The 214502-nt window shown below is 38.9% G+C and overlaps 16 protein-coding genes across 23 annotated transcripts; 7 read left to right on the forward strand and 9 right to left on the reverse strand.

Moving 5' to 3' along the window:
* Positions 1–661: 661 nt before the first annotated feature.
* On the reverse strand, positions 662–10495 carry cdh17 (cadherin 17, LI cadherin (liver-intestine)). Its single transcript, XM_056762608.1, has 19 exons — positions 10374–10495; positions 8099–8179; positions 7194–7289; positions 6909–7046; positions 6633–6771; positions 6382–6540; positions 6053–6211; positions 4258–4457; positions 4025–4156; positions 3642–3786; positions 3247–3462; positions 3069–3145; positions 2803–2994; positions 2460–2704; positions 2225–2355; positions 1871–2089; positions 1581–1691; positions 1342–1458; positions 662–1257 (listed from the first exon to the last, which is right to left on the reverse strand). Exons 2-19 carry the CDS (start codon positions 8144–8146, stop codon positions 1169–1171), a joined length of 2613 nt encoding a protein of 870 aa, XP_056618586.1. The 5' UTR covers positions 8147–8179; positions 10374–10495; the 3' UTR covers positions 662–1168.
* A 1881-nt stretch (positions 10496–12376) lies between these two features.
* On the reverse strand, positions 12377–14604 carry gem (GTP binding protein overexpressed in skeletal muscle). 2 transcript variants are annotated; one of them, XM_056763149.1, is made up of 4 exons: positions 14177–14604; positions 13463–13539; positions 13129–13333; positions 12377–12973 (listed from the first exon to the last, which is right to left on the reverse strand). In XM_056763149.1, exons 1-4 carry the CDS (start codon positions 14373–14375, stop codon positions 12696–12698), a joined length of 759 nt encoding a protein of 252 aa, XP_056619127.1. In that variant the 5' UTR covers positions 14376–14604; the 3' UTR covers positions 12377–12695. The 2 variants fall into 2 exon arrangements, with proteins under 2 accessions (XP_056619127.1, XP_056619125.1); XM_056763147.1 differs by having other exon boundaries at positions 14039–14604.
* Positions 14605–19443: 4839 nt separating this feature from the next.
* On the reverse strand, positions 19444–32017 carry rad54b (RAD54 homolog B). Its single transcript, XM_056763145.1, has 15 exons — positions 31929–32017; positions 31513–31674; positions 31076–31286; positions 24505–24636; positions 24109–24396; positions 23873–24035; positions 23562–23787; positions 23196–23403; positions 22899–23038; positions 21922–22218; positions 21639–21787; positions 21285–21546; positions 20451–20517; positions 19934–20134; positions 19444–19766 (listed from the first exon to the last, which is right to left on the reverse strand). Exons 2-15 carry the CDS (start codon positions 31669–31671, stop codon positions 19540–19542), a joined length of 2730 nt encoding a protein of 909 aa, XP_056619123.1. The 5' UTR covers positions 31672–31674; positions 31929–32017; the 3' UTR covers positions 19444–19539.
* On the reverse strand, positions 26495–29674 carry LOC130433328 (fibrinogen silencer-binding protein). Its single transcript, XM_056763146.1, has 2 exons — positions 28624–29674; positions 26495–27390 (listed from the first exon to the last, which is right to left on the reverse strand). The coding sequence occupies exons 1-2, from the start codon at positions 29019–29021 to the stop codon at positions 26805–26807; spliced, it is 984 nt and encodes a 327-aa protein (XP_056619124.1). The 5' UTR covers positions 29022–29674; the 3' UTR covers positions 26495–26804.
* Positions 32018–32067: 50 nt separating the features above from the next.
* On the forward strand, positions 32068–38224 carry rnf41l (ring finger protein 41, like). Of its 3 annotated transcripts, none has more exons than XM_056763151.1 (7): positions 32068–32123; positions 33412–33626; positions 34680–34886; positions 34965–35104; positions 36064–36226; positions 36317–36437; positions 37640–38224. In XM_056763151.1, the coding sequence occupies exons 3-7, from the start codon at positions 34681–34683 to the stop codon at positions 37874–37876; spliced, it is 867 nt and encodes a 288-aa protein (XP_056619129.1). In that variant the 5' UTR covers positions 32068–32123; positions 33412–33626; position 34680; the 3' UTR covers positions 37877–38224. The 3 variants fall into 3 exon arrangements, with proteins under 3 accessions (XP_056619129.1, XP_056619128.1, XP_056619130.1); XM_056763152.1 differs by lacking the exon at positions 32068–32123 and adding an exon at positions 33280–33312; XM_056763150.1 differs by lacking the exon at positions 32068–32123 and having other exon boundaries at positions 33032–33626.
* A 54-nt stretch (positions 38225–38278) lies between these two features.
* Positions 38279–54041, reverse strand: virma (vir like m6A methyltransferase associated). Of its 2 annotated transcripts, none has more exons than XM_056763022.1 (23): positions 53970–54041; positions 52018–52130; positions 51108–51194; positions 50904–50952; positions 49886–50051; positions 49667–49792; positions 49347–49574; positions 48040–49243; positions 45924–46448; positions 45626–45780; positions 45417–45499; positions 44362–44455; positions 43653–44197; positions 42075–42310; positions 41491–41985; positions 41273–41405; positions 40533–40649; positions 40276–40436; positions 40027–40123; positions 39724–39887; positions 39282–39625; positions 39047–39190; positions 38279–38617 (listed from the first exon to the last, which is right to left on the reverse strand). In XM_056763022.1, the coding sequence occupies exons 1-23, from the start codon at positions 54030–54032 to the stop codon at positions 38445–38447; spliced, it is 5502 nt and encodes a 1833-aa protein (XP_056619000.1). In that variant the 5' UTR covers positions 54033–54041; the 3' UTR covers positions 38279–38444. The 2 variants fall into 2 exon arrangements, with proteins under 2 accessions (XP_056619000.1, XP_056618999.1); XM_056763021.1 differs by having other exon boundaries at positions 48040–49267.
* Positions 54042–55356: 1315 nt separating this feature from the next.
* On the forward strand, positions 55357–67495 carry esrp1 (epithelial splicing regulatory protein 1). Of its 3 annotated transcripts, none has more exons than XM_056763322.1 (15): positions 55357–55742; positions 55990–56118; positions 56588–56701; positions 56816–56930; positions 57333–57431; positions 57514–57568; positions 57653–57763; positions 57873–58005; positions 58126–58168; positions 58870–59171; positions 59744–59977; positions 60493–60691; positions 62521–62725; positions 63610–63754; positions 66132–67495. In XM_056763322.1, exons 1-15 carry the CDS (start codon positions 55611–55613, stop codon positions 66240–66242), a joined length of 2127 nt encoding a protein of 708 aa, XP_056619300.1. In that variant the 5' UTR covers positions 55357–55610; the 3' UTR covers positions 66243–67495. The 3 variants fall into 3 exon arrangements, with proteins under 3 accessions (XP_056619300.1, XP_056619298.1, XP_056619299.1); XM_056763320.1 differs by having other exon boundaries at positions 55358–55742; positions 63583–63754; XM_056763321.1 differs by having other exon boundaries at positions 55359–55742; positions 60493–60679; positions 63583–63754.
* Positions 67418–84957, reverse strand: epb41l4b (erythrocyte membrane protein band 4.1 like 4B). 2 transcript variants are annotated; one of them, XM_056763319.1, is made up of 23 exons: positions 84138–84957; positions 81654–81758; positions 81334–81376; positions 80598–80676; positions 79517–79561; positions 79013–79065; positions 78790–78910; positions 76521–76608; positions 76162–76250; positions 76002–76071; positions 75585–75754; positions 74508–74617; positions 74332–74362; positions 74206–74233; positions 73889–74004; positions 71784–71923; positions 71155–71270; positions 70977–71060; positions 70615–70679; positions 70392–70487; positions 70185–70308; positions 69942–70036; positions 67418–69047 (listed from the first exon to the last, which is right to left on the reverse strand). In XM_056763319.1, the coding sequence occupies exons 1-23, from the start codon at positions 84384–84386 to the stop codon at positions 68984–68986; spliced, it is 2181 nt and encodes a 726-aa protein (XP_056619297.1). In that variant the 5' UTR covers positions 84387–84957; the 3' UTR covers positions 67418–68983. The 2 variants fall into 2 exon arrangements, with proteins under 2 accessions (XP_056619297.1, XP_056619296.1); XM_056763318.1 differs by having other exon boundaries at positions 70392–70490.
* A 137-nt stretch (positions 84958–85094) lies between these two features.
* On the reverse strand, positions 85095–100550 carry ptpn3 (protein tyrosine phosphatase non-receptor type 3). Its single transcript, XM_056763317.1, has 26 exons — positions 99867–100550; positions 96913–97078; positions 95571–95678; positions 95412–95454; positions 94607–94685; positions 94474–94518; positions 94308–94360; positions 93987–94104; positions 93830–93917; positions 93162–93250; positions 92745–92808; positions 90763–90893; positions 90549–90674; positions 90264–90377; positions 90084–90174; positions 89902–89979; positions 89759–89815; positions 89524–89680; positions 89187–89350; positions 88986–89076; positions 88363–88427; positions 87932–88072; positions 87383–87511; positions 86024–86169; positions 85810–85945; positions 85095–85507 (listed from the first exon to the last, which is right to left on the reverse strand). The coding sequence occupies exons 2-26, from the start codon at positions 97048–97050 to the stop codon at positions 85427–85429; spliced, it is 2532 nt and encodes an 843-aa protein (XP_056619295.1). The 5' UTR covers positions 97051–97078; positions 99867–100550; the 3' UTR covers positions 85095–85426.
* A 2422-nt stretch (positions 100551–102972) lies between these two features.
* sgk2b (serum/glucocorticoid regulated kinase 2b) lies at positions 102973–106405 on the forward strand. Its single transcript, XM_056762473.1, has 12 exons — positions 102973–103107; positions 103380–103428; positions 103700–103751; positions 103960–104000; positions 104090–104147; positions 104242–104325; positions 104406–104537; positions 104699–104811; positions 104931–105150; positions 105260–105415; positions 105501–105590; positions 105676–106405. Exons 1-12 carry the CDS (start codon positions 103041–103043, stop codon positions 105832–105834), a joined length of 1221 nt encoding a protein of 406 aa, XP_056618451.1. The 5' UTR covers positions 102973–103040; the 3' UTR covers positions 105835–106405.
* A 996-nt stretch (positions 106406–107401) lies between these two features.
* On the forward strand, positions 107402–116492 carry l3mbtl1b (L3MBTL histone methyl-lysine binding protein 1b). The gene is made up of 21 exons (XM_056763186.1): positions 107402–107601; positions 109013–109127; positions 109244–109433; positions 109521–109731; positions 109826–109940; positions 110026–110077; positions 110225–110319; positions 110413–110517; positions 110674–110809; positions 112115–112206; positions 112303–112454; positions 112538–112614; positions 112752–112837; positions 113006–113116; positions 113204–113318; positions 113559–113658; positions 113742–113945; positions 114050–114111; positions 114191–114336; positions 114518–114569; positions 114907–116492. Exons 1-21 carry the CDS (start codon positions 107489–107491, stop codon positions 115044–115046), a joined length of 2469 nt encoding a protein of 822 aa, XP_056619164.1. The 5' UTR covers positions 107402–107488; the 3' UTR covers positions 115047–116492.
* A 975-nt stretch (positions 116493–117467) lies between these two features.
* LOC130433173 (transmembrane protein 200A) lies at positions 117468–119686 on the forward strand. The gene is made up of 2 exons (XM_056762895.1): positions 117468–117544; positions 118710–119686. The coding sequence occupies exon 2, from the start codon at positions 118714–118716 to the stop codon at positions 119527–119529; it is 816 nt and encodes a 271-aa protein (XP_056618873.1). The 5' UTR covers positions 117468–117544; positions 118710–118713; the 3' UTR covers positions 119530–119686.
* Positions 119687–121614: 1928 nt separating this feature from the next.
* epb41b (erythrocyte membrane protein band 4.1b) lies at positions 121615–136431 on the reverse strand. The gene is made up of 30 exons (XM_056762169.1): positions 136191–136431; positions 136008–136112; positions 135881–135923; positions 135727–135802; positions 134472–134690; positions 134282–134369; positions 134026–134178; positions 133829–133923; positions 133523–133674; positions 133254–133355; positions 132920–133003; positions 131909–132514; positions 131693–131797; positions 130246–130429; positions 129826–130082; positions 129610–129714; positions 127740–128345; positions 127524–127628; positions 126488–126802; positions 126205–126402; positions 125571–125777; positions 125251–125481; positions 124276–124521; positions 123960–124169; positions 123597–123842; positions 123285–123454; positions 123164–123190; positions 122988–123056; positions 122705–122893; positions 121615–122492 (listed from the first exon to the last, which is right to left on the reverse strand). The coding sequence occupies exons 1-30, from the start codon at positions 136245–136247 to the stop codon at positions 122463–122465; spliced, it is 5280 nt and encodes a 1759-aa protein (XP_056618147.1). The 5' UTR covers positions 136248–136431; the 3' UTR covers positions 121615–122462.
* A 1796-nt stretch (positions 136432–138227) lies between these two features.
* On the reverse strand, positions 138228–141465 carry trim35-28 (tripartite motif containing 35-28). Its single transcript, XM_056762508.1, has 6 exons — positions 140408–141465; positions 140094–140189; positions 139758–139988; positions 139640–139662; positions 139313–139431; positions 138228–139201 (listed from the first exon to the last, which is right to left on the reverse strand). The coding sequence occupies exons 1-6, from the start codon at positions 140828–140830 to the stop codon at positions 138666–138668; spliced, it is 1428 nt and encodes a 475-aa protein (XP_056618486.1). The 5' UTR covers positions 140831–141465; the 3' UTR covers positions 138228–138665.
* A 5036-nt stretch (positions 141466–146501) lies between these two features.
* Positions 146502–168537, forward strand: megf8 (multiple EGF-like-domains 8). The gene is made up of 44 exons (XM_056762261.1): positions 146502–146934; positions 148162–148418; positions 149100–149263; positions 149529–149744; positions 150129–150309; positions 150396–150484; positions 150581–150794; positions 150907–151087; positions 152923–153068; positions 153245–153355; positions 153615–153766; positions 153874–153975; positions 154062–154209; positions 154473–154636; positions 154904–155107; positions 155211–155414; positions 155506–155748; positions 155901–156019; positions 156161–156292; positions 157062–157175; positions 157265–157348; positions 157440–157697; positions 157775–157959; positions 158230–158443; positions 158543–158783; positions 158882–159014; positions 159132–159385; positions 159478–159588; positions 159681–159799; positions 160049–160286; positions 160386–160557; positions 160650–160813; positions 160934–161069; positions 161146–161377; positions 161481–161607; positions 162274–162484; positions 162611–162825; positions 162921–163116; positions 163298–163466; positions 163545–163737; positions 163824–163994; positions 164090–164220; positions 164302–164434; positions 165089–168537. The coding sequence occupies exons 2-44, from the start codon at positions 148247–148249 to the stop codon at positions 166559–166561; spliced, it is 8616 nt and encodes a 2871-aa protein (XP_056618239.1). The 5' UTR covers positions 146502–146934; positions 148162–148246; the 3' UTR covers positions 166562–168537.
* Positions 168538–169394: 857 nt separating this feature from the next.
* Positions 169395–172929, forward strand: LOC130432325 (zinc finger protein 436). The gene is made up of 3 exons (XM_056761639.1): positions 169395–169686; positions 170153–170604; positions 170752–172929. The coding sequence occupies exons 2-3, from the start codon at positions 170178–170180 to the stop codon at positions 172155–172157; spliced, it is 1833 nt and encodes a 610-aa protein (XP_056617617.1). The 5' UTR covers positions 169395–169686; positions 170153–170177; the 3' UTR covers positions 172158–172929.
* Positions 172930–214502: the final 41573 nt, after the last annotated feature.

Raw genomic sequence — 214502 nt, forward strand, 5'->3', positions numbered from 1 at the left:
ATTGAAACCAGATCATTTGCACTTTCTACACTGCTTGTATATCATATTATAGGTCCTCAAGCTAAAAAGTTTTCACTAACTCACACTCAGTTATCTCAATCCCCTGAGCAGATAATATAAACACAACTCTTCACTCTGTTAACTAGTTGCCATCCAAGTGTAAGAAGACAAGTAGTGGTGTGTGTATGAGTCCTAAAATGGACAAAGAACCTTCATCGGATGAGCTCTGGCAAATATCAAACATAAGGTATGACCATGTTTTTTACAATCCCCCTGACCCCCCATTAAAGGTTTCTTGTTCAATTATTTCTCTTTTTGTTTTTGTGTTTGTTATGGATGTTGCTAAGAAACTGTGTAAATATGGAGGTAATAGATCAACGGAGGAGCAGGGGAGATACAGACTACTGATAAAGACTAAAACTGTGTGAGAGTGAGTTTTCTTACTGCGACATTGGTTTGTTACTCGTGTCATATTTACCACCTTATTTCTCGTCACAAGTAGGGTGATTTGGATTTAAGTAGGATGACTTACATTTACCATAAGCAATATTACACACGCAAAAGAGCTATATGACATATATCAGGAATGTGCATTTATTTTTAAAACTATCATAATAACTATTTAACTGTTAGCAATAAAGTAAATAAGCAATAAACGGTGTCTGGGTCAAAGTTGACCTTTATTTGCAGAATGAAATAAAGACATTCTGTTTTTTCTTTCATGTTTCATGAGGGAATTACCAATGGCATTAGATGATTTTTTACACATTATAACAGATTTTTCAATGATGGGGAATAAATATATTATTTAGTTGTTTTCTTTTTAGTTTGAATCCTTATGAAGTATGTCAATATATACACATATGTAGTCTCCAGCTCAACGAAGATTTATACCACAAACACACCACAAATGCTCAATATTCATCTGGTTCCTGATGGCTTTAAACACAAGGAAGAAATGTACGTTCGTTTGTTTTAGGAGCCAAATATAAAGCCAGATAGACTATTCAAAGCATTCAAATATACAAGGCAATAAGTTAGATGATGTGATGTGAGATGACAAAATTAATGTCTGTTTGAAAACAATGAAATAATATGGGACGGCTCATTTTTCCAGTTTTGTGTACTGAGAACATGTGGAGTGTTTGTAGTTTGTCAGTAAGTGTGTCTACAGCATCGCTCTTGTCTCTACACCAGCCGCTGCATTCTTCTTGTTCCTCTTCTTGATTCGATACATTATGATGATCAGGAAAAGAACTGCACGAAAAAAACATTTTGTCAGTCACAACATCTACTTGAAAATTTCAAGAGAAATCTCTATGCGTTTTATTCCAATGTTACCGATGAAGCCGAAAACTCCTCCCAGTATTCCAATGGTTCCAGACAAGCCCATCTTCCAGCCGTGAGCTTCTGGCTCGATGTAACAGTAGCCCAAACTAGTGCAGTTACATACATGCACTATGAGAGAAAAATGTATACATTTTAGTTGATAGGCAATCCAACACATTCAGTTCTTTATCACGTGACATCTGCAGAATGTTATATGTATAGAGAGAGAAACAGAACATTAGGTAGTCTACCATCAATCTTCTGGGTAACACCTATCCCAGCATTATCTTTGATGTTGATGGGAACAGAGATTCTCTGCTCAGTTGAGGGTTTCTTTTTCAGAATCAGCTGTGCTGAAGTACCTGCGGATTCATAAACACGTCCATCATATCAGTGTCAGTCTTCTAAAGATAAGTATTGTTCCCACCACACGTGCATGTAGAGCAGAAGCATGTTTATGCACCCATAAAAATGATGACATCGTTCATACTGTGTGTAGTATGAACATTTTCATTCGGGCGCTTAGATCCGATTTACTCACCATCCACAGGTTTGATCTCCCAGTTGGGTGACTTGCGGGGGATAGAGAAAGTGAAAGGTTCTGAGAAAGGGTGGTTGTCCTCATCCACAGCTGTGAGGGTGAGGGGGGTCATCTTCTGCACACAGATGAAGCCCTGCGTTTTCTGCAGTACAGGGTGGTTGTCATTGACATCCTGCAGATGAATAATGACCGTCATCTCAGACTCCTGCTTGTTACCCTCTGAAAAGAAAAACAGTGTCATTTTTATCACAATACACTCACTATTATCCTGAATCAGAGATTGAGATGGCCGAACACTTCCTGTAATATGTAATACAAATGTATTGTGTTTCAAGTTCGGCTCTGGGTTCTCACCTGTCTCATAAGCGACGATTTTGATAGTGAGCTCCTCCACCTTCTCTCTGTCTAGTGCAGCTTTAGTCTTCAGCTCTCCAGAATCAACATCTAACTGGAGCCAGCCCTGCTCATCTTCTTCCATCCTAAACCTGTCGACAGAACATTATAGATGCTGGTCAATAATAACAAGACGTGTCAAAGAATAGGTGTAGAAAATAATACACAAAATATGTTGTTATTTCTGTGACGTTACTTGATGGTCTTTCCTTCTGGATCTCTTGCTTCAGCTTTCATTATTAAGTCTCCAACAGTGAAGTTTTCAGCAATGTTGACATTAAGAGCCTCCACTTCAAATTTCGGAGGCTCATCCACATCCACCAACTGAATGACGACCACCGCTGTTGAACGCTCATCATATTCCACTCCCGCAACCAGTGGCTCTTGGTTACGGGCATCAATCTTAAGATGGTAGATACCCTGGACCTCATAATCCAATGGCTATTGAGACATATAGAAATATGAAGAAATATGGAAAGAGTGTGGGAAAGTCGGAAGAAGCAAAAAGTGTGACATCCTCATTCGTTGAGTCTTATTACCTGAGCGATGTAGACTGTTCCTTCTCCAGTGGTTTCATCAAGTTTGATAGCAAAGAGATTATGAGGGTCTCCCTGAGTGATGTGATACTCCACCTTAGAACTTCCAGTTCCTGGATCATCCGCATCTGTGGCTTTGATGGTGAGCAATGTGGTACCCACTTCCGCCAATTCAGGAATACTGTAGATCCCATACTGAAGTAGAATTGAGACATTCATGGTAAATCAGAGCAAGGTTTTAATCAACTTTAGTCTGTTATAAAACATACATCATTTTTCTCAAAGATGGGGATCTCATTATTGATGTCGATGACTCTGATGATTGCTTTACACTTTGTGGAGTGAACTAAAAGACAAGAGCCAAACTTTAGACGGACGTTTACAAAAATGGATGCTTACATCAGTTTAATCATGAGAGTTTCATAATGTAAATAAGTTTGGCTATACCTCCATCACTGACACTGAATATGAGCTCATACTGGGAAACCTCGCTTCTCTGGAATTTTACATTGGCTACTTGAATTTTGGCTTTGACTTGATCGATGTGGAACATTTTACTGGATGGCCTGGTGGGAGTTTGGCTCAGGAGAGTGTAGTTCAGCAATGAGTTCAGCGAATCTTCCTCGTCAGCATCAAAAGCACGTAGAAAACCAACCACGCTGCCTAAAGAGCGACCAAAACACACGCGTATCATTGAAGATACAGAAATATTTTTTAGGATCAAAATGCTAAAATTCTTCTTTGGATTGATTGCATTGATCTTATTGATATCTGTATGATCCTCGCAAATAAACTTTTAATATCGATGCAATTCTTGTGTAGATGGTGGTGTGGATTTTTACCACTGGGCTCATTCTCCTGGACTTCAAACACAGCTTCATCACACAAAGGACCATTGTCATTCTCATCCTGCACCCGCACAGAAATTTCCATGGGCTTCTCAAGCTGGACACCCTGTTGGTCCTCCGCAATCACCACCAATATGTACTAAAATACACACATATACAATACATACATTAGTAACAATTCTATTAACTGTTGAATTAAAAAATTAAACACTGCCATTGGTCAACCCAAATGACAACCCAGCTTTAAACTTTTGCAATTGGTTAAATCAATATCCAGCCCGCTTACACAGGTGGCATATACAGTACATTACATCATTAAGTCTTATTTTATCACATGTGTTACAAATACTTAATATTTTCAAATTATTGTTTGTTACCATATTTTTCTCTTCTCTGTCCAGAGGGCCAGTTACAAAGATTTCTCCATCCTCACTAACAGTGAAGGGAAAGGGGGCTCCTCTTTCTTTCTGCAGCAGCCTGTACAGTGCGTCGGGATCATTGGCGTGCACCTACAACACAAACACACCCAGTTTAATAATAAAGTGCTGCATAATAAATACAAACAGTGCTTTCCATAATATCACAGTATAGTATTGATATCTAGACTTACTGAGACCAAAAGCATTGGATATTCTGCTTGAAGATTTTCCCGGATCATCACCGGTCCAGGGTTGATCCAGAGGTTTTGAATGATGGCAATATCGACCCGCACCGTGTTGCTCCGTGCGTTTGGAGAGTTGCCTCCCAGGTCCTCTACACGAACTATTAGTGCATAATCTGGACCCTGAAGAAGATTCATTTGTCTTGTTTCTGAACATAAAAAAATCTGAGTTATTAATGATTATTGCTTCATTCACTCTGATTGGTCAACCGTGGCAGTTCAATATATTTTCATACAACACAAATATGCAAATTGCAAGTCTGTCTATTGTATGATTATTTCTAAATAAAAAATGTCTGATAAACATAAGAATTAAAAATAGAATAGAATAAAAAAATCATAAAAAAGATAGACGCTAGATAAAATAAGACAAGAACAAAAAAAATGTTAATACCCATATAAACCTGAATTAACTAAATACGTGTTCTAACAAACTGCAATTTAAAGCTGAAAATGCTGCATTAACATTTTGATAATATCTAATTTCGAGTCCCACCAGGAAAAAAACAATAAATCAACAGTGACTGAAGAGTGATTTAAGGTGGGCAAATGCTGACAGTTTAAAGTAAATGATCTGCAGAATTTGCCACTCGATTAGACCGACCAAATTCAGACATGTGAGTGCATGATTTCTGTAACAGTCTTTCAGACAATCGTTTCTTAACTAGAATAACTGTGCCGTTTAAAGGTCCAGTGTACAAAATAGCGACATCTAGCAGTGAGGTTGCGAATTCCAACCAATGGCTCACTTCCCCCTCCCTTACAAAGCACTACTGCGGCTGACACAGGGCTAAGAAGTGAAATTTTCGCTTCTTTTGGCAAAGGAGATAACGTATTTACGAAACAAGCTCTTTAGTGTGGTTTGTCTGATTAGGGCTACTGTAGAAACAACATGACCAATTTCATGAAAGGGGAATCACGGTGTACATAGATAGAAATGGCTCATTCTAAAGTAAGAAAACATAACACTGCATTACGTAAGGTCTTTATACACCTCTGAAGAGATTCATTATGTATATCATATTGTATTTCTGTCAATAGATCCTGTAAGAAATTACACATTGGAAGTTTAAATAAAAAAAGAGCAAAAATTTTAAGTAGGACATGCATGTGTTTAAAAGGCATGGCATTCCGGTCAGTCAGTCATCTCCCACTAACTTTCACATTGCTGTTCAGTGATTTGAGAGCAAAATGTAAATGTAATCTGAAAGAAGGCCAGATTCATCTGAAATGTGTCCATATGAAGGCGTAACTGCTTAAACGACAATTAATCACAGTGGCCTTATTCACGGCACGTGGCACGTTAGTACACGCTACCTAGCAAATGTAAATACACTCTAGTTGTCTTTGACAGACGAAAACACGAGTTTAATCTGAACATGAGTGATGAGTGCGCACTCATTTAATCCTTTTCCTGAATGACACATTTCTTTCTCATCAACACAAATGGAAGAGACAGAATTAGCGCTGACAGGTGGTCAATTTGCTCAGTTCAATTGAACTTTTTTTCTTTGAAAATCTGCTTCTTACAGGAGGATTTAGAATTTACTGGCATTATACTGTCAGCGTTGAGCACAGCCTTAAACTGATTCACTTAGTTAAAATAAAAATGGTGTTCTACTACATTTGCATGTATGTGAACAGATGTGAATGGGGCATGAACAGCATTTACACATTCTTCCAAACAACTGAAAAAACCGCTGAATAATGTGATAACGGCGAGTGTGTTTCTTTGTGTTCTCACCAGAACGCTGCACGCATGTGAAAAAGGGGTTGTGTTCAAGAGGCATGAGGCTCTTCGGAGTGCAGTAATCGTCAAATTTCCTCTTCAGAACATCAGCATTGCCAGGGACCTCCCCACGTTTGTATGTCAATGTGGGCCGGGCCCTCAGAGATGCCTGTCCTGAAAAAAACCAGCAAGACACCACATTTAAAAGAAATTACAGATAACTTTTGCGAAATTTATAACTAAAACCAACCTTTACCATCACCATGAGAATATGCTGTTTTTATTTAACTTCATGCATTTGCACCTGTTTAAGTTTACTTTTTCTTTTAAGATGGTTGGCTTACCTTCCTCTGTTATAAAGATCTCCCCATTTTCCGAGTTGATGCCAAAGTAAGGTGTGTTTGTGGGACTGGGGATCTGATTGTCGATGCTGAACCTCAGATGAGCATTTGGTGTTTCGGGATCATCTGCATCTGAAGCGGATACCTGCATGAATGGAATTCCTGTGAAGAGTGGAGAAGTTATAAATGTGACACTTATGGATGTGGATTTATGGCAGTTAGGTAGGTCTCAGTCCCGCTACTGTGTTTCTCACCTGCTGGTGAATGCTCTCGAACTCTGCCACTGTACTGACTTGAGCTGAAAACAGGGTCATTGTTGTTGACATCTATTACATGCAAAACAACTTCGTACGGTCCGTCAAGACGCTCACCATCTGCCGACAGTGCCTCAATCTGAAAAAAACATAATTATTTGTTGCTTTTAAAATATATTTAAAGTATTTAAGTGCTCTGGATATTTGGAACTGGTATATACAAAGAGGTTTTTTTATAATGTTAAAAGCATGTTTTGAAAAAAAAGTGTTTATTACTTCTAGATGGTAGCTTTTCTCAGGGCTCCATTCCAATTCCTGTTCCAGATACAGCCAACCATCTGAAGAGATACTGATCTTTCCCTCCGTCTCTCCACTTACAAGATATGAAGAAACACCTTCCACTGCAGATGTAAACTAAACAGAGACAAGACCGGGAATCAAATTGAAATAGTATTTAAAAAATGACTACTGACATTGAAACTGGAGATATTTTAATAAATATAAACTCTAAGAAATTAGTCTACATGTTGTTAAAAGTACAAACACAAGAAAAGATCATACCTGGTAAATGGGATAAGGCACAGGTGTGGCCTCTGGTACATCTAAATCTTGATTTCGTAATGGCCCCTTTTTACTGTCCAGACCTATCCCATGAGCCTGTTCCGAAAAATGATTGACCAGTGAGAATAAGGTAGCATCATGATGTGATCTAACATCATCAGAATCAAATTCCCATGTCAAAATATTGCCAACTGCTATAATGTAATGTTATGCGTCCAGAAAGTTATGAATGAAATTTCCTTTAGCATATAAATCTATTGAGTCTATCACTAGAATGAGGAAGTTATTCGCAAACATGCTCATATAGACCCTATCGGAAGTCATAAACAAAGCTGGTCCAATACTGGTCCAGAAGTTTCTGTTTCAGTTTTTTAACACTGAACAATATACAACCAACAGAAAAACAAATCAAAATGTGAAATGGATCTAATACACTATATGTAATAAATAAATAAAAAATCGGACCTGTGTTTACATATTGCAAAGTGGTCTATGTAGCTTCGAGCTGGTTGTTTACGAATAGAAAAGATTTTCCTCAAAAATTATAGCAAAATGAAATATATAAAAACATGAATTTATGCAGTATTGGAAGGGTAAATATCCTATTAAATACATTAATAAATTATACATTTGATTAATTATTCATTAAAAAGTCATTCAATACCAAAATCCATTGAAATGTGAGTTTAAAAATGGAAAAAATGTGTGTTAGGCTTTATCTGTGAATTTAAGTTTCCAGTGGATGAATAAATCTGGTCTGTGTTGCTACGTTAAGTCTTTAACTGATTAATGGAGTGTGAGCAGGAACTGGACTTCAGCACAGTTACTCATTTATGGACAGAATTAAAGATTGTAAGGTGATGACAAGGTCATCGAGTTAAAATCCTACTCCCACACACACTTACAATGCTGACGAGAACGGCCAGGCATAGCAAATGTGGACGCCTCATCATCCTGAGCAGCAAAACCTAATGACGAGTAACAGCCTGTAAAACATTTTCATGGCCAAAGTTATTCCAAAAGCAATTCCAAACAGCATGTTGAAGTGAAACCAATATGAACACTTAATAGGAATAGCCTGATTATAGCTTTACCATTAACAAAAAACTAAAAGTGACTTAAACACACTTCAGTTAATGATTACGAGCAACATTCACTCAAAGTGACTTCAGAAGTACTAGCCAATCAGAAATCTCGAGTCGTATTATGATATTACAATATCATCATATATGCTATAACTCTACAGTATTGTGTACAGAGATTCCTTACAGATGAAATGAATAAATCCTAATATATCTGGAACCATTTCTGTCTCGTTTTGTATTCAAAAACAGCAGATGAGTGACATTTGATGGTGACATTATGACTTGACTGTTGTGTGGCACAGAACATGAATCGCAGCTCAGTTATTGGCATTCTGTGGGTGGCGCCGTCTGTGTGTGTGTCAGTACATTTGATCCTACTTCAACGTATTTTACAATGCCTCTATCGATAGTTGCTGTGCAGAGCCTAAATCCTTTAATAAATCAACAATTATGTTGCATACTTTTACCCTACAAATAATTTCTCTAAGTTTCCTTAGAGCATCAAGTTGTTCTGATGTACAGATGTAAGGTCTCATTTATTAACACTGATGCATAAGCTAACATCAACAAAAAATGAGCAATATAGTTTTATAGCATTTATTGATCTTCATCATGTTAATAGAATTGTTGATTGCTGTTCGTTCATTGTAAATGTATAGGTAGATGTGATTGTATTTATCATCATTTATTAGGCTAACTAATATAGTTAACCAGTGGTAACAAATGGAATCTAATGTAACATTACTGATATCAATTAAAAAAAATCATAAATTATGAATTGATATTTTATAAAGTTATTTAAAAGGACCAAGTTTTAGAAATGGGGTCAAACGGAGGGCAGCAAGTGTTGAGCTGCTGGGGATGTATAATTGTGACTAAATTTAAATAAATTAGTTTTCATATAAAAATGGTTTGGAACCACCAGTTTCTACAAACTTTCGGCAATAATCCAGAAGAATAACCATTAGAATGACACTGTACAGAAAACCAAGCAGTGCCCTTTTCAAGGTCAAATCTCAGTATAAGACAAGATTTTTTTTCCATCACACGATGGAGTTACATCATTGACTACATAGGATGTCAATGGAGTACATTAGTAAAATAAAATTGGCTTGTATACAAATGTGGTTCCATCCTTTGGCACTCAATAAGCATAATACAAACGCAACAACAATAAAACCTTTTATCTACAAATCTTATCTGATCGACCACATTGTTTCGTCCACGAAGAACTGTGTAGGCCATTGTACTGAAATGCTGTATTTTAAAAAGCTTTAAGGTTTAGTGCTTTTCTGATACTGGACTTTTATTTCACTGATGTATCTGTCCGATCTATTGTAAAAGCTGGACACGCCTTAAAATGACATTGAAAATCGATTGTGGTGGCTGATAAGCTACTTTAAGCCTCTACTCTACCATTGGAGGATAAACTGGTCCAAATCATGCCGTTTTATATCCGTTACTAATAATGTACGTAAAGAGACGAGACATTCTGCTCCACTAACTAAAATCAATTCTATTTTAACCAACAAGTGTCATTAAAAGATCTTGTTGAACAACGATAAAACTTTTCACTCAAAATTTGATTCATAATTCTTATACTGAAGGTGACCTTAATTCCAGATGTGCTTAAAAGGCCTGAATCACACTGACATATAAAACAACACGACAATACAATGACACACAGTAACATTTCACAAGAAGAGAAAAGCGATGCTTTAGTTTTTTTCTAGGATTCAGGTATAATACAATGGAATAACAAGAGGCCTTACCCCTCAACCCAGAGTTATGACCTCTTGTGACTTTCCAAGTGTATACCGGTCAAAATCGTCAACTTTTTCCTATAAAAAGCTGCTTATAAGCCAACTTAAATCCACACAAGAATGCTGCAGCTACAAAGAGACTACAGGAAATATCCTCAAATGCTTTAACATGGCTAAATCTTGTCAACGCCCTTCCAAATACAGAAAGTCAAAGATCACAGTTTGTCAAAGGCCAAGAAAAACAACTGACAGCATCTAACAAAACACCATCTTAAAAGCAACTCAAAGGAGAGAAACAAAAAAGATTGAAAGAAAGGATGAGAGGCACAGACCTGTCCGCCGAGCTCCTCTTCTCAACAGAGTGAAAGGTTTCCGTCTTGCGAGTACGTCCTGCCGGAGTCAAAGTTTAACTCGATTTTATTGAACCTAATGATTGTCAACTGATTCAGTGCTCAGGGGAGTGGCTGCTGGGTTTGAGGTATATTATAGTACCGGCTGGTGAATTAAATAGTGGATCAAAGTATGAATAGGTGCGTTAATGAGTAAGTATGAAATGAAGAACACATGCTACACAGTTTAAATGAAAGAACATACACCTATATATCCTAAATCTGAAGCATGTCACATTTAAACAATATAGCTCAGCTAGCACTAACAATACCAAGGTCATGGGTTCAATTACCAAAGCACGCAATTTCCTTTCCTTTATATCCAAGGCCTTTATGCAGGGCAGATGTTATGATGAGAAAGTGCTGATAAATAGTTCTGAGTATTGGAGAAAACTTTTCAGGAGTGTACGGAGCTGTCTTAAATATGGATGAAACTATACCATTCACAAAGGGCATAAAAATCACCTTCAGACAGCTGTCTTCAGAATCTTGAGTAATCTGCAATCTTTGCTCTTTGACCTGTTGACAGCTTCTGTCTTTGGGTTTGATCTCTGTTGCCGTCTCAATTCTTCTATGCCCCTGAAAATAAACTGTAGAGTGGTACAGTATTGACTTCACAAATTTTACAAAAAACACTCTGAAGAGTGACAACACACCTTTTCATTGTTACTATACCTAAGATGAATTAAAGCAACATGTGAAGGATTATTAATGAAAGTACTTTCAAACATTAACTTGTTAATGTAAATGTTTTTGGCCAAAGGCACCTTGAGCTACAATTACTCAAGAAGTTGCCATCCTTTTCCTTTGACTAATTATTATGCAGTCGTATCAGCACATTGGAGAGACGAACAAGAGCAAAGGTTAAAATTCAGAACAAGGACACATAGGAAGGAATACGAAAGTAATGAACTCCAGAGAGACAACTTCATGTTGGTTTAAGGTGAATTTAAACAGGTGCACAGGCGCAAGAAATAAACAGTAAAATAACGTTAAAATTACTTGCTTTCCCATTTCTCTTGTAAATTTGCGGTCTAATCTGTTTAAAAAACAGTAAAACTGTTTTTAGCATGGAAAATCTGTATAACGTATGTGTTGCAGTGCGGAAATATTTTACAGCTGATCGTCATCACATTTATTCAGTGCTGATTAGCAACACTGTTGACAAATTTCTAATGTTTTATAATGACCCGTCCAGCTGTCTCATGCAAATCCTTCAAAAAACTTGCTTCTAAACAAGCAACAATTTAACAACCTAATGGTCAAGATGCCTATCCAATAGCCACATGGAAATATAAGTAGTGAAGAGAAATTTAGCACTTAAGCCCCTTGGTATGACTGCTCATCAAATCTGTTCAACTTTTACACTTATTGAACTGTACTCAAAACTGTAAGTTTCCTAAAAATGATTTGAGTTGCCTAATCTGGGTTTACAGTACATGTGAGATTACAATGAACCTTCACACCACACAATCAATTCCACACAGCATCACTACCAATTGGTTTAAAACAAACATAAGATGATCATTTAGCTATTCTGCATTATTGTATATTAGAAAAATAATAAATGAGATGGAGGTCAGATAACGGTATGTCCTTTCTAAGATGCACAGCTGGTCTTTAAACCTGCCAAGGTGTATGTGTAATATATTTCTGTTAATGTTTCACTCATTGCATCATTTCTTCATGTTAAGAGTTTGCAGAGAGAGATCCTTGTGATTCCTGTTTCTCTGCCTATGGGTCTTTGAAGGCTCCACCCCTTTCCTGTGACTATATATTGGCCAACGCTTGAAAATGCATCGATGGAAAGACCTCAGCTGAAGAGGAAAAACATACTTTTTTATATGTGTGATGCACTTGTGCACTTCCAATGACCAACATATTTCATTCTTAATGTACAAAAAAGTATTTTCTTTATGGTACATATCATAGACTATAGGCAAAATATGAAGGGAATTATTTTCACACACAAGGTACAACAAGGTTACAAAAAAGATAATAGACCAACAAAATTGAAAGGAGCAGTTTGGATTCACACAATAATGGACGTGTATTTTTCCATGGCCTTTATAGTGTAGGCTATACTGTCCTTCACAGAGGGAACAAAAGGCCTGTTTTTCTACTGCACAGTCTAATATAGACATATATGACTTCTTTAAAATCCCATTCACACGGTTGCACTCACACCAGGCGTAAAACACTTCAATATTTCAATAGAACCTCATACAATATTACAATTAAGAACAAACATTATACAGTACAGCACTACAGTACAGACAGGTCATGACATGATTTGGACTTGATCTTTAACGTTGCTTGCTTGTTCTTCTTCGCAATCATTTTGTCAATGTAACGCTTTGCTTTTTTCGGTAAGCTCTCGCGTCGCTTGTGGACGCAATGACGCGCGCTGGGGGTCTCCACAGAGTCTCTGCGCAGACGCAGCTGACGGATGATGCCGTCAAACAAAGGCCAGACGTTGTGCTGCATCGCAGCTGATGTTTCAATAAATTTACAGTCGAAAAACGACGCACAGGCGCGACCCTCTGCAAAACACAACATTACATTAAGTTGAGGGTCTCCCAGTGAGAATTTAAACATTCTTTCTTTCAAATCCTTTACAGCTCAGAAATTCGATCGGACTGCCATCCGAGCTGAAAGCATTTAGGAGTTATTCCTATCTAAATGCAGATACACTTACCACTAATGGACACTTCTCGGCAACGCACCAGGTCGCATTTATTGCCGACGAGAGCGATGGGCGTGTGGTCTCCCTGGCGCTCGCGCCGCAGCTGAATGCGCAGATCAGAGGCGCGAAGGAAACTTGATCGGTCCGTTATTGAATAGACAATAATGAAAGCGTCTCCTGTCTGCAGACACCTCTCCTGCGTCCACCTGCCCTCGTCCTAACCAACACAAGCATGTATTAGTGCCAAAAACTATTTATAAAGTAGGCTTAAAAATTATAAATATTATATATTTGAATATTATATATTATATTAAATATATATATAGAAATTGTAAGGTAAAGTTACCTGCGAATCCCACGTGTCGAGCAACGTAACCGTGGCTCTGTCACCGTCCACCATTATTGTCTGCTCAAATACTTCACCTGAGAACAAAATCATAACTATTACATATACATTAAGGCATTTGGCGGACGCTTTTATCCAAAGCGACTCACATTGCTTCATCCTAAACATTTTACATAGGTATTTGCAATCCCCTGGGATCGAACCCACAACCTTGCGTTGTTAACGCAGCTCTTATCACTGAGCTACAGGAAACATATTATATATATTAAACATATATATTAAACATAAATAATATATAAGTTTGAAATGTACCGATTAATGTCTTAGGCTAGGATTTCTTGATCAATATATGAGAACTTTAGTTTAAGTGTTACAATAAGAATTTACAAAAATAAAGGTTTACTGTGATATTTGTTGTAAAATGATTATAAAAATCCGGCAAAACATGGTTTTGCAATTTCCATGTCTCAGTTTAATAGCCTATCAAACGCAGACGTAAGATATCATTGCATACTATACCAATATGAGTTTGTGTTTATAAATATGAACAACAATTTTGTTCAAATTTCAACACACCTCCATATAACTCGCATTCGCTCCCCATACTGTCTGACGCTCCCGCAAATATGCTCGCGAGCGCTGATTTCCCAACGCCGTTGTCTCCGAGCAGGACAACAGTAAAGGGTCCGAGAGCCGAAGGATGCGCAGACTCACTGGAGAGAGCCGAATCTGAAGACGACGACGTGCAGCTTTCGGTTGAGTGCGAGCACAAGTTGGAACGGGATATAGCGACGTCGGGGGTCGTAAGGGCATCACCCAGCAGCTGTCCTGCATCCGTCGCACAAATGCTCCACCTGTGCAGGTGATGCTGCACGCGCATACTGTGGCGCCTCATGTTCGTCAGTAAAGTCATGTGGGAAGAATAACTCTCTTTAAGATCGGGAGATGATTTCTTTGAGACTTCTCTCAATCGCTTCCAGGAACGAACTGTCCATTAATCGATTGACCCAAATTGAGTCGGATAATAGATCCGTTGAGCACCTGAGAAGAACTGATTGAACGAAAGTTCAAATTGGTCTTCGTGTAGATATCTTCCCAGTCTGGAAACAGGATGCGCGCTCTTTGCGACGCTAATTCCGTTCGTGTTTTGCGCAGTAATGTGCTTTGAGTTCTCAGTGCAGTAGTTCATGGTTATATTAGGAAGGCGAGGATTTCCTTGACGTCATTTATCCCTCCAATGAGCTCCGCCGGGTCTTTCCTTATATCGGCCGGTAGGTGGTAAATGCTTAATTTCATTTATGCGCAGCGAGTCGTGATCGTTTGCTTTGTGCAGATAATGTACAGTATGCTGACTGCATAAAGGAAAATAACATGCATTTAGAAAATTGTATCTCAGTTTGTATTATTATATGGAGATGTATACAAAACAATGGGATTTAAATGGATGTGGGGTGCCATAAGGCCAAGTGGTGTAATGTAACTTTAAATGCAAGGAATCACAAGGAATTTAAGGTCAGGTTAAAGTAGGACACATTGGGACAGTAGATTTTACCAGGACCACTAATCACTCCTGATATAGACACAGACAAAAACGTCTTTAGCTGATGAATGAATGTGCCTGTTACAAATGATAAGAAATACCGTATTATGCGACTGGCAATACAAATCAAAATCATCGCAATGCAACTGAAATAAAACCTAAGATAAAAAATCACATAAAAAAGATCAACAAGCTAATCTCATCACGCATATTCTGTTCAAATGTATATAGGCTATGCGAAATTCACAACAGCTGAATGAAAACACTACAATGAGCACTGGATGGAAACATTTATCAGACGCTCTAATGTTTATAAATGCACAAACATGCCTGTCAACACAGCCATGCAGATTCCATTCATTCTGTAGGCTGAGGAAAAAGTCATAAATTACAGTGTTATATTAATGTGATTGCTATAATGACAGTTTATGTATTCAGATCTGATATGGGGAACAGGATTGGACGGATAAGAGAAATCTCAGCAGAGTGCTGGATTACCTCTATAAACCCTCATTCATCTGACTCTAAGAGCGGATCAGAAATAGGCCACTGGAGATCAGAAGCCAGTAGAGAGGAAAATCGGTAAACAAACAGATTGAAGGGGTGCTTTACAGATGATATGCATGACTCATGCACCAACATCAAACACAACAGCCTACAACATGGTACTTGGTTTGAAATAACTGCATTAGAATAATCAGGCCCACGTCATTTCAATGAGCTTTAGGTCTGGACTTGCAACCAAATTTGGTATAGAGGACATTTCCTATGCTGTAGTCATAAAACCCCATTGCGTGAACTATACGTCCACATTTTTGTTTAACAGCTGGTGTAATCCCACCCAGGTCCTGATGCAGAAAGAACCTCAAAACCGAAATACTCTTATGACTGTGCATTCAGCAATCCATGCAAACACTTCTCACTGTATTGAAGTTTGCATTAGATAGGGTTGCTAAATAGATAATGTGTTCTCACACACCAAGGCTGAGACCTCAATTGACCGTTGATCCCAATTCAGCAACTGTAAGTGGGCCAGGAAATTAGGGATGAGTTCATTTAGTCTTGGAGAGCACACAGGCCAAATAGACAGATTAGACATAAAGAGGTTTAAGCCCGAATTTAACCTGCAACACTTTACCTTTCTTTCACTGTCAAACCAACAGGGATAGTTTACAAAAAAAGGCTATCCCTTCATCTTTTATTCACCCTTTCATCATTCCTAACATGTATGACTTTCTTCTGCAGAACATTTGTATCAATGGTCCCCATTGACTTCCATTGTATGGACACAAAACCACTGAGATATTTGTCAAAATATCTTCTGTTGTATTCCACAGAGGTAAGTCATACACAGGTTTTGAATGACATGAGGGTGAATGAATATTGACAGAATTTTTGATTTGGAGTGAACTATACCTTTAACCTATATTCATCAAGTACCTGGAATCTTCCACTGTGACGAGCAAATACTGGATGCAATTATATAAATTATAAAAAAAAATTGTGATCAATTATTTGTCCTTGATTGAAACATCTACATGTATTATGTTGTCTTCCAAAGTCTCTTTAACTCAGAAAAAGTTGTGTCACAAATATAACTAACATAAATGATCTGTAATCTTAAAGGTCCAGTGTATGAAATTTAGTAACATCTAGATGAGGTTGCGAAATGTAACCAACATCTCACTCCATTTAGCAGAAGCTTTTATCCAAAGCGACTTACAAATAGTTAGCAACAAGCGATATGTCATACAGGAGCCATAATACATTAGGTGCGAATACAAAGTTACTGGTTTCAACAAAAGCTAGACCACTACCTGTTGAGAGAAAGGGTTAGTGTTTTTTTTTTGTCTGTCAGGCATTCGCAGAAGAGTTGGGTTTTAAGTAGTTTTTCGAATGTTGTGAGAGATGTGGTTGACCAGACAGAGTTATGAAGAATGTTCCACCAGGAAGAAGTTGTGAAGCAGAATGAGCGGGAACGCGATTTACTGTCCTTATGAGAAGGCAATACAAGAATCCGCTGGTTTGCTAAACGCAGGGATCTTGATGGGGTTTAGAAGTGCAGGAGGGTGTGAAAGTAAGCCAGTGTAGATCCAGTGATAGTCCTGTAAGCAAGCGTTAGTGACTTGAATCTGATACGGGCTTCGACCGGTAGCCAGTGGAGAGAAATGAAAAGGGGTGTCACATGAGCCCTTTTGGGCTGTTGGAAGACGAGGCGTGCTGCTGCGTTCTGAAGCAGCTGTAGCGGTTTGATAGCCTTTGCAGGAATGACCGTGTTGTCTTTGCAATGTGATCATTGAAGGACAGCTGTTCATCAAATATGACTCCGAGGTTCCTGGCTGTTTTGGAAGGAGTGATTGTGCTATTGTCAAGATGGATGTTGAGATTTTGTTGCACCGTAGGGTGTGCCGGAAACACGAGTAATTCTGTCTTGGCAGGGTTCAGCTGGAGGTGATGCCCTTTCATCCAAGCTGAGATGTCCTCAAGGCAAGCTGTAATGCGAGCTGCTACAGTGGCATTGTCTGGGTGAAACGAGATGTAGATCTGGGTGTCGTCAGCATAACAGTGATACGAGAAGCCATGTGCCCGTATGATGGGTCCCAAGGATGTTGTGTAGATGGAAAAAAGCAGAGGTCCAAGCACCGATCCCTGAGGGACCCCAGTGATTAATTGGTGAGCAGTGGACAGCTAACCCCTCCATGACACCCAGAAGGATCTGTTGGAGAGGTAGGATTTGAATCAGCGGAGAGGGGAGCCTGAGATTCCTAGTGATGACAGGGTTGCTAGCAGTATCTGGTGATTGACAGTGTCAAACGCTGCAGATAAGTCTAGCAGAATCAGGACCAAGAATTTAGAATCCGCCTTGGCTAGTCGCAGTGCTTCTGTCACAGATAGCAGTCCAGTCTCAGTCTCCACCCCTCCACCTCTCTTTCGTAGCACTACGGTGGCTGACACAGGACCAGATGTGATCATGTTCTCACTTCTTTGCTGAAAGAGATGACGTATTTATGAAACACACTCTGTAGAGAAGTTTGTCCATTTAGGGCTGCTGTAGAAACAACATGGCAAATTCCATGTAAGGGGACCCGTGGTGTATGTAGATAGAAATAGCTTGTTCGAAGATAATAAAAATAATGCTTTATTAAGGTATTTATACACCTCCAAATGATAGTTATGTTTTATTTTATATTGTATTTCTCTCAATAGATCCTCAAAAAATTACACACTGGACCTTAAAGAACATCAATTATAGGCACATTTATTTGTGTCTTGCTTCTATCATGAGACTTTGCTCCAGGAACAACAAGTCCTGTCGTACAGAAGTGACGATACTTACAGTAAAGTGCTGGCAGAGTCAGCAGATGAACATACACACATCCCTACAGACTGAATAAACATTGTAATAAGTTACTGTGGTAACAGTTGCTAGGATGTCATTATTACAGCCTGGACAGTGTTAAGCTCTCAAGAGGCTGCTCACACACACAAGCATGTGACACCTTCTCCATTACTCAAACTATCCACAAAAGACACATCGCACAAAGAAAGAAGACATCTCTGACTCACTTGTTATATGACAGATTTATGATTAATTATACACTCATTTAAAAACTAATAAGAACAGCGAGAAATCGGCACCAGGTTTGATGTTCATGAGTCATACAGCTGGCGAGCTGATTTCCTGCTGATTCTCTTTGTGCTTTTGTTAGTTTTGATTCCCAGTAGTCAGTGTTTCTGTGTCACTAATGCTGGTATTATTTGTCTAGTCACTGCATTATATGATCCATCTGTCCAACCACGATCATCATCAAAGGCTGTCGTATTGTGTATGGGAAATACAGAACTGTACAAAATTGCTAAATGGGAAAATAACTTAAGCAAAGGTTCATATGTCCTCCTCTGTTATAAAATGGATAGATCAGCACTTTCAATCTGAATGGATGAGGCACATTCAACTTGCATCTGTTATTACACATTTTATCATAATTATTAATGAATATAACATATAGTGAACACTGACGTCTTATAATATTGCGACTCAGTTGAAGTGGCTTTCAGGAACAAAACTACTCACTTAAAAAGAAACACATAATACATATAATTGAGATAAATTATTTGTGAAAACTAGGTTCGGAGGCAAAATTAACCAGACCCAGAGCTATTTCAAAAAAGTAAATCCAGAATCGGCAATGTATTGTGTCCATTCCAGTCCAGTGTCTGTTGAATTTCAACAAAGTCAAACATCAGGAGTGACAAAGTCATCCAACAGCAAGGATAAATACATGAAAATACCTATAAATAGTAAATAAAACAACCTGAATAATTGTTTTTGTAACCTTGATATTCTTTTTCCGTCTACAGCTCTGATACAGTCCACCAGATGGAGCTGATCTATGTGTTCCCTAATGGACACAACCACTCACTCACCAAAATACATGTAAACAGATGAAATGTAAAGATTTATTATCAGATCAAATTTCACATGAGATATTTACACAAAACTGAGAGAAGTTTTTTTTTTGATAAATAAGGGCAATTATACAGTGGGTTGGGATTTTGAAGTGGTACTCTGAAAGGCATATGTAATGTGGTTACAAGCACGATTTAAGTAAATGTCCTCATATGATTGGATGGTTCCTGCAAAATGCCTCCATTGCATAAGCTCAGACATGCTGACACGTTGTGGAGATGCTGCTGCACTGTTGGCATGGCGACCGAGCTGACATGCCCTTCCTGTCTCCTCACTCACCTCCTTCACAACACCTGGTAAAAACACAAAAAATAACGCAAACATTAAATGAACATAAAAAAATAAGCAAAAATGTAATATAATTTATAGTTGATTTTTTATAAAATTATGTATGCATAGGTAACAATTATATAGCCACTTGAGACTGTTTTCAACATGTATGTTTGCATTTTTGTTTTACCTGGTGTGTTTCCATCTCCAGAACACTGGCAGTCCAGTAGGTCATGAGTGAGGCAGGAGGTATTCGAGTCAAAGGTGAAAAGATCCCGCATCTCTTCCGCAGAAAAGCTAATATGCTCACCCTTTTTGGTCAAGTCCACAACTGTCCCAGAAAGTCCCTGTTTACTCACCTGCCTCTGATAAATCTTCTCTTCAATGGAACCTACAAGAGAAAAGTGCACGTCTGCAAAACTCTATTAACTAATATACTTTATCCAACAATAAATCATCACACCGAAAGCCTTTCAATAATAAAAAGTGTGATTCATCATGGGATGTGTCATAACATCCAGACTATCGGTCGAAAAGAAGAGAAACACATTGTGTGTCATGATTCATGAAAGACTGTTAGATGTTTTTTAGTCGAGTCATGCTTGAAGTTGTGCAGTTATAATTAACAGCTACATTTATGTATTAACAAAGGGGCTAAAGAGTTAGTTTGTCACATTTCCTGCGCTGTTTAGAGATCTCATGATTACCTGTTGTAAGTAACCTGTAGATGTGAACTATTTTCTTCTGTCCGTCGCGCCACACTCGTGCCATAGCCTAAGACATCAATATCGATAAATACAAGATGATTTAAGTCTAATAAAACATTCATTGTGACTTTAAAACTATGTAAGATCAAAATGAGTGATCACTGATCATTAATGCAGTTAAATGATACAGAGCACTTAAGAAGTAGAAACACATACTAAGGGAGGCCTGAAGGATCTCTTTGTGCTCACTGCCATCTAGTGGCCACCATTAAAGGAAACTCAGGGTATAGAGAGATGTATGGCCTCAATACATTGTAATAGCCTTACAGTTCCAGCATTTGTCATTAGAAACACGTCAAATATTTTCATTTCTTTAAAAACAAAATGGTAATACTCTTTTTAGACTAAGGAGGCTGCCATGTTCTCTTTCGATGACGAAAATGGTTGAACACAACTACACACCGACACACTAATCAGTTCTTCAGTAAATATAAGGTAGGATAAAAATAAAATATATTAATTATGCTAAAATAATACAGAAAGAAAAAAGACGCTATTTGGTGTATTTTATTGGTGTAATAAAACGAATGTGCTTTCCTTAGACGTTAAGAGAACGGGTTTAAGTTGCAACCATTTGACACAAAAATATTTTTTCCAAGTTCATGAATACTGTGACAGTTTGAATTTCACATTTATAAAGTCAATGCCATTGTTAATATATTAAGCCATTCAGCTCTCTATACCCAAGGTTCCTTTTAAATGAGACATTTAGGAATACTGTGCTGTCATTGGACATGGCTAAATGTTACATAGAAAACCATTATGTGCACTGACCTGTATGTCATTGGCTGGGTTCCAGTCTATATCATATAAAACAAGATGGGATGCACCAATGAGGTTAAGCCCCACCCCTCCAGCTTTAGAGCTGAGTAGCAACAGGAAGTTGGAGGAGTGCGGGCTGTTGAAAGAATCAACAATTCGTTGTCGCTGGGCAACAGGGGTCTGACCATCAAGCCGACACCATTTATAACCAATGTGATCGCTGACATTCTGCAGCAAATCGAGCGTTTGTGTATAGTTGGAGACCAAAACAACCCTAGAGAGAGATAGACCAATTAAAATGTAGTTGTTATCTAAACAATAAGCCTGTTTTTAATCTATTAATGTTTAACCGTAGTGTTCATGTACCTGTCTTTGTTGTTGACTTGTTGTATTGCAGACAGCAGGTCTGTTAGCACCAGAAGCTTTCCAGAGTCAGCGGTACTGAAGGCACCAGTGGAGTAGCCCTGAGGGAAGAGCTCCATCACTCCATCCTCAAACATCTCAGACATTTTTTCCTGTAGAAAATGGTGAAATTATAAAGCAGCAAAACTCAGATAAAGAACAAGATAACATTGCCTATTCATCTGCCTGAGGCATACTGCACAATCCAAATATGCAAGCGGTGCAGACAGCGTTCAGTGATGCGCACCTGTAGAGTGTTATAGAGCAGCCCGGGGTGATTGCAGAGTTTCTTCAGAGCATTGATGCAAGCGAGGTGTGGGCTGTGTGCGTGTGTGCCGCCGCTGGAGAGAGAGGCTTTGATGGGAAGTGTGGCCAAAAGGACTCCATAAAGACGCAGCTGCAGCTCAGTGGGTTTGCAAAAGACAGTCCACTCGATTCGCTCCGACAAGTACTTATTAATGATCTCCTGTGTCCGTCGCAAGGTAAACACGCCTGTAAGACGGAAGAGCTCAGCGGCACGCTCCTCTCCAATAGACCTTTCCTCCTGTGACACACAAAGTGACAAGATACAAAATAGTGGATCCACAGAAAGATCCCATTTTCGGTTCCGTTCACCAATTTATGATAGACAAAAATCACACCTGCGTGAGCCCAAGTTTTATTACTCTGAGGTTGCTCTTTCATAGCTTGGCGGAGAAGCTGGATTTCTTAGACTAAGTTGATATTTAAATGAAACACAATTGTGAGACAATTTTTAAAATACATGAGGAGTGTGGAGGTGTAAAATGAATGTAGATTGTAGAGGTAATGAAATATGGATTTGGGTTATTATTTTCAATAATATTGACTTTTGACAGCAGAGTTGGCAAATTTGAGCTCAGTTTGTGACACGGTTAAGATCTTTTAAAACTGGACACATTTGTGAGATTTCTGGCTCTTTTCACAGGAGAAATATCTGACACACAGATGAGCCTTAAAGGGACAGTTCACCAAAAATGAACATTCTGTCATCAAGTAGTCATCCTCTTGTCAATTCAGACCTAAATTGTTTCTGAAATTCACAAAAGAAGATAAAAGAAGATGGCCCCCATTGACTCGCATTGGGTGAGTTTAAGCAAAACTTACCGTTTGCTCTCTATTTAATCGCATTAAAGTCTAGGAGATATTATTGACATATTAAGGAGATCTAATCTTTTTTTGGGTCATTGTGAGCATCTGCTATACCTCCGTGCAGGTGGGCTGGCGAGATCTTAAAATTGGCTCTTCATAAATCTTCCTGTAGCCTGCAGATGTTCCCAGAATTCCTGGATTTACAAAATCTATGATGGAATAAAACTCCTGCAGGTCATTCTGCACTGGAGTCCCTTAAAAATGCCAAACAAATCATGTTATGTTATTATGTTAGCTATTATAATCTTTATAGTTGTCAACTCATTTCTACAATTCTTAAACAATTTAAATTTTTATCAAAGGTGTGTGCTTGTGTATATATATATATATAATAGGTCAAATGAAATAAACCTGTTAATATAAGACGGCGTTCACAGGAAAGAGCAGTGAGTGCGCCGGATGTTTTGATGTTGCTGTTTTTGAGTCGATGACCTTCATCACAGACGAGCACTCCAAAGTCCAACTCTTTCAATCTGTCCACCGAGCGCAGCAACATCTCATAACTGATCACCATGACAGAGCAAAGAGGGGACGACACGAAATCCTCCACACGGTGATCCTACATGAACAACACACACTTTGTGATTTTAAATACCTTACAATTATAAAAGTTAGCATTCATCTCACAATACCATCAAAGTCATTACATGGAATCACAGGCTTTCTCTTTCAAGAACTGAAATAAACTAAATTAAAACTGCGCTGTCATCTACACACCTGGTCCACCGTGTAAACACTGATCCTCTCTCTCCCAAGCCACTTGTTAAACTCAGCGGCCCAGTTCTTGACCAAGCTCCCAGGACACACCACAAGCGCTCTTTTAAGCACAGGCCGTCCACCGTAGGGACCCTGTCTTAATAGTGTCCACAGCACGCAGACACACTGCAGGGTCTTCCCAAGCCCCATCTCATCTGCAAGAATAGCCCCACAGCGACCAGCCAACCTGTAACAAACACAGACATGTGCAGAAACATGCATGACAAACAAAAACTGATTTTTTTTTTTTTACAAAATGTGTCTTTTTTTACCTCATTCCCACTAAGCATTCATAAAGAAAGACCACGCCCTCTCTCTGATGTGGCCGAAGATTATTGGTCAGGTGAGGGTCCACGACCACATCCACCAATGAAGATCCAGATTTATTATGTACCCACTGGTGATCGGTTGATGGCCGTGGCATCACAAGAGCTCCTAAGAATGTGTAAAGAATGAGTTGTGTATCATAAGATCTTGTAAATTATATGAGGTTAAACGTGTGCTATACCTGCTGCATTGGGGTCATGTCTGGGTTTACAGGGGGCTCCCTCAGGATGGGAATCTTGTATCGCTCCTCCCTTAAACGCTGGCCTCGTAAAGGATTTGGCCAGCGGTCGATATACAGCAGCCTTCACCACTGTCTCTGCTGGAGTCTCAACGGAAGCGTCTTTAAAACATCGGCCCTTGGCGTAGTCCTCATTGGAAATTACCCCCATTACCTCAATTTGCTTCCCTCCCACCATAAGAGTCTGACCCTCACACAGACTCTCCAGCTCAGAGGCTTTATAGCCTGATCCTAACAAACAAATATAATTTAAACATAGATATACATTTCTTCACAATACTATACAGCAACCAATAGTTTTAGTAATCGAATTGCCAGTATGTGCTGTGATAGACTAACCTCGTCCAATGTCCCGCCCCTCCATGTCTTTGAGCTCAACACTCCGCCCCTTGGCGACCAGCACAGCGTCACCTTCCCAGCGCTTGTGCTTTCTTGATGATGCCTTGCACCACATTACACTGTAGTAGCGTGCTTGGAAAAAAACAAAACAAAACATGAATGAGCTTTAAAACACAGCATAGCCTATTAATCAGACACAGCATTTTATAATTAAATGTCTACATTGTTATTACCTATGGGGCGGTTTCCCATTCAAGGCTTAAAGGGACAGTTCACTTTAAAATTCTGTCATCATTTGTTCACTCTCGAATTGTTCCAAATCTGTATACATTTCTTTGTTCTTCTCATGAACATAGAAAGATATTTACAAGAATGCTTGTAACCAAACAGTTCTACGAGACTAATTATTACCATAATCAGAAAAATGACAATGGCAGTCAAAAGTGCCCCAGAACTGTTTGCTGTCCTACATTCTTAAATATATCTTGTTTTGTGATCAACAGAGCAAATAAATGTATAAAGCAATTTTTCCTACTATGGTGGTCAATATCCGTGTTTCCATCACCCTGGATTTAAGAACATTGTGAAGCTTTGCTTCAAAAGCCTTTTCTTCGCAAAAAAGGATACTTGGGTTGGCTTTTATTTTTTGCAAAAAACAGTTATTGCGAATAGTAGGAGATGGGAACGCATTTGCTGAATAAATTTAGGCGTAGCAAACATTAAACCAACGAAACAAAGTGGCTGTTACCGTTGATTGTGTCTTTCTGGTTTCCAGATCTTTTTTTTATATACATGACATTTTTGAATGTAATGTAATGTAGTTACCAATACCACGTTACCAATACCTCTAGGAACTTGATGGAAAAGCACCGATTTCGCATTAGTCTTTCGTCCTGTTATTGCGAATTTTGAAAAGATGTACCAAATATGGTAAGAGGCGTTACATTTCCATCACACTATTGCAGTATTTGACCAATCACTACGCACTGGTTAACTGGCCAATCAAAGCACACCTCTCTTTTCAGAGCGATGAGTGTTTCAGAAGGGGAGGCAAAGAGGAGATACAAACATTCACGGTATGTGGACAACAAAGCATTTTTGAACCTCTGAATCGTGTATACACATTGCATAACATATAAAACAAACATTAAATTTGTTATAGCCGTGTCATACGACCTCTTTAAGACTAGTCCTAGACTAAAATAAACGTTAGAGCTGTCTGAAATGTAAACAGCTTGCACTGCGAGATCTTAAAATATATCAGTTTATTTTTTGTCAGTAACGCTTTTATGCAATACCTGTTTGTTTAACTGAAATGTAATAATTTAACTAAGACCTAGTCCTGGATCATTCTAATCACTGTAAGGGAAACCGCCCCTCTGTGTCTTTGTTCCTAAACATACTGGTGCGGCCAAAAATAAATATGACACTGTAGGGCGGTGTCCCAGTCATGGCTTAAGCCTAGCCCCAGACAATAATGCATGTTTGAGTGGTCTTAACTGAACTTGCACTGAATACCTTAAAATACATAAGACCAACTGTTTTGTCTCAAGATGCATAACAATGTTTTTCCAAGGTACTTATATGTTCTAATCTAGCCAAGGATTGCTCCTGTTTTTTTTTCTAAACCCTGTCCAGGAAACCACCCCTTTTATCAACAAAGTCAACATGAACACTTCTTGGCAGAGCACAAATGTTAACGTGATATTTCACCCCAAAATTTAAATTTGTTCAATATTTACTCACCCACGTTTCTTTTTAAACCTATATGATATACTTCTGCAAAACACAAAAATGATGGTAACCAAACAACATGACTTCCTCAGAATAGACACACAACCACCAAGACATTTCTCAAAATATCTTCTTTTGTGTTCCACTGAAGAAAGTCTCAATCAGGTTTTGAACAACTTGAAAGTGATTAAATGATGACAGACATTGTATTTTGAGTGAATTATCCCTTTAATATCAGTGTTATAAATGTGGGACAAAAAAAATAATAACACATATATGCTCAATACACTGAGATTAAAGCACTGACAATTTTATTAGGGTTGACATACAAAACATTCTTGTCCAGACACATTCACACACAATAACATTTATTCCCGCTTCAGACATAAGAGCGATTGTTGTAAAAATGTGATTAAAAAATAAACCTGTACAAACAAGAAAGAACTGTACAAACAAGTCTGACGATTGTACATTCACAAGTCCAACCGTACAGCACATGACCAGATAAAACGACAAAATATGTTGAAGTTCCCTTTATGCGACATTTTTAGACACATTACTGTATGTCACAACAGCGGCAGCCCGTGACGAAGTCTGGCGGCCCTCAATTTCTCTACTTTAACCTTTGACCTGAGAAGCTCCTCCTCCAACTGTTGCTTTCTTTTAATGCCCTCCCTCTTCTCCTCCAGATACAGGCCTAGTTTTCTGTGATTGGCCAGAAGCAGCTTGTGCTCCTCTCGCATCATCTGCAACATTTCAGCTTCATAAACAGGGTTTTTGAAGGCTACCCTGTCCTGTTGATACAGGCTCCTCCTCTGGGCGGGTGCTAACGGTGAGGGCGGTAAGTGTACAGAGGAGGGGCATGGAGAGATGGAGCCCGCGTACACGTGGGAGACTATTTCCTCCTCCTCGTCATCATCTTCTTCAAACACCTCGCTTTCTCTCTCGTTCTGTCCGTGGTGGGTCTGACTGCTCGGGGTGGCGTCAGTACCGGGTGAACCGTGTGACGAAATCAGCTGGATTTCGGGAGGCGGCTTCACATCTTCTGACTCCACCCTCACAGCAGCCACAAGTGGATATCCTGATAACACTGGGATGGAGAGACTGCTGCCTGGCTGATCTATTACGGGAGAACTCCTCTTGAACTGAAGCCTAGCATAGAAACATATACATGTGATGTCAATACATAAATAATTGATAAAGAAAAGTTAAGATAAAATTAATTTACCATGCTACTGTACAGTGGTGGTATCAGGTAGTAAACCAATGTAAAAACAGATAGTTTACCCAAAAACATCCCACAAAAATAAACACCACCACCATTTATTTACACTCATGTTGTTGAACCTGTAATGGACTCTTACATCTGTGGAACACAACAGAAGATATTCTGAAAAATATTTCAAAGGTTTGGTGCCATATAATGGAAGTCAATGTTGTCTGGTTATCAAAATATATTCTTTTGTGTTCTCCAGAAGAAAGTAAGCCATACAGGTTTGGAGCGCCATGAGGGTGAATAAATGATGTAAGAAATTTTCATTTTATTAATCTGATTTATACCATGGCACTGAAATTCATATACCAATATATGAATGTTAAGGGTACCCTTGAACATTAATATTCAAGCTTCTTAAACATTTCCACAATGGTATTTGAATTTAAGTAGTATAGTATAAATCAGATTAGCATGCTTTTACCACCCAATACCGATGTACAATGGTATTGCCACAAAACTACATTTACCCATTCAACTAGATGAATGAGACTATCCACCTCAATAGCTCTTTGCTAGATTTGACTCAAGGTTATAAGTGACAAAGAAAGACCACAAGACCTGATTTTAGACCCGAGGCTGATATTGAGTTGACTACTCTGTTAACTACTCCGGCAAGCCTGGCATTAGCACGGCATCGGAAATGCAGTTAATGACATCCAAATCCTCTCAATACTGCAGCTTAACTCTGGCGCAGGAGAACACACATTGAAAGGACTAGTGTGGGTGTGTGCGTCTGTTTTGATCACAGACAATAGAAACGGTAAATTAAACTGCTGAAGGAGATGTTTACATGTCTGTCTAGAAAACCTGCTGACCTCTAATGGGCTCAGCCTCTCGCTGAAAACCTCAAAACAATTCTGTTCGGTTATTAACAGAAGCTATTATTAACATGTAATAACCAATAACGTCTCAATGATGCCTGGAAGAATTTGCAAAGGCGTGTTGAGACTGTTTGCGTGTTTATGCAAAGACATACTGTGTCTGTACAGAATGTAGGTTTTTAAAATGTCTATTTTATTTTCTAAGAAAATCACCTTATGATCTTTCAGTTTTGCCTATAAATATAAGCATGTGCATGTGGTAGGAAACATGTGTTTGCTCTTTCTCACCTGTGGAGTGCACTCTGCTCTTTATCCCCCACATGAAACAGTTGCGGAATCATTTCTAGGATGCGTTTGGTTGGCTCTGAGATGCTGCCCCTGTACTCAGGCTGGGCGTGGCTTCGCTGAAGAACTTCCTGTTTGGCACTTTCTTTAAGTCGTTTATAGAGAGTGCGAAGGCCTTGAGCCGTTCTTGGGGGTCTTTCGCCCCCCAAATTGTTATAGCGCTCCGCTATATTGTCCCAGCATCGGTTCTTATCCACGATCACCGCGTGCTTGTTGGTGTGCTCCTCCAAAATATGTATGTGTGGCTGGACCAGACGCAGAAGATCCAGTTTCTCAGACAGGGTGAAGTTGGAGGAGCGAGCTTTGCCAACCATGTTGTTTGTCATGAATATGGTAGACATCTTGCTGTTAGGCTGGTCTCAGTGCTCTACACTCGGTCTCCTCTTCTCCTTCTTTTCCCCTGTGTTATGAATCTGTCTTATTCTGGAAGACACTCACTTGTGCGAGCGGGCTGCTGCTCTGCTTGCCTCGGTTAAACAACACACACATGCACAAACTGGCTCCTAAGCATACAGGGACGTTAGAAAAAAAATCAGGCTTAACTAGGCCAGCCTCGATTAGGCCCACGCCTACCCGGGGAGGGCTTTGCTGGAATTCCTTTTAGCTTAAGCTGACGCAGGTTCAGTAAAGCTGCTTAAGCCTGGCCTGACCTACATAACAATCCCGACTACATTAGACTGGAAACACAGCTGAGATCTGTTATGTCTTTGAAAGCCGGTGTGCGTTTCGATTTTTATCGTGAGGGAATTAATGTGTGTTTTTAAAAGTTTTGTAAACGCGCATCTTTTGGACGCGTGAACGCAAAGCGCGAGACTGCTGCGTCGCCAAGGGAAACATTCAATGACACTTATTATTGTGTTCACGCCAAAGCAGCGCTCGCATTTTTTGCGTAACAGTTATATACAAAGAAAGAAAGTGGGTTTCAGACACCAGTTGCTGTGACACACACGCAGCCTGGATGAGAGGAGAGCTGTGCGCGGATCACACTGTGCAGTATCACGAGCAGACACAGCCGCGTGTCAATCATGCGGAGCGCGTCCGCTGATTGGTTAGTTTCACTTAAAGCCGAAGTTATGGGAGGGGATATTACCTTGTGTTTAACCTGACCTCTGGCGGAACATTTTTGTGATTTAAAGTAGTTTGATTGGTTTAAAGTGGTTTATAATCATTAAAATTCCATCTAAAAGTTTTTAAGTTGTAGTATATTATATAAACATGATGCTTTGTAAACGGTCAACCACTTGACAGCAATGAAACACAAGACGCGTTTATACAGTATATACAGAAGTTATTTCTATGGTTACCGCGAAAAGGTTCGGAAGGCTTTATTAACCCATACAAATATTATATTGCTGGGGCTGTAACAATACTTTTGTAAGAATTGTAACTGCGTTTATTTACACGAATTACACCCTTATTATGTCAGAATTATGTCAATGTGAGTATGGTTTCCAGTCAGCAACTCGCAGTCTGCATTTATATCGATCTTGTTTTTTTGCGTACTTCCGTGTGAGGTTAAACCCTTAATATTGTTTACTAATTAGTCTCTGACATTGATCTTTGCCATGGATAACAGAATTGTTCATATATCTGTTTATAGTGACATATATTTTGACATATTTGAGTGATTTGTAATATTTGTACATGGATAAGTATTGACCAGCCACAGGGTTAAATCATACTTGGACATTCGAGTTTCTGCAAAAAATGGGTACAGACCCCATATGTGTATCAGAAAACAAAGCAATGCAGAATATGCAGTTTAACTAAATTTATCTTGCAATTAAATGACAAACAATACTCTTTTCAATTGCATAATCAACAGCTGATGGTTGTATTTTATTTATAATAAAGAGACACAAATTAACACATTGGAATTAACACATATGGTTAATTCCAATGTTATGGACGTGACATAAAAATGCTCACAGAATGCATTTGTTACGAATATGTTGAACCATCTGTTTATATTTACTAAAGCCTTGTTGATAGAGTCTAACAAATTTTCTGTTTTAAAAATGGGAAATAATGCGTTATGGATATGAGAAAAAAAAAGGATGCGGTTTTTGGGAGATGACAAACTTCGTAGGATTTCTGTGAAATAAAAATGCACAATCCTGAAGCAATGATACCCATTTAACGGAGAAGGGATTCCTCTTTATAGAACATAAAATAGTGCTTTATTTTAATCCTGAAAATGGCTCTTACCTGAATATGAAAAACCATGCACTAAAAATAAAACAAATGCTTTACGAATTTGAAGAGAGATCTCACATGGGTATTTGAACCACCAAGTGTTAAGATCTGTGCTGTTACAATAGTAAAAAACATACATTTTTCTGGGTAGGTTGACATTTTCACGGAATTGCCCAAATACTAAAGTGACAGCTCTTACCAGTAGACGTAGAGTTGGGTTGAGTGTGTGGCTGTATTGGGCAGCTGTCTTTGTCTGATTGATTTGTTTCAGAAAAGTCCGATGAACACCTGTTACTGTTTTCCTTACTTTCCCCTTGAGGAACAGCACTCAAGACTCTGGCTAAAGCCTTACTGCCTGCTGGAGCTTTAGACACAGCTGGAGCATCTGCACTACTCAAACACACCTGGACCTGTACAGATGCAACCATTAAACACAACAATTATACGATTGACTATTGCTGGCAGAATGTCTTATAAATCCATAACTTGTCTAACAATTAATTGTTTATGTTATTCTCATGCTTTATTCTAATTATGCTTAAACTATTGTAATTACACACACACAGCTTAAAACGTAAAATTATTATGCATGATACATTTGTGAAATATGCTTGATTGGCATCCTCTTCACTTTACCTTATTGAGCAGCACATTCCCTAAAGCAGGTGCTGATGGCGGTGACGGTCCCAATACAACCCTCGATAAGTCATCATTCTGCGCCGGACCCGGAGGCATAAACCGGGGTTTCTTTGTAGCATTGCCGCGGAGCTGACTCGGAGCTCCAGACCTGCGCATTCTCTAAGCGAAGACGATAAACGTTACATGTGATAAACAGTATTGTTCCTATAAAACCACATAGTTAACACATAGTTAATGTACATCTGATTTCGCGAGTCTGCCGCTATACTTAGCTGATGGCAAACCGAAGTTAATAAAGGTAGCCGAATACAAGCCTCTCCGTTTTTATTCTTTTTAATGAATCTCAAAATCTTCTTGACTTAAAATAATATAGGCTACGTAAACAGCCAGTATATTAATTGCGCACACTTTACCTTGCTTGAAATACCTTCTTCTGTCAATTTGTTTTCTAAAACTCCCTCGAAAATCTCAAGCCTAACGCGGAAGTGACGTATCTCTTGTCGGATTGGTCAGAATGTCACTGAAAAAAAAGAAGGGAGGAGCTTGTGGGAGCAACAATCAAGAACAGAAGTGTCAGAGACCTCACTGTTAATGTTGTCTTCAAAAAGGTGAATGAACCAAATACAGCAATCGTGTGAAAGTTGCTTTCTGTCAATCATCACTTATCAAACAGGCAAGTACTTCGCCTTTTGACTCTTGCTTTTTGCAGTTTTTGTCATGTTTATGTACAGCAAACATGACCAGAATGCATTTGCACCATGACAGCTTTGACATTACAATATTACAACTTTTAATGTATATTATTCAGTTGACAAACAAATCATACATCCTTACCATTATTTGTATGCATTTAATTATTATTTGATTTATTAATATGTCACATGTGGTCATGATTGCATGTCATTACATCACTCCATGTATTTATCACGTGGTACATTAACTGTTGTTGTAACTTTTGTATGTGACAGGTGTATTTTATGTTAGTGTTTATTCTGCTGCATGTCTGATAGCGAAACTACGATGCTTCAGTATAGGAAATAATCCAATCAGAGTTGTAATCCAGTCTAATCCCACCACAGCCGTGAAGAACAGAGATCATTTAGACAGTGAAAGTGACAGACTAAGACGTGCAAATACAGACAAAGATGTTCATGATTTTGCTTTCGACTCTAAATGAATGACAGTGGATGCGGCATGCAGGGTTTACCTAGATCTCCGTAGCAAAGCAGTTTCTTTGTGTAAAATATAAAGCCACGTGTTGACCCCCTACTGAGAAGATGTTTTGACAGCTCACGTGGCTGGACAGGTGCAGACACATTTGCATAGGTGACCTGTTGCTTTTAAGAGAAAGCTTTTGTGGGAAAGAACACAAGTACAAAATGCTTGACATTACTGTTATTCAGATTTGCACTTTATGTGTCATTTGGAAGAACACATCTTATCGTAATGCACGCTTATGGATACATGAATGGACTCTCAATCTTTTGTTGAAGTGTGACTGTGTTTGGAACTGGTTTCTAGGATAGCACAGAGGCTTTAGAGAAGTGTTGCCAAAGACTTTACATGAGATTTCAAATCATCAAAGTGATGCTGTTTGTGTATCTGTCTATCCAAAAACATAATGCAATGTGTGCATTTTATATTAGGGTGTGTTGTGGTGTGTGTAAGGATATTTATATAGTCAGATCATTTTTTTTTCTGTGTGGTCCCCTTTGTACCTGTGTGCATTTGTGTGTGAGGTTGCCAGGTGCTGAAGCTACGATGTTGTCTTGTTACCCAGAGGATCTCACAAAACGTGTATTGCACATTTGTAACACATTGAATTATCTTCGCTATAAATTTCCTTTTAAAGGTGTCACATGAGTTTAATTTCACCTGCTTTTCTCTGTTTAACAGATTAAAGTGACTATTTTCTGAGTTTAGCACAAATAGAGATGGCAAGATGACATCATCTCCCAGAATCCCCTCCCTGGTGAATTTCAGGACTCATAACTCCACCCACTCATGTTTCAGTCCAACGGCTGCCACCTGGCTGTTTCTATGACAACTGTGACCATCTTCATCAACAACACCTGAGAGAAAGAGAGAGGGGGACATACAGACTCTGTCAGGTAAAGAATTTAACTTTGTCTCGTTTTTTTAAATTAAATGTATGTGCTAGGCTTGTAGTGTATCAGTGTCTACATGTTGCAGCTAAAATATTCATATTTACATTTAGTTCACATTTGATTTCTATTCATTTATTTTATTTTATTTTAAACATTTATATTCAATATATATTTTTGTTTTGTATACAGTTATTTTAAACACAAATTATATCATTTTTAATATAATTGATGTGTTAAAAATCTTTTGAAACATTTTACAGGATTAACAATTAACAATATAATATTAATGCCTATAATATATGAGGGTCAAAGACGTTAAGATCAAAATACATTTTCAAAAATGATTTTATATCCATAGAAAGCACATTAAATATAAGTACAATTTCTACTGTTTGGTTTCAACTAAGTTTTCGGAGAATAAAATGTCAATTTGGTTCAAATAATGTTACATTGTCATTCAGTGTAACACAATATTTATGTACAAATTTAAACAACATGCTTATTCTGACTTGTACATATTAAAATATATAAAAGAATGATGGAGCATATTACATTTTACTGTACTTTTAATGAGTAAACAATTCCTATTGACCAATGGGCAAAAGCTATAGGATATTTGCAAATTAATTTTATTTTACATTACAACTAATTAGGATTTGGGGTGGAACAACAATAATTTAGAGCATTATGACACTTATTGTTTTTATGCTTAAACCCTTTTTAGGTTTTGACCCATAAATATATTTATTAATCTATGTGAATAGGTTTAAAATGTATTGCTTCCATTTTATTTAAATTACATAGAAAAACTTTATATTAAGAGTTTTTTTCCAAAATGAGATATCTCCGTTTAAAAAAAATCTAAAATCATGTTTTTTTATAGTGCATTCTGATTCATATCATTCAAACTGCAGTTTGTTTGTTTTGATTTAAGACATAATTATAATAAAAAAGCTAACTGACACAAATTACAAATTGTGTTATCTAATTTTGGAAACTAACTCGTACTTGTATTAGTTTGTTTAATGCGTTTTCTTATATGTGGGTGCCCTCCAGGATGGGTTACGATCTGGAGCGCTTTGTGGGTTACGTGAATGAGGGTCTGCTATGTTGCGTGTGTCGGGACGTGTTAGAAGATCCTTTGCAGGCTCCATGTGAACATGCCTTCTGTAGCTCCTGCATTCATGGATGGCTCATCCACCATAACAACTGTCCCGAGGACCGCTTACCTTTAGACATCACACACCTTCGTCCATTATTCAGGTATGACACTTCGTGCACAATCGTGCACATATTAAACAACAGGCCTTCTCTTACAGTTGAATGTATTGTGCGTTACAGATACATGAGGAATGATTTAGCAAGGCTTCAGTTGAGGTGCATGTTCCGGCCACAAGGTTGCGAAGTCATATGCCCCCTTGAGTCTGTTCATAGACATGAGGAACAGTGTGACTATGCTCTATTGAATTGCAGTAATGCAGGTATGCAAATATGCAAATGTGTAGACACCATTTTACATCCACATTATTGAAAGGTCAGTGTTTGAAATTTAGCGACATCTAGTGGTTAGGTTATAAAATTGCAACCAACGGCTAACTCCACCCCTCCATTTGAAGCACTCTGGTGGCTGACATTAAGATTAAGATATCATCACGTTTTTGCTCCTTTGGCAAAGGAGATCAAATATTTACGAAATGTACTTGGTAGAGCAGTTTGTCCGTTTAGGTCTAATGTAGTACTACATGGCGAATTTCATGCAAGGGGACAGGCAGTGTATGTAGACAGAAATAGCTCATCCTAAGGTAATAAAAACATAACGCTTCATTATGTAAGGTATTTATACACCTCTCAAGACATTGTTATGTATATTATATTGCATTTCCATCAAAGGATCCTCCAAAAACTACACACTGGACCTTTGAACCTAGGTTTGGATACTTTTTGTAACCAGTAACAGGTGGCAGATGCAGTGCAGTGTAGCCTTGGTCAGGCACATACAATTCAAAAATGCAGTTGTAACAGCAGATGAGCATTGTGAACACAAGGTAGAGTGCTTACCTACTTGAGTAATCGCATATTTTATTATTAATGGGAGACCCCCTCAGGCAGCCAATGATGTAAAACATTTACCTCAAGGGACAATTGAGCCTTTCAGTCTTTCTGACTTGTCTGACACCAATTAACTGAAATATGCCCAAATAAAATATTTTTGCTAATTCTGGAAATGTATGTATATAAATATACAGGTGGCGAGTTCTTGTGTTATCGCTGTGGTAGGTACATTGTGTCTGTGTGTTTTGTGTAAACTCTGTGTGCATTGTTAGACCTTTAAGTGACATTTTCTTGCATATTTCTTGCATGTGAACGTTTGCAGTGTGCCATTGTTTCATCTTTACTTTTTATCAATGATCGTAGTTATTTTCTCTATGCCGATGTTTAGGTTGCCCGGTTCAGGTGTCTCGTCGCTCTCTGGAAGCTCACCTGTGTGTGTGTGAGTACAGCAGCAGAGTTTGCGCGAGTGGCTGTGGATACACAATCCTAAACACAGAGGAAGCCCAACACAACTGTGTATCTGAGTTACGAGCTGAGCTGGACATGCTCAGGTACCACAGGCTACTGCTAAAGTGGACACATAATGGATGTTACTGTATGTTGGGCCATAAGTGGGTAAACATGTCTGTGTTTTGCTATAGGGCAGAGTTGGACTGCAAAGTTGAGGAGGTGAGACATGAAATGGAATCTCGTCTGGATTCCCAAAGACGACACATGGTGCAAAAAGAGAGTTTGCTGAGGAGTGAAGTAGATGAGCTCAAGGTAGGATATGTGGAATGAATGTTCGTATTTGATTATTTTCTTAAAGGTGTTCCTGTAGCTCAATTGGAAGAGGATTGTCTTACATTTACATTACATTTATGCATTTTGGCAGACGCTTTTATCCAAAGCGACTGACATTGCTTTATCCTATACATTTTACATAGGTATTTGCAATCCCCTGGGATCGAACCCATAACCTTGCGTTGTTAACGCAATGTTCTTACCACTGAGCTACAGGAAAGCTGAAGTCTTACGAATGCAAATGTTAGGGGTTTTATTACCAAATAACATACATCCAGTGTGTTATAGTATACAGATGTTGAGATTCCTCTTTTTACGTTGAGGACAATCAAGAGACTCATACACAACTATTACAATAGATAGAAACATTCAGTGCTGCCCACAAAGTCAACACCATTAATTTAAAGACAGGTAGATGTAAACCTCTGAAAATGGTTTAGATGTAAAAAAAAATATAATTTCCTGAAAAAACATATAGTATTTTTAAATCTTCTGAAGGACATTAGTAAATTAAAAAAATGAAATACATAAATGAAACAATAACAATTTACGTCAAAACCATTTTCACAGGTTTACACCCATCTGACTTTAAATGAATGGTGTTGACTTTGTGGGCAGCACTGAATGTTTCTATCTATTGTAATAGTTGTGTATGAGTCTCCTGATTGTCCTAAATGTAAAAAGAGGAATCTCAACATCATACAGTTAATGCTGGACATGACTCAAATATCCAGAAATGCTGAAAGGAAAGATTGTGGAGGATCCGGGTGATTGTTTTGAAGATCAGTGGACAGTCTAATGACTCATGACAAACAAGAAACCCTTAAGAAGATATGACTAAACATTAAAACTGTCATTGATTGTTTAGGTAACATCATACAGTATTAAGAATCAGGGGCGTCTAAGCTTTTGCACTGAGCTATTTTTAGAAATTCTGTTATTATTCTTTAGTGTAAACTTTGTTAACATTTCTTTAGTGAAACAAATTGCTCAGGGCAGGACTAAATAAAAAAATAAACCTTAATTTTCAAAATTTCCAAATGTTTCAGCTTTTTCCGGATTCTGCAAGGGGTGTGTAAACTTTTGAGCACAACTGTATATATAGCTTGAATACAATGTAAAATGCTTTGGATAAAATCGTCTACCATATGTAAAAAATGTTTGTCTGTGTTTGTGCAAAGGGCCAGCTGTCCCGTGTGATGTCAGATGTCCGTGTTTTGCTGGGTGCAGAGAGAGCACGCAGACAAGACCTGGAGAGGGCAGAACTTGAGAAGGCAGAGCTTCAAGAACTTTTAAAGAAGGAGGGGCTTAGACCAGCCACACCCTCGCAACCTGCAGAGAGCCCTAAAAAGCAAGGCCCACGCAGCCTAGCATTGGACTGCATCAAGAGAAAGAATAGGGAGGTGACAGTCATCTGAAGATATCGGCTGCTTCTCATTGCTATAATTAAGGACGATACATTTTTCTAAACACACCTGAACCAGCAAACAATTACTTGAATATTGTTGATTGGAAGTTGGATTTCTGGCCATTGGACAGTCAATATAGTCCCACATACCCCTTCGCCAAGAATTACGCCATGCACAGAGATGCCGGTTTAAATGAGGGTGGTAGTTTGTTTTTCGGCAAAATAAGTTGTGCAGTAAAGTGAATGTTACATTTCATTTACTAGATTTGTTTTGTGGAATTTGTAAAGGACATCTTGTCATTTTCAAGAACAATAAAAAATGCATTCTGTGTTCTTTCTCCATAAGGTTGATATTAAAATATTTTTTCCAACAGGTTTTTGTGTTGATTTTGATATCAAATACACACCAATATATACTCACAAGATTTTAATCATATTTAAAAAATGAAAGAAACATACACAAAACATGACAATGATATACACAAAATCAGCCAATGGTTGCAACAGAGATTGCAGAGCCACATCCTGATTGGTCCTTTAAAGCCTAACGGCTTAGTCTATTTTGCTTACGGCAGCCGTTAGCGAGTGAATGAGCGGACGTGTCGGCCCCGCCCACCTCCACTGTTGAATTTCCCTTGACCACGCCCACCGCCACTTACTCCTCCCAAACCAACTCCACCACCACTTAGCCAGGATAGACCGGCACCTCTCCCTCTGGTAGTTCTGTCACGGGGAGCCAATCGGTATGCACCTATCGATTCATGAGAGAGATGTCAGTAACCATGTGAGAGCTGTAAGGTGGGCTAAAGATTCATAATTTAAACCATTCAAAACAATCATCACAGCCTTTTCTACTTAAACAGAAGCTGCTTATGTTGCATATATCCAGCAGGTGGCACTATCAACGGATGTTCAAACCGTATGGTACATCTAGCGGTGGAGGAAAATTCAAAATATTGGAGAGACAAGTTTAGCCAAGTAACAGTTCTTCTCGGTTTCTTTTGATTGTTATCAGAAATAATCTACAGGCACTCTATTGTTTGTGAATGTGTACTGGAAGTTAAGCTGTCACAAAAGTGTTTATGCGCAGTAACGTTTGTTTATGTTGTTAAGATGAAATGTCTATATGGGATGTAGTAAATCTCAATGAGTGAGTGTGGTAATGGGTATGCAGACGTACCTGCAGGTGGTTGTCTAGACGGTAATGGTCGGGTGAAGTTGCTTTGCCCTCCACGAGGCTCACTGTAAGTCCCTCTGTGAGTGACAGCTGTCACTGGAGTGTTCCAGGCCGAGCCACGGCCACCTTCACGGCGAGGGTAGTTACCTTAAACGCATTAATTTTGAATCACCTGTTACCGATGGACCACTTATCAAAGTAGATCGGTCTATTTGTGTGACAAAAAATGTGCCTGTACCAGCAAGCAGAACATTCTTGGGGCCTGGCGGTGAAAAAAAGCGCGTATGGCTCTGAAAGCCCCTCCCTCTGGTTCCTCCAGTGAACAAGCCTCTAGCTGGTGGCTTGGCTCCTCCTTTTGGTGGGCGTTTTGGTGGGGCCAGGCCGGTGAGCGGGCCGACATCCTTGTATTCTGCAGCCACGAAATCATCTACATGCATGGAAGGAGGCCGACTGGTGTTCTGCTTGCGTTGACGGAAAATGTCATGCGGTCGATTAAGCTGCCCGAACGAACCACGGCCCCGACCTCGAGGGGCTGCCATGATGTGCGCTCGTTTTGCAGGCTCCACATAGTCGGACTTCCCGCTGTGAACAAAGAAACAGATTTGTAGGTAAATAGTTTATTAACTTTTGCTTGGTATGTGCATGTTTGAGTACATTTAGACAGACACTGTGAGGCATACCTGGTGATAAAGGTCTCGTTTTTGTGCTTGCCCAGTCTGAAGCCTTTGGATGTTTTGTTATGCCCCGGGGAGGTGGGTTCACTGAGAAATGATCGTTCTAACTCCGCCTTCAGGTCCAAGTCCGTACAACATTGCTGGGCTAGTGCAACTAGGTCTACTTTCACCTGTAACATGTTAATACACATGCAAATTTTATCTTAAATGTCCCATTTTCTTAAAATTTGGATCTTGGAGCGGTTTAACTAAGCCTATCCATTTGTTTGGTTTTATATCATATTTTTACAAATTCATGCAGTTTCTCACCATGTCGGCTTCAGTCTCCATATCATCGGATTGGAATGGAGAGAACCACAAAGCCTTAAGCTGCTCATCCAGGACATCTGAGAGAACATAAACCGTCCTGAAAACCAGTGAGAAAGAAAAGATCAGAAAAACATCTTTGTTTTGCAACCATTCATAATTGACCCATCACTAAGCCCTCCCTTAAATCGCAGTATTTCAATAGTAAAGTGATAAAGGAACACACACACATCCTCCTCCTCTCTCTGTTACCTGTGGTTGAACTGCGTCTGGAGGGGTTCAGGCGGAGGCAGAGTGGGCTCAGTCTCAGGCTCTGCACTCACGGAAGCATCTCCAGAGCTTTCGATAATCTGCCTCAGCCCGGCCACGTTCTCAAGCAGAGTCTCCAAAGACTCATCCTCTTTACAGAGCTCCTATACACATGAGACAAGAATACAGCAAAATAAAAGATTCATTTGAGTGTCGTCTTTCAACTAGGCTGTAGGTAAGAGGTTCATTGTGATGCATACTGTGACATGTTTCTCCAGTTCTGGTAGAGGATGCTCCCCTGACTCCTCCTTCCATTGCAGCAGCTGTTTCATGTCAGTCACACTGAGCGCCAAAGAGCGACTGTCTATGTCTTCATCCTGTTATCACATGATTATTAATAAATATTAATATTGCAGAGATACACGCAAACCATTACTGTGGTAAATTGCAAAGGATAATGGGCGAGCTGTAAAATTATTCCTAAACATGCACCATTACATTTATAGGTATGAGAAATGTCATGTGTAATGAAAATTTTATCACAGAAATCTATATTTGTCCTTCTGTTTCAGTTAATTAACACTACATCAATGTTTAAAAGAATACAACCTACAGAACATGTAAAACTGAATCTTAATGATAAACAAACATCTTCATGGCTAAATTATATATGAAAAATAAATCAAAATAAATAAACCAAAAAATTGAAACAGGAGATGGTTGTGGCTAGGGCTGTCAAGCGATTCATCGCATCAGGAATAAAAGTTTGTTTACACATAATAAATATCTGTGTACTTTGAATATTAATTTAAACAATAAACTCTAATATTAATAAACAAAATTAATATTCAAAGTACACAGACATTTATTAAGTAAACCCAAGCTTTTATTCTGGATGCTTTCAACAGCCCTACTTGTGGACCAGTGTTGTTTGCGTCCTAATAAAATGTCTATATAAACCTACACAGCTCTATGTAAACACATTGTGTTGAAGGCCTACCATAGCTTCGCTGCTCACAATCTGTCTCAAAAAGTCAAATACGGCAGACAAAAGCTCGGCCGATTCTTTATTAAAGGAGGCAATTTCTCTGCGGATCAAAGAGGAAACTGTCGAGCTGTGTTTCTTTAAAGAGCTGCAACACAAACATCAGTGTTAATGGCACAAAGTAAAACACAAAATGACTATATAAATAAATAAACATCAATACATCCTCACACCTTTTCAGGTGGTAGAGCCCATAGTCATGTTCTGTGAGAAACATCATAGTCCTCAAGCAAGTCAGCTGCAGCGTGAAGCTACTGTGCGCATTTCCCAACCCTTCCACCATTCCGTCGCATATGCAGGCCATCACCTCTTTGGTCGGCAATCCGTTGGCCAGCTGCTCCGCCTCGGACAACGACGCCTCGCCCGAGCCGCTCACGACCAGTGACACATCCTGGTCGCAAAGAGACTGAATGATGGAAGCTGTCAGTTCAGCGTTCTGCTGCACAGTCACGCCAGCGTCAGCCGGTACGAGGAGCATTGCCAGGAAAGATCGAAAGAGGTCCGGCTGTTTGTCCTCAACTTTCCCTTCAGTCCGGCCCTCGCTGCGTGTAGATGCGCCCTCACTGCGTGTCCCCAGCAGGGACAACATGGCAGCCTTGCACGCCCGTTGAGATGCCAGCGAGTCGAGAAGTGCTAGAAGTCTCATCAAACGAGAGCCAGCTGCCTCCCTAAACACACAACATAGACATCATTTAAACACATAGTGATGTATTAATGAAACTTCTACTTTATATTTGATCATATTATTGTGTCTTACTGTTGCATTTCCTCTTGCAGCTGCTCCAGCAAAGTTTTCATCACTAGTGTGGCAGTGGGTGCAGCAAGATCACAGAGCTGAATGCAGACCCTGCGGAGCATAGAGAGCAGCGGAGGACAGCTGCATACACATACGCATCGCAGCCCATCCTGTAACGCCCGAGCCTGAGCATGCAGGTGCACACTCCACAGTTTACGCGTGTTCATTGCCACCCCAATGTCCTGCACAGAGAGTGCCTGATAGAGAAGGAAGGAGTGTAAGAGAGAGAGAGGATTGATTTATAAAGCACTTCTTAATTTAGGATTTGTGCACATCTGCGCTTAATATTAAAACTAGGCCACATTATAATTCAGTGTCTAACAATTTTACATATCTGTGCTAGTGCACCTTAAACCAGGATCTGGCACAGTTGGAAAATCAAGGGATCTGCATTGTTGTTTTGCTTTCTAATACTGTATGTCCTAGTAATGAATAAAGGGTTGCACAAGTTCACAGTACCTACATGGAAAACAGGACTGTAAACAAAAGTGCTACCGAATAAAGTTTGTTTTACAATTGTTGTCAAAAGAATTCACAATAACACTTGGATGTCTTGGACTGTAGTATAGTATATTTTTTAAGATAATTAAATACCGCTATCAGTCAAATTCATCTTAAAAAAATGTTATGTGATTTTCTCTATTAGGCCAATAAATTGCACACAAGAGTACATGAAATTTTTTTAAACGTGTCCTATTTTGTTTTCAGTTTTATTGTCAAATTCAGGTTAAAGCTTTACCTTTAAGTTCAAGCTTTCAAAGAAGTTTTAAATCGGTTCTTACTCTTATTATGTTTCCAATTTCTTTGTATTCCTTTCTACTTCCATTTACACAGTGGTCAACTCTTGATGTGTTTATTTGTGCTACATAAGTAAGTAAATGAATGAGAATGAAAGAATGAATAGTAGTTTAAATCACATTTTATATTAGCTTTTATTTTTTAAGTTGATTGTTTTTAAACTGTTTAACATCTTTAGCATATGGTTTCGTCATTTTTTTATATGTTTATTTTTATATTATATAGCTATATAAGCTTATTTGTATTTTAGGTTTCTTTATTGTTTTTATTTATTTTCAGTTTATCATTCTAGTGCCTTAACATAAACATTTTGGTCGGTGTTTTAGAATATTTCAGAAATGTTTAAATAGTTTTAGAAAACTATAATAAACATAAGGAAGTGACATGTGAGTTTCTAACCATTGTGATTCTTAGGACAAAGAGTCAATAATGATGATAAATTTACAAAATTATCAAATGTGCAGTTTTAACAGAAGTTCGTCTTAATATCATGGTTATTTTCAATACCGGTATATTGTGAAAACTTTTTAAAACAAATTTAAAACTAAGGTTTTATACCATTCAATATCTTTGATGAGTTTCCAACTTGTCGGACTTGGGCATTTATCCTGCCAAGACTATAGATCTCTGACCTTAAAGTGCCGTGTAGGTATCTAGCTTATAAGGGTATTTAACAGAGCTCATGACTGCGAAACAATAAGCAACAAACTGCCTTAGACCCTACTTTCCATACTCCAGTACCTGTGTGGTCTGCATGGGCAAAGGCAGAGGCAGCAATTCAGACAGCAGACTGAGGCTGCTGTAGATGTTCTCAGGAGCAGCCAATATAGAGTTCAACACTTCCTTTAGCATCAGAGACCAGCTGTTCCCCGCCACAGTCTCCTCCGACCCGGTCTCCTGCTGGCTAACCGCATGCGTGAATGTCAACAACGTCTCTGTCACGTCTACCTGGATGCGCAGCTCCTCAGCATCCAATCGTCCCGTCGTCGGAGTGGAACATAGGATCTTGTGAAGTGTGACGCAGACGGAGGGCACGCGCACGTCACGGAACTCGCAGGTCCCACCGCTCAGTAGTTCGATGAGCATGGTGCGGATGAGCCTGAGCGAGCAGGAGGCCACCGACAGCATCATGAGCTTCTGCGCTGTGGGACCCATTGGCCCAACCAGTCGCCATGGCAGCAGAAGCAGCGTTGTAAGCTTCTGGAGGACTTTAATAAAAGTGTCCATTCCCTCCGCGCTGAAGAGGGTTATTATGGCCTGGTTCCACTTTAAGTCCTTCTGCTGACCTACATACATTGAGTCAGGAACTAAAATGTAATCATATTTGGTGCTTGTATTTAATAACTGTCTAGTCATTTGGGCTTGTCTAAGCATCGTACAAAAGCTCTGCATAATTAAACTTAATCATTAGACTTAATGTAGTAATGTATGCGTGTGTTTGTGAAAGTACCTGGAACAGTGGGTGGAGGACAGGAAATGTGGCACAAGACTCTGAGAGCAGTTACAAGACCCACCCCTTCAGCTGTCATCAAGTGCTCAAGATTCTAAAGGAAGAGCACAATAAAAGTTAAACATTCTACTTCCGCTAGATGTCACTTTCCTTGTACATTGGGTGGATGTAACAACTGGGAACATATCCTTCATTCATTGCCTAATTAACATTGGATGCGGGTGTGTCGTGGAATTTAACATCACCTTCATATAAAAGGCAACGGTTCATTTGATTGCAGCCTCCATTTACAGCTAATTTTGTAAAAAAAATATTGCCATTGCCATAAAGTCTAATATACAGGATTGTGTCTCTTCATTTCAGATTTTAATTCACCATTGTAATGTGATATTTACTGATCTATTTAGAAATATCTATATCTTTATATCTATGGGAATTGTATTCGATCTATACCCAGACAGCAAGCAACCATTGAATTAATGTTAAAATATAGTTAATTTGTCAATGTCAATTGCATTGAATCAATATCACTTTTGCACCAGCAATTAATGTTGAAAAAAATTAGAAATTTCAACAAATCAACATAATAATGATCAGTTTTTGATTTACCTCTTGACTCTTGTATTTTAATGTTACGTTTTCTTTAACTGGTCATGTTTAAAAGTCAACTTTTCAAAACATCTCTTTCTCTATCAATGTATAAGTGTTCTTATTTAAGCACTGTAAACGTGGAAAGTGGTAAAAGAGTTGCCTGATCACTATAATGGTGAATTTGTTGAAATTTAAAAATGTCTACATTAATTGCAGGTGCAAAAATGTAATCCAATGTACATTGACAAATCAACTATTTGTTAACATTGATTCAACGGTTTCTTGCTATCTGGGTAAACATTGACTCGAACCGGAACATCAGAATTGATACCCAGCCTTAACAGAGACATTTCTCAAAACATCTTTTGTGTTCCAAAGGGGAAAGAGTCTTATACAGGTGTGCAATAACATCAGGATGCATAAACATTCTGGGTTGAGAAACGCATACGCTCACAAAACCTCACCTGCTTTATGTAGTCAATAAGCGTAGGGATGCCACTGATATCAAAATGCAGCTTTTCAAGGGGTTCCAACCACTTAGACAGCTCTAAAAGACATTGAATCATGAAGTCCGTAAAAATGAACGCACTCCGATTTACAAAGAGCCTGCACGGCCTTCAAAGCATAAGACTTCAGGCTTTCTTGGCTGATATTAAACTTCTTAGTGACTCACCTTGAAGTTTAGCATTGTTTTCATCAGCTTTGCAAACACTGAGAAGTGGAGCAGCGTAGTGCTCCATCATTCTCAGATCACCTGACGACTGCACCACCAAAAGCACAAGCATGCAGGCGTAGTTATACGTGACAGATTTCCTTGCTTTGCCTTCCCTGTAGACATACAAGAAGCATTTAAAGCAAATACAAATATTTTGGAAAGGGCATATTGTGAGCTACAAAGAAATTCTTGTATTTTCAATATGGTCTCGGGCTGCTGGATCCAAGTATAAATGTCTAAACATGTTTATTCTTACCCTTGACCCTCTTTGGCATGGTGTTCTACAAGGTTGACCAGACAGCTGAGGTTATTTTCCAAGCTGAATGCATGTGCGACAGCATTTCGGCCGGTGGTGCTGAAGCTAATGAGATACAAGCCGTGAAGCGTTGCCAAAACATCTGGGTTATCGCCATCTTCCAGCTCAGCCCCATTCAGCTCAGCTACTCCTTGTACCGCATGTAGAGTCTGCATGAGCCACATCCAAAAACCGTCTTCTATTGACACCTCACCAACTGCGGGAGCATCTTCTGCCTCAGCCTCTGAGAGAAGAGTCAGTGGGGCCAGGTGAGAGGGAGGAGTCAGATGAGTGAGTGGGGTGAGGAGACGAAGCAGCAGGTTGATGGCTTCATGCTGGCTGAGGAGAAAGAGGAGGCCCTGCTGGGACTGCGACAGGAAATGCATCAGTTCTCTGACAGCCTGAAGGACTCCGATATGGACACATGTAGCAGGATACGACAAGACAACTGCCAGGGATTCCAGAAAGTGACAAGCATGCATGTAACTGTAAAAAAAATATTGAAGCAGGGTTATTGAGAAGTATTTACATGGTTTAGTCTAAAGACTAATTAACACTGATCCAGTGACAACAACAACCTCAAACACCAACAAACTCAACACAATTCACAAACTAAACACAATTCACATCCATCCAATAAACACCAATACGATCCAACAGACTTTAACAAACATTAGCCTTAAGGTTTTGTTAACAAAACAATAACATATTCAAAATGTAAAAGTTATTGTACAATCAACCACATTGTTAAAATAATCCCTGTTCAGAAAGCTTTCAGTTTTATTGTAGTTGTGTTAAATATTTCTTATTAGATTTATATTATAGTATTTTTGAAAATCTTTTGTGTTTTCGCCATTTTTTATTTATTTGCTATATAATTACCATTTATTTTTATTAAAAAATAATATTTGTTAAAGTCCTAGTGCACCACCTTGAAATCTGCAGCATTATTTCGTGTTGACTTAATTTCAACAGAAATATGCGGAGGCTCGAGAAACAACGAATGGCCCCGCCCCCTTATAAAATAACCAATAGGTTTTTGTTAATGGCACAGTCAGTCTGACAAAGCTGCATCTAAAAGCGTGATAGCCACAATGTTGTAAAAGTCAATTGAAAAGAATAGGAAGATCAATGGTCTTCTTTACTCATCAAGGGTGTGATGTCTGATTTCTTCTATACAGCCTCAACATTCAACATACTGTATAGACTTTAAAAGGGTCACATATGTTTTGTTTTCTCAGCAGATTTGTGTGTATGAATGTGCATATAATCAGCTATGTGCTATCGTGTCTCTCAACCAGAGCATCCTCACTTGCAACCACTCAGACACTCACTTACCACAGCTTGCGTGACACTGACACAAAATTAACAAATGAAGCCTTTAATGTTAATGTTTACACTATCTGGATCATCTCTCATCTACATTATGTGTTATTCACCATGTAGGACATAATAAATGTGCAAACAAGTGGCTGTCATGAGGCACCGCTTCAGCAGCTCTGCTAGTGAAGGGGGCTGGACTCTTCCGACTATTCCATTATTGTAAATTATTATCTTGCAAAAAAATGAGTAAACGTGCTGCAGTATGTATGCCAGGCCACTAGTTGGCGATGTCACTTTGTAAAACTCCTGTGTTTGACTATACCGTTTTCACAAATGTTGCGTTTTTGTAGTTTAAATAGAGAATTAAATTTTGTTTTTTAAATTTGCACTTTAAAACTTGCATTTGAAAGTTCTAATTGTCTGGCCCCCAAAACCCTGTTTACATGTGAATGTAAAGTCAAAATGAATAAAAAGTTTTACAGTTTTAGTTGAAAGGGATAAAGCGCAAACGCCCCATTTTTTTTTACCAGGTCCTGTGAATGACTACCACATGTAAGAACATAGAAGGTATAGTTTACCAAAAAATGACAATTCTTTCATCATAATTTATTCACCCTCTTTTCACTGCAAACCTGTTTGATTTTTTTTCTTCTGCAGAAAACATATTGAAGATATTTTGAAGAACGTTGGTAACTTATCCCTTTAAGAGCAAAATAAACAACATTTATCAAAATTGTAGCCACATGGTACCAACCTGTATAGTGTGGGATAGGGGTCATCTCGTTCTGGTGGCCCAGTGATGCGGGCACTGGTGGGAAAAGCTTTTCCAGGAGGCTGTACCATACAGTAAGGCGCTCTCTCCAACAGGTGGAGCAGTTCCTCCAGGAGAACTTGCAGCCTTTCCAAGTCACCTTCTGACAAAGATGCAGATTCCAGCAGAGTATCAATGTCCATTGGGGTTTCCTGCTCTACCTCCTGAGTTTCCCTCTCTCTCTCCTCTCCTTCCCTCTCTGTGCTTTCTCTGTCCCTCTCTCCAACTTTCTTCTCACTATCGACACTTTCTCTCTCACCCGCCTCACCTACGCTGGGATGACGTTCAGCCCAGATGCTTGCAGCTTTCTGCATGTCAGTCAAAATTTCATAAAAATGTGCCTTGTGTAAAATGGCCGCACCCGCTGTAGCAACACGCACAGTCTGGTCCAACAAAAATAGATCCAGCAGACGCTGGTACCCACTCAATCCTTTATCGCCATGGTGACGGTCTCGGAGCAGGGTCTCCATGCCCTGTGGCTCACTGATGATGCCGTCGAGGGAACGCAGCACGTTGAGTTTCAGCGTGGACGAAACGTGTTCCGCAAACAACAAGTCCAACAGGCTGCCAACGATGCCCCTCTCTAGGAGCTCCTGCACAGCCTGGCCACCACAATCAGCCAGGGAAGCGGCCAGTTTGGTGCCTGCTTTAAGCTGGCGCAGGTTCAGAGCGATGGGCTGTGCCAGGGCCGAGTCCAAATTAAGAGCTTCACAGTTCCAATCGATTAGTCTTTTTAAATTCTCCCTCTGCCTATCAGGGTCACTAATGGATAAGAAGCTCAGTCCTTTCACAAGTAAGGCTGGGATTTCCTCCAATGTCGTTACCCAGCCCGCCCCTCGCTCTGCCTCTTGCTCTTCGCTCCAGGACTCTAACAGTTCCGACAATTTAGCCGCAGACTCCGCCCACGGGGAGCTAGGGTCCTGTGTGTCTACCGTTTTGAGGCGCTTCAGTTCCGCCTCGTAACGCGTGAAGTGCGGCGGGGTGAAGTGTTGCAGGGGTCGGAGCTCACGCTCGAACGGATCGTACTGGACGGTTGGTAATGAAGCCAGGTCCTCGGCTGTGTAGTCCAAATCAAATGGAGGGAGTTTGAAAGCACCGCTCTCCAAATCCTCCTCATCGCTGGAGATCTGCTCATAGCCATCGTCACCTTTAGATAAGAATAAAACACTAACTGCATTTCGGTAAATACAGAAAAAATATTATGAGCAGCAGGAGACACACAAACATACATCTATCATCCATATGCTCACCTTCTCCATCTTCATCCATGTCCTCATCAGCGTCGTCTTCCTCATCTTCTTCTTCCACTTCACTTCCTTCCGACTGTGCTTCAACATCCTCTTCGTCATCAACCGGGCCTTCGTCCTCTTCTTGTTCGCCGTCTGAGTAGGTTTCATCTGCAGGGAGAGACCCTCGCTCAGGTGAGACTGGCTCCAGGAAGTCATCACCCTGCTCTGTGTGCTCCTCCTTCACTGGACCTATAGCAAAAAAACATATAGATGGTCACTGCTAATTTACAAATGAAAACTCAGACTTCTCTATACCACTGCATATATACATAAAGACACACATTGACCAGGTGCAGCTATAGCCTCATCATCATCATCGTCTGGTGGAGGAGGCCCTGGGGGGGTCCGTGGCCCTCTGGGTTGTGGTCTGGGTGGGCTTCCGTTGTACTGCTCTTCACTGTCCCACTCTAAAAATTACAAACATGTGCATGTTATTTCTTTCTCATCATGTAGCACGGCAGAGAACGAGTATAATTCTGTGCATAAAAAAGTTTGTTGACCATGCTTGATGTTCCTTTTGGATCCTGGCTGTTGCTGTTGGGGAGGAGGGGGTGGAGGAGGAGGCGGAGAGTCCCGTTCGTGGCTGTGGGGCCGCTCGGCTGTTCCGTACACCGCCAATGTCAAGCATGTGTACCATCCGCGCAGGACTAAATTGTCCGTGTTGATCTTTAATAATAAACAGATGCAATGGAATGGAAACCCGATTTACAGAACTGTTTAGAATTCATTTTATTTACAGACTAAAATACCATCGCTGTCCTTCTGAATGACTTATGACAAAAAAATCCTGAAAAATGGCGATACAAGGTTTTCACAAAAACAGCTGTGAAATCTTAGCACATTTAGAAATGTTTCATTCTTTTTTATAAAAAAAATAGGTATATTTTTAAAAAATATATAAGAAACATATTTTGTATAAAATAAAAATGTATTATATTGTAAAATAATACAAATTTAAAAAATGTAAACGCTGCTGCAATATAAAACTTTCTCTTTATACTTTCTCTTTTACATTACCATTCAAAAGTCATCCATTTAAAAAATATTATTTTATTTTAAATAAAATGTTCATTTTCAAAAGAAAGTACTTTGCTGGCACAATTACATTTTTGTCTACAAAAATAATTTCAAACATTTAACGTACATCTTTTTTTTCAGTTAAGTTTTTCAATTTCTGTTGAAACAGTTTAATCTCAAATATTTATATCAAAGTTTTTACAGTGTTGTTTTTCATCTACTGAAAACTTTCTCCTTAAACAGTAGCTCAAAGGCTTCTCAAGAGGGGAGGAGCAACCAGACTAAAACTCAAATGACACGTGTGAGCAGGAGCTTATAGCTATTAAACAGGCATGTGCAATTATATTGTGGATTATGAGTAATGCACATGTACATACAAAACCAGGGAAAGTTGCTTTTTATGTTCTTGAAGAAACCACAAACACATTTGCGTTTATATGAGTTCATTTCCAAGGGGTGTGTCAATAACATTGAAACACGATGCTGAAGTAGGTCTCTTACCTTCCCATTGGGCCTGAAGATGATTGATTTGTTCTCATCATACTCGAGGCTAGCGTGAAATGAAGACCAACATCAGTGATTTAAACAATCAGATGCACACGCTATTCAAGAGAGCAAGCGTGAAATTGTGTGCAAGTGTACTGTATTTCTCGCTAAGCCAGTTATACCCAGGTGAGGTGAGTATATTAATGAGTGTTTCAGTACCTGCCAAGCCTGTCAAACACTGGGGCGTTGGGTTTGGACACATTGTTGAAGAACAAGTCCAACTGGAATGCGTGAGGGGAAGTCTCCCTGAAATAAAACACAGCAAGGGGCATTGTAACTGTCAAAACACAGGCATAAATACTTCGATTTGCCAGCACAGCTTAGAGGTGATATGTTATAGGTTCCTCACCTTCAGCTCAGTACTCCTGACTTATTCTCATTGTAATGTATGCATGATGATCATATCCAAAAATAATGACGAAAAATAGCTTGATATTTACTATATTATCAAAACAAACTTCTCATTGTTCCATTCACGTTTTGGAGACAAGGAAGATAGAAGGATGAGATCATGGGAAAAGCAGAGAGTGGTCTGAGAATAGGGGGTGTGGTGAATCTGTTTTTAAAGAGGGAACAATAGGGACCACAGAAACCATTTCAATTTCCTCAATGTCCTCCAGCCAATTCATCCGAGGATACCATAGCATTACTCATGTGCTTCTATCCTATTGTGTACTATAGAAGCACCGGGAAAGGTTGTACACACTGTAAACATGGTGGAAGTGATGTTACATGTCACAACATGTAAATTTTCCTGGACGCTTTAATGCAGTGTGGATAGTGCAGACAAACACTAGAGCATGTAAAGAGATTAAAATTTGTATAGCTCACTGAAGAAATAACTTTCTCTACACTTTAGTCTTATTTCCATACCCACATGACTAACTGCATAAAACACAGGTGAAGAAATTTTAAAGATTGTTGAAATAGCTCCATTTCAAAAACAGTGAAAGTGAATGGGGATCGACGCTGTCAGCCACCATCATTCATATTTAAGTGATGTGCCCTTATATCAACTGACAGCTTGGTTTATAACTGTGTGTGTGTGTGTGTGTTTGTGGGTCCTCACCCAAAAGCTCTGCTGTCGGGCAGGTTGCTGTGTGCTTTGATGCCAGGGGGAATGACCCGCACTTCTGTGATCAGGACACCATACGGAAATCGCACAACATCCACATTTGTCAGCTTGTAAGAGAACAGACAGAGAAATATGTTGAGCATCATCAAGATGAGGATAAACGTTATCATTCATACCCTTACTAAAGGCCAGATTTCACACACCGCCGTACAAAAAAATACTGCTTGGCTTTTTTAACCGTTAAAGGTTTTTGAATAAAGATTCCTGAGGTTCAAGGCATTTCAAAACACAAAAACATTCTAAAAAAAAGCAGAGCAGTTGAAAAGTCGTTCTTGGCTTAGCATGCTGTCACTGGCTCCACCAGGCTAGTCCAACCAGTTTCAACAGGGCTGTTGAAATACATCTGTCGGGCAGAAAATCGGTGCAACCATACAGAGCACTCACCGCCAACACACCCCACACCCAACCGAGATCCAAACAACAACACACATTCAAATGAGAAAACAGTTGTATGTACGTGCACATTTAGCTATAAAACAGTAATTCACAGCATGCTTTGGAATTAATACAGTTAGAATTACTACACTTGTTTCTTTAATTGCATTGTTAAGGGTTAAATTAAATGATTATGACAAAATTATATCTTTTTTTCTTTTTTAAAAAAAATTGATTTTATGTTGAAGCTTTGAAATGTTTTATAACGTTCTGTGAAGCATATGCCATATTCTTTCTAAAAACTTTGAAAACTTCAAAATATAATCTAAAAAAACGAAGGACACTTAATTTTAAGGTCTCATGTTTGTGCACCGAGTACCGTTGCAAAACAATTGCCGAAATCGCACAGAACTGAAGACAAATGGATAGGTATAATTGAGGCTTTTGGCGATTATGTCACTGTTTAACCAGTAATTGTAATCCCGATTAGTTTTTTTGATTAATTGTGCAGCTCTAGTATTGTTTTTATTTATTGAGTGTTAGCGGTGTTTGTTTTGACAAGTGAATGTAATGCATCTATGTGTTAGGTTTAATCTTTGTTTGGAGTGCATTTCTGAACAATGACGACACATTTTCAGCAAGTCACAAATATCAATTGATCAATCAGACCCAACTGTTTAAAAGCCAAACAACAAATAAACAAGAAAACAAATCTGCCCTGAAGATTCTCCACAAAAGTCCAACAAATACAATCTACAAGCATTAACCCCGCAAGCAAACCGAAGTAACATCAAACATACGAATATAAAACAATCATGTTATACAAATCAACTGGTCAAAAAAATAACTGGTTACCTGAGTTTTAGCCCATTATAATCAAAACACTAACATAATGATACACAAAAGAAATCTGTAAAAAGGGGGTGCTGTCTACTGATCGCAACGCTTTAACCCAGTCACGTGTACCTGTTGACAGGTAACTGTTGTCAGTAAGGATAAACATAAGATTCAACTTATTTGAGTTTAAGGAACGTTACAAAGTCCGATAGAGTTTTATTTACAACAACATGTGTGCATATTTTAAAACAAATACTACAGACGTCTATTCACAGGTATAAGAGGGTGCCGTTTAATAGCATTGTAAACGTAGCCAACAACAACATAACATTACCTAAGATACCGGTTTGCTTGAATTGGAAAACTCCGACATTGCACTTCAAACAATTAAATGTGGCTTGCTTTGTCATAAATTATCCAAAGCCAGATACGACAATGACCGTAACATAACAGTCGGGTGTGATATTATGAAAATACATACATTGTAATTGTTCAAAATTAAATGAATGTGTCTAAAACTATGTGCTAATTAGCTAGCTGACTGTTGACTGCGCACAGTTCGTTACAATATAAACTTTAAGATCCGCGCGACGACTACTTCAGGGTTTGCGGGACTTTGCGGTATCTGCAACAGGCAGTTAAAATTCATAGATCCGATTAAAATACAAGTTTACCTCTGCATTTTGATGCTTGAACGTATCTAAAAATAGTAGCTCCATTGCGGATTCCCCCGCCATCTTTCTTGATCACATTAGGACTTCCGGTATGCGAAATACTTCCGGAGGTGAAAGCGTGCGCAGGAATCCATCGTGTTTTTAATAAATTAAGTTTTAAACTGTGATCATTTTAAATAGTAACTATTTTTTATACCAAATATACATATTTTGCCCCATATAGCCATATTTATTCATTCCTGTCGTGTATTCCCCAAATGAAGACGATCGTGCAAAACTTGAATTATTACTTTGTAAATTTATATTATATAATATTTGGTCAGCAAAAATAAATAAATAAATAAATAAAGGGGAAAAATGGAAACTAATTGCTATTATTTCTTTCAGATGTTATTTTGTTAATCTAATCTTGAAACAATTTCACTTTTATTTTTTCAATATGACTAAGGATTTTGGGAAATATTTATATCTTGGTTTAATTTTTCTGCTAACACAAGCTTTTTATTTTTGATGTAGTTGTTTTGGGGAGACAGGGTCAAAGGAAATGGATGAGATGTTAAAGCTCATAACTCTTTGTGGTGTATTTCATTTTCATAAATGTAAAGTTAATGTTTGTATGCCAAATATCAGAATTATCGATGTTGATTTAAAACGATTTTATGATTCTTTATCTTCTAAGGGTTCTTTACAAAGAGGATATGCCTGTTATAAGGCATGCCTCTTGATTCTGGACTATGTAATTATTTTTTATACATATATGTATTGTGATTGGTGTCTTCGTTTAATATTATTTCATTTTTGTATATGTTACTGTATGTATCCCTTTATATGTTATGTTTACCCTGTATATCTTTATATAAGAGAACGTCTTTTCAGATTGTTGTATAAAGTAGTGACAGAGATAAGTAAAAACGTAAAATAAATGTACATTTATGTTATATTATACATTCTATATCCAAGTTAATTTTTCATATTGTTGTGAGGGCAAAATAATGTGTTAAAAGTGAAGTCACTCTCTCTTTCATTGAAAAATTCCTCCCCTTCAAGACTCTGGGAAATGCTTATGTCGGTCATACCCTTTGTAAACTCGGTTATCTATGCACATGTTTACCTACATAGTAGGCTACTACTAAAATGGTCGTTAAATCCATGAAGTCCCCATGTGTCGTGTTTCACAGATTAGCGTCGATGGCAGGTAAGCAGGTGTTAATGTGTTATTTGATTAGTTACTGTCAACGAGCCATAAACAGATCCTGAATTCCCTCACATCATGATGGGTGAGAGTTTATGGTTTTTTCAGCGTGCCATGCCACGTCCTTGTTTCTCGGCAGCAGGAGGAGGGCTTTAGCTCGCGCAGGTATCCATTACCTGTATCACGTGGGTGGTGGCCAGGTAGGGCGCACACAAAACCAGCGCGATCCGAGCAGCCATTGCGGAGCAGAGCCCGGGGTCTCGGACTAGTTTGCATCGATTCTCACGCAATTTAAAGGCCACGGGACACATAAAAGAGAGTCCGAACCCGGCACTGATCTCTCCGTAGGTTTGGGGTCACTGGGGTCTTGTCTTCTCTGTCACCTGGAGTTGAGATCTGGGTTTTTTTTTGGTATTGGGGTGGTGAGTCTGTAGTCTTTCGTTGTTAAAATGACGGTTAATCCCGATATTCTGGTGCTGTTATTTACCACCACATCTGGTGCAAGTGGGGACCGGTTGGGATCGGACGAAAAGGAAGTTGTACAGTTGGTTTGGCAAGTTGTGGATTTAGCGACTAAAAAGGTAAAGTGTGTCTCGGTAATATGTGTGTGTGTGTGTAGTAGCATATCGTGGTGAAGTGTGAGAGTAAAATTTGTATAATATATTTTTTAAATAAATTTATAAACAATTTTGCTGCTTCTTTTGGAAATAAAAATACAAATAGGGTTAATCTTTGAGTTAACCGTTTATTTATCATTATTTTTATCAATAGGCCTACCAGCTTGTATAAACGTGGATGTTAATGCAGTAATCGTTCATGTGTTTTTAGGTTGGCCAGGTACATGAACTGCTCGTCAGACCGGAGAACATTGAGCTTACCGAAGAGTGTCAGGAGGAGAGCGGACTCACCGAGGAGGCCTTGACATCTTCTGCTTCTCTTGAGGAGGCCATCGATGAGGTGACATCTCTTTTTTCATCTATGATTATAGCCTCGTTGTACAAGACTCAGTGAAGTGCAGACAATATTCGCTTAACATCAAAACCCGACAATATTGTTATTATATTTTTATTACGCAAGAAATCAAACGACACGTACGTGGTACACGATCGTAATGATATGAAATTCAGTCGTAACCGTTGCGTGTATCTGCTGTTTTGCAGATGATTTATTGAGTATTGTCTTTTTTTGTTCAAACGTGTTTTAAGGCTTAAATGTTTAAATACATAAGGATGTTTGCATGTGAGTTCTTTGTTCATGCGTGCATTCACTCCTTTCAATGTACACAAACCTTTTCCTTGATGCATTAATGGTTGCTCCGAAATTGTAATGCACTTTTTTTAAAAACGCACTGTTAAAAAGTTTGTTGATTGATATTTGCACAATATCACGTGAACATATGTATTAACTTAAGTTCATGTGTGTGCAGTTGAATCAGAGGTTATGTGCAGAGGTGGACACCGGTGCAGGGAACACTTTCTGTTTCTGTACTGATGGACAGTTGCATGTGCGCCAAGTTCTGCATCCTGAGGCTTCCAGCAAGGTATGAAACTCGAATGCTACTGCACTTGTAAAATCGGCAGGTTTAGCTGAATGTCCTTTAGGTTCGGAAATGTGTTTTTCTCTTAGACTGACGTCATGCTTTTGTGCTTTTCAGAATTTTTTGTTGCATGAGTGTTTCTTCACATTTTTCGACCTACGGAAAGAGTTCAAGAAATCGAAACAATCGGAAGGGGACTTGAATGACTTAGATCTTCAGGCCATGGCTGACCGTATCCTTTCAAACATGTCAAATGTTAGTTTTCTCTTTGCAGCTGACAGAGAGAGAGAGAGAGAGAGAAACAGGGTGTTGGCTTCAGGATCCCGAGGTTTTGAAATGCAAATAGACTCACAATAGTGTGGGCTCATCGAGCCAGCAAGAGAAAGCCAAGGGTGTTTAGCCAACAAGCTTAACCTGCCACACCTACAATATAACGTCTTAATGCCTACACGCAGCAAAAGTACAATAGACACAGCCCTGTCTGCGCTGTAAAAAAAGGTTAATCCAAAGTCACACTCTCTTTTCATGTTTGCATTGTGATTTTATGGAAGTGCGCTGTGTTGCATTCAATCTTTCATTAAGCAGTTATTAAGGTGTCACTCAATCTGTATTCCTTGACTGTGCTTGTGGTCAGACCTGAATGTTGTTGTAGATTCTTCTCTTCATGCGTTCACCGCACACAAAGTTCAGCTGATGTCAGAAATCGTTTTAGCGCTCATCTCTGAGCCTACCTGTAAGTTCTTTAAACCAATACATCCATCTTCACAAACGGATTTGTTCGGTCTGTTACAAACCTGTTTTATTCCCCTTCACAGGCCATACATTCTCCTGCCCTGAAAAAGTGAACGACAAGTTCGAGACTGGCACTTGGTGAGCTATTTCTCATTCAGATGAACAAACATTGATACGTGTAGCATTTTTGCAATAATAACTTTTTATACACTCTGAATGTAGCAGTAAGATGGAAAGGGTAGATGATAACACAGTGATCAGAGCTCGAGGACTTCCCTGGCAGTCCTCAGATCAGGACATCGGCCGATTCTTCAGAGGTCTCAACATCGCCAAGTATGAACCTGCAAACAGTCCACAGACAGCAAACGCATAATCATAATGCAATCTGCATACAACAGCGATCAAATATTAACCTCATAAATTATTCTCTGTGTGTGTGTAGAGGAGGTGCTGCGCTGTGTTTAAACGCTCAGGGGAGGAGGAACGGAGAAGCACTTGTGCGGTTTGAGAGTGAGGAACACCGAGATTTAGCCCTGCAGAGACACAAGCATCACATGGGCTCCAGATACATTGAGGTACAGTTATGCTAAAGATACATCTAGTCGGCTGCTCATAAATGTCTCATCATTCTGTTCAACAAAAGTCTGGATACATGAAACTTGTTACAGCTGTGAAGCAACTCTTGTTTATTGTAGGTTTACAAGGCAACAGGGGAAGACTTTCTAAAGATCGCAGGAGGTAAAAAGGATTTGACACTTTTTATGTGTATAACATCACAGCATAAAATGTATGTTTCATGTCATTTCCATTTTTTTATCTTTGAATATTATGCTGCACATTTATTGGAAAAATATGTAAGTTTGGTCAACCCAACCAAAACTCACATACCATTGATCATTTGATTTAAACTAGGGGTGCCACAATATACCGCTATCAATAAGTGTGATATTGATTTTTGTAACCGTGTTAATTCTATCCATAATTGTGATGATATCTTAAATAATTCAGTACCAGAAAGTTTTGTCTTAGAAGCCAAACATTTGAATTTAAAGTTATTTGTTTTGCAAAAAATCGAAAACACAAAATAAAAATGAATTTGACCGTTATTAATATTTGTTCTAAAAACAAGCACATATCATGATGATATCGTCACCCTATTTGTTTTGCCATGACAAAGTGAAGCTTAAATCTAAAATTGTGACTGCCCTAATTTATACTGAACATTCTGTGATCATTTCTTCACCCATATCACTCCATTACTATATTTATTCTCTCAAAACAAATATCAAAGGTGCTCCTTTCCATAATATTTAAACCTGGGCCTCTTTCATGCTAAACAAAACCTGTACCAGATGCATAATGTGGATATTTGCATTAGCTTTATAGTTTGTGTATTTCTATACTGAGTAGCTCACGTGTGCAAACATTTGTCTTGACAGGCACCTCAAACGAAGCGGCCAATTTTCTTTCGCGGGAGAATCAGGTCATCATCCGCATGCGCGGGCTTCCATTCACCGCCACGGCGGAGCAAGTTCTGCAGTTCTTCTCCCCGTCCTGCCCCGTGACCGACGGCAGCGAGGGCATCCTGTTTGTGCGCTTTCCCGATGGCAGGCCCACGGGGGACGCCTTCGTCCTGTTCTCCTATGAAGAACACGCTCAAAATGCTCTGAAGAAACACAAGGAGATCCTTGGCAAGAGATACATCGAGCTCTTCAAGAGCACTGCTGCCGAGGTGCAACAGGTGGGAGAGCAGCGCGTCCCTTAGGAACCATGCTTTGTTTGGATTGTATTTTGGTTTGTTTGGATTGTTGAACATAGGGAAACAAGTCAAACGTGATGTATTTGGGTGTGAACGTTTGTGTAGGAACTTGTATGCAAGCGGAACGGCGCTTTTCAAATCCAAGAGCAGCAATCTGCACGAGATTCAATGCTAGTTGTTCCAAATTGTTTTTGTATTGAAAAATATTATTCCGTGTAATAGAATTACTCGGAATTCCTTCATGTTAATATTTAGCTGTCAAAAGTAGCAAAGCTACTCAACCAAAGCAGGAGGTTGAGCTCACCTCAACATGCCGTTGGGCGGTCTTGTGTATTTGGTCATGCTTTTGAAACTGACCGAGTTCCTATAAGGGTGTTTGAGGACACGCCAAACCTTTTTTTTCTTGTGTTTGCATATAGACAAATATTATCTCCAGTTTGAACACAGTTCAGGCCTCATCTCTGCTCTTGAACCCCTAAATACACCAAACCCTTGACAATGTGTTGGTCTTTTGTATCTTCCAGTCATCTAATTTGTGTGTTTGTATGTGTCAGGTATTGAATCGATATTCATCGGCCCCATTGATATCCATGGCACCTTCCCCCATCCTATCCATGGTGCCTCAACCCACATTCATGCCCCCCGCTGCAGCTGTAACGGGTGTCCGCGACTGCATGAGATTAAGGGGTCTGCCTTACGATGCCAGTATCCAAGATATATTGATTTTCCTGGGGGAATACACTGCGGACATCAAACCACACGGAGTGCACATGGTGATCAACCAACAGGTAGAGAGTTCTGCCATGTAATGTAATCTTTGGGGTGATGCTTCATTACTAATTGTTTTTGTAAAACTATAAAAAGGTTGTGTTAATTAACATTAGTTAATGCATTAGCTAACATGAGCTAACAATGTTTCTACATTGTTTATTAATCTTAGTTCATGTTAGTTTCAGCATTTACTAATGGATTTTTTTAATCAAACGTTGTATCTGTTAACATTTGTTAATGCAAAGTGAACTAATATGAATAACTACATATGCATTTACTAATATTAGCAAAGATTAATAAATGCTTAAACTATGTGGCTCATTGTTAGCTCATGTTAGCTAATGCATTTACTAAAGTTAACAAATACAACCTTAATGTTAATTCTTACTTTTTTCTAAAGATAACATGTTTTACTTGAGTTTATATAAATTAGCGTAGCATAGTTTTGAATTGCCATGAGAACAGGCTGGATTAACAGGGTTTAATACTGTACTTTTTTATAAATTCGACATTTGTTTGTGTTTTTGCTCAGGGTCGTCCATCTGGTGATGCCTTCATCCAAATGCGTTCGGCCGACCGGGCGTTTCTGGCCGCCCAGCGCTGCCACAAGCGCAGCATGAAGGAGCGTTATGTTGAGGTGTTCGCCTGCTCCGCTCAGGAGATGAACATCGTGTTGATGGGGGGGACGCTCAATAGGAGCGGCCTCTCACCGCCGCCATGTAAGTTACGACGTAAGTGCCGCTGGGCTCTGGGGCTGCTTCTCTCAGCTGTGTGTGCGGGTAGGTGGCGCTTCACGCCTTCCTGTTTTTTCCCCTTCCTTTCACTCATTCATTCACTTTTGTTCATTTGGTGGGTGTCCTGTCCCAATGTTTGTGGGCAGGAATGGGAATGAGGAGCAGTAGGAACATTGTTGGGTGAATTTTTCGTTCGGATCTGATGACTGCGGTGAATTATTGCCAAGCTACTCAGATGCTTCTCCACAGCAGGGCAATGAAGGGCTTTGATTTGGGGTGATTTTGCACAAGATTTCAGTCCATATCATGACATCAATCTAAGCAAACACAAGGCACGAAGTGGAAGGTCAGGTGTTAAGCAGCTTTCTGTTGTAGTTTATTTTTTTCTTTTTCAGTTGTAGTTCTGGATAGATTTTCAGGGCAGGAACTTTGAAAGGAAACATACCTGCATTTAGCTGAATTATAGTGGGAAATATTGGTGGTTTTGGGTCTGCTGCATGCTTTGTTAAATGTGTAAAAAATAAAAAAATACCTGGTATTTTGCCAGGTCGTGCAAAATATTTTGACACGTTTACTGTGACAAAACATACAACATGATAAATGAGGTTTGTAATTGCACCTGCAGTGTTAATTGTGCGGCAGGTTTGCGTTGCCAAGTTTTAGATCCAGCAGTGCAGATTCAATAATGTGACATGTTTAAGGAGGGCTTTTGATGGGGCTGCTGTCAATGTTAATTATTTTCCTTGCTCCAGTTCTTTTTGCCCTACACACTGTAAAAAATGACATGGATATTTACTTAAAATAATTCTGGTAACAATATTACAGAAAATATTTTTAAGTACTTTAAAGCAAATTTTTAACGCAATATTCCGTGAATAAATCAAGTAAACTACCTAAATTATTTAAGCACATGTGACATGATAAACTTGATAAAAATCTGAGAATAAATACTAATTTGAACATTGGAGTTAACTTCTTGATTTTTTTAACTTCAGTTTAACATTTATTGTTGTTTACAACATATATGATGTGCAAGTGAGCTGAGAATTGTTTCAGTATTGGCATTACCACCATATCTCTTCACCTAGTGCAAAAACACACATCATGAGCTCTCAAGCACCACTCTTCTGAACTATGGTAACCACGAAACTCAAAAATACAAACAATCTCTTCTAAATCTTAAAGACAACTGAACGAAAAACACTATCAAGTCTTTCATTTTATTGTAAATCACATAAAATAGCACTTTTTCACAATAATTACTCTCCTAATGCTGGGAACTCTAAATTCACTGCTCAGTTAGGGAAAACTTAAAGAATTCATGTAGTCCCACCAAAAAAATATTAAGGAAAGATCCTTTATACATATACATTTAATACAAATTTGGTTAAAAAACAAGAACAGAATTGTATTAAGTAAAGTTTACTCAATTAATTTCATGAAATCTACAACGACACAGAATCATTTTTTACAGTGAATTGTTTGTTTAATTGGGAGACTGCATAGGACAAACAATGGGCTGGATATGGGCTGTGATGTTTTTAAAGAAACCATCTCATCTCGCTGTAACTTGGCTCATCGGCTTAAGTTCACTCAGATTCACACCCTTTATTTGTTTGATGAAAATACCTTGACTAATCACCAGTCTTATGATTAAAGAGTTTCTACAAATCTGTTCATTTAGAATCAAATCTAGTTGCCATATGCCCTGAAGTATGCATCGGTGTTTATTAGCATATGCGTAACCGAAGTTTAATTTTGGTCCAAGAGTCACGCAAGTCATTTTTTTCTCTAAATAATTCTTTAATATCCCACTTCCATTGTAGGTCTGTCGCCTCCGTCGTATTCATTTCATCCCGGGACGGTCCTTCCTTCTGGGGCTGTCCTTCCAACGGGGGCGATGCTACCTGTGGAGCAGTCAGCTATGTACCCCTCCCAGTTTTTACTGAGTCCCCGCCCCCTGGGCCAGCCAACAGCCTTCTACCCTGCCAATAATCCATTATTTATGAACTACACTGCCTATTATCCAAGGTAAGGGTTTCTTGTTGTTTACCGTGGTCCAGGATGAACATATGCATTGCCCGGAGTAGGAGATATAGAAAGCAGTAATTACATTTAGGGCAGGTGTGGATGGTTTAGGTAAACACATGTCTAAACGTGTTGCATATATTATGCAAAAGATGCCACTGTAGAAGTATATTTTGGAAAGTATACATTTATTTTATTTTGTAATGGTTTTTCAGAGGTGTAGTGTGTTGTTCAAAGTGTTTTTAAAAACGATTCTCACAGGCAGGACTGGATGTATGGGTGTGGTGGTAACAGAGTGATTGTGTCACACCCATGTCCTTTAATATAGCTTTAATGCCTATTTCAACACACTCCTTGTAGTGACAGAACTGGTTCTGGTATTGAGTACGCAAAGGTATGAACAGTTTGGGAAGGGCCCAATAACCAAAGAAAATTTCCAAGAAAAATGTCAGGTTCATTGTGCCTGAAACACTGGCAAGAAAACAATTTATCCAATTCTGTGTAGTGATATTTGTGAAAAAGAGTTTGCACACGACTTTAAGCTAATTTGTGACTCTGCCTGTGAAAACCCAGCTAAAGTGTTTTAATGTTGTGTACAAAACCATCCTACATACTGTAAAGAACCTTTTGTGAAAACATAACGTTGACATCCTCAATAGTGAGTTGACCGAGTAAGACCATATGTTCAAAATTAAAGTCATAATGACTAAAATCAAACTTAAACGCTTTTAATCTTGTAATTAGATTGATACTAGCCTCATTTTCACAGGGAGGGTCACATTTGTGCAAAAATGTTAGCAATGTTTTGATTTATGTATTTGACTAAGTTATGTGTACATCTGTTGTTATAATAACCACAGCCCCCCTGGCTCCCCCCCTAACATCAGCTACTTCTCAACCGGCCACACCCCTTCAGCTGGCTCAGTCCTCTCAGCCCCGCCCACAGCACTGATACGAATGCAAGGTCATGCCCATTCCCACGCTTACAACAGTGGAGTTAAAGAGATCCTCAGCATGGTACATGGATATCAGGTGGGTTTATAGTATTATATATATAGTGTATATATAGTACTCAGACGGAGACAATCGGCAGACAGTTAATGTTATAGCTCACTGACTGCCATTAAAGAGACAGTTCATCCGCAAATAAAAATCTGTCATTTATTCACCCACATGTTGTTCAAAACCTGTAGATTACTATTTTTTCAGTGAAAAGGAAAAGAAGATATTTTGAGAAATGTCTTTGTGGTTTTCTCCGTGCAATGCAAGTCAACGAGGGCCAATGTTGTTTGACCACCAACGTTCCTAAAAACTTTTTTTGGAATACATGTTTGAAATGACATGAGGTTGCATAAGTAATGACAGAATTTTCATGTTTGGGTGAACTATAACTTTAAGAATTAAAAAAACAGCATTGGCAAGCTTCTGGTAGTAATGTTTCACAATGCTATTGAGAATCGCAGACGGATCCAATACAAGTCATAGTTTGTTCCACATTATAAAGTGTGTGTTTGTATGCGTTTATAGGCAGGGCAGGGCTGGATTGCAGGGAACATTAAGGTGTGCCCTGTGCCCTGCGGTGTTATGCATTGAAGATTTAGATGCTTTAATGGGTTTGAGTAACAGGACAGCATAGTTGCATTGTCACACTCCCTAGTTCTGTGAAACTGGTTCATCTGGTCTGAATTCCCTCACACAAACGCACAGAGAGAGAGATAGAGAGTGAGAGCTAAGGTGAGGTGTATTGACCTGCTGTAACTTGACTGCTGTTGCTAATCTGCCTGTGTTGCTATGGAAGGCCAATGTTAGGATTTTGCTATTGAAGATCATAAAGAATTCATGTGACGTAAAACCTATATCTTTTCGTCGTTGCAAAAATCAGTAATAGTCTTCAAAGCTGCTTCCCGCACTCAACAGCATAGACCCTCTAATAGAGAATGTGAAGCTTATGTCACGCCCAATGTTGCATGTTCCAGTGGTGCCGCCATCTTGGGAGAATTATTGGGCTATTATTGTTTTGATTTGTACCGTTACTTGTTTTGTTTGATATATGGTGAAATCGTAAGTGAAAGAACAATGGGCTTCTCCTGAACCACAATGCGTAATGCTATCGCAATTTTTAACACAAAAAGACCGACCTACCATAGTTGTATTTTCTAATAAAACAAGAAAAACAAATCACTGCATTGAACTCACTAGCAGCCATCCTCCCAAGATGGCGCAACATTCAACGCGGCGTGACGTCAATTAACAGGCTCTATATGAGTGTTTGTATATATCCATGAGGTTTAAGGCTAAATGCTGCTGGTAATCACAGCGCACGTATACATGGCAATAAGAGTATCATTGTGACTAGTTTACTTTAAAAAGGCAGAAAAAAACAAGCATCGTCCCAAAACCCTGCAATGTGTGTGGAACTTATTTTAACACCACAGATTCTGGATCTGATGTTGCTAGTTGCATAGAGATTTTAATCATTTTCTTAACAAGTGAATCAGAGCGATTGTTTGTGTGTCACCATCATAAAAGTCTGTGTCCAGGTTAAAGGGTGTGAAAGGGGTTCACCCAAAGTATGTGAACCTATTTGTTTATAGCTTAACGTATGTGTTCGTTTGCTACCATTTCCATTGAAAACGCATGGTCACTATGACAAATGACAGTGTATGATATTTTGGCTGATCTTTCGTCAATAACCATTAATGAAAAAAATATGACATTTAAGGGATAGGTTTTCCCAAAAGTGAAAATTCTTTCATCATTTAATCACCCTCTTGCCAATGCAAACCTTTATGACTTACTTTTTATGCAAAAACGGAAGAGAAGATATTTGAAAGAATATTGGTAACCAAACAACATTGGCCCCCATTGACTTTCATTGTATGGAGACAAAACCAAGACATTTCTCAAAAAAACATATTTTTTGTTGCACGGAAGAGTCAAAAACAGGTTATGATAAACATGAGGGTGACTAAATGTATAATTTAGGGTGAACTACCCTATAAACATTTTGTCAGAATGACCCTCACTAGCAAGGACAGTTTATGTTTCTTAGTGGCAACACATTTTTGCTTTACTACTTAAAACATATGTGTGAAATAAAATTCAAAATATTCCACCAGCATTAATAGTATTTATGCTTTATTGTTAATCCATTAAGAACCAGACACTAAACATTTGACACAGAAAAGTAGTGTTTATTTAGCTGCCTAATGGGGTAATGAACACATTATAAATGCATCACGCACAGCCGCAACTTCAGTGTTTCCCATGGAGGCGATAGATTTGAATCAGACGTCTGCTAGTTAGTCGGCAAGAGAGCTCTCACTCATTTGAGGTTGGGCTTATTACAAATAATGAGCCATAAGCATGTATCTCCCGAGTAAAGCTAATTTCTTTCTTTCTCTTTTAGCCTGGCAACAGCGATGCCTTGTTAACTCTCCCCTCTGTGCTATCAGCCAAGCAGACTATTGGTGACCAGACACTTGGAGGCGGGGCCTATCTTGACTTGCAGCTGCTTTAAGCCAATCTAATCGCAGTGTGGAGCACGGATTCACAAAACCCCCTCAAAACAAAGCAGTTTATGCCATTCCTTAGATAGCTATTTATATATGATAAAAAAGATAAATATATGTATTTTGACATTTTAATGTATATTGCACATTGTTTTTTTTATGCATTCGAGTTAATATTCTACTCATGAGTTTTGTCGCTGAAGTCAAATGTGTGTTTGTGAGAGTTTGTATGTTTGTGTACATTATACATGCAGAGATGTTCACTCAGGAAATAGCTCCTCAACCCAGGTTCAAAAAATTTTACCCGCTGCATCAAGACTTCTCCCGTACCATTTAAGCCAAAGGACAGAAAAAAGTGTGTGTGTGTGTGTGTGTGTGTGTGTTAGTGCATGTCTCTCCCTATTGATGTGACTCTACCATAAGTATGTAAATGCGTAGAGACCTTCTCAAGCCTTTATCCTTTTTCTTTGAAGGTTTTAATTTGCATGAAGTTCAACGAGCTAGCTGTTATAATATGTTTACAAGAGTCGCCGTGCACAGCGTAGTGTATGGATATCTGCAACTTGTAGCTCTACAACAGTCATTTCGCCAAAATTGCTCAGAAGCTGAATCAGGAACAACTGTCTGCGTGTGGTGTATACATCAAAAGTGTGTATTGTCCTTACCCAATCAATGTACAAAATAATAGAGATGCGCTAGTCGACGTGTGTATGTGTAGCTGATGTAACCCGATTGATGAACCTGTGAGGTGTGTGTGCCATCATAAGCACCATAACCAAATGCATGTGTGATTTTGTTTTTACTGCACTCAGAGAGTGTTTTGGGCCTGCTGTAATGCACACAGGTGTATTTTCACCTATTGTCTGTGTATTAAGGAGAGTGTTTGTGTGCATTTGATGGAATGTGAACAGGTTGATTATTTTAACTACAGCTGTATCCCGTACCCTCCTGTTTGTCGTTTATTATACTCTGTGCTTTTTTTTTTAAATACTAGCATGTTTAGGCTTTGATGACCTGTAGGAGTAAAATGTATGACAGTAAAATAGTCAGTGTGGTTTATTTGTACCCAGACATGCCAACAAGCAGTAAATGTGCAACACTACTGTCCTCATTGATGTTACCAATCTGTTACCAATATATCTCTGGTTCATAAATATGTGTAGAAAAAGAAGGCAAAAAATGGTTGTTTGGAGAAAGTATTATTTTATTTTGATGTTTTGTTATAACTTAAAATTAAAATAAAGCAATTATTAACAACCTTTCTGAGGGATTGAGTGACTTAATCACTGACTATATACATTTCCACGCAGGTTACATATATTTTTATAATCAAAGTGGGGTTGTAGCAAAATATTTGCTCTTTCTTATCGTCAGCAGGTTGTAAACGAGAAAATAAAGTTTTAATCGCGTATTTATTGCCCTCTAGTGGGCAAAGCGAGCTTCAACACTTTTCCCTTCGGCGCGTCTTCCGTTTCTCTGTTGTATTACAAGAGTGATAAAGCAGTTTGTTGTACAAATTTTCGTTTTTATATGAAAATTGTATATTAATGGTAGCCGTAAAACTAGCAGTTTACACAAAATATATATATTAAGAAACATTGCGTGACATTTTAGCGCATGTTCGGAATGGAATACTACGGGACGTCCCTCATGTGAATGCTGCATACGTCATCAAGGCTGTCTTATTTCAGTTAAAAAACATGATAAAATTTACATTTATTTATTACACCTAACCACTGTAGTTTCATTCTTACCTTAAAACTGTTGTTTATCTGAAATAAAACTTAATAAATCTCGATGAAGTATGCAGCCTATAAATGCAGCCTTCACAATGGAACGCGCCCCTAGTGTACTACTTACTGCATATAGTCTAGCAACCTACTGGTTCAAAGATTAGATATTTAAAACAGTAGTATTCAAATAGCTAACATCATAACGTTTTATAGTGAAAAGCATGTAACATGTTCCTTAAAAAGTAATTTTGAGTTTAGGTAAAAATGTCTTGGCTGTATTGAAATACAGTAGGGATATCCCTACATTTCAGCAAATGTGGTAGGTTATCGAAAAATTCATTGCTGGATATGCACAGTATAATGCATTCCACACTGTAAAAAAAATCCACCAATTTCAGCTGCCTTAAATGTTTGAGTTAAATTAGATTATCTTTATAAATCAATTGAATTTACAGATATAGAACTGACTTATAAAATGTCTGAATTTATCAAATTCAACTCGAGTCAGTTCAGTTCAAATGACCTATAAAGCTAATTTGAAATAATAAAAAAATATGAGGCAGCTTTTTATCCGAAGTTTTTAAGTAGATTATTTTACCTGCACAGAAATAGTTAAGATGATAGTATCCTATTCCGAACACAGTCAAAAACACAGCAGGCCTATATATTGACTGCATTACGTCTGACCTATTTAAACAAACTCTGCTCTTTTAACCCCAAACCCCTCAAAACCGTGTTATAAAACATTTAGGAAAATATTTTAACATTTTTTTCAAAATTTACAATTAATTTAGTAAGTTAATAAAAATGACAGGGGCAATGCCATGCTATTAACAGAATAATCATGGAACAAATGCTTCTGTGAATGCTTTGTCGTATTGGAATATCAGTAAAATAGCTCTTGGAGGTTTGATTCAGTTTCATATAGTGTGCAACAGTGAATTAGCTAGTGCATTGAGTTAAGGGCTTTAGTTCATTTAGGACTTATCGTCCGTAAGTGCGTGTTATGTGTTGCCTCAGAGTTCTGTCATTAATAGAGCCCTCAGTAGTTTTTCTCTGTCCATCCGCAGGTCTTCAGAGCTTCACAAACACACATAAAGGCAGACAGATGAGTAGGGATAATCATAAAAAAATGGAAACGAAAAACGGAAAAAGGTGCATAGAAAAAAAAGGAAGACAGACAGACAAATAGATATTTGTTAGTGGGTGGAAACTTCAAAAAGAGATATCAAACCAGAAACATTATAATATAAAACTAACTACAAATGTTATGCGCTATTTTGCACTATTTAAAGGAATAGTTTACCTTCAAAATAAAATTTTGTCATTATTTGCACTCCCTGTCATTTGAAACAAAAGAAAAAGAAAAGAAAAATGATATTTTGAAAGATGTTGGTAACACAAAAAGCTTGGTTACAAATTGACTAGTATCTGTTGTGTCCATAAAATAGAAGTCAATGGGGACCAATGGAAAATTTTCTAAATATCACAAAAATCACAGAGGTTTCAAATGACAACAGGGTGAGTAAATGATTTCTATTCCTTTAAGGCCACTAATCCAATGTAAACAAATGTATAAAACTGCTTTGTTCAGATTTGCTTGTATAAGAGGCTCTTATTACTTAAACAGTCAATCAGTAATCTTCATACTATTTGCTCACATTTTAATCCTGATTATACAACTTGCATAAGATGAAAAAATAACAGTGGAGACAGGCTTTTATATAGACATTTTCATTGGATGCACGAGCCTGGCCGGAACTTCACATTGGGTGTATAGTATAACAAAGTATTATATGTTCATTTTATATCAATATTTTATTGTACATCAATTGTGTTAAATTAAATTAAAACTACTCAACACTTGTTTCTTTGTGGAAGTCTACCAGAAGTAAAATTTGGCCCACATAACGGTTGTTTAATTTGTTGCTACTGAAAACATCTATAGAGTGTAATCGTTGTGAGTGTTCATACCTCTGTGTGTGTGTAGCATAAGGTAGCAGGTGAGGTACAGGACTGGGATAGAACAGCGGAGAGTTAGAACACTCTAACTGTGGAACATCCTTTGGCTATGGAGAGAACACAAAGATCTAAATGTAACATCATATCTCTCACATATACAATCAAATAACTTAAAAACACTAACATGCATAAATAATACTGAAACTAGATCTATTGAGGATAGTATAGATCAGCTAAGCGTAAGGAGGGAGTTACCGGTGGATATATTGGTGGCTGGACCTGTTTGTCCAAAGAGCTATTTGATGTTGATTTTCCCATACTGGACTGGGAGGAGATGGCAGCAAGTGCTTCTGGGAGGTCATCTTCATCACTGTGGTTACTATGTGACAGAGTATATTTCAACAACAAGAAATATCTAAAACCAAAAAACAGAAATAATTAAGGTTTGCTCTTGTAACTCACAAACTGTACTGTCGGACGAGGCGTTTGCGCCGGTCCACGCTGGGCTTTTCTATATTCAGACTGCTTGATCCTGAATCCTGTGATGAGCTGGGATACCTGCTGTGAGAGACCAAAATCAGTGAACACAACACATGCAACAGCTGACACTGTGATGAAAGTGTAAAGATTTCTAACGCTTGAAAATATTGTTAGACAACCCAGAGTTTGTACATTATCTTCTCACCTGTCAGTTTGGTCTCCACTTGAAGAGTTTCCCTTTGAGTTTCCACTATCACTTTGGGTGGTGCGCTATAGAGAAAAGAGCTACCGTCACCTCCTTATTCTGTAACCTCAATATTTGTGCTGTATAAACAGTCATAGTAATCCTGGGAATAACTGTACTGTTACTATCACAGACATATTTTAGTTGAAACCAGCTTTAGGTAGTTTGGCTAGTGGTGACCTAAGCTAGTTAGCCATGGTCCAAAATACAGGCTTGAACGGGCTAAAAGGTTTTTTCATACAAATAAATAAATAAGCATTTGTGCATGAGCATTTGTGAATACATTGTCATTGTTCGTGCGGTGTGTAAGTGACATGATTTACTTTTGAGATGTTGCTCTTGAGACGTTCTTGTAAAACCGCAGGGGAGGAAGGAAGACTTTTCTCTGAAAGAGGTTTTTCTTCTGCCTGTTAGTAGTTAAAAGGGAGAATCCAAGAAATCAAATGCTTGTTTTATCACAGACCATTGATGGTTTTTCTAAGCTGATTATGAATAACTGACCATGTCTATGTTGATATGAAGGGCTGGCCAAAGTGCAGGTTCCGTTTCCAGCTGGTGCTGACTATGCAAAGATTGATCCAACTCATCGTTGCATCCAGGAGACACCACCCAAGCTTCTGATAAAACAAACACAGGAGCATACATATGAAATTCATCAATAGCTCATTTTATAGAGATAATTTATAAACACTGAAAAATATCAATGCCACAACAATGCCATGGAAGAATATTTTGGGCTATACGGTTCCATAAAGAAACTTTAACATCTGCAGAACCTTTCAGCTTACAAAATATTGGTTCTTTAGAGTATAAAAAGGTAAGCAAGAAATTATTCTTTTAAGAACCTTTGACCAAATGATACTTTGGAGAACTACAAATGTTTCTTCTATGTAATCATTGAGAATAACCTTTGTGGCAATATTTTGAAGTAAGTCGGTAACAGGGTTAACAACATTCCTCTAAATATCTTCTTTTGAGTTCTCCAGAAGAAAGAAAGTAATACAGGTTTGAAATGACAACAGGGCAAGTAAATGATGACAGAATGTTTATTTTGGGGTTAACTATTACTTGAATGTTTATTTTGTATACTGCCTTCACTTATGGATCAAGTGCATTCAGTCACAACTCACTCGGTTTAGCTTTCGTGATGCAAAGAGCTTCCTGCTTCTCGTAACCAGGGTGATGAAAGCAGCGATGCGTTTTCCCAGAGAGTGGAGCTTCATTTTCATCAACGCTGAACCTTCGCGTGTCTGCACTGCTCAAAGGAAAGCTAGAAACCACAATACACACAGACATACAACAGTTCCACATCACTTCAGTGGATTATGACAGAACACTAACTCATATCTCAGCCATATATTCACATTCCTCAGTTGACCTCAGTTTATATTTAATATTAAATTATATAGATAGACGGTATCATCACAAGCACCTGCTGGCCGGAAGTTAACTTAATTTTATATGCATTGTATTCATTTACTTTAAAACTACTCAACAATTATTCTTCTCAGAGATCAAACACATAACGTTTGTTGTCCCTGGTGAAAAAAAACAGCATGCTTATTTGGTATTTTTTGCTTCTGGTTTGTGCTGGTTTAAGCTGATCCCTAGCTGGTTTAAGCTGGTCAAACCAGCATCAAAACATAGCTTACAGGGTTGTCGCTGAAACGATCTATAAAAGCATAATTAACTGAAGTACACAACAATGCAAACCTGAAGAAAGGCATAATATTAATGGTAAAATGACATGCTGAAACATGCAGACAGGTTACTAACAGCCTATAAGTGGGTGCTAATGAAAGTAATTTCAATGGATGGACCAAAGGTAATTGTGATTGCAAATGATGTTACTACAGAGGATGGAACATGTTTTCTGAGTGCTAGTGTTGATACAAAAATGAGAATTAATGTCAAGGGTTTACAGTCAATAAAACAGTAAGTCGATTAGTGTAAACACATTTATTAAGACAGGTCTTATTGCAGCAGTCCAAAATCATTAAAATGTCCCCAGCCCTCCTCGATATGATTGAACATGTGACCAAACACAAGGTTTAGGAAGGATTCGGACACGAATATGTAATGATTACAACATACAGAACATACAGAGAAGTACCTTTAAATGTGTTTTCAAGAGGAGAAATTAAATTAAGTGTTTAGTAGAGGCATTCTAATGCATGTGTTTGTAAACAATGATGCATCTGTCTTGGCATATCATCATATAACTGATTCATCCTTAAAGTAAACTTTGACACACTAGGACTTAACCTGCGCATATCTAACGTAGGCCAGACAATCCAATAAGCTAAAATTTTTCTAAAAAAGGCCATATCCTAGCACAATGGTGCTCAGGTTTGCTTCTGAAGATCTTTGCCTAAACACAAGCACACCTGTTATTCTAAAGAGCTTGATAAACTGGATCAGATGTTTGGTGTTGAAATCAAACTTCAGCAGCACAATTGAGCAACCCTGCTCCAGTATACAAAGCCAACAGCAGCAGTTACATATTCTGACATCATCTTGAGGTTACACAATTGACTAGTTCTACATTTTCTCATAAGGCACACTTCAATTCAATCGCTGAATGATGCAAAACACTAAAAGCTAAACATTTCAACATTTCAGAGTATCAAGTCAAGATCTAGGTAGACCAAATGTGTTTTTTCTAAAAATGCATGTTATTGGATGACGCACGTCACATGATGGATGGTTGGATGGGAACAACGTGGTTGAACGAGACTCCTAAAGGTGAGATGGGTTTGTGATGCTGTGACGTTGGGTCATGGTTCCATGGAATGGCTGTGCTCAGTGGTCTCTTAAGTCTCATTGGCATGCTCAGAGTGCAGTCATAACTTTGTCTCTGTGCACCACAGACACACTCCTTCCGATGTTATCAATTATACTCCTCTCATCAAACCCAATGATGCTCGCGGGGGTTCTGTCCACATAGGAGGGTCTAAACCAGACACACATGCACATGCAGGTGAAACATAGATGAGATCAGACACATGTACTATGACATCAGCACTGCATACCCAAACATTTTCATACTCTTAGCGGGGATGTTAGCGTAACATGTTCAATTCTTACAGAAAGTAATTCACTCTAGACATTTAACTCATTTTATCACCTACATGTCAATTCTGTAAAAAAGGCTTTTATTCTATTAATTTGATTGATTTTGCAAGGCCTGTTTTGTTTAGAAACTGTTGTATTGCTTTAAAAATAAAATATATACCTGTGTGGTGGTGGAACAGGTCCCATTTCCATTGGCTGTATGTAAAGAGGAGGGGTCAAACTAGATGAATGTGTTCTTTGCCAGTGTTCCTGTGCAACTGGAATGTTGTGCTTATACTATAGGAAAAAAAAAATTGCATTCCTGTGACTTTAGTTCTTGCCATTACCTTACACAATGTATGCAACCATTTAACAAAAGTTATTTGAGATCAAATTAAAATAACTCCATCACATATAATATTAATCTCCCACATATGTTTTCCTAAACATAATTATATATATATATATGAATAAAGTATAAGAATATTGAAAAAGTACCGGTTGTATGCTTGGGCTGGCCTGAGCGCTACAAAAAGAGAAATTAATCATTTTCATTACACAACAAAGAAACAATTAAATCAGCAATCCGCTTTTATATCAAACTGCATGAATAAGCAGCTTTACCTTAAATGTGGATGTTTTGCTGGAGTGATGGCTGTGAAAACAAAAGCGTTCATATAAATGACCCTTGAACTAAATAAGCTTTTAGAGGTTGTGGGGTCAGATGCAGGTCTTATCAGAGATCATGCACAAGACATATAGTATTGAAAAGAGAGACAGAATATGGCACTCAGACCTACCCCTGCCCAATGATTGAGCTCGTGATGGATATCTTTTACTCGGTCTTCTCTCAAAAGTGCTCGCCCTCCGGACTTTACCACTACGTGTGGCTTGATATTCAGTCCTTCCACTAAAGACATAGCAAAATTACACTTTAATTTAACATTTGCTATTATTGTAAATGCTAGCTATAGCCAAGCGTGCATACATGTGCCAGTAGTAGACAGTAAGTATTTTTACATTACTGGACTTAAGTAGATATACAATGCCCGTCCAAAAAATTCATTGGACCGGCTTTAGCTTTGATTACAGCACAAGTTTGCCGTCGCATTGTTTGTGTGCAAGTTTCAGCAATATTACAACATTTATTCCCATTGCATTCATTTTTCGCCAAGATCTTGTATTGATGATGGGATAGTCTAACCGGTACGCAAAGTCTTCACCATCACATCACTCTGTGGTGGTTAATCCATGTGTGAAAATGATGTCTCATGCTCCCTGAACCACTCTTTCCATTCAGTATATTCACTTAGTCAGCTGATCTCATTCTTTGGGCACTAATGTTACTGAAACTAGACCTGACCAACTGCAGAAACCCCAGATCATGGCACTGCATGGCACAGGTGGCGACATTTTTTGGACGGGAAGTGTATAATATTGTACTTTTTACTCTTATTACATAAAAACATAATTCAACATAACTTAATACTTAAAAATTCAATGCCTTCTCTAAGATGCAATAGCATTGTCGAATTGGTGAACAAGCTGATTTCTCTTGCCGAACCGTTTAAAATCATCTTGAAAGGTCCAACAGCAAAAGACCATCTCACTGATTCAAGGATTTGTTTAGAGCAAGTCTCCAGCTAACAAGTCACTGAATTATTAATATCTGACTCAATGATTGAAATCAATGTCAAGAAAACACAGAGTTCACTCTGTTGTGTTTCAGTTATCACTTTTAACTCAATGTGAACTTTGAATTGTTTCTTTTTGTAAAAAATGTTGTACTTCTACCGGAGTAATACTTTGTTAGAGTATCTATACTTTTACTAAAGTACTTTGGTTGCGTAGTTCGTCCCCCACTGGCGTGTGCATACCTAAATCTGAACCGCGAGCCGAGGCGTGTGAAGTCACTGTTGCTGGTTTTGCTGTGGGTTGGTTGTCGGAGCCGGAAGAAGGCATGGCTTTCGACAGCACACTTCCACAAGTGCTTACATTCCCGAGAACTCGACAGCTGGAACACAAACGTGTGCTCCTGCTCTCTGCCCTGCAGACACAAATAAACATGCACATGAATAACATTTCAGAGCACAGTATAGAGCAGGGACTTCTTATACCAGGGTGGGACTAAAAAAACAACTGTAACGTCAAATGTACTTCCTGGTGATAATGCTATTAAATACTCATTTCAGTATTGTGACAACAGAAACAGAGGAACGTCAACATGCCCCGGCCAACCTACAGTATGAGCACAACCAGATGAGTGAGTGCAAGTTTGTACATGTAAAACCCACCTGCTCATCATCTTCCACCACTACTAGTGTCAGTCTGTTCTTCTTGAAGTCAAGACGGGTTATTTTGGGCCTGTTTTGGAAACATGTAAATTAAATTAAATCTGCAAAAATTAAAGATTTACGACCCAGCTGCAGGTGAGAATAAAGGAATAAATCTCACCAAAAGAAGAGACCAATTTTACTGGATCCCTCAAACACTAAAATTCCAGTTGGTGTGAGGCCTAGGGCATAATCTCCTCCATCCCGTCCCTGCAGGAAACACCATTAAAGACACAGCTTAACTTCATCTCACTAATATATTTAATCAGGTTTTACTGAACAGTTGCTGTAAATATAAGTATTTTGAGAGCTGGATTCGTTATAAATATCTCTTATGGAGAATTTTTCTTTTGTTAGAAACAATAAAATCAATATTCTTAGTGCTATAATTCTCCTATTTTTAAATATATAAAAGGATGAGAATAATTAAAGCTATCTAAGTACTGTACATAAATAGAGTCAGAAAGAGAGAGATGTCACCTTCACAAAGTGCATGTCCACTCCATACATCTCCAGCCACTTGCACTTATTCAGAAAATCCACCTCGGCTTGAGACGGGCTCATTCCCCTGTAAAGACATGCATTTGTTAGAAATGCAGGCTTATGAACCACAATGAACACTATAACCCATCAACCAGCCGTCATAACTCATCCAAACCCTCTCTTACCACAGTGACCAGTTAATTCCTGGCTGGCGTACAGCCTCCCCCCCATTTGCTAGCCTGCCAGCATCTGCCATATGTCCCATCGAGTACATCCAAAATGCTGTTTCTCGTTTTGTTTTTAACCTCCGGAAATCCTGACACATTATACCTCTGCATTGTGCTTAAAACCGCTACGCTGGCTGCCAGTATCTGCTAGAATTCAAGACATTGTTTCTGGCTTATACCGTTGACAATGGCCTGGTCCCTGACTGTCTTTAATCTCCAAGAATCGTTATTTGTCTAAATCTAAATGTTGTGCTTCTTGCTTATCCCTGAAAGTACGCAATTCCAAGTCGCTGTGACAGCAACCAGCTTGAGCCACATTTAAACAAAGAATCAGGATACACGACAAACATGCTGACAGGAACCACTTGTGCATTAGAAAGCAACCAAAAATGCATGGAAAGGGGAAAACGTTCACCCCAAACGTTACTTTAAATTCAAGTTTTTTCTTTTGATAAAAAATGTGTAAACATGACTGACTTTGAAATATATACCATTCCCTAATTCCCTAACTCTGTAAAAAAATAGTTTTTTACTACAATTGTACATGTTTTTTTGCCTTGAACAGACCAAAACTTTGATCAAAGAACTGTTTAAACACTTTGAGTACATTTATACCAATTTTGCTCTTGTGCCATGCACTTACACCTCAACATTTAACACACAAACCTCAACCATGTCAACAATCAAAAACCATCATTCATTTAAAAAACTCTAAACAAAACAGATAACAAACAGTGACAAAGGTATTAAAGAAGGAACTTAAACACTAATCTTTAAAAGAAAAACAGGATTGGACATGTTGCAATCAGTGATTCCTCTAGGTTTACGGCTTGGGGGGGTTGTGTTGTGTGTTGGTTTGTGCATGGTCTCTATATATTCTTTGCAGCTGAGGTCAGGACAACATTTTTTATTTTAAATAATATTTAATCAATCAATCTTATGTTTCTCAGGCCATTTATTTTATATTCCGATAGCCACAGTATGTTTGAAACATAGAAGGCTTGGTTACTGAGAAAACGTGTTGCAAGCTCTGGTGCCGAGGCGAAGTCCTAGTGGTCTATTTTAATATCTAAAAAAGACTACGGACAACAAGTGTAACAACTGAAATGAATTTATCATGAGCAGAAGTATTTACAAAGTTACCAACAAGTAGCATTTCCATATCATACTGGAACGGCTTCTAAATAATCCTTCTGATTAAAACATGATTCATTATGAAAGGCTCTAAACATGCTGATTATTAATGCTAAGATGTAGATACAAGATATTATGGTTTATAATCTGTCACAAACTTATATACCAAACAGTAAACTTGCTGACAGCTAAAAATACTTTATTAGGCAAAATAAAATCAACATAAATGTCCCTGAGTGCATGTGTTGTGTACAGCTCAGTTATGTAAAAAAACGTGAGAATCTAGCAGCTTTCCTGTGTCTCAGTAGTAAGAGCATGGGGCTAACAAAGCCAAGAACATGGGTTCGATCCCAGGGATTTGCTCATAGTCAGAAACAAACGTATAGAACAATGCAATGAAAGTCGCTTTGGATAAAAGCTACTGCCAAATGCATAAATGTAAATGTATGTCCAGTCAACAAAATAATCTGTTAGAAACATGTTTAGGCTAATGTTGTTTAATATCTGCAAAACAATCATTTTTACTCCTTTAACTAAACAAATCTATTTTCAAGTTTCTTATTTATCTTCATAGGCAAAACATTTTGCAAGTTCGATTTTATACAGTGCCAAGTACTCAAAATAAAATTTTATGAGGTGTTTTAACCAAAAGACGAAAAAAACATACATTTGTGGAAGACATTTGAAAGGTTTTCTATTTCCGTTGCATTAAGCCCTGCCCACAGTTACATCTAATTGGTCCACCATCTTTTCTGTATATGACCGACTGAGATTTTGTCACTTTGCATAAATACTACAGTGTTTTAACTTGTCAAATGATCATACATAGTGAACATAGTGTTACAGCTGCCAAAACAGAATATTTGGGTGATAAAACACATTCACTGCCTGGGGGGTGGGCTTACCTATTCTCAACCCATTTGCGATAGATGTCTGCCTCCATAATCTCGGTCTGTTTGGGTGAAAACCGAAACTCTGAGACCAATATAACAGAGTGTTCTGATGGGTCACAATCCCCAAGTTCACCTATTTCCATGCAAAATAGAAGAAATGTACAATGTAAACAAGAGACAAAACATTAAAAAAGTCATGTTAATATGCAAAAATGGTCGCAAAAATAAAACTCACTCTGTAAGCAATACGCTCCAAGCTCCACAGAGACATCATACGGACATTTCAACCTGAGGGAGAAAATTAATGACCCTTAAAACAGCTTGTAAATGTGTTTGCAGTATACTATTAACCACACGTTTAACCAACATAGCTTCTAAACAGTGGTCGACATCCATTTCCCTGAAATGTGACAGGACAAGACCCCGTGTTTATGTAAGAGTGTGGCCCCTGTGTGGGAAAGTGTGTCGGAGCGTATCTGTGCTCTTAATTTAGAAGCTGTGTGTTGGTTCTCATCAGAGTTTCTTTTATTAAAAAGGAGCAGAGCAGCACCCAGGAGAGCAGACCCAGATTATACACATTGAAACAGAGCTTTTATCGGACCCCGCTAGAAAACCCCGCCGCGCTGTGTGCGGAAGACAGAGGGTCAGAGGTTTGATAGAGGGCAAAAAGGAGGATATGAAAGGAGCTCTCTTTGTTTTCTGTCTGTACGTGTGTAAAGGGTTATGCGTCATTTCTTACTTGCCGGACAGTATGTCTTGTCTTAGCTGCAGTACGAAGAGATACCTGTAAAAAGCATTTAAGACGGGTCAAATTTGACATTTTAAGCACAAAAATTATAAAATGAACTCTATTGTTGTATAATGAATTGAAGACTAGATGTGTTGTAAATGGGCTTGCTGACGTTTAAAGGAATAGTTTATCCAAAAATGAAAATTCTGTCATGAATTCCTCTCTAGTTGTTCCAAATATGTATACTGTAAATTTCTTTGTTCTGATGAACATATATTTGGACGAATGCTTGTAACCTAACAGCTCTGGGCCACTATTGACTACCATAATAGAAAAAATGACAATGGTAGTCAAAAGTGCCCCAGAACTGTTTGCTTTCCAACATTCTTCCAAATATCTTCTTTTGTGTTCAACACTAACAGAAGTGTTTCCTACTATGGGGGTCAATGGAGGCCAAGAACTGTTTGGTTATAAGCATTCTTCCAAATATCTTACTCTGTTTATCAGAATAAAGAAATGTATACAGATTTGGAGAATTTTTGGGTGAACTGTTCTTTTAAGTGCGTTAAGAGACTAAAGGGTCTCAGGGAAACCCTTTAAAGTTGGGTTCACCTCAGATCTGACATGTTTCTCAGGGGGCATTTATGTAATCTCACTCTTTTGTTTTGAAACAACTAGACAGAGCAGAATGGAACAGAATGCATGAGGCTCAAGACACGTTTTTGAAAGTTGGCTTATTTTCAACTCAACAGATCGTCTTTAAAACAAAAAAAAAGACACGACAAAGCAGCCATGATGTCCATCTGCGTATGTATAGCTGTACTGGTGGCGCTTAAAAGGGAACGAATTAAAAACGCAGCAAGCGTTATACTTTGCAAACTATTACCTAAAGCACAGCATGCTGTCGCAGACTAATTAAAGCAATGCCGCTAAACATATCAAAATATGTCTTCAGATTCTATTTAAGATCTTTATGAAAACTGCATTTATGAAAGAATATTCAAAAGCAGACCATTCATGATATCTGTAATATTGTGTGGTTCGAAACCAGGATGTACGCATACATTATATAACTGCAATTCTCATTTACCTTGTAAACTCTTCATGAAGGTTATTGGGCTCTGATGAATAGAACTTTACCCTGAAAAACAATCTGTACGGAGGTCCATCTAGGACAGAGAGAAAGAGACTGAAATCAGGCAAAGAAACACACACCCAATGTCAAAAGTGCTGTAAGTGAATTAGCACAATGGTATTGGTACATAAACTTAAAAGCACAAAAAGGCAAGAAAGTAATCATCTTTGAGAGCTATGAAACATTGTTGTCATAGAGACAGGCATAAGTCAGCTAATGTTGATTCAGTATGACTCAACGGCTTTTAACAGGATTGTAAAGCTTTCTGAAAGGTACTATGGTAATTGCAACATAGCAAAAATGTGAGAGATAGCATCAATAGCCTTTTTTATTGACAACATGAGCATGTAAGCTGCATATAATAGGATGGTCAGCTATATTTCTGATCAGACGGATGTCAAATTATATTTATGCTCCCAATGAAAGAACCACAATGAGACAGTGATGCTGCACTGTTGTTTTTTCTCTCTCAGACTACCTTCCACTTTCTCTTCTTCCCGACAATTTATCTCTTTGGTTGGGGGTGTGTCTTGTGGGATCGGCTCTATTCACGCCCATAGAGTATACATTCATAAACACTTGTCGCTACGGCAACAGTAGATTATGAGCCCAAGGTCATCAGCCATCTGCAACCAACCAACTAAAAAACTCTATAATATTGCGTGTGTGTGTGTGTCTCATAACTACTTACATCTAATCTGCTTCTTTATGGGCTTGGTTGCATCCAGCCAGTGCTGAAGAGTAAAACATAAGAAAATGTGAAGCAGGGGAGAAGTGGGGGAGAACGTGGGAGGGAAGAAGAGAGAGAAAGAGAAACAAAGAACAAGAAGAAAGTTTGTTATTAGTCTGAGTGCTAAGGAAATGAAAATGCTGTTGTTCTGATTGATGTCGAGTGGTTGTTTCACATTGACAGTCTTCATTTTTCATTTCTGTTCTTAGAGCAGCAGCTTATAGGAAAACAGGTCACTGCCACCCTAACACACACACGCATGCTCATTAAGTGCCACTCACCGCAACCTGCTCTGGGTCCATGAACTGCAGGCCAAAGTAATCAGCCTCCACGAGATCCAAATGATACATAATCTGATCAAACAGATCCTGTCCCCTGGAGTGTTTCTGAAACGCACATTTAAAGCATGAATAAATCAGAAAAGCTCACGGCTTCACACTGATCATGTGTCATTTTAAGGGAAAACCTGTGGAGTAACTCCAGAACACCTGCAGGGCTTGATGGCCCCGATTAGGCACAGTGACGTTCATGCAGAATTTATTTCCGTATGCACTCACCCAGTTTTTCCCTTAAAATTACAGTCTCGTATGTGACACTTTGAGACGGCAAAGGGATTATCCACAATCGATTTTTTTTTTTAGGAAGACCTCTCAACCACACGAACAAAGGGAATAGTTTGTTTATTTTTAAGGTCTGAATCGACAGAATTTAGAAATTCTAATTAATGCAGAGGATCTTTAATTTAGGTATCAAGTCATTCAATTTTAGGGCGCCTAATTGATTTACACTAAAAGTAGGGCACAATATACTGTATTTATGTGAAGGAATTTTCCGTAATCATTTTTTACAGTTGTTTTACCTGTATTTTACATTTTGCACTGCATTAAATTACATTCTAGCATTAACGGAAATGTCCGTAAAGCAAAGGAAAATGTACTGGTCATTTTCTATCAGTACTTTATTCATTTTTTATGGGATTTTTTACCAGTGTATGCTGGGTTCAGCAAAAAAGGGCAAATGTTATAATGACAACAACAAGTTTTTTTGATGGTTTAGTGTCCTGAATTAGCTTCTACATGGTTAAAGATAGTTTACCCCAAAACAAAATTCTTTCTATAGTCACTCTCGTGTCAAAAGCTGTATGACTTTTTCAGCAGAACACAAAAGAAGATGTTTTGAAAAACACTAATAACCAAACAACATTGGGGACCCATTGACTCCCCTCATATGGACACAAAACATTTTTCCAAATATCTTTTTTTGTGCTTGAAAGGAGAGTCATACACAGGTTTGGAATGGATTGAGAGCAAATTACAGAATTTTCATTTTGGAATGAACTATGGCCAAAATATTCCCAAGGTCTTTTGTTATTAGATGTATGAGGTCAGTTACCTTAGTGTTCATACAGGTGTCCTATAACTACATACGTTTAAAATAAGTTCCACTCAGTTTGATACTTTCATTCGATATAATTTGATGACATTCATGCGTGTTTAAAGTGCCAAAACACATTTGATAAGCTACGAAAATCAGGTCCAACTGCCTCCGCTCAATGATGCAGTGACCTTAGGGACTGGAAAGATTGACGGACCCACCTCCTGGCTTTCACCATTTTGTCTGAATGACTTGACACCGTGACATTTATAAAAACTCCACAATGCAAACATACTAAACCCTTGAGACACATGAAAACACACACACACACACTGTATATAAGGTGCACACAAACTGAGGCCGTAGTAAAAATAGCCTCAAATGTCAGAGCAGAGTGGCTGGATTTGGGACACACCCTGAGGGGTGGGGGTGGCTATTATTTTTTTGTAGATACTAGCTGCTGTTTAAACTGACCTACTGTACAACCCTTAGCATACATAAGCCAACTCACTTTTTAAAGCTTTCCTTTGCTAACATATCGTGCAAAAAGTAACACAGAGAACATCCTTCACCAGAAACGGATGCTTAGATGACATGAAAACAAGGAGGTAAAAGTAGTGAGTGGTCAAATGAGGAATTTATCAATTGCCATGATAAAGCAGTGACATGCAAAAGCACTTTTCGTTCGACATGTTACGACTTGTATGACACTAACATTGCTTGGCTATGACGTGCGTGTTCATCATCAGCAAAAACGTGTTTTGAAATATTACCTACAACAACATGACCTTCAGGTGCTTATCTGGCCTCATACTGAGAAAAAGTTGAATTTAGTTTCGTTGAAACTGAAATACAATGTGTCATTTCTCTACGCAAATATATTCACAATAAATCTACTCGGAGTTCAGACAAGTTGAAACCATTATGAATGTACTTAATATATAGATAAACTCACGAAAAGTAAATGGAAACGCTTGGCATGACTTGCAAAAGAGCGAAGAGCAAAGGTTAAGCTCAAGTGGTTCATCGACCTCTGTGAAACAAATGAGAAATTATTATAAAATATATATATATATATATATGATAAAGAGAAAATCGTTGGTTTTATTCTCTCTGCTCGTAACATTTTCTGTGAAACTCAGGTGTTTTGTGTGACAGGTTGAGAGGTCGCTACAGGCGGAAGTAAACATGAGGACGAGAGCACGAGCACCATCTGTCCGCCTCTTAACTACCGGGACAGGGAAACCCACAATACCACACAGTGACAGTTACGACAGGTTGTCGCAACCGAACTTTGCCGTTATACACCACTTTTAAGTACACGAACCTTTGACTTTTCTCGTAAGACACACGCGTGAAATCATAACTCCACAAAACAACAAAGCACTCACCAGTAACTCCACATTAACATCCGATCCGTCCAGCAGCAGGACTCTGCACGTGATGGCGTCTTTGCTGTTGCCCGCCGCGGGGATGTGGACAACGGCTCCCCCGGTCACCACAGTCGGCGCGTGTATCACCTGCTGCTGGTGCGCCTGAAGCATCGAGTTTCCGCTCCTGCCGTTCCCGTCCAGCTCATCCGACGTCCGAAAACGTCTCCTTGACCGACGGCTAAACGTCCTGCGCAGAAACCCCATCATCTTGTCCCCACGGGGGGCCACGCGGCGCTTTAATCGAGCAGGGAAAACGGCACCGATACCGGACTGCTAACGGCGACGCTCGGAAGGCATCCAGCTGTTTCCCAGGCGCTCGGTGACGGCGAAGGCGGCGTCTACCGGACTGAGCCGTGCAATGCAGCAGGGGAAAGTCGGGACCTGTCACGAGCTCCCCGTCTTACCTCGAAGGACCAGCGGCATACGGGCAACACGACTGCCGTCCTTAATCGGTTCCGCAATAAAAACAATTTTTGAATGAACTTTTTCACTCGCTCATCGAAGTCCGGGTTCGGTTTAATGATGGCCCGCGACCCCGGCGTTAGCGCTTCCGTTTTGTTATTAACCGAAACTGGCGTACGTTACCTCTCAGGTAAATCAACCAGAGGAACTGGACGAGCAACCTGTTCTGCGCAAGCGTTAAATCTCGGCAACACTCAAACTTTTTTCCGCTTCGGGTCACTGTGCGCAAGGCAGCGCTACCTGCTGGTTAACCGAAGTGATCGATGTGAGGTTACCTTCATTACTGAATTACCCAGAAACGGATCAAGGCAGCCTTCATACAGTGCGGCGCAATTGCGTCACCTCAGCTATACAGAAACAGCACGCGCCAATCGTCAGCATTTCACGCGCGCTCATTTTCATTCCGTGCCGAGTTTCCCGCAACCCATCATGAATAAGACACGAGTCACAACGTGAGAAGAATTACACATTTTATTATTTATTATAGAAGAGGTGAATTGAATTATTCTAGTTGATGTATACAGCGTTGTGGCGCAGACAGAAAGTGTTTGTGTGCACTGTAGCATACTATGAGCTTAAGTGTCAATGTGCTTAATGCTCTTCCTCAATCGGCCCAGCTGTCAGCAGAGACACAGCAAGAGAAGAGATTGTCCATCCATCATTCAATCTTCATCCAGCCCCCAACTCTCTGCTCCTTTTTTCTTTTTTACATCAGTCTTTATCAACAGTCTGAGCACATGGGCGAAGCTTCTTACTTAACTTTTCAAACACGCTCTCTCTTCTTATCAACTGTTTGGTGTTTGGCTTGGTTTAAATCTCTCTTTGTACACCCTCAGAATGGCTTCACATACGAAGCTGAACTGGCACTAAAAACAAACAGGATGACATGCACATTAAAGATGACAGATTCAATCAAATTAAGATTTAATGAGTATGTGAATGATTTCATTTTTGTGCAGTTTTTAATTTGATCTGAAAGTTTGTTTAACTTCAAGGCTTTCAACCAGGAGTCCCGTCAGCAGTGGAGAAGCTATCTTAAATAAATTTGACATTGATTTTCTGACTTAATAAAGAACATAAACGTATAATCTACATAAATTCATGAATCTAATTTTATATGTGGGGTCTTACAATACACTTGTGTGTACATGTCTGTGTGTGTTTGTACCGGTGCTTGAACAAGCATGGCCCTCTGTTCTCTCAGCAAGGAAATGATCTCTAGGGGATACACAGGCGTTTCGTTCTCCATCAGTGTCATGGCTGTCTCCATGGTGATCAACACACCTGTCCTCCCAATCCCAGCACTGCAGAATAACATTCAGTAAGTCTACACCTGATGAAATCCGTCTCTGTGTGTGTGTTGTGCTTTTAAGTTCCTTCACCTGCAGTGGACCATAAGAGGCACAGCATCCCCTCTCATACTTCTCACTGATTGGACGAAATCCAGGAAGTCTGAGGAATCCTCAGGTACCCCGTGATCTGGCCAGACAACGTACTGTAAATGAGTGATGGAGCGCTGCTCTCCTGACTGTCAAAGAGAGGGGAGGGCGACCGAGGGAGAGACAGAGAACGCTCAGATGAGTTTGCATTAAAGCACAGACAAGTCTAAGCATGCCTGTCTTACACCTTATACATAAGCACAATTATAAGACGTTTTATTAGTAGCTGATGCTTTATTAGATTCAAATCTCATTTGAACACGTTTATTTTTTAAAAGCTAATATTAAAGGGACAGACTAATTAAGTCATAAGTAATTTGTTTCCCCAGAAAAGGCGAAAATCTACATTTATAAAAGTGTTCAATTCTGCATTATGCAAATGTTGTGCTTTATTATAAAGACAGCTTTAAAGTTATTAGCTACGCATTGACTAAAAAGCACAAAACTAATTTTGTGGGATCTTTAAAACAGCATTTAGTATCTGACGAAACACTCTGCCATTTTTAATGTATTCCCCCTCAGTTCTATCGTGGGTGCAGGAGGAAACAGCGATCTTTACGTTCTTCATCTTGAGTAAATGAGTCACAGTCTGAAGGCCAAAGTGGAAAAAATAATTCACTTAGTATGACAAATCGGGCACAGAGGCATAATTTCCTCACAGGCAGTGGGTTACGGCGCTCATACGTTGCCATTTCGCCTGTATCCCAGATTAGATCTCTTACCCAACTGTCTCTCCATTTCTTTATTTCTCTATCTGAGATACACACATCGTATAATACGGATGATGAATGTGTGATGTAACCTCCGTCTGCTGTCCGTGCTGAGATTAACTCCCACCAACGGAGACAACAGATGGGTCTCCCTTTTCCAGCAATGATGATTTGTTTATGTTAGTGTCATTGAGTGAGTGCGTAAGCGTGCCCGTGTATGTATCTTTGCTCTTGACCACAGTGATACGTGACTCATTTGCAGTTGGCACGTCACAAATGAACACGCTCACACGCGCGATTGGCTTTCACAAAATGCATTAAGCCAAAAAAATTCTGCAAAACAACATCCAGTTTCAATACAGCGATAGAGTAAACGGAAACATTTACACAAGGAAAATTAAACTGATTTTTGGAGCATTCTGACTAGGCAAAACATAAGACAGCTTGATAAAAAATGTGAAGTTCTAATAGTGGATATTTAGCAATAACTATGGGGCCTGATGTTTGTTTTAATCCAAAACAAATGAATAGAAGACGGCAGACTTTTTACTGCATTTCACAGACGTTCTTCCTGTTAGACTCACGCTATTACCTTAGTATTTGTGAGTGTTATCTCTCTGGTAACGTATGCCAGGTTGCACTCCTCTGAGTGACAGCACACCTGAAGGTACCCATAATCCCTCACTTCGGGAGGATGCGGCCAGTATTGGTGGCACTTCGTCTGTGGAAATGGAATTTGGATTATTGAGCACAGCAAAGAACAATCGTGCTCCCTCTTTCCCTCCCTCACACACACACACACCACACAGAGTCAGACACACACACAGTTTATTAAATCATCCCTTTGGAAAAGAATGCAGAGCACACGGTTACCAAGCAACAGTCAAGCTAAGCCGAAGAATATGGCAGTCACAATAAACCGTCCTTGGGGGACTGGACGTGTGTGATGGTTGTCTGATGGGTATTGTCTGATAAGGTAATGTGCATGTTTGTCAGCATTATAACTCAATTGTATGTTCCTTTGAAGTGAGCTGCGGTCATGACTCATGAGTATGTGTGCGTAATGTTCAGGTTTATTCATACTTTATTACTCTGCAAGTGTATACGCTGTCTGTCATGTGTGTGATGTCATATGTGTTACCCGTCCTCTCTCGGTCAGTGTGGTCAGCATGACAATGACACTGATGTGTTGCTCCCACACGCTCCTCCAGAAGTGGGTACAGGTTTGTGGCAGTGGACCCTGAGCTGCTATGTACGGCAACACACAACCTGCTGGCTCAGTCTGACACAGACAAGCAAATATTGTAAAGTCTTTAATATGCCACCCAAAGCTGATACTATCTCTTTCATACACTTCAATACATTTTAGACACTTTCATCAAAGCAACTTTCAGTCTATTCAAGGTATACATTTATCAGGTTATGTGTTCCTGGGAAATCGAAATTCGGACCTTGTCTTGACTTTATTTTGACTGAAAATACTGTGCAATTGGAATGGTTATCTCATTTAAAGTGTAATATATATATATATATATATATATATATTAATGTGTGAGGCAGACAGATCTATACCTTTACATGACTGGCATTGATGTAATCATCCTCCTTCTCTTGTAGCACCACTCTAGTGCTGTCATCTGCAGGGAACGAAATGAAAAGCAAAGAATGAGGAAGTGAGGATTTAATGGATTATCTGAAAACGTCTCCTCGGACTAGTTTTAAAGAGCATTACGCCTCATTCCCCAGTGTAAAACCTATACAGAAATTAATAAAAAGATATATTGGACTTTAGCCCTAATCTTTTCCAATGAAGTACTTGTGCGCAGCAATCCTATCAAGGCCATCTAGTAACCACCCTCTAGTGGCAAAACATAATCTCTGCACCCAACAAATTACAGCATACATGCAAACACAAGCAATGATCTCTGAACAAAGTCACTTTCTGTGATTTACTGGGTTTTCTACATAACATCATTGTACATAATATAAAAAACATTCTGTGACAATACAAACTTCATATAATTAATATTGACTAAGGTGATGTCAGAAACTATTATAATAGTGAAATTAATAGTTGAAATCAAACATAGACGCTTGTTACGGATTAAAAGGTATTCACAGACTTGGCCACTTGCCAGCCTATCGGTCGACCATGAGATAAAGTTTTGTGTTTGAATCAACACAATGCAACTTACATGGTAATACATCTTTGTACCGATTCTTGTCCGTATTCTCTGACAGCTTTGCACAAGAAAATAACATTCCAACTTTCTTCCTGTCCAATTTCTGCGTGAAGCAAAACACACACAAACTCACACACGCATGCTTGGATAACGATTAGCAATGCACATACATGCAAACCAAGACATGCCATAAGCACTATAACATATCCGAACCTCAAACTGTAAAAGCAGTGTGCCAGTGACCAAACCCCTTTCCAGACGGGTCATTGACTCTTCCAGTGTCTCTCCGGGAGGCCGGCTAGACATTGGGGATATTTCACTTGGAAGCGTGAGACCATCCCCTAACTGTAAGGTAGGCTCAGCCCGCAAAGAGACACCTGTAAACATCAACATGTACCATTAACAAGAGGCATTAAGCTTTTGACAAAAGTACAAAGAGAATTTGCAATATAGATTATAAATATATATATCGTAATAATGAAGAACGAATGAACCAAACTTGATTGTTGTGTAGCCCTGACATAAACTTGCACATTACACAAAATCTCACCTTTACGCCGCACAAGCAAGGCAAGTTCTTTGCTGTGTGACTCGCGGCTGGCTTTAATGAACATGACCACCTGCTCATGTGTGTGTTCGGAGATGTCCCGCCCATTTATCAACAACACCTGATCTCCCTCCATCAGCGGAGGCACACTGCGACCGGCCTGAAACACAGCCAGTATTAATACAAATGCAAAAGCACTCATTCATACTCATTAACAGGCCAAGCTTTATTAGCTTACCGGAGATTCAGGGTTAACATGAGAAATGGCCAGAGGCATCTTCTGATCCACACCTCCCTAAAGATCATACAACATGATTTCATGCAAAACACGGAAATGAATTGGGATATTAAATATGGGACCTATATGAAGTAAAAACTCACTTTAACATTAAAGCCAAACTTCCCATCTTGGTCTGGGTTGATTCTCACAAGAAGGAGATCTCCATCAGCTGTTATATTCTGAGGTGCACACAAACACAAACAGTGAGCAGAAGTAAACTGACCAAAAGGTTTGTGAACCACTATTCTTGATCTCACATCCATGGTTATCACCACACACTCACTTTATCCCAATGCTGCGAGTCATCCCCCTCTGTGATGACATCATCACTATGGGACCAGCTACCGCTCATCTTCCCGTCCTCCTGATTTTTCCTTCAATGTAATCAGATTGAACAAGTTACTATCAGCGTGTTAAATAAAACTCATGTATGGAAGCATTTATCTACGAAAAGTAAAAGTACCTGTAAGTATAGAACACGTCTTCACTCTCGGTCACATAGCTCATTTCATTTGTCAGGTTTTCCGCGGATGATGGGCGTGGTTTGTGATGGTCATGACGTAACCGAGGACATCGCCTGGAATGAGATATATATGCATGGTAAACGGTCCCAAACCCACCTGAAACTTTCTTTAACATGCCAGATTCATGTAGTTGTAGACGAAAGTATCATTGTTTTAAAAAAGATCGTAAAAAAAACGTACTTTACACATCAACAAACGATTGTAATATTTTTAAGCGTGGATACCAGTTGGGTGTGTTGGGTGGTGAACGGGAGGGTAAACTCTTGGTCTCCAGGTGTTCAGTTGAGATTGATCTCACTGCAGGGTTTAACATCTTCTCACCAAGCAGTTTACGATACAGGTAAGCAGAGCTTTAATAAAAAACGTCAGTTTAAAGCACATGTTGACCCAATCCTTTATGTTTTTCGAGGTGTTGGTCTGTATTCCATTTCTGTGTACCTAAGTTTTGAAGGTGAGGGAGAGGGTTTCCTATTGAAGAATGTATGGTGGTCCACACAGGACCTCCAGAGGTTCTTACAGGCACGCGAGCTTGGCATGGAGATAGAGACCACGTGGTGGCCCAGCTCTCCCTGTGAACACGAACAAATACACAAATGAGGAAACACCATGCACATGGTATATACAGAAATCATGGAGCTAAATTCAATACTTTATAAGACCTTTTTTAAGACCTTCCATACATTTTAAGACCTTTTTTAAGACCTTCCATACATTTTAAGACCTCATCACCACTTCGGCAACACTTTAAATTACATTTACTATACTGATTGTAAGATAACACAACTAAACAGTATTAGTTTGTGACAACTCTGTATTAATGCAACATAATTCAGAAGGACAAGAGAATGAATTGAGTGACTTATGGAAGCAAATAAGAGACATAATGTTTTGAAATTTAACAGCCTATGAAAGGTACGAATTTACCTCTATGAAATTTAAATATGAAAATTCTTGATTTCCAATTTAAAAACCTGAATTTAATGCTCACAAATTCAGATACAAAAAAAAAAAAACTTACAGAATTTCAGATAAAATACATTCAGATTGATCAAATTTGATTGCTCTTATTCAGATCTCAAATTTCAAGTTAATACTTTTCAAAGAAAACATATGTCTAATTCGACTGCTCAAATTCAGATAGAAAAATTCAAGTTAAATATTCACATGGTAACATTCGGGCTACCCAGGATAGGATAAAACAGTTGAGCCCAGAGCCTGTCTGCAATTGAACCGAACCATTGAACCGAACCATTGAACCGAACCATTGAACCGAACCAATGAACCGAACCATTGAACCGAATCAATGAACCGACGTCGGGCGGCCTATCAGAGCACGACAACCTGACTGTCTGTCATGATCCAAGAAGAGGCCAAGGCACGGATATTAAACCTGTCAAGAAGATGACTTCTAGGGAAAACGAAGGCGCTCCGGTAAGTTTGCTGTTTATGTACAATCAGACTCTACAGAACAAAAGTATGTTGTTGCTAATTATTTTTTGGAACTAGTATTATTATTATTTTCCGACGTCGGTTCGGTTCATTGGTTCGGTTCAATGGTTCGGTTCAGTGGTTCGGTTCAATTGCAGATGGGCTCTGGGCTCAACTGTTTTTCCTATCCTGGGTAGCCCGAATGTTACCATGTGAATATTTAACTTGAATTTTTCGATCTGAATTTGAGCAGTCGAATTAGACATATGTTTTCTTTGAAAAGTATTAACTTGAAATTTGAGATCTGAATAAGAGCAATCAAATTTGATCAATCTGAATGTATTTTATCTGAAATTCTGTAAGTTTTTTTTTTGTATCTGAATTTGTGAGCATTAAATTCAGGTTTTTAAATTGGAAATCAAGAATTTTCATATTTAAATTTCATAGAGGTAAATTCGAAACAAATAAATTCAGATACATGGTTTCCAAAGTAAAATAATTCAAAATCAAGTATTCATAGACTGTTAAATTTCAAAACATTATGTTTCTTATTTGCTTCCATAGTGACTAACCCAATGCAAGGTTTATTAGAAAGAGAACCCAGGCTACGCTAATCACCATCTAACACAAAGAGCAGTACGCCTCATGGTTATTCCCAGAGACGGCCCTCAGCTATGGTTCCATCTCCTTATCCTCCAACCATTTGCATGAAAACTTGCATTTCCCCATTAGTCAACGATGTTGTTAAATAACCGGGTGTAAATGGATCCGCCTAGCAAAGATTAAATTCAGGCAAACTTTAACATATGACCTCTTTGGACAAATATGAAAAGATGATACAACATTTACCTTTCTTGGAAAATGGCATTAAAGACTTTTAATACTTTTTAAGACCCTGATGTAAACCATTACACGTGCTTCTCAGTTAACATAAAACCTAAAGTCTTACTTGATTCAATAGTGTTTAATATGTTTATGTTTGTGTCTCATACATGTTTCCGGCGCAGGTGGACGGAAAACCGTTTCCTTTTGAACGACATTTTGATGATGTTAATCCTGCAGAAGCAAATTAGGAAATATGAAAAATATGAAATATAATCAACGGCAGAGTCAAATGAATGGTTCCAGTTTCCAGGCATCATTATTATGCTAATTACTGTAACACTTTTCTGCACTGTTTACACTGAATAAATGAAAGTGTGTGGTTAGTTTCCATTGTTATGATAATAACAGCATATGAGCAGCCTGACAAACTGAGAAAAAGCGCTGTTATGTGTCGCTTATAATATAAACATCTACGTTATCCATTTAAAAGGTCCCTTATAAAAAATAAAAAGAAAAAACAGCACATGCAAGGTAAAAACGTGTTTATTGAAAGTCATGAAAGCACCGAATTGGTCAACACTTACCAAGGGAAGAAACTGGAGCAAATTAAATTGCAAAACAAGGCCACACCCCCTGATGTAATCCCCACCCAGAGGGCGGGGTTACTTATATCCTAAAAACAGGGATTTACAATTATTAAGGTAATCTACCAATAAAGCCATTATAAAACAACATTACATACTATTTAAATTACTAAAAGGAAAACCAGCAGGAGTGTCACAAACGTATTAAAGGGACAGTTCACGCAAAAATAATCATTTACCCACCATCGAGTTCTTCCAAATCTCTATAAATTTCTTTGTTTTGAGGAACACCGAGAAAGATAATCGGAAGAATGCTTGTAACCAAACAGTTCTTGGCCACCATGGACTACCATAGTATTGGTAGAAAATTGACAATGGTAGTCATAAGTGTCCCAGAACTGTTTGCTTTCCTACATTCTTTAAAATATCTTATTTTTTGTTTAACAGAACAAATTTAAATTTAATTCAATTATTCCTTCTATGGCAGTCATTGGTGGCCAATAACTGTTTGGTTACAAGCAGTCTTCCAAATATCTTTCTCTGTGTTCATCACAACAGATACATTCATACAGATTTGGAACAACTTGAGGGTGAGTAAATTATAACAGAATTTTCATTATTGGGTGAACTGTTCCTTTAGGTTCAATCCATATTTCATTAAACTTTACCTGAGCATAATGTAGCTCCACCCCATAAAGGTCTAATGTTCTTGCTGTATTTAAATAACACAGCTCGGCTTCACTCTGACACAGACCTCTGAAACACATTCAGACATTCACATTTAATAATGTTTGCGTGAGCGAATATGCGTGTGTTCTTACATACTTGTGCTGCGGATGCAGCGACTCCACTTTTAGAATGAACTCGTGGTCTTGATCGGGGATAAAATGGGTCTGACTGAGGTATCCAGGAGGAGTTTCAGGGATGTAGTCTTCAAACTCAGCTGTCAATCAAACACAAATAATGAAATACGTGATGAAACGGTGATTAAATATATATCTGCAATTTTGATTCATTTATTAATCTCTATTTGCTTCTGAACAATTACGCCTGCTTCGAATACAAACATATTCTCAGCTGAATTAAGGATGTTTCTGTTATGGGTGTCAATCACACAGTAAAAAAAGCATGTTTTCATCAACTTACACTGCACAGCGTAAGAGGCCAGTACCACTGCAGAGCTTAAAGGACACTTTAGTCTGCAATACACAATAATGTATTACTTTCCCCACTTAGTATAAATCACATGACTAAGTAACATTCAGTAATAGGACATCATCAGATCTACATAAAATACAAAAAGGATGTTTACCTCCCCTCACAAATATCCTTTTTAATCTGGAGGAAATAAAAGTGCCTGTAGAACAAAATTAGAGTATGAAGATCTATGTAAATAAATAAATACAAATCTCTCATTTGCACATCCAGTATATAGGGTGATGTACCTGGTCTGCTCATGCTGGAGGGAGTTGGGGTCAGAAATGAAGAATCGTACTCTAAATATTAAAAAGAACGGATCAGGACCTGAGGAAATAACAGGGAGCGAGCAGTCAGAGGAACGATAATCTTCCAAAACAAATAATCTGGCCAATAGAAATGCACTAATCAGATAAGAACTTGATGAAATGTTTCTTTCTCTGATACAGGGAGGAAACACGGTTTTGGGTCTAATCTGTTAATCCATAAATTCAAATCTTAAAGCCGGTGGGCAATAAAGTGATAACGGCGCTCTCCAGCCATCTCAGCCTTATGAATGCTGCTCATGCCTGATGACTCAAGCAAGTAGATTAATTAAATCAGCCACCTCCGATTCTCATGAGGAGAGCGACATATGTCTTCTGATGTGCTTTTAATGGAAACGGTGTTCTCTGCTCTATTCTGACAAACAAAAATTCCACACTCATCAAACCTGTTCACAAAACAATACACTGGAGAACAATATTTACATCCGCAGCTGATGGGTAGGCCCGAGTAAAATCTGCTTCCACATTTGTGCAACGCCCTGCAGATTTCTCCAGAATTAATTCGCCACCACTTGCTGCATTTGCAAAGGTATTTTATTGATAAAAAGGATTTTATTTTTTTTACTTTCGCTATAACAGTGTAGTAGTCACATCTCTGTTTATGACATATTTGATGTTTTTGCCATTATATTCATTACGGCAAACATTTTCACCACAAATGTAAAACCTATTCAACATATTCCAAGTGAGTCTATAAGTGTTTGTGTGTGTCCTGTTTCTCACTTACCCTTCAGTTGTTTCTTAAAGGGCTTGTTAGGGTCCAGCCACCTCTGAAATGATAGGTATTCACTATTAACATCATAAAATTATCATCTTTTGTTTCTCTATTCCTGATTTACAAGAATAAACATCAGCTCTCTCACGAATAAAAAAAACGCTCAATTACCGGAGAGCTGGAGGTGTCCTCGCTAATCTGCAGGCTGAAGTACTGCTTCTCTACTATTTTAAGGTGTTCACAAGCCAAGTCGAACAACAGAATACCGGCATCGTTTTTCTGTAAGACAATAACACATTTAGTGCCATAAAAAATTAAAATATTTTAAATGATTGTACATATCACCACAAACCGACTTGGTTATAATTGTACCCATATCAGCCTGCTATATTTTCACCACTGTCATGCAGAGCCACTCAGACCCACTGCCCTCATTTCAGTGTCGTTGCACAAGATGTTTTTTGTTGATTCCCTCATGACTCCTCTGATTTTCCCTGACAAATGTGCCTGTGTATGTATGTGTGTGCATGCGGGTGGGTTGGTGTCCTTCAGAGAATCACGCCAGGATTGCAGCAGTGCAGTATGGAACATGAGAAGAGCAGCACAAGTATAACATCCATCTCCACCCTCTCCCTGCCAATAAAGGCAAGTAGGCGCGCACACACATGCAAATTCCTTCTCTCTAATGTTTCTTTCATTCAATGTAGGGCTGGAAAATAGCTAATGTAATGATAGGCTATCGACATCTAGGTCATGATACAATAAAATAGTATCATTATATGGTGTATACAGTAGTGGTCATTAAAAGCAAATACTGTACAAATATGCACCCCCTGGAAATAGCTTTTGACTATTACCATATAAACGGTCTTAGGTTTAAATTTCTAATTTAACTTCCGGCAGCCCACTGCAAAGAATCTATAATAGTTGGGAGGTTTTATTTTAATTGAATACAAATAATATACAATAAAATATTACTATAAATTCTATATAAAATGAATTATTAAACAAATTCGACAAAACTAACTTTTAGGATATTTACTGGAAAAAATACATCATATCAGGGAATGTGGGTTTTACCGAAAATATAAATAACCTGAGCAAATAAGTAAATATATTTTATGATGATCCTCTCTTGCAGTGATATTTTATGGTCATTCTCATGTCTTTATAAACTTTATGCAATTTTTTGTCAAAACTCCTTAAATTCTTCTCAATGCTGAGCTTAAACTCCAAACATATCAATGCAACATGCATACAAAGTTGGACATCACTTTTGGCCACTTTTTATTTCAACATTGGGATTATTATTGTGTGTTATTATTCATGTCATCAAGTCTTCTTCCTCATTTTTAAACAATGATTATGAGTCTGTGTGCAAACATTTCAGTGTGTTTATCTAAAAACAATGTGAACAATTCTAGATTAGCTTGAGGCAAAATATTCACGACACTTTAAGAATTTGTCAGCCACATTTCACACATCCTACCATTACACACAAACATCTACTCACACTGACAGTAAAATTCTGGGTTGTGCCATTAGGGAACAGCACTACACATTGAAAGCCGGAGGGTGCCATGTGTGTGTGTTTGGACAGATCGCCCCATCCAAGAGAGGTGATCCTGTTGCCGAGCCATGAGGATGTCATCTCCAAACACTCTCACACATTCACACACCTGCCAAAACACAGAGTCAAGCAGGTTAAACACAAACACTTACTCCACATGTGCACACAAATACTGAAGGTGATAGAGATGATGCCTTCCTGTAAGAAAATAATGAGACGCAAACAAACACTGCCGTACATGCAGTTCCTGATGTTATGAAAGGAATGTAAAAGGCACATTCTAATCCAAATTTTAAAACCTGTTATGAGCCGCATCTTATGACAAGACCACGGCAAATCCTTTTGACAGTGTTATCATAATTATACATATCCTGAACAGGGACGGTGTTCCACCCCGACTGATGGGATGATGGATAGACAGGTCAACACAGATACTCACCTTATGACACATTTGCTGAAATGCATGAAGATATAATCACACACACAACACGCACCCACTCATCGCATAACATGAGAAAATCTTACAGATGAATGCTTGTGGTGCCTGTCCGTGCAAATCTTTCCTAAACAATGCTTGGGCAATGTGGGTGGATGACATATGGTTGCCAAGGTGTCCAGCTAGGGTGTTTTAGTATGTTGCTATGCAGTTGCTAGGGTGTTTAGGGTGGTTGTTTTCATGGCTCAAGTCAAAAGAATCTCAAGACTGTATATTTTGGTCAATAGTTAGAGCGTAGGACCCTCCCTCAGTCTTGGTGTGAAGGATCATTACTTTTTAGTAATAAGAGAAAACATTGAGCGGGAGTTTATTAAAAGTAACAGTGATAATCAAAAACAATAGTAGTAAAGTTTGAAAGCACACGATTTTGGTCCTATTTAAGTTAAACACAGAGAAGATATTTAAAAAAATCTCTAAATAGTTTTGTTTAATTTGTGGAAAAGTCAATTGTGCCAGTGCTGTTTGGTTATCAAAGTTATTCAAAACATCATCTTTTGTGTTCTGCAGAAGACGGTCATACAATTTTACAATGACATGAGTGTAAGTAAATGATGACAGAATTATGAGTGAATTTATCATTCTAGCTCATTTTTAATTTCAAAAGCTTAGACATTAGTTTAAGATAAACTTGGCCAGTTAGTGATTGATGACATCAAAACAGAACTACGTGAGAAGATGTCAGTAACAATCGCTATTAAAAGTATCAATCCGGGTAACATAAATGACTGTATCATCATTCTCTTTCTCACGAACACAATTTAAATTCAGTCATCATCTTTAAAGTGATACTTCACCCAAAATTGAAAATTCTGTCATCATTTAATCACCCTCGAATTATTCCAAATGTTTATAAATGTCTTTGTTCTGGTGAACACAGAGAAAGATTGGAATATTGCTTATAACCAAACAGAGCTTAACCCCCATTGACTCCTATAGTAGGAAAAAAATACTTAATCATTTATATTGTTGTGTTGAACATTTTGAGACATTTTGAAGAATGTAGGACAGCCAACAGTTCTGGGACACTTTTGACTGCCATTGTAATTTTTGCTACTATGGGAGTCAATGGGGGTTTAGATCTGTTTGGTTACAAGCATTCTTCCAAATATCTTTCTCCGTGTTCATCAGAACAAAGAAATGTATACAGCTTTGGACCAACTCGAAGGTAAGTAAATGATGACAGAATTTACATTTTAGGGTGAAGTATCCCTTTAAGTCTAATCATGTTCTTGAATTGCTTTTCGATCCCAGGGGATTGCACATACCCAAGTATGAATGAATAGGATAATGCAATGCAAGTCGCTTTGGATACAAGCGTCTGTCAAATGCATAAATGTAAATGTAATGTAATGCTTTTCACACTCTCTGCTTTCCTACGCCCAACACGGTCCAGGAATGTAAAATATTTTACTATTTTAATTCACACAAACACAATCTCTGTCACACATACTTGCAATACACAAGTATGCAAGACATAACCATGGAGACATAAACACAATATCAGAATGCACACACACTCACACATACACACACAGAGCTACTGTCGATATAGTTAATTTTACAGACATAAATATCTTATCATTTATAAAAAATGTTACCTGACACCTCTCTTTATACAATCCTTTTGAAAGACCAGTTACAGACACATTAAAACACTTCTCCTTTGTACAATTTTACTATAACTTCCCTCACCAGGTAATCTCTTCTGCAAGGGCTGGTCCTACTTTTCTATACAATAGAAAGTACAATGGCCTAATTCTGTAAAATGCCAACTTAGTGAACTTTACAAGGCTTGCTTTCCCTTTTGCCTACAAAAATTAAACACTCGAGAAAATACTTTCTAAAGGCAGAGCAGTGTATATTTTTACAGCCGAGCGTCAGTAGCACGTCTGTGTTGACTAATGTTTACCTCAGCGTGTCAGTTACAAAGTATAAACAATATAAAAGAGAAACGAAAATGCTATTGTTCTAGTACACAATTAGCAACTGTTAATAAGGACTAGTGATACATTTGTAACAAGAAAGCAAGATTTCTAGCCAGGTTTACAGTATGTTACATGATCTTTTCTGGGTGTGACGTCTTCTGACTCAAGTTCACGCGGATCTGCTGGCTTCATCCGAACCGAACATATCCGAAACCGAACGAACGCCTCTGTTCGGATCGGACCGAACTGAACACAAGACAGCATGCCTTACAACATTTTCACTCCAACAAACAGATCGACAGGAATACTACAGCAAGCTATTATGTAAGATCCGCTGTTAAAAGAATCACGAAGAGTGGACACAACTCTTTAAAAACAAAATACAGTATACGTCAGCTGGCATTTTCTTCCGAGAAACCCACAAATCTGGAGTTGAAACGGGACAGAATACAGAAAGCTATTGAATACAAAGTTACCTGCTCGGGAGGATCGCAGTGTCTGCGCTTCTAGTGTAACTTTAGTTCCTCTCGATAAGAGACAAGTTTCCATGTTAAAACGATCATGGTTGCAGGTGTCGGTAAACTTCCGGAATATGTTCGTTTTTTCTCCGGGTTCCTTCTGGAGGTTAATCGCGGCGTCACTGCGCTGCACGAGAGAAAATCGTGAACTTGGAGCAACTGTACTATTGTGTTTCTCGTCTTACTGGTAGTGTGGATTGAGTTACAACGCACACTTTACAAATGTAGAGCTGTGCTTGTGATTGTCACCCACATACAGATACTTCCGAGTTTACACAAGCCTTGATTTTAGGCGTGTTTCGAGAGCGTGGACTTTGAGGAATTCCATCGAGTGCGCGCAATCTCAGGTGCGTGTGCCCGACAGTTCAGGGCGCTGTCTCCCATGAGTCAATACAGCACACCTGTCTTCGCAATAACGACATATTTCATTAGGAGTTTTATTTTATTAACTAGTTATTTCTCTTGTTTCAGCTCTTTTAATTTTTCTCGACATCTGACACATTACACTTTTTAGTTGTAAGTGATGTGACAACTCGTTAGTTACGTTATGATATGTGTGCGCGGGTTGCTACAGGATCACGCAGGCATAGTTTGGATAAATGATTGTCTTCCAAATAAAAAATGTGGTGTAATTGGATAAGCATGTGGACCTCTCTCTCCCCTCTCTCTCTCTCTCTCTGTGTAGGCGCGTGGGTGAGAGAATATACATTTCTCTATAAGCCCCTCCCCTTCATAAATCGTTTGTTGTTGCCCACTTTTTGCATCCGTTATCTGTAAACAAATAGAGGGGAAATGACAGTAAAAAGAAAAATTCGTTTTACAGCTCTACACGGTCTACAGTAAAACAAATCATATTAAAGAGAACTGCATGAGAATAAAATGTCTGAAAGGGTAAAGTCTGTTGTTTGTTTGTTTGTTTAATTGAAAACAATGGTGTCATATTTTACTGAACTCTACTGCCTTTCTGGAAGAAGGGAAAGCAGAGGTTTCCCATCTCAAAGGGCAAAAGTTATTTTGCAGCTATAAACCCTGACCCAAACTCGAAATTTGTCCTGTAAACAGTATGACACAACATAACAACTTACCCCTTTAAACCAATTTTCCAGAATTTTTCAATTCCATCTTCTTTTATCTTTAAGCCAGTGTTTCATATTACAAACTCGTTTTTCTAAAATATGAATATGAATACAAGTCTGTTTGTATCTGCTTTCAAGTGACTATATGTGAACCTGAACCACAAAACCAGTCATAAGTAGCACTCCAAATCATGCCTAAAACCATGGATATTAAGCTAAAGATCATGTTCCATAGAGATATTTTGTAAATTTCCATACGATAAATATATCAAAATTGGATGCAGCAAAATCATGAAAAATGGTTGGAAACATGACAACTTCACTCTCCACTGCCTGCTCTTTGGGAATTACTCACTCAAATTTGGTATCTTATGTAAAGCGAACTTCAGCTTTCAGGTTGATATTCTCTCCACAACATTATTACAGTGGTAAGCCAATGGAGAGCATTAAAACAATCCTGTTTCTTCTTAACAACAGCCTGCTACAGCGCATCTGATGGACAACTTCTAAAGGTGATTTTCGCAATATTTAGATTTTTTTGCACCCTCGGATAACAGATTTTCAAATAGTTGTATCTTGGCCAAAAATTATGATTTCCAAAAAACACATCAATGGAGAGGTTATTTATTTAGCTTTCAGATGATGTATAAATCTAAATTTTAATGAGATTATGACTGGTTTTGTGGTCCAGGGGTCAAATATGTGCTCACAGTGTTCCCTCGCCTGATTTAACATCCAGTATCAATGTCTTCATGCGTATGCTTGTGTGTTTCCATATGCGCATTTAGCTTTGGTGACAGGGAGGCATCTGTGTTATGTAACCTGTAAAGTTGGCTGAGTATGACGGTTAACATGCCAACATTGCAATAAGAGAGCCTTTAATTGATTAAAGATTGGACAGGTTGATGTGGGTTTCTTCTTATGTATCAGAAGGTAGAATATTGGCAGGACTATCCAAAAACATTTATGAAACCCTCATCCCTCTAGGGCAACCTATAAAAGCCTTTGATAAATGTGCAAGCTGTTATAGGCTTAAAGGCAAGCAAGGCCTAAACATTTTTATGAAAGAAGTAATAATGCTATAGGCTGGGCCCTGGGATGGTGGGACAACAACATGTTCTATGATGTACCCAACCTATTTGAAGTGGGAAACAGGGTACCCATCAGAATTTCAGTGACAGCCTTGGAGATGATGGTATTTTTTATAAATGGCCGGATGAAGCAAGTTGTCACATGTGTTTTAAATGTTAAATATTCATCTAAATTATTTACAGCAAAATTTGTATTACAATCAATTGCAACATATTTGGACCTATGAATAACATTTAGAATGATATACAGTACATTGTTATATTTCATTTAAATGATATCATATAATATTCAATTATATATATTTTCCCAATTTATTTACAGCAAGTTTTTTTTAGAAACCTAAAATCCCTAAAACAGATACAAATAATAAATGTTTTTGAAGTTAAACAGGCAAATCTGGTATTCAATTATTGAAATATTTATTTACTCAGGGGGAGTAGGCCAATAAAAGGAGAATAGCCTAAGTAAATTATTTAGGTCAAAGCGATACTTTTATCAAAAAAGTTGAAAGCCTATAAACTTTCAGAGTCAGTTAGTATGATAAATGAAATAGGCCCATAGGCTATCAAACACACATTGAAATAGTCACTGAGTAAAAAGTGTGATAGTTCAACCACACTAGGCCTATGTCTGAGGTAAGATAGATAATGTTTTTTTTTTTAAGTCAAATAGTCCTCCTGTACCGTCTGGGCAGTTTCAAGTCATTTACTTTAAACTTGCGTACATTTTTTAAGAGAGAGAGAGAGAGAGAGAGAGAGAGAGAGAGAGAGAGATCAATGCGGCTATAAGCACGGGGGAAATAAGCGAATAACGGGATACGTGACGACACAGCCTTCGGAGGCACCACGTGTTTATCAAAAAATAGCCGGTCACGGTTCCGCCTCATGAAGCGGCGCTCAACCAGAACTAACCGGTAAGACTCCAGTATACTGACGGACTAACAGCCGGTGCCCCTTGTCGAGAAATGGTTAAAAGGACTAAAGCTCCCGTCACTTACGCAAAAATGAAAGGCATAGTTTCATATTTTACTGGTAAGATCAAAAACTTATTTCTCTAACTTTAATAATTAGACATGTGTTTTAAAAAGTTGATCCAATTTAATCTTCACCTAAAATGATTCAAAATATAAGGCTATATCTTATTTGCATAAAATATTGAATAAAATAAGTTATAAATTAATCATATTTAATTGGCCTATTTAAGTTTTTAGATCAGGCTGTACATGAAGCTAAATCTATTTTATGAATTAAAAATATTGTTGTGTCTCTTTTTGTCAAATTTATTGTGATGTTTTACCTTTAAGCTTTAATTAAGGACAAGAAGTTTGGATCCAGCTATTCAATGTACAGACAGTAAGTTTCATCCTAGTCATCATTTTCCGCTGCTGTAGGCTAAAAGTAAAGCAGCAATATGCTTGTATATGGGCTACTGCTTGCCTGCCATTTCCGCACAATGTGATGACAATAATGCAGAGCTGAATATTATCTCTGTCTGTGTGACATTTAAGCATTTTTCACTGCACCGCTTTGAACTGAATACTAGTTTTTTGTTTTGATTTAAACCATGAAAGCTTATAAAGCCATTTCAGTTTATTTTCCTCACACACTCTTTTTTTAATTCCAGAATGGATTTCTTGCGATCTGAGAGTCTATCTGAGGATGATGGAGCAGCAGCTGTAAGTATCTCAAACTGGTTTTCCCTTGCATATGCTACAGATAAGTTTGAGTTCTCCACCACGTTCTGAAAGATAAGGTCATGTCAGCTGCCTGATTGAGTTGCTGTACTAGTTGACACAGCAAGCTATAGATGTAACATTAAAGAGAACCACTGTGAGGTTTCATATATCACTAGAGTAAGTTGCCGACTCTCTGTCACTCTCACAGGTCTGTTTCGGTGATCCACCAACAGAGGAGCTACATTCTCGGTAAGTGGAGTTCTCATGTCAAATGTTCTCTACGTGCATGATTTATCTTACAATTACATATAAATTTGTTTTTTTCTTTATCACTATAGGGTATCTGCGGCTGATTTTGATTATTTAAGGGTCATTGGGACAGGAAGCTTTGGCAAGGTACCAGACTTTATAAAATCTCACATCGCCTGGTATTTGCTATACACTGTATTCGTAGAACGTGTTTGAACTCAGATTACCGGTCTTTACTTAGGTGTTCTTGGCCAAACACAGGGAGAATGGTACACACTATGCAGTCAAAGTCCTACAGAAACATATTATCTTATCAAGGAAAGAGGTATGGACATATTTTTGTTGTTGTTGCTTTTGTTAATTTATTGGAGTGTTTGTGTGTACTTATCATATTGTTATTTACAGGAAAGACATGTCATGTGTGAGCACAGAGTATTGTTGAAGACTTTCAATCATCCATTTCTGGTGAAGCTCCACTTCAGCTTTCAGACTAAGGACAGACTGTACCTTGTGCTGGACTATGCATGTGGAGGAGAGGTGTGCTTACATACATCCATCATGGGTTTATACAGTAGCTTTGAATCTGTTTATGAAGTCAGGTGGTTATGACAAGATAATCCAACTCAGTGCAAACATATAAACCAATTCAGAAGTGAAATATGGACATTATGTGTTCATGAATGTCTGTTTTTTTGCAGCTCTTCTACCATTTACAGAGGGAGTTGGTGTTTTGTGAACCCAGAGCCAGATTCTATGCTGCTGAGATGGCCAGTGCTTTAGGATACTTACACTCCCTGAATATTGTCTATAGGTAAAAACATTGAAATATCTGCGCTTTTCCAATTTGGATAAGCCCATGCATACATACTAAGTGAGAAAAAAAAACTTCCAGCAGATTTGCCGTAATACATCTTCCTCACACGCTCACAGGGACCTGAAACCAGAAAACATTCTGCTGGATTCTGCAGGTCATGTGGTTCTGACCGACTTTGGCTTGTGTAAGGAGGGTGTGGCAGGGCGCGATACCACTAGGACCTTTTGTGGAACACCAGAGTACCTGGCACCCGAGGTTCTCGAGCAGAAAGAGTACGACAGAACCGTAGACTGGTGGGGACTGGGGGCCGTTCTGCATGAAATGCTTTATGGCCAGGTAAGCAAACCCAACAACACACGCTTATGTAGGAGATATAGACAGATAAAGAGAATGTATTAAATAACGTGTTTTTAGTGTGTGTCTTACCGTTTTCTTTCTTTTCTAGCCACCCTTCTACAGTGCAGATCGTTTTGAGATGCTTAAAAATATTATTTATCAGCCTTTGGTACTGAAACCTGGAGTGTCTAGTGGAGCCAGAGATCTTTTGAAGAGACTACTAAACAGGGACCGGGCCAAGAGATTAGGAGCCAAGCGTGATCTGGTACATGAACATGCACATTCACACACTCTCTGAAGCAAATTTATACTCTGTGTGGCTAAATTAAATTTTCTTTCTGGGGTTTTAGGTGGAGCTGCAGTCCCACTCCTTTTTCTCCTCTATTCAATGGGACGAGCTTGTTGCAAAGAAAATTCCACCCCCTTTCATTCCTTCTCTGGTGGGATATAGTCTTTACTGTGGGAAATAAACAGATGTGATATTGGTAACTCATTAAATAATTGATATGTTTATATATTTTTCAGTCTAGCCCTGGTGACCTCACAAACATTGATCCAAGGTTTACAGATCTTCCTGTTCCGCAGTCATTAGGTGCATGTGAGGAGTATGGAGCAACCTTTCCTGGCTTCACCTACATCAGTGAAAATACTTCCTCACTGTCAGCGCAGACTCGTGGGCACTGAGATCAGAGCTCTGTCAGACCAATTGACATTTTATCAGCCTGTGAACATGTTTCTACAACCTAGATAGCAAATGGAAAAAGAATGGAACCAATCATGATTTGCTTAGACAAACACTGTATCCTTTAAGTGTTAGTTGGACCAATGCATTTGAGAATAACTGCAGAATTTATATCAACACTGACTGTGTTTCAAAACGTTAATGTATTGTAATTTAATTCTTTTTTAGCAATATTGTAATAAACAAATGTGTCTGTAATGAAATAAACACCGTTTTTCAGAATACTGTTATAATGACCGAACATGTGAGAAACAGTAAACCGTATCCAAATGTTTGTTTTAAAATGTAACTAACAAGTCATATAAGTGAATAAGTTTATGGAAGGAATGTTAAAAAGGAAGGGTTATGCAGACTACCCTTTAAGCTATCAATATAGAATTGGTTAAAGCAGTAAAATCATGTCTGGATTGTAAATGAATAAATTTACATGCTTAAATGTTTATGTTCATACGTTTTTTGTGGTGAGTTTAATGTGTTTGAAAAAGTATTAAAAAGTAACCGACTCACAATTCACAGTTGTGTTCAAGCGCATACTTCATGCAGTAACCGAGACTTTTAAAGTATGACATCTGCGTCACAATCCCAAAGCACTCAGCTGTCATTCGCAGACAGCTGAAGTCTATCACGCGAGACTGCGTAGTTAAAATGACAGTTTTTATAAACAGTTTAATGCTGATTTATTTCATCGTAAAAGCAACTCTAGAAAATAAATTCTACCCATCAAACTGACACTTTTAAGCTTACATCACCACCTTGTGGTGTTTTATGGCGTCGCAGTCATCCTGTTCGCTACTCTAGCAACAATGCTTCTATGCATCCTGTCAACTCAAAACATTGCGTTCAAAACGCGCTGTTTTGATCTAATGCCTTAAGCTCGGGATGTTGTTGAACAAAATATAAATCGGACTTTTCTATATTCATGCATATCACCAATATATTTAATAAAAAAGAATGCGGAATAAAATGAACACGTGATAGTTTCAGGAAATCAGATCAGACATGATCGCCACTCCAATGTCTGAAAACGAACAACGTAACGTTATAGGAAACCCATATATCTAAATACACTACGTTAAAGCAAGCAATCAATTATAAGGCTATGTTGAAATTGAATACTTGCGAAAGCCCAATTTAGTTAAAATTCGTTAAATGTAGCTAGGACATAACAAAATTCCCAATCTGCAATATTAAGAGATTCACTTGCTTTTAAGCAACACCGTCGGGTTCTAGGTGTCTCGAGAAACGCAGAGACAAAGTGAATTCTCAATCTCTCTATTTCTTTATTATACTAATACACAATGTACGTAGCGATGAAGTTTATCGGGGTTGTAGAAGTTGGCCATAGACATATTCGCCCGCGCATGCGCAACGACGGCACCATCCAGCTCTAAATAAGAGTTACGAGAGAAACGAGGTGAGTTGCACGTTTATCAATAAATATAACGTTCACGTCGTCACCCACGTAGTAAACAACATTATCAACGCAGAGTGCGTTTCTTGTTTAACAGTTTTCAACCAATACGAATATTTTCAGCGAGGTTCAAAACCCGTAAAGATAAATTCAAGTGACAAGTTTGTGCAGAAGAAATTAAAAGCATGCAATTTGTTATTTGGTGGTCTTCTGTGCATGCGAGTATTTATGTGTATACGCGGATGAATGGCAACTTCTTCAAAGTGCCTCGCAGTTTGTTTTTCTTTGGAATAAGCAGGTGAAACTGTTGATTTGGTTTATTGTAGGCTGCCCTGCTAATGTTACAGCTAGCCGGGGCTATCAGTCGGGCTAACGACATTCCGTGACAAGGGGAAAGTAAGGAGTTTGTTGACGGAAGGGAAAACATTGCGTTTTATTAGAACAAGTTGTGTGCTTAGCCCTCCTCTGCCAGTTAAAGGTCCGGGTGATGTTTAAAAGACCAGCAAACTGTAATAATTTACATACTTTAAACGTGTCGGCGGCCCTTTGCTATCTCCGCCATTTTGTGTGTCAGTCGAATGCTAATGGGCGCTCGCGCATTGCACTTTATTTATGCTCAGAATAAATCCCGTCATCAGTTGCAACATCCATGCAAATGTTTAATTAAACCTTCCGTTGTATATATGGTGTGTCGTTACTGTACAGTCTGTTAACATTTTGATAAATGTTAAAGACAGGTCAAGAACGTTATTACAGTATTACCCCCGTTTACAAACGGTAATGTGAGTAAATTAAGATTTTCTCTTTTGAAAACATATTCATCTCGAATATATGCCTTAAAACATATCGCCGTAACTGTCTGCGCGCGTATAAAGCACATATTTAATGAGATTCTTTAAAAACAAGGAAAAGCTGAACTTGTTCGTCTAACTTTACTTTTCATCGCTTTTCCTCGTTAGTAACCTTTAAAGTAGTTCATGTGTTAGAGCGAGAGTGCATAGACATGACTAGTCCACAACTAATAATATTGCAAATAAGTATAATACACAATTTTGGCGTCGTCTAAGTGCTTGGTGCAGTATGTACCGCTAGCAGCAGCCGCCCTCTCGTGGAACTTTGTGGAACTACAGGCGACGCTCATGTATTTCGTAAATCCGAGTTGCGGTTGTTTCATCCGGCGCAGTCAAAACATGGTTTTCAAAGACAGGAACGAATTCACAGATCCAGCGATCGTCTTTTTTGAATAACAAAAACGACAGTTTTGTTTGATTTAGTAAAAACATTGAATGTTGAGCTACCGTATGCCGAGGTCTTAGTAATTGTTTTCCTTCCCCGCAGATGGAAGTGATTATAAACATCACGTCATTTCAGTTTGACATTACAAACCTACGTTTGTTAATTCAGTGAACCTTCTTGTCATTGCGAGCTCGAGCGTTTTCAGCAAGTTATTTGTATCAAGATAACATGGCGCTTGAATGATCATTATAAACGGGAAACGATTTAACTCGAGCAATTTGTAACAATTAATGTTATATTATAGTAGTGTCTTAAATGACTGTCTTTTTATGACGTTTATTACAAAATGCATTGATGTAAGAGAAGTTTAGGACTGTTTCTTGACAGTCTCCCTTGTTGCATGATTATAAATATACAAACAATAAACATTAATAATAATATATATTTTTCTCACTTGTTATACCTTTTTGTAGTAAGATGGCCGACGCATCTAGCAGTGATGGCCCTGCCACAGGAGCAGAATTTGACATGATGGGTGCTCTTGACTGGCAGGATGGCATTGCCACGCTGCCCGGGAGTGACATTCGGGTACAGATGCATGTGTATTACACCTTGAAAATCATAGAGATTATTGACACAATTATTGCAAGCTTATCAACTTAACATATTGTTGCATTTTGTGTAAATATTACGTTTTTTCACAGTTTCGAATGACAGAATTTGGCACCTTGGAGATGGTCACAGAGGCGGAGCCTAAAGAGAAAGAGGAGGGGCTTACAGACTCCCAGCCTCAAACTACAACCCCAAACAACAGTCATTGCCCTGAACAAAACAAACCTTCAAGTCAGACAGCAGTGCCCCAGTCCACTACAGATCTTCAGACAAATATTGCGGGTAAATACAAATAGCATGCACATATACTAAAACATCATCATAACAGATCATAACAGGTAGAATTTGACCATTTTATTAATCTTTCAGTTTCAGCTGACTCAAACAGGCAAACAGCTGGCAATGGCACAAGGAGCCCCAACACCGAGGCCAACCCTAGCATAACCATAGTGCCCAATGCAGTGGTCGCTCCTGTCACCGAAGTGGCTAACTGCAGGTCTTGTGGTCATTCTGGTCCCCGGGAGTCTTTCCTCCAGGGAAAGTATTGCAGCGCTCCTTGTGTGCAGCCCAGCAGTGGCAGGTACATGTGGTTGCTGGCACCCACAGAACTCATTTTGTTGCAAGCAGTGCATGTTAATGGTATATTTTAAGTCTCTGAGCGTGTGTGTGTGTAGATCAACCCCAGCCGAGGCAGTTGAAGGAGAGCGTTTAGGTAAACGTGTGAGAAGGAAGAAGAAGATGTTCATGGATTCTGGAGATGAAGAGGAGGACAATATAGAAGAAGAGGAGGTAACATACATACTTTTATTGCCAACAGGATGTACTAAAATGAGATGTGTTTTATACTGTATTGATCTTTTGTCTGGTATTTCAGGAGAAGGTTAAATCATCAAAGGGAAGACGAGCAGCTAAAGTTGCGAGACTGGGTTGGTAGCTTCCATGTTACATATCAGAAGTCTATATTGATGACCGATTCTCATTGATTTGGATCCCAAGTGTTACCAGTTATACATAATCATTTGGATGTTTTTCTAAAGCCATATAAAAATGTTATTGTGATGTTGTTTCCATAGCAACAGCCCCTCTTGTTAAAAAGAAAACTTGGAGCTGGGCAGCTTATCTTGAGGAGGAGAGAGCAGTTGCTGCTCCCTTTAAACTTTTTAAGGAGGTGAGAAACATGAGAAATGTGTTACTTGGGTTTTTATGCATCATTTGTTATGAATGAATGGTTGTGAAATCTTTGTTTGCATGTGCTCTGTAGCACCAGGCATTCCCCCAGAGCAGGAATGGATTTAAGGTTGGCATGAAACTGGAGGGATTGGACCCTTGCCATCCTGCTCTCTTCTGTGTTTTGACTGTTGCAGAGGTAAGGCAGGGTAACCTGTTAAGTAAAGCGTCTGCTTAATGACTAAATGTAAATGAAAGTTATGATTTTTAAAGTAATGCAGAGGTAAATATAGTTTTAATGACCAACCATCAGCTGTATATATTTAATGCTTTCTTGACATTTTGATTTTCCCAGGTGCAAGGTTATAGAATCCGGCTTCATTTTGATGGTTACCCGGAATGCTATGACTACTGGGTAAATGCTGACTCCTGGGAGGTGAAGCCACCAGGCTGGTGTGAGAAAATGGGACTGAAGCTGTTGTTGCCAAAAGGTATACAGTACACTTAACAGAATGTTCTGAGCTTTACTGTAGCACCATACAATAGATGTTCTGTCATATTATACAATTCTAAATAATGATCAAATTGTATTAATAATTATTTGATGACAAATTGATTATTGCAGTTTTTATTATTATTAACTTTTAGTATGAAAATTCATTGCAAAAAATGTTAATAAAAAGAAATTAAGGTGTATTGTTGCATTCCCTAGCAGAAAAATCTGGAACCGTATGTAAAAGAGTAAAATTTTACTTTAAATTGTGTCAAATTTCTAAGAATGACTTCCTGAATTAAATACTTAGACTTAAGAATAATACTGATTCATAAAGGTTCTTAAGTGTTAAGACTAGGTCTCAGCCCCTAAATTATTTAAGAGAGCTGAAGAGGTTTCCTAACCTAGTTAAGAGTAACAAGATGGCAGTACAGAGGGAGATACCATGGACTAAACAACAAAGAAAGAATATGTTGGAATGATATGCTGACAGGGACTCAATTAAGTAATATAATAATATATATATATGGTTAAATCCATTTTTAAGGATTTTCAGGTATGGTCTTTTCTTTATATAGCCTACAGCTGTGAATGTAATATGATGTGATTCACCAGCTTAATTATTTAAATTAACTGTTAAAACTCAATTAAAAGTTTATGAAACCACGCCAAAATGGAAACATAATTGTAACATCCTTGCGCTTAAGGCAAAATATAATTTTGAAAATGCATTTTTTAACTTTTGCATCTCTGTCACCATCTCTGTTTGAAAAATGAAATTGCAGGTTACTTTATGTATTTAGCTTCATATAGGTCAACCATGTTAAATCTCCCACAAAATTTTACAGCTCAATATATCAGTCACTATTAAAAGTTAAACGTTGTAAATTAGGGGAAGGTAGGCAGAATGTTTTCAACGCTGATTTTTATGTACTTGCCCAATAACTAAATTTAGGTTTATTTTTCTCAAATAAATTATGGATTGCAGGTGTTAATATAGATTAATAAAAAATGTAATGTCTTGATTCATTCATGAATAAAGGGTGCCATCCTGCACCCTTGCAGGCTCCCTATTGGCTGATTCAGAGGTCAAGGGCGGTAATTTTGTGTTTTAATCATTTTAGTCCTTTACTTACAACACTTAAGTCAGAACTTAAGAATCGGTCTTAAACTTTACTAAAAGTCTCCTACTCTTAAAAAAGTCTTACTAAGAATGTTTTGACACTTAAGTCAAAGATTAGGACTACTACGTGCAGACTACTATGTTCATTTGTAACATTATGAGTTAACTATTTGGTCACAGGATGCAGAGATGGCGAGTTTAACTGGAACACATACGTTAAGAACTGTAGGGGTCAACTGGCTCCCAAACATCTCTTCAAAAGTCTTAATACAGTAAGTCTCACTACTACCACACTACACACACAAACACATATTTAAGATATTCAGAGTTGCTTGAGATCATGTTGTTGTCTTAAATGTCATATTCAGTCAGTCACACCATCAGGATTCCGTGCGGGGATGAAACTGGAAGCAGTTGACAGGAAGAACCCGTCACTCATTTGCGTAGCAACCATTTCTGCTGCCGTCGACAACCGGCTCCTCATCCACTTTGACAACTGGGATGATACGTATGATTACTGGTAAAAGAGGAAACAGAACTGTGCTTGTGTCTGACTTTTCCTGTGACTGAGTGTGGATGGACATCTGTTCTGTTTGTGGTCAGGTGTGACGCCAGCAGTCCGTACATCCACCCGGTGGGGTATTGTGAGGAGGTGGGGCTAACACTCACCACACCCGCAGGTGAGATTCTGCTTTGGTTTAATGTGTTCCTCTGTGGTTAGTTGGTTTTTCAGATTAGTTTTCTATTTGGACTTTTGAAAAGATTGTAAAAAGGATGTCAGTGATATTTATGGTATGTTTCTGTTATTGTGTAATAGAATATAAGCATCCAAAGAGTTTCTCCTGGGAAAAGTACCTTGAAGAAACTGGAACACAGGCTGCACCAGCCAGAGCCTTTAAACAGGTGAGGTTTAATGTTTTTACTGCTATCTATACTGCTATAGATATTCATTTGATCTGCTCTCTTTTACGGAAAACCAAAAACACGTTCAAAAAGATAAATTGAATGTGTTTCTCCGATGGTTTATTGTCCTTTTTGTCTTAATTTTCCACTGATCCTTTTCCCACGCAGAGGCCTCCTCATGGCTTTCAGACTGGGATGAAGCTGGAGGCCGTAGACAAGCGGAATGCAATGCTTATCCGTGTTACTACAATTTCTGACACAGATGACCACAGAGTCAAGGTTTATATACATATATTTAGTTAAAAAAAAATATTCAATAATTATGTACTGAAGGTATGTCTTTTCTAACACTGTGTTTTGGTACAGATTCATTTTGATGGCTGGATGGATGAGTATGACTATTGGCTGGATGCTGATAGTGCAGAGCTGCATCCAGTAGGCTGGTGTCAGAAGACGGGTCATCCTCTACAACACTCTAATAGTAACATACTCATCTACACATACAGACATATAGTGTCGAACATGTTGGAAGCAACAAAAATGTCGTAGTATTTTTATTCTTATATTTAAAAAAAAAATGTTGTTGAGCAGTAGTTTTCCTTTAACCATTGTAATCAATCAGTCATTTATTTATTTATTGTATGGTAATACTATGAAATTTCAACATTTTCCCCTCCTCCAATATAGATTGATAAAGTTGCTCTGTTATGCACTCTTTCAGGTCCCCCAGATTCTCCAGTCCCTCTAGGACAAGGCTGCCCTACCCCGGGATGTAACGGGGTTGGACACATTAGAGGACCTCGCTATGGAACACACTACACGTAAGTTACACACATGACACAAACACAGATTCATTCTGCGGATTCAAGTACAAACCAGTCTTTCTTCCCTTTCTCTGTTTAAGAATGGTGAGTTGTCCATACTCCGATTTGAATCTAAATAAGGATGGGCTGGTGCCAGACAGACTGAGTGGGGAGAAGCCAGTGACCCTCAGCGGACCCCCACGTCACCGCCGGGCAGAAACGCTCACTCAGACGAGCATACCCACACCCATCGCCAGCACCCCGGAACCCCCTGACACCACCACGGACGTGTGCCCACAACCCCGGTCAGTGTATGAGTAGAATGCCTGCATATCCGCAGTTATAAAAAGTATCATCTGTCTTTAACTCACGCATACAAACTTTTTTCTCTGTCATTTTTGTACTTTAGGGCTGTCACTGCTCCCAAATGTGTTAAAGCAGTTCAAGTGAAGCAGGAAGGTGACGGAAAAGGTGGAGATTGTCAAAACATTCTCTCATCATTGAAGTGTTATATTATGGCATCTTTTATTTATTTGTGTTTGTATGCTAGATTCCTTGCCGCAGTTCCTGCACGAGTCTGTTTTCTGTGGATGGGAGCCGCCAAAGTTTCAGCTTTGTTGGGAGAAACATGGTAAACTACTGCCTGAAGCCTTAGGCCTCACCGCCAAAAGCGTGGGCAAGTGGAACACAGAGGAGGTAACGGCTGGGATACCAGACTAGAAAAAAATGCACTAAAACAGGTTTATCATCGAACCATGCTGCATCTGTCATGGCTTTGAATCCTAGGGGACGGATGTAATTGAATGCACTAAAAATCTCTTTGGATAACAATGTCTTCCAAATGCATGAATGTAAATAATTGCGTTTTTTACGCCAGGTTGCAAGTTTTGTGAGAGAGTTACCTGGCTGCAGAGAGCATGCTGCCACCTTAGGAAGGAGGTAAATAAAGAAATTAAGTGTCATTTTTGAAATGTGGAAAAATGGAAAACTCAAAAATGACAAAAAATCATAGGAAGGAGTTAATTTGCAAATAGTTTTTTGAATTTTAAAAAACAAGTTTTATTATCAAGTTGTTATTATTACCTAATCAAAACAACCTGCAGTTGATTGATATTAATTGGAACGCACAATAAAAAACATGATTTTTAACATTCAACATCTGTTTTTGCAAATTAACTCCTTACTACATTTTTGTAAAATATATTTAATGTCAACATAGAATTTTAAACACATTTATTTTAGAAATAAACGTAACTTTTTTAATTCTTGCTCCACAGCAAATTGATGGTGAGGCCTTCCTGCTCCTAACTCAATCAGACATTGTTAAGATACTGAGCATCAAGCTCGGCCCCGCTCTCAAAATCTACAACTGTATCCTAATGCTGAAGAGCGCAGATGAGGAGTAGACATGCACCCTATTAAACTATTAAACTGGACACATGCTTACACCTCAAAGCAACTGCTACTTAAACAACTTGACTGAAGGTTGCACTTGCCGCCAATATAATATGCAGTCCTTAAAGTACTCAAAGTGCATATAAGCAAATGATTAAATCATTGGTCACATTAGTTGGTTGATGGACAAATCATCTAATTGAAACGAGGTGAGCTGGAACTGGAGGTGATCAGAAAAATCAGAGTTTCTTGTCTCATGGTATCTGTGTAGCGCCCACCCTATCGTTTATTTTAAGTCATTTGATTTATGTTAGAATCGAGGAGGGGAGAGTACACCATACTGAGGCACCTTAAAATGTTTAAACTGGATTCCTTCATTCTTGATATTTATGATTTTATGGTTACTAAAATGAGAGTGTGTTTGACGCTAGAGGCACGAACAAAAGCCACAGTAGTGGAGCTTTTACTTGAAATGTAAAAAGTGATTTTTTTAAGAATTGCAAAAAGACCTTTGATGGTAATTGAACACACAGTGACACTCATCCCAAAGAATCTATGTTAGCCTGTTTGAGACCACTAGAGGGCAGTCGGATTGTGTGTGTGCTTGTGTGTTTACGAGTTTGTATGCTTGTGTGTGAGAGAAAAAGACTTGAGTGAGTGTTTTGCAAGCATGTGTGTGCGAGGTATTTGTATAACTGTGTGCTTGCATCTAATGTCAGGGAATTCTTGCTCTGGGCAAATATGGAATTGAATGTCTAAGTTTGTATTTACTTTAAAGGAAACGTGTTCTGTAAAATACATTTGAAAATGTGTAAATTCATGAAATTGTATACAAATGGGTCAGTGTGCTAACTCTATAGACGTGCTGCAAATAGAATTACGAATAGAAATGTGTAGGTGTGTGACTGGGTATATTTTAAGCCTACGAGACCCTGACATTGTGCCTTGTACAACCATTCCTGAAATAAGACGCTTGCATTCTTTTGTTTGGTAACCTATCTGCTGTATAATACAGCTGTTATGTGCTCTGCTACAACTTACTTCACAGCATCATCTAACTGAACCTTTCAAAGTTGTGACTGTACATCTGTATAGTGGTTGCCGTTGCTCCATATAAAAAATGGTTTTAATACACTGGTACTTAAAGTTGGCTGTGCGAAACTTACAAAAGACAAAATATATCATAGTCTGCATAGAGAACCTTCATTAAAAAGTATTAAGGCTTTTTGCATGCTATGGTTGAGCCTACAGTTTTGATGAACGCAATGGTTTGGTTAGTGTCAGGGGAAGTGTAGGTTTGTGTTTGGTTTTGATTTGTTTTCATTGCCGCTGTGTGCTTGTTTCTTTGTAGATACAAATGTGGTCTCATATGTGTCGGATTGTGTCTGGGGGACATAAAGACAGTCCTGTATAAATGAGTGAATAGATGGAATGAGGAAAATAAATAATGATTTCCAACAAAACAGTTCTCATAATCTTCTATTACTCATGCATATGGAATGCATTTTCTTATATGTGTCTTCTTACAAAACTACACAACACAACAGTACTTGCTCATGAACCAACTTACAGCTTCGAGTAACAAATATTGCAAAGTTGTTTTATATCTTGTTCACTGGGGATGAGGTAGATGTTTTTTATACATCGATATTTGTATTACTTATTAGTCAGTTCCACTGGGGGTGATGCATTTTCTATACTGTAACATAGGTTAACAGCAACAACTGGGAATGTTCGAAAATATCAAACTTTTAGTCCAAGGCACTCAGTCATAGCCTACATTTTACCTAATTATCCAAACAGTATTTCTAAAAATAGTGTGTTAAAGGGACAGTTCACCCAGAAATGAAAATTATGTCATGAATTAGTCACTCTCTAGCTTTTCCAAACCTGTACAAATGTCTTTGTTCTGATGAACACAGAGAAAGATATTTGGAGGAATGCTTGAAAGTAGATGCTTGAGTAGGAAAAAAATAATTGTAGTCAAAATGCTCCAGAACGGTTTGCTATAATTCTTAAAAATATCTTGTTTGTTGAACAGGGCAAAAAAAGTAAAGCAAATTTTCCTACTACAGTAGTCAATTGGGTCCAAGAACTGTCTAGTTTTAAGAATTCTTCCAAATATATATTTTCTATATTGATCAGAACAAAGACATGTATGCAGATTTAAAACAACTCGAAGGTGAGTAAATGATGACAGACTTTTTATTTTTGGGTGAACTGTCCCTTTAAAAATTTGATGTAATAATCATTAACAATCTAAATGAGTGATAAAACAATTAAAATAGCCCTGAATCCATCGAGAGTCTAAGAATAGGTTACTCTCCGTGGGACCCAACGGGCCTTTGCAAATGTTCCCATGACCCTCGAACCACATTCACTCTCTCACTCGTTAATATCGGGTTTAAAGTTTAAAGCGCCTCCTCTCGCGCTCGAGAAACACAGATGAGCGCACGCAGCAGTTTCTTCCGCGTCTGAAACATGTGTCACCAGAGGAGAAGCGACTGAGGTGAGTTCACGCGCTGCTTATGTGCACGAGACATTTAACAGAACCCTTATATTATAATAACAAGGTTTTTTTCACTAAAGGTTTTGTTAAGGAGTTTTTTTTGTGTATTGACCGTAAAATATCTGATCTGCTAAACTGACCTGCCACTTGGGATGTGCCACCAACATTGTTGTGCACTTAATACGTGTCGTCGTTAGCATTATTTATTTATTGCATGTGATGCAATTGTATTTTTTTGTCTTGCTGGTTGTTGATATTTGCACTAAACTTATGAGATACGTGTTTGTAAATACGTATAAAAGAAAGGATTAGTCCATTCAGGGATTGTCAAGGATTAGTTGCCTCCAACACAGACAAATTATTCCGAAAGAAAAGAACTGATTGAGTAACTGTAATAATGCATGTTTTCAATGCAATAGCTTAAAATTAAATAAAGAGACCACTGTCCGTAATTAATTTAGCAATTTAATGCCAAATGGCTGATGTGTTTCAGTTGTTGTCTGTCAACACACCCCAATATCACATAGAATGCTTTAAAAGATGTAAATTCACACTCATTCCTTTTTTAGTTATTTCCAATAAAACACGTCTTGAAACTAATTCTTCAAAGAAAAGAATATAATCACACATATTCTATAGAGGTCAGATATGAAGTGTATGTGTCTATGTCACAGGTACATCTGTAAGATGTCTGCTTAAGACCCGGAGATCTGGAAAACATCTGGTGTGTAAAAACATCTTTGATTCTAAATCATTATAATAACATCTGACAGACATCTTATATACGTCTATATTACATCTGGCAGGAGATATCTCATATACAGTATTGCAGATGAGCAAAATATAAAAAATACATCTTGCAGATGAAAATGCTGACATTCAATTGCTGTCTCCTAGATATATTTGTGCTTTCAGGGTGAGAATGATAGATGTGTTATTTAGTATGATTGTTTTTGGTATGTACTGCTTTGTCCTATAGTGACTTCCTCATCTTACATAACCTGCTGTCCCTCTTTCACACTTTATATCACTCTACAGTTTGTAATGCAGAGATTTATATCTTCATTGTGTATATTACAAAACTATGGTCATGAAGATGTATGAGTTTTTGCCTTAAAGAAAAAAGTGTGCACATACAGATGTAGTCCATTTTTTCCTTTCCCAGGAGAATGTCTGTGGTAAATCCTCCCACAGAAAAAGTCTCTGTTACAGTCTCCGAGCCAGAGACTCCACCCCTAAAGAAAGAGACGGGGCCTGTGATTGGTGGACTGCGACTGCGTTCTGCACCAGGGGCTTGTTTGCTGTTCGCTGGCGTTTTGCTTTTAGTGGGAATCGGCATTGCTGTGGGGGGTTATTGGAACGGTAACCCCCGACGACAGCCACTTCACCATGTGTCAAATGGACGCACCTCTTCGGAGAAACTAAAACTGATTGGTCCTGTCATCATGGGGGTGGGGCTTTTCATCTTTATTTGTGCCAATACAATTCTCTATGAGAATCGGGACCAAGAACTACGCCAAGAACCAGAACGAGACAGAATTCAAGCATACCAGGAGATCCTACCGCTAGTACCCCAAACTCAGAGACACAACAATAGTGATTCAAAATGGTTTTCGCAAACAGAATCAAACGACAACACATATACGCTGAACTTGTCTGAACTCAACATTCATTGTCTGGATGAACATGTGGATCTTCCCATCCTTAAGTGTACTTCTCCATCCTCTTGTAACTCCAGTCAGGTGAACTTAGAGATAGGATCTTCCTTTAAAGATCACAAACGCATGGACAGTTTTACTTTGCCTGTCATTAAACTCAATGACTGCCTGATTGGCTCCTTAGACCCAGAGGCTCCGCCCCTCCCCGAACGGACGTACCGGAACAAGATGGGAGTGGAATATGTTACAAGTGTGGAAGTAACAAGAGTGAATTCTACGGATTCATCTCTATTGATGATGAACATAGCAGAGCTAAAGGATCGGTAGGCCTTTATTGTCACGGGGGTCCCTATTGACCTCCAATTGTATGGGCACAAAGCTACTGAGACATTTCCCATAATATCTTCTTTTGTGTTCCAAGAAAGAGTCTTATGCAGGTTTTGAATGACACGAGTGTGAATAAAGGATCAGGTTTTCTGTTAGAGATACATAGTTGGCTGACGTAAGTAAGAGACAAAGCTTCGCAACAAATTGAGGTCGTATTTATTCTGTATTTTTTTGTCTGCATTTGCAGCCTCGTAGAAATGATGTTCCTCTTAGTCTATAGTGACATTACGCATTGTAGATTTTTGTTCATGTAAACTGCAGATAATCGATTATTCTTTGATCTATTTTTGATCCAACCCGCACAAGCTCAAAATAATAGAGACTGCACTATGTGTCATTGTGTTTGTAGTGCAGGTCCTTACAGATCACACAAATGTCAGCTCAGAAATGAAAGGCAGCCACCCGTGAGAGAACACACATTAATAGACACCTGAACTTCTCTCAGTTTTGTACGTATACTGTTTTACATCCAGCATTTCATTTCATTTTACAAATCATGTTACTTGAAAGAGAAGGGCATGCACATAACAGCTGGCAGTCACATGCATGTTATACACCGAGGAGTTCATGCAGTGCATGTTAATCCCAACTGTACGACTGCTCTAAAACCTGTACAGCTGTCTAGTATCCAGCGTCAGAGTTTAGGAACATGGATTAACAATCTTCGCAATGACATCAGTAAAAAATCAACAGGTCAAAGTTCAGATGGTTTGTCCCATACCGGTATGCTCTAAATACAGAATTAAGGGGGGGGGGATAATCCTCTGTTGACTGCCATTCAAAAGTAAATACATTTTTCTGTGAGCAACATATAAATCACAAATGTTTGATTAAATTCAAGTAGATATTTTTACCGTCTGCTGCCATTGACATCACAGCTTTGGAAAGTCACCAATTGGGACATCCGGACTGTTTGTGTGTGTTTTCTTTCGAAAGAGATGAACTGACCAGGGCTATGAGCATGTTATGATGTAATTTCTCATAAAGATCTACAATCCAAGAGCTTCACATGCAAACATTGGCAATAGGGTTGTCACCTTAGATTTTCACTATATGGTTATTGTGGCCAAATCAATTTTTGATATATATTAATTACAGCCAAATTAATCTTTAATTTTGTGTTTTCCTTTTTGAGGTTAATAAATCTCACTCAAAATATGACTGGAGGCAGAGAGAGAGAGCGAGAAATACTTTGCCTCCAGAGGTAAAGCTCTAAATGGGTGCTGATTTTAAAAAAACATCCCATGTGATTATCATGGCTTTTAATATCAAGATTATTGCCAAAACCGGTTGGCCTTTATTGTGACAACCCTGGTATAAGGATCAAAAGGATTTGAGAAAATGTAAAAGATAATATTAAACAATCCAGCACACAAGAATCAATTCCTAGCTGCCGTTTTCGATTCCCATGATACCCAGTTTCACTGCATATTTTAATTTGTTATTAAGATATTGACACATTTTTCATGCAATACAAATATCTACGTATTTATAAAGAATACTGTGAGTATGTTGTAGTGTTAAATACTGACAAATCTCTAGAGAGCTCTGTTTTTTCATTACTTTCTAATATAGGCTACTCACGTTTTATTGTTGCTGCTTTTCCTCGTCTTCCCATTTAATTTTAAATACAAGGATGCTATTGTGCCATTAGGTGTTGATATGATTCGTTCTATCTTTAACAGTTTTAAAAAGACGTCCAAGTTTAGAAATATGTTATGAGACTTTGCTATATACATGCAGATTTCTTCACGCGAAGAAAAATATTTATTTGATTTGTTAAATATTTGGATCTATCTATTATATCTGCATGGTGTGTGCAAAGAAAACCTTTTGCTTTTATCCATCAATGCAGAATATTTTTTTGTCAGCATTTATCAGTTTGTTTTAAAGTCAGAACAATTTTTGAATCAACTCTCAATTCCCAAAGCCATGGAATTAAGAATCGGATCTTTTTGGAATCGATTCCCTGCCCTGGTTCTCATTCTCTTCTCTTTTTCATGCTGTGAGAAGCCACACAGATAAGACAACCAGATTAACACAGATATTTTCTCCTCTGCAAACCATCAAAGTCATGAATGCCATGAATAGCCATTTATTGCATTTATGCAGACTAGAATTTTTCTGTGACCTGTATTACGTTTAAGAAAGCTGTATTACAACATTTAAATGACAGCATGAACTGTGCAAACAATGTATGCAACACATCGGACCAATACAGATACTCACCTAAATCCAGTGGCAGGTGCAAGAAACTTTAGGAATTAAGTTTAGACATGGACAATGTACCACATGTCATGCCTTAAACATTTCCTTACAATACAATACAACACAACACTCTCAGATTTGGCAGTACAAATGACAGATCTTTAATATTTTTTTATAGAATGTCTACATTTTAACAGCATTTATTAATCTTAGTTCATGCTATTTTCAGCATTTATACATACTTTTAAAATCAAACATCGTAACGGTAAACATTAGTCAATGCACTATGAATTAACATTTATAATTGTATTGACATTTACATTGACAAGCATTAATACAAGCTGAAAACTATATTGTTCACTGTTAGTTAATAGGTAATGCTTTTACTTATGTTAACAAATACAACCTTATTGTAAAGTGTTTCCCTTTAACAAAACAAACTGTAAGAATGTGATTTTTATAGACTTTAAGCTTGAGCTATACAATCTGTGATGCTGTTTTACAACTAAAACCAGTTTACAACTAATTAGATTAAATGTATTAATTTCTGGAATAAACAGAAAAAGGAAAAAATATAACATCCACATCCTTAAATGTCCAACTAGTATGTAATATAAAAATCCATGATTATATGAAAATCTAATTTGATTGATTGTGGAGCTTCATTACACAACTGTTTTTCCACCATCTTCAATCTGCAAAAGAAAATTTTAGTCAACATTATTTCAGAAGCGTAAACAATTCCTTATTGTAACAATCTTTATAACAGAAGTGGGTTGTGTTGATCTGCTGGAAGAATGAAGCATACGTTTTTTCTTTTAGACCCACTTCCCTTTATAGCCTTATACTAAGATTGCTGGTTCATCACATTAGTACTGTAGTCATAGTTTACATGAATGTAACTCACTAAACCCATGCTGAATAGTATGTCTCCGTTGGCATGAGGGAGCTGTGTTTTGGGCATGGGTGAGTATGAGGAGAGACGTCTGTCCCATTCCGTGGGTCCAAAATCTTCCATGGCCTCCATGAAGACACGCTTTAGCTCACTGACACTGGCATGATGCCTGAGGACCACCTCCTGGGTCACATCAAAGTCCTACAGAGAGCATATTAAAGATATTACAATAATTTCTAAAACTAGACAAACCTTTAAACTGAACATATTACAAAATTTCACACACATCAAATACCTCCAGCATAAGAATGCTGTGCCGAACATATATGCTCTCTCCTTCGATTCTCTTCGTCCATCTCCGTGACTATGAGAAACATAAAGATTATAAATGTATTTGTAAATATACAGTATATATAGTTTATTTGCAACAAAGAAAATGTCAATAAATGTTAGAAAGCATAAACATCTCACCTTTTTCATAAGCACCGAATCTTCAGCCTGTTAAGAAAAAAAATACACTGTGAGAAATGCTTTTATTGTAAGAATTTCCCTTTTCAGTACGGTAAAAAGTGCACGTGTGTGTGTTTGAAACCTCAGACTCCAGTGTGATGTCCAGCATGTCTTTTGTCCTGTCAAGATAGGTTGTTTTTGTGAGAGATAGAGGTTGTATAGTCGGAGTCGAAGTCAGTGGTTGGTCAGCTGGGATCTGTGGGCGGGGTTTGGGTACAGCCACTGGGGAAATAACAGGTACCCGTGTGGAAACTAGAGAGGGAGAGAAATATTTAGGAAGCCACATTCACCGATGGACAGACATCAGAGAATAGTAATCGATCAAATATATATATCAAGTGTGTCGGACATCTATTGTGATGTAGTGCATATTTGTTCTGGCGTGTGGGCATACCAGAATCTTTAGTGGAAACACCCATAAGATTAAACCAGTCATCCTCCCTTCCTCTCTTTTGCCAAACTGGTGTTTTCTCTGGTCCAACTGGTCTTTTTTGCCTGTCTTCTACTTGTATCTGCCTCCTCCTTTCTTCCTCTCTTCTCCTCTGTTCTGCTTGTCTCCTCTTGTCTTCTATTTGCTTTTCTTCGTCTCTTCTCTTCACTTCTTCACCTCTCTTGTCCACTTTAATCACATCTGCCACAACTTTGAAAAGAACAGAAAAAAATGCAACAAAAAGTTATCCAAGATATTGAAATTGCAAACAAATTGCAAACAAACAGCACCAAGACGGAAAAAAAAACAAAATAATACTTGACATACCTGTTTGTTTCGGTGAAACATCAAAAACAACAAACCAATCATCTTCCACTTCTCTCTGTGACTCTGCTTCTGTTTGCACAATAACAGCAGGTTGAGATCGTCTGACTTCCAAGTCCTGCTTTCTCATCTCTTGTTGTCTCATTCTGGTCTCCACATCATCTCTTACTTTTCTGTCCTCCTGTTCTTTCATCCTTTGCTTCTCAGTGTGCACTGAAACCACAGATCAAACATGTCATGATAAAACTGATGCAAATATACTTCTCAACAGTTAATTGTAAAGATATCAGGAATTTAGGAATGATGCTAGAGCCCTAACCAGATAAAACAGCTCTTTTCTCAAACGGTGTGGTGTCAAGGAGCTCACACCAATCATCATCCACCTGTCGTACCCCGACAGGAAACATCTTCTGTACAACGTCGACTCTCTCCCTGCGCTCCTCAAAGACCACTCTTCTTTCTTCTGTGAGCACGTTCTTTCGCTCCTCCACAACCTCCTCCACTATCCCCTGAGCTCTCTGGTCTTTGGTGGGCTCACGGACTACAACATCTCTGCTTTTGACATCTGAAAGAGACAAAAAACTTTTATGTCCATCTAGATTGTTGGTAAGTCGTGTTAAAGATGTGTGTTCAAGTAACCTTCTTCATTTAAGTAACCTGAATACAGCAAGGTTTATTAACTACTTACTGAAAATGAAGAATATATGCAATGTGTTTTGCCTTTAAAATGTATTTACTGTCAACCCCGATGCTTCAAAGTGGTAGTTCACCCCAAAACAAACACTATATACTGAACTTCCTGACATTTTACACTTGTATGACTTTCTTTCTTCCTTTTGCAAAACATAAAAGTAGATATTTTAAAGAATGTTGATAACCCAAAACGGTAGGTCCCCATTGACTTCTATTGTATGGACACAAAACCAATTCAAGTCAATGGGGACCAACTAATTTTGCTCACCGACATTCTTCAAACTATCTTCTTTTTTCTTGTGCAGAAGACAGAAAGTCATACAGATGTAAAATGTCAATAGAGAGACCAAATAATGATTTTTGTGTAAACTATCACCCTAACTGTTCCGCCCTGTTTCTCACTGAAATACCCACAACGTAAATTCAAAGCTTTAAGAAAACCCTCAACTTTCCACTTGTAATTACGCCTTTGTTGTCGTCATTTAATGTAAAAGTAAAGGAGGTTTTTTATAAACGAAATTTAATTTGTAAGCAGAGAAATATATAAATGAAAAATGAAATATAAGTGAGAGAGTGTTGAAAGGAGTGTATGGTGCTGTACCTGATGTAATACTTCTCTGCTCATACGGCACTGGGTCGAACATCTGAAACCAGTCATCATCAATCTCTCTGGGCACCACTGGAAACACCTGTGGCGTTTGTATAACCTTCATCATCATCTTCTCTGTTCTCACTGTTTGTCCAGTGCTCACGGTCATCACCTCAGTCACCTGCTCCTCTTTTCTCACCCTGGTCTCTCTGCTCTCCTCATGCACCTCAACAGTTGTAAGCACTGAAACCATCATACAATACATGATGCATGTTTGATTTGTGTGTTTACTGTGTGTGTTCTTGGTTGTTCTTGTGTGTGAGTGTGTGTACCTGATGCTTCAGGAGAATCATCTAAAATTATGGACCAGTCATCTTCTCTCTCTCTTTGGACTTGTGCTGTGCTTTTCTCTAGAATAATAGGGACTGGTCTTCTATCATCCACTGTCACCTTCTCATGTTGTTTGTTTTGCACCTCATCTCTTCTCTCTACAGCTCTATTTTCCTCATTCAGAGGTGTCAGAGAAACAAAGCGAGCTCCTGGAGAAACAGATATTTTGATCAATAATAAATGTGATCAATTATTATTAAAATTCACAAAAGCATCTATCTTAAAGTGCAAGCTAGTTTTTAATATTTATTTGTGACAATAATATTATTTCATCTATGTTTCTTTTTTAGTACATTTTAGCCTTGTAATTAAAGGCAAATGACACATTTCTGTTTGTGTTGCTAGTTATTTGTAAAGTAAACATGTCTTAAGTATGTTCACATATTCCTTATGGCTGCAATGATTTAAAAAACTATAATAATTCTTTATAATAAATCTTTTACCACTGTTTATAATTTCTCAATTTTTTATTCTTCTTTTTACTCTGGTTTATTAATAAAAATCTAGCTCCAGAAATAAAAGTTGATCCTTCACTTTGGTGTGCTTGAGGTAAACAATATTGTGTAAAGTATGCACCTGTCCCTTTGAGGTAAACATCCAGAATAATGAACCAGTCATCCTCAACGTCTCTCTGAGCTTGTGTTGCTTTCTTCTCCAACATGATTTGCTCTGATTCTTGCTCCTCTCTTCTCACTACGCTGTGAAGTACCTCCTTTCTGCTCTCCTCATACACCTCAACAGTTTCTCCTCGCAGGTATGGATAAACCAAAGACACTGTAACAAAAACAATGAAGCATGTATGTTTTGATTCGCTTGTTTATGTGTGTTCTTGACTGTAGTTATGTGTGAATGTGTATACCTGATGTTCTAGGAGAAACGTCTAAAAGGTTGAACCAATCATCGTCCAAGTCTCTTTGAGGCCGGTCTGCCTGCTGTTCTGGAAGAACTCGCTGTGGTCTTCTATATTCCACCGTCACTTGCTCCTTATCTCTTCTCACTCTGCTTTGAGTCATCTCCTCTCTGATCTCTTCATAAAGCTCACATGATGTCTCCTCACATGTCTGTGTTTTTGGTTCGTCTGGTGGCAGGAGCTGTATTTTCTTTTCTTCTTCCCTACTTTCTACTTCTTCAGCCTGATCTACTCCTGGTATGGTGCTGATCACATCTGTTTGAACTAAAACGTTTTAAAGGAGGCATGAATTAAAATCTCAATTTTAACCCAAGCTTTTTTTAAATAAGAGGGAATCGTATTCACGCGAATGTGGGGAGGTCATTTATAAATCACAGGTTATTTATAAAAACCAGATAAGGCCGGATAAAACTAATGCCATGCGACAACTGTGAATGATGCTAATGTGTAACCTAACGTTACGTCTCGCATCAAATTCACAGAAGCCTCCAACTACACAAACTGCTATCCCATCAAAGCAGTGGGCGAATGATTATAAAGTCTTTAATGCGACTTTAATGCCCATTAAAAGCGATCGTTTTTAGAGCTGTTCTCAAAACCAGTGTAGAAAATAGCCTATTACTTATTGATTTTGATGTTTTTTAATGTAAAAATAACGCGAACGTCATAATTAGACCTCATACAACAGTATAAAACTATAAACAAGGCCATTTCATGAGACCTTCAAGAAAGATTTTTCAAAACCAAAATTTACCCTTCTATTGATCAAGTAAGGTAAGCCCTTAAGCAAAGAAAATATATTTTCGTATATATAGAAATATATATTTTTTCGAAAATATAAAGAATAATAAATCTTTAATATATTACAATCAATTGAATAATAAATAAGGAACTGCTTCTTTTCATATATTGAACAATTTAAGATCACTATTATTAAGGACAGTTTAAAATAAGATTGACATTTTAAGATTATCAGTATTCATACCTGTAGGAGAGGCTGATAACTTTATTCTCTGTGCGGGCATCTCCAAAAGAATGTACCAATCATTATTTCTTTCCATTGGTTTGATGATGTTTATTAGTTCCTCAGCTGATAAAAATGACAAAAATGTTACATATTCATAATCATTTTGTATTATTGAAATCATTGTATTATTACATTTTTAGTAACAGGTGAAAATCTGATCACACACTGACGCACCTGTGGGGGCAGCAGTGAGCAATGATGGACTGCCATCTAGGAGAATGTGCCAATCAGCCGTTTCACCTTGTTGAAGCCCCTCCCTCTCAGCTGTATGTTGTCTTTCTATTTCCTGTAATCCAACCCTCAGCACTTCAACATCTTGTAGTCTTTGGTCAATAGTCTCCACCTCCTGTAGTCTCTGTTCCATGATTTTCAATCTCTCAGATGTTTTCTCAGAACCCATAACGAGAAGTTTCCCCACCTCTATCTCTTCATCTTCATCTTCTTGTGATTCCACAAAAGAGTTGATCTCCTGTGTCCATTGGTTTGTGATGACTTCTCTTTGTATTCTTTCCCCATTCACCTGTAGGATTTCTTCCGTCAGTGATTCCTTCATAGTCATTGTTTGCTCTTTTAATTCAGGATGTTCTTTCTTCATGATGTCTCTTGCCAGGTCCTCCGTGACCTTCAGCTCCACAGACCCCTCTTGTGCCACATTAACTTTATATGAACGTTTTATCACCAGCTCATCTGTGGTCCTCTCCTCTGACTTGTTCTCCTCCACAATCTCAACTTTACTTTGTTCTTCATTGTCAAAAGACTGTTGAAGAACTGATGGTGGAGCTGAAAAAGAAATGAAACAAAATGATATATGCCAATCACAGCTCTTTCCCTCTGACACTGTCTGATTTTGAAGGAAACTAAATCACTACTTATTTATCCAGATAAGTCTTTAGTGACTTCTTCTGAAATGTTATGGCGAAGCAATCTTATGTGAGTAAAACATTTTTGTACTATGCGTCACTATGCTTTGTTAGAGATCGCTTGATGCACTGCATTCGCACGAGATTCGTATTATCTGGGGACCTCTAGTCATTTCTAATACCTTGCAGAGTTTGTCTGTGATCTCAAGCTTGTGCGAATCGGCTTCTCTGTGATTTGGCAGGCTCATGTATAATTTTTTAACGTTTTATCCACAGTTTGCGAATAATGGAGGCTGTTTGGAAGTGTTTTGGTATTAATTAACGGGATTATCCCGTTTGTTCATTTATAATGGAAACTCTTGTAACATTTGAGACCCGCGATCGCGGTGATCTTTTGTGCAGTTCGGGATCACTGGTCTGAAATGCTGACAGGTACGGTTATATATAATTAAACACCATACAACTATAGCCCATGCAAACTATACGCAAAGCCTTGGCATCACATTCAGGAAACAAGTCGGTAAATTTGAGTAAAATCATCCCTTGCGAATGCATCACTTGAAATACTGATGTGGGGAGGTCATTTATAAATCACAGGGGGTCTACAGATAATACTTATGCCATGCGAAAACTGTGAATGATGCTAATGTGTAACCTAACGTTACGTCTCGGATCAAATTCACAGAAGCCTCCAACTACACAAACTGCTATCCCATCAAAGCAGTGGGTGAATGCTTATAAAGTCTTTAATGCGGCACGCCCATTAAAACTGAGCGTTGGCACAGCTGGCCACAAAACCAGTGTAGAAAATGGCCTATTACTTATTGATTTTGATGTTTTTTAATGTAAAAATCACGCTATTGTCATAACTAGACCTCATACAACAGTATAAAACAATAAACAAGGCCAGCTCATGAGACCTTTAAGAAAGATTTTCAAAATCAAAATTCACACTTCTACTGATCAAGTAAGGTAAGCCCTTAAGCAAAGAAAATATATTGACGTATATATTGAAATATATATATTTTTCGAAAATATATAGAATAATACATTTTTAATATATTACAATCTATTGAATAATAAATAAGGAACTGCTGCTTTTCATATATTGAACAATTTAAGATCATTATTATTAAGGAGAGTTTAAAATAAGATTGACATTTTAAGATTTTCAGTATTCATACCTGTAGGAGAGGCTGATAACTTTATTCTCTGTGCGGGCATCTCCAAAAGAATGTACCAATCATTATTTCTTTCCATTGGTTTGATGATGTTTATTAGTTCCTCAGCTGATAAAAATGACAAAAATGTTACATATTCATAATCATTTTGTATTATTGAAATCAATGTATTATTACATTTTTAGTAACAGGTGAAAATCTGATCACACACTGACGCACCTGTGGGGGCAGCAGTGAGCAATGATGGACTGCCATCTAGGAGAATGTGCCAATCAGCCGTTTCACCTTGTTGAAGCCCCTCCCTCTCAGCTGTATGTTGTCTTTCTATTTCCTGTAATCCAACCCTCAGCACTTCAACATCTTGTAGTTTTTGGTTAATAGTCTCCACCTCCTGTAGTCTCTGTTCCATGATTTTCAATCTCTCAGATGTTTTCTCAGAACCCATAATGAGAAGTTTCCCCACCTCTATCTCTTCTCTTCATCTTCTTGTGATTCCACAAAAGAGTTGATCTCCTGTGTCCATTGGTTTGTGATGACTTCTCTTTGTATTCTTTCCCCATTCACCTGTAGGATTTCTTCCGTCAGTGATTCCTTAATAGTCATTGTTTGCTCTTTTAATTCAGGATGTTCTTTCTTCATGATGTCTCTTGCCAGGTCCTCATGACCTTCAGCTCCACAGACCCCTCTTGTGCCATATTAACTGTATATGAACGTTTTATCACCAGCTCATCTGTGGTCCTCTCCTCTGACTTGTTCTCCTCCACAATCTCAACTTTACTTTGTTCTTCATTCTCAAAAGACTGTTGAAGAACTGATGGTGGAGCTGAAAAAGAAATGAAACAAAATGATATATGCCAATCACAGCTCTTTCCCTCTGACACTGTCTGATTTTGAAGGAAACTAAATCACTACTTATTTATCCAGATAAGTCTTTAGTGACTTCTTCTGAAATGTTATGGCGAAGCAATCTTATGTGAGTAAAACATTTTTGTACTATGCGTCACTATGCTTTGTTAGAGATCGCTTGATGCACTGCATTCGCACGAGATTCGTATTATCTGGGGACCTCTAGTCATTTCTAATACCTGCAGAGTTTGTCTGTGATCTCAAGCTTGTGCGAATCGGCTTCTCTGTGATTTGGCAGGCTCATGTATAATTTTTTAACGTTTTATCCACAGTTTGCGAATAATGGAGGCTGTTTGGAAGTGTTTTGGTATTAATTACCGGGATTATCCCATTTGTTCATTTATAATGGAAACTCTTGTAACATTTGAGACCCGCGATCGCGGTGATCTTTTGTGCAGTTCGGGATCACTGGTCTGAAATGCTGACAGGTACGGTTATATATAATTAAACACCATACAACTATAGCCCATGCAAACTATACGCAAAGCCTTGGCATCACATTCAGGAAACAAGTCGGTAAATTTGAGTAAAATCATCCCTTGCGAATGCATCACTTGAAATACTGATGTGGGGAGGTCATTTATAAATCACAGGGGGTCTCCAGATAATACTTATGCCATGCGAAAACTGTGAATGATGCTAATGTGTAACCTAACGTTACGTCTCGGATCAAATTCACAGAAGCCTCCAACTACACAAACTGCTATCCCATCAAAGCAGTGGGTGAATGCTTATAAAGTCTTTAATGCGGCACGCCCATTAAAACTGAGCGTTGGCACAGCTGGCCACAAAACCAGTGTAGAAAATAGCCTATTACTTATTGATTTTGATGTTTTTTAATGTAAAAATCACGCTATTGTCATAACTAGACCTCATACAACAGTATAAAACAATAAACAAGGCCAGCTCATGAGACCTTTAAGAAAGATTTTCAAAATCAAAATTCACGCTTCTACTGATCAAGTAAGGTAAGCCCTTAAGCAAAGAAAATATATTGACGTATATATTGAAATATATATATTTTTCGAAAATATATAGAATAATACATTTTTAATATATTACAATCTATTGAATAATAAATAAGGAACTGCTGCTTTTCATATATTGAACAATTTAAGATCATTATTATTAAGGAGAGTTTAAAATAAGATTGACATTTTAAGATTTTCAGTATTCATACCTGTAGGAGAGGCTGATAACTTTATTCTCTGTGCGGGCATCTCCAAAAGAATGTACCAATCATTATTTCTTTCCATTGGTTTGATGATGTTTATCAGTTCATCAGCTGATAAAAATGACAAAAATGTTACGCATTCATAATCATTTTGTATTATTGAAATCATTGTATTATTACATTTTTAGTAACAGGTGAAAATCTGATCACACCGTGACGCACCTGTGGGGGCAGCAGTGAGCAATGATGGACTGCCATCTAGGAGAATGTGCCAATCAGCCGTTTCACCTTGTTGAAGCCCCTCCCTCTCAGCTGTATGTTGTCTTTCTATTTCCTGTAATCCAACCCTCAGCACTTCAACATCTTGTAGTCTTTGGTCAATAGTCTCCACCTCCTGTAGTCTCTGTTCCATGATTTTCAATCTCTCAGATGTTTTCTCAGAACCCATAACGAGAAGTTTCCCCACCTCTATCTCCTCATCTTCATCTTCTTGTGATTCCACAAAAGAGTTGATCTCCTGTGTCCATTGGTTTGTGATGACTACTCTTTGTATTCTTTCCCCATTCACCTGTAGGATTTCTTCCGTCAGTGATTCCTTCATAGTCATTGTTTGCTCTTTTAATTCAGGATGTTCTTTCTTCATGATGTATCTTGCCAGGTCCTCCGTGACCTTCAGCTCCACAGACCCCTCTTGTGCCACATTAACTTTATATGAACGTTTTATCACCAGCTCATCTGTGGTCCTCTCCTCTGACTTGTTCTCCTCCACAATCTCAACTTTACTTTGTTCTTCATTCTCAAAAGACTGTTGAAGAACTGATGGTGGAGCTGAAAAAGAAATGAAACAAAATGATATATGCCAATCACAGCTCTTTCCCCCTGACACTGTCTGATTTTGAAGGAAACTAAAACACTACTTATTTATCCAGATAAGTCTTTAGTGACTTCTTCTGAAATGTTATTGGAAATGTTGGACCAACTTGCTACTTTTATCTTTAAGTTAACAAACATGTTTGATAACCAGTGGCAGAGCTCGACATTTTGGTATGTTGTTACAAGTGAGAAAATGTTGTAGAAATATAATAAGGTAATCTCTAAGGTGTTCCTGTCATTGGTTCAAATCTCACGGATATTATACTGATGTATAGCTTGCCGCATAGATGTAGTGGAAAGTGGAAGTGGCCTGGGTTTAGGGATAGTAGTGATGTATTTGGGAGCATTATAAAAACGTACATAGGCTGGACTCGAGGAGAACGAACCAATCATCAGCCTCCTGGTTTGACTCCCAGAGCTCTTTGCTCTCCAGCATTACATCATCTGCGTAAAATGTTTACAGTTCATCATAAAAACATGACTTAAAGGTGTAGCAATTAATATTCAAGAGGAAGGAAGAAGGAGGTGGGGGAAAGTAGAAAATTTAAAATAGAAAAACAAAACATAATTTTCCTCGTACAGCTTTTTTCTGGCGCCCCAACTGCCAGAAAAATACCTTTTTTGTTACAGGATTTTTTTACAGTGGAAGTTAGTTTTAAAATTATATCATGAATATTTGCCAAAGCACAAATACCTGTTGTAGAAACGTCCCATTTATCCGAATCATGTACCAAGAACCAGTCATCTGACTCCGTTTGCAGTGGCTGCTTTAGAAGAATAAGGATTTCTTCATTTTCTGAAAAAATACAATAAAAAAGTAAATAATCTCAACCCACATATTTTAAGAGTGTGTGCTAAATGTACAGTCATTCACAAAATGGTCACAAATGCTCTCTCATAAGTTGCTTTTGGATGAAGGTGTCTGCTAAATTAATACATTTACATGTAAGTGCACCCACAGACCTTTTCTCTTTGCGACAAGGCGTAAAAATTGTGGAGGAGCCCGAGTGATGTTGGCACTGGCCTCCAGGCACTCAGACAGAGTGCGTCCATTGTAACGAAACCTTGATCCCAGGGTCAAATTTTTTTTTGCTGTTGTGTCTTGAAGTCTGTTTCTGAAAAAAAAAACATTGAAGGAATGGCATTAAGGGTTGTACATTTCAAAAGAGCCTACACACACAACACTTTCAGTAAATACTTTGATACGTGTGACTGGATCGCCCTCTGCTCGTCACATACACAAAATAAAACACATTCACACAAACCCACCTGAAGAAACTGTGGTTTTCCACAGAGCATTTCCAAAGTTGTTTGCAGGCTCTGTAGCTGGGCAGAGTAAAGCTGACATCTCCATCTAACTCATCCTGTGAAATCAAGTCAATGTCTTAATACACAACACCACATTAACATATATAGAAAATAACAGAACTAATAATTTATATTAATGTCCTAATGTGCATGAAAACCTCAGAAGAGCGGATCTTGAGAAGAAAAGTATTGCGTTTGTGAGAGATTTTAAGGACTCTAGGCCACAAGTAGCTATTTGTTTTGATCTCATCCTGAAACACCATCAGTCCTTCAGAACACACACCCAGCATTACATCTGCACCGCTAAAATCCTATAAAAGCATCAAACAACACACATATGCATCGCTTATTATGTACATCACTCATTTTATCAAACACAAGGTATATTATAGGAATTAAAATAATAACACAAACTTTAGCAGGATGCAGGTCCAGTCCATACATGGGGAGTGTCTTTGCATACTCAAAAAAAAGCATATCTGCCTGTGCAGGACTCATAGATCTGTGTTTAACACAAAATAAAATGTGTATTTGTGATTATGTTTTGATAATTATGGGCATATATATATATACATGTGTGTGTTTGGGTGATGTTATAGAAAACCTGTGTGTCGCATGCTGTTCCATCACTTTCTCATCTAGCTCTTCACTTTGGTTGGGTGCGAGAACAATCTCACTGACATAGTTATTCGTGTGGAGATTTGGGTCATAGTCTCCAAGTGTTGACTGGACTGTGTATGAACCCAACACAGCCAACATGTCTGATGGACAGGGCAGTCGACCTGTCATAATATCTTTCCGTAGCTGAAGACACAGATGATATCTAAAAAGTATTACACGCAATCACTGTTTGGTAGACACGTAAGAACATGCATACATTTAAATGTATATGTTAATAAATAAAAGATTTATATAAATATACATCTTACAAAGTACTTCAAGAAATCGGGCCTCATTCATGAAACATGAGCAGAACGATTTTTGAATGTTCGTATTTTTTAAAATGTTAGTTGGTACGAAAGAAATATACACCTGCTCCACACCACGTGTAAATAGTGCGTAAAACCGCACGTAACGTTCCGTATTATTTTAGACAAACTGATGACACTGCATGTTGATGTACGTATCATAATGACATTTCACGAGTTATTTTGCCCTGTTTTTGATCATTTTTTACTTTCTAACTTTGGGTAAAACGCATAGCTCGTCACTATCTTTTTTTAAACAATCACAGTGGAGAAGAGGAAGGAACAACACAACATTGACCAAGCATCATACTCAACAATGGAAAAGTTCATATGAATGGTTACTGCATTTTCATATTAAGTTATATTATTTATTCGAAACAGGTAACAAGTAGGCTAACTGTTATGGATAAATCACAGCAACCATCGCATCTCCGGAAGAACAAGCAAGTGCCTTCAAAGTAAAGTACTCTCAAGCGCCACCAGGTGGTCGTTTTCAAAAGAGCACCGGGTATTATTATTTTAGATGGCTAAAAACGTTTTGATGTACACAGTTTAATAGATTCATTTTTTGGTAGGCATATAATCTAATAGTATTTTACACATTTATGCAATATAATGTAGCCAAACCAGCTAAGAAAGTCCAGGGGATTCCAGCATTGCTATATACGTAATTTGCTAATTATGCTAATTGTGAATGAGTGTTCTTGCCCCCCCTGTTTAAGAGTGATTGGAATTCATTAACATACACACATTTTAATACAAAATCCAAAGTTTACGAAGTACTTGTGAATCCGAAGGAAAGTTTTCGTGAAAGTGTGTTTTACTCGCAAATTCTTCGGAATTTACTCATATTTTCATGAATGAGCCCCATTGTGTGTAAATGATTTTTACCTAGTAATGTCTTCGGCCAGAATTGAGGGATCGGGAGGATAAAACTTGATATTAAAAAAAAAATCTGCTTCTGGGCCTGAAACCAAACCAGAAAATGTGAGATATACTGTACAGATATATACGCACACAGCACCAATATGGTGATGTCACATACCTTTAATCTGTTTTAGAATCTCTTTAGAACAGTCCAGCCATCTCTAAAACAATAAACAAACAATGACAACACTTCTTTTCTACTATGCGTGATGAAAGATGACTAAATTAATGACTGGAATGTGTACCCTGGTATTAGGAGAATCCCACATGGCCAGACCATAGTAATCCCTCTCCAACAGATCAAGGTGTTCACATACTTTATTGAAGAGATCCCGCCCCACTGCATTTCTCTATAGAGGAAGAGAAAAAAACAGAAGATAAAATTTGTTGTAAAATAAATAGGGGAACAAAAAATGTTTTGTAAATACCTCCAGCTCCCACATAAGGGTGGTGTCATCAAGGAAATTCACTTGACACTGCAACATGTCTCTCCTTTAAATCCTTGGTGATGAAATCGTCTTGTTCTGTCAAAGAATGAGCTGCAAACATCCATGCAAAGTTTTACAATTATCTTTAGTCAGATGTCAGAACTTCAGTGTTGTTTCACATGAGCAGATTCCTACAGTTCTGTAGTAATGAAGGGACATGGGTCTGTATGTGGCATCATAAACTGTCCCGCCTGTCTGTACAGCTCTCTTGTGAGATATGAGTGTGAGTGTTTTTGAAAGATATGCCCCACACACCAGTACAAACAGATGCATGTCCCTGTGTGTATGTGTGGGGGGGGGGTTGGATTGGGGGGCTTACTCATCAAATGATAAACATGAATTTCTATATGTCATTATTAGGAAACAAGGGGCCAAGCAAGGAATGACTAAAATACAAATAAACATGTTACCTGCATATTTCTGACTGAAGTTACATATTTAGCTGATAAGAATGGGTGGAGTACAGAAAAACTTGTGCACTGCCTCCCTTAAAAAAATAAGACACGTGAATATGGTTTATGTTAAATGTAGTGTGTAGCACAACATTGACTTGCTCTTGTATTGAACATCTTTAATTTTCCAAGCACAATTTCAAAGACTTCTCTGTACCTTTACAGTATATCCCTTTTACCTCCAAATAAGTAGATTCTATATGGGAAATGGTAACGCATGAGCCAGACCAATAAATAAGAATATGAGTTCAAAATATACCTATAAGTGTTCATTGGGTTTCTCGTGCAGTAGGTCTTTCCAACTGTCTGTGACAAGGGTGGAGAATTATCAGAACTTCTCATGACGTTAATACTGAGGTCAGGGGCGCAAAAAGGGGATGTATGTAGCACGGGGCGCCAAAATAAATTTTTAATGTGTTTACTAAAAAGCTGACACACATTTTTATTACATCCAGGCCTGGTTTCACGGGCACAGCTCAGTTTAAGGCTTATGCCTTAGTTGAATTAAGATAGTTATGTTGAGTATGAGTTATGTCCCTTTTACTAAATGCCTTAGAAGATGGCAAATATGATATATTTTAAGATATTTCTGGGCAAGTTATATTTAAAACAGGTCACAGATTCATTTTAGTCTTTTTCAGTATTATACAAAACTATGACAGACTTTGTGAACTTTGACAAATACATATTTTTAACAGTGTTTTTACAACAGGGTGGTCATTTCTTAACAATTTCAATTATTGGAACAACCATTGTTGGAACATTCTATATTTAACTATGGAAAAAGGGTTGAATCGACATGAGTTTTTCATTCTCTTTTTAACACTCTTAAGGCTTCATTTCAGCGAGGTACAGGTTCCTTTTAGGTAGTACAAATATAGCCATTAAAAATATTATAGTTTCATTTCTTTATTTACTATTTCTTGGTACATGTTCAAGTAAAATTACATTTATGTTTCACTCTGTGAACTAGTAAAAAAATAGCCAAATACATGATATGCTGATTAATGGCAAAACTGAGTGATCTCTTAATTCTTTCCATGAGTTTGTAAAAAAGAAGTGATCTAAACGTGTAGGTAAATATATGAGACACAAGACTCCCAGTACAGTCTTTTAGCTGTTATCTTTCTCAGTTCAGGGGAAGAAATGAGGAACTCTCAGATAGATAACTGTAACTGTGTTTGACACGAAAAAGGAACAGGCATTAAGACTGTTTGCTGGATATTGCAAAACCAACTAGGATCTTATAATAAATTCCACGATTTACAGCCCTCCTGTCACAGTTAAGGAACTTTTGGTGTTACAAGTGGAAGCTATAGGCTTATGGGTTAAATGTTTTTACTGCAGTGTTGCAATACTTTCAAAATGTTCTCAAAAGATGCACTTGCTGTGACAATCATTTGGACATTAATCTTGGCTAATCTAAAGGAGGCCTTTCTTTTATTAACCCATGTGGGAGTCTCTGTTTTGCTCTGAGAACTTTAGGCAATCCAAACATATTTCAACCAAATAAAGACAAATTCAGTCTGATCTTTCAGGTACTTTATTGTCAAAGCAAACAAATAAATGAAGATTAGTCCATATTATTACCCAATTTACAAATACTGGTTGCAACTGTGTGATAATGATATCAAAATTATTTGTGATTGTTATTAATGTCACATGATTGTCAATGCAATACTTTAGATCTTTTCAAAGATATATTGACTGCCAAAATACAACACTAGTATTAAAATGATATCCACGTATGTAACAGATTCACAGATGCCATTCAAATTTTTCTATACTCACAATAATCGATATAAGTCTAAATACACTGCATGGACAAGTTGGTACTGTTCATGCTCTTAATATAGTATTTCCATTTTCATTCAGATCAATATTTTATGAAAATTACAAAAAAGAATAATAGGCCTACAACAAAAATGCCTAAACAACGGTTTAAATCACAAACCATGTTTACTTATTGTTTATGTATGGTCACTTTAGATGGCATGATAGTCATGGGTGTGCTGTGTAGACCAGGGCCAAATATAGGGAACAGCTTTCCATTAAACTTATCAGTATACGTGCACAGGTGCTTGTTGTTACCTGTATCCCAGAATGACACTTCTCCCTTTTCCATATTGAGCTTTATCCTAATGGTTTCCGGCCTTCTTTCTATATGAATCAAAGTACGTGGAGTGGTCAGAGCATTATAGATCCCTTTACTCAGTCCAATGGTCCATACACCTGCTGTCGTGGTTACTGTGAACTTTCTCTTCCGAATCACTGACTCTCTGCATACTCCCAAGATCCATTTGGGGTTGTCAGCCACGTGGACCTCCCAGCGGTGGCGTCCTGAGGAGAAACCCTCTGACCCCAGGACAAAAACACAGGGGTCAAACCTTTCAGGGTTGTCTGGGAGAGACTGCCTTTCTAGACTCTCCTGCACACTGGAAAAGCCAGGAGACATGGAGAGCCACGGAGAAATGGTGTTGGGATCCAGAATAACAGGTACTGTAGACAAAACAGGTTAGTCTGAATGTTGGTCTTCGGTTCGTTTAGTTATTTCACAAGTGAAAACTTTCTTCATTTCTTATATAATAATGTAGTGAAATGTGCACTTACAACATTGGACTTGAGACTGCATGCTCTCCCAAACTTTGTATCCTAGACCACCAACATGCAAAGCCATGTTAATGAGAACTCCTTGGGCCTTCTGTGGTTCTTTACCAGTATACTGAGCTCTGTGACAGATATGAAAGGAATCATATTTACATTTCTTCACTCACCCATATAAAAAAAAAGCATGACAGACTGTTAAAAACTAAGTATGCACTTCATGGCCAAAAAAGGTATGTTGGAACATTTAACTTCAAAACTGTAGTCATTAATAGGAAGTTGGATAACTGACAACACCTTGCAGGCTTAATAAAGATTTGATGGAATACATACCGTCTTTTAAGTTTCTGGAAGTTCTATGGGGGCAAAAAATGTTTTTAGAAATTGACTTATAAGGAAATGTAGATATTTATAAGTATACGGTAAACAGATCAGGATCAAAAAAACCTACTTGCAAGAATGTTAAATCCTCTGCTCCCATCTCTCTCTTTACTGACTGAATTAGCTCTCCAAGATTAGAAATATCATGACTGATGCTTTCAATCTTTTCCTCCAGGATCTTCTTATTTTCTGTTTCCTCTGCTTTCAATGCTGTTATTCTTGATTCCTCCTCATTCTTAAGAATCTGAATGAGCCTCTGAAACTCCTCTTTGATTTGCTTCTCTGCCTCCTGTGTTTGTGCCTGTAACAAAATGAAGAGGCAAAAATGGGTTAAGCATCACGTTTTTATTAACTGTATTAATAGTTTAAACTGTTTGAATTGCCCAGTTATGTGTAGAGAATTTACCTCAATAAAGGTGATTGTTTCTTTGTATTTATTCTTCATTCTTTTAAAAGACCCTTGCTTGTTTTCCAGTATTTTTATTTTCAAGCCAAGTTCTTCCTATAAATAAAAGAGATTTGTTTAATGTTGCAGTATTCAACGGAAGGCACCCTTTAGTATAAATTAACTGTGGTTTAATTATAGTCAAAGTGTAGTAACCATGTTTATAGCAGACTAGTCAAGCTACCCATACTAGTGAGACAAGTGTCTCTTGTTACATTGTAGCTCAAATATAAGCATATACACCACAGTGGAAGATAATGCAGATCCTGAAGTACCTTGCAGATGGGCACTCCTTTATCTACAGGACAGAGATCATGACCTGAGTGAAGGGTCACGCAGTCCACGCACACGGGCTCCTCGTCTTTGATGCAGAAGAGCTGAAAGGGGCGCTGGTGCAGACCACACATGAGCTCATCTATACCTGTCCCCCTCCAGTTTCTTTCTTTTTTATAGGACGCGCATGTGTTCTTCAGCGCGCGATTGTATATCGGCGTCTCTCCGTCGCAGCATTTTCGGCACAACGGGCACAGATGTTTCGCTTGGTTTTTCCAGCTGGACTCGAGGCACTCCTGACAAAAACTGTGGCTACACGAGAGCAAAACGGGCTCTTTAAATATCTCTTTACACACAGGACAGGTTAAATCAGACTCTAGAAGAGATGGTCTGTCCGTAATGTCTTCGTCACTGTATTCTTCCATGTTATGAAAGTCGGGATTAATGAACGAGTGTTCTCTTACTTTCGCTTTGCTCCGGCAAGCTAATATGACGTTGTTTACTCAGCGACGTTTTAGATATTTTAACAATCAAGTTGAAACGGCAGTCTTTAAGTAAATACAATATAACACAACACAACACAGCAGCTTAAAGATAGAGTAAAAGCGGTTTGTAAAGGTCGCGTTCTCTTGCTCGTTCTCAAGTCCTGTATCTCATTGCTAACGTTAACTTACTTCCGTAAAGGCAAGAGGCGGGCGGGAGGGATGGCGAGAGAGACACGAAACGAAAACAAGTCAAGCAAGTTGTTCATCGAAGCAAAAAACCTGTCTGGTCATAGTAACACAGCTCGTGACAACAACGTTTTTTAAATGTGAAGATTTTCCCCCCAAAGTAGAATTTGTTTTTGTTGTTTTCCACTAGCTCAAGCTGTTTAAGTTAACGTTACATCGAAAAAGCGTAACTAGCTACAATTATATCAAATGTAACCACGCCTTAAATCATTCTTTTTGGTGTCTATAACCCTACATGTTAATGTATAGAGATTGTATAATAATGCAATATTTGCAATTCTCCAGTGGCCTCATTGCAGACACTTCAAGAAGAGAATGTCGTTATGACCCTACACTTTTCAAGTCGGGGTCTCTGCAGATCAAAGAAATGGGCGTGCCAAACAGTAGGGGGCGTGCCGAAAGGTTTCCGCTTGGACAAAGGTGTTCTTTCTTGCCAACGGAGTTAACCAATCAGTGTTAACCACACAGGCAGATGTAACAGCGAGCGATCTTGTGGCAGGAGTGACAGGTCCGGTGACAGCGCATCCCTGAAAGGTTTTAGTCCTAATGTCATTTCTTTTAAACAGGACGAAGATCGCGATAAGCTGTGTGCAATGCAATGTTTTCAAACACTTGTGTGCATATCCCAAATCACAGTTGTACCAATACGGTAGAAATGCCTTTTACAGTATGACATGTTGCTATTCTATCATGACACCTAGGAAAGCAAATTATTTTGAATTTATAAACGCTAGTGCAGTTGTAAGTTTTATTTTAGAGACATTTGTACACCCTTTAAACAATAATTGCAATCCACTTTTGATTGTGACACTTCAGTTCTTAAATATCAGTTATGTCTAAAAAATACATGCATCCCAGTCCCTTCATTTTACATTTACAATAATACGCAATATGATACTAACACCTGGTTCTTTTCGTTTTCGTTTTCATTTTAAATGTATGTATATTGTTTAGGTAATCTAAAGTGATGATTTTTAATCAAATAAAATATGATACAAAACACATTTTATTGTAAAGTATAAGAAGTACTTTGCACAATATGGAAAAACAATTTAGTCAAAACTCAAAAGTAAACAGGCAGTTCTCCAAGACAACGTTTAACTTATAAATTCATACATCTAGGCCGTATGAAACTTTGACCTCAGTTAAAATGATTGTTCTCGAAACAAATATCAGACCAAAGATTGCCCATTATGAAATGTAAGCAAAACTACGCTAATAATCCTCTTACCACTTAAGTAAAATTAAGGCAGCGGGCAATACTTTTTGCTGGCACTGGTATCTTTATAAATCAACTGCAGATTCTTGGTTTCTTAAATAAAATCATCGATACATAAAAGCCACAATCAAAAAGTGGATTTAGATGTAGGCTAACAGCGTTAAAGTTGATGTGGAACAGGCAGCTTCGCGACCAATTGAAAAGACCTTCGGTACGCCTCCACCTTTCGGCACGCTCATTTCTCCGACCTGCAGATGTGGACCCCCATCTGCCTGCAAACCCGGAGGTTAAACATTTAGGACCGCATTTCGGGGGACGCATTTCTAGGATCCTAGGCCCCGGTTACATAAAGCACCTTAAGTGTAATTTTCCATTAAGTGTGCCTTTAAATATACCTTAAGTTTAATTATGTTATTCCCCTATTGTCTTTCTTAAAGGGAAATCACCCCTTAAGTGTCGAACTTAGGGGAAAACTTATTGTGCTTTATGCAACCGGGCATAGGTTTATCAAATGTGAATCATATTTTTTTCGTTTAACATAAAAAAAAAATTGGAAAGTTAATGTAGCCGAGGTGAGAAGGTTAATAGTTTTGAATGCACTATATAGCCAAAATATAAGCTTCTAATGCTGTAAAAAGAGTTTTAAGTATATTCGTTTGGCGTAACTGTAGCTTGATTTATTGAGTATGGTAATTTAAATTAATGTTAATGGTTTAAATCTAACGTCTCTTAATTTTGACATTCATTTTATAATATTGATTTTTACATTTGACATCATAATAATTGACTGTTAAAATATCACTTGATAGATTTTGTCATGTAAATGACTGTGAAGCCTATAAGTGATTTCAAGGACAGGGCTCAGTGCAGGCAATAGTATAACAAAGATTAATAAATACAATTATCATATAACGTTATAGCCTTCGGCCTTTGTGGTCACTAAGATCTTTTTAATATGAAATTTATAATAAGAGTGTCGAACATGTTCAACTGAATGTTCATTATTTCATTTGCTTATCTCTCTCTCTCTCTCTCTCTCTCTCTCTCTCTCCTTTTTTCCTCTTTGAAGTAGGTCATTAATGAAGTGGTGCATAAATGTGGTTCATGTACACATTTTTCAACTGTTAATTTGTTATTTTATAAAATATACATAATCTTAAATCTACCATGAGTCATCCTGTGTCTTCACTGTGTACTTGAAATGTGGTTAATCTAGTGACTGAAAAGGCTTTACCATGATTTATTGTTTATTTTACTCAATTTGTTATTATATAAGTTAGTCACAATAATTACTCAACATTAAGCCGTCAGCAATAAGGTTTAAATGTATGAAATAAAGTAGTATTGGGGTGTAATAAACATTTTTAATAAACTATAATAATGGGTCTCATTGACTAATAATTGCGTAGATTTTTCGTATTTATTCGCAAATTTGAACTTCTCACGAATGAGACCCACTGTCTAGTCAGGGATGGGCAGTATTTCAAATACATGTATTTAAAATACGTATTTGAAATACAAAATAGTATTTTGTATTTTAAAGCCTTTGGAAAAATCTAATGTAATTTGTATTTAAATACATTTAAGATGAGTATTTTTGTATTTTCAAAATACTCAAAATACTTTGAGCCAGTCAACCTTTTTATCATGGTGTTTTCGTGCATCAACCAACATAATTCAGGCCAGACACGCCCTTCCCCAGCCCTAACATTCATGCACGTGAGCTTCAGCTGTAGCTACAACCCAACAATCTGTATTGATTGTGTGCATCTGTGATGACACTGATTAATGATACACCACACAAAATCTTTAGCTTTTAGTAGAAAAAAAACAACCTTTGGTTGAATAATGCCATATTCTAATTTTATTTATTTTTTATTTTAGACAAACTTTCTATTTTTGTTACTGAGTTTGAAGTTATGATGGTGATAAAACATCCATCCATCCATTTTCTACCGCTTTTCCGAACTACCTCGGGTCACGGGGCATCAAGGCAGGATACACCCTGGATGGAGTGCCAACCCATTGCAGGGCACACACACTCACTCATTCGCTCACGCACTCACACCCTACGGACAATTTTTCCAGAGATGCCAATCAACCTACCATGCATGTCTTTGGACCAGGGGAGGAAACCGGAGTCCCGGAGGAAACCCCCGAGGCACAGGGAGAACATGCAAACTCCACACACACAAGTCGGAAGCGGGAATCGAACCCCCAACCCTGGAGGTGTGAGGCGAACGTGCTAACCGTTAAGCCACCGTGGGTGATAAAACATAATAAAATAAAACATTTTATAAAGTGTCTTTTTTTGTAGTTATGTATTTCCTACCAGGCAGGGAAGGGAAGGGGAAGGGAAGCGGTAAATAAAATGAAAACGAAAGTTTCTTAGCAGTTAAACACATCATGCTTTTTGGCATTTAGAATAGGCCCAGATAGATTTTAGCCTAATAGGGGTACCTGCACTGAATCACCAATTTCACATGTATTTTGTGTATTTTCAAAATACAAAATACTGTATTTGTATTTAAATACATTTTTCCACACAGTATTTTGTATTTGTATTTAAATACACTTTTCCACACAGTATTTTGTATTTGTATTTTAAATACATTTACATGTATTTATGCCCATCCCTGTGTCTAGTGCACTTTTTTCGGTCCTCAAAAACGGGTCCTTGGGTCTGCGGTTTTACGAAGTCCGATTCGGTAGGTGGCGCTGTCCCGAGCAATAGGGCCCTAGAAGTGTGGTCGCAGAAGTCCAGGTCGTTGGAATTCAATAGCATCTGGCTGCAGACGAGATGCACTGTCAGACACATGCATTCTCAGCCGCGCATGCGCACTCGTCACATGCAGGCTCTAACGTATTTCACGAAGTGAACTGTAAGATTCTATTAAATTTTTTTTAAGGTTACTGCTTTTTAAGAGTACCGTGAATACTGGTGGTTCAGACACATGCACTGTCAGCCGCGCATGCGTACTCGTCACATGCACTGTCAGACGCGCATGCGCACCCGTCACATGCACTCTCAGCCGCGCATGCGCACTCGTCACATGCACGCTCTAACGTATTTCACGAAGTGAACTGTAAGATTCTATTAAATTTTTTAAGGTTACTGCTTTTTAAGAGTACCGTGAATACTGGTGGTTCGGTTCAAGGCCAGGTATTTATTATAATTATAGCTGAAATACATTAATGAGCATCTACACTAATAATGAAAATACATGACTAAATAAAACCTTTCTTTATATAAAAATAATTGTTCTAATATTCATTTGTTTTAAAATTGCAGGTTAGTTTTGTTGTTTGAAATAAAACATAATTTATTATACAAAGAAAGGTGAAGCATTTTAGAAATAATACTAGGGAAGTTGTTCATTTTGTAAAAATAAATCTTGAATAAATCGCACCGTGAGCTGAGTGAATCGTTAAATCACTATATTTGATAGATTTCAACGTCATATTAAATAATTTTGAGAAACACATTAAAAAATAACTATTTAGTGCAGGTCACCTACAAACTTTCCTGTGAGTTTTCAAGCAACGCTACAAAATTAATTTAGATAACGTTAGTTCTTAAATAAATTACTGTATGAATAACATGTATCGTTAACCAAGTATCATAGATGCGATATATCTACCATTGATTATAAGGATTAAGTTAGGTTTCGAAAACTTTATCTTATATATTGAAACGATACTTTACATCTATCTAATACTGTATGAATGAAATCAATATACTTACAACATTCGTCTGATAATGTTAAAGAACGTTTTCGATTATATTTGTCAAATAATTCATAATAACACTTTTACTTCGACTTAATCTTGTATGAGAATAAATAAATAAATAAATTGAATATTTAATTTAATTAAATATACTTATAATTGGCCTGTAGGTGCATTTAATTCACACACGTGTCTGACAGTGCGTTTGTTTGAGTGCGCATGCGAGGCTGAGACTGCATGTGTCGGAGTGCGCATGCGCCGCTGACAGTGCATCTGGTCTGAGAGTGCATCCGGTCTGCAGCCAGACCCTCCTCTTGGAATTGCGGCCTCCAGTATTGCAGTCGGATAATATTGTTCTTTCCCCACAATTTGAGACTGCAATACTGCCAAAGACCAGTAGAGAGCCCATCAGCACGCTCTCAGGCTTTGTGTTGTTGACAACCATCTGGAAGCACGTAACAAACACTAACAGTATCACCACACACAAATGAACAGCATCAGACACGTCCCAGGCGCTGGATGCATTAATGTTGGATAAGTTATTGTATTTAACCAGGATTTGAACTGCGAGGGATGCATACGTTCTCACAATTTACATCTGCAGACGTGTTCGGCAAATAAACACATCCTGTGAGCGCGGCTCAAGGCCTTTTTCCAGCAGCCCATATATCTGCATCTTCGGTGGTCTCGCGCTGGCTCAGCAGCGTCCAACTGCAGCCTGCGCTGCTGCACAACGATAACGTCGACGGGACAGGACCGTCGCACAACGCGTTTTTATTTATCTAGATCAGGATGTAATTCGCCAATACCTTGATACTTTATAAACATGGGGACCATTGCTTGCGAATTGGTGAGTATATGAACAGAAACCGATCTTCCCTATAGCTCTTGCGGTAGACATGGCTAACCACTGTTAGCTTGTTCGGCTAACGGATGGCATTTAGCGTGTTGCCAGTAGGGTCGTTTTTTCGTTTGATATGAATTAATAGATGCTAAATGACATTATACAGGGGTTCATTGTTATGAAACATTGGAATAACCACGTCATCCAAAATGTATTTACAGTCAGCTACATAATATGATGTCAGTGCAACAGCAAACCGTTAGCTGAGCCCTATTTTGTTATGGTAATGTCAGCTAAATTCAAGCTAAACCACTGGATATAATTGGAGATAATAAGGAGAAATCTCGAAAGGCCTTACAAATACAGATGTTCGTTGGTTTCACAGTTTCAGTTTTTTTAATCATTATTATAAGTGCTGTCAGATTTGCAGTAAATATTATCAGAGTTAATATTTCTGATTCTGTTGTATGTTTTCAATGACAGCTTATCTAAATAAAGCTTTTTTTGGAATTGAGTTTGTTTTTGGGATGCACCGATATGTACATTTTGGCCTATATACAATATCTACATATTAATACAAAATTCCCTAAGACTGAAACAAAAGGCAAAAAGTGGACATCTGCTTTTATTTGAAAACATTCACTGCAGAAAACAAAAGTGTTTTTTCCCCTGAAAATCATGTATACTTTAGCCTACTTTACACTAGTTAACGATTCTTTAACCTTCAAACTTCTGATATGTTTATTATTTAATAAACTAATTATGGATGTTCTTCCAGAGCATTCCTGAAACATGTTCTTAATAGCCGCATGTCTAACCGGTCTCAAGGCAGAAAGCATTCAGACAGCGCTCTGATTCAAACAAAATGCTTTTGTTCCTATAATTTACACATTCATAAATACTGTGTCTAATAACGTGTCTAATACATGCATGGACAACTTATAACACAATAAAGACACAGAAAAACACAAATTCAGGCCATATGACCCCTTTAACCAGAGTATATTTTTTATATTTTATTGGCTATAATATATCGGCGGATACCGATAATGTTAGAAAATTACTATTGATCAGCCGATAACGATGTGGCCGATAATTAATCGTGCATCCCTATTTTGTTTTGCCTATCTAAATTAAAAATAATATAACACAAAAATAACACTCAAGTACTTTGAATGTTGCTTCATTGATTAGTTTCTGAATGTTTGATGTGTCTTATTTTCTTTTCTTTAGGTCTCCCAACTGTGAGCAAGTTAAGCTTTTAACTGCTCCAGTACATCTTTTTTTCTCATTTTGCCCAGTGTGGGTGAAGGAGAGGATGTGTTCTCACATCCCAACTCTCCTGCTGCCTTTCCTGGTGCTTCTGATCCCTTCAGCCCGGGCAGGGGACTGTAAGGGGCACAGGCAGATACTGAAAGGTGTCCCGGGATATGTCACAGATGGCCCAGGAAACTACTCTGTCAATGGGAACTGCGAGTGGCTTATAAAGGGTTGGTGTCAAAAGCTGCAGGGTGTAGTGAGGACTTTCGAATGTAGATTTTTGCATACAGTAGAAATGTCTGTTTTCTTCAGAGTTTGTTTGGAATTGAACTTTAGACTAATGAATTAGTTTTGATATTTTTTAGGATCTGTTGTAGTAAATTGGGAGCACTAGAATATTTATAATCATAAACATTTTATAATGTCTTATTGTTAGAGTGAACAGTTTATCTATAAAACCATGTAAAAGATTAAAGGGATGATTCACACAAAAATAACAACTGTCATCCTTTACTCACCCGTCATGTTCAAAACCTGTATGTTACTCTTTCTTCTGTTTAACCGGAAGGGAAAGTTTTAAGAATTGTCTCTTGTTTTCTGTCCATACAATGGTAGTCAATGGAGGCCCCTGTTGTTCACATTATCTTGTTTTGTGCTTCACAGAAGAAACAGTCATATATAGGTTTCAAACAACATAAAGGTGATTCAATAATAGAAAGTATTGTAATTTCTTTGGTGAACTATCCCTTTAATGCTCTTTTACCTTTCAACCCCTATATTATGCCTTTTTTACCTTCAACTAGGCAAATTTCATAATTTGCTGTTTTTCTGAATGTGTATGACTAGGAAATATTGGGAAACACTTTATTATTTCCTTTTATAAGCAATGTGACCTCCTTTGTCTCATTCAGCTCCCAGCAGAAACCATCGCATTGTGCTCAACTTTACATTTATGGACACGGAGTGCACCTATGACTATCTATTTGTCTATGATGGAGATTCCTACCAGAGCCCCTTATTGGCGAGTTTAAGTGGCAAAACCTTACCACAACCAATAGAGGCCAAGTCTGGGAAGGTGAGCCCACAAATATCAAATATTTCCATGTGTTTTACCTGCTCAAATTTTCTGTAGATGTAAATTTCTGAAGGAATGCTCATAGTACGTAGTTTCCATTTATGTTAGTTTGCGTTGATTTTATAAGAATGATAAGAATCATAACAAAGTACGTCAATGCTAGACTGCTGGGTTATTGATCACTGTCTGACTCTTTCCTCACATTCACGGTGTTCCCCAACGTTCATGATATTTTCTTAATCTTTCTTCTCTTTCTATTTGCAAGATGCTGCTCCACCTCTTCAGTGACGCAAACTACAACCTGCTGGGCTTCAATGCCACCTACACATTTTCAGTTTGTCCTGGAGACTGCGGTGGTCATGGGAGGTGTGATGTGGCTACTGCCCGCTGTCAGTGCCATCAGGGCTGGGGGGGTATGGACTGCAACACCCCTCTTTGTTCCCAAGTCTGCACCCAACACGAGCACGGTCACTGTGATAAAGTAGGTGATTTTTTTCTGTAGCCAAGTAACACACAGACGTGGAAAAAATTGCGAGACCACTCCAGGTATTATTTAATCGGCATTTCTAGATATAGTGGCCATTCCAGTCCAGTGTTTATTTAATTTCAACATAAAATACAGAGCATCTTTTTTGTATTCTGTACATGTTTTCCTGTTTTTCATTTTCTGCAAATAGTAACATTCATTTTATGTGAAATTTGGGAGAAATATTGTTAGGAGAATGAAACAAAAATAATAAGTCTACCTAAACGCATAAACTACCTAAAACTGAAAACGTTCTTTGAAACGGTCTCCTAATTTGTTTCCGCGTCTGAATGTTTTGCTGTTTGAACGGTTCACCTTACCTCCCTGTCTCTATTACAGAGGGGAGAGCGTTGTATCTGCAGCCCAGGCTTTGTGGGGCAGAACTGTCAGTTGGGTCTTCGAGACAATAGCGGGGCTGGGCAGTGGTGGGAGGTGAGCCAAGGTGATGTCGAGATTGCCCCTCGCACAGCCTCTGCTGGGGTGTACCTTCCTTCCACAGGAACCATGTACATGTTCGGAGGTAAACATTATGCAGATGTTAGACTCCTTATATAACCCGCATGTCCAGGTTCTTTATTTCAGAACTTTCACTTGATTTTTTTTCAGGGTTTGATCTGAATGTAGCACTGGGGGACCTTGTTACATACAATTTTTCGACTAATTATTGGGAACAGATGTCACATTCCTATTGCCCAGTGAGCTCATTTTTATCTTATTTCAAGTTATAATATAATTTTAGTTATATATTTTGATTTTATTGATCTCTTAAATTATGTATCTCTTGGTATCAGGCTGCTCGTCATTCCCATACAGCAATTGTATGGCAAGGCAACATGGTCATCTATGGCGGTGAGCTTGCGGACCACTCATTGGCTAGTGATGTCTGGCTCTACCGTGCACAGCAAGATGAATGGCAGCAGTTAGGCCAATCAAACGCTCCAGGGGCTCCCAGGCTGGCAAATCATGCTGCAGCGATAGTAGATAATTATATGTATATTTTTGGGGGTGAGTAAACATCTGCTGGACATCAAAAGGGATCAGATTTTCAGTGTTGCCAAAAATGTATTGATTGATTTCTACTCTTCCTGTGTGTCTATTATTGGTTTGTTTCTTTCAGGGCGGACAGAAGAGGACATGTTCTCATCATCTCTGTACCGGTTTCGGATGTGGGATGACGTCTGGGAGACGGTTCAGCCTACTGGTGGAAAACCACCAGCTACTGCAGGACACAGCATGGTCTACCATGCCCCTTCCAAAACTCTGCTGGTGTATGGGGGACACAGACCTACTACTGCTAGGTATAACAGTAATACATACCATTTTAATACACACTTTTGAATGCTTTTGGAGAAACAGGACAACAGCTACATTCTGAGCTTATTAGGTACGGTCAAAATGTAAATGCTGTATTCGTCGTAAAACCAGTAGGGAACCCTCTAGGCCCTCTGTGATGACGTAAACTATTGTAAAAAATTATATTATAAAACTAATAATATTAACTAATTAATATTAAATAATATTTTCTATAAAAGTCAGTCGATTTTCCTTATTAGTTATGTATGTTTGACTTCCTGGTTCGATGACTCTATACAAGTGAGATTTCCAAGTCTCACTAGAGTTATTCAAGATAACGGAGAAGTCGCAGTTCTGCGATGTCATACGCTGTCTGGTTAGCCTGCACATGCTGCAAAAGTCGAACACGTGCTTACATTGGTGGACTTTAATTAGTATACTGCTGACAGTACAGTAAATCAATATCGGGCTCTAGACTCATTTTTCCCACAGGTCGCACTGGTGCAACTCACTTTCTCAGTTGTTCGCACCAACTTACAATTTGGCCGCATCCTTTTTTATAGTAATACTAATGACTTCGATTGATGAATTGTTCTGTTAATTTGTCACTCTGTCTTTTAAAATAATTAGCCACCGACAACTTTATATTTGCGCTTTGACACTTGTGTTTTATTATCTATGCAATGCATGCTGGAAGGGAGGGGCGAATCGAACCTGATTGGTTAAGAGGCAGGGTTTCTCCTGGGTCAAAAATGGTCTTTGGTGGTCATCCACATGTAAAAGTACTCTACTCGTGAACTGTGAGCCCAATAAATCCAAAATAAATGCAAAGAAAAATTTTGTTTGTTATTTTATAAAGTTGTTATTATTTACAAAAAAATGATCACAATAGCAGGCTAGAGCCCTGCAATCAAAGGGATACATTCTGAGTGACAGTAAAATTGACCAATCATATCATCTTTCTGAACGGCCGCACTTAGTTTTTTGCTAACTTTCTGCCATCTGGGGTGTTGTTCACCAGCAGTCTCGTACAGCGGAAGAAGCACCCAAAGTCGGTCCACCAACTGCCATAAAACTTCAAAAGAAAACGTCATTCAAAACAGCATGTGGATGAACTTAGTTTTCAAGTCCGTGAAAAAAAAGAGAAAAGCTATTGTTCAAAACGTCACGGTTCCCTTCTTCATAAAACATTTGAAAAGTGAATTTCAAAGGATTTGTTTACCTGTATTTTCTTAAAAGCGGATGTAACACACGCAGTTTCATATTAATCTTGAGAACCTATAGAGTACTATTGCATACTTTGTATCTTTAGTTTGATCACATTTTTAAAGACAGATACAACTTCATCTATCAGTTTTAAACGATCTCCAAATACAGCGCTATATCCACCGTTTACATAACATTCCTCACCGAAATGCAGTGAACAAACAAACACAGCTGAACTTTGCGAACGATGTGCTCTCTCTATCTTGCTCCAGCTGGTTGACGTGTGTGCATGCTCCTTCTATCGCTCTTCCTGGTTGATGTGTGGGCGTGCTCTTTCTTCTCACCCTGGCGGGTTGACACGTGGGCGTGCTTTTGTGGGAGAATTGTCCAATAAGGGACTAAGAAAAGTTGTTACAAAAAGGATTTCCATGTTTGAAAAATACTTTCAGAAACACATACGAACGCTGGGGGAGTGTATCGAGCACATAAATACTACGTCATACATACAATTCAGTTTTTGACAAGTTTGACATATCAAGCATTAGAAGCGAGAATGTTTAACATGTAAAGATGTCAGACTGCATGGAACACTGGCACCCCACCTTTAACACTCCATGCTCCATGTCTCCACCAGGTTCAGCGTGCGTGTCAACACAACTGATGCATTCCATGTGGAGAAGCGATTCTGGACTTCCTTCCGCTCCCGTTTTCCTGCCAGCGGCCCGAGGGAGAGAGCATTCCACTCCGCCACCGTCATCGGCAACTACATGGTGGTTTACGGTAAATGCCGATCACCTTCGAGATAGCAACACATCATACATCAAACATCATACATGTCTGTGGTTTTGTGAATGGAATGTAAAATGTTTCAACTGTTATTCATGTGGGTACTAATGAACCATTCAGTGTTAAATGAGGTGAGAGAGTGATGTTTATAATTCCTGTTTGTCTCTTAGGAGGGAATGTGCATATTCATTACACAGAAGAGAAGTGCTACGATGAGGAGATCTTTTTCTATCATTTGGGTTGCCACCAGTGGGTGTCTGTTGGAGAAAACCTAAGTCATCGTAAGTGTATGCTATCAGAGAGAGAGAAGGAGAATACCGACTGAGATTAGAATACATGGCGAATATAAGCTTTTAAAGTTTTGGACTCAAGTACTTTATGTAACTGTTTTCTCGCTTTAGATCATTTCTATTAGGAAATAATAGCAATGTATGCTTTGTTACGAGCATGAGTCTCCAAGATTACAAATCATCGGTAACAGAGATGAGACAGATATCATTTTTTTCATTTTTTGACCGATTTCTTCTCCTGTTCCTGTAGGAGGTGCATCAGTAAGAGGCCGATATTCCCATGTTACTGCTGTCATGGATGGCCGTGTGCTGCTTGTTGCTGGGGGTTACAGTGGAGTTGCACGTAGTGACATTGTCGCATATAAAGTTCCACTGTTTGTAAGCAGCGATCCAGGAGACAGGGTACACATTGTAGATTGTATTTTCATTTCCTTTAGTATTTGTGTACACTTGTACTGGGACATGTTAGTATATCTACATGTGTGTGGATTTGCTTTTCTGTCTATCAGGACACGGTTTGCGCTGAAGCTCCAGATGAAAGCTTGTGCCTCAAGAACCCAGAGTGCAGTTGGTGTGAGGGCCGTTGCCGGGAATACCAGCCCACTAATCCGGTAATACTCCCTATCCACTTCTGATCAGTTTTTTCTGATCTACATCAGATTTAAATAATTCCTTTTATATGTTTGTGTGTGTACAGTGTGGCAGCACCGGATGTCTAGGTCTGGCTCGTTTCCTGTCGGACTGCCAGTCGTGTCTGGTATTCAGCGGGGTGCCAAACTCTCTGCCGCGCGTTTCTGGAGAATTTGGCTGGTGTGTGCAGAATGAGTCCTGCTTGCCCGTTTCAGGTAAAAAGAGAGGGAACAGAAACACACGACATTAGTAACTGTAACTGATACAACGATGTGGATGTGTTTCCACACATCTCTCAGTAAATATTTATTTCTAGACACTTTTATAACGTCCGTGAAATATTTTTTTACTGAGTGCAGTGTGTTTGTAGATCCTTCTTGGCAGTCATTTTGTGATAATATAGGTTTTGTCAAGTGACCTAAGTTACATCGTTTTTTGGCATATCATGAGTAAATATTGTACATTTGACCCCTGGCAGAGCGCAGTGCATGCCGCGTGGACCAGATCTCTGGGGCGTACGGCTGGTGGGGGGAGCGCACGCGTTTCCTCACCTCCCTCCCCTCCTGTCGCACCGAGAACTATGTCCCGGGACTGCACCTGCTCACCTTCCAGCATCCACGCAATCAGTCACAACCCGACAAGGTATGTCAGGCTCTTCCCTGACCTCCTGCTCTCTTCTCTGGGTGTATGATCTGAGCCTCTATAATTGCCACTACATGTGCTTTCTCACTTTTATTTAAATAATTTTTTGCTTAGGTTTAATTTTTTCTCACCATTTTGATAAAGTTGTTGATGTAATCTCATTTCTACTCATCTGCCACCCACCTACTTTTCTCCCTTTGTTTTTCTCTCCATCTGTTGTATGTGGATGTCTCTCTATATTACACTCACTTGTGTGTCTTTGTGTAGGTGTCCATCTTGCGCAGTACCTCCATCATCCTTAATCCCTCTACAGAGATGGATGTGACCCTACAGTTTCGGGGTTTTATTCATCCCTTATGGGGTGCTCCTCCTCATGCATCATCACCGCAGGAAACTGTTGCCATGTGGGCCAGAATTCAGAAGCTCCACTTTACTGCCCAAATGGCTGCTGGACCCAACTCTCTTCAACTGGTATGGAAAAGCTAAGAAAAGTAGTAGTTTTAATGGAAAAATGGAGTCTATGCATGTAACAGCTTGATTGCGAGTGTGTTGTAAATGAATCTCTTTTATGCAGACTGATGTGCTTGGACGGTGGTCAGCTCAGGAGGAGAAGGACATTCGTATGCTTTCTCGGCCAGATGGTTCTCGTCTGTTCCAGAATCTTACAAGAGGAAACTGGTACCTAATTCAAGCAGAGGGATACCTGAATAACTCTGCGTCAGGACAAACTAGTGAGATGGCACTTACCTGGAACCGAACAGCTCTACCTGGGGGTAGCGTAAGTGTATTTAACCAAACAGAGCAACTTGAAGACTTCCAATATCTTTTCAGCCTCCTAAATTGTTTCCTCCATTCCCAACATTGTTTAGGAGATCTCCTTCCTGTTCCTCGAACCATTCCGCTCCAATTCGTGTTCAGAATACCGCTCTTGCTCGGCCTGTCTGTCCGATCAGTCCTGCGGATGGTGTCCCACCATGAACTTGTGTTTTCTGCGCTCTGAGGTCAACCAGCAGCCTTGCATAGACCCACAGGGAGATGAACGCCACCTACTTCTCAACCCTCAGCATTGCACACTGTGTGAGGAGTACAGAGACTGTGCCGCCTGCACTCAGGTACTACATCCACATCAATATGTCTCAGGGACTGTTTTGATTTAAGACTCTTTTGATCCATAGCAGCAGAGTGCAGTCAGACATCTGTTTACCAACCTTGGTTTGCTGTAAGGCCACAGTGGGGTTTCTGTTGTGTTTGTGAATGCTTGCAGGATTCCTACTGTGAGTGGCAGATCAACTCCAGCAAGAAGGGAGATTATCTGTGCAGTCGCCGTGGGAGACTGGAGGGCTCCATCCGGGAACCGGGAGGGTGTCCTAAAGTTTGCAACCAGTGAGTCTGAAGTGATAAACTTGCCTGTGAAATATTTGTTTAGTTTATGCAATATCTGATGACGGGGAAGGACTTCCAACAGGGTATTGACTGGTTCTGTTTTCATCATCCACACTTTCTCTCTTTTTCTGTCCGAAATAGGAGGATGACATGTGGAGAATGTTTGTCTAACTCTAGTCAGTGTGCATGGTGTGAATCCGCTAGGACCTGTTTCTACTTTGCTGCGTATCTCACAAAGTTTCCTTATGGCGAGTGCAGGGACTGGTATGACAGGTAAAAAAACTGCTATGAAATTGACACACAGCAGTCACCTGTAGTGCTTTGTTATGGAAACCCTGAGCCGCAATGTAAAAAAAATCGTTCCTAATTGTTTTTTCTTCCAACTATTTTTTAATTTCTAAATTTTCATTTCATTTTCAGTTTTTATCAAATTTTTATTTTATTCATTTTCAGTTTTTTATTCCAATTTTACCCCCTTCAAAACGTTTGTGTTCTTTATTTTTATTCTCTTAGAAAAAAATTATCTTCCATTTTTTTGTGGAGAAAAAAGAATTTGAAGAGAGAAATTTTTTTGAAGAGGGAAGAAAGAGGTTTTGAAGAGGTTTTTTTTAGGATATTTTCTTAAAAAAAAAAAAAAAAAAAAAGTGCATTATGATCTATTGCCACGTCACAGTTGATTTTGACCTAATAATCCATTATGATCTCATAGTTAATTGTGACGTAATAAAGCATTTATTATGTCATAGTTTATTTTGACTTCGTAATTAATTATGATGTCATATTTTTTATTCTGTTCATAATAATGTTCTTCAAAAAAATGTATATTGTTTTGGGGAAGACCTTGGCTCCAGGAGAGAATGTAAGGGAAAACTAAATTCAAGACTTTTTTACCTTGCGGTTCAGGGCTTTCGTTCTTTATAATATACCACAATACAAAATCAAAATTGTTAAGAGGAACAATCTAATCAGTTACTACAGTAAATAAAACATAACTTTATTTGCCTTGAATCACTCTTATTTAAAAACCTTCCTCTCTCTCCAGTGTTCACTCTGTTCCTCAGTGTAAGCAGTGTTCTTCTCTAACCACCTGTTCAGAATGTCTGCAGACGTTTCAGTGCGGCTGGTGCGGAGACTACAACAACCCCACCATCGGCAGGTAGGAGAGACAAACATGTCCAGTCTCCTCAGATCCATTGAAGACTTCTTATCTCTTTGTTATGTTCTTGCCCGTCTGGTTTCTCTCAGGTGTTTAAGGGGTGACTGGGGTGGGATAGATGACCCCTCTGCAATAAACTGCAGTATGACTGTAGCTGAAGTTAAAGCCAGCAGGTGAGGATAAAGCAATAATTTAAGGATTATTATTGTAGACTAAGAATGTGAGAACACTCATTTCATCTGCCCCCTTTCTTTGCATCATCAGCCCTGAGCCTCAAACTCTGTCACCCCCAAGGCTGATGGAACTTGAGATGGAGATGGAGTTGGAACTAGAACTGCTGGAAGGGATGGAGGGAGATGGAGATGCCGTTTGGTCCTACCCATCGTGTCCTGATGTGGAGGAGTGTCGTCTGGGCTTACATACCTGTCACCACTCTGCAACCTGCGTCAACACCCCGACCTCTTACGAGTGTCATTGTGAGAGAGGCTTCACGGGAGATGGGGTGCACCATTGCAACCAGACGTGAGATGTTTACTTTCTGTCACAATATTTTCAGAGGTTATTTTTGTTATGTGCTAAAATTTATTTTTATTATGTAGATGTTATAATGAGTGCCGTCAGGGCCGGTGCAGCGGAAGTCCACGGTTCGAGTGTGAGTGTTCTTTGGGTTGGACCTCAGACCCTGCCACTCTGGTTTTGAGCGGGGTGGAGTGTGACGTTGACTGCGGATGTAATTTCCACAGCACGTGTATTACAGCTCCAGGGATCTGTGACCAGTGCCAGGGTAAAGAACGCTCCTCTTGCATGTTATTTTAAGATGGATTTTCTAGACTTGTGAGAGTCTGTGAAAGTGTTGTGTGTGTGCATGTACATTTGATTTATGACTCTGCTGGGTTATAGTGTGTATTTGTCAAATCACATCGTCCAGTTTTACATTCAACGGTGTACACTAAGGAAAAGCAGAAAAACACTCAGCCTTTAGCATCTATATGATTATTTGATATTCCATAGTTCTTGTTTTGCAAAGTCTTTTGTTTATTGTTTTCTTCTTCAGACTGGACTACAGGGCCGCACTGTGAGCACTGCAGGCCGGGTAGTTTTGGTTCTGCCTTGGCAGGCGGTGAAGGATGCATTCCTTGTAATTGTAATGGCCATGGTGACCCTCTCCAAGGTTACTGCCATAACCAAACAGGCCAGTGTTACTGCACCCATCACACTCAAGGCCCACACTGTGAAACTTGCCTTCCTGGCTACTATGGAGACCCCCGGTACGTCAAACTCAGAATGAGCTGTGTTTAGCAATGTTGATAAACAGACATAAGCCTTCTGATTACATTGATGAGTGTTGTTTTTCTCAACGTGCATAGGAACAACGGCACATGTTTCAAACAGTGTCAGGGCCGATCGGTTCTGCTCTCCTCTCCTTCTTCTGCACCCTTGTCTCTCTCCTCCTCTCTGGGCTGGCATGGAGCTATCGGTGGTCATGGTGGGCTCTCTCATTGCCTATGGGTCCTCTCCGTGTCTCAGGATTTGGCGCCATGCATGCCAGGGCAGTCTTGCCCACCTGTGGCCCTTACCTGGCACCCGGATTCACACACACAGTGCACAGTGAGAAGATGATTGAGAAAAATATTTGTATTACTCTAATAAAATAGAAAAATACCAGGTAAAATGTGTGACCTGAAAATATTTTGTCTGTCTGACAGAACTCTTACGTATATGTGTTTGATGGCCTGCCAAGGTTCCTCAGCAACGGTGTTGTGCACTCCGACCACAACCTTATCGGAGCATTCTGCGGCACAACAAGAATGCAGCCACTTACGGTTGAGGCTACATCAGGTGCTTGACCAAAACAATCATAAGTTGTGGGACAGAATAATTATGTTTTCCGTCACTAAGATGGGACAACTCTATACAATATTTTGATGATATATTAGTTTGTTACTTCTCCTCCAGGGGTTATATCGGTGTACTTTGAAGCAAATGTTACCTCGGGACGTGCTCAGGGTTTTAATGCCTCATTCTGGGTGAAGCGATGTGGAAACGGAAGCTCTGGAGAGGGTGTAGTCACCTCATCCGAGTGCCAGGCTGGAGCTCATTGTGTTAACGGGCTGTGTCACTGCCCTCATGGTTTTGGGGGTCCTCAATGTGACCGACCTTTCTGTCCAGGAAATTGTGGAGCAGAGGAAGGACGAGGCATCTGCAACATGGTGTGTGAAAATCGCATTGATGCTTGTTGTATTGTTCAGGTTCATGTTAAGGACGTCCCAGATTTAACCTTAACTTGTCCATCTGCATGCAGACTCTTGGCCTGTGCGTGTGTACAGAAGGCTCGGCGGGATCTGACTGTTCTTCAATCTCAGACTCGGATAGCCTGATCTGGGAAACATTGCTCGATACTCAGCTCTCTGCTGTAAGTTTTTAATTCAAGACTGTAGAATAGTCTCTTTGTTTTTACTGTGTTATTTCTTGCTAGAGTTTGATCTATTTTCTACCCTCCTACAGAATAAAGCACACCGGTTTCTTGAGAGGATGGGTCACACCCTGGTATCTGGAGCACAGGGCACTCTTTGGATGTACGGAGGCCTTTCACTCTCGCAGGGCATCCTGGGAAACGTACACAGGTAAAGTTCTGTGTATTTTAAACGACTTGAATCAGAATGTGACAATAATTAGAAAAGTTCAAAGTACTTATTTATTTCTATGTTGATTGTTTTATAGGTTAAATATGTTTTGTTTAAAGGAGTAGTTCACTTAATAACCTCCCATTGACATTCCATAGTAATTTTTACTCCTATTTTGGAAAGTCAACGTGGGCTTAATTTGAGGTGAACTCCTTTTATAATTGTTGTTTTCTCTTGTGACGGGTCCAGATATTCTGTGGCTGAGCGACGCTGGACTCAGATGTTGACCAATTCATTGGAGGAAGGTTCAATGCCTCTGCCCCGGTACCATCATGCCTCTGCTCTGGTTTTCAGTCATGACCCGTTTTCTGGCTCCAAAGCAGCCTCTCAAAGTTTGATGTTCGTAGTGGGTGGGGTCACAAAGAAAGGTGTCGCAAATGACACATGGTGTCTGAACCTCAGCAGTCTGATGTGGAAGCAGTATAAGGTATTTCTATGCTAAATACACTACTTTACAGTACTTCTTTCTTCTTGAGCTGTATTGCCCATGTTTAAAATGGTAAACATCTCTGACCTGTGTTCTTAGAGCTCAGTGCTTCCCCCTGTGGCTGGTCACACTTTAACAGTGAGAAGAGGCTCAACTTTTCTGCTGATCGGCGGTTACTCTCCAGAGAATGGATTTAACCATCATTTGCTGGAGTTCAGCCCTCAGTCTGGCAACTGGACTGTAGCCCCACACACTGGCACGCCCCCTACTGGTAGAGACATACCACTACATTTTAAGATGTCACTGAAGATGTTTGCTGTACTATATTTCAACATTTATTTGCTGTGTTCTTTATGTTTTTAGGTCTCTATGGCCACTCAGCAGTGTATCATGAGCAAACTGATGCTGTGTATGTGTTTGGTGGTTACCGTTTCCACGTTGAAGCTGTAGAACCATCTGGAGAACTCTACAGTCTTTATTATCCTAACCTTACTTGGTCCTTACTGGTGCCCTCTCAGGGAAACAAGGTAATTGTAAAAGAATGATGTTTTGGTCTAATTCACATTGAAATAATCGGTATCGGCCCTGAAAAACGCATATCGGTTGACCTCTAGTCAGACAGTGTCGTCTCTCTTGTCGCTCTCCAGCCTCTCTCTCGGTTCTTCCATGCGGCAGCCTTAATAAAGGACACCATGGTGATTGTTGGAGGCAGGACGGGAGAGGAAGATTACAGCAACACAGTTTCACTGTACCAGATCAACTGTAATACATGGATACAACCAGGTAACAGTCACACATCTTAATACATATGTTAATGATGTTTTTTTTTTATGACCACTTCTTACCTCCATTTCTGTAGTATCCTCAGTTGGTGAACCTGTCAACCGCTCTGTTTCCTTGGCAATGACTGGGTGGGGTGGTCGCCTGTTCATGTCGGGTGGTTTTAACGGAGTGACGCTGGGACGGCTGTTGACTCTTTCCCTTCCCTCCGACCCGTGCATCCTGCTGCCTACACCTGAGGCCTGTAATAGTAGCACGGGCAGCTGCGTGTGGTGCAGGGGCACCTGTGCTTCATCAGACACTGCCGAAAGGTATTACAGAAAACAGATGATTAAAGCAGATGTCAAGCTTCATACACAGTAGGCAAATGTGCACTCAAGACTTCCCTCTCATGTTTGTATAATTTTGTCATAGGTTGGGTTGTACTAATGGTCAGACCACCTGCTCTCCTACTCCTCGTTCCCCAGACCAGTGTCGCAGACTCAAGACGTGCAGCGAGTGTCTGGCCCGCCACCCAAAAACATTTTCTAGCCCTGTGCAGGTAAGACCAACATTCAAATAATTCAAATACTCCTTTATCGTAGAATGAAGTTTATTCTTTAAAATGTTTCACATTATCCTAAAAATCTTTTGATCTGAAACTTTTTGTACACTTATTTGTGACAAACAAAATGTTTACAAGATCAAGCTTATGGGTACATTTTCGAAGTTGAGATGTTTTGATCAGCTGAAAGCTGAATAATTGAGGTTGTATGTATGATGTATGAGTTGTTAGGGTAGGACAATATCTGGCGGAGATAAAAGAGTTTAAAACTGTGGAATCTGAGGGTGCAGAAAATCAAAATACTGAGAAAATTGCCTTTGAAGTTGTAAATCATAGGCACTGTACCAGGCCATCCACCCACAAAAATACTGTTTTTATATGTTTAGTGTTTGAAATTTACAAAATATCTTCCTGGAACATGATCTTTACTTAATATCCTAATGATTTTTTGTACAAAAGAAAAATCTATTAATCTTACAAAAGAAAAATCTATTAATTTTACAAAAAAATCTTCATTTCACCAAAGCGTAGGATTGGCCTCTTTGTCGCCATCTCAGTTTGTAATGGTCAAGACTGAATTGAGTTATTTGTACAATTAAGTTAAAGTTATTTTCACAATATCTCTCAAACAGCATGCTGAAAATCTCTCTGTTTTCTTCCCAGCCTGCTCTGCAATGTAAGTGGTGCACAAACTGTCCTGAGGGAGCTTGTATCAGCAGCTCAGTGAGCTGCACATCAGAGCATGATTGCAGGATAAACCAGAGAGAGATCTTTCTGTCCAGTAACTGTACTGAGACCAGCTGCGAGGCTTCTGACTGCCCTAAATGCACAGCCTCAGGGAAGTGCATGTGGACCCGCCAGTTCAAACGTACAGGTAAGAACAAGTACACGCTGAGCCTGTGGACTGTAAGTTGTGACTTAACCAAACTGATATTGTACAAATAACCGAGACATGTAACATCTCATCTTCAGAGTTCTGGTTTCTTTGTCCATTGTCCAGGTGAGACCAGACGCATCCTGAGCGTGAACCCGACGTACGACTGGACGTGTTTTAGCTACGCTTTGCTTAACGTTTCTCCCATGCAAGTGGAGTCCTCTCCACCAATGCCTTGTCCTGAACCGTGTCATGAAATCAGAAGTTGCAATCAGTGTCTGAGCTCTCGTGGGTCTGATGGTGGTTGGCAGCGCTGTGTATGGAGCATGGCACTGCAGCAGGTAAAGTCAAACTTTGGTTTATATAAAGAAGGTTATTTTGTAGCTTCCGCCAAACAATGAAATTTACTTTGTTGTTCTTTCTGGTTCTCTTTCAGTGCATGAGTCCATCCTTTGTTCCATTGTGCTGTGAGGCGGGTCAGTGTGGCCGTTTGCTCTCAGATGAAGATTCGTGTTCTCCCCAGTGCTCCCAGCTCACTCAATGCGCCCAGTGCATTTCCAGACCTCAGTGCGGCTGGTGCGCTAACCGTGGCAAGAATGGAGAAGGGGGCTGTCTCCAGGGAGGACTGAATGGTATGTTTTACTCCTGTTGTCTTTCCTGAAATAATTGAGATGAAAGAGCGCTGCATGGAATTACAGCTTAAGCATAAAGTGTTGTGTGGCTTTTGGCATGTTGGTTGTCTGACAACAACAATGTTTCTAAAAAAAAGGCAAAAAAATAAAATAAGTCTTCTACGTGTATTTGCTTTTGCAGGTGTGAGTGATGCTCTGTGCCCACAGTTGAACCATAGTTGGTCGTTCCTGCACTGCCCAGAGGAGGATGAGTGTAACAATAACCACCACCACTGTAATAAAACACAGGACTGTCACGATCTGCCAGACGGCTACCACTGCACCTGCAGACAGGGCTATGTACTCAGCAGGTATATTTCATAATCTCAATTTTATTCTTCCTGTAGTTAACATATTTGTTTAGTTACAGCATGTTCTGTCTTTCACAGTGTATCGGGTCAGTGTGAGCCCGTGTGTGCACAGGGATGTGTTAACGGCACCTGCATGTCTCCAGGAAAATGTCAGTGTAACTTTGGGTTTGTTGGGGAGAACTGCTCCTCTCAGTGCCGCTGTAACAAACACAGCAACTGTAAAAGCATCTCTCAGCTGGACACCTGCGTGGAGTGCAAGAATAACACAAAAGTAAAAACATAATAATAAAAGTCTCAGCTGGACAGCAGCTGAAAATTTAAGGGTGGAGAAATTGAAGCTCTCTCTTATATTCTCAGGGTCAGCACTGTGAAAAGTGTAAGCCCTTGTTTGTAGGCTCAGCAGTGGGAGGCGGGATGTGTCGTCCCTGTCGTGAGTTCTGCAGAGGAAACAGCGACATCTGTCTGTCCAAAGAGGAGCATCGGATGGCAATGGAAAATACAAAAGACTACCCACTTGACCGTTACAGTGTAAGCAATCTTTAAGAAATCCAAATCTCTTACTGCATTCGGAATATGAATGCCTACCGCAAGGCTTAACTCCTTCGAATATTTCTGCCTCTCAGATTGAACAGTGGGCTACAGAAGGCCCCACTGAGGACAATGCGGTCTGTGTAACCTGTCAGAACAACAGTGTGGGAGATAAGTGTGAGAGCTGCCTGAGTGGATACTTCTTGCTGCAAGGGAAGTGTGAAAAGTGAGTGCACCAGGACTTTTGAAATAGAAAAAAAGTATCTGCATTTGTCTCATTTGTCGTTTTTCAATTTTTTGTCTGTAGATGTCAGTGTAATGGCCATGCAGACACCTGTAATGAACATGATGGCACAGGCTGTCCCTGCCAGAACAACACAGAAACTTCGTCCTGTCTGACCAACCCACAGAGTGACCGCAAGGACTGTTACAGGCAACAGGTAACAGCCAATTCTTACAATCTCAGGTGTTTTATTATAACAAAAATAAGATCATAAGATCATGTATCGGTTGAATGAGGACATCTTTTTATGGAACAATTTTTGTTAACTATTATTTAAGGAGCAGTTCACCCAAAAATGTAAAATCCGTCTTTATTAACTCACCTTCAAGTTGTTTAAAATCTGCATACATTTATATTTAAAGATTTTAGGAAAATCCTTGTCACCAAAAAGTTATTGGCCCCCATAGACTACATTCTCAGAAAAATTGCTTTATACATTTCTTTGTTCTGTTTAACACACAAGAAGATATGGAGGCAAGCACACTTATGTATACAAGCACTTACAGTTATTTAGTCATAATATGTTTAAGGTGGAGTTGTTTGTAATTATGAAGCTATTCCATTTTATTAGTCTCACTTTGTTTTGAAAAGGTACAGGCATCAGTATCGGCTAAAAAATATTGGTACTCGTACTTGGTTTTTTAAAAAAATGCTATCGGTGCATCCCTAATATCAACCCAAATCAATATGGACACAATAGTTTTAGTAGAGTCTGTAAGAGCTTCATTCTTGTTTAATTTTTTGACCCATGTACTTCTCATATTGTACATCTTATCCCCTATTTATTCTCGTTCCTGCTGCTCTCTTACAGTGTGCAAAATGTAAAGATTCATTCAACGGCAATCCAGTGAATGGTCGCCAATGTTTCCGGCAGTTCAACGTGGACAGTGAATGCTGCTTTGACCCCACATCACAGGTCAACTGCTTCCACGAGCCCAACATCCGCAATCTGCTCAGGGGTCGCACTGTGTTCTTTTCAGCCCAGCCCAAGTTTACCAACGTGGATATTCGTGTCACCATTGACGTCACTTTTGGGGAAGTGGAGGTTTATGTGTCTAACTCTCATGACACTTTTATTGTGGAAGTAGACCGTCACACGGGTGTCCATACCATCAAGATCGAGGACGAGGCCAACTCTGCAACCTCTGCACGGGGAGAAAAGGATTTACCTCTTGCCCCACCGTCACCCATGAAGATGTTCCCAAACTCTTCTGCGCCCTTAGTTGGCACGCCGCAGTCGGGAAAGTCACAAGGTACTGAACGTGAGGTGCGGGAAGAACGAACCGAAGGTCTCATAACATACATCACGGTATGCAAGCCACAGACGGTGTTGATTGTACGTGCCGTACGGGACCGCGTAGTCATTACATTCCCACATGAAGTGCACTCGCTCAAGTCAAGCCGTTTCTACATTGCGCTGCGTGGCGTGGGCACAGACACTCATAACGGCGAGTCTCAAGGCCTCCTCTTCCTACGACAGGACCAGGCCCACATCGACCTCTTCGTCTTCTTCTCAGTCTTCTTTTCCTGTTTCTTCCTGTTTCTGTCCGTCTGCGTGCTGCTCTGGAAGGTCAAGCAGTTCCTAGACTTCCGCCGTGAGCAGCGGCGCCACATTCAAGAGATGACCAAGATGGCCTCTCGTCCGTTTGCCAAACTCACCATCTACTTAGAACCCGAAGAGCCGCAGCTGGTTTACTTGCCTTCGGCCGGAGGGGGTAGTGCAGTGTCCTTAGCCCACGTCAGGACGGGCAAACTCGGGGGTATGGTGATGGGCCAAAGAGGACGACCTGGCGCTCTGCCCTTTAAGCACGACCCTGGCACAGGCACCGCCACTCATCACCTTCTTGCTCTAAGCGGAGGCAACAATGGGCAGCACCTTCCGCTACATTACTTGAATGCTCACCATTACGCTCCCAGTTCCACCACCAACCCGACCTCGCATCACCACCACCATCATCCGTCCTCACACGGCAGCTACCAGCATTTCTGCCGATCCGATCCCTTCCTTTCGCAACTCATGGGCTTTTCATACTCGTCCTTCAAAGTGGGCCCAATCACGCTGGAGCCCACTGATGATGGAATGGCTGGGGTGGCCACCGTGCTCATACAGCTGCCAGGTGGAATTCTCGCGCCCAACCGAGCCTGCTTGGGTTCGGCGCTCGTCACTCTACGACAGAACTTGCAGGAGTATTGCGGACATGGTGGAGCGGGCGCGCATCCCGGCACTGGGGGTGGGCGGAAAGGCTTGCTGGGTCACCAGCATTTAACCACCATGGCCATGTGAAGGATGGCAGAGATAGGATGGAAATATTAACGTGGCACAAAACAACTGCAAGCAAGAAAGCTTGAATAATGAGGAGATGTTTGGTTTGAGGAAAATATTTCCTAAATGGAAAGTGCAGAAATATTATGTTATTTTTATTAGTGGGGGCCACAAGAGAAGTATTTATTACAGGGGAAGGATGAGGTGACTAAAGGGAAATGTGATTACATTTGTACATAAATTGTAATTGTTAGGTGTTGTTTACTTGTTTTTGTTTATCACTATTCAGATAAAGGTTCATATTGACTCAAGGCAGCAACCTTTATGCAATGCACTACTCACATCTCCAGCTTTATTGCTGAATCCTTCTTGCGTCCTACATACACTACTGAACTCAACAGGTGAAGACGATGACTGTGGCATGACATATCAACCAGTGAAAATGTTGTCTTTGCAGCTGAACCAAAATGTGCTTTTTATCTTCATGAGACAATCCGAGCTGCCATCTTAACCAATAGACAATGCAACATGTCCGCTTGAATGTGCAAAACATGATTGAAGGGCAAGTAGTTGTAAAAAGCGTCATTATATTGCTTTCATTAGCTGGTGTTTTGTCATGGCCTTGATGATTGATTGGTGATGCTTCTTGTAATATAGCAAAATGGAATTTAGTCAATAGGTCAATTTCATGGTGAGCCATTGGCTTATTTTTATACATATTCAGACTAAGATTCATGTTAGACTTTGTCATTTGGCGGTTTATTGTTACAGTCCTTTATGTTGGCATTAATGCCTTTGTTCACTTTGCCTTGACCAGATATTTGTATAATTGTGTGACTAACTGGAGATTCTGTTTTATTTAGAAAAATAAGGATTCAATCGTATTGAGTTTAGGTCATTTAGTTCATATATAATAAGCTGATTACCGAACCCATATTGAACTTTCAAGCTTTTTTACATTATGCGTTCAATGAAGGATATTACAATTTTTTTCGTTCCAACCCTGCACTACGTTAGTTCTACCAATTGTTGAATACTTTGTTATTTCTACTTTGTAGGACAATGGGCTAAACCTACAGTGTATCTTAAACTGTGTGCCAGTTGTTTGGCTGTCTCTTATGGAACAATATTTAACTCCTGATGATCAATGAAATGGATTGGTTGATTTAGGTTGCTGCAGCATTCTCATTTTAATTTTATGATGGGTCATGGTTAGCCAAATATTTGAGATCTATTGAACTAAATGTGCAATGAAAGTTTTATGCTCCAACAGTATGTATTATGCTCCTGGTGAGATGATATAAAGTAAGGAAAATAAGAGAAACACTGAAAACACTATAAAAAGCCTTTTAAATGTATTGTGTTTTTGGAGTTTGTTACAGTATTAGCATTTCTATGGAGTTTCCGTTAATTTGTCTTTTTTGGTTTCTTTCGAGGATGGTCTGTTGTAAAGTTATTTGACTGGTATTTGTTTAGTTCTTTATTTGAGAATTAAAGCCCTGGTTTATCATAAGATATTATCGAAAGTGTTTATTTGACATTTCAGTTATTTAATGTAAATAGTATTTGTGAAGATTACCAGGAAAAGCCATATATTTGTTCTAGGGTAAAATCCAGAGATTTGGGTAAACCTGAAAATTGGTGAATGTTTCGCGTAAAACCAGAACAAATGTTTGTGAGGAAAATTAAGCATTAGACCAAAATGGATTTGGGTGTTAATGTATGGTAAAGAAATAATTGCTTTCGTTCTATTCAGACAGTTGCAAATGCTTTTACAGTTTTAAGTACTGAGATTTATGATGATTCAGTGGATAACAGCAACTCGTCTTTAATAAAATATCATCCATAAACTGCTTACCAGGTGACCTTGTGTTGTATTGGTTTATATTTTTACTTGATAACTTTTTCTGGGACTGTGCTGTAAATATGGTTATTTGCTTGATTTACAGTTATGATTTGCAATTGACAGACATATTAAAATATGAAATATTATCAAATTTAGTTGCATTTACTTGTTCCAATTCTTTTCACGTGTACTTCACAAAAAAGTAACAAGATCAATAAGTCAACATACTGTGAAAGACTGACAGCATGACAAGACACATGAAAAACTGATCAAAAATAAGGATAAAAAAGGTTATCACATAAAAATAAATGTTTTTACCTAAACACATACCTAAATAACATTTTTTTCCCGCAGTCTATACTCAGCCTGAACAATTAAAAGCTCTTACTACCCACGGTTCAATCACATTGCACATAGCATCTGGAAACTGTACATTGTAAGAAACAATAGGTTAAACCTTTAAATAACACATCTGTATTCTCTTTAAGAAAAATGTTGTTTTTTGTCTATACATATTCACTTTTTGTATGTAGTGAATTATTGTTTTTATTTCATTCTCATTTTTTCTGTATTAATGTATGTTTGCACCATGTGTACAGTTTCTTCTGCACTAAGCTCCTGTCGCCAAGTCCTTGTATGTGGTAATAAAGCTCCTTATTCTTCTTTTAAATAGTATAATTTAAAATAAGAAAAAGAGTGTCTGTAATGGTCCCTTCGAATATATCATTTTAAACTTGTTTTAAAAAAGTAAAATATTAGATTTTAGGCAACCTTCTGCACAGTAGTGTACTTTTATGTAGCTTGATGCTCTGACATTCTGAAGCGATCAGGGGCTTTGTAACTAATACGTAAACACGAAATATGTGTTTTTTAACTAAAAGATAAAGCAACTACGTCTCCATTAATATTATTATTATTAGGTAATTGTTTGAGTCCTCCAAAAGTTCATAACAATAAGGATTCGAACTTTTATTTTGAAAAACACCTCAGAGTTGGCTTTATTTTGAAAAGTGTTGTCGTGTCCGCCTTTATACATCTTTCTTTACATTTATTCCTATACATTGTCGTCCTAATGTATCCAAGACGCGACATATCTGCATTTAAAAACAAACAGTGATAGCTTTTTATAACAAACCAATCCAAACCCCATTTAATGTGCTGGTGTCGTGTTAAGGAGCGACTATACAGCACGTCTGATGGAGCAGAATGATCACATTACAGTATCGTACTTAAATTATCTGCTGTTGGATTTTAATTGCCGCATAATTGCAAAAGAATAACTAAACCATTTGTATTTACGGTAAGAACATTTTATGCTTAAGGTTACTTGAAATAAACGCCATCCATTTGTTTATAACGTTATCTGCATAGCTGCAACCTGCTAATACAGTTTACTGAGCCACAGGATAACTCCTTATGATCAAACATCCCGTTTACTTAATGTTTATTGCGGGAATACATATCATTACGACATATAATTAAATCAGAAGTTGAGGCAGTTAACGTTTTCTGAGGTTGCGTTAATTTTCCAACTGGGTTTCGAGACCAGACAGCAGGTAAAAGTGAATTTGGATAATGTAAGGAACCCTAAAGGGTTGTTGTATGTGCAGGCATCGTGCTGATATTTTGTAAAGGGAAAATATGTACTACTATCATTATATTAGGCTAGGCTATTAATATATTGTGAATAAAACTTAATTTTGTATTTAATTGAATAAACTTAAAACATAAACTTGTAATAAATTTGAAAGAATATTTATTGTCAGTCCCGAACAGCTGTTGCATTGGAAGATGAAAGTTAAATCCAGAAAAAAGAAAACAACCAAACAAAGTCAAAATGGTGAAGCAAAGCTCTTGAATGGTGATGGCACCGACGCCACAGATAAAACCGAAACACAGGACTGTATTATGGACACGTCTCATATTCGACAAGGGGAACTGGAAGCCTCTGGAGTCGTTACCGTACCATCTGAACAAGAGCTCAAAGTAAATCCACATCCTCTTGAATTTAGAGCCGTCGTTCCAAAGACAGAACCAGACTGTATTCCCTTAAATCCACCAAACGTTGAGGTCAAAACTGAACCTGGTGTTTATGAAGCGTTACAGAGAGACTGTGGCCTGAGCTTAAAGGAGGAAAATGAAGAGGAGTGGACAGAGATCAAGCAAGAACCACCAGAAGCGAATTCGGTGGGGGATTTTGACATGGAGAAAAGCACAGGTAATTGAATTGTTCTTTATATTCAGGTTTGTTAATTTGTTTGTTAATTATAATAAACATTAAGAGATGATTTATAATACTAAATTTGATATGTTACATATATATGTGTATGTCATCTTTTGTATCCCTGTATTTCTTCGTCTCCAGCTTCCTCCTCTCAGATTTTGCCCTGCCCTCATTGCTCTGTGACCTTCACAGAGTTCTCCTATCTTGACAAGCACATCAAATGGTCCCATCGGAGCGAATACCTGTCCTGGGTGAAAAACCATAAAGTATTCAACTGCTCCAAAATTTCATCGGGGATGCTTAGTTGCTCCTCGTGCCACTTTCGTTTCTTCTCTCAGAGGCAGCTGGATTCACATATCCGCCAGATCCATCTCCCCAAGCCCAAACCCACCCGAAAACGCTACACCTGCCCGCAGTGCGATCGCAGCTTCGATTACATCGGTAACCTGAAAAACCACTGCCGCAAGTGTCACGGCCTAACCATCGTGTCGAAGGATGGACATGTAAGCTGTGCTAAATGTGGAAAAAGCTTTGCTGGAGTCTGGGGTCTTGGACCACATCGTTGCCATGATCCAGAGGAGGACAAGAAGCAGGAGACTGGTGTGGACGGACCCATTTGCACAGACCGTGGGTATGTGTGCAAAGTCTGCGAGAAGAACTTGCCTACACTTCAGTCTTTGACCATACACAAGCGCACTCACACCGGCGAAAAGCCGTTTGCCTGTCAAGACTGTGGCAAGACATTCGGTGACAGGGGCAGTCTGAGGAGGCATACGTTCATGCATACGGGGATCAAGCCGTATAAGTGTCTTGAATGTGGTAAAGACTTTGCCCGGATGAGTCACCTCACCAGTCATCTACGGACACACACGGGTGAAAGACCCTACCCGTGTCTCCAGTGCGGGATGAGATTCAGCCACAGGTCGACGCTTCGCATCCACCAACGTGTCCACTCCAAGGAAAAATTGTTTTCTTGTCCCGACTGCGGAAAGGCTTTCTCGGCTCCGAAGTATTTGGAGGTCCACCAAAAGACTCACAACCCCCAGCCCACGTTTGAGTGCAAGGTGTGTGCCAAGAGGTTTACGCGGGAAGACGTGCTGAGGAAACACCTTCGCATCCACACGGGTGAACAGCCGTACCACTGCGACGTTTGCAACAAGCGCTTCAACCGCATCCAGCACCTGAAAATCCACCAGCGCACGCACACCGGAGAGAAACCTTACCGCTGCGAGCAATGCCGCTCCAGCTTCTCCCAATCCGGCGATCTGACGAGACACTTGAGAAGACACTCGGGAGAAAAACCCTACGCGTGTCCCGACTGCGACCGCCGGTTTAGCGACTCGGGTGACCTGAGCAAGCACAGGCGTATTCACACAGGCCATAGACCCTACCAGTGTACTGAATGTGACAAAAAATTTCTCATGCCCCAGCACTTAAAAATACACATTAGAACACACACTGGAGAGAGACCGTACAGCTGCCCGCGGTGCCCTCGCACGTTCAGCCGCACACACCATCTCTCTCTACACATGGAAAAGCACATTTGAGGATAGGTAGTTTGTTTCAGGAAATTAATATAAATTTTGTTTTGATGTCAATTGAAGATCGATTCATGTTGCATCTCAGAGAGAATTGAAAGGTAGTGGATTTCAGTTTTATTATGCACAGTATATTTGTCATAGTTAGTTTGCATGGATGGCTTTGGAGATATTAGTCAAAAAGCATTTTGGAATATCTAAAATGTTTTAGTTAAGAGGCTTTTTGAAATCATCTGTTAATTGAAGATGCCACAAATACTTCATAACATACAATGAGCCTTTTTAAAGCAATAGTTCATCTGAAAATTAACGTTTTTATTCCACCTGATGTGATTACAATCTTGTATGATAAATGTCTACTTCTGAAGAACGCAAAAGAAGATATTTAGAAGAGTGTTGGCATCCAAACAACATTGGATCTCAATGATTTTCATTGTACGGACTCGAAACCACCAAGACAATTCTCCAAATATCTTCATGTTCCACGGAAGAAAGAATCACATACTGTACAGGTTTTGAATGACAGGATTCTACAGTAATTGGCAGTAGTTGCATTTTCGATTCTGAAATGTTTCAATCTAAATGTCCTTAGCTATATTATTATGTGCATACATAATGATAAGAAATATATGTGTTCCTAATTTTCTGTCAATATTATGTATCAGTTTGAACTAAATGAACATATTGCTCACTAAACTCTTGGGACTATGTATCTCAGGTGTTTTAGCAATGTTTTAAAATTGTGAAACCGTATAAATTTGTCCTTTTAAATAAAGCAGTGATAAAACCTTGTCTATAGCTGTTTTGTCTAAACCATGGCCATTTTGCTGCTCAAACCCGTGCTGTACAAACACCTAAAGCCAATAGATGGATCACTTGCTCGGAAGGCCCAAACAGATCTACCTCAGTCAATGTTGGTGCAATAGGCCTAATATTTTTATGTCTGCGATTACGAGGACAGCAGCACGAGCGGCGTGTGGACATAGATAACAAAGATGTATTTAGGGCTAAATAATATTGAGTTTACCTTTGTTTAAAGCTGGAATCAATACTTCTTAAAGCATGTCCATTTTTCATTTAGCAAGCCTCTTGTCGGAGAGGAGGGTCAGGGAGACGTATGGAGGGGAGAGTGTTTTAATTCCCTTCCCGGGTGTAGCTGTAATAATAATTGTCAGTGCAGCCGTGTATCCAAAAGATTGGGTGAAAGGAAGGCCAGACACTACACAAAATTAATAGATTTTGAATTGAGACGGATAGAGAAGGCTGTTATTTTTTATTCTTTCCTGATTTTTACAGCGTACCGACTGAGATGACCTTTGGTGTCGATGTAGTGGACTTGTAGGTATGCACAACAATTCACCTTTTGATATGTTCAATCCCCAACAGCATAACCGTAAATACTACTTTTGTAAGTCTGGCTCCTGAAAATGTCACTGTAACGCTTTAATGTTGATAAATTGCCACAGATTTAAATTTTGTAGCAGTTCCTCATTTGGGGCACCAGGGGGAAACAGATATCTGTCAATGTGTGCTTTGGGGAATTAGAAAGGGCTTTCTGGTGTCTGTCTCCTGTGGTTCTCACTTTTTCTGCAGTGAGACAGCCTGCTGGGTTATTTAACAGAACGAGTGAAACAGTGTTACGTCTCTAATGCGTAACATGTATGTCTCCATGTCAATTTATGATCACAAAATCTTTTCCTAACCGCTTTTTATATTATGTTTCAGGCTTACAAATGTGTAGACTTGTTCTCTGTGAGTTAGACATATTTGTGACCCTGCCTGTAAATCCAGGCTAAAGTTTCTGAGCTAAAGTCTGATTCTGAGGTATAGAATCGAGCGTCAAAGTTTAACTTCAACCATTAATTTCAGCATGATTTCAGTTTTTGAGTGTTAAAGATATCAAGGTTATTTTTCACACAATATTATTTACATTATGTGGAACAGTGGTTCTCAAACTTGCGGGGTGTTGCTGTTGTCCAAGATGGATCTGGGGAGCACCGTTTTTTTTTGCCTTTTTATGAAATATAGAAATTTACCATAAATGTTATGCAATAGAAAAATAAGACCACCAAAATACCAAAAGTATTGACGTTCCAGCATTGTATAACAGAATTGGTTTGGTTTAAATTTTAAGATAATACGTTATTATTTGGGGCTCCAAAGCAATGCACTCCACATAAATGAACCCTTACAACTAAAAAGTTTGAGAACCACGGATGTAGAATGATTTTATGCAGAAAACAATAAATCACAAAAAGCTGGGTGTTTACAGGCAGGGTCGCATTTATTCTATAGGCCTTAATGGTTAGTGCTGAAATTCGCCGTCTAACAGACCATCTATAAGATAAGTCTAAAATTGAATTACTTCTCTGTTGAATTAAATAAAAGACCTCTTGCACATTTTGCCTCCCCATCTTCTATTGTTTTGTATGTAATTCCGCCATCCAATTTTCTCAATATTTTCTCTCAATACTTTTGTCAATTTGGTGAAGGAACACATTGTTGGCTTTGGTGTGCCGGTGTCACAGTGTCGTCTCGCTGCAGTGGTTTTGGTGCTTGTTGGCCTCAGAGGTCAGTGTGTGGGAAGAGCCAGCAGCTTTCGGGAGCTTTAGGGCGGCTGCGTCTGTGTCCCTTTGGGCTCAGTCGAGCCCAAATCCACTTCTCTCATTCATGAAAGGGTTACAGCAGAGGTCAAATCACCACTTTTCCACTCCCAGCGAATAACACGCAAGCCGTGTGCTTAAGATGGTTTAGGTGGGCGTATATGAAACTGTGTATTTTGGTGGGTGTTTTTTGTTTTGTTCTTGTAATGACAGTTTCTTGGCAAGGGTGAGCGTGAAAGACGTGCCCAAAAGGACAGAAGATGCTGTGAGTTACGCTGCAAATTTCTTAAGGGAAGATGGTTAGCTTGGAAAGTGAGTAGGGTTGGTGTTGTCAAACTCGAAAATGAGGAGCATATGATTTTTTATTAGCGTTTCTGTGCACGCAGTTGCGGACCGTACCTATTATCTGTTGTGCGGCTCCATGTAACCTCGATTCTGGAGGCCCACAGCCTCAAATCTACAATCCTCAACTGCCTCCTTTCTTCTCCTCCCCAGTCCGCCCTCTGTCCTCACCTTTGGCTCTGGGAGTCTGTTTAGCACAGGGATAGAGATGTGGAGGGTGAGGGAGACTGACAGTGTGCGCTCCTCTACTCAGTAAATATGAACTGCACCCAACAGACAGCCTCATTTATCACAGGGGAAAGCGCGCAGGAGGGAAGGGGAGTGAGGGAAGAGGGATAACGGGCCGGGGCGATGTGGCCTTAGCTAGCAGGAAGAGAGCGTGGGGATGATAGACAGAGGTCTGAGAATGGAGGACAAGAATAACGCAAGAAGAGCGAGGATGCAGGATGAGAAAGAAAACAAGCAGACATGCTGTTTAGAGGAGTCATATAGAAGAATCAAAAGAATTAGAGTAGAGTTAGAGAGACGAGGAGTGGAGATTAGGCACAGGCCTGTTGAAAAACTGAGTTGAGGGAGAGCAAAGAGCTGACCAGATGAAGGAGGTTGTGTGTTAAAGCTGAAGTACTTTAAGGGATAGTCATCATTTACTCACTCACTCTGCGGAACACAAAATAAGATATTTTGAAGAATGTTTGAATTACATTAGGGTGAATAAGTAATGACAGATTTTTTTTGTGCTTTTTTTACATTTCAATTTATAGGGGTACTTCACCCAAACTTGAAAATTCTGTCATCATTTACTCACCTTCGAGTTGTTCCAAATCTCTATAAATGTATTTGTTCTAATGAACACAGTGAAAGAAATTTGTAAGAGTGCTTATAACCAGACAGATTCCCCATTGACTACCTTAGTATGAAAAAATACAATGGTAAAGTGCCACAGAACTGTTGCTGTGCCACATTCTTCAAAATGTCTTTTGTGTTCAACTGAACAAATAAATTATCAAGTAATTTTTCCTATTTTTGGAGTCAATGGGTAAGATCTGTTTGGTTATAAGCATTCTTCCGAATATCTTTCTCTGCGTTGAACAGAACAAAGAAATGTATACACATTTGGAACAACTCCAAGGTGACTTAATGATGACAGAATTTCATTTTTGGGTGAAGTATCCCTTTTATATGCATTGACATTAATATGCATTTGATAGGTTGTTTTCCAGAAAATCCCACATCAACATTGAGTCAACCAAATGTGTGAGTATCTCGATAATAGAATCTTTATTGGTCAATCAAACAGATAGTCCTGGACGATACAGTACACTTAGACTATGCGGCGCAGGAATGGAAAGCAATGCAGAATGTCACATAAACGCAAAAAAAATAAAGTGAGACGGATAAGAACGACTGGAGCTTTGCCTGGGGTCGTTGTAATGAAGAAGGATAACTAAATCTTATTTTGATCTGCAGTGAATGAACTTATTAACGGATCACAACCTGTAATCTGGCTGTCCGTGTGGATCCTGACAACTCTGCCCCAGCAGATAAGGCTTTAATCCTCAGTGCTGAATACAGGTACTGACCACTGAGACCAAAGCATTATGCTTTGCTCTTGGGTAGATTCTCCTGCACACTTATGTAAGTCAAGGTTCAACCAAAAAGGAAGCAACTAAAATTTTTATTATTTACATATATAAACGTGCAACGTTGTGAATTACTGTACGTTGATGCTGCTCTTTATGCTTTACAGTACAATGAAAACTGCTGTTGCTCTTTGTAATATTTTATAATGTTCTGTTATATTTTCTTGTTGTGTTCAAAAGAAAATAAGTGGATTTAATACATGGAGGTAAGTAAATGATGACCATTTTTGTTTAACCATAACCTTATGTACAAATGTATGTGAGTTACATATAACTTGTGACATTAATAGTTGTATCTGGATAGTTAAGGATCAAAGTGATTTCGTAGGTTTTCTAACCAGGCACTGAATACAGTACCTATTTACAAGCCTTTCAGTGCCTATGGGCTTTATGCACGTGTTATTTTCGTGTTCCACGTAAAGAACCCGACAGTTTCCAGTTGGGGAACTTAAAGAAGAGAGAAATGCGAAACTGAGAAAATAGTTAAATTTAGCAGATGCTATACATTGTGGCACACCGCAGTGGTATAAAGAAGTGGCCTTCTTCCCTATTTGCTCAGTTTTCCCTTAAGTCTCCCCAACAGGAAACTGCCTAGGGTTCTTCCCGTGAAACGCGAAAGTAATGCGTGCATATACAGCCCGTTGCTGTGGGGTCTATAGGGCCTCATGTGACCGGGTCCAATTGTTTGTGACACCTTATGTGTACTAAATGGGAGAAAAAGAGATAATCATGAAGATACATGTACTGGCTTTCAAGCTGTATAATAAATCACATTAAGCATTAGCCTCACATCCTTGCCACTCATTATAACACACATAATGTAATATATTGATTGATTGAACATCAGATTTAAGGCATGCAACATTTTGCTGATAGATTGGCGAAAGAATTACAAGTTTTTTAATCTTTGCTTAACGTTGAGTAAAAATGATATATTAAATTAAATCGTATCTTTAATCTTTGACAGGTTTAATTTGGTCTATTCTGAATTGTGCAATGTAGGTACTTTCTACTGCGTCTTCCTCAAAAAGCTCTATACATCCAAGATATCATCTGCACTAGATAGAAGCATTTCATCTCCGGTGGAGTAATCGGATAACATTTTTATTCCTCTAAAATACATTTACCAAAAATATTCAACACAAGCAAATTACCAGAGGGACTTTATATTTCCGTGAGTTTTATCAGCAGCTTATTGATTTTAGCATAAACAACATATTTATTTATCAAGCAACAAACTTCTCATCTAACATTGTTTTTGGCGTAAAATAGGACCAGAGTTTAACTGGTATTAAACCACCTTTGTCAGATGTCATCAACAAATTTGTGAGTATGGCATAGGCCAGGATAAAAAGACAATGGACAAATCATAGTACTCATATGGTTAATATCCTTTTCATTCACACCTTTAAAAACTATATCTGAATACTTGTAATTAAAGGCTCCTGTAATGAGCTAGGCACGAGACTAATATCCCATAATTGGCACTAATGGGCGCTAACTCAAAGCCAATCGTTTGCCAATAAGAACCTTGTACATTGCCCTCTACTCTTCGTTATGGCCAGCGTCTGACCTCTGTATTCTCAATGACTGAAGGACATCACTTTACTCATCTAGCAGTTTTTCCTTATACACGCAAATACTGTCAAATATTCTTGAAAATGCATCTTATACTCTTAATCAGCAGATATTAAGATGTGTTTTTATATGATCCCTTTTCATCAGTAGAAAAATGAGTTTATAAATAGGCCTAGTGAGTGTATTGGTATGTTGGCTTTTTCTTGATTCTACTGTAGAGTTTCTGTTGACTTATGCTGTACGCATTGCTATGTTACAGTATGAGCTGAAAGGCTTCAAGCAGGTCTATAAATTAAATCAAGGCCACGATAAGGAAATTGACAGAGAGAGTGCTGCCCCAATGAAAGCAATTGGATGCTCGTAAAACGTTCCCTGGTGGGCCCTCTATATCTCTTTGCTTCACTGTGTTGTCTTCCATTTTTCCCCTCTTCATTCCTACTTTTTATCTTTAACGGCTTACTCACTTAGCTCACAGTGTCTTGCGTTTTTAACGTCTTGACACTGCTCTTTTTGCTTTGATTTTTAAATGAGTATCCTATCTTTTCTTTACTACCTCTAAACCTTCCTATGTTTTTCTTGTTCTTTCACATAGTTCTCTGACACACTTTTTCCGTATAACCCCCGCACACCATGGAGAGACAGGAGAGAGGAAAGATGATGTGTGACAGTTGCTATACTTCGATCTTCTGTCAGTGAGATTAATATTGACACAGTGTGTATCTTACCAGAGGCCTGTTGACTGTGTATGTTGTGTATTTATTCATTATTCTGGTTGGGGCATTTTTCTCAAGAATCAGACAATAACTGATGTGTGGTCTTAAATAGAGAGAGTGTATTGGTGGCCTGAAACGAGTCGATATGGTCACATCTGGGGTTGACTTAACCATGGTCTTTGTCTCCATGGGGAGGCTGCAAAGTCAAACCTTGTTGTTGTTTCATTGGGTTGAAAACACCTCATGCTTCACTGACAAGTGAAGGGTCAAAGTTTGTCAATGCCCCAGATAACTCGACATTTTGGCTACTTTTTTGTGCGTTTTTAAATGATTCAGATGTGAGGAGGTTCAGAGGTTCTTGTTTATAGGTTCATTTGTTTTTAATTAAAATTATGTGAAATATTCCAAACTTTAAAAAAACTTCCCCCCAGGTTTTCATTACCTGTGGGAACGTTCTGACATTTTTAGATGAATTTATCTTTTTTATTAAGTGTTATTTTCCCCATCAAGTGCTTTGTCAGCATGCAAAGAAAATGAAGAAACGTTCTGACATTTTTAGATTCATTTATCTTTTTTATTAAGTGTTATTTTCCTCATCAAGTGCTTTGCCAGCCTGCAAAGAAAATGAAGAAATGTTCTCTGGACACAAACAAATAGAAATAAAAGAGGAAAAGAAAGAGTGCGTGAAGAGCAAGAGCCCAAGGGGGGAAACAGTTGTCGCTGGAGACTTTTATTGACTTTCCCCCCCTCTTCAATCGCACGTGACTGGAGCGCGCGCGGGGGCCAACAGATAAATTCACAGAGAGAGGGGCCGAGGAAGAGAGAGAAATGGGAAAATAAATTACTCTGGAAAGATATGACGATGGGCTACATGCGGCTTTAAATCTAAAAGGGAATTCGCGACACGCTCGACCAATTTGTCACTGCGCTTTTTACCCTTCTCTCCATTTCTTTTGGGTACTTTTTCTTGATTATTTTTTCAAGTATTTGCCGTTTACTCTAGGCTGTCTATATTATTTTATTCTGCATCATGTACTGACAACTAATAATTAAAATACACTTATTAAAAAAACATATATTATGTGTACTCTGAAAAGGCGTTTGATTTAAACGCACCGGAACGAGAATTCCCTCGCGCACTCGTTTTTTCCCGTTTGATGCGATCTCTATCCATATATCACCCCATTCCGATTGTCTTTCCGATCTCGGATTATGTGTAACTACACCGTCACGACCCACCCCCTACAATATCCATAACAGGCAAAGGAGAGAGGGAAATGAGATGGACTTGAAGTGAAGGATGGCTGGAAAAGGGGGAGAGAAAGAATGGAAAAGAGAAAAGAAAGAAAACGCAGTCTTAAAGTATACCCCCCTCTTTTATTTAATTTAGACGCCAGGCGAAAATCGATCCTGCCATTCGATACGCAATCCGAATCAAGGCGAATTAAGCGGGCGGAAATTAACTCTGAAAATATTTTTGATGGAGTGGCTTGTAGTCTCTCGGCCAAATGGACTGCAAAGTGGAACAAATGACAGGGGCCTAGTGGTGGAGACAGCGGCGCTCCATCTTCCATTAGGGCGTAATGGGATAGGTCCAGCCCCCTAGCTCGACTCGGCTGCATTAATCAAAACAGCCTCTATATGAAGATTTATGGTTCTCCCGGCGTCGCCGCTTCACTTCAGCGCCGCTGAAGCCGGAGCCGGTGCTTGAGTGTGTGTTTCTCTCTCTCTCTCTCTCTCTCTCTCTCTGCTCGTTCGCTTCGTGTGTATGTGTGTAGGTGTTAGAGCGACTTTCTCCCTCCTTATCGCCTGCCTTTTTGTACATACTATTGTATACCAGTACGCTTCAAGCCTCTCGCGCACAAGCCTCTGTACAAGGGGACGGTAACCTATATTATGTATCGTATCATCTCTGTGTGTAGAGTGCATTTCTCACCCTGTTACAATGACGTGGGTCAATAATGTTACTTGGATTTTATTTTCGCAAAGTTTTACTTTGTGAACTCATGCTCAAACAATAATTGATAAATTTGATTTTTTAAAATAATCTTTTAAAGACCAATAGAGAAAAGTTTGCATCTCTTACTTTCTAAATCACGTAGTTCGTTTTTCTTTTTGTTACCCCATCCTGCCCCTTAAATTTTCAATAGTCCAATAGAGAGTCCCATCTCAATGTTTCATCACAGTCCAATCTCTTTCCTTAATCTAGCTCTCTCGTTCTCCAACGTGTCTTTCTCATTCCACCCCTGCATTACCTCTGACCGGCCCTGCTTTCTCACTCCAGAGCCGAACACACGTGGAGACATCTCTATATCCCTCATCTATCTCTCCTTTCCTCCTGCCCTGGCTCCTTTCCTTTTTCTTTGCTTTCCTTTCCTGTGCACAGAGGGGAAGCTGGCTGCCAGTTTTAGTCTGCCGAAGGGTTTATTCAAATTAGAAACGGTTCAGTCTCCTTATCCCCTCTTCTCTCTTGTTCTCTCTCTCATGCAAACACTCACTCTCTCACCTGCTTTCTGTGGCTCCTGTCTTCTCTAAGAAGTCCCCAGAGCCCATCTAGTTTAGGGGGACGATGTTTGTGGAGAACTTCGAGATGAGACGAAAGAGAGGTCAGAAAATCATGGAGGAAGCAACTGAGAGAGTTCAGATTTGTCTGGGGGGACCCGTTAGCTTTTTGCTCTCCCGTCCCATTATAACATTTCTCACTGATCTGTAGCACCAGGTATGAGTGTTTACAAATTTCCCTCCTAACACCCCATTGTCTGATCGAACTATCACGCTTACAACTTGCTATATGTTTTCTGCATGCTATTTTTGCGCGCTTTGAAAATGTTTTCCATTTCCTACATTTTTCTTTGTCTTGACTCCTGCTATTGTATCCATGTCTGTTTTCCTGGTTCTCTTTGCCGAGCTGACCGACTGTCAGTCATCCCTGTCAGTTAGAGAGAGATGGGACTCAGAGGTCAGTCAACCCTGATAATCATCACTGTAAATTGTAATGAGCACCTTGCCTTGACTGTCCCACATGGTCCTCATGTTCTTCCCTTCACTGGTCTTATAAACTGAATTATTGCAGTATGCTGGATTTTTGTTATGGTGCTGGTTAGTGGGGATTTTTCTTTTGTATATGTATTTTTAAACTTTATATATATTTGAAATACTAAAAAAATACACTAACATGACTGATATCCATCTTGAAAGTTCCAGATGATCTGGGAACTTTAATTTTCTTAGTTTTACAGTATTAAATAATAAATTAAAAAATCAGTTTCATTTTGAACCCTTTTGAATTGGACGTTACCAATGATTGTCAAGCAAATAAAAAGCTTAAGGTATATTAACATACAAATGAGAACATTGCACCATTAGACTAGATGAGCAACCTATCTATTAACAAGGGTTATTCAACTCTGAAGACATGTCGGACATGCTGCTATGATTCCCTTAAACGACCAATGGGATTTTTTTTATTTTGCTTAAAGTAACTAAAAGATTAACCCCATTCAAGTCATTATATAAATGAACCAGGAGGCCTCAGCTGGGCCTGTTCTATGCAAATCAGGAGATGGCTTCTGTTTGTCATGTGGAGGCATGATTTCACATGAATACACTCAGACTAAGTGCTTCTTATGTGCATATATATCCTAACATATAATGATTCTCAAATTAAGAGACGTTAAATAAAAATTAAGAGGCAGCAAAACGCTCCGTCGACAAACAAAACATGAACTCATGTTTAGAAAGTCTTAACATTAACGTTTTCAAAAGGAAGTATTTAAAGAATGATTTTTATGATTAAGAGTACTTTTCATAAATGTACATTAAATTATCACATGTCTTTCATATTTTGCTCTTTTACAAATAGTTCTGTTTCGAAATTGTGAGAAAAAAGTGGCCAGGTCTTCCCTTAGAAACATTTTTTTGACTTCTTCGCATATTAAAACCTTGATGACTCAATCTATTAGTCAGCAGTTCATTATTTACCAGTGAAACATATGGCTTTGGTCATTTAAAGCCCCTTAATCCCTAAAGGATTAGCCTTTGCCAATCTTTACATAAGAGTTAATTGATAAAACAAGCCACACATTCCATTCAAGTGCACAACTTCAAAACCCAGAGCTGGCATTGATTTACCTGGGCATCCCAATCACTCAGAATGGAGTTCTATAGTCATTACAGCATTTGTGGAGGTTTGTAATTGCAATGCACATTGTAATTAAGAAGCATGAGTCTACAGCCTTAATAACAGTTCACATTCAATGACAGTGACATTACTACTGGTTGCAGCTTGTGTATAATGATTTTTTTAAGAATAAAATGTTTTATGGTAACACAATATGTGCAAATGTGATTCATATGTCCAATACTTATTTGGTTAGATTTTACTCTGCTCTGTAAGGCAACAATCTCTCTTTCTGCCCTGGTTTCAATATTTCCCCCAGTGAAATTAAAGCTCTTTGCATAAATAATTATATAATTTTCCTAAAGAATTATACGTTGTCTTGAGCTCCTTGCTTTTGATTGATGTCTGTTTATGATTCGTTCCGCTTAGAAATTCCTACAACATTTCTTTCCTGATAATATATCAATTTATCAGGAGAGATTTTATGTTAATTTCCGCCCTCCCCCATAAAAATAACCATCACAGTCCCATACCATCTCGAACTAATTAAGCAAGTGTTAATTAAAAATTCTGGAGAGGATGAACGCGAAGAATTGTTATGGAAACGTTGAAGTTAATCAAGCTTTCAAATTATTGATAACATCCTGAGAACAGTGATCGATCGGGAAGACATTAAGATGCGAAATAAAGCAGATATTTGTGTGTGTGTGCGTGCAGAGTGAGGTAGAGAGAGTGCGCGCGCGAGAGAGAGAGAGTGCATGTTGCTGTATTTATGATGTCTTTTGTATTACACATTTTGGTTGCATTCAATTTTCGGACTCTGTCATTAATTATAGGTAACCAATTAACGAAAAAGTTTCCCACCGAATGCGTATCACCCACTGCCTGCCAATGCATGCAAAATCACCTAGAGTTATGCAACTCTATGCAAAGGGCACTAGGGTAAATCTTCGGAAATTCATATTTCCTCCACCCTTACACGCTCTTTTCAATGTAGTATGCTGCAGTCGTGCTTACACGTTTCATCCCTTGTGTGTCTGCTTGTGCGTCGTTTACTTACAGGCCCGCTTCATCATTCGGCCAGAGAGGAGCAATTCACCCACAAAGTGGCGCTTTCGCCCATAAATAATATTCAAGTCGGTCTATTGTTAAGTGAAAAGTTGACCGGTGTTTGATATTTTTTCTCTTTTCCCCCCTTCTTCTTCTTTTCCACGGCGACCTCGGGTTAGGACTCATACATCACGGGATGACAGCTATAGAAAGGCCCTAAATTAGCAACTAAATCGAATATTGATCAGCTATGTGCGGCCCTCGCGTCGCGGTTCCTTGCCGTTTTTTCCAGTGGAGAGAGTGAAGAGAGGTAGCGGTGGAGGTGTACGGGAGGAGGGATTAGGGGGGCGGGGGTTGTGATAGCGGTGGCAATCTCTCTCCTGCGCGTTGTGTTGTTTCGGTGTGTCGATGTGGCCTACCTGTGTGTTCTCTAAAAACGGACAAGCGTCGTTTCAGCGCCTGTGCGCCAACACACATCATCTTTACGCCTAGACCGCAGTTTTACTCCATGTATGCAAAATGATTACGCTCACCCCACTTAATTAAGAGCTGCTTAATTTACGTAGAGTTATTAATGACAGCAGGCGTATCCTTTATTCAGCACCCTCTTTTTCTCATAATGCTAACTTCATCCAGTTATCCTTTCATTCAGGCATCCACGCATCCGTTAACAGCTCTGCCTCCTTCGTTTATCTTACGCGTACGCTTCCCTAATACTTTTGTGTTGAATAAGAAATTCTTGCTCGATGGTCAATGATTGTCAGTGTTTGTAAATGATCTTTTTATCTTATTGATGTTTTCGCACTCGTTGTTGGTATAGTGGGAGGTCCGCAAGTTAGCGCGCTCTGCTGGACAGCGTTTGATGAAACGATCACGAGATCTCTCGCGGGAAGGAGCTCCGTCCGGAGCATGGTCACCCAAACCCAAGGCCGTTGTGTAGATGGTCAAGGTTAGGCAGGGTCACTCGGATGAGCCCACTCGTGCTCTTTTAACCAAAGAAACGGATCGCCTGGGTTTCAGAGTTCAGATCAAAGTATCGAGTGTTGTATCATGGTAGAACAAGCAGCGCACAGAAGCGCGAAGCGCTGGAGATTACAACAGGCTAATTGAAATGGATGCTGCTGTAGACGAGTGCTAAATGAAGTAGCAAATATTTCTGTTGTTCACTCGTGAGATGTGTCCGGGCCGTACGCGCTCCTGTACATCATCTCCCACGTTAAAACTTGACCTTTGACATGATACACATTTATTTTCGAATGTGTCAAAATAAATCAATAATTCGAATTTGCACGCAAATGAAATGAAATATTAGAGACGCTTTAACAGGACCTGGCGTAGCGCGTGGTCATTTAAGCACCATGGACAGCGCAACTCTCATTATATTTTTTAACTCTCACTTGGATTTTTTTGTTATATATGTAAATAATTTGAATCTTTATTAAGAATTATATTCTTATAGAGTTTTTAAACATCACTAACTATTATTTGTAGTGCGTAAATGCGCAAATTCGAAAATGATAAAAAAATGACAAAATCGTGAATTACGCGCTTGTGAAAATGATTGGTTGTTTGCATATCGTGCTTACGTGCCCTCGCCGCTCATCCGCCGCGTTCGTGCCAAACACTTTTAGAACTTCGCTTGAGGACAATTCCGGCAGCCATCTGTTTCTGGCGCAGCTATGCGCACGGGGCAGGAAGCTGAATTCACAAATTTTGAGGGGAAAGGTGTTTGTCAGCCAATCAGGTCGTTACTGTGAATGTTAACCACTTTATTTATTTTCATTCTCGCTCCCACATTTCTTGAGAACGAACAGAAGGCAAGAAAAGACATGTTATTTTCCTGTTTCTTTTTTCTTTCCTGGCAAAGTGCCACGAGTCTTCCTTTTGGAAATCCTTTACAATTCCGCGTTTTAAAACGCTTTCATTCTTTTTTTAAGCAGTGTTTCAACAACGTTAATCTTATTTTCCTAACTTTGTTTTGCACTGTCTAATTTGTGTTTATCTGGGTGGACTTTCAAACAACCTAAGCTTGTGTTACTTTAATTAATAACCTTTATATACATTTATTCATTTATGTTTATGTATAAACAGAGATAAGTGTTTGATCATGTAGTGCATTTATGTTTTACAGAAAGGAAGAAGGGATGGATGGACAGCATTCCCTCACCCTGAAACTGCAGCAGCGCCTGTCACGAAACCAGAAGTGAATCACAGAGAAATCACTGCAGAGTAAGTAAAGGAAACCAATACCCCATAGGGTGAAAGTAATACAAACAAAGAGTAAGATTATAAGAAAGAGGACGAAGTGACTGAGAATGAGGGAGAGAGAAGGAAGAGATGAATGAAAGGTAATTGCATTAGAAAGAAAGAAGGCCAGAAGGAAGGAAATGATTAGAGGAAAAGAGACTGATAGCCGATAGAGAGGGAGCAGGAGAGATGGTCGGTGGGGTGGAGGGGTGTTCATTTACTGCTGGCATTCAATACGCACTGACACTCCCTCAGTGTCAATACAGAATGTGTGAGTGGCTCTTCTAAGCACACTATGTAGGTAACTTGTCTCTATTAGCGGTGGTATGTGCGTGACCAAGTGTTAATCTTTGAAACCGTTCCACAGAAGCACAATATGCTTGCGTCTATTATTGGCCTAAGAATAACAGAAAACATTTATAACATTTTCTGAAATGTATCTCCAAACCAAGCATCCTGATGAAACACCAAGTAAAGACCACTGCCCTTTGACTGCACCACTGACCCTCAAAACCTATTTTCCTTTCCAGCATCATTATCTCAGCTACATCTACCAATTCAAGACATACAGTCATTCAGGCAACTGTTTAGTATGAAATAACAGTAATCACACAAAATCCCTGTCTCTCGGCCTCCTTTCTCTCTCCTTTTGTCATTGACCTTTGGACCCCGTCTCCGTCTGCATATTGACTGTCGGACTGCGAGTCACTTGAGCTCCCTGTCAATACTTACCTGGTTTAGACACCCTGAGAGCTGTGGTCATCAAGCAGACACCAAAGTGGGGGAAATCAAAGATGGTAGATGAGAATGAAGACAGAAAGAGAGAGAGAAAGAAAGTAGCATTTGTTATAATATACAGCAGGGCTGGGTCTGAGGGGGCTAGGCGGGCATTTGTCCCACAGATTTTACAAAAATTCTAAAAACATTAACATTGAATAATTCTTATGTGTAGTATCTATTGAACTATGATTAAATTCTAGAAAAATTGTTGCAAGTCCAGAATTTTGGATTTTGGACTGAACTAGTACCAGGCCTTATATACATACTATATATATTGAGATTGTCATAAAGTTCAGATAAATCCTACATGTTTTTTTATTTGATTTTGTGATTTTCAGAGATTAAATAATTCTTCATAATTTCAAAAATATAAATTTGAGTATAAATGTGTGTGTCACTTCTATGGTGCACAACTCTATCCGCGCCTGTTTTACAGTCCCCTCCACCTTCTCCACGCTCTACCTCTCATTCCTTCTTTCCCTCTTTTCCTTTTACTCTTTTCATTTGCTTTAATCTCTCACTCCCTCCTCTTTCTGCCTCCCTGTCACTTTGATTTCCCTATCCACTGGCCTGTGCTCCGTGTGTATGTCTGTGTGAGTTTCTATGTGAGGGCAAAACAGACTGTTAAAATATTTTGCATGTGCAACCTGCTGTCGTTGGGGTCCGTACATCTGACACAAAAATTAATTTATGCGTCATTAATATGCAAAGATTGCTGCTTCTCGGTAAACGTGATTCAATGGATTCTTAATCACGTTCCAAACCATTCTTGTGTGTTGGTTGAATGTCGCATTTATTAACAAGACTCCCTGCCTGCAAGCCTTTCTCCTCTCTAATTCCCTGTATTGCTTTTGAGTGGTTGCATTGCCCTCTGCGTTGGAAGGAATACAGCAGCCGGCCTGGTGTTTTGTTTTAACCCTGAATTTATATGTATGTGTGATAAGGTGTGAAAGAGCCGTGCATGTCTACTCTAGTAGCTCGCTGAATGTATGTATTTATATTAGAGTAGACAGTGTCTGCATGGGCCACAGAAATCCTGCCTGGGAGTGAGAAGGGCAGTGCATCAGTGTGCGGGTGTTGGGGTGTACGTGTGTGTGTGTGTGCGTAGATGGGGGGACAAAGGGTCCCCCTCTTGTAGACAGTTTGACTGATGACATGCATTAAACAGTTAATCTGTCTGATTGAATGTTTGCTTCCTCCAAATTGAAACATTAAACAACAAGGCGAGAAGCGAGAGGGAGGGAGAGGCTGAGGGGGAGAGCCGGGATATGGCTTCATCTACTTCCCAAATCATGCAAAGAACAGACTGGAATATATAATATTGTCCTGTGAGTGAGAGAGAGGTAGAGCAAAAGGAAGAGGGAGATTGAAAGGGACAGTGTGTGTGTGTTGCGGGGAAGGATGGGGAATAAGTGAAGGGGAACGCGGGCGGATGAGAGCGAGCAATGAGAATGAAGGGCCAGACGGTGAAAGACGAGAGTGATGCTTGTGAAGATGAAGATACATACTCCATATATTGATATGAATAGTGTGTTGTTATAGTCGTAAGGAAGAAAGGAAGGATGAAAGAGAGAAAAAGTGAGATTGAAGCCTGCAAGATCTGACCTTTACCCTTGTTGACATCTTTTTAGTTTATGTATCCTGAAAGTTGTTCTCTTGTTGATTTCTGTCTTTATTTGCTGATCATGTAAATATAACATCCTTGCTTATTTCACTTATATTATTGTTTGTATCCTCACTGTCCTTCCGAAACCTCAGATGTCAAAATACGCTGTCTTACAGGAATCTGAAAAAAACACTGTACATTTAAATGGTTAAATAATGTGCCATCAAAGTTGGCGGGTTCTTTTGTAATGCTTTTTATTGGTTAGATATTTGCAAAACCCAGTTTGCAAACATAAAAGATGACTAATTATTATTATTTTTGGAGATACAAGGTTTCAGAAGGACAGCACCGATATTTGAAGGGATATTATGTCTCCCGAAAGACTATGTCTCCCGGCTGGCCTGGGAACGCCTCGGTGTCCCCCCGGAAGAGCTGGAGGAAGTGTCTAGGGAAAGGGAAGTCTGGGCATCCCTGCTTAGACTGCTGCCCCGCGACCCGGCCCCGGATAAGCGGAAGAAGATAGATGGATGGATGGAGTTTACCCCAAAATGAAAATTTTAATATATTTGGAAGAATGTCAGTAACCAAACTGTCAATGGGGGATGTGATCTGTTTGGTTACTGAAATTGTTCTTCTAAAACCAAAAGAAGATATTTGGAAGAATGTCAGTAACCAAAGAGATCTCATCCCCCATTGACTCCCATAGTATTTATTTTCCATACTATGTCTGCAAATGGAGGATGAGATCTGTTTGGTTCGGTTACTGACATTCTTCCAAATATCTTCACAGGTTTGGAACAATCAGAGGGTTAGTAAATGATGACAGAATTTTCATTTTTCGGGTGAAAAATGTCATGTTTAATAATGTCCATGCCGTACAAATTGTACCATATATTTACAGCACGGTTGAAATGTTTAGAGACATAAGAAAATTCAGACACTAAATCCAGTAATTCATACATGACTTTTGTATACAATGGATAAATCTATGCATTTGTCCAAATAGCAACCTCTTCTTCCCTTTTCCGCCATCACCTGATCTCTTTTCTTATATTGTAGCTGGATAATTGCAGAACGCCACACTAGATGACGGATTGACGACCAGATGAGCCTATGGATGCTCTCACATCAACGAACACGAAAAAGCGGAGCGATCACAACATAAATAGACAGACTGCAGGATGAATTGATAGATCTTTTAGAGAAGGTCAAACTCCTGTACGCACACTCTCAAACCATCGTGAAAAGAAGAGAAATTGATTGCGGCTCACAAAAGGGTTGAAATGACCACGAAATTATTTTTCTGGGCAATGAACATTGTGAGTGAGCGAGAGAGGCAGAGAAAAGGGGGGGAAATGCCCAACCTCTTTGTATGAAAGTCTCGAAAGTAACTATAGCCATCTTCAGGTGTTGCCAGTGTTCTGGCCAAATGGCCACTGTACCAGACCAGGGCGGTTTCGGGACTGAATTGACTACATCATCTGGATTGTTTGCCTTGGACGTAGCCTTCACGCCTTGCCAACGGAGATGGTCATAATGTCATCATTTAAAAATCTGTCAGGGATGCCCTGAAGACAACTTGCACCCAGAGAGCCCTAGTGCCCCCATAGCATTAGCTTTCGATTGTGGATATCATAGTTCCTCGATTGATGGATGCCTCCGATCCACACTGTATTATTCCGCCGGGGTGACGGAAAAGACATCGAACAACCCCCCACACTCTCATACTCCAAATAAAGACATCCAGAAAGAATTAATGCTTCTTTAATCATGACGTCTGTGTGCACCAAGCCGTTCAAACGGTGCTCCATTAATGGACTGCTGATGAATAGACAAAGGGAATAACCATCCACAGTGAGCAGAACAAATAGGCCCCAAACACAAATGGAGATGTAAGTGAGCCCACTCACTCACTGCTAGTTATGTAGATTGGGGTTCAGATGATCACACCCACAGACAGAGATGAATATACACGCTTGTGAGCGAATAAACACGTTGCGAATAGAGAGGCCATTACCGCAATTCCGCGTGCTAATCATAATTAATCGTTAAACGTTAATTACGCCCCGCAAATATATCCTCACTTGAAATGTCCCAGTATCGAAGTTGTTGGGGCCAGACGACGCAATATTAATTTATTCTTACTTATTAATTTCCCTAATTAAAACAACAAGGCACAGATATACTCTCATTCTTTGGTTAATAAATGAGGGGTTCGAAAAGCAATACCGAGTCGAGCATGTCGCTGTACAAACAGTTAATCATATTCTGGGGGTTGATTGTGAGACGAGCATATTAGGAAAATTGCACCCAAGCCTGCGTAATTACGCACATCCTTTAAAATACATAGATTCATTTAGATAAACGCTTTTACTCCTAATAGAGCTTGCTTATCGCTTTCCACTAAAGCTTAATCATGTATCTAATAGGATCAGGAGACATTACAGCTCGAGGTTTGGTTAAGGTCTTTCTCAAACAAACTTGGCCACTTCAGTCATGCCATTACCCATTTAAAACTCTTGGCGTTTTTAAGATGCTTTCGGGTGATGCTTGGTAACCTTAATGGCTATTCCTTGTCCCCCCTTGCATTTTTATGGGTTACTTCATTTCTTTCTCTCCATTTCCAAAATGGTCCACCTGATCGGACTAAGCGAGGGTGGGGTGCCGTAATAGCGCTAATGCTTAGTAATACGGGCCAGATATTATAATCTAAACGCTGTCACAACGCGTTAGCTGCCGCAGACTGACGTGTCAATGCTACTTGAACGCAGGTGATGTGGCGGGGCAGGAAGCGCGGCCCGGTAATCGTCTAAAACAGACACGTTTATTTTGTGTCTCCATCTATGTCTATCTCTCACGCGCACGCACGCACGCACATTCTCTATAGGTTTTGAGCGCGCAATAGCTAACGACCCGTGCGCGCTCCTTTGGTCACGGTGTGGTGCGCGCTTCGTTGGTGATTTATGCGTGTGTGTAATTGAGTGTTAATAAAAGGTTGTCCGAAGCGCGTGTAATTGTGTGTTCAAGACTTTCTGTGTGCGAGCGTGGATGTAATTGGGTGTTATCGATGTTGCGCGTGCTTATGTGAGTAAGAGTAAGGACACGCGCGTGTACATGCAGGATTTGTTCACAGCTCTCTCTCATGGCCTATGTATCTCGAGGCTCTAACGGGCCTGTAAGGAACACAAAGGTCGTACACTAGAGGGCATTCTTTGCGTAGCACGAAGACGTCATGTGTCTGACACCAGACAGCATCAGAAAACTGTTGGTTGTTTTTCTGTGAGTGAACTCACGCTTGGTAACGTGTTAGAATAAACAGAATTTTGGATTGATCATCCACAATATTTCGTTTTTAGGAGGCTTTGTAGAACATGTCAAACTTTGTGAATAAGAGTTCTGTGAAATGCATCATCCAGTCAGGATGGTCTAATAAGTTAAGTGTTTTATTTTTTTCACCTCGTCAAAGTGTGGATATGTATGTTAAAGACTGCACACTTGAAGTGCTAAAGAACGTACAGGTGCCGGTGTGTGTGTGTTAAGGAGTGTGTATGGTTTGGGGCCTGTTTAATTGATGTGGGCTGAGCATCGATCCCGCCCGCCTAGCCTAATGAAGGCCTGATTGGTTTGTGAGGGCTGGCTGGTTCTGCTCAGCTGCCTGGGCCGCCCGTACTAATCCACAGCACAGCGCATTAACACACACTCAATCCACCATCACTCTCTTCTGCACCCTCCCCATCTTCTTTTCTTAAGTTCCTTTTTCTTTGTCTTTTCACTCTCTTTTCTCTTTGTCTTTCCCTGTTTTATATCGTAAAGGTGCACTAAGTGTTTTTTTCTACTTAAAAAGTTGTATTGCTTCTTTTAATAAAACTGTTTGATAGATGTTTGGAACAACACTATCATTATATTAACTGTCATTAAAAATACATTTTAATGTTTTTTTGGCGATTATTTTTATCTCTGTAAATGGACACAGCTATGGGACGCTTTCAGTTGCAAAATAAATTGTTGATAAACATATACTCTTGTGAATAGGTTATATACATTAGTGATCAATAGTAAATGTTTTTTGTGTGTGTGTGTGTGTGTGTGTGTGTGTGTGGGGGCTGCATCCACATTCACAGGTTTTAACTAAATGTCTTGATCTTTACAGGAAGAAACATAATTCTATTACTTTTTTTACTTGCCTTATTTGCGTGTCCACGTGAATACATAGAGTGTTTGTTTAGGATTCATCTATTTGTATTTCTGGGCAGTTTTTATGAATTAATATTGCTGTGAAGTCTACTTTCACTCTAAAAAATGCAGGGTTATTTCAACCCATCATTGGGTCAAATGTGGATTAAATTAACCCAGAATATGGTTATACTTCAAATAGAAATAGCTTAATTTATAACCCAACGGTTGGGTTTGTCCATTTTTCACCCAATATGGGTTGAAATAATCGAGCTTATGTTCTACAGAAACCATCCCAAGCAGCTATGTAAACAGTGAAGCGGCTGTATGATTTTATTTGTCCCATGTTGTACTATTTATTTCTGGGAAATTGGTTTCCTCCTTACTGTTGATATCATAATTTGTTATCACACATAATGCCTTTTGTCAGGTACACATCTGTTCTCATAAATCTCATAATGGATTCACACTGTTAAAGAAGCTGACAGCCCAGTAACAAAAGACAGTGGCAGATCTCGGGATTGGTGGCCGTGATACGGTTTCCACATCAGAGCAACTTTCAAAATTTGTCAAAGCAATCTCCCTGGTGCTTTCCTCTCCAGAGGTGTCTCAGTTTTGCCACTTCACTGGTCAGTAAATTTTGGTTCTCCAGCTTTTTGATGAGTTTTTGCTTTTATCCAGACTGCCATTTGTATCAGTTCTATTTATTTTTGACACTGTGTTTTATCAACTGTCACTTGTTGATACTAGGGCATACATATTTGACCTTTCAAACTGTTAGAAGCCCTTAATTTGTCACTGTGGTCAGGGTTGACGGGAGTGTTCGAAATAATAAAAAAAGAAAATAGAATATATGGGCAAAAGTATGTGGACAAAACTCTGTTTAATGAACATATTTGCCATCTTCCGTGATTTCACTGAACTGAAACATTAAAGCTACATCACTGATATCACGTTTTTTGTAAAAAAAATTAAAATAGCTTTCCTGTTTGCTCAGTGGTTAGAGCAATACGCTAGCAACGACAAGGTCATGGGTTTGATCTCAGGGATTGCACATAAAAAAACAAATGTAGTATAATGCAATGCAAGTCTCTTTGGATAAAAGCGTATGCCAAATGCATAAACGGGAATGCAATGTAAATGTGATTCCAACTCATTTCAAAATAACAGTTTTCTTTTGCACAAAGCAAGATTCATAAAGAAATAGTTTATTGGATGTTATTAAACACTTTGGGAATAACTTAATTTTATTACAATTGCTAACAAGCCCAAGGCTTTATCCATGTCAGTTCACATCAGTTATCACGTCTTGTTGATCTATTCATTTCAAAAGCATAACAAAAGTGTTAATCACTGTGTTTTCTGCTTTTACAGCTATTTACAGTATTTGCTTCTTTTCAGACACAAGAGTATCAGTCATATCAGGTTCTGATGTTGGTCAATGGGGTGCTTGATGTTCCAATTTATACCAGAGTGTTTGGTAGACTTGGTGCAGGCCAGTTAAAGGGATAGTTCACCCAAAAATGAAAATTCTGACATCATTTACTCCCCCTTTTGTCATTTCAAACCTGTATTACTTTCTTTCTTCACAGAACATAAGAAGAACGGCACTGGCATCATTTTTGTTGAAGAAAGTCATAAAGGTTTGAAATGACAGGAGGGAACGTAAATTATGACAGAATTTTGTATTTTTGAGTTAACTATCACTAAGTTCTTTGACACCAAACACTTTTTACACGGGGATCATGTCTACAAATGCACCAAGGTCCCTAGAATGTCTTTAGTCTGCAGACAAACCATTTTACAGCATACATTGTATATTATAGTTTTAAAAAGAAGTTGTAAAAATGTCCTGAAATTGTCCATGTAGGAATAGCAGACCCTTTACATAGTAGATTGTACCGTGGGAAAACATTGATTACCCTTTTGTCATCTCTTAATACACACAATTTTGCACAGAATGTTGCACAAGTTTGTTAATTTATTCCAACGTTTACCGGTTTGATAAAACGCACAAATACTAGAATCATATTCGTAATAATCATATTGCGAAAACATTGAATTAAATTGACTTTACCTAATGCACGTGCTTGTCAAATGCAAACGATTCTGTTGGATTTATAAAAATAAAAGGTATGAAAATGAAGAAATATGCACCATTTTGAAAAGACAGGAATCCCATGAATGTGAATGAATGAATGAATGAAAGAATATCTTTATTGTCATTGTACGAGTACAACAATATTGAAGAAAAGCAAACGTGAATGTGAAGCTTAGGTGGGATTTAATAGAGAAGTAAGCATTTAACACAGGCATATAGACGGTTTTAAAGCAACAACATAAACAATTGATATTAGCACATGCATACTTTTGTCAATCGAACTTAACTTCCGGTACGCATTCGCAAAGCATATAGTCCCTAGATTATTTTGGAAAATAAGCAAGAGAAATAAGTAAATTACATTACCTATTAAGTTAAAAGTATGTCTAGCTAATATTATTTTAGGTTACCATTAGAAGAATGTTACTTGGCTAAACTTAAATACGACAAAGTTACATGACTCATTTAACAGTTTTGATTCTCTCACATTATTTGTTTCTATTATGTGCCAATGTGGCATTGCGTTCACAGTCGTGTCAGGCACTCATTACCCGAAGCAGCCCTTTAGACTGCTATCAGTCAGACAGCTGACTGACCACGTGTGTTAGCGGTTCTGTTGGTATACGTGCCCGTCACTGTGACTTGAGTGACAGTTTACTACAAAGACATGCCACCCACGTACCGTCTCTGCCGTGTATCTGCGAGTCCACGTGGCATGTCAGCCAAACTGTGCAATGGCCACCTTATCTATCACTCTCTGTCAGGTAATAGGCTCACAGAACTACTCTAAATTCAGAGCCCAGATGAGGTTGGAATCTTAGGTTGTGGTATTTAAAATTAGGAATTGGTAATGATAGAAGCTTCAAGGTTTGAAAACTTCACAGACGTTGAGTGATGTTGGGTGCATGCAAATCTTTTATCTGTTTCTTGGTGAACCTTAAAGGGATAGATCAATCAAGACTTCCAAAATTATTTATGGGTGTTAGTCATGAGTTCTTTATTTAAGCTAGTAATCACTACAAAAAATGTTAAATTCCAGGCAGCTATTTATTTTTTCCCTTTTTTGTGGCTCACTCCACCCCTCCTAACTAAGATGTCGTCACGTTTTCGCTTCTTTGCCGAAGGGAACGTATTTATGAAACACTGTAGAGTAGTTTGCCTGCTTAGGCCTTCTGTAGTAACAACATGGTAGATTACATGTAAGGGGACCCCGGTGTATGTAGATAGAAATAGCTCATTCTAAGGTAATACAAACACAATGCTTTATTACCTATAGGTAAGGTCTTTGTACACCTCTGAAGGCATAGTTATGTATGTTATATTGCATTTCTGACAATAGGTCCTCCAGAAAATTACACACTGGATCTTTAATGGGAATAGTTTACCCACAAAATGGTCCCCTTTCCATAATAGGAATAAAAATGAAAATTTTTAAGTAAATGTGGACCATTTTGGGTGAACAATTCTAATAAGATCATATTGTCAAAAAAACAGGTTTCCAGGTTGCCACAGCTATTGTGCATGCAAACATTTTCACAATACTTAACCTTACCTGACGCATAGCCAATCGTGAGTCATTAATGTTCTGTCAGCCGTCGTGGTGTTTTTAACAGGAGGGTGAGGGCTGGAGTGAGCTTTACTTCCAATTCGCAACCTTGCTGCTAGATTTGACTGGACCTTTAATAACTGATTATTTTCACTGAAAAGTGGGACTAGTGTTGCTTCTATCACGATGGGGCCAATGTAGGGGCCCAAACAGCGTTTTTTGTGGCTATTCGCAAAAATTTGGTTTACAAAACGACGGATCGGTGCAGCTTCTGCAGTAATACGGTCGCTGTACCGGTCTGTCGTGGTGAAGAAGGAGCTGAGCCGCAAGGCAATCTACGTTCCTACTCTCTCCTATGGTCATGAGCTGTGGGTCAAGACCGAAAGGACAAGATCCCGGATACAGGGGGCCGAAATGAGCTTTCTCCGCAGGGTGGCTGGGCGATCCCTTAGAGATAGGGTGAGAAGCTCGGTCACTCGGGAGGAGCTCAGAGTAGAGCCGCTGCTCCTCCACATCGAGAGGGGCCAGCTGAGGTGGCTCGGGCATCTTTTCCGGATGCCCCCTGGACGCCTTCCCGGGAAGGTGTTCCGGGCATGTCCCAACGGGAGGAGACCCCGGAGAAGACCTAGGACACGCTGGAGGGACTATGTCTCCCTGCTGGCCTGGGAACGCCTCGGTGTCCCCCCGGAAGAGCTGGAGGAAGTGTCTAGGGAGAGGGAAGTCTGGGCATCCCTGCTTAGACTGCTGCCCCCGCGACCCGGCCCAGGATGAAGCGGAAGAAGATGGATGGATGGAAGAACCCTTTAGATTGAAATTATATAATTTTAACATAAGAGGTTGCACAGATGTTACAGGTACTTCCATGCAAAGGAGTGCATTTATTTTCAAAAGTACAAAGCTAGGTCAAAGTCCATTAAGGGAAGTCGAGCCACTCGGCGGCCATCTAGGGCAGTTATTACTTAATTCAAACAAGACCTGAATGGGAATATTGATATTTTTAGATTCCCCGGCTAAAACCCCATTTAAACTACGTATTTAAAAACAACATTTAAAAATGATGTAAACTATACCATAGGGTTTGTTTCCTACGATCAAATTGCACTTAAAAACATTATTTTAGAAACTCTGCATGCGGAAAGCTTCGCTAGGGTGGCCATATTGAGCGTTGTGTTCATCCACATTCATTTCAATATCAGTGACGCATCTTGTTAATATATAAATCTTTGGCTATAGGTCTAGCCTTACCTATCCTTGGTGTACTTATCATATCAGTATAGTTTGCGATAGTGTTTAAAATGAAGCCTTGTTCTTTTGCTTAAACAACACAGGGCCAATTACAAACACAAGTGTATGTCTTCAAATCTGTCAATCATTCAGCTATCACGTTTGTCATTTTAGTAAGTAGAAGTCTCCACAAACCTCTTTGTACACACACAAGCACACAGACAGATATAAGCGTCCACACACACAGTGCTAAGTGGTGTGTGTTTACAGCTTGTTCATTTCCACTCTGCAACTGTTGGCTAAGGGAGTAGGGGCAAGAGAGGGAAAGAAAAAGAGGGTGATCGGAAGAGAGAGGGAGGGCTGGCGGGCAGTGTTTTTGTCCTGAAGAGAAATAGCCCTCTAGCTTGTAATTGGAGGCAGAGAAAGAGAGAAAGAAGAGGGAGGGAGCGACAGCAGAAATTGCTTGGCTCGGGCTGTGTGGGATGATAGTGTTTTTGACAGGTAAATAAGGCTGTGATTGTCGACAGTTACACTGCACCTTTCTGACCCCCACACACACTGGCCTCTTCCATCTATATTTCACTCTGACACACGTGCTGACTGCCCCTCTCTTTACTTCTCCTTCGTCTCGCTGTCCTCTCTGTCTTTTAATCCCTCGATCTCTCCTTTTATCTCTTCCTTTTCTTCCGTCTTTTTGTGAGATGTTTCATGGTACCCTGGATGCATCACAAAAATGCTTTTAGCTTGCAACTGGTTTACCAAACAAATTCACGTTACATTTTTTTTACATTCTTTTATATATCAGTAATTTGTACTGCACAAACTACAAGTGTGAGATGTTGTATTTAGTTAAGTAGGCTAACTATATCTTTCACGGACACTGTCACACGTCTCCGGAATCGCTTGCAAAACGTAAACCATAAAACGTTACATAATACTATTCTGCAATATTCTGGAACTCATTTGCTTATGGATTTTTTTCTCCAAACGATCTGCCTTTAAAGTAATGTCATAGTAACTTCCAGGGTAGGCTAGCAAATACTAGTGGTACACAGTACAGCTTTTTTTTGCAGGTAACATCCGATCAGAGATGTTTAGTTTATTTAAACAAACTTATATTACTGGTCAATATGTAAAGAATGCATAAACATATAATTGTTTTATCTAAAGATAGATAGATCGATATATATATATATAGATAGATAGATAGATAGATAGATAGATAGATAGATAGATAGATAGATAGATAGATAGATAGATAGATAGATAGATAGAATTGTTTTCTTTTTATACCAGCGCTGTATCTCTCCTTTATTTTTTCCCTTCTTCCATCTCTTCCCATCCTCTTTTATCAAGTCAACAACCGTCTCTGCCCCTCCCGCTCTGTTCTGCCCTTGCCTCCCTCCCTCTCTCTCTCTACCTCTCTCACTTCAATCTCAAGTGTTTTCAATTTTATTCTAGAGTGGAATTAACTACCCCCGATGTCAAATTGCCGACGAAATCGATAATAATATCTTTACAAAAGAGGATATTCCAGTCTCTCGCGTCGGCTTTTGAAAAATGGAAAATTTAGCCGAGATTGATTCATTAGTTGACACGTTATAGGACGGTATAAGTATTGATCGCGGCCTGTCATGTCCCATCTCGGCTAATCGAAGCTGAGGCGCTCTGTCGATGGGCGCATTTTTCATAATTCCAACGCCGGGGAGAGAGACTAGCCGACGGAGGCGACTGCAAGGCACTGAGAAAAAGAAGAGAGTGCACGGGGCGAGAGGGGGGCAAAAAGAAAGATAGACAGAGGAGAGATGGCTGTGGGGAAATAGGTAGGGGGCAAAGAGGGGAAGAGAGAGAAATAAAGTGAAAAAGAGGTATGGGGTATAAGAAATAGGCTAAATCGCAGGGCGTAAAGGGTTTTTTGTCAGCGTTCACGGAAATAGCCCTACAGCTGACAGGGTAAACTGACTTTAGGGCTGGAAAAGGTGTTAATAGTGCAGGCATTGGGGCGTAAATAATTAATTCATCAACTAATTAAACACAAGCGATGAGAAAACGAGATAGAATGGAGAACGCGACAGGAAAGATAGCACTGCGCTGAGATGGAGAGAAAAGGGCCACGGGCACCACTCGGGAAAAATGGGCTTTAATAGCTATAGTTGAAGCTTGGAGGTGTGAAAATGGTAAGATCGGACTGAGTGAACGGTGGGGGTAATAAATAGAAATCGAATGGCTTGACTTCAGCAGTAGTTCTGAGGCGGAAAAAAACATATATAAGGAAAGTGAAAAGGCAATGACGTTGATTGAGAAACTTTTGATAGTTGCGCCGTTCGCCCGAGAAGTTGTTTTAAGGGCACCCGTCTCACACGAACTACCACAGATAGGACCATTTAACCGTCAACGCCAATCAATGTAATAAATTTGCTCCTATCGGTTTTTTCACTCCTAAAGTTAATCGTTTAAGATAACGAAGATGCGTATCTGTATTGAAAAAAAACAAGGGCCTAGTCCTCATTTTAAAAGACTTGGTTTAAAATCTGTTTGTTTTACAGGCTAAACATATTAGGCCTTGGATTGCACATCTCACAGTGTTGTCACGACGCTTAAGTCATAGGTTTAAATGCTTATACCACTAGACAGAGAGGGGAAACCTTTCAATTGATCATGCATGTCCACTCTATCCTATTACAGAACTCCATTATTCAATTAAGTCTGTGATCTGTGGCCAAACTCTGGACTGGAGCAGATGTTGGATGCGGATTGAACTCCATCAAAAGCAGGCATACTAAGTATTTAGATTTAACGTCGTTAACACTTCACATTAAGAGAGATCGTTAATATGGATATAATAACATATTGGCTTTACATCTTTAAAACTGAAAAATATGCAAGTCACATCTGAATTATTGTGAGATGAATATGAATATTAAAGAACGTGAATGGTTAAGTTAAGGCAGATTGAAAGGGCTGATTTGAATTGCATTGAAAAGAATGATGGAAAAAGAAGAGAGTGTGTATGTGTGCGGTAGATGGAGAAATAGAGGGAGGGGTGAGAGGGGTCTTGGTACTTGGCAGTCTCCGAGTATCTCAGGTTCTCTCCGGCCGAGGAAAGCGGTCGATATTTAATTGTTATTGCTAGCATGGAACGTACGGAAGCGGTGCCTGTACGAAAATTTCTCATTTATTTGGTATTCTTGTTTTCTCTCTCTCCCGTTCTCTCCCTCACCCCCTTGTAGAGAACAGGAGATGGGGGGGGGGGGGATATTTAGACATTTGTGCTACAAAGGAGAGTGGGGACAAGGGGTAAAAACTGCTTTAAAATCTTCTTTCTCTTACCAAGTTTTGTTTTCTTCCTAAGCGTTGCGCACACCATTCCACCTAAGCAACACGTCTTGACTCGAGTTCACTTCTCTACCCAGTCCTCCTTCACCCCAACCTCAATCCACCCCCACCTGTCCAAAATGAAAAATCTGTCATTTTCCATCAAACGTCCAAACAAATATTATCTACACTCTATTCCAAGAGATCGAATCTTATTTAGGGCGACGGGACTCTCCATATGTTTTAAAATTTCATTCCTCCGTGAACTTTATTTTCTCCGACTTTGGACAAAATTATAACCCGATCGATACGCTATCTGCCCACTGTCTACATATATTTTCTGGGGCGGTCTCCTTTTTGCGCTCAGACGCCAGTCAATTCTCTGACCCTTTAGCAAGAGACCAGGTGCAGACTAGCGAAAACTCTCAAACAAAACCGACAGTAGTTTGTTTATAACCGCAGACTCTTTACCTCTTTCGTCCCCCTTTGACCTATCTTCTTGGTCCTCGGTGACATGTCCCCCGTCTCCCCCTCTCTCCTCTGTTCACCGGTGCGCTTCACTCGTTCGTACTCTCGTTTCTCGTACACTAGCGCGCGTCTCGTCATGTGCAGCGCAGTTTGATATCACTCTTACCAACACACTCTTTTCAGTCGGACTTGAGAGGAACTACAGAAACCTGCAAGGTGGTCGTCGTTTTGTTGTAAAATCTAATTCGCCACTCTTAACGGAAACTCGTTTTTGTTATTTTTCTCATTCTCGCGCGTTTTGATTTGGCTATACTGTTTTTGTCTCGTAAACTCAGCGTGACGTTACTTTCAAACGTTGTATTTTAAAGATCGAAGAGAAAAGAACTTTATGCACAAGTTGATTTTCGGTGGTTTCCACTCTTGGTTGTGGGCTGCAGATATTTCTATCCACGGGACCCCGGAAACGCAAGTGTTGAGTCGATGTGACTACGCAGCAGCAGGTGAGTACACCTCTCCACTTTTTCAATGTGAGTCTGTGTCCCAACGCTACCCTAAAACAAGAACTCATGGACGGAAATATAACTTATAACTGTTCTGTAGAGTGACTAAAGAGCACATGGCAGGATGCTGCCACCTTGGGTGTTTGTGCCTCGTTGTAGACAACGTTCACTTTTCATGACAATGATTAGAAAAACGTGTCACATTACGCAGCGCGGTGTGTTATAGCTGCGGGCTGCTTAACGGCGCTATGGGAAAGGGTGAGAAAGGAAGGGGAATTGAAAGGTGACGCACTGTACACCTGTACTCAAGAGGCGATTGCTTTAAGGGGCTGGTGATGATTCGTTTTGCTTTTGTTTTAAAGTTTGAGTTGGGCTCGTCTAAGTTTATGGTTTAAGATGAACGCAACATTAGACTCATCAAAACTATCTTGACAGTTTGTTTAATATAAACAGAAGACCTAGTCGATGTGTGTAAAGCTAAAATATATTTAGGCAACATAAAAAATAATTTTTAACGTTTTTATATATTATATATATATATTGTATATTATATTTAATTGACCATGTGTTGTACAATGCACTTGTTAGAGGAACGTCTACCCTTTGCCTTAAACTTTATTGGGTTTTTAAAATCGTTTTACACTACTCTCTCTTACTTGAATCACTGCATGGGTTAGTAAGGCCTTCAACCAGTAAGGTGGACCCTATGGCATGACTGAACAGCCATACAATAGAAGTATATGTTGTTGATGCGAATTGTGATACTACAAATGTGTTGCATACATAACTCTGGAATGTGGTTTATCATGTCCCTGAGTTCTGCTGAGACACAAGCATGTCTGCGAAGCCTATAGGGCAAAATTTATGAAGGGTATAACAGGCTCATTACTACTCCATTGAGGATAAAACACTCATAAATGCTTTACTTGAATATGACCTTCTCCTCCATTCATTGTAGTGATGACAGCACACTGGACTACAGTCAATGACTACATCATTCCTCATTCGCTTTATGGCTCTAAGAGACATTTATGGGCTTCGAGAGGGTTTAAGTAAGAGTTAACAATAACGGGTTACTGTTTTTATTCAGCTGGGTGCTGTAAGTAGGACCCTTGCAGTGGCATTAAAACGGTGACGGTTCGTTTTGATCTTGTTCTCAGGACAGATTATGTTTGCTAGTCCCTAATGAAGGTTTCAGTTGGATGCTATGCTAAATGCTCAGGTTTTAATACTTAAATGATATGTTTAGGTTAGGTTTAAGATTGAGGTGTATTGAGGTTTATCAAAATAAAATGTTCACTCTAACAAATTGCGATTTACACAACTAAAAGTAGTGTTTATATAGTAAGCGTTTCTTGTGCTTTTCAAATCTTTCAAATATAGTCTACAATCAGCTTTTTTCTACCTTTTATGTAATGTTTTACTAGCCTGTCTTCTATCACCTGCTGCAGTCGTGTCGTGCTCCGACAACACCAGCTAAACTTAATTTCTTTTTAATGTTAGAATTCAAACCGATATCACAGCAGTTTCGTTACGCTCCACTTGCTTTCCTTTTCTCCCACTTAACCCCATATTTCATTGTTGAACTGAGACTAATTTAACCCAACGTAGCCACACACGGCTCTATCCACTCGAGGAGTATGCCTAATTACCCTCAATTAAATCCTTAGCAAATGAGAAAATGACTTTAATATGAAACAGAGCAACATGGTGGAGCGCAGAGAACACTGGTGGGTTGTTGGGCTGATGTTATATGCTTGTGAGGAATTGTAACAATTTAATGGGGATGTGGGATTTTGCTTGAGGCCTATATATTATAGCAAATACCACGGAACACAGTGTTGCTTTGACATTTAGTTAGTGTGAAATTGATTCAAAGTAATCCTAGCATGATTTGGTGGCATTTTTATTAACAGGCCAAACTTTCTTCTATTCAAGTTGTATTTATTTAAATAGAAATAACTAGGAGTGATTGATTAAGTGTAATCATAAATCAGTTTCTGTCAGGATGAGTTACCCTTTTGCCCAGCTTTTTCAGCTTCAGACAGAAAAACTAGTTGCGCAGCACTCGTGTTTAACCGTTTAGATCGTTGTTATTCAACCAGCACTAGAGCGCCCATTGATAATTATTACAATCGCCGTCAAACACCAATACTTTCACGCTGCTTATAAATGTCCAGTTTGTCTCAAACTCTGTTGCTGTAGAAAGAGGCGGCCCAGAAAAGGCGATGCAGTTAGAGATAATTGTAAACAGTGGTAGTAATAACACCAGGCCCAACAGTGATAACAATTAGATTTGATTTCATTTGAGGATGCCTCCACAGCTGCTACCCCGTGCCCCCCCAATAGTCTTCCAACCCCTCAAACAGACCACTCTGAACCCCAGCACCTAACAACAGCCCCACCCCCAACCCATGGGGCCCGTCTCCCCCTCAGATTAAAGTGGGTGTGTTAATTCGGTGGTGTAGCGATCGAAGAGCTCTGGCAACAATGGGAAATGGGCTATTGATCAGACCTGCTCAGATTAAGACTGGGGAGTGGAGCTCTGTTTTGCTCTCTTTTCCTTTCCTTTTCTTTTCATTTTCTCATCCCTCTCTTCTGTCTCTGTAGTTCTTTTAGAGCGTGTCTGTTCTTCCTTTCCTGGGCTTTATTTCTGTCTCTCTTGCTATTAGTTGTTTCTTCTTCTTCCTTGTTTCTTTCGTTGTATCCATTTGTGTCTAGACATATATGGATGTACACAGGCCTCTGGCTTTCTTTGCCTCTCCATCCTTACTCGCCTTCGCTCTGTGTTGGTCATACATTTCAGTTCACCGCGACAAAGCGGTTTCTCTCTTATCATGTGAATGTGTCATCACAGTTGTCAAGAGGATCATTGTTTAACAAATTTACATTATCAGGTGCTTTTATCCAAAGCGACTTATAAATGATTACAAGCTGACTACAAAAAACAATCTTGAGTAAATAATTTTTTTTCTGAATATTTTATATCTGTATAGGCAGATAGGTATTCCAAGGGAAGGGACCCAAATGTTTTATGATTTTACAAAACCAGAACGAAGACCTTTGCCAAAATACTCCGGTTGTGAATTGGATCCACATTGAAAAGTAATAAACCATACAGTAGGGAAGTGGACAGTAAATCCATAGCGTAGAAAGTGAGCTTTAAAAATCTAGCTCTACCTATAGGAATAACCTCAATCACTGATAATGGGATAGGTCAGTCTTCCCCCTCCCACCTAATAGATGCACAATCGGTTTTCACCTCAGTCACTGACATTAGAACAAACCACACAGCTTGCATTCATAATGCCATCAGAGGAGTCTGTAATACACTAGACATTATGCTGTATTACTGTTCGTATATGTCAATGTGTGTGTGTTAGAGAGTAAAAAGGATGATGGAGATTACATCGAACTGAATTTTTTACCCATTGTAAAACATGATGGACAAAATATGATTAATTTATTTTTGCAGGCTGCATATGAACTATGATCTATGTACTATACAATCAATAAATTGAATGGATTTTTTATTTCTCAGTTTTTGAATCTGGATCACGTGAGAATGGATTTGTGACCCTCTGTAATCCGTATGTTCGCTAGGGGGCGATAGATAGGTGTCTGGGGGTATGTGCAAGTCTGTTTGAGACCGGCGAAACTTTTATAAACCCTTCGCTACTCAATCCATCTTTCTCATTCCAGTTTATTTATGCACTCACCCTCAGGTCTCATTATATGGCAATTTCCACACACCAGTGACTTCCATAGGTTTACCTAATGGATTATAAAGTAGAGGATTAAGGATCAATTAAGTCATTTAAATTTGTTAGGTGTAGTCAATGGCTGGAATAAAACTCGAAGTGATGTTTGCGCCTGTTCAAAATTCAGAATCGGCGTAGTAGCCAGTGAGATCAACTCTAGCTTCTCCTTAAAATATCTAATGTTCAGGTTTTAGTTCATGTGACGGCACTTTGCCAGAGCACATGCTTTGGATTGTGATATAGATTATAAAGACATCTTGAAAATTTGGCATAGTCTTTTATCTCATGCACCTGCAGGCAAAGGTGCTGAGACGGAATAACATTAGTCACCAAACGCAGAGCTTCACACTTTTCTGAGATAGATAGTAGACTAAAAGTATATAATATTTCTGTAATGACAGTAATATGAGTGTGATGTGTTTAAAGATGATGGGAGTGTGGTGACTTGAAATAATTTGGTTTTTGGTTGAATGTGATGTTTTAAATCTTGAACACTTGCAATGGCAATGTCAGGAAAATCGCAGGAGAGGCAATAGTGTATGCAAATATGTTAGGACGAGAGTAATGGGTTTTTTTTCTGGAGAAAAGAATGAGAGGGAGAGAAAGAGGGAGGGAGGACAACACACACACACACACGCACTTCGTATACGAGACAGAGGAGCGGAAACGGGTCGAATCCTACTTCAAATTCTCTTTCCTCTCGGCTTGTCGACCGGGGAAAACAAACCGACCCGAGGCACAGCGAATGGGGATTTACTAATTAACTACTTACCGAGAGATGCACACCTCCTCGCGCCCTCCCTCCCTCTCATTCAGTTCCCTCGGTCGTGGTTATTAGTGTAGAGGTGCTTGCACGGTTCCCGGCTCCGCGCGCCCCTGGATCACACTCCAAGAGACTGAAAGCGCACGCGGGTTACATAGTTTCTGCTTTGGACGTTTGGATAACAAGACCAGAAAAAGGCTGAGGTATGTCATCCGTATTATTTTATTAAAAATATCTAGATAGCGAGAGAGATTTCTTTGTTTTGTTTTGTTAAAATTTATACGAACTTTTTTGTCGCTTTTGAAGCTGCTCATCCTGGTGCATTTTACTTTAAATGCAGTTATTATTACTCCTTTAAACGTCTATAGCCTATAAAAACTTTGTAGGCTAGTGTTTAAAGCAGCCTATATTTACAAAACACAGTGCGTACTTCAGTAGTTTGTTTTTATGAGATTTTACAGTTTGCCAAATCTCTGTGCCAAATTTGAAGAGCGCGCAAGCTCAAAAACAGGCTGTCGATCCGTGCGGTCCGTGCCACGTCAGATTAGCTGCTTAGTGTCTCTATTTGTTAACGCTGTTCGTTGAGCCCTCACCTACACGCCATACTATCAATCAGTCAATTAAACAGTCACTCTCATGGCAACTAGAGACGTTTAATGTGGACTAAGCGCCGGCTGTGTGTGTATCCCTTCGATCTGCCAAATGACCGAGCTCAATTTACTCTCACAAGTGCATGTAACGTGTGCTGCTCCATTCATTCATCCTTGTCATGTTGGCAACTGTTCAGACGCACGGGCGAGGGAAAAATTTACGTTATTTCCTTATTTAAATATATTTTTGGTAAAAAAGTTTAAAAACTTATTTTGCATTATTTTCCTGAATATTTGCCATATCTCTGTGGGGATACTACAATGAAATATGAGACGGTGGACTAGCCTATGTCCAGTAGGCTATATGGAAAGTTTGTATATTTGCTATAATAGTGTCCATCTGGGTTATTTGCTTATTAATGCCTCGCTTTGTGGATATATTTGTAGAATGCTATGCGACTGTCAAAAAAATACAATATGTGATTCTTAGCGGGAAATGGATCTGGAAGACTTTGCTGAATGAACTTACAATACGTATTTCACCTGCAAAATTATACAGCTCAAAGTTTTTGTTAAAAAACCATTATATTTTCCAGTTGTTCCGTCCAGACTATCCTTTATTTGATTCATAATTTAGTTTGAAAAAAGTTGCGTCAAAATGACTACCACGGTCAATCTTTGATACACTTGACTATTGTGTTCTCATCAATTAGTCGTGATACACGATACATCAATAATATTTTGAGTGCTTGCAAATCAATCAATCATAAATATAAATAATTATTTTGTTTAAATCAATTTTGATTTAAGCTTAGTCTGTCAATATGTTTTGTAAAGTTTTTGGATTTGTTAAATTATTTAACAAAAGAGAATTGCGAGTTCTTAGACGTTTTCGTTTTTTTGTTTATTTGCGCGTTTGCAGTTTGCTTTACAGCACTGACTTGGCTTATTTTAAAAGTTAGCTGGTGATCATTCGAAGTTTCAGGAGTGATCTAGATCTTGAATGTATTTCAAAGAACAACCCAGAGCTCTCGAATCTGATTTGAATTTAAATTATTACGCATATAAAAAGCATCAAAAATGAAGAATTATTATTATGGTATACGAATTATTAAATTTTTGTTTTAATATTTTGCCGTTACAGTGTATCGTTATTAATTTAGTTTTTTGTCTTATTGTAGACAAAACAATAATTTAATTGGAATTTAAATTAATGGAAAAAACATACATATTAATTCATATATTAATATAAACCTATTTACTGTTTGCTAACAATATTTTTTCTTTGTTGTACCAAAACATTTTTTTTCTATTTAAAGTTTGCTCAAACGCCTGTTGATTATAATTTACAATACACTTTTTTTCCCCAAAAAGTTTAGTTAAATTTTTAGGAGTACCTTAATAATAATAATTTGTAACAATACTATAACTGTCATAATTATAACAATAATAATTATAATGTTTAATTGCCGTTGGTCGTAATTATGTTCAATATGTAACGAAACTAAAGAGAAATTGAAGAGCAGATTTTATGGATGATTTATGTTACTTTTGTAAAGGTCCCTGAAGAGACTTTTGAGACACCCTTTAGCAGTTATTTGACATATTTAGACTTATTGCATCTTCGGAGTTCACTGCACTCTTTACGTGTTTTCACATTATTTGATTTCAATCAAAGTAATTAACCGCAGGATGTCAGTCCACGAATTTGGACAATATCCAGAACATCCATTAATTCAATCACATGCCCGCTTGAGCCGTTCCTCTGCGGCTCCCTCCTGAGTCTATCTCTCTGTCAATATTTGTTGGAAATATTTCCGACATTAAATGGCATTTGGGGAAATCTCTCCTCTCCACATCACTCAGTTCCTCCCCCTCCCTCCACCCCAACACTGCTTTGCTTAGTTCCTAAGACCGACTCCGCTCACCTGTCCAGTTTTGTTTGGAACAGAATTCTGTGTTTGGAGCCTCTGGTCAAGATGCCCATTTACTTAAGAACTACATTATATCTGCTCATCATAAAGGAGTAATACAGTGTTTGATATAGTTGTGTAAGTAATTTAAATATTATCATTGTTAACTAATTTGATCTAATAACATTATTAAAATAATTATTGAATAGTTTTCGTTAATTTGTATTTTAATATTTTATCCAGTTATATTTATAACTGTAAACTATACGCTTGTTATTTTATACCGGGAAATTTGTGTTTACAGAAATTTGCTTTGCTAAACTTCGGTCTTTTCCGATTAGAAAAAAATCGTTACTTTAACATTCCGTAGGCCTACACTTTTTTCCCTTTATCGATTACATCAAAAATGATATAATAAATGATATAATAATTATGATATTAATGCATATATTTTGCGATGTGTATTTATTTGTAAAAGAATGCTAAAACTTTTTAATTTTTAAAAGATCAAGCTTCGATCTAACAGACGTGTGTTATAAGGTAAACTGTAGTCGGGAATATTTTGCTTGCAGATTTAAAAGTTATTTTATACTCTGCACTTAATTGGAAAGCTCTTAAATTGTATCGTTAAAAGCTTCGACATTTAGGTTACCTGAAAAGAGAAAGAATATTTTTTTACGTTTGTTTAGGAGAATGCTGCTAGGGAATTATAAATCGGGGGACTGAGGGCAACACTGGTCACATCTCTTATAACATTTAAAAAATCTTTGCCATCAACAAATAATTTTTTTTTTTACTTTTACATTGATCTTTTTTATGTTACACTTGTCAGCCTCTTTATGTTATGTTATTACAGTGACATACATGAACGAAAGTAAAACTATGTTTGTAATAAAATAATGGCAATAAAAGAAGAGAAAAATAATCTGTTTATTTCGTTGTTTTTCATTACAGCGCATCAAATTCACTGCACGGAGCGACACAACTTTTGCTCTCCGAATTGGATCAGATAAGGCCCAGAGATCTCGGTCCATCCTTCCGCCAGCAGCCACGGTGCCGGCTCCGGCCCTTGGTTTCCGTCTGAGGCAAGGCCACTTGGGAGTGCCGGTAAGTGCAACTCGCAAAAATATGCACCAGGTTGCTGATGTACTAAATATACGGTAACAGTCAGTCATTTTGCATCTGATGCTCGTTTTGCTTCGTGAGCCAACAGTACAGAAGCCAGAAACATATTACCTTCATGTTCACAATATTGCCAAATATAAGTCTTTGATAAGCATGCATACATTTTAACATCTGTTATACAACATATTTGCACTGAAATGAAGAGTCACCTAAAATTATTATAATTTTCTAGTTTTTTAAATAGAAAATGAAAAATAGAAAAATGCTCAAATGTTTGGAGACAAATATTTTTCTTGACTTTTTTTTAGTTTTGCATCTGCATCCATAGATATAAAATTGCAGAGTTTACCAACCTAGCCATAAATACATTTGTACTTTTTTATTTTAGTTATTTTGAAACACTTAATTCAAATAGATGAAAAAAGAAACCCTCACGGTTGAAAAAGCTTAATCATTTTAAAATTGTAAATCAAAATGCATTTTTAAACAGATTCTTGAATCCGTCTTCTTTGCACTCTTTCCCCTATCTCTTCTACCTCCCTGTGAACACCTGGTAACTACAAACTTGTACACAATAATAACACCAGTATTTATCCATCTATCTCTCTATCTGGCTTGTTGGCGCTGTGGAGAGTGCCTGAGAGCCTGGGAGCCAGGAAAGGTCAGTTAATCGATGGTGCCCAATTTGACAAATCCAAGCAAGTCTTATCATCCACAGCGTTTAGGGGCGATAGAGGGCCTCTGAGATAACTGCTTAATCCTGATGGCAACTGGAAGGGGAGAGGAGGTAGAAACGTCCGCAGGAGGGACAGAGACTGTGAGCACTGAGAGAAAGTTGCAGAAAGGTATAGACGAGAGGTTATAGGTTAAATCATAGAGTTTGGAGGATGCACCTATTACAGATCAGAAAGATTTTTTTTTCAAAAATAAGAATGTTGGTACTGATTATTTTTTAAAGGACTGCAGACTGTGGAAATCATACTCGCACACACTCAAACACTTGTTGGCTACAAGAGGTGCTTAGTCAAGTACGCACGCTTCCCTCTCCCAGTCTCAATACAAGCTCAATGTAATTCGATTGAGATTAGTTGCAATGGCATGACAGGAGATCCCTAGTATTGCCAAAACACTTAGGAGGCAATGACAGCCTCCCATCGACATGTGCTAATACAAGACTCCACGACTGGCCATGCATCACGACTACAGCATCCACACAGACACAGTTAGAAGGGTTTGGGTGTTTGGGAACTATATGTAACTGAGCTCATAACACGGACAGAACCAGAGATGTAAGTGAAAGATACTGTAAGAATACATCGGTTAAGAGCATGAGAGAGTTCAGTGAATAGAAGGGCATAACCGAGATGAGTTATAATGGGCAGAAAAAGAAATGGTCAGACAGATCACGAAAGGTGCCGGGCAGAGGCAGAGAAAGACAAGGAGAGTGATGGTGACTGAGTGAAAGTGTGGGAGAGAGAGAGAAGAGTAAGTGGTTTGAGACGATGGATGAGGACAGGAAAGAGAGAAGGCACAACCAAGACATAGAGCTGCTTTACAAGAGCGGAGATTAAGGCAACATGTCCCCGGTCAGTCATTAATCCGGTTTAAAAGCAATTAAGCTAAGACTCGGGGAGAGAGAGAGAGAGAGAGAGAGAGAGAGGGAGAGGGAGAGAGAAAGTGAGAGAGATAGAGATGAAAAGAAAAAGAGAAAAATGGGCAGAAAATGTACATTAAAATAAGAGGGATTTCATTGATCAAGGGTTGGGTAGTAGGTTTGCACACACATTTGTGACTGCATTTGTTTAAATTAATGTCTCCATGACACTTCTTTGATGCAATGCACCAGGAATGCACAGAGAATAAGCAAGAGGGTGACAAACAAAAAGAAAATGAATAAATAAGATTATCCGCATGGTGCAACCTCGATTATTGCTTCAGCTCCTCCATGTAGCACTGCCTTGTTCCTCATCCTTAGTCTGCATTATGGTCATTGATGTTCCAGATAAGTATCACAGGCTACAGGTCGTCGCGGGGCCTCACCGCATGTGTAACATTTCTGCGTCTACGGGGAGATTGTGGTACAGATAGTACTTCCACCTGACAGATACACAACAGAACATAAATCACACCTGGAAGCTTGTGCATACACACAGCGAAATCTTTATCATGCAGTCTATTCTCAGAAGTAAATAACAACTGTGCAAGCAGGGAAAGGTCAACTCAGAGAGATGCAGAAGGAGATGAGTGTTGAAACGCTTATGGGAAATTCATGATTTCATATCAATAAATTTACCAGTCCTATAGGGCAACAGGATAATTAAAGGGATTTTAAAGGAATCTCTCATCGTTTACTGCTGTACTGAATCTGTATACCTTTATTTTTTTGTTGAATAACGTTAGGGGAGTGGCTGCTTCAGTCACCTTTACTTTTACTGCATATTTTTCATTTAGAATGAAACTGAATGGTGACTAAAGCCTAACATTTTCCTACCATTTCTATTTGTGCCCCTTTAAAGGACGTCATATGATTTTATAGCAACAAGATAATAAGTAATGAGAGAATTTAAATTTTTGAGATTTCTTTAAAAGGACAGTTCACTGAAACTGGAAATTCTGTCATCATTTACTCACCATCAAGTTGTTTCAAACCTGTATACATTTCTTTGTTTGAATGTTAGCATCTGAGATGTCTATGGCTACACTGACTACCATAGTGGAAATAAATATATAATTTTTTCATTTTAAAAAAATTTGGAAAACAAAACAACCATTTTAATGTTAGTCAAGGATGCGCCAGAAATCTCAGTTGCTTACATTCTTCCAAATATCTTTCTCTGTGTTTAACCAAATTAAGAAATTTCTACAGGTTAGAAACAACTTGAGGTTGAGTAATTCATGATATAATTTTTCTTTTTGGGTGAACGATCCCTTTAAGGCTTCATCAGATTTCCAAATTAGAAAGAACCTCCAAACCTCCTGTTTAAAAGGTACATGTATTGTTTGTTGCACTGTAAACGGAAAAGCAAAAAAGACGAGAAAGCTAAGCATCTTTCATATGTGCCAGAAGTCTGCCCCATTCTACATCTTACCCAAAGTGTGATACAATACAAAAGTGTTGACATAGATTTTGTGGAGTGTTTCTCATTGTTGACCAGGATGAAGTGCTATCGACTGGTTCTTCCTGCTGAGGGATCGCTGTGCAGCCCTGAGGCCAAACCCACAGTGGCATTTAATACACTGCACTAGTGACCATACTGCCACACCACTCGCTCCGTGTGTGTGTGTGTGCGCTTATTTATTCAGTCACACAAAGAATATTTAAATACTCACTTACACAGGCACATTAAAAGAAAATCATATATGCACACATGCATATAAACTCACGCATCAAACTCATACCCCAGTCAATCTAGCAATAGATATGCAAAGCAAAATGAATGGAGAAAAGGGAGAAAGCAGACACCAGAAGATACAAGAAAGCAAATGTTTTGTTGGCAGAAACAGGAGCCCGAGAAATGAACCAAGTTTGAGGATTTGAAAGTGCAAAGATGTAAAAGAAGGTAAAGCAGGAGAAGTCCTGAGACGACATGAGAGAGATGCCACAAAGACAGCCTCTGGGTAGGATCTCATTTGCAAAAAGGGAGGAAGCACAGAAGAAGTTGTTCACTAGGGAGAGAGAAAAAAGACAAGGGAAAGACAGAGATACACAGATGGGAAGGGGAGGGGGGTAAAATTTCCATCAGGTTTTCAATTGGGGCGGATCAATACTGTATTAGAGCTCACCTTGACCCCACGTCTCCCCCCTCTCCTTACAGGCCAAGTCACTTGCACACACAGCAGGGGGCTGCAGAGGGACAGTGACTGTATTACTGCATCCCTCACAGCAAGCGAAGTGGCAGAAAATGGCAAAATACGAAAAGAGAGGGAGAACAGACAAGAACCTGAGCGGACTAGCAGGCAGAATAGTTTTCGCACATGATGATTTGAGGGACACGCTTTGTGGAGGTATCCCAAATCCTAATCCTTGGTTCAGATTTTTTTTGCTTTTTGCTTGTCTTCATGTATTGCAGAGGTACAGCTCCATGAGCACATAGGCCTATACACTCAAGCTCACTGCAGAAGGTGTGTGCAAAAAGACAGTGAAGTTCAATCCTCTTCATATAGGCGGAGGTAGGGGGCACTTGGCACAAAGGATG

Source organism: Triplophysa dalaica, chromosome 12, assembly GCF_015846415.1.
Source record: "Triplophysa dalaica isolate WHDGS20190420 chromosome 12, ASM1584641v1, whole genome shotgun sequence".
Lineage (NCBI taxonomy): Eukaryota > Metazoa > Chordata > Actinopteri > Cypriniformes > Nemacheilidae > Triplophysa > Triplophysa dalaica.

What these genes read in the sequence shown, in the direction of transcription:
- ptpn3 (XM_056763317.1), bottom strand. Translation starts at nt 97,050, where the DNA reads ATGACATCCTCATGGCTCGGCAACAGGATCACCTCTCTTGGATGGGGC. An exon ending in ATGTTAACCCTGAATCTCCG is followed by an intron (nt 89,681 to 89,758) that starts GTAAGCTAATAA and finishes GCTGTGTTTCAG; the next exon opens with GCCGGTCGCAGTGTGCCTCC. An exon ending in CCATGCTTGTTCAAGCACCG is followed by an intron (nt 85,508 to 85,809) that starts GTACAAACACAC and finishes GTTTGTTTTTAG; the next exon opens with TGCCAGTTCAGCTTCGTATG.
- LOC130433173 (XM_056762895.1), top strand. Translation starts at nt 118,714, where the DNA reads ATGTCTGTGGTAAATCCTCCCACAGAAAAAGTCTCTGTTACAGTCTCC.
- megf8 (XM_056762261.1), top strand. Translation starts at nt 148,247, where the DNA reads ATGTGTTCTCACATCCCAACTCTCCTGCTGCCTTTCCTGGTGCTTCTG. An exon ending in TGATGTGGAAGCAGTATAAG is followed by an intron (nt 160,287 to 160,385) that starts GTATTTCTATGC and finishes CTGTGTTCTTAG; the next exon opens with AGCTCAGTGCTTCCCCCTGT. An exon ending in CACTGGCACGCCCCCTACTG is followed by an intron (nt 160,558 to 160,649) that starts GTAGAGACATAC and finishes TTATGTTTTTAG; the next exon opens with GTCTCTATGGCCACTCAGCA.
- cdh17 (XM_056762608.1), bottom strand. Translation starts at nt 8,146, where the DNA reads ATGATGAGGCGTCCACATTTGCTATGCCTGGCCGTTCTCGTCAGCATT. An exon ending in ACAGAGAAGAGAAAAATATG is followed by an intron (nt 3,787 to 4,024) that starts GTAACAAACAAT and finishes TGTGTATTTTAG; the next exon opens with TACATATTGGTGGTGATTGC. An exon ending in GAACAGTCTACATCGCTCAG is followed by an intron (nt 2,705 to 2,802) that starts GTAATAAGACTC and finishes ATGTCTCAATAG; the next exon opens with CCATTGGATTATGAGGTCCA.
- epb41l4b (XM_056763318.1), bottom strand. Translation starts at nt 84,386, where the DNA reads ATGATGGGGTTTCTGCGCAGGACGTTTAGCCGTCGGTCAAGGAGACGT. An exon ending in CATAAAGAAGCAGATTAGAT is followed by an intron (nt 80,677 to 81,333) that starts GTAAGTAGTTAT and finishes TCTCTGTCCTAG; the next exon opens with ATGGACCTCCGTACAGATTG. An exon ending in GGCTCGCGGTTCAGATTTAG is followed by an intron (nt 74,618 to 75,584) that starts GTATGCACACGC and finishes CTATGTCTTTAG; the next exon opens with TGGAAGGACTGAATATCAAG.
- virma (XM_056763021.1), bottom strand. Translation starts at nt 54,032, where the DNA reads ATGGCGGGGGAATCCGCAATGGAGCTACTATTTTTAGATACGTTCAAG. An exon ending in TATAGCTGCACCTGGTCAAT is followed by an intron (nt 49,575 to 49,666) that starts GTGTGTCTTTAT and finishes TTTTTGCTATAG; the next exon opens with GTCCAGTGAAGGAGGAGCAC. An exon ending in CCCTATCCCACACTATACAG is followed by an intron (nt 46,449 to 48,039) that starts GTTGGTACCATG and finishes TTTTTTTTACAG; the next exon opens with TTACATGCATGCTTGTCACT.
- esrp1 (XM_056763320.1), top strand. Translation starts at nt 55,611, where the DNA reads ATGACGGTTAATCCCGATATTCTGGTGCTGTTATTTACCACCACATCT. An exon ending in TTGAGGAGGCCATCGATGAG is followed by an intron (nt 56,119 to 56,587) that starts GTGACATCTCTT and finishes ATGTGTGTGCAG; the next exon opens with TTGAATCAGAGGTTATGTGC. An exon ending in CTTTCTAAAGATCGCAGGAG is followed by an intron (nt 58,169 to 58,869) that starts GTAAAAAGGATT and finishes TTGTCTTGACAG; the next exon opens with GCACCTCAAACGAAGCGGCC.
- epb41b (XM_056762169.1), bottom strand. Translation starts at nt 136,247, where the DNA reads ATGTTGCAGTGTCAAGTGAATTTCCTTGATGACACCACCCTTATGTGG. An exon ending in GATTCTAAAACAGATTAAAG is followed by an intron (nt 135,803 to 135,880) that starts GTATGTGACATC and finishes GTTTGGTTTCAG; the next exon opens with GCCCAGAAGCAGATTTTTTT. An exon ending in GTTATCAGCCTCTCCTACAG is followed by an intron (nt 130,430 to 131,692) that starts GTATGAATACTG and finishes TTTCTTTTTCAG; the next exon opens with CTCCACCATCAGTTCTTCAA.
- rad54b (XM_056763145.1), bottom strand. Translation starts at nt 31,671, where the DNA reads ATGCGCAGGTCTGGAGCTCCGAGTCAGCTCCGCGGCAATGCTACAAAG. An exon ending in GGGGCGGGACATTGGACGAG is followed by an intron (nt 24,397 to 24,504) that starts GTTAGTCTATCA and finishes TTTGTTTGTTAG; the next exon opens with GATCAGGCTATAAAGCCTCT. An exon ending in GAATGCTTAGTGGGAATGAG is followed by an intron (nt 23,788 to 23,872) that starts GTAAAAAAAGAC and finishes TGTTTGTTACAG; the next exon opens with GTTGGCTGGTCGCTGTGGGG.
- trim35-28 (XM_056762508.1), bottom strand. Translation starts at nt 140,830, where the DNA reads ATGGAAGAATACAGTGACGAAGACATTACGGACAGACCATCTCTTCTA. An exon ending in AAACAATCACCTTTATTGAG is followed by an intron (nt 139,989 to 140,093) that starts GTAAATTCTCTA and finishes ATTTTGTTACAG; the next exon opens with GCACAAACACAGGAGGCAGA. An exon ending in AGGATTTAACATTCTTGCAA is followed by an intron (nt 139,663 to 139,757) that starts GTAGGTTTTTTT and finishes TTGCCCCCATAG; the next exon opens with AACTTCCAGAAACTTAAAAG.
- LOC130432325 (XM_056761639.1), top strand. Translation starts at nt 170,178, where the DNA reads ATGAAAGTTAAATCCAGAAAAAAGAAAACAACCAAACAAAGTCAAAAT. An exon ending in TGACATGGAGAAAAGCACAG is followed by an intron (nt 170,605 to 170,751) that starts GTAATTGAATTG and finishes CTTCGTCTCCAG; the next exon opens with CTTCCTCCTCTCAGATTTTG.
- LOC130433328 (XM_056763146.1), bottom strand. Translation starts at nt 29,021, where the DNA reads ATGTCTACCATATTCATGACAAACAACATGGTTGGCAAAGCTCGCTCC. An exon ending in GAGCAGAGTGCACTCCACAG is followed by an intron (nt 27,391 to 28,623) that starts GTGAGAAAGAGC and finishes TTTCTATGCTAG; the next exon opens with GCTTCAGTTCAAGAGGAGTT.
- sgk2b (XM_056762473.1), top strand. Translation starts at nt 103,041, where the DNA reads ATGGTTAAAAGGACTAAAGCTCCCGTCACTTACGCAAAAATGAAAGGC. An exon ending in TTATCTTATCAAGGAAAGAG is followed by an intron (nt 104,326 to 104,405) that starts GTATGGACATAT and finishes TGTTATTTACAG; the next exon opens with GAAAGACATGTCATGTGTGA. An exon ending in TAGGAGCCAAGCGTGATCTG is followed by an intron (nt 105,416 to 105,500) that starts GTACATGAACAT and finishes CTGGGGTTTTAG; the next exon opens with GTGGAGCTGCAGTCCCACTC.
- l3mbtl1b (XM_056763186.1), top strand. Translation starts at nt 107,489, where the DNA reads ATGCAATTTGTTATTTGGTGGTCTTCTGTGCATGCGAGTATTTATGTG. An exon ending in CCTTTAAACTTTTTAAGGAG is followed by an intron (nt 110,320 to 110,412) that starts GTGAGAAACATG and finishes TGTGCTCTGTAG; the next exon opens with CACCAGGCATTCCCCCAGAG. An exon ending in GAAGCTGTTGTTGCCAAAAG is followed by an intron (nt 110,810 to 112,114) that starts GTATACAGTACA and finishes ATTTGGTCACAG; the next exon opens with GATGCAGAGATGGCGAGTTT.
- gem (XM_056763147.1), bottom strand. Translation starts at nt 14,375, where the DNA reads ATGACTTTACTGACGAACATGAGGCGCCACAGTATGCGCGTGCAGCAT. An exon ending in TCGACACGTGGGATTCGCAG is followed by an intron (nt 13,334 to 13,462) that starts GTAACTTTACCT and finishes TGTGTTGGTTAG; the next exon opens with GACGAGGGCAGGTGGACGCA. An exon ending in CCGAGAAGTGTCCATTAGTG is followed by an intron (nt 12,974 to 13,128) that starts GTAAGTGTATCT and finishes TGTGTTTTGCAG; the next exon opens with AGGGTCGCGCCTGTGCGTCG.
- rnf41l (XM_056763151.1), top strand. Translation starts at nt 34,681, where the DNA reads ATGGGTTACGATCTGGAGCGCTTTGTGGGTTACGTGAATGAGGGTCTG. An exon ending in ATTGAATTGCAGTAATGCAG is followed by an intron (nt 35,105 to 36,063) that starts GTATGCAAATAT and finishes GCCGATGTTTAG; the next exon opens with GTTGCCCGGTTCAGGTGTCT. An exon ending in GTGAAGTAGATGAGCTCAAG is followed by an intron (nt 36,438 to 37,639) that starts GTAGGATATGTG and finishes GTTTGTGCAAAG; the next exon opens with GGCCAGCTGTCCCGTGTGAT.